Source organism: Notolepis coatsorum (genome assembly GCF_963971535.1).
Source record: "Notolepis coatsorum genome assembly, chromosome: 10".
NCBI classification, from domain to species: Eukaryota; Metazoa; Chordata; class Actinopteri; order Aulopiformes; family Paralepididae; genus Notolepis; species Notolepis coatsorum.
In genome coordinates, this window is record NC_140174.1 from 16,713,746 (window position 1) to 16,938,745 (window position 225,000).

Sequence of the window (225,000 nt, forward strand, 5' to 3'; positions counted from 1 at the left end):
CATCTTCAACAGAGGTGGCTTCCAATCTCTACTGCAGCAGGGAGACATTAGGGATTATTTCAGCTTCCTGTGCCCATGTGCTTGTCTCTCTCTCTTTCACACACACACACACACACACACACACACACAACACACACACACACACACACACACACACACACACACACACACACACACACACTGTTAATAGCCCCTTCCTCATCTCTCTCACCCCCCCCTCTCTCTCTCTATCTCTCTCTCACACACACACACACAAACCCACAACACACACACACACACACACACACCACACACACACACACACACACACACACACACACACACACACACATTATACCTACACAATTCAGAGATATCGATTCCCCCTCTTTTAGAATTAATTACCTCTTTCGGTGAGCTATCCGGATACACAATTAACTGGACAAAGAGTGACTTTATGCCTCTTTCTGACACCTTCACTCCCGGTTTCCTGGAAAATCTCCCATTCAAATTGGCAAAAGATCGCCTCACCTATCTTGGTCTGACCATACCCAAAGATCCTAAATTAATATTTAAATTGAACTTTGCAGACTATGTTTCAAGGCTAAAACAATGCATTGAAAATTGGAAAGTGCTACCCTTCTCATGATAGGCCGCATAAACTCTGTCAAGATGGTTTCTCTCCCCAGATTCCTATACCTTTGTCAAAATCGTCCCATCTTTCTCACAAAGTCTTTTTTCAAAGAACTGGACTCTGTAATTCTGTCTTACATCTGGAATTATAAGAATCACAGAATCTCAAAAATGCACTTGCAAAAACCTAAATCTGAGGGAGGGCTGGCCTTGCCAGTATTTAGGCACTACTACTGGGCTGCCAATGTAAGGGCTCTGATGTACTGGCGGCAGGGGACAACAGGTGAATTGACTCCTGGGGCCCCCTTGTGGCTGAGAATGGAGGCTAATTCCCTTGTTAACTCATCCTTGCCAGCTATGCTATTTGTCAAACCAGAAGCTTGAAACTAAGTTTTGTCGTGGAAAACTCTGTCAGAATTTTAAATCAAATCAGGGGTGCTTTGAGCCTACCAGATGTTTCTATCCATGCACCAATCTGTTTTAATCACTCTTTTTCGGCTCCATGGACAGACGGGGGTTACCTTGCCTGGAGTGGGAAGGGGCTAGCTTCCATTAAGGACTTATACATAGACGGTCACTTTGCATCCTTCGATCTACTAAAGAGGACGTTTCACCAACTGGCTCAGGTTTTTACAAGTCAGAAATTATGTTAGATCCAAAGTTCAGGTTTTCGAAGAGCTCCCAATTGAACATTCTTTCTTTGATATATTGCTGAGCCCTCCCCACTCCAAGCACCTCATCTCTAGGTTTGTATGTCTGTTTGACAACTGTAACATGGCCTCTACTGAGAAGATTAATGAACAATTGTACTGTATAACTGTATTGTACCCATTTTGCAATCTGTTAATAAAGTTTTCAATCAATCAATCAAAGAATAGTCACACGTGATATGTTCTCTCATCGGGCTGACTTGACCCACTATGAATGAAAATGGGGGACCCTGATGTAAACAAGACGAAAGTCTTTCTCTGGTCTGCATCCCCTCAACAATTGTGTGTATTGAGCTGTACTGTATTGTACCCATTCTGCAATCTGTTAAACAAAGTTTTCATTCATTCATTCATTCACTTGTGGTTAATTAAATATTAGTTTCCCCCCCTCCCTTGACACCGCCGATTGACCCTCCCTTAGGTGTAGGTGCGCTCCATTTGAGCATCTGCTTGCTGCTTATGTTGCAGTGAGGGCGGAGCAAACCATTTAAAAATGAATGTGTGCATAAGTCAACTGTAAACTACTGGCAATTACGCAAATACATTTTGTAACTGTAGCTGAGCCATTGTTATTGGCTCTTAATCGGAGTTAGTCATGATGTTATTTAAATTATACTGGCAGATTAATACATAACTCCGCCGCACAACCGGGTCTGCATAGTAAACTACAGGCGCGTGCCTCGAGAGACACACACATCACTCCACTCCACATGATGGAACGGACGGAAGGTTGTAAGTTACGAAATAAAGAAAAGCTAGTTAGACCATAACACACGGTTTGGTGGTGTAGGTTGTTTTAGTCGCTAACCTCGAACTTAATTCCTTTTGTCAATATTATCCATCAAGTTATTTATTCCCAATTCGCTGGTTTATGTGCTGTTCTGACTCAGAATGAGACAACAGGTAGGCTATGGCGGGAACAGGAGCACTGACGCCATTTTAGCAGCAGGGGTGATATGAAAACGTTTATTAACAGATTGCCGAATGGGTACAATACAGTACGGCTCAATACACACAATTGTTAAGGGGATGCAGACCAGAGAAAGACTTTCGTCTTGTTTACATCAGGGTCCCCCATATAACTTGGTAACTTGGCTAGGTTTTTAACTTTGTCCCCCCACTATGAATTGAAAATGGGGGGGACCCTGATGTAAACCAGACGAAAGTCTTTCTCTGGTCTGCATCCCCTTAACAATTGTGTGTATTGAGCCGTGCTGTATTATTGTACCCCATTCTGCAATCTGTTAATAAAGTTTTCATTCATTACATTCATTCATTCAACTGCTAATTTGTCAAAATGTTCATATTTTATCCGTTTGTAAGCCATGAAGAGTAGCCATTTTTCCTGTTTTCCATGAAGTACTGTTTCATCAGATATGTATGGACTGATGCCTGGAGTGACTATACATCAATAGTCTCGCTGGTATTCAGTGAGTTCAGAGACTTCATTCACAAATCTAAACTGAGCTGTACAATCTCACCCAAAACGTTGGCCAGTGCATCACACCATAACATATAATAGTGTTACAATAGCATTAAAAAAAAAACAGATGGAATTAGTAAAGTGGTGCTATTTGAATGCAAAAACTACTGTACATGTCTTATAAAACGTTATGAAGGCAGAAACTATATTTATTATATTCCTGTTCAGTATGGGATATTGTGTGATGAGTCTTGCTGCAATGTAAATGTTCCCTATGAGGGATAATACTCCTAATATTAGGCTATAGAAACAACATGTGTGAATTATATTTGAATTCTGATCTGATCTTGATGTTTCTATAATACATTTATACTGTATATTTAAGGATCTTGATGTGTAAAGCATATAGATTTTTCTACATAAATCTATACTGTATATTTATACTAAACTGTATTTCCCCCAAACAGCTGCGATGAGAGAAGCCTAGATTTGCCCCTCCGGGGTCCCGCCTGCTCACGGCGCCTGGCCAAGAGGAGAAACAGAGGGGGGGAGATGAAAGAAAAGAAGGATGGGGGAAAAAAGAAGAGAATAGAGCTAGGAGTGGGAAAGAAGAAGGGAGCAGGGGATGGAAAGAGAGGAGAGAAGGGCAAGACACAGACAGGAGCAGGAGCGACCCAAGTGTTGAACAAGGTAGAGACAGGCATTGACTCTTGGTCACTAACCTGTTAGACTGTTAGCCCACTAACTCTTAGGGCTTCTTCTTTCTTTCCCATATCAAAGAGGCTGGCTTCCGAGGGTGGTTTGTATAGGGGGCAGATGGTCAGGATGTGGTCAACAGTCTGCTCAGGGTCTCCACACTCACATGCAGCGCTGTCTGCCAGGCCCCACTTCTTTAATGATGCTTTAAAGCGACCGACCACGAACTCCTTAGCCCACGACTCCTCCTCAGAATGAATCTCTGTTTTTCTCTCTCTCTCTCTCTCTCTCTCTCTCTCTCTCTCTCTCTCTTCTCTCTCTCTCTCTCTCTCTCTCTCTCTCTCTTCTCTCTTCTCTCTCTCTCTCTCTCTTCTCTCCCTCTCTAGTCCTGTCTAGACAACAGGCCAGTATGAGGAGATATTTGGCAGGGTTCTAAAACGACAAAGCCTTGTTGGACGACATAGAGCAACTCCAGGCTTCCATCGACCAAGGCTCACAGAGGTGCTAATACACACTCACTCTCTCTCTCTCTCTCTCTCTCTCTCATCTCTCGTCCTCTCTCTCTTCTCTCTCCTCTCTCTCTCTCTCTCATCTCTCTCTCTCTCTCTCTCCTCTCTCTCTCTCTCTCTCTCTTCTCTCTCTCTCTCTCTCTCTCTCTCTCTCTCTCTCATTCATACATGCTATTCCTATATGGTCTTAAAGACAGTGAATTCATACATGCTATTCAAATATGGTCTTAACCTTTTAAGCCCTAGCCATATTTTCAGAAAACTTGCCTAAAAATACATACGTAACCTAAGTAAATGGGAAGATTGCTCCCACTTCTACAAGGTCATTAGCATGTTGGTATCTAGGGACATCTATGGAGCTCAGGTAATGTTCCAGTGTCAGAAATATTGTGTCTGTTACTAGGCTTGAGTAAATTGTAATGAACCAACAGAGAATATATATATTTTTTTCCAACAGAGAATATCAATATTCATTATTTTAATTTAAAAAAAAATATGGTGAATTATAACACCATTATAACACCATTTTGGTGATGGCGCCGCCCCGTTCGGCTGCCTCTCTGTTAGCTCCGTCGAGACTGTGTTTACTTTTGTTAATATTTATAGTTTTTAGAGTTTTGTGCGTACCAACTGTTGGTGCATTTAATGTATATGACCGTCAGTCACTCATAGACATTGGATTACGGGAAACTTACCAACTGGATTACTCGCTGGATCAACTTTCCGAACCACATCAATGGCCGGAAGAAATCCTCCGGAGACTAGGACCAGATCCTTTGTTCCTAGACCCCAGGAAAAGACGTCGAGGAAAAAGGGCTGGGATCCGAAACAGGCTGAGATCCAGACGACACCGTACACCACTTCCCAGTATATTGCTAGCCAATGTACAATCAATAGACAATAAACTGGATGACATCCGAGCAAGGATTCAATATCAAAGAGACGTTAGGGACTGCAATGTCCTTTGCTTCACCGAAACATGGCTAACACCGGAGGTTCCAGATCACGCGATTCAACCAGCGGATCACTTCTTTATCCATAGGAAGGATCGGACACAAGAGTCCGGTAAACAACGTGGTGGAGGTATTGCCTTCATGTTTAACAAAAACTGGAGTGATCCAACGAATGTGAAGGAATTATCAAACCACTGCTCCCCAGAACTGGAATATATAACCATCAAGTGTCGTCCTTTCTTCCTCCCGAGGGAGTTAACGGCGATCGTCCTGGTCGGAGTGTATATTCCACCGCAAGCCAACAACAACGCCGCGCTCTCCAGACTACACGACGAGGTAAATAATATACAAGCGACGAACGTTAACGCCGCCATTTTAGTACTGGGAGATTTCAATAGCGCCAATCTGAGAAAGGTATTGCCTGATTTCTACCAGCATGTGACTTGCAACACCAGAGGCGGTAACATCCTAGATCACTGTTACACGCAATTTAAAGGTGGCTACAAGGCTCATTCTGATAGTGGCTTTGGCAAGTCAGATCACGCATCCATTTTCCTTACACCAAAGTACAGACAAAGAATTAAAAGTACTCCCGTAGTCTCGCGAGAGGTGCAGAAATGGGATGTGACGTCAGAGGATACGATCCGGTCAGTGTTCCACAACACGGACTGGATTGTATTCCGCGACACAGATAACATTAATGCCTACACGGAGACAGTGCTGGACTATGTCTGTACTAGGGTGAAAGAAACAATCCCCACTACCAAAATGAAAGTTTACCCAAATCAAAAACCCTGGGTAGACAAATCCGTCCGTGAAGCTCTGAGAGAGCGCACCAAAGTGACGGCCTAGTGGCAGGCAACATGAATGACCACAAGGTGGCGCAACACAACGTAAGGAGGACAGTGTCAGAGGCCAAACGGCGCTACAGGGATAAAATTGAACTCCAGTTTGAACAAGCTGACTCTAGAGCTATGTGGCAGGGGCTCAAAACGATGACAGACTACAAAGGCGCCTCCCTCAAACTGAACAATGACATCTCCTTAGCAAACGACCTCAATACCTTCTATGCGAGGTTTGATGCTGGTAATAACAACACCAGCTCACAAGCCTCGGCAATGGGGGGGGGGGGGTCGGCTGCTGATGGAGGCGCAGTGTTCAGGGTAACAGAGCATGAGGTGAGGCGGACCTTTAAAAAAGTGAATATCAGGAAGGCAGCAGGTCCGGACGGCATCCCCGGCCGCGTCCTAAAAGTCTGTGCCGACCAACTGGCCCCAGTATTCACTGACATATTTAACCTGTCCTTAGAACAGGCTGTCATCCCCACCTGCCTGAAGAAGTCCACTATTATCCCTGTACCCAAAAAATCCAAGCCTGCTTGCCTCAACGACTACCGCCCTGTAGCTCTCACCTCCATAGCCATGAAGTGCTTTGAGAAGCTAGTAAAGGGCTACATCTGCTCCTCCCTCCCCATCAACATGGACCCCCTGCAATTTGCATACCGCCCCAACAGGTCCACGGAGGACGCCATATCCCATGTGCTGCACACAGCAGCATCACACCTGGACAAGAGGCAGGGGAACTATGTGAGAATGCTATTCATCGACTACAGCTCGGCATTCAATACCATAGTCCCCTCCATACTCATAGCCAAGCTCAGGGACCTGGGCTTGGGCTATGACCTCTGCCAGTGGGTCTTGGACTTCCTGACTGGCAGACCCCAGGTGGTGAGAGCAGGCAACTGCACCTCCTCATCCATCACCCTCAACATAGGGGCCCCCCAGGGCTGTGTTCTGAGTCCCCTCCTCTACTCCCTGTACACACACGACTGTGTGGCTCAGCGGAGTAGCAATACAATCGTCAAATTTGCTGACGACACAGTGGTGGTGGGCCTGATCTCTGCCAACGACGAGAGGGCCTACCTGGAAGAGGTCAAGGTCCTGGCGGGATGGTGCCAGGAAAACAGCCTCTCCCTGAACGTCAGCAAAACAAAGGAGATGATTGTGGACTTCAGGAGGTCGGGGGTCAAGGACTACAGCCCCCTCAGCATCGACGGGGCACCGGTTGAGAGAGTCAACAGCTTCAAGTACCTCGGAGCCCACATATCCGAGGACTTGAAATGGACCATACACATTAACAGTGTGGTGAAGAAGGCACGACAACGCCTCTACTTCCTCAGGCGCCTAAGGAAGTTCCAAGTCAGCCAGAAGATCCTTAAGAACTTCTACTCATGTACAATAGAGAGCATCTTGACCGGCAACATCACCTCCTGGTTTGGGAATAGCACTGCAAAAGACCAAAGCAGACTACAAAGAGTGACACGTTCAGCCGAACGCACAATTGGAGGGGGGCTCCCCACCCTCCAGAACATTTACAACAAGCGTTGCAAGGGGAAGGCTAAGAGAATTATTAAGGACTCGAGCCACCCGAACAACTGCCTCTTTGAACTGCTGCCGTCAGGCAAGCGACACAGGAGTCTCAAGGCGAGCACAGAAAGACTCAGAAGTAGCTTCTATCCCCAGGCCATCAGGCTGCTAAACGAACAATGAATGAACACTACACAACAACAACCACCAAACACACATAGCACACACATCCACACGCACACACTCACTTTAAACAAACACACTGTAGCACCCACTACACACACTTTATAGCACACACCCACTTTAAACAAACACACTGTAGCACCCACTCCCCACACTTTATATTTATGGATGAAGGATTGCACTACAACTCGTACACCTTACTGTAAATTGTACCTAAAATTGTACCTCATCCCATTTCTGCTTTGCACTAGATAGTACTGTACATTAGTACACTGCATAGTATTGTGTATTGTATATTATATGGTAACTCAGAACATTGTACATATGTCTATACCGAACAACTGTGACCTCATTCTTCTTCTAAATTCATGCTATATTATGTTATTATGTTATTTGATACTATCTTGTCTAGCACAGTCTCTGGAGCGTAACAGTAAGAAGCATTTTGTATGAAAGTATTCTGTACTTCTGTATGACAACTATTAAAGAACTTGAACTTGAACTTGATGCTAAAAATGACCAGACATGAAAAATGCTCATTCAGCACCTTCTTGAGATCATGTGTACAAAAATGATTATATTTTTATGGGCTTCTACATAAGTGATGTTGGAATCCTCTTTAAGCTCATGACAAGAACGTTCGGTCGTGCCGCTGAACAGTTTGACAGGGTTAGACGTTATTTCACTGTTCATAGAATAGAACGAAAATACATATTCTCATGTATTGTATTAAAAACACAATAACGAAAATACATATTCTCATGTATTGTATTAAAAACACAATGTCTGCCTTTCATAATACCTCGTAGTCGGGTCAGGAGAGTATTAATCGGCATCCGTGCTTTCAGCGCTGAAGAGAGCGACGCCGCCACAAGTCGGCGGAAGGCGAGAACAGTCAAGAAGAGAAGAGGACGGGAGGAGAGCGAGGTTGATGAAGAGGAGGTGGAGCCCGGTTTTCAAAAGAAAAAGAACTTGGTCAGGAAGAGGAGGAGAGGAGAGGAAGAGGCGAGAGAGAGCGAGGATACAGATGAGGATGATGGAGACGGTGAGTAAAACACCTATATTTTCAGTTTCATAAATAATATACATCTTATCTCTGTCTTGTCTGTCTGTGTCTATCTGTCTGTCTCTCATCTTCTGATCAAAGTGGACATGTTATTTCATACTGTAATATACATCTTATTCTTTAATTTCTTATTTATTTAGCCTTTATTTACGTAACCAGATTTGTCCCAATTGAGATCCAGGATCTCTTTTACAAGGGAGACCTGGCCAAGAATAGCAGCAACACAAAGTTTCAAAATAGTATACTATACACACATAGACATTACAGATAAAAGTAACGTTACAAAATGGTCAGATAAAACATTTGACCACACAGAAAACGGGGTTACAATAGGCTTCACCAAAGCCTTAAATACATTTAGTGTTACCAAGCTTTGAATCTTCAGATCGGACTGGAGATTGTTCCATGCAGTAGGTGCGGAAAACCTAAAAGCTTTCTTTTCCATTTGTGTTCGGACATTGGGAACAGCAAAGTGCATAAAATCCTTCAAACGGAGATTGTAATTTTCACCTTTCAAACACAGACTGTCTGTCTGTCTGTCTGTCTGTCTGTCTGTCTGTCTGTCTGTCTGTCTGTCTGTCTGTCTGTCTGTCTGTCTGTCTGCCTGTCTGTCTGTCTGTCTGTCTGTCTATCTCTGTCTGTCTGTCTATCTCTGTCTGTCTGTCTGTCTCTCTATCTCTGTCTGTCTGTCTGTCTCTCTCTATGTCTCTATGGCCCTGTTCGCGTCTATTCTTTCCCCAATACATTTCCAGTTCCGCGTTCGCCTTCTGCGATCTGATTGGCCACTGACTCTACGCCCAAACAGCGCGTTACGCTAATAACGTATTGTTTTCATCTCTATATTAACGTGATTCCATCAACACAACATAAATGTTCAAAACACGACAAGACAGTTTGCATCACTTCCCACGGTTCTCGGCACTTATTCTACCGGTAGTGCGGTAGTTGTTGCCACGGTATTGGGTCTTTGGGTGAATAATTCATTGGCGGGGAAGAAGAACACTGATGGCGGTGTGTGGACCGTCCCGCGAGCCCCAGACCACCGTCCCGCGAGCCCCAGACCACCGCCCCGCGAGCCCCACGGGATGAGACCAGGTAGAATTTTAGGCGCACGGGAAACAAGGCTCGCGGGGCGGTGGCCTGGGGATCGCGGGGCGGTGGCTTGGGGCTCGCGGGGCGGTGGTCTGGGGCCGCGGGACGGTGGCGTAACGCGCTGTTTGGGCGTAGAGTCAGTGGCCAATCAGATCGCAGAAGGCGAACACGGAACTGGAAATGTATTGGGGAAAGAATAGACGCGCCCTGTTCAGACATGGCATTAAAATGCATCTGTGATCTTTTCTACTAAATAGTACTTTTCACTGCATAAGTGTTGACTTTCTCTCTTGTCTCTAGGGCTGGGCGATTAATCTTTTTTTTTTATTCATTATTCATTTATTCATTCATTCTATTTTACAAAAAGTGATGTTTGGTGAAAGTTAGATTTGCACTTTATTAAATTCATTCTTGTTTGATGATCAAGAGGCACCTTTTATTTGTTTTAAGTGAAGTTAGGTGAAAAAGCAAGTTATTGCACTATTAATCCCAATAGGGACATTCATCTTTGTTTGATCAAGAGTAACTTTATATATATATATATATATATATATATATATATATATATATATATATATATATATATATATATATATATATATATATATATATATATATATATATATATATATATATATAATTTTCTTTTTTTTAAGTGAAGATTTGTGAAAGTTAGGTTTGCACTTCAATCCCAATTGGGAAATTCATCTTGGTTTGATAATTTCTTTGTGTCAAATAAAAACAAAGCTTATTTGAATGATTTCCTTGGCGTTTCTAGTTTTTAAGAGAGAAAAAATCGGATGTGGTGTGAAAAAAATCGGATATTCTATTTTTAGGCCGTATCGCCCCCAGCCCTAATAGTCTCTAACATCTAACAGCTTTCAGCGTTGAAGACAGCGATGCCGCCACAAGTCGGCGGAAGGAGAGAAGAGGACGGGAGGAGAGCGAGGTTGATGAAGAGGAGGGAGAGGAGAGCGAGGTTGATGAAGAGGAGGTGGAGCCCGGTTTTCAAAAGAAAAAGAACTTGGTCAGGAAGAGGAGGAGAGGAGAGGAAGAGGCGAGAGAGAGCGAGGATACAGATGAGGATGATGGAGACGGTGGTAGCTGTGAGTAAAACACCTATATTTTCAGTTTCATAAATAATATACATCCTATCTCTTGTGTTAAATGCTGGCAAATCAAAGTTTATGCTCTTCTCAAATGGGAAGAGACTCCCATGGTGTCCTACCATGCTCTGTAAATAACGCATGTACAGATATCGATATGCCCTACATTGTTTACTTGTTTATTGCACAATGTCGCTCTATTGGTTGGATTCTTATTATATATTATTACTATTGTATTATGCACATCGTTGCGGGCAAGACCCCCCGCATTTCACTGTATACCTGTATGCCGTGACAAATAAAACTCTTGTATCTTGTATCTTCCCATTGTAATTAAAATTTCGTCTTTATATTTTTTGAAGGGCTATATTTAAAACTAAGAATTTACGTTTTCGTTACATTCTATTTATACCCGGAGAATGACCCATATTGTTCTAAAAGCGAAAATAACTGTTTAAGTGAATGTTCTGGGCTTGATAAATACACTAATACATCGTCCACGAATAAGGAATTTTTTTGTTCTCCCCCCTTCATATCTATCCCTTTAATATTTGTATTCTGTATAATCCACTGACTCAGGGGTTCAATAAAAATTGCTAACAATAAGGGACTAATTGGACAATCCTGCCTAGTCCCGCGTTCTAGTACAAAGGAACTAGACACTGTCCCATTTATCTTTATTTTTATTATCTTTTTTCCCCTCCTTTTTTCCGATTTTTATCCCATCCCACTGTTAGTCGTTATGCCAATTCCCAACCCCCTTCCTGGTTGTTGCGCACCCCCCCCCTACTGTTGGTCCGGGAGGCCGGAGACTGTCACATGTTTTCCTCCGACACATGTGCAGCCAGCCGGCAGCCAGCCTGGCAGTGCAGATTCTCACCGGGAGAGTGTAACGTGTGGAAGGTCACACTACCTTTCTCCAGATCCTACCCTCGCTGTGCAGGCGCCCCGACCGAACTGTAGGGGTCGCTGTCCACAACGCCCAGGACCCACCCACGGCTTCCCTCCCCCTAACTCAGCCAAACGAGTTAGTATAGCGATCAGCCCAAGCCAAGGCAATGCTGACTCTCCGGGAGTCGAGACCGCAGCCTCTTGCATTGGTGACGAGCACAATCTCCGCTACGCCACCTGACCGCGTCCCATTTATCTTAATTATTGCCCTTGGTTTATCATAAAGAGCCTGTATTGTTTTAATAAAACTGCTATGAAAGCCAAATGTATCCAAAACCCTGTATAAAAATTACCAATTCACACAGTCAAAGGCTTTTTCAGCGTCCAGCCCCACCAACACTGCCTCTAGATTATGCTCTTTTATATGATTAATTACATGTAAGGTCCGTCTGATGTTGTCTTGCGTTTGTCTTTGGCGAACAAAACCTGTCTGATCTAGGCTGATGATTTGTGGTAAAAGTCCCTCTATTCGCTTTGCCAGTATATGCGTAAAAAGCTTATTCTTATTCTTTATTTCTTTTTATGCAGTCAGGCCACTGGACTTAGAAGCAGGCCAGGACAGTGTTTCTATAGTTGCAGCGGCGCGATAGTTAGATAACCTAGGTGGGGCACAACCAGGAGATCACTGCAACAGAGGGTAACGCAGTCTAAACTCACACAAGTTGGAGAACTATCTCTCTCTCACACATGCCATCACAAACACAGCAGTACTGTCTATCTGTATGTCATGTATGTCATATATGTCTTGATGAATTGAAAATGGGGGACCCTGATGTAAACAAGACGAAAGTCTTTCTCTTGTCTGCATCCCCTTAACAATTGTGTGTATTGAGCAGTACTGTACTGTACCCATTCTGCAATCTGTTAATAAAGTTTTCAATCAATCAATCAATCAACACTGGCATTTAAAGGGTACAAATTCAAAAATTCCTGCACCAGAATGCAGGAAATGAAGTCTCAACAAAAAATGTCCTGGTGGGGGACCCCCAGACCCCCAGCTTAAAAAGTGGCCTGACTGGGGCTATATTTCGCACTATATTTCCTGGCCTGAATGATTTCCCCAGTCCGGCCCTGGTTAAAAGCCTCCAATGCTGAGGGCGGCCGGGTAGCACAGCGGACTAAGCGTCTGTCTATCACCGCAGAGACAGTGGGATCGAATCCAACTGCCAGCGGTCCCTCCGGCTTGGTCGACCGTCCATACTGACACAATTGGCGGTGTCAGTGGATGGGAAGCCGGTGAGGGTGGGTCCTGGTCGTTGTAAAACAGCGACTCCTACAGTTCGGTCGGGGCACCTGCACAGCAAGGGAAGGATCTGGGTGAGGTAGTGTGATCCTTCCACACGTTACACTCTCCCAGTGAGAGTCCGCGCTGCCAGGTGAAAAGAAGCGGTTGATTGGCTACACATGTGTCGGAGGAAGCATGTGATAGCCTCCACTCTCTCAGACCGACGGTAGGGGGGGGGTGCGCAGCGACCAGGAAGGGGATTGGGAATTGGCATAACGACTAACATTGGGATGGGAGAAAAACTGAAAAAGGAGGGGGGAAAAGATCAACAAAAAAAAAGCCTCCAATGCTTATTAGTGCATTACATTTAGTCATTTAGCTGACGCTTTTATCCAAAGCGACTTACAAGTTCTGTACGACGTCAACATGTCATCAGGAAGGGCACAACTCTATCAGCTGAGTAACAATGTTCATCAAAATGTTGAGTGCTACAGTGTAGGTTAGTATATTAGGACAAAGTGCATGACAGTAAGGTTAGTTAGGGTTATATAAAAAAGAAATATTTATTTTTATTTTATTAAATTTTTTATACCACCTCCTATAATAGTGGGGGTCGCGGCTCTCTGACACCGTTATTTCGGGGGTTGCGGCCTGAAAACTTTGGGAACCCCTGCTCTCTAGATGACAGACAGGTGGATACAGTGTTGTTTAACAGTGTAGTTAATCTCTCTCTCTCTCTCTTTATCTCTCTCTCTCCCTCTCTCTATGTCTCTCTCTCTAGATGACAAGTGGATACAGTGTTGTTTTGCAGAATGTAATAAATGGAGGAAAGTGCCGGCTGACACTGACCTGTCAGTTTTACCAGCACATTGGAGCTGTTACCTCAATGCAGGTAGACACACAGACACACACACACACACACACACACACACACACACACACACACACACACACACACACACACACACACACACACACTGTCAATGTGTGTGGTCCATGTCAAGTCCTCGGATATGTGGACTCCCAGGTACTTGACACTGTGACTGTCCACTCTCTCGACCGGTGCCCCGTCGATGCTGAGGGGGCTGTAGTCCCTGGCCCCCGACCTCCTAAAGTCCACAATCATCTCTTTAGTTTTGCTGACGTTCACAGGGGTGTACGCTAAGCTTTTTCACTACTAGGGGCACAGGTGCCCCTAAATGAAAAATTTAGGGGCACAGAATATTTTTTAGGGGCACTTTCTTTTAAATAACAATTTTACCATTATGGTGCAAATAAATAAGTTCCTCCTGCCTCATTACTGTGGTCATTTTATTTAACATTAAGTGCTTTTGTTTTCAGGTTTGTATCTTTTATAATGAACCAACTGAAGTATTACCACAGCTGCAAACATTTCTTCTTTCATTGATAACAACGGTGTTCATAGTCAGTATCTGCTGCTCTGCTGGTGATGGCAATAACTGGAATGGATTAGCAAAAAACACTCAAACAATGCTCTCTTGTGGCTTTTCCTGTGGTTTATTAAAGCAAAACACACCACAGTCTAGGGCTGGGCGATATGGCCTAAATATGATATCACAATATTTTCTGACCTTTCGGCGATACACGATACACATCACAATGTTTTTCCTTTTTCCCCCAAACAATTCTTTATGAGGCTTACCAAGACAGTATTTTGAGTTTGCAAGCTAACATTAAAGACAAAAGACCCATGCATTTAGCATTTTTATATTATATATTAGATTTAGATTATTGGATTATTAGATTATATATTATTGCATAGCATTTTAGCATTTCATTTTTTTTTAATTATATATTAGATTAGATTTAGATTATTAGATAATATATTCTAACTATTTATTGTAGGGCAAATATAACTGAGAGGGCATACATAGTACTTATCTTATTAAAAAACAAAGCATTCATTAGCAAAACATGAAAATGTCAAACCACATTGTCAGAATTGTAATGTTTATTGTTTACTGAAACGTTTGACTGTTTAAAAATAAATGAACCACCACACTCACACATGACGACTAATTTATTTTCTTTAATTGTTACATTAGATATAAATACTGATATTTTTTATGTAAATCTACAAACTAGTAGTTTATAACTGGTAATCGAATGCTTTTGCATATGTAGCAGGGTGGATTAACCCTGCTTCGTGGGAACGGTTGCTGGCAGTCACAAGGTAGCTGGACACAGTAGAGCTCCGTCTGACTGCACCCTCGTCTTTGGGCCTGAAGCGTCAACCTGGGACCCGGTAGTGGGAGTGAATGGGGCCCGGGATTTACCAACCTGGTTTGGTACTCTGGTCCTCCTCGCCTCTCCGGGGCGGTCAGCAGTACTCCCCAACTCGCTCTCACTTCCCTGATTACCTCCGTGGGCCCTCCCACACCTAGTGACTGATATGCCTAAATAGATTCGTCCCTCCCGCAAGCAGTACCCTCCCTTGATGACCACTAGAAACCTTACAATGAAAAGGGGAGAGTTGGGTAGGAAGGGGTTAATCATATATACGTTACCCACACCAAAAGAGTTGTTAAGCGGCTCATGAATGAACACGCACACCGAACTCCCATCTAATTCTTTAATACTAATTATACTGGTCAGTTACAAAGAGTTAAAAGCACTGGGTCGAATAGAATGGAATCTTACTATTACCCAATTTGTAACTCAATACCTTATGACTACGTATATTCTACACACACCTCCGTGTTAGTGCCAGGAATAATATACTTGAATGCATTTGACTCATCGCCCACGTCTGGGTCAGTACCATGTATAATACCTCTAACAGGCTTTAATTATATGGCGAGAATAATACCTCTCTGGGCTTTACTTATGACGCACCAGGTCTGTAACCTCCCCAAAGGGAAAGGGTTAATTAGATGGGAAAATATTATTAAAGAACCAAACACGTTATCACACTCAAAGGAAATCAAAATATGGGCCCATAATACCAAAAGAGTTCTATACTAATGCCGGCATATATTGTTGATGGGGTACCCCTAGCAACGTTAGCTTCGCCCGCAGGCCGCACCACACTGTGTAACGTGCAATAGATCCTGGGCACCGAAGCCCTAATGTACTCTACCAAGATGGCGGCCTCGCCGCGTCACCGCCGTCCGGATAGCAAGATGGCGTCGAACGCTCTCGGCGTGGGCGCTAGCAGGCGGGGCTGGAGCAGAGGGGCAGTGCTGGGCTGAGAGCGTGTGCTGGGTGATGGCGACCTCTGTTGGTCGGGACGAACTCCCGTGCTCTGAAGACAGCCTGGTGCAGATCTGGTTGTAGACAGCTGGAGCAGACTGGTTGTAGACAGCTGGTGCTGGGTCGACGCGCATACATAAACTGGCCCTCACTAACACTCAGCGTTTCCGTTAGCCGGTAATTACCGGTATTTGACCGGCAAAATCTGTTGAAGTCCGATATATTTAATCTCTCCGGTCTTAATGTCCGGTGAAAATAATTCCCTCTAAGCACAATTTGATTAGCCTATGCGATGAACGAAACAATCATTACATTTGTTTCATCGTTGCTTCTAATAATGACAACGACGTTGTCAGCGAGAGCTTAGTGCTGGGTTTGCGAATGCATGTGCAGCTGCAGAGCCGGAGCTGCAGCGGCACAGTGCAGTACTCCAATTCAGCCATTGGCAATTCAGCTGTTGGGTGGGGGGCGCTGCTGAGCGGTCCCCAGATAGAGCCAGAAAAGAGCCAGAAAACAGCTGAATCTGCTGCTCTGCATCGACATACTCTCGCAAATAAGTCATTGGGAGGTGGAGAGAGAGAGAGTCGTCACGCAAACCCACGATAATGTTGCCGTCTCTCTCTGCCAAATTTCTCAGTTCTTCGCTTGATATAATTAATACAAATGTCCAATATAACGGAATTCGTTAGCTCATAAAAATGTGATTATAACAGACTGCTGTTTATTAATGTCGGGCGACTGCCCACAGACACCTATTTGATTTAAAGTCGGCAGCAGCACGGAGTCTCTGGACTTATTCTATTTGGAATATAATGACTATACGCAAAAGTAGCCTAGTTTTAAGTAAAAATATTATAAATCTACATGCCTTGATGATGTAATTATTTTGTTTTGTTGTCATTCTTTTGCCTATCAACTGTTTTTAAGCTCAATAAACTCTGACCGGAATTTCTCTCATTTGACCGGTAGATTGAAATCTACCGGACACTGAGGCCGGCAACAATTTTTTCTAACGGAAACCCTGCTAACACTGCAGCTACACTCTGGGTCCCCAAGCAGCCCTCCTGCTAGCCGGGATATATAAATACGCAGGGTGCCTCTAAACACCGGTCCTCTTCACGCCACGCTGGCAGGGCACCTCACTGGAGGGAATATCTTTAACTTTAACCACACTTGGCTATACCACCTTTCTTCTAGGATAACTCGTTGTATATCACTAGGGTTATTCAGCGGGGAAAACATGCAGTGCTCCACTACGATTACTTTTATAGGATAACCCGTCACATACTCAAGTTCAGTTCGTCCGCCCGTGTGCTTCACAGCGGGGCTCCCCGAGACACGTCTGTTCACAACAACGTCCCGACTCGAAGAGGCTCGTCTCCCCTCTTCCGCCTCCATTTATTTCCTTCCCATCTCTCTCGGACACTCTCTGCCTGCCACCGCCCCCTGCTGGTACCGCCAACTAGTCACACCGGGAAAAGAATGGTAGAGTATGATCCAGTAATCCTGTTCATAATCCATATTCCAGCGAGTAGAACAAGGAGGAGCCTGCGTCATTGTTCGTGAGAATATCAATGGAAACTAGTCAACATGTCTTTGTGCACAAAGGGGAGATAAAAGGCAAGTCAGCACTTCTGAATAATAGCCATATTTTCAGGATGCTACACATACATTTATATGAACTACCTATTCCACTTACCAATGGCCAGGTGAATGAAGCCTGTGCCCAAACACTGGAGTCGAGTCCACTTGTTCAAAGCCAAGGCTTTTCCACGGTTGTCAATTGAACCATGTCCTTTCCTATGGCTATGTGGAACGTTACCGCATCTGTGATCTCCCCCGATTGCTTGCTCTTCTTGTCATAAAGTGACCCGCACACGGCGGGCGATTTTTGCCAGGCAACCGACTTTTATCGCGTCCATTGTTATGAATGCGACAACCCACACATTAGGGATGCTGCTGCTGGCAAATGTAGTTAGCGTTGTCTGTTTTGGCTGTGGTTTTAAAACACTCGAGGTAGTAGGGCTACCGCCCAACTGTGTTTTCTTTCCTCCCGTTGCCCCGACTTTAGCTTTACAAAGTTTGCACAGAATGGTGCTTTGACTCACGTCTGTTCACGTGTAGCCGAACCAGGTCCACATCACTGATGTAGAACCCTTTTTTGGATTAATTCTACGGAGTCCTCGCTTTTGTTTTCGCCACACCGAGCCACCCCTCTCTGTCTCTGGCTAGGTGTGTGCGCTTGCGTGCGTGTATGTGCGTGTAGATGACGTAATTTGGACGAGTGTGTGTGTGACTGACATTTTTTCTGCGAGAGGGAGAGGAAAGCATTTTGCGCTTAATTTAGGAGTGAAATGCGAATGAAAGGATTGAATCAGTACTCGCAAGCGTGCCCCCAAATATTATTTTCAATTCGCACAGGCTATATTTAAGAGCAATATGCGACGGCCTCGTCGCACTGTACAGCCCTGGTTCAGGGACAGGTTGTTCTCCTGGCATCACAGCGCCAGGTTCTCCACCTCTACCATGTAGGCCCTCTCGTCGTTTGCAGAGATCAGGCCCACCACAGCTGTGTCGTGAGCAAACTTGATGATTGTGTTGCTGTTGTGCTTTGCCACACAGTCATGTGTGTAAAGCGAGTATAGGAGGGGGCTCAGAACACAGCTCTGGGGGGCACCTGTGTTGAGAGTGATGGATGAGGAGGTGCAGTTACCTGCTCTAACCACTTGGGGTCTTCCTGTCAGGAAGTCCAAGACCCACTGGCAGAGGTCGTAGTTCAAGCCCAGGTCTCTGAGCTTGACTACGAGCTTGGAGGGGACTATGGTATTGAATGCTGAGCTGTAGTCAATAAATAACATTCTCACATAGTTCCCCTATCAGAGCTCTTGTTCACAACGCAGCCGCTTGTCTACTTGTACGCACAGTTGAAAGCAAATATATTGAGACCCTTAACTCATTCAGTGCCAACCACGAGATTAGTCGGGTTAACTCGCTATGCGTTGTGTACCAAGACCCGAGAAAACTCAGGTTTTAATTGTTATTTTTTTTTTTTTTTTTTTTATCCACTTTTTCTCATTATCTTTTTTCTATTTTTCTCCCATCCCAATTTCGTATCGCCAATTCTCCCCTTCAATTCTCCCCTCCCCTGTCTTGAACGTTGCTAGACTATGCCTCCCACTGGTCGGCTGTAGTGAGGATAGAAGCCTTGCATCACGTGTCCCCTCCGGTACACGAGGAGGCAGCCTGTCGCATCTTTTCACCAAACAGCGCGGACTCTCAGTGGCAAGGAGTAACGCGTGGGAAGCTCACGCTGCCCCCGATACTTCCTGTCTCTGCTGTACAGGCGTCACCCAACCGACCTGTAGGAGTCGCTGTCCACAACGTCCAATCCCCACCCATCGACTTTCCACCCGCTACCTCTGCCAATTGAGATAGTATGACGACTGGCCCAAGCCGCAGGCAATGCTGACTTGGGGAGTCGAGACCGGAGTCTCTTGCATTGGTGACGAGCGCAATCTCCACTACGCCACCCAGCCGCCCAATCGTTATTTCTTTTATTAGCGATATCCATTTCTTTTGCATCCATCCAACCTGATGTTATCATTGGGAATGGGTCTGAGCTTGCAAAAGGGCAAATACCGCCGCCTATCGTCTCCCGGATGGTATTGCACATCATTGGATTGGATTGACTGGGAATGTGCATCGAAAAAAAGAATTACTCCGGTCCGGGTCTTGCTTCTCGGGCATGCAGTATCGTGTTACCAGATTGACTGAGGACCCTCAGAGCAGCGTTGATTATGTGTTTCGGACTATACCGTTGGATCAATAAACGCGATCGATATTTGGAATGGCGATCAGGAATTGGATTAATCTTTTTGCAGAACATCTGATGTGAGGTAAGGAATTTATGTTACGAGTCTTGGGGTAATCAGATGTTCCTATCACCGCCATCGCAGCGTGTGTGTGTGTCTGTGTGTGTGTGTGTGTGTGTGTGTATGTGTGACGTTAGCGCTGACCAGGTCATGGATAATCGATTTGTATAATGATTGTATAAAAAAAAAAAAAAAAAAAAATATATATATATATTTTTTTTTATATATATATATACTATTTTTTTTAAATATAAAGTTTGTCAATAGGGATGTATCAGTAGTATTGGCAGTGGTAGTAGTCGTAATAGTAAACCACTATATTTTTTTATTTTCTAAAAAAAATAAACCAGTTCTACTCACTTTAGCTTAATTTCTTTGATGGCTCAAATGTATGCTCTAGTGACTAGTCCAGTGGTTCCCAAACCTCTCCTCGAGACACCCCAGCCGTTCCATGTATTTGTTAAATTACACCACCAGCACACCTGATTCAACTAATAAAGGGCTAGTTAAGTTGAATCAGGTGTGCTGGTGGTGGAATTGAACAAATACATTGAACGGCTGGGGTGCTTCGAGGAGATGATTGGGAAGCACTAGTCTAGTTGATTTTGTGTTTTGAGCACAACGTTCATCATAGATCTAGCTTCTTTATTTTGCTCTCAAAGTGCACCAGATTGATGCATTTAACTTTCAAATGTCGGAGGTTCACCCCCCATAGTCTCTGAAAATCCTGTGGGAAACACTGCTATGTCTATGCTCTCTCTCTCTCTCTCTCTCTCCCTCCCTCTCTCTCTTCTCTCTCACTCTCTCTCCCTCTCTCTCTCTCTCTCTCTCTCTCTCTCTCTCTCTCTCTCTCTCTCTCTCTCTCTCTCTCTCTCTCCCCCCTCTCTAGACCCGGCCTATTCCAACTGTTTAACTCCAGAGGAGACCTGGAAAGGAAGCAACAGAGACATCATCAGCAGTAGTCTGGTCCCTGGGTCTGTGGTGTGGGCTCAGCAGAGTGGCTTCCCCTGGTAAGATATATATATTAGTGCTGTCAATCGATTAAAATATTTAATCGTGATTAATCGCATGATTGTCCATAGTTAACTCGCGATTAATTGCAAATGAATCGCATTTTTTTTTTTTTTTTTTTTTTTTTTATCTACCTAAACGGATCTTTTTCAAGTTCCAAGTTTTAATACTCTTATCAACATGAGAATCAACAAATGCTTGCTTTATGCAGCCATTTAACACAAAAGGATGACCCTCATGCATTGCAAATTTGCATCAAATTCAAAACAAAGTGATGCACAAAATAACTTAAAGAAAATAATCATTTAAACCCCCCCCCCCCCCTCTCCCCCCTCTAGTTTGTGTACACACTCAGTCTTGGTGCGCTCTGGGTTTTGTTTACGGTTTGCGTTTTGAGCTTGTAAGCTTGCCGTAGGCGATGATGTCACACTCGAAAATGTAAACAGGAAGACACGGTGGAGACTGGATGCTGATATAAAATAAAACAAATAACCAATAAATATGAAGTTATATTTGAACCTCTGTTGTCAAGCCTTGTCAATATAACCCACCCCCTTTTCTCATGAATGGATGGTGTTGTAGAGTTCGCTTTTGAGCGTTTCCCAGGGCTAACGCTAAGCTAACGGCTAACGCTAGTTAGCTTAGCCTAGTACTAGTCTAGTATAGCCACTGTAGCACTTATTTTTCAGCAAAGAACGTGCAATAAACAAAACGGATACATTCACTGTGTGTTCTGCCTCTCATTTGTTGATGAAACAAAACTAACATCAACACAATTGAACACCAAAAGCGGAGTTTAGTCTCATAGGCGCTGATTTTGTTAGCTTACATGCTAACATGAATGGAATATGCCAGTATAATAGTATAGCATTGTGGCAAACGCTAAGCTAACGGCTAACGCTAGTTAGCTTAGCCTGTTCAGCAGCTAACATTATCCCATCGCTCGTGGCAATTATATTGCATGTCATTGATCTACTGGTCGACCACGGCCGACTGGTTGGGCACCACTGGTCTAATAGAAATATAGTAGACAGAAAGTATAGTAGTATAGATAGAAAGTATAGTAGACAGCAATGGCTAACGCTAAGCTAACGGCTAACGCTAGTTAGCTTAGCCTGTTCAGAAGCTAACATTATCCCATCGCTCGTGGCAATTATATTGCATGTCATTGATCTACTGGTCGATCACGGCCGACTGGTTGGGCACCACTGGTCTAATAGAAATAAATGCATTTGAACATTGTCCAGTTGTTGCTGTGTGTTTTTATCTGCCCAAAATTCAAGCAAGCATGAAGCATGACAGTAACGACGCTGTGTGTGTCAGCACGTTGATACAGAAGCCTCCCGTGTTTTGGTACAAGCTTGTACACCACGCCCCCCGCTCCCATCGGCGTGCACTCGAAACCACCTATTTCAAGCGTCCCAGGTTCACCGCCCCCGGGGACGAATCAGCGGGGGACGGGGGTGAGCGTTCCCACTCAGACAGATACACCCCTTTTGGGCGCGACCCGGCGCTGATTCGGCCCCAAGTAGTGAGTGAGAAAGGCCCCTTAGAGGGTGGGAAAGCTGGAGGGGTTGGTCCGGGTCGTTGTAAACAGCGACTCCTACAGTTCGGTCGGGGCGCCTGCTCAGCGCGGATAGGATCTAAGGGGGGTAGTGTGATCCTTCCACACGTTACAGTCGTTACACCCTCTCAGTGAGAGTCCGCGCTGCCAGGTGAAAAGAAGCGGTTGATTGGCTAGACGTGTGTCGGAGGAAGCACGTGATAGCCTCCACTCTCCCAGACCGACTGTGGGGGGTAAGTGCGCAGCGACCAGGAAGGGGATTGGGAATTGGCATAACGACTAACATTGGGATGGGAGAAAATCGGAGGAAAAAGGAGACATTTTTTTTTTATCGTGAGTTGAAAATAGTGGCGTTAATAGAATTGGGCGATAACGCGTTAATACCGCGTTAACTTTGACAGCCTTAATATATATATATATATATATATATATATATATATATATATATATATATATATATATATATATATATATATATATATATATACTGAGCAGACAGGCTTCCCCTGGTAATATATATATACACTAATATATAATAATATTATATATATATACTAGTGGTGGGACTCGATTAAAATGCTTTATCGAATTAATTCGAGACTTTATAGTTAATTAATCTAAATGAATCGCATTTTAAAGGCATATCAATATTTGATGCGAAAAGCAAGATTTTTTCAATTCAAATGGATTTTGAGAATCAATGAATATACATTATACATACGTTTAAGCAGCAAAATCCGGTTTATTAGCTACTACACAGACCAACAGTCAGATCAATGCCATTTTTAACAAATCATCCTTGCACCTCTGCAACCTTCTGTACCAAAGCACAGGCTGATCGCTCTATCTATAGTTTGCGAGGTGTTGCCAGCACTCACACACTCACACACACACACAGACACGACGGTGTTGCTTGGGCACCCGCCCTGGCGGACATAACAATAAAGATGTTATTGTGTTGTGTTGTCTCCAGGTGGCCGGCCATGATAGAGAATGACCCCAACACCCACATCTTCTGTCAGTTTAACAGCAAGGATCACAACCAGCCTGTAAGATACACACTGTGTGCATGCACACACGCACGCACGCACGCACACACACACACACACACACACACACACTCACACTCTTGCCAACTGGGGTGGGGGGTGCTGATTAGTGGGTGGCCCCTTCTGTCTGGTGGGCGGGGCATCCACTAAGGCCTATGGTAGGGGAAACACTGCTGCTGCTGGTCACACCTCAGGCTCTGCCAAGAGAGGTCTGGAGACATTCACACTATAGTTACTGAAAACTTTATTTAACAGATTGCAGAATGGGTACAATACAGTACGGCTCAATACACACAATTGTTAACACTTTGAGTGCCACGGACGCGTTTTGTCGTTAGTTCATGCCGCCAGTTGAATGCCAGCAACTAGGGATGCACGATAATTATCGGGCCGATATCATCAATTATGACGTCATCCCGATAAACCCGATAACGTTATTGATGCTCCGATAATATATAATATATTCTTTGGTAAAAAAAAAATGCGGTGCCCAAATCAAACTCCTGCACGCATCCACACGGGAAAATCTGCCAGAGTCCGTTTGCGCCAAACGGACGGCGCAAACGGTCCTCTCCCCCCCCCAGTGCGCGGAGGAGGTCGAGACAGGGCAGCGCTTCCCTGGAATCCCAAGATTCACCCTGTCTGCAGAATCCGTCCCGCGGCCACCTCGACACCCATCGCTTTAAAATCTAATAAAACTAGTTAAAAAAATATCCCATAATTTCACTAATGGAACTGGTGCTGCAGAGTCATGTTAGAACGTTAGCTTAGCGGCTATTGTTAGCCCGTTGCTGTGCTAAAGCAAGTCTCCGCTCAGCCTCCTTAGCCAAATTGAAATGCCAAAACGATATGGCAAGGTCCGTGAGCAAGTGGAGAAAAACTCAGTACAATTAAACACTATGCAACGACCACTGCAAACGTTGAGTGAATCGTCAAGTAATTAACGTCATTGCTACTGCTATGACTAGCTGCTCTAGTCTACCGGTCACAAGGTATAGTCAAAATCGATACCGTAGCGCAAATTCATACCGTTTATACCGTATACCGTCGTCCACCCCTAGCTTCGACACACGTTACATCATGTAAAATATCTGTATAATAACCTTCAGAACAGAATGATTCAAGTTTGTACCTGCACATGTGTCTGTGTCTGTCTCTCCCTCTTTCTCTCTCTCTCCCTCTCCTCTCTCTCTCTCTCACCCTCTCTCTCTGTCTATCTCTCACTCTCTCTCTCTCTCTCTCTCTCTCTCTCTCTCTCTCTCTCTCTCTCTCTCTCTCTCTCTCTCTCTCTCTCTCTCTCTCTCTCTCTCTCTCTCTCTGTGTGAGCAGTGTAAGTACCATGTGACCTACCTGGGAGATCCGGTCAGCAGAGCTTGGGTTCCCAGCTCCCTGGTGGTCCCTTACAGCCGGCGCTCCCCGGAGGAGTCTCTTACTGTGAGTATAATTATTAGGGATGCATCTAACCATCATTTCTTTTCATCAATTCATCTAATGATACTTTCAAATTGAATATTATATTTGATACCACAGAGCCCTGTTCAGATTCTTAGCTTCATATGAGTTTGCATCATACATTGTTGTTCAAGTACAGCTGGTAGGATAACTGTAAATGTATTATTTTTGTTGCGGGCCATTCATATAATATTATTATTAATAACTCTGTATCTTTCTCTCTCTCAGAACATCTCTCAGACTCGCATATGGAAGATGAAGGAAGCTATCACCATGGCAACTTGGGCCCTGCAAACAGCTAAAACAGCTGTAACTATATCTATCTATCTATCTATCTATCTATCTATCTATCTATCTATCTATCTATCTATCTATCTATCTATCTATCTATCTATCTATATCTATCTATAATCTATCTATCTATATTAGGGGTGTAACGATTCGACCTCACAACGATTCGATTCGATTACGATTCTTCAGGCAACGATTCAATGCATCATGAAATCTCTTCATTTGACCACGATTCGATACATTTTCTATTCATTTTCTATCAGTTAATTCCCCAAAGAAATTTGAATACACAAATGTGGCTGGGGGAACTGATTCACTCAGCATGAATGGACTATAGGTCAATAATAAAAATAAAAAAAAACATACAAAAAAAACATTAAATCTTAAAAAAAAAAAAAAAAATTAGATTATAATCGATTATAACATATTCAAATCGATGCATCGAATCGAACACATTAGAATCGATGCATTTCGATTAATCGATGCATCGTTACACCCCTAATCTATATTTATCAATGGGACACCCCTTGTTACGTCATCAGTACTACTGTAATTTTCGCACTATAAGCCGCACCTGAATATAAGCCGCAGCAGCTAAATTGAATGATGTGTACATATATAAGACGCACTGGACTATAAGCCGCAGGTGTTTTAATGTTTAATTACCATATGTAAGGGTTTGTGCACAGAGGGGATTGTCGGGAAAGAGATGGCTGTTTGAGGAAGCTACCATTTATTAACTTGCAGCAGCTGTGTGCCTGTGAGAGAAGAGCGAGTGAGAGTTAAAGGTGGTGGACTGTAACCTGTAAAATCCATAGATTTAGGAGGTCCTCTAGTGGCCGTTAGCACCGTTATATAAGCCGCAGGGTCGAAAAATGGGGGGGAAAGGCGCGGCTTATAGTCCGAAAATTACAGTAGTCAAATAATGTAAAGGACTTAGTAGTAGTAGTTTAACATATAATATTGATAGGCCTACATGTTTATTGTATATCAAACAGCACTTTATTTACAGCGTACTTTGAGATTACGTTAACTGTGCGCCTGTCAAATCTATTGGAATGTTGTGCTTCTGGAGAGAAAAAGCCACACAATTCTGCGCTTTTCCTCAATATCTCCGCAACACAGGCGAATGACCAAACACCTCCAATTCTGGACGAACAGATGAACGGTGTGCATCTGGAGAATAATATTGAATATTATAATAATAATAATAATAATATAAAATAAATTATAGATCGAATAAAATCGACACACGTTTCAGCATAATTCCCTCAAAGGGAAAGGTGTTATGGCAAGTTCGGCAAAAACCAAATAGGCTAATACGTGCAAAATATACATATTAATTTTTAACTATACAAATAATTTTCATATACCGGTAATCTTTATTTATTTATTTTTTTAACTTTTTACTTAAAGGGGACATGTACTGCTATTCCTACAGTAGCACTATTTGGGCAACTTTACACAATTCCTGTGAGTGTATTGAAGACATCTGTATGTTTTATTTTTTTCAAAAGAAATGCATTGTTTTATATTTCTAATCAAGTACTCAAAACCATCATTTTTCAGCTTCAAGATTTCAGGCTGTTATGGCCTGGCTCCGCCCATAAGCACTTTGAGTGACAGTCAGTCCACACAGTCTGCGACTGGTAGACAGAGAGAGATAGAGAGAGAGAGAGAGAGAGAGAGAGAGAGAGAGGGAGGGAGCGGGTGGGAGAGAGAGAGAGAGAGAGAAAAAAAAGACAGGCCGTTCTTTTTTTCTCTGTTTTCCCCCCTCTCTACCTTTTTTTCTTTCTATCACTCCCGTTCGGAGGTGTGTTCGGCGCGGCAGGTCCCCCCCCCCCCAAGTGCTCCTGAATGCTCTATCTCTCTCTCTCTCTCCCTCCAGAGTGCACGCAGAGTATGAGGAAGTGGTTTCCACTCGCTGTGTACAGTCAGTCTATGTAGATTGTGGGCGGGCATTAGCTACAACCACAGAGCCAATCACATCACTGTCTGCTACCCAGAGCCTGAGTAACGTCATTCAGGCCTTCAAATCAGGATGGCCTAATTTACTGGAGAAGGAAATGATCTGAGCTGAATCAGAGCAATCCGCCAATATGGTATTTAGACACTAAAACACATTGATACTAACTCCTATTACTATAATAAGCTAGAGACTGAAAAATGACATTTATATTACATGTCCCCTTTAACTTTTAAATTATGACGATTCTGACTGGAGTTATTTTGTATGTTACAAGATACTTTAAAGTTTAAGTCAAGCACTTTCATATATGTTATGTTTAAGTTTAAGTCGAGCACTTTCATATATGTTTTGTTGTCTGTTTAAGAAAGAGTGCAATAAATGATTTTATTGAAAAAATAAGAATTGTGTGAGAGAATCGTGATATCAATTCTTAGAGAGAAAAATCGTGATTCACATTTTAGCAAGAATCGCCCAGCCCTAATACATATCACGACTTCGTCTGGAGTCAGACTCAGCATCTGAAAACGCTCCGTTTGAGGGCTACATGACCACTACCCCTCGTTCCACGCAGGAATCGGGACACTTTACCCTACGTAGCCATGATGCAAACGGAGGGGTAGGGCCATGTGGTAGTAGGGCCAAGGGGGGTATTGGGATTGAAAGTTAACGTCTCGCCTCCTTTTCTCCCTCTCAAATATTTCTCCCTCTCTAACTCCGTATGTCTCTCCTTCCTGTCTCTGTGTGTCTCTCTATCGCTTTATCAGGAGAGACTGTCTCTGTTTGGTTTTGAGTCTCGTCATGTCTCAGACAGAGAGACCTCCTCACAAGGTACACACACACAGACACACGCACACACATGCTTAACCTAACCATAACCATTGCACTACAATAGCTTGTCAAACAGAATCAGGACGTCAACATTTCCTCATTTGGTAGCGCGTCCTGATTTCTTGAGTGTGGAGTCCTGATTTTTCACATAAACTAGGTACACACAGACACACACACAATCATACATACATACCGTACACACATATACACACACCGCATTGAAACTCTTGTGCAAGAAGAATGAAGCTGTGAGGGTTCGGTGTGGGAATAGGAGAGGAGATCCCAAGTGCAGGACACGAGCAGAGAGAGAAGAGACTGAGATGACGGAATGAAGTGAACAGGCTTTTACTGAGCAGTTGCAAACAAGGATACAAGTTGAAACTGTTACTAAACAAAAGCAAACTGCAAAACCCGAAAATAATACTCAGCAGTGCTGGAAATATATGGACTAAGTAGGAACGGACTCACAGGGAAACACTGGTGACAAGGTGAGTACGTGACCGAACACAACTGTGGTAACAACAACGAAACAATGCAAAACAATACAATGGCGCGACAATGAATGTGAGGAACAGGCAGCTCTATATACTGCCCGTGATTACTAATAAGTGCCAGCTGGTATAAGGTCAGGGCCCCGTTCCCCGTACCTGGATAACTGAGTTAGCCGGATAACTTTCGGTTAAGTCTGACTTAAGCCGGACTTTCCGGCTCCCCGTACCTGGATTTTCCAAATCACCATGACAACAGATCCAAAAGTTTGAGCCTGGTCGAAAGCAGGGTTTAAGTTCAAGTTAGCCGGATCAACCATCGCCACGCCCCCGCAAAGGAGCGCGTTTCCTGAAATTATTCCCACAGTCTAGGATCTGCTTTATACCATTCTGAATTACGTTTTTGTGCTCCATTCTTCCAGAGGGGTCTTTTGAAATGTAAAATAGACCCAAAATGCTGATACTAAATTCACTTTGTCCTAAATAATGCACGTTATATACCGTGGCGCTCGCTCGGTGCAACAACAACAAAATAAAGAATATTCTAAACACGGGTCTCTCGTTCATTAATGTATAAACAATGAATTTATCCCATCTGGCACAGTGGCTCAGCGGTAGTGCTCAATCCTGGCAACCCAGCGACCGGTGTTCGAAACCCCGTGTTTCCAATATAATTTTTTTGAATATAATATTAATTATTATACGCAAAGGTAGCCTGGTTTTAAGTTAAAATATTATAAATCTACATGCATTGAGGATGTCATTCTTTATATAGCTCTCAACGTGCACCAAATTGAATTATTCCTATATTGCAAAAAGAAGGAGACGACTGGGTTTCGAACCCCGGTCGTCTGCGTGAAAGTCAAAAGAAGAACCCGTTAGACCACAGAGAAGATAAGTAAAAGATCGACCATACATCAATCAATGGGTAAGGGAGCCGTATCGTTATTCTGTATAACAGTTTTACTAATTATTTTCGCTAGGAAGATCACATTTAATTATTCAATCCAGCAGGCAAGTTTAAAGAAATATAATCTGATTGATTGAGGTAATGAGGGACTTAAAATTTGCCTATAGATAACGCATTTAACTTGTCGGCGAGGCGATTGAGCCGTACTGCAATATGTTACTAAAGTTTTAAATCAATTAATCAATCAATGCCGCTAGAGAATCAGGATCTCTGCTCTCGACACTTGCTGCCTTCTCGGCTGAGGCGGGCACGCGCATTTATCCTGGGTCTCAAGTCTGGCTTGAGTTAACGAGACTGAATCCACCTTCGAGGAACAGGAAAATCCCGGCTTCAAACATCGGGTTAACTGAAGCTGGATAATGACATCTTGATCGACTTAGTTGAACCAGGTACGGGGAACGGGGCCCAGGCATGGCCAAGGCTGGAGAACACAAGGCATAGTAAAACAAAACTCACATCACAAATAAAAGCATGTGTAAAGGAATATCTAAAAGGAAAACATATGTAAAAGAACAACCCTTAAAGGAAACATGAAAAGATGTTAACACTATTAAAAACATGTGTAAAGGGATGAGCCTTAACACATTAACTGCCACGGAGTTTGATCATCTTATACCATTCTCTGCCAGCACTGTAAGTCTATGGAGATGTTCACCTTCTTTGCAGGGCTGTAACTTTTTTAATTGTATTGCTAAATTGACATTACTATGACATTACTTTACATTACATTACTTAAATTGACATTACTACATCAACATCGATTATCTATCGTTCAGGATGTAGGAACGTTTTACTTTTTCATTCACACATTCATACGAAAATACCGCCTAGAATATAAATGTGTTTTTATCGTTTTCTGCAGTAATTCCTAGAACGTGAGATATAGGCATAAATGCATATATAGATCATCAAATGCAGTTTGTTGCCGATCCACGCTATATTAAAAATTTCAACTGTACATGGTCCTAAACGTTATGACTGATCATGCGCGGATGAACGGGGGGGGGGGGGGGGGGGGTCGTTTATAATTCCGTGATCGTTGTTAAATGCTTTATGAATTTCTTAATATAGCGTGTATAGGAAAGAAACGCCAATCGATAATCTATCATAATTATGCGTCAGGGCCTATAACTCGTTTTTGGAATTACAGCAGAAACCCTTAAAAACATATTTATATTCTAGACGGTATTAACAACAATGTATGAATGAAAAAATATAACGTTCCCACATCCTGAACGATAGATAATCGATGTTGAATGGGCCATAGTAATGTCAATATAGCAATAAAATGTAAAAAGTTATAGCCCTGCAAAGAAGGTAAACATCTCCATAGGCTTTCAACGGTGGCAGACTGGGTACAATGATGGGCACAACCCCCGGCGCCCAATGTGTTAAGGGGACGGTCCTAATTATCAGATGATGAGTGGATTAATGGACTAAGGGGACGGTCGTAATTATCACATGACAAACAAAACAACAGGATTCAGGTTGAAGTCAGCAAAGTGGCCCTTTAATAACTACGGGTGGGCGGAATCGATACAGCATAGTATCGCGGGTATTTTGCATGGAGATATTGTATCAATCGCTTTAAAAATTTTATATATAATTTGTATTTATTATCTTTTTTAGCATTTAAAAACAAATCTCATTAGATGAAACATGCTGTATATATATATCTTCTAGGGCTGACCCCTATTAGTCGATTAGTCGACTAATCGGTCGAAAGGGGCCGTAGTCGACTAGCCAACCTCTTAGTAAAAAAAAAATAAAACGATTTATAATAAAAAAAATCAAAAAAATTATCATTCTTTCCAAAAGAAAAGAGGCCTAGAAGCGTGGCTAACGCTAATGGCACACATACCAGAGGCTAACTGCCTACGAAAACAGGCACAGAGGCACTGAAAGAGGATTTCACCCATCTAATGAACACACTAGACTAGACAAATATCAAGATGTATCCATCAGTGGACCAATTGCATGCTTTTGCAGAGGACAAGAAGCCTTCAGTCGACTCCTTCAGACATTAAGCACCCCCCACAGCCAAAATGGAATGATAACAAATTTAAATTTGTTATAATTTTTTTAATATTAAAAATATATTTTGTTTCCACCCCTTAATAACACCTCCTGTCAAAATGCTTCAACAATCACTGATGTATCTGTTTAATGTGGAAAGACATTTAATAACAATATCAACCCTGTGTGTGTGTGTGTGTGTGTGTGTGTGTGTGTGTGTGTGTAGAAGAGGCGATGGAGATGATGGGAAAGATTGCCCCTAAGAAGAGCGCTAAGGTAACACACTATTCAGAAATACAGGAGCAAAAAAAACACTCTCAAGTCAAATAAAACACACCAATACTAAACTACTGTGTGTGTGTGTGTACTGTATGTACATGTACTGTATGTGCGTGTGTATATACTTTATGTATGTGCATGTGTACTGTGTGTACTGTATGCATGTGTGTGTACTGTATGTATGTGTGTATACTTTATGTATGTGTGTGTGTACTGTATGCAGGGCTTGACATTAACACATCCCACGCTGGAAACGGCTTACGACGTGTTTCAAGTTCATGCAAATTCTGCCAATCCACGGCGTACAACGTTATTGAGATCATATTTCATTTTTTTGCCATGTTATTCATAATTCCCTCACGGAGCCTGGTCTGATGCAGTTGGAGCCTGCACAACTCTGCAACGCTTCAATACTGCCGCCTGGTGGATGATCGGCGAGTTGCCAAACCGGAAATGGACGAGTCGATCTCGGTGCGTCTGGTAAATGCGTCCGGCACTCGCATATTGTTGCGGGACTTTTTCATATATGAATGAAAAAGTAAAACGTTCCTACATCCTGAACGATAGATAATCGATGTTGAATGGGCCATAGTAATGTCAATTTAGCAATATAATAAAAAAAAGTTATAGCCCTGCAAAGAAGGTGAACATCTCCATAGGCTTACAGTGCTGGCAGAGAGTGGTATAAGATGCTCAAATTGTGTGGCAGGGAATGTGTTAAGGCTTGTCCTATTGTCCGGGACAAGTAAAAAAAAAAATGTCGGACAAGCATAATACAATTTAACTTGTCCGACCGGACAAGTAAAAAAAAAAATATATATATATATCTATTCCCCAAACAAATAGTAACTTTATTCCATCTGATCAGAAAGTGCCTGTCTCAGAGTGTCACACTGGAAACTCTCAATCTCTGTACGTCAATATTACTTGTCCCGGACAAACTGTGAGCGTCTTCTGAGTACTCGCTTAGTAGTTGACACTGACAGTGGCACGAGACCCGTGAAAATATCAGAATGTTTAATAAAAGTTCCCGCGATACTGGCCATTCTCTCAGTCAAGGGAGTACCTTATGAGCACAAAATCATAATAATTGTCCAAATCTCTTGTCGGTTTTATTTATTTTTTAATAGGCCTTTATTTTCACAAGTACATTTCGGAAAAGTAAGTTTAGCTTTCGGAGAAGTAAAATATCTGAGCCACTTGTCCGAAATTAATGTCAAGCCCTGTGTATGTATGTGCATGTGTGTACTGTGTGTGTGTAGTATGTATTATGTGTGTGTACTGTGTGTGTACTTGTGTGTATGTATGTACGTGTATGTGAGTGTACTGTATATGTGTGTGTGTACTGTGTATATGTATTTGTACTGTGTATCTGTGTGTGTACTGTGTATCTGTGTGTGTACTGTGTATCTGTGTGTGTGTGTTCTGTGTGTACTGTATATGTGTGTGTACTATGTACTGTATCTGTGTGTGTGTTCTGTGTATATGTGTGTGTGTACTGTATGTGTGTGTTTACTGTGTGTTCTGTGTACTGTGTATCTGTGTGTGTGTGTGTACTGTATGTGTGTGTACATCACACATTGTGCTAACCATTGCACTATACTGTACAGTTTTATTTGTATGTGTCTTATTGCAACTGATTGTTGATTGTCACATCCTGGTTGGACGTACTAAATTTTGTTGCACTGTCTTACAGTATTGTGTAATGACAATAAAGTTAATCTAATCTACTGTGTGTGTGTGTGTGTTCTGTGTGTGTGTATCTGTGTGTGTGTGTGTTCTGTGTGTGTGTGTATCTGTGTGTGTGTGTGTGTATCTGTGTGTGTATCTGTGTGTGTGTGTGTGTGTGTGTAGAGGCGTTTGGTGAAGCAGCGGTCCTCATCTCATGGAGGAGAGGAGAGGGGAGGTGAGTAGTTTAGACAACAGCTTCTTAGTTTAACAGTAACCTTTTATTTTACAGCCCACAACCCAGACGTTAAATACAGGTAATAATAACAATCATAATAATAACTTAATTTTATATAGGTGATGCAGGATTTGATGGGGAGCCAGTGAAGGTGGATATGGGTGAGGGTCATGTGCTGCCACACAGTAGTTAGTTCTTAGTTACACAGATATTTAACCCTTTCACTGCCGTACTACCAAACGGTTAACCCTTTCACTGCGACAATACGGGTCAACCCTTTCACTGCCACATAACAGCAGGTTAACCGTCGGTAGTGTGATAGTAAAGGGTTAACCTTCTGTAGTGTGGCAGTGAAAGGGTTAATTAGATCAGTCTTTAACTGATGTTGTGTTCATACCTCAGCCTACTGTACGTAGATCTCAGCCTACCTTTCACACAGCCACTGATGTTGTAAAGGGGTGGAAATATACTCTTTTTTATCTACTTTTTTCCTTTTTCTGTATTTTTCTCCCATCCCAATTTAGTCGTTATGCCAATTCTCCCCTTCCTGGTCATTGCACGCATTTCCCCCCCACTTGCCGGTCTAGGGAGGGTTGATAGATACTATCACATGTCCCCTCCGATACATGCGGAGTCAGCCAGCCGCTTCTTTTCACCTGACAGCGAGGACTCTCACTGGGGTAGCGTAACGCGTGGGAGGCTCACACTTCCCCCAGTTCCGTCCCTCGCTGAGCAGGCGCCCCGACCGACCTGTAGGAGTCGCTGTTTACAACGACCAGGATACACACCCCGCCGGCTTCCCACCCACTAACACTGCCAATTGGTTAGTATGGACGACCGACCAAGCCAGAGGTACCGCTGACAGCTGGATTCGATACCAGTCAGTGTCTCTGCGGTGGTAGGCAGGCGATTAGTCCGCTGCGCTACCCAGTCGCCCAATATACTCCATTTTCATACTCCAATTCACCTTTGTGAACATCACTAGGTCTAATTTCACTAACGTTACTGTATTAGCCTGGCTGTACATACCTGCACATAATCCTTTTGCATATCTGTATATACTATATATACTATATCTTAGGCTTTTGTTTCGGTACGGGGACCTTCGGTTCAATGCACGCTGTGTACTGAACGGATACAAAGTTACATTTACATTTTGTCATTTAGCTGACGCTTTTATCCAAAGCGACTTACAGGTTCTGTACGACAAGTCATCAGGAAGGGCACAGCTCTATCAGCTGAGTAACAATGTTCATCGAAGTGTTGAGTGCTACAGTTGAGTGCCACCCCCTCCTAATAGACAGTCTCCTCCCCATCATATGTATATATTCTCTGTTAGGATCTCTGGGTAACAGTACTGTATATTTGCATATCGTATATGTCACAAATGTAACAGTACTATATACCTGTATGTCATAAATGTCATGATGTCATGTATGTTGGGTATGTCATAAATGTCACTATGAATTGAAAATGGAGGTGTGTCTTTAGTCGACGGGTTTCGGCTGCAATGCTGTGTCAGACAGACTAAAGGCCAGGTTAGACGTCCACATCGTTGTTTTTTATCCAATACCTCCAGAAGAACTCCGGGTGTCATTTTCACCTACAATAAACTTCAACTACAGTGTACGAGTCTTTTCAAAATGTTACTTCTTGGTGACCTTTGTTGTGATGCATTGTGATGCATTTACACACCAATATCTATCTATGTGGTGAAATGAATGCCTCTATCATGTTAAAACAAGGTTTTATTTATTTGTGATGGACAGACAGATCAGCTGCTTCTTTTTCTCTCTCTCTCTCTCTCTCTCTCTCTCTCTCTCTCTCGCTCTCTCTCTCTCTCCATCCCTGTCTAATTTCTTTGTTCATCAGAAACCCGGAGGAAGAGAGGAGGAAGAAAGGCTGGAGAGAGGGATGAGGGGACAGGGGAGAAGAGAGCGAGTGGAGGAGGAGAGAAGAAGAGAGCGAGTGGAGGAGGAGAGAAGAAGAGAGCGAGTGGAGGAGGAGAGGAGAAGAGAGCGAGTGGAGGAGGAGAGAAGAAGAGAGCGAGTGGAGGAGGAGAGAAGAGAGCGAATGGAGGAGAGAAGAAGAGAGCGAGTGGAGGAGGAGAGAAAAAGAGAGCGAGTGGAGGAGGAGAGGAGAAGAGAGCGAGTGGAGGAGGAGAGAAAAAGAGAGTGAATGGAGGAGAGGAGAAGAGAGCGAGTAGAGAGGAGAAGAGAGCGAGTGGAGGAGGAGAGAAAAAGAGAGCGAATGGAGGAGGAGAGAAAAAGAGAGCGAGTGGAGGAGGAGAGAAAAAGAGAGCGAGTGGAGGAGGAGAAGAGAAGAGAGCGAGTGGAGGAGGAGAGAAAAAGAGAGTGAATGGAGGAGAGAAGAGAGCGAGTGGAGGAGAGAAGAGAGCGAATGGAGGAGGAGAGGAGAAGAGAGCGAGTGGAGGAGAGAAGAGAGCGAATGGAGGAGAGCAGAAGAGATCGAGTGGAGGAGAGAAGAAGAGAGCGAGTGGAGGAGAGAAGAAGAGAGTGAGAGCAGAAGGAGAGAAGACAGAGAAGGGGAGGAAACCAGTGGCATATGGGTTCAAGAAGCAGGGAGCAGCGGAGGCGAGGAGAGGAGGAGAGTCATCAGAAGTTAGAGGTGAATACCTGTTCATTATGCCATCACTACTTTCACACAAATGGCAAATGGTGCATTTATATAACAGCTTTTATCCACAGCGCTTTACAAATTGTCCATCTGTAGTGTGGTACTAGTGAAAGGGTTAACCTTCTGTAGTGTGGTAGTGAAAGGGTTAAAATGATCTTTCAGTGTTACCTCTAACGCAGGGGTGGGCAATTATCTTTCCCGGGGGGCCGAATGAGCAACTGAAAATATGTTGGCGGGCCGGGCCAAAATTCCAAACTCAATTATGCATAATATACATTTTATTTCTATATAAAAAGCAGTAAATGGCATTGTTTTGACCCCTGGTAAGAGTGTATGTTATTATTTGGCAATTAAAAGGTGAGGTTAGCTTTCAAAAATATCATTTATTCAAATAGAATTTATTTCCAAAATGATGAACAAAATGTGAAACATTAATAACAAAGGGCATGTATGAAAAAGTGCTATACAAATAAAGTTATTATTTTGAGTTTCATATACTATTGAAACAAGGATTTTCTTAGCTTTCTAAAGACATCACATCATCTTATAGCCAAAATAAACAAGACATGTCACTGAACTGTGTAAAGAAAAGTGTCCCAGTAGCCTTTTTTACTTTACATGCCTATATTAAACATTTAATGTTTTCAGAACTGTGCAAAAAAAAGAAAAAAAAATATCAAGTGTCCCATTTCACTTGTTATATTTCCACATTTTAGTGTTCTTCAGCTCTTTTTTTTTTCATTCAGTGTGATAAATCCAGTCTCTGTTGAGCTTTAACAAGTCCATCAAAGTCAGGTTGCATGTCTTGAAAATGCATCATGCAGTGCTCCTAACATGGATGCCGGTAATCAGCTGATGGTTTGACTTCTTTCAGGGTTTTCATGTGTTTGAGATTGTTGCTGCCTAGTTGCCTTGAAATTAATTGCAACTTTGTCATGAAGGCTTTCACATGGCTATGCATTTCATGAGCAAAAATGCCCTTGCCCTGCAGTTGTGTGTTCAGTAGGGATGGGTACCGTTCACATTTGAACCGATACGGTACCGGTACCTGTGAATCGATACCGGTACCCAACGGTACCTTTTTTCTGTACTTTAGTCTCTAAAAATTTAATCTACCTACCTCAGTTGTGAAAAAAGAAATCCAAACTTCAAATAACCACACTTTAGACCGTTTTCGGCTTGCCCCGACTGCTTTGTTGTTGAATCAAGTCAAATCCTAAGTAAGCGTATATTGTGTGTGTGAACGTTGACATAAATTTTTTTTTTTTTTTTTTTTATTATTATCATGTAATCTTTCGCGGGCCGGTCAGAATCATCCCACGGGCCGTACAATGCCCAGGTCTGCTCTAACGTCATCTACTAGTAGACTAGTGACTAGTGGTGGGGGGAAATATCTATACGTAGTAGCATCGTATACTTTGCATGGCGATACTGTATCGATACAGGGACGCCAAGTATCGATATTTATTTATTTATAAAAATAAAATAAAAAGTCCACACACACACGTGTGCATTCAGTTAAGTTGGAATATTACTGTAATACAAACAGTTCAGTTTGTCAGGTACATGCAACACAGATTAGAGTGTTTACATCTGTCTGCTTGAGAAAATACCATGTTCTGCAATAAAAATTATTGAAGTGAGATGAACAGACTGAACTTTATTTTATTAGATAAAACATGTTTACAAAGTTTTACTTTGCAGTTGAAAAAAGGTAATAAATCGCAATATTAATATCGCAATACTCAGCATATCGCAATATATTTAGTATCGCAATACTATCGTATCGTGACTAAAGTATTGTGATAATATCGTATCGCGAGGCCTCTGGTGATTCCCACCCCTACTAGTGACCACTGCTGTCCCTGTCGTCTGCTGTCGACACCACCTTTCCTTCCAGGTGTCAGGCTCCTCATTCACTTCCATTCGTTTTAAGGACCTTCCAGTCAAGCTGATTAACCCTTTCACTACCACACTACAGAAGGTTAACCTTTCACTACCACACTACAGACGTAATTATTTTACGATTAATTGTGAATTGTTTCATGTTGAGCTATAGACAATGGCGTAACCACTACACCCTCCCTATAGACAGCAAAGCTTGGTAGTATAAAGTTAGCTTGCAGGCTCATTGTCACTGGTGTTTGACCTCATATTCTAACCTGTGACCCTTCATTTCCCCATAGTCTCAAGGTCAAACTCAGAAGATCAGACTGTTCCTAAGACACACAAGCAGGACGGACACAGAGGACAGAAGAGAGAGGAGAGAGGAAAGAGAGAGGAGAGGAGTGCAACAGAGGAGGAGAGGAGCAAAATGGAGGAGGAGGAGGAGGAGAAAGAGTGCGAGGACATGAGCCAGACGGACGGAGAGAACAGCAGCTTCAGCGAGCCAGAACAGATGACAGGAGAGACAGATGGCAAGAAAGAGAGACAGAGGGAGGGGAAGGAGGGAGGGAGAGAGGAGGAGGAGGAGAGGAGCGAAACGGAGGAGGAGAGGAGCGAAACGGAGGAGGAAGAGTGCAAGGACATGAGCCAGACGGACGGAGAGTACAGCAGCTTCAGCGAGCCAGAACAGACGACAGGAGAGACAGACGGCAAGAAAGAGAGACAGAGGGAGGGGAAGGAGGGAGGGAGAGAGGAGGAGAAGGAGAGGGAGGGAGGAGAAGAAGAGATGAAGGGAAGGGAGGGAGGCGGAAAGAGGAGCAGAGCGGAGAAAGAGGACAGCCGTTCCGTAACGACAAGAGATACAGAGAACAAGGGATTGGAGGAGAGGAGAGAGGGAGAGGAGGAGTTGTTTGAGGAGGAAGAGTTAGAGATCCTGAGCGGAAGAGGGGAAGAGGTGACAGATGAGTCAGAGGAGGACATCTTCTTCATGAACTTAGTTTTAGAAGGAGAGGGGGATGACAGGAGAGATGAAAGGGGAGAGAGGGATGAAAGAGGAGAGATTGGGATGAGAGATGAAAGAAAATAGAGAGGGATGACAGGAGGAGAGTTGGATGAGGGGAGAGAAAATAACTCAATAGTACACACTACACCCATATAAACACTCGTGCTAACTAAAACATTTCCAGTTAAACAGTCTCACGCGCACCTAATTATATAATTTTATTGTCGTTTTTGGGTGAAGTACTCCTTTAACAATATCTTTTAATTGATATTTGAATGTTTGTTACTTTGTTTTAATGTGTTCTTTTAATTGATATTGAAATGTTGGTTCCTTATATAACTTTTTGTTAGTTTACTTATATTAAAAGATCATATATTTTCAGCACAGAAACCAGAGGTTTTATTTGTTGTGTTAATTAGGGACTATTTTGTGGAAGAAGCAACTGCGACTTTATTCATTCATTTAGAATGATAATAAATATGAGGGATTTGAATGGGCTTTTCAGGGTAGTTAACTGGACATACCCTGCTGATTTGGTGATGATTGGCCCAACGGTTGTTGACTTGCATCAATTAATGTGCTCAGCCACACCTTTTGAAGTTCATTGGTTAACTTAAAATCAAAAAAGGAAAAAAAACATAAATAAGCCTTATACAACAGTTGATAAGTTTGATCTAATAATGGCAAATATACGCCAAACTGCGCCCCCTCTCTAGATCTTGCAGGCAGGTACATACACCTCTCCCAGTAGCATTTGATTTATTGAAGCCAACTCGACTTTGGTCCTTGACAAAAAATATTTAAATTATTAGCCAATAAGATTCAAGCTTAACTCAATTACATCAAAACGCCCACCAAGGGAAGCCAGGTGAAATTTGGATTCAGACCCATCAAATCACATTAAAAGCTAAACATCATCATAGTAGTGATGGCAAAATTAATGAAGCATTGAATTGGTTCTCTCAAGCGCTTTCAGACAAACACGATTCTGGTTGTGGCTCTGGCTCCGTTGTGGAGTCTCAGAACCTTGGTGCTTTCTGGCGAACCAGCCCGCGTTCACACCAGTTTAAGCAGAACCAAAGTTCCATCGTCCTCCGTCATCAATGGGGGGTGTTACTAAGGCAGAAGTAAACACAACAGTGGCAAAATGGCGCATCGCATTGATTTATCTGCAAGCTTTCGTTCTGTTACTTCAGATATTTGTTTTTATCCAACAATCTAGCATGAACCAACTGTTGATGATGAGAAGACGTAGAAGACGATTACCGGTACGTATAAGGCGAATGGCATGTAAAAAGTAAAATAACGTTATATATATTTTGCAGACGTAGCCTACACAATGCGTTTACATGCTTCTGCAACAAAGTCACAACATTTCGCTGTTCGTTTGAGGTAGGATAACAATGTGGATACGGACTGGTGAGCAGCCTACTCCTCTCATTTATGTTATGAATTGAAAATGGGGGACCCTGATGTAAACAAGACGAAAGTCTTTCTCTGGTCTGCATCCCCTTAACAATTGTGTGTATTGAGCCGTACTGTATTGTACCCATTCTGCAATCTGTTAATAGAATTCTCAATCAATCAATCAATCAATTCAACTTTGTTCCCCTCGTCACTCAGGAGGTGGTCTAGCAGTTGTTTTTAAAAAACATTTTAATTGTCTAGCTCTAAAGTGAGAGCCTATCAAGAGTTTTGAAGTGCAGTTAATTAAAGTCGGACTCGTCCCCCCACTTCCAAAGCTATTGTCCCAGCGCCTATACCCCTCCACTGCCATTAGGTTGCAGATTGCAGACAACTTACAATCAAATTGTTCAACTGTGCAATACCAATAATACATGCATACATAGTAGGCCTACATTAATATTCCATTTTATAAACAATAAAAAGGAATAACACATTAGAAACCCTTTGTTCACTACCAGCTTCTACTATATATTATATATATAGGACACTGTAATTGTAGACCCTGCAGGTGCTCAAAGGCTGAAAAGGGCACTATACCTGTGTGTGTTTTAACACAGCGCGCAAACCTGATTTTTAAGGGCCCTTTTCGGGCAGGGGGGCCCCCTTTTTATGTTTTTTGGGGGGTTTTGGTGATCGAATATTGAATATTGAACTATAATAATCAGTGCAGGAGCTCACTTATCCTTGAAAGACACTTTTATCACTGACTTAAAAGGCCCATACATCTCCATAAATGTTCAGGGGGGAGGGAATAAGTGCTTACCCTACAGACTCCAAGAAGTGCTGTATATTCTGTATTGTTTAATATAATGCCTTTTTTATTCCAATCCCGATTTGTATTTGAGATTCCCAAATCCCATCGGACTTGACTTCGTGTCCCTCAGTGAGTGTAATACCAGCATTCAACTGTATGGGCCACAGCGGTTTCTATCATCATCACCACCACCCACGCTATGCATAAAATATAGGTCCGCGGAGAGGCACGCTGAGGATGCCGTGCAAACTGCAATGGAATATGGGGCATCTCTCTCTCTTTATCTAATATTTTGATTCTATCCTGACATTTTTCAGTTGGAAGGGCAGTCTATATGCGTAAGGTTTAAAAAATATATATATATTTTTTTATTTTTTCAAAAAGGGCACTTTTTTATGAGGCTCAAAAAGGCAGGTGCTCAAGCACCCCTTGGGCTCTATGTGTGCACGTGCCCTGCGTACCCACTGCAACCTTGGCTGATGAAGCCTTTTCCTGGGTTCTGCTGGCCTCTTTGTGAAGAGCATGGAGACCGGTACGTGGAAGGCCCTCCAGTGATGGAGAACGTGCAGCCACCTGTTCGTATGTTACAGGAACGTCAACAGGAAGGAGCTGGTGTGAGAGCTGCATTGCTCGAGTATTTCAGCTCCGACTGATGGACAGATTATAATTGTACTGTACAGTTTTTATTTTCTATATTTTTGTGTACCATACCATGGCATACGGTGCCTTCTCAGCTTTGCATTTTTTTTTTTTTTTTTTTTTTTTTACTCCAGTGGCGGCTGGTGAAGATTATTCTAGGTGGAGCGGTGCCATATATTCAATCGGTTTCAGTAACTACAGAACAGTATATATTGTTATAGACTCACTTGTTTTGCTGCCGGTAGAACATCACGTTGGAAGAGCCGCCACGTGTCGCACTTGACCTGGACCTCGAAGAGGCCAATGATACTATTACAGATTATATAAAATTCTGCAGGGATAATGTGTTACCCCAGAAATCAATAACTATGTACCCAAACAATAAATCTTATATTTCTTTTTTTTTTATAACTTTCTTTTTATTGTTTTTCACAATAAGCAAACAATCACAAACAACAAGACATAACAAAAACACAATCCCGGGCTGCATTATTAGTGTCACTTTACAAAAATATACTTTTCACATGCTGAGTTCTCAATTCTCTTACTTTCCCTATATATAGGTATGGCGAATATTCTTTGCAACTATACATCATCCACTGGCTGTCGTCATTAACATATAAAAGTCCCACTTTTCCCAGTACTTCAAACCTTTCTCTATCTGTAATCTGAGAATAAAAGTAAGTCTTTCCATTGTGTATATTTCGCCATTTTTCTTCTGTTGGAGGTTCTTGTTGATACCAGAGACGCGTGATCGCTTTCTTACTTGCTGCAAAAAATATTTTCATCAAATATCTGTCTCCTACCAATTCCTCAGGTAAGTTACCCAGGTACAAATAGGAGAAGGTCTCCGGTATCTTAAAATTCAATATAACCTGCATGGTGGAGTGAACATCTTGCCAATAACGTTGAATACCTGGACAATTCCAAAAGACATGAGAGTGGTTTGCCTCCCTCTGGCCGCACTGTCTCCAACATGGTTGCTCTATGCCTACTTGTCGGGATTTGATTTTGGGAGTTATGAAGAATCTAGTCAAGTTTTTCCAGCAGAATTCTCTCCATGTTTTTGAATTAGTCGAGCTACATTGAGTTCTGCACATGTTCTCCCATTCGTCTTCGGTTATTTCAATGTTTGATTCCTTTTCCCAATTTGTCTTAATGTAACTTGTGGAGTCAGTTCTGGCCTGAACAAAGCTATTATATAATTTTGACACAGTTTTACTCATCTTGTCTCTGTATGCCTGAATGAATATCTGAATAACACTGTCTATTGGGGTATTGGGCTCAGACACCTTTACCTCTTTTAGAAAGTACTGGCGTAGTTGTAGGTATCTGAAGAAGTCGTGTTTATCCAAACCGTATGTATCTTTCAAGGTTTGAAAGCTCACAAGTTCTCCATTCTCTACCATTGTGCTGAATGAGGTAATACCTCGGAGACAGGGGAGGAAACAAACTTTTTGGCTTACCAGCCAACTGGCGGGTAGATGAATTTTTTTACCAGCCAAAAAAAATCGCGTACCGCCAGCCCTTTCTTTTCATCTAAACTGCAGAGACAAAATGGGTGATTATTAGCTTGTTAAACTGATGTTACCGTAACCACCAGTCCCCACCCCCTCCAATGTACAGTTTATTCCCCCTTAAATGTATATACTCTTTTTAGAAACTCTGTCTCTTAAACAGAGTTTCCAACGCCAGGGTCTATGTGACAGGCGTTGTACTCTTAAACAGTGCTGTATTTCTGTCATAAATGTCTGGATGGAACAGTACTATCTGTAATATGTCATGTATGTCATATATGTAATGATGAATTGAAAATGGGGGACCCTGATGTAAACAAGACGAAAGTCTTTCTCTGGTCTGCATCCCCTTAACAATTGTGTGTGTGTGTGGCTGTAGCCTGTACTGTATTTATAGGAGCCAAAGCACTCATAAGTTATACCTTATTTCTATTGGCTTAGTTGCCTACACTGTTAAAGTCTACATTTCAGAATACAATGGGGCTTAGCTGTATATTTAGGTTATTGTATTATATTTAGTGAGAATTAGGGATGCCCCGATCACGTTTTTTGCCACCGATACCGATCGTCTGAGTCATATCGGCCGATACACTGCCGATACCGATCGTTTTTGGTTTTCTTATAGCAGCTGGCAGTATTATACTGTAAAGGTGCTCCCATAGTCGAGCAGACTGTACACAGAGCAGACTCCGCGGAGGTCCGCGCGGCTCTTTGAGCTTTCATAGTCGAGCAGATCTCAGCGGACGTCCGCCGTCTATTTCCTACATTTCTCGCACCAGTTTTACTACATTTCCCACAAAAAAAGTTTTACGCACTTGAATAACAGGTAGCGAGATGCAATGTACCGTATAGGCTTGAGGTGGACAGCGCGTGGTGCTGAAATGAAACATGCATTGCATGAAATAAAAGCACCAGTTTTATTTAAAAATATTGGAAACGGAGATAACATTCTATGTTATCTCCGTTTCCAATATTTCGAAATAAAACTGGCAATTTTACACACCATTTAGAAAAGCCATTCAAACATCTCTCTTGGCACGGAGCGAGTGGTCAGAGTAAAATGCAGATCGGCGTCACATTAAATGCAGTTCGATGTCAACCAAAACGCCGAGCAGCGTTTTGTGTGACACCAAGTCAGCGGCGCGGATGTCCGCGCGTCAGGAAATAGGAGCTTCGCATCTGTGGGTCTGCTGTCCGCTGAGATCAAAGCTCAAAGAGCCGCGCGGACCTCCGCGGAGTCTGCTCTGTGTACAGTCTGCTCGACTATGGGAGCACCTAACACAGGCATTCTCAAAGTCCTGTCTAAATTATCTAATCTAATCTTAGAAATTAAGTAAAGTGAATAGTACTGGGTGTTGAGCATAACAGTATCTAAGTTAATTTACTTACTTACTTTACTTACCCTAAAGTATTTTCCTATGAACTGAAACTTATAAGATGTTCTCATTGTTCAGTTAGCTATGAAGCACGATAGCTAATTAGCCAACAACTGCAAAAGCTAATGATGTTATAAGACATTGATATCAGGAGCTATCTGTAGCTACTGCTAGCCAGCTAGATAACGTTAGACAATGCCTCATGTATTAAACTAAAGTGAATAGTTGACTGGGTCATTTTGTTTAAACAGTAACGTTAGCTCTGTAGCTAACGTTAGCTTACGGAACAACACTAGCCAACTACTGCGAAAACGATTTCCAAAATGATGATATCAGACGTTGATATCAGGAGCTATCAGTAGCTAGCCAGCTAGATAACGTTAGACAATGCCTCATGTATTAAACTAAAGTGAATAGTTGACTGTGTAGTTTTGTTTAAACAGTAACGTTAGCTAGTATCACTCGAGGTGCACTCGACTCTGCCGGAGCATTTGTTGATATGGGCTCTGGGAGGGGGAGGGGCAAGGCGTGCAGCAGCTGTGAGCAAGAGAGACAGCGAGTGAGAACAGAGCTGAGAATTGAATTATGTTTTTCGTGCGTGTTATCCGCTGCTGAAGTACGCAGGAGACTCCGCCTTGAGCCATCTAGTGTTTTATATCTATGTGACTAGCTGGCTCTGGCGATTGTCTTTACTCGCCAGACTGGCGAGTGCTCTTCATGAATCACTCACCAAACATAAAAAATACTCTCATTTGGCGAGTCAAATGGCCTAATTTCCTCCCCTGCTCGGAGAGCCCATTCCTTAAATGTTTGATCATACATTCTTGGTTTAAATCCTAAATCGAAGGCAAACCACCTCAAGATCTTAATCCTTTTTTCTAACTTGAATTGTTTCACAATTTTGAACCATGTCTGTAGGGTGTGTACAATAAATGGGTTTAAGTTTCTATATAGGGTCTTGGCCTGCTGTCTATCACCAATTACTGTCTGGAGTGGTATATCAATTGATTTCACTTCAATGTCCTTCCACTTCGCTTCGTAGTCCCTTTCACACCAACAGACCAAAGGTCTTATTTGCGCTGCATAGTAATACTACTTCAGATTTGGGAGGGACATGCCTCCCTTCTCTTTAGGGAGTTGGAGTGTCCGGAACCTAATTCTCGTTTTTTTCCCGCTCCATATGAATCTAGAAATCATCCTGTCCCACTCGTTAAACTGTTTAGCAGGGATTTCCACCGGCAAGGACTGGAAAAGATATAGTAGTCTAGGGACTACGTTCATTTTTACTGAGTCTATTCTGGAGGTGAAATCCAGGGGGGCTAATGACCATCTTTCTATATCTTTTTTAATTTGTGTGTTTAGGGGCTGGTAATTTGCTTCATACAATTTTGTTAAGTCCTTAGTCAGCCTTACTCCCAGATATTTTATGGACTTCATGTTCCAATTTAAATTGTAATTTTCTTTTATTTCTCTTGGGGGGGTATAGTTATATGTAAGTATCTGTGTTTTTCCTATATTTAGTTTGTATCCCGAATGTTGACCATAGGTTTCAATAAGGTCCATTAGTCTAGGGAGGCTCAGACTAGGGTTTTTTAAGTAAATTAAGACATCATCCGCGTATACTGCTATCTTATGCTCCGTTTCTTTTATATTAATACCTGTTATATTGGGGTCTTCCCTAATTGCTTGGGCTAGCGGTTCAATGAAAATCGCGAACAGGGCGGGGCTACATGGACAACCTTGGCGTGTACCGCGTTCTAGGGCGATCGGATTTGTTAACCGACCGTTTACTTTTATTCTCGCTGTGGGTCTTGTATATAGTGTTTTAAAACACCTAATTGAATCTTCCTTGAATCCTAACCTTTCTAGTACCAAGAATAAATAGTCCCAGCTCACACAATCAAACGCTTTTTCCGCGTCCAGACTTAATAAGGCCGAATAAACGTTGGTTTGTTTAATCTGATTCATAATATGTAGTGTTCGTCTTAAGTTATCCTGGGTTTGGCGACCAGATATAAATCCAGTTTGGTCCGTGCTTATTAGGTCTGGCAAAAACTGTTCTAATCTTTTTGTGATAATGGAGGCGTACAGCTTATAATCCAAATTAAGGATCGATATTGGTCTAAACGAACTACATAATTCCTTATCTTTACCCTCCTTGGGAAGTACTGTTATAGTCGCCTCCCTCCAGGAGGGAGGGGGGATGCCCTCTCTAAGAGTGTATGACAAAACCCATTAGAAGATGTAAACAGCTTCACTTACCTTGGAACCATCATTTCTGTGGAAGGGGGTACGGAAGACGATGTCCAAGCCAGGATTGGAAAGGCAAGGACATCATTCAACATGCTAAACATTATCTGGAAGGCAAAAAACCTGTCACTCAAGACCAAGCTACAGATCTTCAACTCAAACGTAAAGACCACTCTACTATATGGCTCAGAGTCCTGGAAAACCACCACCACTATACTCAACAAGCTACAGACCTTCACCAACCGGTGCCTCAGACGCCTCCTGGGAATATACTGGCCCAACACCATCTCTAACGCCAACCTGTGGGAACTCACCAAACAGGACACAATAGAAATTCAAATCCGGAGGAGGAAGTGGATAGGTCACACACTCAGAAGAAAGAAATCAATCACAAAGCGGGCGCTGACATGGAACCCACAGGGCAGGAGGAAGAGAGGCAGACCAAAATCCACCTGGAGAAGAACCACAGAACAGGGAATGAAGAAAGAAGGGTATGTCCATCCTCTCCGGCACAAGACCGGAGAGGATGGAGGAGCTTCGTCGATGGCCTATGTTCCTTTGGGAATTTAAAGGCCTAAGTAAGTAATATAAATATCACTACAGGGCTACGGTGTGTAGGGACTCACCCTATCGGGCAGCGTGGGGACCACACACCATGCATGTCCAGCCGCAGAGCAGGCTGTCCCCAGCAAGCTAAGCCGGGAAGATGCTCAGCGGGGGAACTACCTCATTCACCGGGGGTGATGGGCGCTCCCCCCGTATCAGACCGCCCCTTTTTGTCGGGGTCCCCCTTGGGTGCGATTGCCTCGTTGGTAGAGTCAGGGCGCAATATCCCGACTCGCGCGGTTGGCGAAACCAGGATTTGCAATGCACAGCGGGAGGGACTGGGCCACCTGTCTATGATTCTTAGCAAACCGGCGCCCGTTGGCGGCGGGGGCGCTTTGGGATTTTTACCACGTATGGCTACAGTAGTGCCATATGTCGGTGTGGATGGAGAGAACGCTGAGGGCGGGGCTTGTGTTACAGTTTGCACACCCCCACCCTCCGTTTTTGGGTTTGGTACAGACTATTGCAGAGTCCGCGGCAGTGACAGCCCTGGCCGAAGAGATTCATTCTCTGGTGGCGAAGCAGGCCATCGTCGTGGTCCCATGGGAGGACGCGATGAGTGGCGTTTACTCCCGATATTCTCTGGTGCCCGAGAAGTCGGGGGGGGGGGGGTGTCAGACCCATACTGGACCTGTCCCATGGAAGGTTCAGAATGTTGACCGTCAACCACCTGTTAAGCGCTGTCACAGGTTTGGTGTCAGAGGGGTTGCTCTAGACTGGCTGAAAAGCTATATTAGTAACAGGCAGCAATTTGTTCTGATGGGTCAGCACAAGTCACAATGCTTAAACATTACCTGTGGTGTTCCACAGGGGTCAGTATTGGGACCCAAATTGTTCATTTTATACATAAATGATATATGTAAAGTATCTGACATACTGAAACTTGTTGTCTTTGCGGATGACACAAACATTTTATGTTCGGGGGATGACCTTCAGCAGCTTTTAGAAGTGGCAAACATAGAAATGGACAAATTAAAAGGTTGGTTCAACACAAATAAGTTATCACTCAATTTGAAAAAAAAACAACTTCATGATATTTGGAAATTGTAAAATAATCACTGATCCTCAACTAAAAAATTATAATGTAAAAATGAGAGAGTACATACAAACAAGTTTCTAGGGGTCTTAATAGACCACAAACTCTGCTGGAAACCCCATATAAAATATTTGTTTTCAAAGTTAGCAAGAAGTATTGGTATACTGGGCAAGACTAGATATATCCTGAATCAGAAAACTCTATATACATTATATTGCACACTCATTGTACCATATCTATCATATTGTGTTGAAATCTGGGGAAATACTTATAAAAGCAACTTACAAAAGATATGCACACTGCAAAAAAGAGCCATACGGATAGTACATCATGGTAGATATTTAGATCACACAAATAGTCTGTTTGTAAGGAGTCAAACATTAAAATTCATGGACTTAATCAAATTCAAATCTGCACAAATTATGTTTCTGGCAATAAAAAACAAATTACCAAGCAACATTAACGGCTAGAGAGAGTGTTTATAATTTTAGAGGGACATTAGCAACCTACGGTACGTACAACTCTTAAAAGTATGTGCATTGCAGTTTGTGGGGTATCACTCTGGAATGGTCTGGATGCGAATATAAAATCAAGCAAAAATATCTATACATTTAAAGGTAGCTATAAACAAGCACATATGGACACATATAGAGAGGAGCTTGAGCAGTAATGTGACTGCCTATTATGTTTTCTCATTTGGATATTTTGATATATAAAAAACTGTACTTTTATTTTATTTTTTATTTGTTATATTATTTTTATTAAATTATAATGTCAAATATTGTAAGGAAGGGGCAGGGCTTGATAAGTTGTTTTATTTCCCCCTGTTCCTTCTCGAACACTTATTGTATGGAAATAGTCTTTGACTATTTACCTTTTTGTTTTTTAAACTTGTTTTATGTTCGAGACAAATACAAATCTAATAAAATCAAATCAAAGAGTGGGAGACTGGTTCACCTCCATAGGCCTGAAGGATGTGTATTTCACATCCCGATCTTCCCTCCTCACAGGAAATACCTACGCTTCCTGTTTCAGGGCATAGCGTACGAGTACCAGAGGCTGCCGTTCGGCTACTCTCTGGCTCATTGCATCTTCACCAAGTGCGTGGAGACCGCGCTGGGACCTCTGCGTCGTCAGGGGATACACATTTTATTCTACCCTAGACGATGTTCTGGTCCTCAGCCGGTCAGAGGAGATCGCCAGGTCTCATACCAGGCAGGTGGTGGAATTCCTCACCAGTCTGGGTTTTGCTGTGAACTGGAAGAAGAGTACTCCTCTTCCCAGTCAACAGGTGGAGTACTTGGGCTTAATTCTAAGCTTAAGGTCCACTGGGGGGGGGGCCTGGGGCTCTCACCAGTGGGGTCCCCATGGGCAGCAGGCTGTCACACGTCACGGTCTTCACCGACGCCTCCCTCACGGGATGGGGGGGGACGTGTCGGACCGACGCAGTAGGGGGCAGCTGGCAAGGACCATACTGCCCGGTCTGCACTACATATCAATGTGTTGGAATTGAAGGCAGTGCTTCTAGTCCTCGGACAGCTCGGCCATCATGTGGCCGCCCGGGATTCTGTACGCGTTCCCCCCCATACACCTGATAGCTCAGCTGTTGGAGCGGGTACGTCAGGAGTGCAGGACTTTGATCCTGGTCGCGCCGGACCGGGGCACAGCTGTGTGGTTCCCGGCCCTGATTCAGCTCTTGGTGGCCCCGCCGTGGCCTGTTCCGTGGTCACAGTGGGCCCTCTCTCAGGCACGCGGAACACTGTTTCTGCCTCCTGTTCTGGGGAAGCCTCTAATGGCTTGGCTGCTGAAAGGGTGAATCAAGTTCAAGTTCAAGTTTCTTTATTAGTTGTCATACAGAAGTACAGAATACTTTTATACAAAATGCTTCTTTCTGTTAATCTGGAGGGGATGCCTCTTAACTCTACTGTGGTTAACACCATCCAGAACGCGCACGCTCCGTCCACTACCGCGGTTTACACAGGGAAGTGGCATATGGTTCGAGAGTGGTGTGAGGTTGGGGGCCTGGACCCGGTGTCATGCCCCCTGGACTTGGTTCTGTCCTTTCTCCAGTCTATCCTGGATAGTCGGTCGGCCTCGACAGTGAAGGTATACGCCGCAGCTATATCTTCTTGTCATGTGGGCTTTGAGGGCAGAACACTGTTCTGCCACCCTCTTGTGAGACATTTCCTGCTTGGCGCATGGCATCTCAAGCCTGTGGAACGTGCTCTGTCTCTGAGTCGGGACCTCCAACTGGTCCTGGAAAGGCTGTTGGGGGCCCCGTTTGAGCCTCTTGAGCAGGCGCCATTGGATCGTCTGTCTTTAAGACCACGTTCCTTTTGGCCATCACCTCTGCTAAACGCGTGGGTGAGCTGTGTGCTCTCTCGGTGCGGTCAGAGTGCCTGTCTATTCAAGCCGATAGCAGGCGGCTCTGTGGCCTAATCCGGCCTTCGTGCCAAAGAATATCCAGAGCTCTTATCGCTCCAGGGATATTGTGCTTCAGGCGTTTCACCCTCCTCCTCACACTAGTGAGTTGGAGGCGAGCCTTCACCTGTTGTGTCCTGTCCGTGCGCTAAAGGTTTACCTTAGTCGCACGCAGGATCTCAGGGCTACCGATCAACTGTTGTTTGTTACGGTGGCTCTCACGCGGGTAAGGTGCTGTCCAAGCAACGCCTGTCACATTGGTTGTGCGAGGGCATTGCCCTCTGCTACACTTTGGCTGGACAGGTTCCCCCCACAGGCGTCAGGGCACACTCCACTTGTGGAGTGGCGGCCTCCGCTGCCCTGTTTGGGGGGGCCTCGGTGGAGGACATCTGCGCTGCGGCCTCCTGGTCCTCCCCGGGTCCTTTTGTTAGGTTTTACCTCATGGACATGACTGGGGGCTCTGTCTCCCAGGCGGTCCTGAGGTCCGGGACCTCTCCTGCATCCCGCCATCAAGTGGGCTAGCAGGTGTGTGTAGACCACGGTGTGCTATGTCACACGTGGTCCCGCTTGCACTGTGCGTTCTAGGGTGACTGGTTTCCTTTTTCGCACATTGGTTGTAGTTGACTGCCTCCCCCCCTTCGTTAGGACGGGCGGGTGGACGGGACTCCCCTCCTCCCTGGCAGGGGCTTATGGGCCCTCAGGGGGTGCATTTGACGTGGCCCCTTTTGATCTCATAATGGCAGAGCGAGACGCGATTGGCCAGTATGAATATATAACAAAGGTTATCCTATAACCCTAGTTATATGAATACTGGCTGAGCGTCTCGCTCTTCAGCGCCCTGAGGACCCTTGGATATTTTTCACGCATGGAATTCAGACTTGGAAGGGCGTGGACGTGACCACTCCCTGTGTCTCGTAGGCACACACGGGAGTAGGCGTGGTCACGTGTAAGTGACGTGCATGTGCAACTTTTTCACGCGCACAATAGGTGCATGAGATGACATCTCATAATGGCAGAGCGAGACGCTCAGCCAGTATTCATATAACTAGGGTTATAGGATAACCTTCGTTTCAATGTGCAAAACTCTTAACACAGAATGCTATACTGCAAATTTTGGGTTCAAAATGCAATATAGCATGCAAAATAAAAATACCAGTGTCAAATCAGAGCATAGTATATGCAAAAATTAATCATAGCACCAGAACAGTGGATATGTTCATTGTTTAATCAAAATGTTATTATTGGTACATTTTCAAATACAACGGCCATTATCAAATGTGGTCAAACACAAAATACTTGTTACCAAAAGAGACTATGCAATGGTCCTTTCCTCATAACCCCTGTGATAGACAGTATTGTGCTTGTGTTTCTACGAAAGACAAACAAAATATTATTGAAGTTTACTGTAATCATTATAGTAAAGAAAAAGACATACAGTAATGCTCTGTATTGTACAGTATAAAAACAAAAACAGTTACAGTATTGTAAACAAACTAGTTTGTACAGTAAAGTTAAAAAAAGAAAAGAAAAAAGGACAAAAAAAAAATAGTCACCCACCCAGCCAGTCACTCACCCAGCCCACAGAGTGTAGTGAAGAGTCACCCAGCCCACAGAGTGTAGTGAAGAGTCACCCAGCCCACAGAGTGTAGTGAAGAGTCACCCAGCCCACAGAGTGTAGTGAAGAGTCACCCAGCCCACAGAGTGTAGTGAAGAGGCGTGGGACTGTAGTGTCACCCAGCCCACAGATTACTTTCTAGTGTAACTGTCTGTAGTGTGATAGTAAAGGGTTAACCTTCTGTAGTGTGGTAGTGAAAGGGTTAAAGGCTCAGAGGTTAATAATTCACTTCGCTTTGGGACAAAGTCTTTCAAACATGACCCCGACACCCCCCCCCCCCCCCATGTGTTCAGTCCTGCTGTTGGCCTCGTTATCCTCTGGGCCTCTCACGTAGCGTTTCTGGGTTTGGCAGAAATCACTTGCGTTATATGATGGGTATTTTATGGGTATTATATAGTATTTTTTGGACTGCATCCGTTTAGGATTCACTCGATTTTTTGGATAGATTTACCTCTTAGTTTTCCTAACTCGTCACAATACAGGTCCACTGACGATGCAGTCTCTCAGGTACTACACAACACCCTCTCTCACCTAGACAGCAAGAAGGGGGGCTATGTGAGACTGTTGTTCATTGACTATAGCTCAGCGTTCAACACCATAGTCCCCACCAGACTGGTGAACAAGCTGATCGAGCTGGGTCTGAGCTCCGCTCTGAGCGCCTGGATACTGGACTTTCTGAGTGAAAGGCCTCAGGCGGTCAGGGTGGGGGGTCAGACCTCCAACACCATCACCCTGAGTATCGGGTCCCCCCAGGGCTGTGTTCTGAGCCCCCTGCTGTATTCACTCTACACACATGACTGTGTGGCCAGGTTCAGCTCCAACTCCATAGTGAAGTTTGCGGACGACATAGTGGTGGTGGGGCTAATCTCTGACAACGATGAGAAGGCCTACCGGGAGGAGGTTGATGTACTGGCACGTTGGTGTCAGGACAACAGCCTGCTCCTGAACATTGGTAAAACCAAGTCAAGTCAAGTCAAGAGTTTTAATTGTCACGGCATACAAGTATACAATGAAATGCGGGTGGTCTTGCCCGCAACGATGTGCAATACAGTGGTACAACATATAATAGAATCCAATAAAAAAACAACATTGTGCAATAAACAGGTAACAGGTAACATGGTGTGACATCTCGGTATCTGTACATAGTTATTTACAGAGCATATAGGACATGCTAGGTAGCTTTGGTAGTGCAATACACTGTTCCTGTTATTCTAATTTAAAGTGGCCTTTCCTTTTGGCCATAAGTGTGCGGCATGAGTGTGTGCCCGCTCATGTTAAAGTGTTAAGTGGCTGCTAGTGTGTGAGCGTGCACAGCGTGCGTGTCGTATGTGTGTTCATGTGTGCTTGTGTGTGGATAGTTCAGTGTTCTGTGGCACTCAATGTTCATTGTTCAGGGCTCTGATGGCCTGGGGGAAGAAGCTGAGCCTAAGCCGCTCTGTCCTAGTAGCTGGGGTTCGCAGGCGTCTGCCTGACCTCAGCAGCTGGAACAGGCTGTTATTGGGGTGGTGAGGGTCTTTCATTATCCTGCAGGCTCTGGATTTGCACCTCTTGTTGTATAGAACCTGCAGGGGAGGTAGTGCAATACCCGTGGTGCGCTCGGCTGAGCGCACCACTCTCTGTAGGGCCTTCTTGTCTTGTGCCGTGCTGTTTCCATACCAGGCAGTGATGTTTCCGGTCAAGATGCTCTCTACAGCTCCTGAGTAGAAGGACTGGAGTATCTTCCCCGATACTCTGAACTTCTTTAACTGTCTCAGGTGGTAGAGGCGCTGTTTCGCCTTCTTTACTACTGTGTCTATGTGTGTTGACCATGTCAGATCCTCTGAGATGTGGACCCCCAGGTACTTAAAGCTGCTCACCCTGTCCACGGTAGCCCCGTTAATCATCAGTGGTGTGTGTGTCTCCTGCTGTCCTCTCCTATAATCCACGATCAGCTCCTTGGTTTTACCAATGTTCAGGAGCAGGCTGTTGTCCTGGCACCAGCGTTCCAGTACCTCAACCTCCTCCCGGTAGGCCTTCTCGTCGTTGTCCGAGATCAGCCCCACCACCACCGTGTCGTCTGCGAACTTCACTATGGAGTTGGAGCTGAACTTGGCCACACAGTCGTGTGTGTAGAGTGAGTACAGCAGGGGGCTTAGAACACAGCCCTGGGGGGACCCGATGCTCAGGGTGATGGTGTTGGAGGTCTGACCCCCCACCCTGACCGCCTGGGGTCTTTCACTCAGAAAGTCCAGTACCCAGGCGCTCAGGGCGGAGCTCAGACCCAGCTCGATCAGCTTGTCCACCAGTCTGGTGGGGACTATGGTGTTGAACGCTGAGCTGTAGTCAATGAACAACAGTCTCACATAGCCCCCCTTCTGACGGCTTCCTGTTATACCATCTGGGCCAGCAGCCTTCCTGGTGTTCACCTGCATAAATGCTCTTCTCACACTGTGTACCGTCAAGGAGAGAGCGTCCCCGCCCCCCCGCGGATGCCCCCCCCCCTCCACAACAGCCGGCGCACCAGTGACATCACTAGCCGTTGGGCTAGCAGTGCCACTGTTTGCACCAAACCGCGCGTAGAAGGTGTTGAGCTGGTCCGCAAGGGAGGCGGCGTCGCTCCCCATTGAGGGGGCGCTGACTTTGTAGTCAGTTATAGCCCTCAGTCCCTGCCATAAGCCTCTTGTGTCATTCTGTGCCATTTGTGCCTCCATCTTGTCGGCATACGTCCTCTTAGCAAGTTTGACAGCCTTGCGCAGAGTGTAGACTGTTGTCTTGTACTCTTCCATGTTTCCTGACTCTCTGCCCCGGTTATAAGCAGTGGTGCGAGAGTTCAGGGCTGCTCTGATGGTACTGTCCACCCATGGTTTCTGGTTTGGGAACACCCTCGCCTTCTTTGTGGGGACGATACTATCAGCCAGTGTTGTTATGAATGACACCACAGCGTCTGTGTAATCGCTGACGTCACACAACCAAGGAGCTGATCGTGGATTTTAGGAGAACACGGCTCAGCTTCTTCCCCCAGCTTCTTCCCCCAGGCCATCAGAGTCTTGAACACTGAACTCTCCACACACAAGCACACATGAGCACACACACAACACACATACTGTATATGCTCACACACTAACAGTGGCTAGAGTGCCAGCACTGAAGTCAATGGGAGGTCGGGGAAATTTGAAAAGATTATATCTTAAATTATGGCTATGTGTCTAAAACACCCCTCGCTTATCAATGACTTGCTTGCAGTCAACATGTACGAAACGGATTGTTTTTTTATTGGTACATTTCCATTTTATACCGTTTTGAATACGAGTATAGTTTTGGAGAGTTCTAGTAATTCCAGAGAAATTCCGCGATAATAGCTCTTTAGTGGAATACACAAAACACGTTGTCATTTTTCGGCTGATTTATGAATCGTTTTCAAATAAACGCTAGATTATCGATAGTATATGTGTACTTATGCACGCTAGAGAAGCGGGCTGAAAAATCTATTATCCATGACCTGGTCAGCGCTAACGTCATACACACACAGACACACACACACACACACACACACACAGACATGCTGCGATGGCTGAGAAAAAAACATCTGATTAACCCAATACTGGTAAAATAGAGTCCTTACCTCACATCAGATGTTCTGCAAAAAGATTAATCCAATTCCTGATCGCCATTCCAAATATTTATCGCGTTTATTGATCCAACGTTATAGCACCAAAACACATAATCGACGCTGCTCCGAGCCTCGCCAGTAAATGTGATAACACGATACTGCTTGCCAGAGAATGGAAAACCCCGGACCGGACTTTTTTTCTGATGCACATGCCCACTCAATCCAATCCAATGATGTGCATTACCATCCGGGAGACGATAGGCGGCGGTATTTGCCCTTTTCGAGCTCAGACCCATTCACAATGATAACGTCAGGCTGGATGGATGAAAAATGAATGGATATCGCTAATAAAAGAAATAACAATTAAACAACGAGAAAACTCATCATTGGCACTCAACGCATGGCGAGTTAGCACGACTAATCTCGTCGTTGGCACTCAATGTGTTAAGGGGAGACCACCCTAGAGACCACCCTGCAATTTGCATACCGCCCCAACAGGTCCACGGAGGACGCCATATCCCATGTGCTGCACACAGCAGCATCACACCTGGACAAGAGGCAGGGGAACTATGTGAGAATGCTATTCATCGACTACAGCTCGGCATTCAATACCATAGTCCCCTCCATACTCATAGCCAAGCTCAGGGACCTGGGCTTGGGCTATGACCTCTGCCAGTGGGTCTTGGACTTCCTGACTGGCAGACCCCAGGTGGTGAGAGCAGGCAACTGCACCTCCTCATCCATCACCCTCAACATAGGGGCCCCCCAGGGCTGTGTTCTGAGTCCCCTCCTCTACTCCCTGTACACACACGACTGTGTGGCTCAGCGGAGTAGCAATACAATCGTCAAATTTGCTGACGACACAGTGGTGGTGGGCCTGATCTCTGCCAACGACGAGAGGGCCTACCTGGAAGAGGTCAAGGTCCTGGCGGGATGGTGCCAGGAAAACAGCCTCTCCCTGAACGTCAGCAAAACAAAGGAGATGATTGTGGACTTCAGGAGGTCGGGGGTCAAGGACTACAGCCCCCTCAGCATCGACGGGGCACCGGTTGAGAGAGTCAACAGCTTCAAGTACCTCGGAGCCTACATATCCGAGGACTTGACATGGACCACACACATTAACAGTGTGGTGAAGAAGGCACGACAACGCCTCTACTTCCTCAGGCGCCTAAGGAAGTTCCAAGTCAGCCAGAAGATCCTTAAGAACTTCTACTCATGTACAATAGAGAGCATCTTGACCGGCAACATCACCTCCTGGTTTGGGAATAGCACTGCAAAAGACCGAAGCAGACTACAAAGAGTGACACGTTCAGCCGAACGCACAATTGGAGGGGGGCTCCCCACCCTCCAGAACATTTACTACAAGCGTTGCAAGGGCAAGGCTAAGAGAATCATTAAAGACTCCAGTCACCCGAACAACTGCCTCTTTGAACTGCTGCGGTCAGGCAAGCGATACCGGAGTCTCAAGGCGAGCACAGAAAGACTCAGAAGTAGCTTCTATCCCCAGGCCATCAGGCTGCTAAACGAACAATGAATGAACACTACACAACAACAACCACCAAACGCACATAGCACACACATCCACACGCACACACTCACTTTAAACAAACACACTGTAGCACCCACTCCACACACTTTATAGCACACACCCACTTTAAACAAACACACTGTAGCACCCACTCCCCACACTTTATATTTATGGATGAAGGATTGCACTACAACTCGTACACCTTACTGTAAATTGTACCTAAAATTGTACCTCATCCCATTTCTGCTTTGCACTAGATAGTACTGTACATTAGTACACTGCATAGTATTGTGTATTGTATATTATATGGTAACTCAGAACATTGTACATATGTCTATACCGAACACTGTGACCTCATTTTCTTCTTCTAAATTCATGCTATATTATGTTATTATGTTATTTGATACTATCTTGTCTAGCACAGTCTCTGGAGCGTAACAGTAAGAAGCATTTTGTATGAAAGTATTCTGTACTTCTGTATGACAACTATTAAAGAACTTGAACTTGAACTTGAACTAGTAGATAGGAAAAAATAAAAATAAAGAATGAAATCATTTGCAAACATCTTAATTTTTTTGAATAGTAAAAAAAAGAAAAAAAATGTATTACAAATTTTTTGGTTGCAGAATTGTATTACCCAAAAAGGGGCGTGGTCTATTCAAAATGGGCCATTTTGCATGTTACCCCGAGCAAAACTTCGCAAAAAATGGATGATATATAGATATTTTCTCAAGGTTTTTCATGTTACTACATTAAAAAACTAACTTTTTGTAAGAGGATTTGTTGATATGCCACCCGAACAGGGATTTATGACCTTTTATGGCCCCCTAGTCATAATAAATCTATTTTCGCCATAACTTTTGGTATAAAATGTACTATAAATCTGGATGAATGATATATCAAAAAATCCTCTTACAAAAAGTTGTGGTATGGATAGGAGGAAATGTGGCCAGTTTGGTGTGTGGAGGTATAGAGAAATAGATTTTTTGTAATTATGTGTAATAAAAACTCATAAAATCTAATTTTGAGAAAAACGCCTTTAAAGTTTTGTATTGTCTGTAAATCAGGCTATGTATGACATATCAACAAACCCTTTGGGAAAAAGAAGCAGGATATAGATATGAATAAATGTGGAAAGTTTGGTGTGTGTAGGTGCTAGGGAAATGGTACATGTCTACCCTTGCGTGTAAGAAAAACGCATAAAAACGAATTTTTGGGAAAACGCCTTCAAAGTTCTGTATTGTAAAATGCATAAAATGTTTTTAAACCGCTATTTACAAACACAACACCCAATCAAACCATTAGTAATAGACAACCTAAACACATGCCTGATAACTGAATAACATAATAATAATGATGTAGTAGTAGTAACAGTGTAGCAACAAACTCAACACAACCGATTACTGTACCCCCTAATAGGCAAAAGAAATATTTGAATAGATATCACTATGAAACTTTCCCAGTTTGTTATGTACATATAAACTAAGAAAAAATATATTGGTGCGGCTGGGTAGCGCAGTGGAGAATGCACTCGCCTACCACCGCAGAGACTCTGGGATCGAATCCAGCTGTCAGCGGTACCTCCGGCTTGGTCACTCGTCCCTACTAACACAATTGGCAGTGTTAGCGGGTGGGAAGCCGGCGGGGTATGTGTCCTGGTCGAGTAGCGATAGCGATACCTTGTCTAATGGGAACTGCTACCTTATAATTCATTGAGCAAAACCGTTTTTGGACGTGTGTGAGATTATGTGCAGAATAAATCAGCGTTGTTTTTTGGTGAAGTGTCCCTTTAGGTGTGCCAATACCCAGGGTCAACTTGCTGTTTGCTAAAAAATTTGGACGAGTCACTTATTAACCAAACTTCTAGCCAAAAGATGAAACACGTTAACGCTCCTCCGTTGTGGCTTCTTGTCATTGGAGGACTGACCACCAGGTCCACAGCTGTCGCCGGGTAAGACTTTCCTTTTCTTTTCTTTACTTTTCTTTTATATTATTGAGTGAGTAAGGGTCTGAATACAATACAATCAATATTTCAACATGTTACATAATGGTACTTTACACAGGTAATATTGCATCCTCACACACACACACACACACACGACAAAACGAAACAAAATAAAAACTAAACAAAGGGTCCCTTAAAATGTATGGATGCTGGGAGATGTTGCAGCTCCACTCAACAGCTTCATAAATCTCTATATTTGCTCTATATTTGTTTTAAATTTAAAACAGTTACACACTGAGGTAGGGAGGTTTGTGATCATGTTTTAAATTAAAACCAGTTACATACTGAGGTAGGGAGGTTTGTGATCATGTTTTAAATTAAAAACAGTTACATACCAACTACTAGGAACCTAGTAGCTTACTCCCACCTAAAAGGACAATATACTTACCTTATGCATACCGCACCTTATGTGAATACTGTATACTTCATCAGATCATATATTTAGCATTTAGCTTTTTAGCATTTAGAATTTTTTAGATTATATATTAGATTAGATTTAGATTATTAGATGATATATTGTAACTATATTTATTGTAGGGAAAATACAATTGAGAGGGAATACATACCCTCATCTCACACCGTGTTGCCCATATGCGCATGTCCAGAGTTAATTATATTGTATATTATATATATATATATTGTATATGCCACATTTTAAACATCCATCAGAAGAACTCAGTTTATGAATTCTGTCTCTACTATAGTATATTCTTGTCATTCACTTATACTGAATTAGACGTACATTTTCATTAGTGGTAATTGGATATGCGAGTTGTAAACATTCCTTCCATTTCTTTTACATCTATACCAAGATCTTTATTCCATTTGTTATGTTTTGTAGCAATTCTTCATAAGGATATTGTATATTGTATATATTGTACCTAATAATAGTCCCTTTGTATCCACTTTATTTAGAATTCCCTCTATCTCAGTTGAAACTCTATTTCCGAGGTCAACGTTTTCTGTCATCCAGTTTTTTTATTGTAAATACTTAAACAATTCTGTCTTTCAGTTTATATTTATTCTTTAGTTCCTGAAATTAAAAATAAATTCACTTCTTTTATCTATTTTTTATTTTTTCAGTTTGTAACCTACTGCCTACCCTTCATGAGCACTATGTTATGGTCAGAGTGTTATAATACCTAGATAATAATAATTACCAGACCTTTCAATTCAGCCAGAGGTTTTTATGAAGTACTGTCTCAAACATTTTCTCAAAACCATTATTTCAGTGAACCTGACTCTTTTCTGCGCTCATTTCTCAAACAAAGAGGTCAGTCATGACACCGGTATGCAGTGTCTGTGTTTATGTTGTACGTCACACAGATTAGTAATTAACCCGCTCTGTCAACTGTCCATCATAGCAATATGGTAGGTATTAGCAGTAGCATTGGGTTAAAGCTGGTGTGGAACACGGCAGGGCTGCCTCTGTCCGCCTCTGCATTTTCCCAATGCATTCCCCCTCTCTCTCTCCGTTCCCTCCTCTCTTTGTCAGCAGGTTGCACGGAGATCATCTCTTGCCTCTTGCACTCTGCCAAGACCCACTGTAACGGCTTGGGGAGACCTGATCTCATGTAGCTGGTGTACATGTGTGTGTGTGCGTGCGTGTTATAACTATATATAACACACACACCCTCTCATGTCACTTACAGAACCAGAGTAAGAGCACAACAGGCCGGGCGTACGGAGTGAGGAGTGAAGCTCAGCCGAGACGTAGAGTCTCTCCCTCTCACGCACACGCACACGCACACACACACACAGACACAGACACAGACACACACAGACACACACAGACACAGACACAGACACACACAGACACACACACACACACACACACACACACACCATTGTGGACCGATCCCATGATGATTTCCCCTCGTCTTCGGCCCTCGCTACATCACTTCCGGCCGCTGAGGCTGCTGGGTACGGCGGCCCCCAGGACGCTGGCTGCGGAGCGGCCCGAGGGCAGGGGCGGGGCCAGTCCCCCCCCGGTGGCTCTGAGCTTTGAGGACGCCAGCGCCTTCAGGGTGAAGAGCCTCGGGGAGCTGCTCCGCACACTGGCCGTCTTCCGTCTCTGTTCCATCCCCGTGCTGGTCAACAACTGTGCCAAGGTGAGGCTGATGACCCAGAGACAGACACTTTACACTCCCTGACTCGCTGCTAGTCCCGCCTACTTTTGAATTGTTTCGCGATTCGGAGTCTGGCCCCCGCTGCCCTGATTGGTGCTCTCTCTCTGGTCGCAACTCTTCATTCGGGCCAATCAGTGCCGGTTTTACGAGGCAGACTTTACTTAAGACCTATGGTGTCTGTAGAATACCAGAATAATAACCAGACTGGACTGAAGAGAAACGGAACGCAATTCAGTATCAGGCACATTTTATCCACAAAGTACAATGGGAATTTACCAGAGTAGACTAAGACTCTAAGACTCTCGGACTCTAGACTAAGACTCTACACCGTTATGTCATCAAGTCGGCCAAATTATTTGGCCCTGTGTAACAGATGCATGTCTGTGTGTGTGTAGAGTATGTGGGTCAAGGCTGGTCGGGTGTCACTTCTGCTGTTTAAGGGAATGTCACCCATTTTAAGAATTCACATATGTTCTTCCTGTGTCTCAGGACAGTTCAGTCAGTATGTTCTTCCTGTGTCCCAGGACAGTTCAGTCAGTATGTTCTTCCTGTGTCCCAGGACAGTTCAGTCAGTATGTTCTTCCTGTGTCCCAGGACAGTTCAGTCAGTATGTTCTTCCTGTGCTCCAGGATAGTTCAGTCAGTATGTTCTTCCTGTGCTCCAGGACAGTTCAGTCAGTATTTTCTTCCTGTGCTCCAGGACAGTTCAGTCAGTATGTTCTTCCTGTGTCCCAGGACAGTTCAGTCAGTATGTTCTTCCTGTGCTCCAGGACAGTTCAGTCAGTATGTTCTTCCTGTGTCCCAGGACAGTTCAGTCAGTATGTTCTTCCTGTGTCCCAGGACAGTTCAGTCAGTATGTTCTTCCTGTGCTCCAGGACAGTTCAGGACAGTATGTTCTTCCTGTGTCCCAGGACAGTTCAGTCAGTATGTTCTTCCTGTGTCCCAGGACAGTTCAGTCAGTATGTTCTTCCTGTGTTCCAGGACAGTTCAGTCAGTATGTTCTTCCTGTGTCTCAGGACAGTTCAGTCAGTATGTTCTTCCTGTGCCCCAGGACAGTTCAGTCAGTATGTTCTTCCTGTGCTCCAGGACAGTTCAGTCAGTATGTTCTTCCTGTGCCCCAGGACAGTTCAGGACACAGGAATAACATATTGAATCTTTCTTTTTAAATGGGGGACATTCCCCTTTAGGCTGCATCTGTCAAAGATATACATTTACTGTACATTCTGAAAGAGTTTGATTTGGAACATTCTAACCTTTCTAACCTTGTCTAACCTCGTCTAACCTCATTCTAACTTCATCTAACCTCCTCTAACCCCATTCTAATTTCATCGAAACTCATCCAACCCCATTCTAACCTCATCTAACCTTATCTAACCTCGTCACAAATCTAAATATAAGTTTGTTTTGCTCCAGTTTTTACAAACATCACCAACATAAACAAACATAATAACATAACAGCAATTAAAACTCATGTCAGGAGCTCAGACAGCGAACTACAGAATGACAATATGTCTCTATTACTATTAGCTTTCTAACTGTTGTTGGTGGGACTACACATTTGTTTTTTACGAACTGGGCCTTTAAATGTCTCACCTCTGCTCTCCTAGCTGATGTCCGTCGCGCGGAGCGTCCTGGGGAGGAGGGGCTTCTCCTGGTTCCTGCGGCCCTCGGTCTACGCCCAGTTCGTGGCTGGGGAGAGCGAGGCAGAGATCGGACAGTCCATGGTGAAGATGAGCTCCCTGGGCATGAGGCCCATGCTGGCCGTGCCCATCGAGGAGGACCTGGGAGAGGGCAGCGGGTACAGTCTGCTGTTACTATGCATGAGGGCAGTGGGTACAGTCTGCTGTTACTATGCATGAGGGCAGTGGGTACAGTCTGCTGTTACTATGCATGAGGGCAGCGGGTACAGTCTGCTGTTACTATGCATGAGGGCAGCGGGTACAGTCTGCTGTTACTATGCATGAGGGCAGCGGGTACAGTCTGCTGTTACTATGCATTTTTTACATTTACATTTACATTTAGTCATTTAGCTGACGCTTTTATCCAAAGCGACTTACAAGTTCTGTACGACAAGCCATCAGGAAGGGCACAACTCTATCAGCTGAGTAACAATGTTCGTCAAAGTGTTGAGTGCTACAGTGTAGGTTAGTTTATTAGGACAAGTGCATGACAGTATGGTTAGTTAGGGTTAGATAATTTTTTTATTTTTTTTTATTTTTTTTTATTCAGATAATGGTTGAAGAAGTGCGTCTTTAGTTGACGGCGAAAGATTGGACGTGTTTCGGCTGTCCTAACTGGGGTGGGTAGTTCATTCCACCATTGTGGGGCAAGGACTGAGAATAGGCGACTTCTCTTTGATGACCCTCCCGGAGCTTGGATAGGAGTAGGTCTGAGGCGGCCAGAAGAAGCAGAGCGTAGGGGTCTTGAGGGTGTGTAGTTAGAGACCATTGACCGGAGGTAGGCGGGAGCAGTTCCCTTTGCCGCACGGTATGCTAGGTCGAGGGCCTTGAAGCGGATTCGTGCAGCAATGGGGAGCCAGTGCAGGTCCCTAAGAAGTGGGGTGACATGGGCCGACTTCGGTAGGTTTGAGATCAGGCGGGCCGCTGCGTTCTGAATGAGTTGAAGAGGCTTAGTGGCAGTGGCCGGGAGGCCAGCGAGCAGTGCGTTGCAGTAGTCGAGGCGGGAGATGACTGTTGATTGGACGAGGAGTTGGGTGGATCCTTTTGTCAGGAAGGGGCGGATCCTTCTGACGTTGCTCAGGAGGAATCGGCAGGTTCTGGTTGTCGCTGCGATGTGAGCAGAGAAGTTCAACTGGTCGTCGAGGACAACACCAAGGTTCTTGGCGGTCGGGGACGCGGTCACAGCTGCATTCTCGACTGTGATGGAAAGGTCGGTCAGGGGGGAGGATTTGGCCGGCAGGTGGAGCAATTCTGTTTTGCTTAGGTTCAGTTTGAGGTGGTTGGTCGTCATCCAGGCGGAGATGTCGGACAGACAGGCCGAGATCCGCTCAGAGACGTGGATATCTGAGGGAGGGAAGGAGAGGAAGAGTTGAGTATCGTCGGCATAACAGTGGTAGGAGAAGCCATGAGACGTGATAATGTTACCCAGTGATTTAGTGTAGAGGGAGAAGAGAAGGGGTCCTAAAACCGAGCCCTGGGGGACACCCGTCCGCAGGGGGCGGGTGGCCGACAGGGTCCCTCTCCATGACACTTGGTAGGAGCGGTCATTGAGGTATGATGACAACCATGTCAGCGCAGAGCCAGCCACTTCCATTCCTGCGAGGGCCGCGAGGAGGATCTGGTGGTTGACTGTGTCGAAGGCTGCAGATAGATCTAGGAGAATCAGGACAGAGGAGAGGCCTTTCGCTTTTGCTAAGTGAAGTGCCTCTGTGACCGCAATGAGGGCTGTCTCTGTGGAGTGACCAGTTCTGAAGCCTGACTGATTAGGGTCTAGGAGGTCATTCTGTAAGAGATAAGCAGTAAGTTGGTTGGATACAGCACGTTCAAGTGTTTTAGAAAGGAAGGAGAGAAGAGAGACAGGACGGTAGTTGCCTATGACGGTAGGGTTCAGGGATGGTTTTTTTATGAGGGGCGTGACTCTGGCTTGTTTTAGGGAGGTGGGGACCACCCCCGAGTTGAGTGAGGAGTTGATGGTTGCAGTTAGGAATGGGAGGATGTCTGGTGCTATGGTCTGGAGGAGTGGGGAAGGTAGACGGTCCAGCTGGCATGTAGTCGGACGGTTCGACGTTACCATGAGGGCAGCGGGTACAGTCTGCTGTTACTATGCATGAGGGCAGCGGGTACAGTCTACTGTTACTATGCATGAGGGCAGCGGGTACAGTCTGCTGTTACTATGCATGAGGGCAGCGGGTACAGTCTGCTGTTACTATGCATGAGGGCAGCGGGTACAGTCTGCTGTTACTATGCATGAGGGCAGCGGGTACAGTCTACTGTTACTATGCATGAGGGCAGCGGGTACAGTCTGCTGTTACTATCAGGGGTCCAGGGTCAGGCAGAATGAGACAGAGGTTACGAAACTGGCAACAAAGTGGTGAATAGACTGGAGCTTTATGGCAGAGGAATTAATGAGTAGATGACTCACAGCTGGGAGCCTGAGCCAACAACACACCTGAAGGGGGGGAGAGCGAGAGTGAGAGAGAGGGAGAGAGAGCAGAGAGAGAGAGAAAGTGAGAGTGAGTGAAATAGAGAGAGACAGAGAGAGAGAGAGAGAGAGAGAGAGAGAGAGAGAGAGAGAGAGAGAGAGAGAGGGGAGAGAGAGAGGGGGGGGGGTGAAATAGAGAGAGACAGAGAGAGAGAGAGAGAGAGAGAGAGAGAGAGAGAGAGAGAGAGAGAGAGAGAGAGACAGCCTAGGAAAGAGGGAGGGATGTAACAATACCCAATGAATGAGGGCTATTTAAAAGGAGGGTAAGGAGGTCATTTATTATGGGTGGGGTAATAGATTAATAAATACAGGCAATACAATGTAAACTGAATATAAAAATATGAGAAAAATAAACAGTGTAAACAAAGGTGCAGATATCGGTTATATTATACGTTACAATAAATATGGGCAATAAAGAATTATATACAATAACAATGAGAACACTGATTTAGCCACTATGTAAAAAACTAAACAAAACAAACCAAATGGACACCATTTTACCTCCAATAAAATTTGTATTGGCGTTTAAAAATCCCTCTTTCAGTCTGAAGGCTCTGACATTAGACATGATGTTGTCGCCGCCAGTGAGCAGAGATACGACGACAACCTGGCGGCCATGTTGGAGTGCGTGAGGATGTCCCACAGCAACACCTGGAGCAAAGATCCCATGATGCAACTGAAGATCACGGCCCTGCTGAGCCCGGAGCTCTGTGTGAGTCACCGTCTCCCTGACGACAGACATGACGGCGTCCACCGTGTCCCATGTGATCACATGTAGTTTAGTCTGTGTGTGGAGTCTGCAGCATGTTATTCAGCTGGGAAACATGTAGTTTAGTCTGTGTGTGGAGTCAGTAGCGTGTTATTCAGCTGGGAAACATGTAGTTTAGTCTGTGTGTGGAGTCAGTAGCGTGTTATTCAGCTGGGAAACATGTAGTTTAGTCTGTGTGTGGAGTCAGTAGCGTGTTATTCAGCTGGGAAACATGTAGTTTAGTCTGTGTGTGGAGTCAGTAGCATGTTATTGAGCTGGGAGACATGTAGTTTAATCTGTGTGTGGAGTCAGTAGCGTGTTATTGAGCTGGGAGACATGTAGTTTAATCTGTGTGTGGAGTCAGTAGCGTGTTATTTAGCTGGGAAACATGTCATGGCAGGTTACTCCTCGCTGTTTGACCTGGTTGTTTTTTAATATAATTTCTTTTCTTCATATCAAACCAGACAACCAGACAGATTAAACGGTCAAAACGATGACATCACAAAATGTACAATAAATAAATAAATACTTTATTCACTGACAAGAGAAAAACAAAAACAAACAAACTTACTTTCCATCTTGAAAAATGTACTTAGTCTTCTATTAATTAATGTTAACTACTGAGTTAGCCTTCTATTAATTAATGTTAACTACTGAGTTAGTCTTCTATTCATTCATGTTAACTACTGAGTTAGCCTTCTATTAATTAATGTTAACTACTGAGTTAGTCTTCTATTCATTCATGTTAACTAGTGAGTTAGTCTTCTATTAATTAATGTTAACTAGTGAGTTAGTCTTCTATTCATTCATGTTAACTACTGAGTTAGTCTTCTATTCATTCATGTTAACTACTGAGTTAGTCTTCTATTCATTCATGTTAACTACTGAGTTAGTCTTCTATATTTCCTCACAGTGTCTGTTGTCATATATGATCTGTGTGTCTGTTGTCATGTATGATCTGTGTGTCTGTTGTCATGTATGATCTGTGTGTCTGTTGTCATGTATGATCTGTGTGTCTGTTGTCATGTCTGTTGTCATGGACTCATTAGCTCTGTGTCTGTTGTCATGTCTGTTGTCAGGGACTCATGTGTCTGTTCTGTCTGTCTGAAGGTGAGACTCACCACTCTGCTCTCTCAGCAACCCTCTGACCTGGACCTGCTGGTCAAAGCTATGGATGGAGAGGTAAGTCCACAATATTTACCATAATAATATGAACATTATATATTTAGAATATATAAAATGATGGTAGCTATGCTGCCTCTGATACATTACCTTTGATCTTTGCTCCCGAACACGTCCGTCTCAGCCTATCAACTTCCCCGGTTTAGACGAGAGTGAGAACGAACACTTCCTGTGTGGCCTGAGGAGACTCAACGCGATAGGAGAGGTACAGATGCATTATGGGAGGTTGAGTTTGTAAGCGTTCTGTAGCGTTGAGATGTAGTTCAGATCCTCCTCTGTACTGTACCTCTCAGGCCAGCGTCCACAAGGTGCGGGTTCTGGTCGACGCGGAGTACACATACATGAACCCCGCCCTCTCCCTCGTCACCATGGCGATGATGAAGAAGTTCAACCAAGATGGCGCCTGGATCTGGAACACATACCAGAGCTATCTAAAGGTAGCTGTTGTTCTGTTTCTCTTTTGTTGTTGTTGTTGCTTTTATCACTTTACAAAGATCACAACATTTATTTTCTGCCTTTCCTTGTCTGCTTCCTGCTCTCTGACTCTGTGATAATGGGCCTAATACCCTCCCGGTTAATATAGAAAAAACAAATAACCAATACATTGTAATAAATTCACTTCTCTCTCTCTCTCTCTCTCTCTCTCTCTCTCTCTCTCTCTCTCTCTCTCTCTCTCTCTCTCTCTCTCTCTCAGGAGTCCAGGTCTCTCATCCTAGAGGCCCTGCGTCTGTCCATCACTGAGTCCTTCTGTCTCTCTCTCTCTCTCTCTCTCTCTCTCTCTCTCTCTCTCTCTCTCTCTCTCTCTCATCCTAGAGGCCCTGCGTCTGTCCATCACTGAGTATCTCTCTCTCTCTCTCTCTCTCTCTCTCTCTCTCTCTCTCTCTCTCTCTCTCTCTCTCTCTCTCTCTCTCTCTCTCTCTGTCTCTCTCTCTCTTAGGAGTCCAGGTCTCTCATCCTAGAGGCTCTGCGTCTGTCCATCACTGAGTATCTCTCTCTCTCTCTCTCTCTCTCTCTCTCTCTCTCTGTCTCTCTCTCTCAGGAGTCCAGGTCTCTCATCCTAGAGGCCGTGCATCTGTCCATCACTGAGTCCTTCTGTCTGGGAGTCAAGCTGGTGAGGGGGGCCTACATGGACAAGGAGAGGAAACTGGCCAATAAGGAAGGCCGCTCAGACCCTGTCCACCAATCGTGGGAGGACACCAACGGCAGGTATGATCTGGTGGGTAATGGGAGAGTAACCTGCATGTTAACCATAATATGGTTATATTATATATTATAGGTTACCATATAAAGGCCATGTATCCTTCTTGTGGTTTTATTCAGGTTAAGCTCTTTATATGAACCTTTGTTACTCCATGAGTAAACACATTAACACATTGTTCCTGGTCACCTGTAATGTCCCGCCCACAAATAGAATGGTCCACTCACAAAATAGATCAAAAGGTGTGTCATCTGACCCCTCCCTCCTAGCAGGTTACTCAGACCACACAGGAAACTAATAGCTGGTCTGGTTGTTGCCTTGTATTTCTTTGCATGTGGTTTCTTGCTGACATCACAGTGGAGTCATAACCAGGAGACTACAATTCAGTCATTCAGAGAGAGAGAGAGAGAGAGAGAGAGAGAGAGAGAGACATCACAGTGGAGTCATAACCAGGAGACTACAATTCAGTCATTCAGAGAGAGAGAGAGAGAGAGAGAGAGAGAGAGAGAGAGAGGGAGAGGGAGAGGGATAGGGAGAGAAAGAGAGAGAGAGAGATAGAGAGAGCCGGTGTTACAGCCTCATAAAGTCAGAGCCCCAATTCAACATGTGTGAATTCTTGGGTGGCATTCCCCTTTAAACTCAAAAGTCATCCAGGTTCACTGAATTTAATCTGAATTTAATGTGAGTGAAAATACTTAAGACGTCTGGATTAATGATGTGTGTGCTGCCCCCCCCCCCCCCCCCCCCCTAATATCTTTAATTTGTTTGTTCAGTTACAACGGCAACCTGGAGGTCATGCTGGAGGTCATATCCCAGAATCCCGAGCGCTACCGTATCATAGTCGCCACTCACAACGAGGAGTCAGTCAAACTGGCCGCAAAACGGTTAGAAGCTACAGTTCAAAGATAATAACAACATTTACACCAGAGAACTGTCATTCCCTCAGTACTGTGTGTATTGAGCCGTACTGTATTGTACCCATTCTACAATCTGTTAATACAATTTTCATTCAATCAATCAATCTGCACAGTGATTGATTGAATGAAAATTTTATTAACAGATTGCAGAATGGGTACAATACAGTACGGCTCAATACACACAATTGTTAAGGGGATGCAGACCAGAGAAACACTTTCGTCTTGTTTACATCAGGGTCCCCCATTTTCAATTCATAATGAATTGTAAGAAAGGGTGCAACTAGCACCGTGCAATCCATTCTTTGTGGATCTAGCCCAGTACTGTGAGCGCATTCCCCATAATGTTGGCGTGTTCCTTTAAGTGTTACAGCCTGAGGCGACATGCTATCTAAACTTACTGGTCTCTCTTTATCCCCAGGATGGGGGAGTTGGGGATAGATAAAGATGGCGGCTCAGTGTGCTACGGACAGCTGCTGGGGATGTGTGACCACGTCTCCCTCACTCTTGGTTAGTGTTGTTTCAGATACAGAGAGGAAGTGGAGGAAGCTAGTATTCTTGTCTGTTTATAGTTTGCATCGGTCTGTTACTTGGACTGGCCTTTTTACTTAGATAGACTTTATTTATTTAAAGTACAACATTTCGATCCTTAAACCTTCATCAGGTAAAATGTATTCTATAAAGTGCGTAATCTTCACAGTGGGTAATATGTCAATTGTATAATTTATTTTAGTTGTGTATTTATTTATATACTGATTCCTGGTACACTGCTGCTGAAGACATTTCCCAAATGTCCCCTTATTAGATTATTTAACCAAGTATCTATCTATCTATCTATCTATCTATCTATCTATCTATCTATCTATCTATCTATCTATCTATCTATCTATCTATCTATCTATCTATCTATCTATCTATCTATCTATCTATCTATCTATCTATCTATCTATCTATCTATCTATCTATCTATCTATCTATCCATCCATCCTCCCTCCCTCCCTCCCTCCCTCCCTCCCTCCATGCCCTACCTTCCTCTCCCTCTCATTCTTCTCCCTCCTCTCCTTCCTCTTCCTCCTCTCCCTCCTCTCCCCCTCTCCTTCCTCTCCCTCCTCTCCTTCCTCTCCTCTCCCTCCTCTCCTTCCTCTCCCTCCTCTCCTTCCTCTCCCTCCTCTCCTTCCTCTCTTTCCTCTCCCTCCTCTCCTCTTTCTCCTCTCCTTCCTCTCCCTTCCTCCTCTCCCTCCCTCCTCTCCTCTCCCTCCTCTTCCTCCTCTCCTCTCCCTCCTCTCCTCCTCTCCCTCCTCTCCCTCCCTCCTCTCCCTCCTCTCCTACCTTCCTCTCCCTCCTCTCCTCTCCTACCTTCCTCTCCCTCCCTCCTCTCCCTCCCTCCTCTTCTCTCCTACCTTCCTCTCCCTCCTCTCCTACCTTCCTCTCCCTCCCTCCTCTCCCTCCTCTCCATCCCTCCCTCCTTCCTCTCCTCTCCCTCCTCTCCTCTCCCTCCCTCCCTCCCTCCCTCCCTCCCTCCCTCCCTCCCTCCCTCCCTCCCTCCCTCCCTCCCTCCTCTCCTCTCCCTCCTCTCCCTCCCTCCCTCCCTCCCTCCCTCAGCCCAGGAAGGCTATGCTGTGTATAAATCGGTGCCGTACGGCTCGGTGGACGACACTCTTCCCTACCTGGTGCGTCGGGCGCAGGAGAACCGCACGGTGCTGCAAGGCATCCGCAAGGAGAGAGACCTTCTGAGGCAGGAGCTCCACAGGAGAGTCCGCCAGGCGCTGAGGAGAGAGACCTTCTGAGGCAGGAGCTCCACAGGAGAGTCCGCCAGGCGCTGAGGAGAGAGACCTTCTGAGGCAGGAGCTCCACAGGAGAGTCCGCCAGGCGCTGAGGAGAGAGACCTTCTGAGGCAGGAGCTCCACAGGAGTGTGGAGAGGCGTCTAGGGAGACCAGGGGGGAGGAGCCACGGGGGAGGAGCCACGGGGGAGGAGCCATGGGGGAGGAGCCACAGGGGAGGAGCCATGGGGGCGGAGCCATGGGGGAGTCCGCCAGGCCCTGAGGAGAGGCGTCTAGGGAGACCAGGGGGCGTGAATACTTTCGGCAGCCCACTTGAGCTGGATGCATCTCGGCTGAGGAGCGCGTCGCGGCTCATGCGCATGCGTGCGCTCAGCCAATCAGAGCAATGCGGAAGGACAAGTGGGCTGCCGAAAGTATTCATGCGACCAGGGGGGAGGAGCCACATGGGGAGGGGCCACAGGGGGAGGAGCCACGGGGGAGGAGCCACAGGGGGAGAGACTATAGGGAGGTGTAGTGGTTACATCATTGCCGTTTTCCGTGTTCCACCCTCTGTCCAACGCAATGTATTTCCCCATTGCTCATTTCTAAATCGCCTCGTTTAAAACAAATAAAGCATTAACATTGGCATGGTGTACCTTTCTGTGCTTATTCATCCACAATCTATAGCTCAACAATGAAAATATTCGCAATTAACACTTTAAGTGCCGAAAACGTGTTTAGGCGTCTTTCCTAGCCATGCTAAAGTTGCAGAGGACGCCCTAACTCGTCTTTAATATCAATATTTCAAAAATCTGTGATCGAAATCATATTTTTCCTCCGCAGCCCTGAGACACAGTGCTGGCCTCCTCTCAACCCTCTAGCGGTTCAAGAGCGCCATCTGGTGGCCGATCGGCAGAAGCGCCAAACAGGAAGTCATGTGGATGAAGTGCTGATCACCCATATTACTTCCGGCCACTCTCTATAGCTCCCGCGACTCCATCTTGAAACACTCGATAATAGATCGCTCGCCCTAACTCAATAAACAACGTTATTTGGACGTATATACTATTATACAACCTGGAAATGGACCGGGTATTTCGACATCCCATAATGGAAAACTGTCTACCCCACGCTGATCGCCCAACGGCCCGCGGAGACTGGGGTGAGTTTTAGCGTGTAGTATTACCGTGTTCGACACTAACTGCTATGATGAACATTTGACCCACATTAGATGAATGGTATAACGTTGCCCACGGAATTATAAACGATCCCCCGCCCATCCGGTCATCATCAGATGATACGTAGAAACTTCTAGAAGCATGTCCATTTGAAATTTTTCATCTGGCACCGATCGCTACCAAACTGTATTTGATCATCAATATAATGCATTTGGGGCTATAAATCACGTTTTTGGAGAAAGCTGCAGAAAGAGATGAAAACATACTTATACTTTAGATCATATTTTAGTATGAATATGTGAATGAAAAAGTTTAACGTTCATACACCCTGAACAATACATATAGGACATTGAATGGGCCCTAATAATGGCAATCTAGCAATAGAATTTAAAAAGTTATAGCCCTGCAAAGAAGGGGAACTTCTCCATAGACAAATAGAGCTGGCAAGGGATGGTATATCATGAATTTAACCTTCGGCAGTTAAAGTGTTAATCATAAAAAAAAACGCGAAATTTTATTTCAACCAACATTTTTTAAACAATAATGTTAGTGATAGAAGGGAACTAATTTTGTGCACAAATTTAAAGCTTTTCAATTTCCATGCGGCAGAATTGTTACAATAGCCGATAATCCATTTTCCCAATGATAAATCCCTATACGGGTGGAACAACCAGTGACGTCAGACTACACCTCCCTATACTGGTCGTCACACTTTACCTAAAGAGCAACTAAACACAACAAATACATCAATTGGGAGACTGCCACCTCATGGTCAAACACGTGCTATTGCAATCTTCTATTGGCTGACCTTTGGCACCAATATTGCAATAGCATGCATTTAACCACTAAATGGCAGTCTCTCAATTGATTTATTTGTGGCGTTTAGAGGCGCTTTAACACTTTGAGTGCCACGCCCGAGAATATTCGGGTTTACGACCCGACCGTTGAATGCCACGTCACGGCTATTCTCGGGTGTTTTTTTTAAATTTTTTTATTAGCAATCTGAAATCATATTGCATCACACGAGCCTACCCTTGGAGATCCAGGGACCGCCGGCGATCAGATGTGAAAAAAGCACCCCCTATCGTCTCCCAGATGGTAAATCACCCTTTTGTAATGGACTCAATGAAAGTGAATGGGAGAACGGATTTCTGACTCCACATTTTACTTCTCACTGATGCAGCCGGGGTCTACCAGAATTCATTCTGGAGCCTCTGAGCCGCGCGGATCATGTGTTCTACTGTATACACGGTTGATCAATACATTTATCGATTTTTTTGAATGGCGATCGGAAATTGGAATACACCATTTGGATACCATCTGACCTCAGGTAAGGAATCTATGTTATCAGTGTTAGGATAATCAGACTCGTTTTCACAGAGATATAAGCGTTTATGTGATATGTGATATGGCTGTTTTTACTGTAAAAGCCATGAGGAAATAAGAGCAGCGATTATCAGCGCACGGCACGAGCGTGCGTGCGCACACCAGGCCACGTGAGCGGATCGGCGCGGCCGAGAAATCCGCTCTTCGCTCTTTAAAGCTTGGTCCGCTCCGCTAATCGCTCATGTTGACCCCGCCCCCAAGTCGCTCTCCGCTCGCTCCCCGCTCACCTTGAATCGAGCGCTCCCCGCGCCAGATCGCTCGGCAGTTTTTTTTTTTTTTTTGGAGCATGGTGTAAATTAGCTCAAACTACAACAGTCTACACCCCCTGGGCCCCTTAACAATTGTTTGTATTGAGCCGCATTGTAATTGTACCCATTCTGCAATGTTAAATAACATTGTTTATCCATTCACTAGCTCTATTAAGCGATGATAGGCTAGCCGAGCCACAATGCTATGGTCGCTGCCATTAACGTTAGCATGTAAGCTAACGACAACAACAATGACGTCGATACTTTTTCTAACAGGAGTGAGTGAAGGAGGAGGAGTGAAGCCTGAACCGGATATCACAGGTTCACCCTTCTCATTGGTTGAAAATGGCCTTCATGTTTGTACATTGCCATCTGTTGCTTTGGCATTGTACTGCATGTATATTACATCAACAGTGTTAAACCACTGTGAGCGGCCTGGAGTGGATTGGAGCGGAGGAGAACTCTCGCTCCGGACGTCGCGCCGACTCATTTTAAAACCCACTCCTCGCTCACGTCAAAACCGGCCGCTCCGCGCCCCGCACCGCTCACGCTCCGATCCGCTCACATGCACTGGCGCACACATATACTATCGATCATCTAGCATTTATTTGAAAACGATTCATAAATAGGCCGACAAATGACAACGTTCTGGAATATTCCAGTAAAAGGCGATTATCATAGGCATGGGTTGTTTTTCCCCGGAAAACGGGTGATTTTCAAAATGCTATCAAACGGAAATGAAGCGATAAAAATACAATCTGCCTTGCCAATGTTGACTGGAAAATGAGTCTTTGATAAGCGATGGGCAGATTAGACACATAGCCATAATTTAAAACATAGATTAGGTGATATTAACGTTAACATTGGCCGTGGACCGTGGCATTCAAGGGGGTAAAAAGGAAAATACGGCCGGCGCTCAAAGTGTTAAAGGGGAATCCACCCATTTTAAGAATCCACATAATGGTATTATTATGTGTGCCCCAGGACAGTTTAGTCCATATAGGAACAAGCGCCGCCACTCTATCCTAAAGCTAGTTCTGTTCCGTATACGCTCTCGCTCGGCATCGCTCTCTGCACTATCTCGCATATGTGCACGCGCACTGAATAAAGACCACAAATGTACCTTTAATCCCAATATTCGTCTGACCACACCCCTATCAGCTTACCCATATAAGCAGGGGTGGGGCCACCCACTCGCCTCCTTCTCGCTTTCACCACAAGGAAGAAGTGCCTCGGTAGATCCCCACACTTGACACCATGATGGAAGAAAGGATTAGGAGCAGCTTTGGGAAACAAGGATACGTTGACATCATATCTTTATTTTCTCTCTCACTATTTTCGAGAAAATACGGCGATATTGTCTTCGTACTGGAGTGTCTGGAAGAAGATGATCATTCTAAAAACCCTCCACCGGTTTTCGTATTGGGAGCACGCCGCTGCATGCTTCTCAACTGCAGTTCCTTGCTGTGTTTGTTTGGGTGAAACCTGTCAGGCCACAGCTGAACTGTCGGACGCGCCGCTGTTGTGAGAAGCGGTGGGTTTCAGGTTGGGTGAGTACTGTTGCTGGCGGGCTTCACTTGTCTGTTAGTGCTATGGGGGCTACTTGACAATGTTTATGGAAACCGGCCCCAGGCTAGGGTCCTTTGTTCAGCCACCTAGGCGACAGAAGGCCTTGGTCTGAAGACCATTGTAGTTTTAACTAGTGGGCCGCAACCATTACTGCTGTTCAGGTCCATGTGATGGATCTGTTTCAGGGGGGTGGTCAGGGCTCCTCCTCACCAAGCGCCTATTCGGGCCTTCTGTGAGTTCGGACTCCTTCTTCCATGTGAGGGAGCCTCCATCAGAGTACAGAGCCTTCCTCCTCAGATTGTCAAAGTGAGTGGACCCTCTAGAAGGGTCCTATTCTATTGTATATGTATTCGATTCAATTCGATTATTGAGTGTGTATGGGTTCAGTGCCTCTTCCCCGGAGAGCCCTAAAACCAATTTTTTACATGGCTCAAGGTGCAATATATTCTTTTCAATCTGTACAGCTCGCGTGGGAAGTCTCTCTGGGGATCCCCGTCTCCTTCCTATGGGAGGGTGGTGGGATGTAAAAATGTGAAACATTTTTACCCCCGGCTGTGTGTAGACTGGGATACATACTGTTGATGCTTCCTTCTTTTCTATTCAAAAAGTGTTGGAGTTAGGGAGTGTCACACCCCTCTTGTCGTTCCCCTGGGCGCCTTGGGGATTCAATGACAGGTCTAAATAGCCTGTTCATTGATGGGGGTGTGTCCCGACGCACGTATAGTGCTAGCTTGCTGTAAACAGGCGACTGACTGGCGCGCCTTGGTTGCTTGTGGTTAAAACGGCGTTTTTATAAAGCAACTGAGATGGGGGTTTTTCCTCTTCCGACGACCAAATCCCACGACCTGGGTTGGTTTTCGACGGATTCTCGTTCATGTCTGGGGGATGATGACGGAATGGATCTGAACATATGTAGAGGGGTCTCACGCCCTTGGGGTGGGCCACCAGGCGCGGTTCGCCCGAACGTCTGGGTGGCGCCTTCTTTTCATGTTAAGATCGACACGCATATCTGCCCTTTCTCCTGGAGTAGGCATGTCGGCGTGGTTAGGGCACGGGACTGGTTCTGGTCACGCTGGTCCGGATCAGTTGAACCCGTTGTCCGCCGGGGATGCAGATCTGCTGTTCTGGTACCCTGAGGGACTTGGGCTTTTTTCAGGGGGAAAAATGCCAGGTCGGTCCGGGTGTCACAGGGTTAAGCGCTATGGAGACCCTGGTTGGGTACGTTTTTACTCAGCACTGTCGTAATGGCTTACGGCCATGCCATCCTGTACACGCTCGATCTCGTCGGATCTCGGCCGCTACACAGGTTGGTCCTGGTTAGTACTTGGTTGGGAGACCGCCTGGGAATACCAAGTACGGTGTGCTTAGGGGCTGGTTCTCCATTCTTTTTCGCTCCTCTCTCACGCATGGCGAAGAGGGGCCTGTGGGGGTGGTTTTTGACCTCCTCTGGTGACCCTGTGCTTCCCGTACCGCCAGGCCCGGTCCGAAGTAATGTTTCGTCGACCCGTAGGCCTGGGTTAACCCTTTTTTGAAAACTGAAACACTTGTACTGCGGTATAGCCGGTGTATACCCGCAGGTGTGTTTTGGAGTTTTTTCTTGAGGGGTTATAGGAACAACCACCGCATTGGGTAACACCGAGGTGGTTGATTCCCTGGTGTGTTGGAGCAGTGTCAACTCCCGGGTTCACCGTTTGAGGGTGCCCCTGCACGTTCATGACGTCTGCCAATCGTGTCAGCCTTCTCTGCCTCGACCCCTCTGGGTAGGGGTTTTTATATGGAGGCTTGGTCATGCAACACCGCCAGCTTACGCTCCTTCCGCCGGGGCGGCTGTGTTCAGCTGTCCCCTCTGGCGCCTGTCTCGTCCGCAGTCTCCAGGCTAGGGTTAATAGCCTGTTGCCTGGTTTTTCCCCGGTGCGCTGCCTGCTTCCGTTGGTTAACCTTTTTTGTGTGCTTACGGCCATGCTGACTGCCTGTTGCAGGGTCAGTGTGCCAGGCGGTGTACTATTGGGGGGACGGGGCCCGCTCGGCTGAGGGGCCTTTGTCCGAATACGCTGGCGATGTGGGGGGCGGGGCACTACGTGCCCACCTGGTGGGGTCTTGATGCTGGCATCATGGACTTCTCCGGGCCCCCATTCCAGGGAGTCCAGCCCTTTTGGTGGGTCTGGGTCTTCCTTCGCGCTCCGCTGCTACGGCCTTGCCACGGGGTTGGGTTTGCCCTTGACCCCGTGATTCTGGGGGCAGTAACGAGGTTGTTCCTCCGTTCGTTCCCGGGTGGCATGCGGGTTGTGCGTGTGTGTAGTCGTGGGGTCAAGCCACGGTCTGCTCACCCTGTGCGTTGAGTTGCTTGAGTGCCTCTTCGCACGGTCGGGTCCGTCGCCCTCCCGTGAAGCCCCTAATAGGGGGGGTGCCCTCCATTAGGGTGGGTCGGGGGGGCTCGGCCCTCCCTGTTCTGATGGTTGTGGGGGGCTGTCAGCGGGGTGTATTTGTCGGCCGTTGGCTCTCGCTCGGCCTCCCTTGTGCAGAGAGCGATGCCGAGCGAGAGCGTATACGGAACAGAACGTTAGCTTATGACTATAACCAAGTTCTGTTAGTATAGCGACGCTCGGCATCCGACGCCGCTGCAGCCTTTGACCTCGCCTTGTGGCGAAAGCTTGGGAAGGAGGCGAGTGGGTGGCCCCACCCCTGCTTATATGGGTAAGCTGATAGGGGTGTGGTCAGACGAATATTGGGATTAAAGGTACATTTGTGGTCTTTATTCAGTGCGCGTGCATTATGCGAGATAGTGCAGAGAGCGATGCCGAGCGTCGCTATACTAACAGAACTTGGTTATAGTCATAACCTAACGATACTGTATGTCAGAGACAGAACCCTCTAACCTGTGATGTCGGCTGGAGGCTGCTCCAAAGACAATGAATCGGGTTCTGAATTTGTGGAACTTATAAACATTAGCTCTTCAGACCAGACCAGGGAGTTCCACAAATCATGTTCAACCCAGATTCGGCTCAAACAATGGACTATACACATTTCGTAAGTATGCCACATCAATGTGGAATGCTCTACCCTCAGCCGTAAAATTATGTGAATCCCTACCCACCTTCAAAACCGCTCAAAGAGCACCTACGGGAGGCTGTAATTCGAAACTGGCCCCTGTAAATGTACAACCCCCCCCCCCCAAATGTAGTTTCCTCCCCTCAAATGTAAATACTCTCTTTTAGAAACTCTGTCTCTTAAACAGTACTGTATGTCGTGTATGTCATAAATGTTATGATGAATTGAAAATGGGGGACCCTGATGTAAACAAGACGAAAGTCTTTCTCTGGTCTGCATCCCCTTAACAATTGTTTGTTTTGAGCCATACTGTATTGTACCCATTCTGCAATCTACAGTTTTCAATCAATCAATCAAACTGTAGGTCTGAGAATGGACTGAGAGATGGTGAATAATAAGAGCTATAGGCTTCACTATGCTAGTAATGTCTCTCACCAAGCAGAGAACTGGTTGAGGAAATGCTTTGGAACTTTCAAGGAGATGTTTTGGAAGATGTTTGGACATTTTAGATTAGATTCAAAATATCTGAATCCCTAATCTATTTTGGAGGAGGTGAATGTGCAGCATGTGACACTACTTATGGACATGGTTTAAATGCTAGAGTACAGACTAATACTTCAATGACTGTTCATAGCCTACTTGTATCTTTAAGATAATATTGTACATATGCATTCAGAAATACTGTCAAAGAATGCTCCAGGCCAAGTGTCATACATGAGATACAGGTGTTTTTATGAATCCATTTATGCATGTTTGTACAGTCCCATGTACATAAAACACTTTGTAAACATAATCCATGTCCACAGATCAGTCTTCTGCTTGGCTGTTATTTTTATACCCATCTTCTTTGTAATTATTTCCTGTACAATAAAAATCTTTCTTTGAAAAATTTAATTTGTATGTCCTCTTTATAATATTGTGACCTGCTGCATCATTAACCATTTCACTACCACACTACATCATCATCATCATCTTCGTTTTACGTCCTTTTTCCCGCACTACAGTGTTGGACGGGGCGATGACTCCACGCCAATAGGCACGGTTTTGTGCCATGTCTTCATGTATCTCAAGATCCCTCATATCATTCTCCACACATCCCCTCCACGTCTGCTTCGGTCTCCCTCTCGGCCTCCGCCCATCCACAATCATCTCCTCCACCCCTCTCAACATCCCCCCCTCCTCCGATCTTCTCACATGTCCAAACCACCTGAGACGTCCATATCTCACCTTGAAATCAATTTCCCTGACCCCACAGATCTCATCCACCTCTGCACTGGTCCTCCCATCTGACTCCCGCCACATACCTCAACATCTTCCGATCACAGCTCCTTAACACCACCATCACCCTTTTTGTCATTGCCCACATTTCTGAACCATACATGAGAAGTGAGAACTGATCTCACACATGCTTCATATATATCCCTCCTCTGAGCTTTACCTCTATGTTTCGATTCACTACAGGTTAACCTTTCACTACCAAACTACAGACAGTTAACCTTTCACTACCAAACTACAGACAGTTAACCTTTCACTACCACACTACAGACAGTTAACCTTTCACTACCACACTACAGACAGTTAACCCTTTCACTACCACTACACAGGTCAACATTTCACTACCACACTACAGGTTAACCCTTTCACTACCACACTACAGGTTAACCTTTCACTACCACACTACAGAAGGTTAACCTTTCACTACCACACTACAGGTTAACCTTTCACTACCACACTACAGAAGGTTAACCTTTCACTACCACACTACAGGTTAACCCTTTCACCACCACACTACAGGTTAATCTTTCACTACCACACTACAGAAGGTTAACCTTTCACTACCACTACAGAAGGTTAACCCTTTCACTACCACACTACATAAGGTTAACCCTTAACACAATACAGAAGTGTAACCCTTTCACTACCACACTACAGAAGGTTAACCGTTAATGTACTGTAATGTAATGATGTATGTCATGGCCACACAGGAGTACAGTGGTACAGTATGTACCTGGCAGGCGATCGTTAGCGACGGTCATTCCATGTAGGCTCTGCGCAAACAATTATCAAAATGAAATGTGCCTTCTTTCAAGTAAGTTAAAACGCCATGATATGAAATTAACTGTTTTATTATAAAAGAACACACTTTGTACATTGTTACAGCTCTTGTGTTTGCAGACATTAGTCCAATGTAAACATACATTTGACAACAACACCAAAGACCCCGTCCTCTTTTCTTCATCCTCCAATCATAACTGCTTTTGTTGCAGCAACAGTTGTGATTGGAGGATCAAGAAGAGAGAGATACACAAATACATGATAATATTATTGTCATTGGTACTGACCCCACTTTGAGAACCCCTGGTCTAGAGAGGACTGTCTTCCATCTATTCCTTTATCCGTTATTGTCTTTGGCGCAAAATTCAAACCTTTAGTTTATTCTCAAAAGGACAATCAAATCTAATCAAAGAGATTAAAATCTTTAAAGAAAGGTAACCATGCTGAGTTCCAGGGAATGGTTTTAAAGCACAGAAGGCAGATAGTCTTTTTGTCTCGGGCAGCAGGTCAGAGGTCAGAGGTCACTCAGTGCACATGTCCATACACTCCTGCAGGGACAGCTGCAGGTCCACAGACTGCAGGGAGGAGGCGCCACCCTCCACAGCCATACTCTTCAGCAAGTCAAGTGTTGTTAGCACCACCTGGGGGAGAGATCGTGTAAATACAACGTGAAATGGAAGAATAAAATGTGTGTGTGTGCGTGTGTGGGTGTGCGTGTGTGGGTGTGCGTGTGTGTGTGTCGAACTGCACAGAGACTCTGCAAGGATGAATGAATGAATGAATGAATGAATGATCTTTATTGTCATTGTCACAAGAATGGTACGACAAAATTTAAAATGCAGCCCTAGGTGCTAACAGTCTGAGATCAGGCAGCACTGGTGTGGACTCAGATTACAGGGAAAGCTACAGCCTGTTTAGAGTTTGCTGACCAGTCAGTCTCACACTCAGGGCGGGATCCACAAAGGGTTTGCACGGCTTTTTCCGACGCAAAGCCGGTGCATATCGCTTTGAAACTCTGTTTGGTATCCACAGAGGACGCGCAACGGGTGAAATGAGGTGGCAACTGCGTTCCGTCAGCATTGCGTCCGGTGCAATTGGCGCATATTTAAATGAGGTAATATGGGGGCGGAACATGTCCCCTTTCTATGTAAATGAGCCTCGTCCAAATCTGCTCCGTATCCACAAAGGCCGGCGCCAATTGCACCGACCGGTTAATGCTACGCACCTACCGTCTTCACAGACATGGTGGTAAATAAGCGCAAATCCCTAAGCGCTATAAAGAGGCATCATGCCAGCGTCACAGGTGATCATGGCAGCAGTAATTGTTGCCAGACGCAGGCATCGTAATGCCAGGCGTGACTGTGAAAGAATATTTCGAAGGAGAATATCACTCTGGATGAAATCAAGGATGATATTGAGCCAGCCACCCAGAGATCCCATGCAATCGTATTTATTATTTAAATAAATATGTTTCGAGTGGCTCCATGCTGCCCTCTAGTGGTCAGAAAATAATAATGATTGCAACTTTAAAGTGGAAATGAAGCAGTGCGATAAATACATATTCATAGCATCACATTAGTATTTAGATAAGCCACAGAAGAAATCACGTTATAAAAATAAGCAGTTTCTAAGAAAAAACGATTTGTTGTGTGCATTTCTGAAGCATTTAGCATTATGGGCGCGGCCATTTTGTTGCTGACGTCATGGAGCTTGTTTGGTGTATACACTGCTGGTTAGTTGCCTATAGTGAATGGGTCAGTCGGTAAATAAAATGTTGCCTACAAAACAACGGGACCGCGGTGGTTCTGTTTATTGCTCCTGGCTGTTCAAACAAAATTTACCATGTGAGAGAGAGGAAAGTTGGTTAATTTCCACAAACTACCAGTGAAAAAAACAGTGTTGTTGGCATGTTGGCTCAGGCTGGCTGCACTCAGGCGGCGTGATCAGCCTGTTGGACAGGGAATGAAGATCCCCAGAGAACACTTCATTGCCTCGGATTATGTTGTTGGGGGTGGAAGGTTTGTCCAGAAGACCACTAATCAGCTGAAGCCTGATGCGGTTCCCTCGGTCTTCGACAGACAGACCGGCGTTAGCTCTCGGGAGCGATCGCTAGCTAGTTGGCACCAGCCGGGGACCGGCGTTAGCAACCGGGAGCGTCGCGGAGCATTCAGCCTGCTGGCTACCTAGATCCACTTCAACCAGCGTCGCGGAGCATTCAGCCTGCTGGCTACACAGCTTGTCGGTGTGCTAATAGCCTCTGCAAGCTAACGGTAGCTGGCTACACAGCTTGTCGGTGTGCTGGAGCCTCTGCAAGCTAACGGTAGCTGGCTCCAGGCTATTAGCACATCGACAAGCTGCTGGAGCTCCCGACGCTCGGCTGGTTGAAGTGGATCTAGGTAGCCAGCAGGCTGAATGCTCCGCGACGCTCCCGGTTGCTAACGCCGGTCCCCGGCTGGTGCTAACTAGCTAGCGATCGCTCCCAGTTGCTAACGCCGGTCCCCGGCTGGTGCTAACTAGCTAGCGATCGCTCCCGAGAGCTAACGCCGGTCCCCGGCTGGTGCTAACTAGCTAGCGATCGCTCCCGAGAGCTAACGCCGGTCTGTCTGTCGAAGACCGAGGGAACCGCATCAGGCTTCAGCTGATTAGTGGTCTTCTGGACAAACCTTCCACCCCCAACAACATAATCCGAGGCAATGAAGTGTTCTCTGCAGATCCTCCTTCCCTGTCCAACAGGCTGATCACGCCGCCTGAGTGCAGCCAGCCTGAGCCAACATGCCAACAACACTGTTTTTTTCACTGGTAGTTTGTGGAAATTAACCAACTTTCCTCTCTCTCACATGGTAAAATTAGTTTGAACAGCCAGGAGCAATACAAACAGAACCACCGCGGTCCCGTTGTTTTGTAGGCAACATTTTATTTACCGACTGACCCATTCACTATAGGCAACTAACCAGCAGTGTATACACCAAACAAGCTCCATGACGTCAGCCATGACGTCAGCAACAAAATGGCGGCGCCCATGTTGAAAACAGGGATATTATATTTGATTTTTCAGACAAATAAGATAGATTTCACATTTGATTATAGAACCCTGTCTTACACAAGGTACACAACAAACAAACTAGGATCACATTGCTCACTGCTTCATTTCCACTTTAAGTCAAATGGAGTTCAATGGAGTTTCACCTTTACTATTTAGTACTATTTTATCTGGGTATTTCTACTTTTACTTAAATAAAATAACTGTATACCTGTATCAATGTGCATATTAATACTATAACTCTGTACATACATCTGATTAGCACTATTACTCAGTAGTACTCATTTATATATTTTATACCCAGTTTAATCAACTGTACATTGTATATTACTATTGCACTTTCAACTTTGTTGTACTGTACTTGTGCTGTATGATGACAATACATTGCAATGTAATGTAATATGTAATGTAATAATATGTAATGTAATGTAATATTTAATGTAATATGTAATGTAATATTTAATGTAATGTAATTTCATATGTAATGTAATATGTAATGTAATATATGTAATGTAATATGTAATGTAATATGTAACGTAATGTACTGTAATGTAATGTGTAATGTAATGTACTGTAATGTAATATGTAATGTGATGTAATATGTAATGTAATATGTAATGTGATGTAATATGTAATGTACCAGAACCTGCAGATTCCTCCTGAGCAACATCAGAAGGATCCGCCCCTTCCTGACAAAAGAAGCCACCCAACTCCTCGTCCAATCAACAGTCATCTCCCACCTCAACTACTGCAATGCACTGCTCGCTGGCCTCCCGGCCACTGCCACCAAGCCTCTTCAACTCATTCAGAACGCAGCTGCCCGCCTGATCTCAAACCTACCGAAGTCGGCCCATGTCACCCCACTTCTTAGGGACCTGCACTGGCTCCCCATTGCTGCACGAATCCGCTTCAAGGCCCTCGACCTAGCATACCGTGCGGCAAAGGGAACCGCTCCCGCCTACCTTCGGTCAATGGTCTCTAACTACACACCCTCAAGACCCCTACGCTCTGCATCTTCTGGCCGCCTCAGACCTACTCCTATCCAAGCTCCGTTTGGGTCATCAAAGAGAAGTCGCCTATTCTCAGTCCTTGCCCCACAATGGTGGAATGAACTACCCACCCCAGTTAGGACAGCCGAAACCCGTCCAATCTTTCGCCGTTGACTAAAGACGCACTTCTTCAACCATTATCTGAAATTAAAAAAATATAGATAAAAAAAAAGACCTAACCCTAACTAACCTTACTGTCATGCACTTGTCCTAATAAACTAACCTACACTGTAACACGCAACACTTTGATGAACATTGTTACTCAGCTGATAGAGTTGTGCCCTTCCTGATGACTTGTCGTACAGAACTTGTAAGTCGCTTTGGATAAAAGCGTTCAGCTAAATGACTAAATGTAAATGTACTGTAATGTCTAATGTAATGTAATGTGTAATGTAATGTACTGTAATGTAATATGTAATGTATGTGTAATGTAATGTAATATGTAATGTACTGTAATGTAATATGTAATGTAATGTGTAATGTTATGTAATGTGTAATGTACTGTAATGTAATGTACTGTAATGCAATGTGTAATGTAATGTACTGTAATGTAATGTGATGTAATATCTAATGTAATGTAATGTACTGTAATGTAATCTCTCACCTCCACCATGATGAGCTTCTTCTCCCAGGGCATGGTGTCAGGCCACTTCTCTCCCAGGAAGAAGAGCAGCGAGCAGGGAGGACACGTCTTCTTCCCGTTAATGAACTCCATCATTCCTGCAGGAACAAGATGCTGCGTGAGTCCTGAGCTTCAGGAGACAAGACGAGACGAACGAGACAAGAGACAGACGAGACAAGAGAGACAGACGAGACGAACAAGACGAGAGACAAGAGAGACAAGAGAGACAGACAAGACAAGAGAGACAGACGAGACGAACAACACGAGACAAGAGAGACAGACGAGACAAGAGAGACAAGAGAGACAGACGAGACAAGAGAGACAGACAAGACAAGAGAGACAAGACGAGACGAACAACACGAGAGACAAGAGAGACAGACGAGACAAGAGAGACAGACAAGACAAGAGAGACAGATGAGACAAGAGAGACAAGAGAGACAGACAAGACAAGAGAGACAGACGAGACGAACAACACGAGAGACAAGAGAGACAGACGAGACAAGAGAGACAAGAGAGACAGACAAGACAAGAGAGACAGACGAGACGAACAACACGAGAGACAAGAGAGACAGACGAGACGAACACGAGAGACAAGAGAGACAGACGAGACGAACGAGACAAGAGAGACAGACGAGACAAGAGAGACAAACGAGACAAGACAGACGAGACAAGAGACAGATGAGACGTACGAGACAAGAGAGACAGACGAGATGAACGAGACAAGAGATGAGAGAGACAAGAGAGACAGACGAGATGAGAGACAAGAGAGACAGACGAGATGAACGAGACAAGAGATGAGAGAGACAAGAGAGACAGACGAGATGAGAGACAAGAGAGACAGACGAGATGAGAGACAAGAGAGACAGACGAGATGAACGAGACAAGAGATGAGAGAGACAAGAGAGACAGACGAGATGAGAGACAAGAGAGACAGACGAGATGAGAGACAAGAGAGACAGACGAGATGAACGAGACAAGAGATGAGAGAGACAAGAGAGACAGACGAGATGAGAGACAAGAGAGACAGACGAGATGAACGAGACAAGAGATGAGAGAGACAAGAGAGACAGACGAGACGAACGAGACAAGAGAGACAGACAAGACAAGTAGGGCTGTCTTAAATACTATATATATATATTCTTTTGCCTCCAAAATCTTGCGCCTCCATTCCAATGAAACGAAAGTATGCGGCGCCTCGACTCCACCTCTCTACAACAAGCACGTGGAGATTATCTGTGTTGAAAACAACAAGGACATGTGCAGCAGACATGTCGACGAAGAAGTCATCAGACGTGTGGTTACACTTTAAAATATGCAAAGACAATGCCCAAAAAGCCGAGTGCCAGATATGCCAGAAGAAAATGGCATATCACAACTCTACAACAACTTTGTCAAATCACCTAAAAAACGTAAGTATCGTAGTACACGACGGCAACGCCACACAAAACATTAATAAGGCTATGCCTATGCTGCTATGATGTGTTACCAAGTTGGCAAATTTAATTGTAATCATCTGCTTTTGTAGGTGCATTGTCTGATATAATTATAAATTATAAATTAAATATAATATAATTGTTTGCTTGATAGACGAAGGTTGCAACATAATTATGTAATGTCATGTCGTTGGCTGTGAGAGCAGCCCCACTGCACCCAGGCAGCGCAGCCGAGTGAAACCTTGTTGGCTGCGTCACAGTCACGAAAGGGGCTATTAATCCAATCCACTTTATTTATAGAGCACATTTAAAAACAGCAAAGTTTACCAAAGTGCTGTACAAGTCCCACAACATAAGATTTCTCGAAGCTTCGAATTAAAATCGAAGCTCGGCCCCGAAGCTTCGATTGCCAAAAAAAGCTTTGAAGGTCAGCCCTAGAGACAAGAGAGACAGATGAGACAAGAGAGACAGACGAGACAAGAGACAGACGAGACAAGAGACAGATGAGACAAGAGAGACAGATGAGACAAGAGAGACAGATGAGACAAGAGAGACAGACGAGACAAGAGACAGACGAGACAAGAGACAGATGAGACAAGAGACAGACGAGACAAGAAAGACAGATGAGACGAAAGAGACAGACGAGACGAACGAGACAAGAGAGACAGACGAGACGAGAGACAGACGAGATGAGAGACAAGAGACAAGAGAGACAGACGAGACAAGAGAGACAGACGAGATGAACGAGACAAGAGAGACAGATGAGATGAACAAGACAGACGAGACAATGAGACAAACGAGACAATGAGATGAACGAGACAAAGAGACGAACGAGACAAACAAGACAATGAGACAAACGAGACGAGCAAACCGTCTCACTGAGCAAAGAGACCAGCACCTGTCTCGTTTATTCACAGCTTATTTAGTGAAAGAGTGCATGATTGACAGTAGAGACATATTAGTATAGTAGGTAGTAATATAGGCAAGGAACATAATTTAGTGGAAGAGTGCATGACAGTAGAGACATATTAGTATAGTAGGTAGTAATATAGGCAAGGAACATTATTTAGTGGAAGAGTGCATCACAGTAGAGACATATTAGTATAGTAGGTAGTAATATAGGCAAGGAACATTATTTAGTGGAAGAGTGCATGACAGTAGAGACATATTAGCAGGGCTGTATGCTACGCTTTTTCACTAGGGGCACAGGTGCCCCTAAATGAGAAATTTAGGGGCACAGAATATTTTTTAGGGGCAATTTTTTTAATAACAATTTTATCATTATAGTGCAAAGAAATATGTTCCTCCTGCCTCATTACTGTCGTCCTTTTATTTAACATTTAAGTGCTTTTGTTTTCAGGTTTGTATCTTTTATAATGAACCAACTGAGAAAGTGTGTAAATCACTAATAGAACAAAAACAACTAACTGTGTGTGTGTGCGCGCTTGTAGTGCTCCTTGAATGAGATCACCACAACACACACACACCATTGCATTAATCAGGAGGACAAGAAACTCTGCATACCTTTGTTTCACAATGAAAAGTGCTTCATAAATACAATTAATTATTATTATTGTAAATAACCCCATGAAAGGTGTATTATTTTTATGGGTAATTACCTGCTTCATATTTGTGATGTTACTGGTTTCAGGGTGTGCCTAAAGTGATCAATGTGTTGGGCCGTTTATAGAGATCTATGCCAATTAATGTTTATGTATATCCGGGACTTTTTTTTACAAGAATTGATTGGCCTACTACCAGTGATGGGAATAACGGCGTTATAAATAACTGCGTTACTAACAGCGTTAGTTTTTTCAGTACAGAGTAATCTAACGGATTACTCTTCCAATCTTAATAACGCTGTTACCGTTACTGCCAAAAAAGACGGTGCGTTACTATGATTGAAGCTGTTTTTTTCATCAGACAGATCTCTGCGCCGAGAGGCATACTGTTCTTCCTTGGTTAGTGGGCAGCGTGCGATTGGCTGAGGTTGAGTAAAATGTCATGGTAAGCCAATCAGAGGTAGAGGTGGGCGGGTGTTCGAAAGAGTCTGACACACAGCGACAACACAAGCGAGTTCAGTCAACGTGAGACCGCGGGTCTGTGTACGTTTTGATAGTTTGTTTGGCGAGCCCAAATAATCCAAAACGAATCCAACGAACAACACAAGCGAGCAGTCAACGACAGTCCATGAGCGTTTTTTGTTCACTCTTGTGTTAGTTGTGTTGCAGCGCAGGGCATTGCAGTAGTGGAGGCTCTACTCTGCTGACATAGTGCTGCACTTCCTGGTTTAATAGCACAGTCTTCAGGTGCTCAGAGATATATATATCTGTATGTCATGCATGTCTTAAATGTCATGATTAGATTTGTTTAGATGATTAGATTAGATTCTTCTATCTGTGTATGTCATAAATGTCATGAATTGAAAATGGGGGACCCTGATGTAAACAAGACGAAAGTCTTTCTCTGATCTGCATCCCCTTAACAATCGTGTGTATTGAGCTGTACTGTACCCATTCTGCAATCTGTTAATTAAAATGTTCAATCAATCAGTATATATTTGTTATTTATTTTTGGTATAGTGCTTAACCGTTTCGGGGCCAACCACGGACATGTCCGTGTTTCGGATCCAACGGTAGAGGGCCAACCACGGGTTTTGGCTTTTATTCCATTTTAATAACCTACTCAATGTCACCGAGCGGCACTGCAGATGTACCCTACTCTTGGAATTCGGAAAAGTGCATTACCGGCCAGATCCTTGTAGGGGCGCTGTCTCAATAATGCAGTGTTCCCTGTGGCAGAACAGTCTTTTATTTATTTTTTTACTTTGAATGGACTTTCCTGCTAGGCTGAATCTATGCCTGTAGCATGTAGCTTGGAATACCTTTTGCGACGCCGAAATCAGTATGCAGTATAGGAATATATCATCAGCCAATGGACATATCGATCTACCAGATGGCGATCGATAACTGGGAAATCCTTTTTGCAGTCCAACCGGCCCACGGTAAGAGTTTTTTCACGTAAATTACAGGCCAATCGGGCCTTGCTCTCATACTCAACCAGGCGATCAGCGAATGTGGCTACTGAGGCTAACGCCGTTATTGGTAATCAATAATCAGAAACAACGTGCCCCCCCCCCCCCCCCTTTCATGCATTCATGGTGGACCATGAATACCGACAATATGCATTTTGATTTTTAGCTCTAGCTTCTGTAGTGCCGAAACGCCATTCGATTTAACGTTATTAGCTATTAGCCTTATAACTAGCGTTCCAGGAAATATACCAGACCAATCCCATATAATGCTTATATTCAAGACGCTATAAAATGGGAACGTATTGATGAAAGAAATATTTCTTTGAGCCATTTTGAAGGGACGGTTGTGTGTATGGTGTCAATTGACAATGAGAATGGACAGATAGCAATACTATAAAGTATAGATTTAGCTCTACAAACAGCCTCACGCACAATGAATACTTGTTATGATAAGGTGGCCGTATAGAGTGGGTCCGTCTATTACCCGTGGCCGTCAATGTGTTAACAAGCATAATTTAATGTTGCCCAGTTGTGGCCTGTTGAGGGGCAATACATATCAAAAGTTCCAAAACATCTATTGTGTTTGTATTTGTATGATCCACTATATAAACATAGTAATTATAATATCTATGTACATGGCATTTGATTGGAAGCTAGTCTCACTTTGTCCCACAGCAACATTAAAATAGTTTAGATTTGTGTATGTTGTTTATGTAAAAAAATTACTTGAAAGTAACGCAATAGTTACTTTCTGAAGTAACTAGTTACTTGTAGTTCATTTGTAACTGAGTAAGTAATTTTGGTACTTTTTGGAAGAAGTAACTAGTAACTGTAACTAGTTACTTTTTAAAAGTAACTTGCCCAACACTGCCTACTACGGTATTTGTATGTGACTTTTATTTTGAAAACGTGTTGCGACGCAACCTTGTTTAACCCTTTAATCGCCGTTGACGCTGAAACACGTCATTCCCCGCCATGCTTATTCTGCCGATGACGCTGTACAGCGTCTTTGATATCAATATTTCATATTTCTCCCCCAGAGACATTATATGTACTGGTGAGCCCCTGTCAAGAGCGCCATCTGGTGGCCGATCGGCAGATCGCCCAGGGAAGAAACAGGGAAGTGGAAGTTGGTGCTCATTTCAATTTGGTCCGATCACTCGCTATATAGGTCCCGGGACTCGAGCTCGACACAATGGATATCGATCCGTTGCCAATAACTCGATAAACAACATGATTTGGACGTATATACTATTATACAACCTGGAAATGGATCGGGTATTTCTATATCCCATAATAGAAAAAATTCTGTTCCACGCTCATCTCCCAACGGCGAGAGGAAGCTACGGTGAGTTTCAGCGTTATTTTGTAATGTCTTCTATACTAACTGCTCCAATGATCATATCACCCACACTAGATGAATGATATAACATTGCCCACGGAATTATAAACGACCCCCCGCCCATCCGGTCAACATCAGATCATACGTAGTAACTTCTAGAACCACGTCCAGTTGAAATTTTTTATCTCGCGCCGATTGCTATCAAACTGTATACAATCATCAATACAATGCATTTAGGGCTATAAATCACGTTCTGGAGAAAGCTGCAGAAAACGATAAAAACATACTTATACTTTAGACCATATTTTAGTATGAATATGTGAATGAAAAAGTATAACGTTGCTACACCCTGAACAATAGATATAGGACTTTGAATGGGCCATGGTAATGTCAATTTAGCAATACAATTTAAAAAGTTATAGCCCTGCAAAGAAGGGGAACTTCTCCATGTTAAATAGGGCTGGCGAGGGATGGTAAATTATGAATTTAACCCCGGCGATCAAAGGGTTAAGTTTGCGCTTTTGACAGTGAAATGTTCAGTTCAACTTAGCTCGAAGGAAAGACTCTAATCAAAAAGGTTTAATTGACCCGTATGAGGCTCTTACGGTAGGACTTTGATTGTTTATAGAAGAGGAATGTAATACTATGCAAAACGAGAAATAAACAGTGATTTTACCAGCAGTAAGTTGCAAGCCACTTTCATACGGGGAACCGTGACAATTATTAGTATTATCTTATTTGCATATTGTCTCATTATTAGATAGATAGATAGGTTGATACTTTATTGATCCCCGGAGGGAAATTTAAGTAGACAGTATTTAAGTATTGAAAAACGTCCTAATAGTGGGCTACTCACCTAATGCATGGCTGACATTTGTTAAAAGTGTCTGTGTCCCCGTCAATCATCACTGCCAGATCCGACTTAATTTAATCGGCTATGGTCTCTTATCATCTCTCCACATCGGACGTGGTTGTCATAAGATGGACTGATATCCGCTCTGTTCTTCTTGCAGAGCAAAATTAGCGGCTTAAACTTATTGAAAGTTCTTTGGCGATGCAATAGGCCACATTCAGTTTCGTTTCGATTGTTCGCTAGGAATGATGGGATTTGGTGTTGGATGTATGGACTCTACGCAGACGGGGACATGGTATTTAATCGCACGATAGACTACAACTACCAAGTAGAATAGCGTGGCCCAGATTCACTTCACAGTACAAGCAAATCTTTTTTTCTCACACAGGCTATCGCAGTAAATTCATTCATCGCCGACAGATTTTTTGTTGAAATCACTACTCACAAGGTTGCCCCCAAATATTATTTTCCACTCGCACAGGCCATATTAAGGCAATTTGCGATAACCTCGTTGCACTGTACAGCCCTGATTAGTATAGTAGGTAGTAATATAGGCAAGGAACATTATTTAGTGGAAGAGTGCATGACAGTAGAGAAATATTAGTATAGTAGGTAGTAATATAGGCAAGGAACATTCTTTAGTGGAAGAGTGCATGACAGTAGAGACATATTAGTATAGTAGGTAGTAATATAGGCAAGGAACATTCTTTAGTGGAGGAGTGCATGACAGTAGAGACATATTAGTACAGTAGGTAGTAATATAGGCAAGGAACATTATTTAGTGGAAGAGTGCATGACAGTAGAGACATATATTTTTTTTTATGAACAAACCAGACTAAGAAAAAAAGTTATTAGCCATTTATTATACTTTATACTTATAGCACATGCATGAGTCTGGTCTCCTTTGAAAGGTAACATTCTTACACAATAATGCATACATTTTTTTTACTTTTAATTCTTTCTGTAGTTAATTAATCTAAATTAATGCGATAAAGTCCCAGCCCTGTATAGTAGGTACTAGGTAGTAATATAGACAAGGTAGATTCTTTAGTGGAAGAGTGCATGACAGTAGAGACATATTAGTATAGTAGGTAGTAGGGCTGTCCCCGACTAAGGATTTTGATGGTCGACTATGATTGGCCAAAATTTGCCATTAGTCGACTATTGGTATAATATTTTTTTTTTTTAATTATTTAAAAAAAAAAAAAACATTCCATTTGGGCTGTGGGGGTGCTTAATGTCTGAAGGAGTCGACTGAAGGCTTCTTGTCCTCTGCAAAAGCATGCAATTGGTCCACTGATGGATGCATCTTGATATTTGTCTAGTCTAGTGTGTTCATTAGATGGGTGAAATCCTCTTTCAGTGCCTCTGTGCCTGTTTTCGTAGGCAGTTAGCCTCTGGTATGCGTGCCATTAGCGTTAGCCACGCTTCTAGGCCTCTTTTCTTTTGGAAAGAATGATATTTTTATTTATTATTTTTTTGACTAAGAGGTTGGCCAGTCGACTACGGCTCCTTTCGACCGATTAGTCGACTAATCGACTAATAGGGGTCAGCCCTAGTAGGTAGTAATATAGGCAAGGAACATTATTTAATGGAAGAGTGCCTGACAGGGCAGCCCCTGCGCGCTCACCTTGCAGGAAGTCCTTGAAGAGGTAGAGCGGCTGTGGCTGCAGCTTGGAGACCTCCTGGCGGTCCGTGCTCTGCTCAAACTTCTGGAAGCTCCAGAAGACCTTGGTGTCTCCGTGGCGCTGGCCGTACACCACATTGCCCGACACGCCCACGTCCAGCCCCTCCCCCAGGTTGTCCAGTATGCTCTGGGTGAGGATGGCCTGTTTCTGGTCCCGCACCATGAGCCCCGGGCTCGGCAGGGACACCAAGGTCAGCCCGGACGGGGGGTCTGTGACGGGGCCCGCGAGGACCGGCCTGGTGCCCAGACAGAGACGATCAATCAATCAATCAAATTTATTTGTATAGCACATTTAGACATGACACTTCATGCTTCACAGTAAGTCGCTAAGGCTGTCCCCGAAGCCTGTTTTTGGGATTCGAACTCCGTCAGGGTTTTTCGAACGGACGCTCGAACCTCGTTTAAAAAAACGAAATCCTCAATTTGAATAAAGTGATTCATCTGATTAAATTAGTATTTTTTTTTATTAAATCAACTTTCTTTAATGAATATAACTCATCAGTTTTTTTTAATACTTTATCTACAACTGTGAAGAAAAACACCATTGGTTTAAACAGAATGAATAGACACATACAAAAAAAAATATATATATATATATATATATATATATATATATATATATATTTTTTTTTTTTTATAAAAAAATTTTTAATGTTGATTTAGAATTCGAATGCCAACGTAACGAACGAAGGTCCGAACGTTTGAACGTTTGGGCTCAGCCCTATAAGTCGCATAGCAGTAAGTCGAATCCAGCAGACGGCATGACGTTTGAGGACAGATTCTAATTTTTGTTCCTCACATTCTACCCATTCACTCACATGTTCACACACCGACGGCGGAGTTCCATGCAGGGTGCCGACCTGCTCATCGGGAGCAGTTAGGGGTTAAGTGTCTTGCTCAAGGACACTTCGACGCGCTGCCCAGAAGGAGCAGGAATAGAACCGGGAACCTCCGGATTACCAGATGACTGCTCTACTGTTGTTTCATTGTCTGTGATTGTATATGCTGCATGATTTGATATGCCTTTTTCTTTGCTTATTTCTGTATGTACACTCGACGTGACTGTAAATGAGGGAAACCTCAGTTGTCTTTCGAGTTTCAAGTAAAGGTTTGAAATTAAATGAAATTAATATATGGCTTATTGTCTGAATATTGCTGCTTTATCGTGTCTCATTGTCTGAATATTGCTGCTTTATCGTGTCTCATTGTCTGTGAATATTGCAGCTTTATCGTGTCTCATTGGCTGTGAATATTGCAGCTTTATTGTGCTGTATTGTATTTGTTTGATCGCTATAAATTACAAACGTTATCGTCTCTCTCATACTTTTGTATTGGGGCCGAATGAAAAGTGTTCCTGAAAGTACTTAATTCTCCCATCCGGACCAATGCCATTTGAAATATTATTATAGAATATAGAATAGCAGGCCTATAAATGACCTTATTATAGCCAATTCGCACATTTATGGATTGGGCCAAATCTTCTCTTTCAAATGGCCACGTTCAATTTGGATTTAGTATTACCAACCAGGCGTGCATGAAGAACAGAGAATGAAATCTACTGTATGTACAGTAGGTTTTTTATTCTTGCAAGAGCTCCGCCATTTTTAAACTGACATCAAATTGGATGGTTGCTAAATGCTCAAAATAGGGGAGACAAACTAACTGCGCTCCAATATATGCCAATAATATTCAGTTTTGTGGTATATAATCCAGAGTAATAAGAGAATTAAAAGAAATTCATAACAAGTAATTTGCTTGCAGGGAGCTAGAAGCCTTTGGGAAGTGTAGTTTTAAAAAATTCCAACGCTCATTGAAAGCTCTGGATGTCCTCTTCTCAAAATGACTACATTCAGCGACGGTCGCTTTTTCAAAATGGCCGATCCCCGCGATCACAACACATTTTCAAAAACTAAAATCTCACTAATAACACTTTAACCTATTGGTAAACAAACGTATTGATGAAAATACACATTATAACTGCTGCTGTGACATGGTTATGATGTTTATTCTTGAATACGTTTGGGGGAAAAAACGATAATTATGTCAAGACTGTCTGGAGAGCTTGATTTATGACGTGATGTCATTTTGGGACCGGTACCGGTCCCATCAGGCTTAAGAGGTTAATGAATATCAAAATAAAAGCAGACATTGTGATCATGCATATTTATTAGAAAATTTAATTACAGCACTATGTTATCAATACACATGTATAAAACGAGGCATATTTAGCCAAAATATGTTGCCAGAACATTAAAAAAAAATATACACAATTTTTTTTTTTTTTTTCAATGGGCAACCCCACTGTTAACCACCCCGCGACCCCGATTTGAGTCGCAACCCGTAGAACCACTGCTCTAGTGTGTGGTCTTAAAAACGCTACCTGTAGAACCACTGCTCCAGTGTGTTGTCTTCAAACGCTACCTGTAGAACCACTGCTCTAGTGTGTGGTCTTCAAACGCTACCTGTAGAACCACTGCTCTAGTGTGTGGTCTTCAAACGCTACCTGTAGAACCACTGCTCTAGTGTGTGGTCTTCAAACGCTACCTGTAGAACCACTGCTCTAGTTTGTGGTCTTCAAACGCTACCTGTAGAACCACTGCTCTAGTGTGTGGTCTTCAAACGCTACCTGTAGAACCACTGCTCTAGTGTGTGGTCTTCAAACGCTACCTGTAGACTAGCCTGAGTCCGTTCTCGTTCTGCACCAGCTGCTCTGACACTTTGGTCCCTCTGTAGTATACTGACACCTGGAACTGAGTCCCTACAGGAGGAGAGAGAGAGAGAGACAGAGAGAGAGAGAGGATAGAGACAGAGAGAGAGAGAGAGAGAGAGAGGAGAGAGAGACAGAGAGAGAGGAGAGAGTTCAGTTCAGTTCAGTTCAGAGTTTTTATTTGCCACATGGAATAATACAATCATAGTTTCTTCATTAAAAAAATCATAAATAGCCATTCCATGGACAAAAGGAGCAGGAAGAAGAATAAATCTTATAGTTACCTGCCCCTTATTCCTAAACTAACATGTATTTTCTTAATGGTCGGCGTATAACCTTATTTACACAAATAATAATTTATACCATTATAAAAGAAACACAATCCATAGTTAAACAAGAAACATTTAAATAATAATAATAATGATAAAGAATAAAGAAGAAAAGAAAGAGAAGAAAAAAAAAAAAAAAAAAGATCTCACTATTCAGATCACATTTTGATTTTCATACTGACTAAATATTTTTTTTTATAAATTTTTTTGAATTGATAAACACTGTTACATCCCTTAAGCTCGCTATGGAGAGAATTCCATAACTTTACACCAATAACTGAAGGACACATCTGTTTAAGTGTGGTACGTGCAAACTGATGTTTAAAATTGTATTTTCTCCTACTAAACTCACTTTCTAAATGAAAAAGATTTTGTAGTTTTTCTGGCAGTGTATTATTTCTTGCCCTAAACATAATTAACATTGTTTGAAACTTAACCATGTCTTCAAGTTTAATTATTCTAGATTTAATAAATAATATATTTGTGTGTTCTCGATACCTCACTTTATGTGTGATTCGTACAGCCCTCTTCTGTAGTATATATAATGGTTTTATATTTGTCCCATAAGTATTCCCCCATACTTCAACACAATAACTGATATAAGGTGAGATGAGTGAGCAGTAGAGTGTTCTCATTGCCTCATACTCTAACACATCCTTTACTTTATTCATAACAAAAATACTCTTGGACATCTTTTTTTTAACGTGTGCTATGTGCGATTTCCATGTTAATTTATCATCCATAATCACACCAAGAAAACGAAATTCATTAACTCTCTCTATATCAGCTCCATCTATGGTCAGTACTATATTTTCATCTAGTTTTCGATTGCCAAAAATCATAAATTTAGTTTTTTTCAGATTCAGTGATAGCTTATTTACATCAAACCATTTCTTTAGTTTTGTCATTTCATACACAATATATTCAGCTAGTTCCTTTAAATTATTTCCAGAACAAAAAAAATTTGTATCATCAGCAAACAAGACAAACTGTAATAGTTTTGAAACATCACAAATATCATTAATATATAAAAGAAAGAGTTTGGGCCCCAAAACCGAACCTTGCGGTACCCCACATGCAATCTTCATGAGCTCAGATTTGACATCTGCCAACTGCACATATTGTTGCCTATTGTGGAGATAACTACTCAACCATTCAAGAACCATTCCTCTCACACCATATGAACGTAATTTAGAAATTAGAATATTATGATCTAAGGTATCAAATGCCTTTTTTAAATCAATAAACACCCCTATTGTTAATTTTCTTTTATCTGTTGCTGTTGTTATTTCTTCAATAATATTCATTAAGGCAGTCGCTGTTGATCTGTTTTGCCTAAAGCCATACTGGCTTTCGCTCAGCAGTTTGTTCTTTTCCACAAAACCATCTAACTTATGCGAAAACAGTTTTTCAAGCACTTTCGAGAACTGTGAGAGCAATGACACTGGTCTATAGTTAGTGAAGCTGTGCTTATCTCCTACTTTGTAAAGTGGGATCACTTTTGCTACCTTCATCTTGTCTGGAAAAATACCTGTCTGAAAAGAAGAGGGAGAGAGAGAGTAAAATAGAGGTGTTCTTTATTGTGTGACTGTTTACATGTTATTTACTGGAGGTGGGAAGTGATGCAGACTCACCTGTTCATATCGTCAGCCACATTATTTCCCTATGAAGCAATGAGGATTATTTAACATTTTGGACGGTTACATGTTGTAATTCTTAACACTTTCAGTGCCAGCAGGGGGCGCACGATTTAGCGCTTGAGTGCCAGCACTCTATTCAATGAGAGGGCGAGCACATTTGCGAACGCATAAACTATATCTTAAATGATGGCTATGTGTCTAATACGCCCGTCGCTTATCAATGACTTGTTTGCAGTCAACATTGTCGAAACGGATTGTTTTTTTAATCTGTACATTTCCGTTTTATACCATTTTGAAAAACGCTCATTTTTGGAAATGTCCAGAAAAAAAAGAGATTCTGAGATAATAGCTCTTTAGTGGAATACACAAAACACATTTTTGTCATTCTATTTATGAATCGTTTTCAAATAAACGCTAGATTATCGATAGAATTATGTGTACTTATGCACGCTAGAGCAGGGGTTCCCAAACTTTTCAGGCCGGGGCCCAGAAAATAAGGCGTCAGAGAGCCGCGGCCCAATGCACATCGTCTGGCTTTTTTTTTTTTTTTTTTTGCCAGGCGACCGATTTTTTAAGCCAAATATCACTTCAATCCTATTAAGTTAGTTCAAGTTAGTTATTCATTTATATGTGCTATTTATGAGAGGGCTAACTTGTTGCAAAATAATAATGATAATAATAATAGCCTCATTAAAATACTATTGTTGCTTCGGTTGTTTTCAGCATTTTATGTGCATAATCTGTTATTTAGTTTGAAATGTTCGTTGAAATAAGTAGATTTTTCGTTTTTGTTTATTTATTAAGTTAATATAAAACCATATAGTCACATTTTAGAATACAATAGAATAGAATTTTAGAATACAACTAGAAACACTGTCCTGGCCTGCTTATAAGTTCAGTGGCCTGACAAAAAAAATTAAATAAAAAAATAAAAAAATAAAAAAATAAAAAATAAAAAAAATGTTTTTTTTTTTTTTTTTTTTTTTAATCATCTCGCGGCCCATCCGTGGCTGCTCGCGGCCCACCTTTGGGTCGCGACCCCGACTTTGGGAACCACTGCGCTAGAGAATCGGGCTGAAAAATCGATTATCCATTTCCTGATCAACACACACACACACACATATGGGACACGCTGAGATATAGGTGAAAAATACATCTGATTACCCCAAGACTGGTCAAATAGATTCCTTACCTCAGATCAGATGTTCTCCAAAAATATTACTCCAATTCCTGATCGCCATTCCAAATATCGATCGCGTTTATTGATCCAACGCTGGGTACTGGAAACACATAATCCACGCTGTTCTGAGGGTCGGCGATGACTGCAGTAGGCTCGGGTTACATGCCTGATAAGTAAAATGTGGATTCCGGATTCTTTTTTTCCCATCCATTTCATTCAGTCCAATCCAATGGGTGCAATACCATCCGGAGAGACGATAGGGAGCGGTATTTTCCCTGTTCGAGCTCAGAGAGAGTCCCAATGGTAACGTGAGGCTAGATTAATGAAAAATGAATGGAAATCGCTAATAAAAAAAATAACGATTAATAGCAAGACTTCTCGTCGTTGGCACTCAACGGTTGGCATGAAATAACGAGAATTCTCATCGTTGGCACTCAAAGTGTTTGGGTAAATAAAATATCAATGAAACAGATCTTCACTGATTGTAAATGTGATGAATATGTGGGTTCAGTAGCAGGTGATCTGCTGGCCAGAGAGACGCTGCAGTCCTCCTTCTTGTTCAAGCCATGTAGATGGCCTTTAACCCCTAATTTCTCACTTTGTATGTTGTGTGTGTCCACTATGTTTGTTACTTTTGTTATTCCCCCCCCCCTATGTAAAGCGACCTTGGGTCTTCTGAAAGGCGCTATATAAAACGAAGTTATTATTATTATTATTACTCTTGCAAGTAAACTGCGCCAGGTTGGCTTTTTGTAAAGAAACAAAACCAGTTTTTCTATGTTTATCAGAAGGAGGGTCATTGAAGCTGTTTTTCTGTCTGTTTTGGATAATGGAGATGTTTAGACAAGCTGCTGCTTCCACTTTACTGGACCTCATCACACTCTCTCTGGTGATTCCTAGAGTTTGCACTGAATTAAAAAAATCTGCTTTTAGCTTCTGTGCCCCAGAAACTTGTAAATCGGTGTGATTTTACCTGTTTAAATAAAGACAAAAAAAAATGTTAAAACATGGAATGTTTTGCAATGCACTTTAAAACTAAATTCATTAGTAGGGCTGGGTAAAAAAAAGAAAAGATTTCCCGATTATGAATCTATCTTCATTTGAATGAGCGATTATCGATTCATAATCCCAAGATCAAAAAAATAAATAAAAAATATTCTTTTCCCTTCCTGGTCGTTGCGTGCATTGCCCCACTATTGGTCTGGGGAGGGTGTAGACCAGGGGTCGGCAATTAAGTTTGGCCTCGGGATAGGAATTTTCCATTGGTTCTCCCAGCCCACGTGACCATTTCTAGCATTTCCATTGGCTATAGTGACAGACATAGATAATGATTGTGGAAATACAACAAATCTACGAAACCACTAACTGAGACATCACCCAGACGTGACATATGCAAAAGCCAATGTTCCAATAAAAAGTACATTCATGTAACTGCTTGAGAGTCTATTCTTAATGTAAAGATTGATATTTTTAACAATGCAACATGTTAGAGGGTTCCTTGAACCATTGAATCGGAAATCGAATCGAATCAGGACCTTGTGAATCGGAATCTAATCGTTTTGGGAAATCAGTGGCGATACCCAGCCCTATTCATTAGTATCTATTGATCAGTTTAAATATTTAATAGCAAACCACTTCACCAGTCTGCAGTTGTTTTTAATTATTTCAAATGTTTAATTGATTGACTTTCTGTTTCTATATCGTTTAATTTATTTTTATATGTATTATGTGTTGTATTTCTCGATGTCATTGTAAATGAGAGCTTGTTCTCAATGATCCTTCAAGATTAAATGAAGACTGAGTGAATGAACTTACTGAGGCGATCTCCTTCCATGGCCATAGACATCGTGTTTATGAACTCCTCCACTCTCTGCTGGTCGCAGGCCCCTCCCACGGCTCCTTCCATTGGATACACTGGTTGCTCAGGCAACACACCTCGGCCGGCTGCATCCACGAACGCTACTGGATACTGCTGTCCTCCAATCACATCCTGCATGGGTTGATATTGTTGCTCAGGCAGAGCGTGTCCTCCAATCCCAGCCTGCAGCGGTTGATATTGTTGCTCAGGCAGAGCGTGTCCTCCAATCCCAGCCTGCAGCAGTTGATATTGTTGCTCAGGCAGAGCGTGTCCTCCAATCCCAGCCTGCAGCGGTTGATATTGTTGCTCAGGCAGAGCGTGTCCTCCAATCCCAGCCTGCAGCGGTTGATATTGTTGCTCAGGCAGAGCGTGTCCTCCAATCCCAGCCTGCAGCGGTTGATATTGTTGCTCAGGCAGAGCGTGTCCTCCAATCCCAGCCTGCAGCGGTTGATATTGTTGCTCAGGCAGAGCGTGTCCTCCAATCCCAGCCTGCAGCGGTTGATATTGTTGCTCAGGCAGAGCGTGTCCTCCAATCCCAGCCTGCAGCGGTTGATATTGTTGCTCAGGCAGAGCGTGTCGTCCAATCACATCCTGCAGCGGTTGATGCTGTGGCTCAGAGTTGGGAACGCACTCTACAGAAGAATTGGAGAACAATTCTTAGGGAAAATATTTTGGATGCACTTATGTTCTGCGACTATAGAGGCTCTCATAAGGTACTTCTAGGGGAAAGTATCGACGATACAGAAATATATCACGATATTTTGTGTGCCAATATCATATCGATACAGTGATGTCAAGTATCGATATAACATTTCATTTTTTTAGGTTTTATTTTTTGCTTGACAATCCCATTTATTGCAATAAAAATGATTGGAATGAGAACAAACGTTATATTATTAGATCAAACACATTTTCTTATTGCTTGGGGACATAATTTGCAGTTGTAAAAGGGTAATAAATGTTTTGCAATTTGCAATTACGATATATTACAATATTGTGACTTTAGTGTGGTGATAATATGTCGTGGGGCCTCTGGTGATTCCCACCCCTAGAAGGTATGGTGCTAATATGGTGCTTATATGGTGCTTATATGGTTCTTATATTGTGCTAATATGGTGCTAATATGGTGCTAATATGGTGCTTATATGGTGCTTATATGGTGCTAATATGGTGCTTATATGGTGCTAATATGGTGCTTATATGGTTCTTATATGACGCTAATATGTTGCTTATATGGTGCTAATATGGTGCTTATATGGTGCTAATATGGTGCTTATATGGTGCTTATATGGTGCTTATATGGTGCTAATATGGTGCTTATATGGTGTTTATATGGTGCTTATATGGTTCTTATATGGTGCTTATAAGCTTTACCTGTTGGAGGTTCAATATTCAGACCCATCAGGCATTCCTGAAGTATATCATGGTCTATGGTGGATCCTGTCGGGCAAAACCGATGCTGGTCACCTGTTTCAAATGTTCAAGAGAACATAACAGAAATGACAAACTATCCACTGGGTTATTCTATCCAACGACACGTCAGTTGCTCTTCTAAGATCACGCCGTCGGCACACAATAGAACTGTGCTTCCCAAACTTCTTTTGACCACTAAAATATATTTAATATTTGCCCCCTGGCCACCCCAGAGAAGCTATTAACAACACACCCTAATTTCACTTTTTGCACATCACTGCTCAATTGCACAGCCCTGTTAAATATTCCATCCCACTGTGTAGTTATTTTTATTCTAATTAGTGTACTATATACTTGACCACATCATGCACAATCGTACAGCCCTGGCCTATTAGTGCAGTAGAAGCAGAGGGACTGCTACCTGTGAACAAGCTCTCCTCATCCAGATGGATAAAGTCTTCAACGCCGGGGACAACTTGGCTCTGGGAGATGAAAGTGAATGTTATTGTATTAGCCGAGCTCAGCCGTCCTTACATTACAGTCAATCCACCTCCGTGGTCATTTACCTCCTGAGTGGGGAAGGTAATGTCTTCCTCCTGGTCCTGAGATCCTGAAGAGGAAGGCGCTTCTGGAGAGGAAGAGGACACCTCACTTTAGAACTTCAGTCTCAATTTCTACTACTAATGAATGACCTATTAACTTCAAGTTTTCAAGTTTCGTTTTATTTGTCACGTATATGGTACGTGTACATTACAGTGAAATGCTTGGTTCTGTATGAGCCTCCTGAGATTGTGCTTCATACAGTAAAAAACGTTTAAAGAATAAAGACCAAACACTATACAATATATACAAACTAAAGTGCAAAAATGCAAAAGATGAGGTAGAGATGTAGTGCAAATCATTTAGTAATAAATAGATCAAATAGATCAAATATGGTGTAGTGTTAAAAAGTGTTTAAAGTGTGAACGTTAAAAGTGAGTGTTTAAAGTGAGTGTGTGCAATGAATGTAGAATGGATTGGTCAGTGTTGCATAGAGTCATTGAGCATCCTGATGGCCTTATTTCCTATATTAATATATAATATAGTGTTTCCCCTAGGATTTTTTTCAGGGGGGGTGGTAGGCCCCCTCAAACTACTAGTGTTGTCGCGGGGCGTGCGTGTCGCGGATACGTGGTGTCAACAGTGTCGTGCAGTAACGCTGTGTTTAATATCGGTGCATTTCTCTACACTGAGCTGAAATGAAACGATTGCACATAAATTAGGTAAATAAATATGAACAATATTTACAACACATAAATGTACTTATTTACAATTATACATACAGTAGTGACTGACAACACACATAACTATTTACAATACAGAGAGGCTTTTGGTAACGATCGCAACTTCGTAAAACGACCTCCCCCCCTTGATGATTTTGTAAAGAAACATCTATATATGGTATATACCTTTGATTTGGAAATAATATACGTTTCCGACGAGCAACCCGAACGATTTGCGCATGTGCATATGCATATAACACGTCATATCTCACTATCTAGAAAAAACTAGACTGGATTATTTTGAAACGGGGCAATGTTTAGCGTGGAATAGCGCACAAACTAAAGTATGTAGAAATAAACTGGTTTGTCAATGTTGGACTATAAACATTGCCTGTCAAAAAAATTAGCCATACTATTGTCTCCATAGCTATAATATAGAATATAGGATGGGTCCGCAAACATCATGAAAATTGTCAATAAGGCTGGCGCCAGGCAGTACAGATGGAAAAACAGCGTGGCGCTCAATGAGTTAACTAGGGCCCTATGAAATCCGTTTTATCTTTTCCTGTTTTCGGATATGAAAAATTTAAACAAAAAAAAAATATATATATATTTTTTTTTTCAGCTTTCAGGGGGGGGGGGGGGGGGGGGGGGGTTTCTCCAGGCTTCCCTTGGTAGAGCCTGAGGTGTGGCCTGCAGTAACAGCCCCTCCCCCCCTCCATCCCACACATCAGACCAAAACAAAATAAATGTCAAATTGCCGAGAGGTCGCTGTTTGATGGCATTACAGAGTCTACCTTTAACTGTTTTAGCCTTTATCCTATTTTCATACTAGCGCTCGGAACGCTTTTTCTTTCTTTTGTTGTTCTGTATCGTTAGTGGCTTAGCTTGGCATCGCCTTCTGCACTATCTCGCGTACGTGCACGCGTACTGAATAAACCACAAATGTACCTCTAATACCAGTATTAGTCTGACCACACCCCTCATCAGCTTACCTTCATAAGCAGGTGTGTGGTCACCTGCTCTCCTCCTTCTCGCTTTCACCACAAGGAAGAGGTGCCTCGGTAGATCCCCACACTTGACACCATGATGGAAGAAATTGGATTAGGAACAGCTTGGGAAACAAGGATACGTTGACATCATATCTTTATTTTCTCTCTCACTATTTTCGAGAAAATACGGCGATATTGTCTTCGTACTGGAGTGTCTAGAAGATGATGATCATTCTACAAACCCTCCACCGGTTTTCGTATTGGGAGCACGCCGCTGCATGCTTCTCAACTGCAGTTCCTTGCTGTGTTTGTTGGGGTGAAACCTGTCAGGCCACGGCTGAACTGTCGGACATGCCGCTGTTGTGAGGAGCGGTGCGTTCCAGGTTGGGTGAGTAGTGTTTGCTGGCGGGCTCCACTTGTCTGTTAGTGCTATGGGGGCTACTAGACAAAGTTTATGGAAACCGGCCCCAGGCTAGGGTCCTTTGTTTAGCCGTCTAGGCGACAGAAGGCCTTGGTCTGGCGACCATTATAGTTTTAACTAGTGGGCCGCGACCATTGACACTGGTGATCCCTGTGTGTTCTGGACGAGTGGATTCTCTCTGTCACCGTGTTAAGACCCCATCTTTCATATCCAAATGAGAGTATTCCTTCACGAGGGGATATGTGCATGTAATGTGCGATAGCGGCAGATTCATGTTCAAAGTCAGCTATACAGGCCAGTTGGTACTGTGCTGATTCCGCCGGACGTGTTAATGTCACCGTTGTGAAGCGGTGTTGACGTCTTGTTTTCTCTTTTCTCTTAAAAAGTGAGGAGGGTTCAGAACGGCGGCCTGTCTGGGTGAGTGTTATGTCATTGTTTACATGTTCATAGCTTACGGTTAGCCGGTCGGTGGCCTGGCGCGGGGTAGCTTGGCTTCTCGCGCGCCGCCGGGAGCTCGCTCCTGATCGCGTGCGTCGTAGATCGGCGTCTCGCGAGCGGAAGCGATAGCGCCCGAACGGTTGGAGCAGCCGTTAGCTTGATGCTATTCTGTTGAACGTGCTTTGATTTTTAACATGTTTTACACTCTTGACCACGACGTCATCCTTGACAGGGGATGTTCGTCAACCCTGCCTGAGCCTAGACGGGGATTGCGTCAACAAAGAGGGCTGTGTTCTACGGTGGCTTGTGACTGCACTTCGCTGATCTGCGTTCCGGGCAGGTACGGGGTTGGCCAGACCCTCATAACACGTCTTCTGGTTTTACCTTGCTAAATGTATTGTGAATGACGGTGTTTTTTCCCAAAACGTGTGTTGTTGCAATGCATTTGAGATACGTTGCGGGTTGTGTGTGAGCTGTTTTTGTCACTGGCAGTAGCTTCTCCGTGCAGGTCGTGATGTATTGATCTGGTTGTTGTGTGAGAAACATCATGGTGTTTATGTGTACCGTGTACTCACTACTAAGGCAACTAACCTATGAAGCTATGCTTGGTGACGAGTGAGTAAAAGAATGTTCTTTCTCAGACTGTAATGACAATGGACAGTGAGTTCACACATTAACAGGTTTTCCTGTTTTAACTGGCCGTATTGAGGGTAAAATAGGAGGATTGTGTTTTTTCCCCCCCCGGTTCCCTGGGGACTTTATCACCTCCTATCAGACATGTTGTGCATTAATTGTGTCTTTTGTGTGGTAGGGATACGATGTAACTCTCAGCTTGATTGCTGAGGTTGTGCTAGATCTGCTGGAGAAACTTATTTCCTAAAGGGAAATTGGTTTGGTTGCTGTCATGTGTGCTTAGCAAGGCCTGTGGTCGATACTAATCAAGAATGATGTATTCTCTCATTGTGATGATGATGGGTTGTGTGTGTCATGTGACCTACAACTGGGTTGTACTGGCCACAGAAGCACATGTGTATGTTGGACCGGGGTTCTTAGAGCCCTCTCTATTCTGTGTTTTTCCTTAGTAAAAATCAGATAGCAGGTTAGCTCGTGCGCTGTGTGGAGCTGTGAAACGCTTCATAGAGCTGACTATGACTGTGTCATATTCTCTTTTTGTCGTTACGTCGTATCATGGGTGTGGGGTCGTAAAGGGGTGAACTGGTAACCTTTCCTCTCCCCATTGTTCTGTCGGTCAGGGGTACACCCCCTGTCCTTCAAGGTTCCCGTCACGTGGCGGTTCGGCACGTTACGGGGGGGGGGGGGGGGGGGGGGAGGGAGTTCCTGGTCCCACGGCCTGGTATATTGGGCGTGTGCACCGCAGGAATTCCCCCGCCATAGAGTACGTCACCGTGCGCGTCTCTGTTGGTAGGACTTCCGTGTGCTGTTCAGGTCCATGTGATGGATCTGTTTTCAGGGGGGGTGGTCAGGGCTCCTCCTCACCAAGCGCCTACTCAGGCCTTCTGTGAGTTCGGACTCCTTCTTCCATGTGATCCATGTGAGGAAGCCTCCATCAGAGTACAGAGCCTTCCTCCTCAGATTGTCAAAGTGAGTGGACCCTCTAGAAGGGTCCTTTTCTATTGTATGTATATTCGATTCAATTCGTTTATTGAGTGTGTATGGGTTCGGTGCCTCTTCCCCGGAGGCCCTAAAACCAGTTTTTTTACATGGCTCAAGGTGCAATATATTCTTTTCAATCTGTACAGCTCGCGTGGGAAGTCTCTCTGGGGATCCCCGTCTCTTTCCTATGGGAGGGTGGTGGGATGTAAAAATGTGAACATTTTTTACCCCGGCTGTGTAGACTGGGATACATACTGTTGATGCTTCCTTCTTTCTATTCCAGAAGTGTTGGAGTTAGGGAGTGTCACACCCCTCTTGTCGTTCCCCTGGGCGCCTTGGGGATTCAATGACAGGTCTAAATAGCCTGTTCATTGATGGGGGTGTGTCCCGACGCACGTATAGTGCTAGCTCGCTGTAAACAGGCGATTGACTGGCACGCCTTAGTTGCTTGTGGTTGAAACAGCGTTTTTATAAAGCAACTGAGATGGGGGTTTTTCCTCTTCCGGCGACCACATCCCATGACCTGGGTGGGTTGTCGACGGATCCTCGTTCATGTCTGGGGGATGATGACGGGATGGATCTGAACATATGTAGTGGGGTCTCACGCCCTTGGGGTGGGCCACCAGGCGCGGTTCGTCCCGACGTCTGGGTGGCGCCTTCTTTTCATGTTAAGATCAACACGCATATCTGCCCTTCTCCTGGAGTAGGCATGTCGGCGTGGTTAGGGCACGGGACTGGTTCTGGTCACGCTGGTCCAGATCAGTTGAACCCGTTGTCCGCCGGGGATGCAGATCTGCTGTTCTGGTACCCTGAGGGACTTGGGCTTTTTTCAGGGGGAAAAATGCCAGGTCGGTCTGGGTGTCACAGGGTTAAGCGCTATGGAGACCCTGGTTGGGTATGTTTTTACTCAGCACTGTCGTCATGGCTTACAGCCATGCCATTCTGTACGCGCTCGATCTCGTCGGATCTCGGCCGCTACACAGGTTGGTCCTGGTTAGTACTTGGTTGGGAGACCGCCGGGGAATACCAGGTACGGTGTGCTTAGGGGCTGGTTCTCCATTGTTTTTCGCTCCTCTCTCACGCATGGCGAAGAGGGGCCTGTGGGGGTGGTTTTTTGACCTCCTCTGGTGACCCTGTGCTTCCCGTACCGCCAGGCCCGGTCCGAAGTGATGTTTGCGACCCGTAGGCCTGGGTTAACCCTTTTTGGAAACTGAAACGCTTGTACTGCGGTATAGCCGGTGTATACCCGCAGGTGTGTTTTGGAGTTTTTTCTTGAGGGGTTATAGGAACAACCACCGCATTGGGTAACACCGAGGTGGTTGATTCCCTGGTGTGTTGGAGCAGTGTCAACTCCCGGGTTCACCGGTTGAGGGTGCCCCTGCACGTTCATGACGTCTGCCAATCGTGTCAGCCTTCTCTGCCTCGACCCCTCTGGGTGGGGGTTGTTAAATGGAGGCTTGGTCATGCAACACCGCCAGCTTACGCTCCTTCCGCCGGGGCGGCTGTGTTCAGCTGTCCCCTCTGGCGCCTGTCTCGTCCGCAGTCTCCAGGCTAGGGTTAACAGCCTGTTGCCTGGTTTTTCCCCGGTGCGCTGCCTGCTTCCGTTGGTTAACCTTTTTTGTGTGCTTACGGCCATGCTGACTGCCTATTCTGCAGGGTCAGTGTGCCAGGCGGTGTACTATTGGGGGGACGGGGCCCGCTCGGCTTACTGGCCTGGTTGGTTCCGCCTGGGAATACCAGGTGCAGTAACTGAGGGGCCTTTGTCCGAATACGCTGGCGATGTGGGGGGCGGGGCACTACGTGCCCACCTGGTGGGGTCTTGATGCTGGCATCATGGACTTCTCCGGGCCCCCATTCCAGGGAGTCCAGTCCTTTTGGTGGGTCTGGGTCTTCCTTCGTGCTCCGCTGCTACGGCCTTGCCACGGGGTTGGGTTTGCCCTTGACCCCGTGATTCTGGGGGCAGTAACGAGGTTGTTCCTCCGTTCGTTCCCGGGTGGCATGCGGGTTGTGCGTGTGTGTAGTCGTGGGTCAAGCCACGGTCTGCTCACCCTGTGCGTTGAGTTGCTTGAGTGCCTCTTCGCACGGTCGGGTCCGTCGCCCTCCCGTGACGTCCCTAATAGGGGGGCTACCCTCCATTAGGGGGGGTCGGGGGGGCTCGGCCCTCCCTGTTCTGATGGTTTTGGGGGGCTGTCAGCGGGGTGTATTTGTCAGCCAAGTGGCTCCGCTTGGCCTCCCTTGTGCAGAAGGCGATGCCAAGCTAAGCCACTAACGATACAGAACGTTAGGTTATGACTATAACCAAGTTCTGTTAGTTAGGGGCGATGCTTGGCATCGGACGCCGCTGCAGCCCTTGTCCTCACCTTGTGGTGAAAGCTTGGGAAGGAGGAGAGCAGGTGACCACACACCTGCTTATGAAGGTAAGCTGATGAGGGGTGTGGTCAGACTAATACTGGTATTAGAGGTACATTTGTGGTTTATTCAGTACGCGTGCACGTACGCGAGATAGTGCAGAAGGCGATGCCAAGCATCGCCCCTAACTAACAGAACTTGGTTATAGTCATAACCTAACGTTAGCTATATTCTATTTAAATCTTTCAAAAATGTTCTTATGTACCCCAGTTGATATTGCATTACATACATACCAACTATTCACCTGTTTTATTCTCCACCCATCAATCATCCATAGCAACACTATTATAACATCTGCATCAGACTTAAAACATCACTGTGCAGCAATCTTTATCGACCTAGCTAAGGCCTTTGATACAGTAAATCATTCCATCCTCATTGATGGGCTGAGCACCATTGGGGTCTCTGATCATTCACTGGCTTGGTCCACAAACTACCTCACTGACCAGGTGCAACGGGTTAAATCGGAACACTTCCTCTCACAACTCCTCCCCGTCACTAAGGGTGTACCCCAGGGATCGATCCTATCCCCCACACTCTTCTCCATTTATATAAATGATATTGCATACTCGGTTAAAAACTCTTCTATTCACCTTTACGCTGATGACACCATTCTCTATTCTGTCGTTCCCTCCCCAGATTTAGTACTCACCTCACTCCAGGATAGCTTCCACAAGTTCCAGCAGGCCGTTTCTTCCCTCAACTACAAGATACACTACGCGACCAAGGTACCCATGTACATGTCAAAATACTTCCCAAAGGTCAGTGAATACCACGATCACAACACCAGAGGGAGCTCCACAAATCATGTTAAACCCAGATTCGGCTCAAACAAGGGACTAAACACGTTTCGCAATTATGCCACATCAATGTGGAACGCCCTACCCAAAGCTGTAAAGGAATGTGAATCACTACCCACTTTCAAAAACACTCTCAAAGAACACCTACGGGAGACTGCAATTCGAAACTGGCCCCTACAAATGTCTTAACCCAGTTGTACAGTAAATTACCAAGTATGGTGAAGGAGAATGGGCTTCTTAAAGGAAAAGCAGACAAGGCTGGTCTTAATTACGTATCAATTGAAAGTTTATTCAACTTAAAGCATTGGTTTGAGAATACAGAATTGATTTAGAACAGAACAGGAGTAATACAGAAGTAATACAGAACCAAATGGATATGAAACCCGGCGCCGGTCAGAAAGGAGGAAGGAGAAGAAGAACCAGGTCCCTCCCCTTACATTGACCTTTATAGACATTCTAGAACAGTTGATCACATGACAGCATGACAGGCTTAAACAGGCGTATCTTCTCCCTAACATCATACCATATGAGCATCCATCCTGACCCAAAACCGGGATGTCATCATGTCCCCCCCCCCCGTCCTGGTAAAGATCAATACATCCCACAGAGGTCTGTCAATGTACCACCAGAGATCTGTTAATATATTACAGAGCTCCGTGGTAGAGTGCAGATCGATAGCAATGATGTAATTCTGATCTAATATCATATAGAACTATACATTTTCCACTACAATGGCTTTGTCAGTATTCCAATGTACAGAGTACAGTGTCCCCCCCCCCCCCCTCCAATGTACAGCCCCCACCCACCAACACCACCCCACCCACCCAACCTCCTCCAATGTACAGTTTCTACGTCAAATGTATATACACACTTTTTCTGGACACTTTTTGTATCACAAACAGTACTGTATTTGCAAATCTGATATGTCATAAATGTATAGATGTAGCAGTACTGTCTATCTGTATGTCATGTATCAAGTTCAAGTTTCAAGTTCAAGTTTCTTTAATAGTTGTCATACAGAAGTACAGAATACTTTCATACAAAATGCTTCTTACTGTTACGCTCCAGAGACTGTGCTAGACAAGATAGTATCAAATAACATAGTATAGCATGTAATTTAGAAGAAGAAAATGAGGTCACAGTGTTCGGTATAGACATATGTACAATGTTCTGAGTTACCATATAATATACAATACTATGCAGTGTACTAATCATGTACAGTACTATATAGTGCAAAGCAGAAATGGGATGAGGTACAATTTAGGTACAATTTACAGTAAGGTGTACGAGTTGTAGTGCAATCCTTCATCAATAAATATAAAGTGTGGGGAGTGGGTGCTACAGTGTGTTTGTTTAAAGTGGGTGTGTGCTATAAAGTGTGTGGAGTGGGTGCTACAGTGTGTTTGTTTAAAGTGAGTGTGTGCGTGTGGATGTGTGTGCTATGTGCGTTTGGTGGTTGTTGTTGTGTAGTGTTCATTGTTCGTTTAGCAGCCTGATGGCCTGGGGATAGAAGCTTCTTCTGAGTCTTTCTGTGCTCGCCTTGAGACTCTGGTATCGCTTGCCTGACCGCAGCAGTTCAAAGAGGCAGTTGTTCGGGTGACTGGAGTCTTTAATGATTCTCTTAGCCTTGCCCTTGCAACGCTTGTTGTAAATGTTCTGGAGGGTGGGGAGCCCCCCTCCAATTGTGCGTTCGGCTGAACGTGTCACTCTTTGTAGTCTGCTTCGGTCTTGTGCAGTGCTATTCCCAAACCAGGAGGTGATGTTGCCGGTCAAGATGCTCTCTATTGTACATGAGTAGAAGTTCTTAATGTCATATATGTTATGATGAATTGAAAATGGGGGACCCTGATGTAAACAAGACGAAAGTCTTTCTCTGGTCTGCATCCCCTTAACAATTGTATGTATTGAGCTGTACTGTACTGTACCCATTCTGCAATCTGTTAATAAACTTTTCAATCAATCAATCAATCAATCAATCAATCAAACCTCCTGCAAGACCAAGGTCATGTGGTTTGGGAGGAGGGGCTCTGCTGCAACCCCCACTGGCCGCGACATCACCACCATTGAGGGCACTGTTCTGGACAAGGTCACTGAGTATAAATACTTGGGGATCTGGCTAGACAGCACTCTGTCTTTCTCTCACCACATCACCAGATTACAGTTTAAGGTCAAATCCAAACTCGCCTTCTTGTACAGAATGCGCTCCACCTTCACTTCCTCTGCTAAACTCACTCTGATTCAAATGACAATTACTTCCCATGCTTGATCATGGTGACATACTCTACAGATCTGCATGTAAGACCTCACTCCACAAACGTGATGTCCTCTACCACTCTGCTATCCGGTTTGCCACTAGTGCCCCTTTCAACACTCACCACTGCACCCTTTACTCCTCCGTCAACTGGCCATCCCTGCACACCCGTCGCAATATGCACTGGTTCATGCTCATTTACAAAACCCTCCTATGTCACCTGTTGCAAATTACATCTGCCACTTACAACACTCGTTCTGCTCAACACATTCTCCTAAAGATTCCGAAAACATACACTGCACTTGGTCAAACTTCATTCAGGGCTGCTGCTGCCAGTGACTGGAACAACCTACAGAAAACACTCAAACTGGTCACCTTTATGCCTAAGTCAGCATTCAAGCACTCTCTGATGAACATTCTCACTGATTCCTGCAACTGTTTCTCAACCCAGTAACATCCCCAACTGTCTGTCATGGTGCCCCTCTCACTGCTATATTGCTTTATGCCTCTCGCTTGTCTGTCTTAATGGATGGGTGTGCTACTCTCTGTTCTCTGTGCTTGTTTATATTGTTCTGCTTGTTGTCATGAGTAAGTGGAAGATGTGCCGCAAATGGTATTTACAGGTTTCTTGTGGAGGGATAAGACACCTAGAATCAGTTATAAGAAATTGACGAGACCAAGAAATAGCGGTGGACTTGGTATTCCGGATGTTTACTCATATCATCTTTCTTATAATGCCAGATTCCCCTTGTCATGGGGCTACATATGCAAGACCGAAATAGGCAGTTGGAAATGGATTGAGGAGAATATTCTATCTGAACATAGTAAAACTGTATCCTTGGTATCATTATGGTTTCACCCTAAACTTAAAGGAAAACTCCAACATTTTGGGAAATTAGCTTATTTAACATCTTCCCTGGAGTTAGACAAGAAGATACATACCTTTTTTGTCTCCGTGCATGCATTAGGCTTAGGGAACAGCCGCTCCGTTAGCATAGCTTAGCTTCATCACTGGAAGTGGATCAGATTTGTACCCTGACGTTCCCTACAGTGCCCTACAGTCACAAAATACACTCCAAATACAACTCCAAAACGTTCCTGTAAACATGTTGTGACCTGTGTATTTACCACTTGGAGAAATAAAAAATAATTGAATTCGACAATTACGTTTTCTAAGCAAATATACTCTGAATTTTTTTTGCCTAACCACTCCTCTCTGGGCGCAGTCAGTGATTTCAACGTGACGCGCGGTTTGTTTACATTCTCATTCATTCAAAGGATCCGAACCGATTGAAGTTTATGGATACCATGACTTAAAATCCTCTTACCTTGACGATTAAAAGCCTCCCCAATTTAGAAAACAGTATTCCAATGGCTGGTCTTGATAGGCTGCTAGCTAACGGAGCTAACCAACAAACACAGAACCGGGCGGACACTAAAGCAAATAAAGAGAGCAATGACTTCCGGTCGGGGGGGTTTCAAAATAAAAGAGCGACGTCTATAGCAGCGGAATACGTTTATTTTGTACATTATCTAACGTTAACACGAACCTAAACTAACTTTAGGTTAGTTGTAACGTTAGTTTAGGTTCGTGTTAACGTTAGTTATTACATGGCGTTTTCACATTCGCCGAAATGCTTGCTTGTGATTGGTCAATAGCCCCCCGACAGCGGTCATTATTTTTCGATAACCACCGGTGATTATTGTTTTTCGCAGCTGGAGTAATCAAGCCCACTGACACACACTGTTTCAGTGCAGCCAATCAGACACACCTGCCGGGCTGCCCGCGATAATAATAATCACTTTATTTGGGCTGACAGAGCCACAGAACTGCGATTTGTCAAATGAATTAGGTATATTGTTAGTAAGTTAGCCATGTAATAAGCGGGATAATGTATAGCTTTACTCGGTCATCATCGCAAAATAATTGACCGACACGTAGTTTAAAATACCGAGCCGCCTCGGCGAGGTGTTTTAAACGCAGTGAAGGTCAATTATTTTGCGATGATGACCGAGTAAAGCTATACATTATCCCTTACATAATGTACAAAATAAACATATTCCGCTGCTATATACGTCGCGCTTTTATTTTGAAACCCCCCCGACCGGAAGTCATTGCTCTCGTTATTTGCTTTAGTGTCCGCCCGGTTCTGTGTTTGTTGGTTAGCTCCGTTAGCTAGCAGCCTATCAAGACCAGCCATTGGAATACTGTTTTCTAAATTGGGGAGGCTTTTAATCGTCAAGGTAAGATGATTTTAAGTCATGGTATCCATAAACGTCAATCGGTTCGGATCCTTTGAATGAATGAGAATGTCAACAAACACGGTGTCACGTTGAAATCACTGACTGCGCCCAGAGGAGTGGTTAGGCAAAAAGAAATTCCGAGTATATTTGCTTAGAAAACGTAATTGTCGAATTCAATTATTTTTTATTTCTCCAAGTGGTAAATACACAGGTCACAATATGTTTACAGGAACGTTTTGGAGTTGTATTTGGAGTGTATTTCGTGACTGTAGGGCACTGTAGGGAACGTCAGGGTACAAATCTGACCCACTTCCAGTGATGAAGCTAAGCTACGCTAACGGAGCGGCTGTTCCCTAAGCCTAATGCATGCACAGAGACAAAAAAGGTATGCATCTTATTGTCTAACTCCAGGGAAGATGTTAAATAAGCTAATTTCCCAAAATGTTGGAGTTTTCCTTTAACTTTAAAATGGATAACCCTTTAATACAATTTTCATGTGAGATAGTAAAAGCCCTACAGAAACGGTTAGCCTTCAAAGGGATCTCTTTACCATCATGCCCCATATGGTCTAACCCCCTATTAATTGCTGGTGGCAGTACAATAATAAACACTTCATGGCAGGGTAAAGGAATACATCAACTAGGACAGATTGTGAAGGATGGAGAGACAATACCCTTTAATAAGTTGAAAGATCTGTATTATTTAAGAGATTGTGATTTCATGCAGTACCTTCAGATAAGATCTGTAGTGAGATCACTTTCTATTAAAAATAGAGATATGGGGATCAACAAGGCTATGAATGACAGATTAAGAAGGATCGCTTCAGATAGGAAGTCAGTTTCCAAGATTTACAGGTTACTATCACTTAACCCATCAGATAACCTACCTAGCTTCTATTAAACAGCAGTGGGAGAGGGATTTTTTTTTTAAGAATTCTTTTTGCGTTTATCGCTTTTTGCTACTGGGCAGTCCAGTAGAGAGAGAGAGAGAGAGGAAGAGCGGGAGACAGAGTGGGGGGAAGACATTCGGCAAATGACGCCGGGTCCGGGAATCGAACCCGGGTCGGCCGTGCCGCGACGCAGCATGTTACATGGTTCGCCACTTGGGCGCCAGTGGGAGAGGGATTTGAATGTTTCCTTGACTGCACCACAATGGGAGACAGTATTAAAAAATACAACATACAACAACTTCATCCAAATGTGTAAGATACAAACTCATACAATTAAAGGTAGTTCATCGAGCCTATATTACACCATGTACAATAAAGAAAATGCATCATGCCATCTCAGATTTGTGCTGGCATGGATGTGGGGAGGTAGGAATGCTCATCCACATGTTGTGGCATTGCCCCACAGTGAAGTGCTTTTGGCACAAGATTATTTTAAGACTATCCTCTATTCTCTATGTTAAAATACCCTTATGTCCAAAAGTCTGCCTCTTGGGCATAGGGGTAGTTGGTATACAATCAGCACGCATCGCAACGCATCATTGTACTAGCACATTTGTCAGTTAAGCGTACAATTATGTTGAATTGGAAGATACAAAAACCAAATTGTTTTTGCATTGACACCTGGATGAGAGATTGGACCTATTGACAATGGAATGCTTCAACGCTAGCTGAATATGACCATGGAGAGGACGGTCCCTGGATCTTTATAAGGACATATATGGAGAATAGACTATTATATATGACTGAATGTAGAAGTGTTTGGTCTGTGTGTTTTTGTTTTGTCTGTATTGTACTGTATTGTACTATGTTTGTGTGTTTTGTTTTGTCTGTATTGTACTGTATTGTACTATGTTTGTGTGTTTTGTTTTGTCTGTATTGTACTGTATTTATGTTGAGCTGTTTCCTGTTTCAAACTATTAATAATAAAAAATATAAAAAACTGTATATTGCTTGACTGGTATATTTGGACGTGTCCCTTTGTCCTTTAACTTTTTAAGATTGTTGTGCTTTTAGTTGGGTTTGTAAAAGTGTGCATTGCGGCTATCGTTTAGCTACAGTATGTCGGAAATGCTTAACCTGAATTATTTTTCAGCCCCCCGCCCCCATTTATTTCATAGGCACTGGATATACAGTACATACAAAGTAAACATACATACATACATATACTACAGTATTTTACTCTAAAAGGACAACAATGGAAACAAGCTAGACTAGGGCTTTATTGTGTTTTTATCCTTTTTATCAATATTCTTTGTATTGTATTGCGCAATCCTTCTTTTTTAGTAGTTTACTAGTTTACAGTCTTTTACCCTGATGCGTCTATATTAATCCCAGCCGAAGAGTGCAAGAGCACTTCCACATTTTGCCCTGATTGGCCCCGGTAACGCCCTCCAAATGCGCAGACGCCGAAATGGAATACATGTATATTATCGCGACGCGGACCAGATTCACTCGCAACGCCATAACGTTATTTCCCTGTACATTGCAACGTTAACACAACGCAGCTGTCAACTGTACTTTACATATTATCCAAACGAGGACCACATAACGCCATAACACGCCATAACGTTATACGCCTGTACATTCTAACGTTAACACAACGCAGCTGTCAACTGTACTTTACATATTATCCAAACGAGGACCACATAACACCATAACGTTATTTCGCTGTACATTGTAACGTTACATATTATCCAAACAAGGACCACATAACACCATAACATTATTTCGCTGTACATTGTAACGTTAACACAACGCAGCTGTCAACTGTACTTTCATAACGCCATAACGTTATTTCGCTGTACATTAACACAACGCAGCTGTCAACTGTACTTTCATAACACCATAACGTTATTTCGCTGTACATTAACACAACGCAGCTGTCAACTGTACTTTCATAACGCCATAATGTTATTTCGCTGTACATTAACACAACGCAGCTGTCAACTGTACTTTGTAACGACATACAATTACCAAAGTAAACAAACCCTGGTCACACAATACAGCAATTACAATTAAAACTCATAGTTACATGTTGTCTAGTCAATGTAGTCCTTGTATCAAGAAGTCAATCAACCAGTCTCCTTAATTTCTTATTGTTTCTGGTGGTGGAGACTATACCCTGTGGTTTACATTTGGATCACTGATTGGGCCTTTGCTGCATAATTAAAATAATTGAAGACACACATTACTTTGAAGGTGACTTTTTATTAATTCAGTACACTCACCAGAGGTCTGAACAGCGTTGCGACCAGCGTTGCTAATATGAACCAAAAGCTTTAATATGGCGCTTCTGTGATTAATGTGATTGACCAGCGTTAATGTGATGGCGCGTTCTGGCATCTGTGATTAACCGTGTTGAATGGGGGTCTGAACCAAGCGAGGACCTCATGCGCATGCGCGGCGAGCACCTGGGCGAAGGAAAAGGAAATGCGCATTGCTTACCGGCGAATGGGGAAGAATGCGGAAGCGCTCTTGCACTCTTCGGCTGGGATTAATATAGACGCTACCCGCATAGACACTGGATATACATACAACATAAACTCTTACCAACTATTTGAATTAAAGGTGCTATCGATACAATTTTTACATATCTTTCTTTTTTAAATACATTCACGGAGCTTTTAGAAAGCTTGCAGAATAAAATAATTGCTTTTCCCCAAACATTCTTTTGATTAATTCATTTGTCATTGAAACAATTTTTGTGGGTTCAAAATTAATGTTGTTGTTTACATGTTGCGTGCATGTATCCCCTCCCTACGGCCCACTTCCCCCACGTGGAATGCACCTGATTGGATAAATGACATGCTGGTGCTCTCTAGCGCAACAACTGAATGTTATCTATGGCACCTTTAAGCCTCGACAGACCTGTTGTCCGTCGGCATTAGAGACCGCCTAACGCTCTGTGAGAATCCTTACCTGCTGAGCGCGGCGGCGTAGGATTAGTGTTCGGTTCGCTCGGCCATCGGTACAACTTGTTAGGATTGGCGTTGTCGTTCTTGTTGTCCCCCACCACGGTGAAGTACTTGGCTCGGAGGGCGCTGCGGAAGTTCCTCTTCCAGACCGAAGCGTCTCCCCGAGCCACGCCGTTACCGCTGACCTCCGCCCAGGCCTGGAACAACGACACAGAGAGGCAATCCAGAGGGTTCAGTCGTCAGAAACACCTCACCCGTCAAATACAAAGCAGGAGTTGGACTTTGTCTCTCGGTGTCAAGAGAGCGGAGGACATAATGTTTTTTATTTTTTATTTATCCTTTATTTATCCAGGAATGTCCCATTGAGATACAAGATCTCTTCTTCCAGGGAGTCCTGACCAACACGGCACACAACAAGTTTCAACTTAAAACAGGGCATTAAACAAAAAACATACAATTCAAATATAAATACAGAAGGCCATTTGTGCAGTGGCAAGGAGCATAATCAGATCAGCAATAGCATCAGGTAAAACAGTTACATGTTTCATAAAGGGCTAATCGTAGCATACGACCTTTAAAAGCATTCACAGTAGGAAGTGCCTCTAGACAAAGTTTTACTTGCAGCGTATTCCATAAAAAGGGAGCATAGTGGGAGAATGCAGCTTTACCAAGCTCTGACTGCATCAAAGGAACATTTAAAAGCATCCCATTTGCTGCTCGTCTGGTATTAAAAAAGCAAGTATAAAAGGACAGAAGTCTGGAGATATACTATCACCATAAGTAATATATGTATGTATTGTATCACCATATATGTACGTATTGTATCACCAAAAGTAATATATGTACATATTGTATCACCAAAAGTAATATATGTACGTATTGTATTGCCAAAAGTAATATATTGTATCGCCAAAAGTAATATACCGGTATGTACGTATTGTATCGCCAAAAGTAATATATGTACGTATTGTATCGCCAAAAGTAATATATGTACGTATTGTATCGCCAAAAGTAATATATGTACGTATTGTATCGCCAAAAGTAATATATGTACGTATTGTATCGCCAAAAGTCCAAAACAAACGCTGCAACCAGGAGTTGAACCAACAATCATTGATTGATTGATTGATTGAAAACTTTATTAACAGATTGCAGAATGGGTACAGTACAGTACAGCTCAATACATACAATTGTTAAGGGAATGCAGACCAGAGAAAGACTTTCGTCTTGTTTACATCAGGGTCCCCCATTTTCAATTCATCATAACATAATGAGATACACGACATACAGATAGACAGTACTGCTACATCTATACATTTATGACATATCAGATTTGCAAATACAGTACTGTTTGTGATACAAAAAGAGTCCAGAAAAGAGAGTACCGGTATATACATTTGACGTAGAAACTGTACATTGGAGGGTAGGTGGGGGGGGGTTGGGGGGGGACACTGTACAACTGTACAAGCAAAACTGTACATTGGAATATTGACAAAACCATACTTGGTAATTTACTGTACATTGGGTTGGGTTAGGACATTTACAGGGGCCAGTTTCGAATTGCAGTCTCCCGTAGGTGTTCTTTGAGAGTGTTTTTGAAAGTGGGTAGTGATTCACATTCCTTTACAGCTTTGGGTAGGGCGTTCCACATTGATGTGGCATAATTGCGAAACGTGTTTAGTCCCTTGTTTGAGCCGAATCTGGGTTTAACATGATTTGTGGAGCTCCCTCTGGTGTTGTGATCGTGGTATTCACTGACCTTTGGGAAGTATTTTGACATGTACATGGGTAGAATAGAATAGAATAGAATAGATCTTTATTTGTCATTGTTGGTACAACGAAATTTGTTAGGAACATCACCACTGGCATACAACATAAGATATAACATGTGCAAAATATTAATGTCAATAATAATAGTAATATAGTAATAAAGTAATAGAGTATCAATGTCCCAATGTCCCAATATATAACATACCATCATTGTCCCAAGTGCATCTAGTGCTTGTGCAAATAAATTTATAAATATAAATATAAATATTTCAGTCCAGTGAGTTGATGGAAGGAGGGGGGGGGGGGGGGGGGGCGTTGACTTGCAAAGGATGAAGTATTGTATAGTGCAGCCTTGGTACCTTGGTCGTGTAGTGTATCTTGTAGACCAGGCCCATTGCAAGTTGCTGTACTCTGTCGTCTACTCTAAGCCATCCTAGTTTGTCAAAGTGGGCAGGGGTGAGGTGGGTTCTAGGAGTAAGGTCAAGCAGTAGTCTGACCAGTTTGTTTTGAGATGTTTGTAATTTTGTTTTTAGCGCCTTTGAGGTGCTTTGGTACCATGAGGTGCAAGCATAGTCGTAGTACCCTTGAATGAGTGCTCCTGCCAGAGTCTTCAGGGTATTCTTGTTTACCAGTGAGGAGATCCGGTACAAGAATCGAGTTCGTTGGTTGACTTTTTTTTATTACATTGGATGCCATTTTGTCACAGGAAAGATTTGCCTCTAGGATGGAGTCCAGGTAGGTAATTTCTTCTTTCCTTGTGACAATATTGTCACCCACTGTAACTGAGAAGCCGTCGGTCTTGCTGAGTTTGTTATTTGAACCGAAGAGAATGGACTCGGTTTTGCCCATGTGTAATGATAGTTTGTTATCAGCGAGCCATATGCAGATTTTGCCTAGTTCCGAGCTGAGGGTTTTTTCAACCTGTAACTTGTTCTTGTCAGAGACCAGCAGGGCTGAGTCGTCCGCAAACAGGAACAAGTTGCAGTCACAAGCTGACGACATGTCATTTGCATAAAATAGGAACAGTAGCAGTCCTAGTATGCTTACTTGTGGAACACCACAGCTCACTGTGAGGGGGGGGATAGGGTACCATTTACTCACTGATAGACTATCAAAACCAATTGCTTTTAGCTTGTCAAACAGAATGGTGTGATTGACAGTGTCGAAGGCCTTTTGTAGGTCCAGCATGACCATGCCACAGTATTTGCCCGCGTCCACCTCTTGTTTGATGTGGTCGTTTAAATAGAGAAGGCATGTGTCAGTGGAGTGGGATGTTCTGAAGCCAGATTGGAATTCGTAGATTAGATTTTTTTTCGCAAGGTACTTTTCGACCTGTTCGTATACAATTTTTTCCATGACTTTCGAGATGGAGGTAAGGATAGAAACAGGGCAGTAGTTGCCTGGGTCTAATTTACTGCCCTTTTTGTGCAGGGGTGTTACTCTCGCAATTTTGAAGTCCTTGGGGACGTGTCCCTGTTTTATGGAGAGGTTTATTATGTGTGTGATGACTGGGGTGATGGCGGCTGCTGAGTCTCTGAGGAATTTGGAGGGGATGTTGTCATGGCCAGTGGCCATTGCAGTTGTGTGCGGGTTATGTCACCACTATCTAACTATGATTATAGTTTGAGTTGAGGTTAGTTTTAACTATGATTATAGTTAGAGTTAAGGTTAGTTTTAACTATGATTATAGTTAGAGTTAAGGTTAGTTTTAACTATGATTATAGTTAGAGTTAAGGTTAGTTTTAACTATGATTATAGTTAGAGTTGAGGTTAGTTTTAACTGTGATTATAGTTAGAGTTGAGGTTAATTTTAACTATGATTATAGTTAGAGTTAAGGTTAGTTTTAACTACGATTATAGTTTGAGTTGAGGTTAGTTTTAACTATGATTATAGTTAAGAGTTAAGGTTAGTTTTAACTATGATTATAGTTAAGAGTTGAGGTTCGTTTTAACTATGATTATAGTTAAGAGTTAAGGTTAGTTTTAACTATGATTATAGTTAAGAGTTGAGGTTCGTTTTAACTATGATTATAGTTAAGAGTTAAGGTTAGTTTTAGCTATGATTATAGTTAAGAGTTAAGGTTAGTTTTACTATGATTATAGTTAGAGTTAAGGTTAGTTTTAACTATGATTATAGTTAGAGTTGAGGTTAGTTTTAACTATGATTATAGTTAAGGTTAGTTTTACTTTTAACTATGATTATACTGTAGTTAGAGTTAAGGTTAGTTTTAACTGTGATTATAGTTAGAGTTGAGGTTACTTTTAACTATGATTATAGTTAGAGTTGAGGTTAGTTTTAACATTCACTTAACGGTTATGGTTAAGACATTCACTTAAGAGTTAAGGTTAGTTGTCGATTAGTACTTCTTTATTTACATATTTTAAGCAATATTGGGCTGGCAAGACACATGCTAGACAGTAGTACTACAGTAGTATGTGTATAAAACACACTGTATGTATAAAACACAGTGTGGTAGAGCACTGAAGGGAAGTACAACCAGCAGTGCTTTAGACCAGAGCACCTCAGAATATATATCTATCCACATCTGTCTGTACATACCTGTATATAATCCTTTTTATATTATATCTATAGATACTATATCTATATCTGTAAATATCTGTAGATACTATATCTATATCTGTACATATCCCTTACCTACTCTTACTAGTTACACCTCTGGCCAGTACGACTTAGTACTATAGTGTCTTTATACCTGTATCACTGTACATATTAATACTACAACTCTGTACATACATCTGATTAGCACTATTACTCAGTAGTACTAATTTATATATTGTATAGCCAGTTTAATCACCTGTACATTGTATATTACTATTGTACTTTACTGTTACATTTGCACTCTGGTTGGATGCCAAACCTATTTTAGTCTCACTGTGCTGTATGATGACAATACAGTTGAATCTAATCTAATAGCATAAAATCACTATCATAGAGTAGCTATATATGGCATAGACCTGAGGCTAGTGGTGGTTAGGTGTGACAGAGAAATGCACCTTGAAGATGAGCACATCATGAGAGGAGGAGTCTGTTCTCAAAGCGTGCTTCCAGGGGATGGAGAACTCCGTCTGCTCCTCATTGGTCCAGTCCAGCCCGGGGAACCGCCCACTATCAATCTGCTGCCGCAGCCAGGGCATGATGAGCGGTCGTGATTGGGCCATTTCTGTCAGGGAGGGATCCCAAAGAAAAAAATTATCAGGTTTTTATTTAATTAGCAGGGAGTTGATTTGGGTTGATGCCGGGTGTGGAACAGGCCTCTCCTTGCACCTTGCAGCCCGGTGTCCGATGTCACATGAACCCTGGGCAGGTTCTGTGTCCACAGTGAACACAACACACCCTATTCTCTCCAACCAGCATGAATTCACAATAGCTGTGACCTTTTCACGATAGGCTCCCGTTACTAGGGCTGTCTTAAATACTTCGAAGCTTCGTTCGATGGCACGAGCTTCGAACATAAAAAGAAAATCGAAGTAAAAAAAAAAAAAATCTTATTTTTTTTGCCACCAAAATCTTGCACCTCCATTCCAATGAAATGAAAGTAAGCAGCGCCTCGACTCCACCTCTCTACAACAAGCACGTGGAGATTATCTGTGTTGAAAACAACAAGGACATGTGCAGCAGACATGTCGACGAAGAAGTCATCAGACGTGTGGTTACACTTTAAAATATGCAAAGACAATGGCCAAAAAGCCGAGTGCCAGATATGCCAGAAGAAAATGGCATATCACAACTCTACAACAACTTTGTCAAATCACCTAAAAAACGTAAGTATCGTTGTACACGACGGCGACACCACACAAAACATTAATAAGGCTATGCCTATGCTGCTATGACTAATGTGTTACCAAGTTGGCTAATTTAATTGTAATCATCTGCTTTTGTAGGTGCATTGTCTGATATAATTATAAATTATAAATTAAATATAATTGTTTGCTCGATAGACGAAGGTTGCAACATAATTATGTACTGTCATGTCGTTGGCTGTGAGAGCAGCCCCACTGCACCCAGGCAGCGCAGCCGAGTGAAACCTTGTCGAAAGGGGCTACTTAATTAATTAATTAATCCAATTCACTTTATTTATAGAGCACATTTAAAAACAACAAAGTTTACCAAAGTGCTATACAAGTCCCACAACATAAGATACAAAAATATATATATATTATAATGAATATATTTTTTTCCCGAAGCTTCGAATTAAAATCGAAGCTCGGCCCCGAAGCTTCGATTGCCAAAAAAAGCTTTGAAGGTCAGCCCTACCCGTTACCACGCCAAGACACACACACACACACAGGGCGGAGCAGAGTGACTTATAGAGCTGCTGGTTGCATCTAAAAGCTACAACCCTCCAATCAGTGATGTCACTGGGATGTAAAAATCTGGTTCCATAGACAATGATAGTTGGCTCCATAGACAGTTGTTTAGGGCTGCCGAAGGCGAAGACAGAGAGACAGGTGCGTGAAGTGTGATAGTCCCTATTTATTTATTGTCACACAGAGCAGAAGAATTTTGCCAAAACAAACGCATTTCCTTTGATTTTATTATACATCAAATGATTTATGTCAAGGATGAGGGACATCCACTAGTTGCAGAACTTGCAGTCACCTGATTTTTACAGACGATGGCGCCATTGCTCTCATGAAGCAGCAGGTTGGAGGCAGAGTTTTTAGATTACTCCGGTTGCAATGCCTCGCTTGAATGAAGTTAACTTTTCACCTGGATAATGTCAACATTCAGGGTGAATGTAATGTGAGAAATTGGGATGGGGAAAAAATTTAAAATTTAAATTAAAAATTAAAAATTAAAAATTAAAAATTTAATAAAATAATTATCGGATCGGGAAAGATCGGTATCAGTAGATACTCAAAATCACATGATCGGGAATCGGAATTTTTTTTATCGGGACATCCCTAACTCTGTCGTCTACTCTAAGCCATCTTAGTTAGTCAAAGTGGGGAGGGGTGAGGTGGGTTCTAGGAGTAAGGTCAAGCAGTAGTCTGACCAGTTTGTTTTGTGATGTTTGTAATCTTGTTTTTAGCGCCTTTGAGGTGCTTTGGTACCATGTGGTGCAAGCATAGTCGTAGTACCCTTGAATGAGTGCTCCTGCCAGAGTCTTCAGGGTATTCTTGTTTACCAGAGTAGAGCTGCCGCGGTATCGGTATTACCGCGGTATCGCTGTTACATCATGCCCACCGCAGAGTTGGGCTGAATACCGCATCACCGCTGTTTTTTATAATAATAATAAAGTACCCTGCTCTCGTTGGGCTTGCGGCTCTGCAGATATACCCTACTTCTCTGTCGAGGTTCCAAGCGACCCTATTGGGTACCAGAAAAGTCACATGAAACACTGCAGACCACTGATTGGTCAGAAGAGATACGCGTCACACGTTGGAGCGTCTTGCAGTGCTTTTACTTCCTGAATGTCAGCCATTGATCAGAGCTCACAGTCACAACACGGCTAATACGTTAACTCCCACCGGAGACGATTACCGTCGCTCCTCAGGGAACGAGGCATAATGATTTTACTGTAACGAAATGTTATAATAAAAGCCCTTCGTTCTATACACTTGTCTGATTGAAAACTTTATTAACAGACCGCAGAATGGGTACAACTCGGCACGCTCTGAGCAAAGAAAGGAACTGAGATATGAATTGAGTAACGCTTGCCTTCCTATGGTCCGGTAAATATTCTGATGTTATTGAACGTGTGTTAATGCCACAAAAACGAATGCCTTTGTAATCATCATAAGTAGTAACGTTATAATAATAAGAAGAAGAAAGGGTCGGGGGGGTAACCGGCGGGCGCGCCGCTACCACCCCTGCCCGCGACACAGAGGGGAGACTTCAAATCCGTGTTTCACTTTTAATAACGAATGCGTGCTTGCCGAATCCCAAACAATATTCATGCTGCAAAGTCATCCTCTAAAGATAGACATTTAGACTAGAGGCAGGCTATATGCTATAAAGAGTAGACTACAAAAAAAAATGCATTCAAATTTTTTTTTTGTGTGTGTGTGTGGTAATAACCGCAGCGGTAGGAAATATTTTGCAAATTTGTGCGGTAAGGAAAACATCAATACCGCGGCAGCTCTACCAGAGAGGAGATCCGGTACAAGAATCTAGTTCGTTGGTTGACTTTTTTTATTACCGTGGATGCCATTTTGTCACAGGAAAGATTTGCCTCTAGGATGGAACCCAGGTATGTAATTTCATCTTTCCTTGTGACAATATTGTCACCCACTGTAACTGAGAAGCCGTCGGTCTTGCTGAGTTTGTTATTTGATCCGAAGAGAATGGACTCAGTTTACCCAGGTGTAATGATAGTTTGTTATCAGCGAGCCAGGTGCAGATTCTGCCGAGTTCTGAGTTGAGGGTTTTTTCAACCTGTAACTTGTTCTTGTCAGAGACCAGCAGGGCTGAGTCGTCCGCGAACAAGAACAAGTTGCAGTCACAAGCTGACGACATGTAATTTGCATAAATTAGGAACAGTAGCGGTCCTAGTATGCTTCCTTGTGGAACACCACAGCTCACTGTGAGGGGGGGGGGGGATAGAGTACCGTTTACCTCCACCATCTGTTCCCTCCCCTCAAGGTAGGATTGCATCCAGCTCACTGATAGACTATCAAAACCAATAGCTTTTAGCTTGTCAATCAGAATGGAGTGATTGACAGTGTCGAAGGCCTTTTGTAGGTCCAGCATGACCATGCTGCAGTATTTGCCCGCGTCCACCTCTTGTTTGATGTGGTCGTTCAAATAGAGAAGGCATGTGTCAGTGGAGTGGGACGTTCTGAAGCCAGATTGGAATTCGTAGATTCGATTTTTTTTCCGCTAGGTACTTTTCGACCTGTTCGTAGACTATTTTTTCCATGACTTTCGAGATGGAGGTAAGGATAGAAACAGGGCGGTAGTTGCCTGGGTCTAATTTGCTGCCCTTTTTGTGCAGAGGGGTCACTCTCGCTATTTTGAAGTCCTTGGGGACACGTGTCCCTGTTTTATGGAGAGGTTTATTATGTGTGTGATGACTGGGGTGATGGCGGCTGCTGCGTCTCTGAGGAATTTGGAGGGGATGTTGTCATGGCCAGTGGCCTTGTTAGGTTGGAGGGCGCTCAGTTTTTTGAGCACCTCATCGGTTGTTACCATCTCAAGTTTGAAGTCGTCTTTGTGGACCCCTAGGTTTTTGTAGTATGCTACTATGCACTTTGGTTACGTTCACTTCACACATCACACTGTAGGCAGAAGTGGCCCAAATCAGATTCGTTTTTTAACTTTTTGCTCATATGTGACTCAGTTCTGTTTTTTTCCCCCGACAGTGTAAACATTTATCAGAATTGTCCGTCTTCTTTATTGTTCATTTGCAGGTGGGTCAGTTCAGGAGCAGGTGGGTCAGTTCAGGAGCAGGTGGGTCAGTTCAGGAGCAGGTGGGTCAGTTCAGGAGCAGGTGGGTCAGTTCAGGAGCAGGTGGGTCAGTTCAGGAGCAGGTGGGTCAGTTCAGGAGCAGGTGGGTCAGTTCAGGAGCGTGTCCTGATGAATTGAAAATGGGGGACCCTGATGTAAACAAGACAAAAGTCTTTCTTTGGTCTGCATCCCCTTAACAATTGTGTGTATTGAGTTGTACTGTATTGTACCCATTCTGCAATCTGTTAAATAAAGTTTTCAATCAATCAATCAATCATTAAGGATGGGGAAACGGGTGCAAGCTCTCTCTCTGAACCCCGACAAGGGGAGTACAAATTATGCTTCATTCTATTGTTAAAGCAAATGACAGACCGAAAATAGGCCCGAATGTCCAAAATAGCGAAGGTTGAAGTAATGTTTTATAGGTTGGTCCAGATGTAGAAAGACTCTCATGCAAACTACAGTGTCTCTGTGTGGGTGCAGTTCTCCGGCTCTGCAGGAATCCCCTGTTGGACAAGGGGCGCCCTTACTTAAACAAGAATACCCTGAAGACTCTGGCAGGAGCACTCATACAAGGGTACTACGACTATGCGTGCACCTCATGGTACCAAAGCACCTCAAAGGCGCTAAAAACAAAATTACAAACATCTCAAAACAAACTGGTCAGACTACTGCTTGACCTTATTCCTAGAACCCACCTCACCCCTGCCCACTTTGACAAACTAGGATGGCTTAGAGTAGACGACAGAGTACAGAAACTTGCAATGGGCCTGGTCTACAAGATACACTACACAACCAAGGTACCCATGTACATGTCAAAATACTTCCCAAAGGTCCGTGAATACCACGATCACAACACCAGAGGGAGCTCCACAAATCATGTTAAACCCAGATTCGGCTCAAACAAGGGACTAAACACGTTTTGCAATTATGCCACATCAATGTGGAACGCCCTACCCACAGCCGTGAAGGAATGTGAATCACTACCCACTTTCAAAAGCACTCTCAAAGAACACCTACGGGAGACTGCAATTCAAAACTGGCCCCTACAAATGTCCTAACCCAGTTGTACAGTAAATGACCAAGTATGGCTATGTCAGTATTCCAATGTACAGTGTCCCCCACCTCAAATGTACAGTCCCCTGCTGTACTGTACCCATTCTGCAATATGTTAATAACGTTTTCAATCAATCAATCAAAACTGTCCGTCCGTGTGACTCTCGTGGAAAAGTGTAGATATCTTAATAAATATACGTTCTTGTATGTACTAAGCGAGTACTAAGTAGTAAGTACTACTGAGTACTAGTAAGAGATTTGATTCTACATTACCGTAACAACTTCAAGTCATTATTAGGTGAGTTAAACAGATATATATAACGTTTAATTTGTATAGTTTCCTTGGTATGGAACACATGCAACGAGCCATTCATTCGTACTCCACTAACCTGGAGTACGAATAGTGCAGGAAAACAGACAGTGTCAAATCGCGTCTCCAAGATGTTATGATATGATCCTTGTTGTAGTAAACATGTTCCTACCTCCAGGTTCTAGTAGCTTCTGTTTCTGGGTAGAAGTGCGGTCGTTGGCTAATGTTCAATGACAGGAACCTGGTTTGTAGTAAATTACTCGAGTATGTTAGTCGGAGATGTAATACTGCAGTGCAGTCTTTCTTGTGTTCCACTTCCAGACTCCTCTATATAAAGCCAGCAGGACTTGTAGGGAAATCCCGTTTTCTCAGTTTCGTTTTCCAGTTCTGAACTGACGTCACCACCACTAGGCTACTTTCTGCCTGCCTTTTCCTGTCAAATCCACTAGGTGGTGGTGTTCACTCACTAAGACTCTCAGAAAAACACAGACCCACTATTTTAAAGGGGAACTCCAACATTTTGGGAAATTAGCTTATTTAACATCTTCCCTGGAGTTAGACAAGAAGATACATACCTTTTTTGTCTCTGTGCGTGCATTTTAGCTTTGGGAATAGACGCTCCGTTAGCATAGCTTAGCTTCATCACTGGAAGTGAGGCAGGACAGTAGCCTTACAGTGCCTTACAGTGTATTTCAAGGTCTGACATTGACCAAATTTGATATGCATGACCTTGGTGGGCTCTAGGTCAACTCCTGAAAAGGGGGTCAATGTCAGACCTTGCAATCAAAAGTTAGGGGGCGCACTGAAATTATGGCAAGGGTTATTAGCCCCCTAACTTTTGATTGCAAAGTCTGACATTGACCCCCTTTTCAGGAGTTGACCTAGAGCCCACCAAGGTCATGCATATCGCTGCTGTCGGGCCAAAACCTCATAACTCCATTTTTTTTATTTTTTTTTTATTATATAAATCAACTCCGTAGATCATCCTCCATATGTGTGTGTGGGTTTTACAAAGTTTAAACAATGGGAAAGCATTAAACCGATCATCTGTCTAAACCTCCTAACTCTATTCACCCTCAAATCTGTGTTAGTTTTTTTCATCTGCTGAAAAGTTGGGTTTTTGGAGTTATGAGGTTTTGTCCCGACAGCAGCGATATCAAGTTTGGTCAATGTCAGACCTTGCAATACACTGTAAGGCACTGTAAGGCTACTGTCCTGCCTCACTTCCAGTGATGAAGCTAAGCTATGCTAACGGAGCGTCTATTCCCAAAGCTAAAATGCACGCACAGAGACAAAAAAGGTATGTATCTTCTTGTCTAACTCCAGGGAAGATGTTAAATAAGCTAATTTCCCAAAATGTTGGAGTTCCCCTTTAAGGCGAGACACTGCAGGTGAAGTCAAATATCCTTTTTTTGTTGATTTTGAGATTTTGTTATATTTTGCTTCCTAAACATGTCTTCTATGAAACTAGTGACAATAAAACGTCAATAACACACATTTAGTTGTTTATTTTACATCATTTTGCCTTATTGCATCCATAAATGTGCACATATTTAATGGGGAAGTGCCTCATTTGCATATATAAACATACATTTCAGAAAACTTGCAATATATTTTTATATGTTAGTTATATGTACATAACAAACTGGGAAAGTTTCATAGTGATATCTATTCAAATATCTTTTGCCTATTAGGGGGTACTACACTGTTTGTAGCCTGTGTGTAGTTCTGTTCAGTTCAATAACATCATTATTATTATTATTATTATTCAGTTATCAGGCATGTGTTTAGGTTGTCTATTACTAATGGTTTGATTAGGTATTGTGTTTGTAAATATCTGTTTAAAAAAAAAGTATGGCATTTTACAATACAGAACTTTGAAGGCGTTTTCCCAAAAATGAGTTTTAAGAGTTTTTCCTCTGAGCCAGAAATCTCCACTTCAGTAGCACTCACATACACCAAACATTCGAGTTCTATTCATATCTATGTTCTGAAGGTATTTACAGAAGGGTTTGTTGATATCACATTCATAGCCTGATTTATATCACATTTTATTCCTAAAAACATGGCGAAATATGGAATTTTACCATAAAAATGGACTGAATGGAGTATTTTCTGATTTATGGAGTGATAAAAAGAGATATCCAAAATCCCCTCTGTAATAACCGTTGGCTCTAATATGTCAACAAAATGAAACTATAATTTTGAAAATGGCTTTATCCAATGTTCAGATTTCTGTCCTGGAATTATATGCAAATTAGTGCATAATTAAGTAGATCATGCCTCATTTGCATATTTAAACATACAATTTCAGAAAACTTGTAATACAAAAAAGTCTTGTCTTAATATAAGTAATCAACTGGGGAAGTTTCATTGTGATATCTATTAGTTAATTTTTTTACCCTATTCACCTGCAGTGTCTCCCCTTAAACTGATATACAATTGAATCATTAAAATGTAGTCTACATAACAGTAAGTAGTATCAGATTGATGCTGGTTAAATAAAAAATAGGGGTTGTTTGATGAAATAAAATAATATGTATACCACTTTACACTACATATTAACACTACAATAGTGCTGTATATACCGTATACATTTATATTTACTAGGGGTGTAAAGGTACACATATCCGTACCGAACCGTTTCAGTACTGGACCTTAGGTACCGAACGAGTACAACGGTATGTTAACCACTAACGATTGCCCACCAGGGGCTCTTTTTCACAATCTAATATAATTTTTTTTTAACAAGTCGATTATTAATTTCAATATAGAATATTCGTTGACAACCCTACAAGTACAATTAGTTACTGCACACTACATCACCCCTGAGTGGAACATGGAAAGCCAAACTTTCCCCCACTGTACCGAAAACCCGCACCGAACCGTGACTTCAAAACCGAGGTAGGTACCGAACCGTGGTTTTTGTGTACCGTTACACCCCTACTACTGAGTACACTACATAACACACACAAACAATTCCACCAACAACGATGCGTTTGCAGGTTTTATTTGTTTCTCAAATACAGGAGAGTTCATGTACAGAAGAACAAAGAATTTGTCAAGAACTGTACAATATTTACACAAAGACTTTTTTTTAGTTTTTTCCCCGTCTTTTCTTTTTGGAAAATTAGATTGTTTCCAAAATAAGTCAAGTTATGCACAAAACATCAAAATGATAAAAATGAAAATGACTATTTCCTCTTTTTAAATAGTATTTATACTCCTTGTCTTGGGATATGGATACTCGTTGTTATTATTAGCTTGTTTCGTTGCACCTGCATGGGTCTCATGAATGCACTGTAACACTACACTGTTAAAAAGTTTCAAATATACTTCTCCTATTCTCTGCTTCTTTTTTTGTGTATTTTCTTTTTTTTCTTTCTTTTTTTACAACCATACTGTATTTTGATACTAGATTTCGTGTCTCAACTTTTCTTCTTGCTCTTTTCCTGTATGGAAGAAAGGAAATCAAAATGGGGAAGACAACTTGCTTGTATATGTGGACGACTGCATTCTTTAAAACCTGTGGAGAAAAACAACAGAAAACAAAACAGAGAAACGGATGTTGTGTTCGGGGCAGTGTCCCCGGCACTAGCCAGAGTCCTTCTCCCCCCGCTTTGTGTTTCGTGTGTTAAAAAGCTCCCGATATAAATAATAAAAATGTGTTTATATATTATCACGTAGCCTGATCCGGGGATAACTGCCCCCTAACGTAGCATAGAATGACAGCAGGGTTTTTAATTAAACACATTTCACATTTGCATCCTTTTATTTTTCTCCCCCCAGTAACTAGTTCCATGTCTCACTCTCGGCTCACAACACTCTTCAGATCACGCAGGTTTTATTTAGTTTTTAAAAAGCACTCTCACCCCTCTCTCTCGCTCCCTCTCTCTCTCTTTTTAAAAGCAGGCTTTGCTCAAATGTTAAAAGTCTTTCTTTTTTTTTTCTCCCCAAAAAAATAATTTATGTAAAAACTAAACGGTAAATATTATCTCTTTGAATGGTTATCTCGACAGACACAGTTATTAGGGATGTCAGGCTCCTCTCCTCCACTTGGTGCGATAGCTCCCTCCTCCACCTCTTGCTTTTTGGCGAGGTCCAACACCGATCCCTCTCGCTCTGGTTTTGGCGAGGTCCCACTCCGATCCCTCTCTCTCGCTCTGGTTTGGCGAGGTCCCACTCCGATCCCTCTCTCTCGCTCTGGTTTGGCGAGGTCCAACTCCGATCCCTCTCTCTCGCTCTGGTTTGGTGAGGTCCAACTCCGATCTCTCTCGCTCTGGTTTGGCGAGGTCCAACTCCGATCCCTCTCTCTCGCTCTGGTTTGGTGAGGTCCAACTCCGATCCCTCTCGCTCTGGTTTGGCGAGGTCCAACTCCGATCTCTCTCGCTCTGGTTTGGCGAGGTCCCACTCCGATCCCTCTCTCTCGCTCTGGTTTGGAGAGGTCCAACTCTGATCTCTCTCGCTCTGGTTTGGCGAGGTCCCACTCCGATCCCTCTCTCTCGCTCTGGTTTGGAGAGGTCCAACTCCGATCCCTCTCTCTCGCTCTGGTTTGGCGAGGTCGCACTCCGATCCCTCTCTCTCGCTCTGGTTTGGCGAGGTCGCACTCCGATCCCTCTCTCTCGCTCTGGTTTGGCGAGGTCCCACCCCTATCCCTCTCGCTCTCAAAAGAGAAGGGGTTTCCTCCTCATAAGTCATTGAGCGACAAAAGAAATAAGAGTCACTGTCCGTCGTCAGGAGAACGGAACCCTTGTGTTCCCGGGAGCCTCGAGGATCCATCCTCACATCCGAGACGTTAAGAGGGGAGCGGGGAGGAGGGGGGGTCTGTACAGCAGGTTCCTTATCTTCCCACCTTCTCTCAAGTCTCTCTGCTCTCAACGGATCAGATTGTGCTCCCTCTCTCCGTCCGCTCAGGCCTTGGTGCTGCTCAGCGAGAGCAGGTCGATGAAGGAGGTGAAGAGGCAGTCCAGCCAGGTCTGGTTGGCCATGCACTGCTGCACCACCTCCTCCTGGCCCGGGTCCTCCGTCGCCTGCTCGATGGTGTTGGTCTGCGGGGAGAGGAAGAGGAGGAGGAGGGAAGAGAGAGGAGGAGGAGGGGGAGGGAGGAGAGAGGAGGAGGAGGGAGGAGAGAGGAGAGAGGAGGAGAGAAGAGGAGGAGGGGGAGGGAGGAGAGGAGGACAGAGGAGGAGAGAGGAGAGAAGAGGAGGAGGGGGAGGGAGGAGAGAGGAGGAGGAGGAGGGGGAGGGAGGAGGAGGAGAGGAAGAGGAGGAGAAAGAGGAGGAGGAGAGAGGATTAGGAGCTGATTATCAATCCCTGTCTCCTGAGCCGTTCTGCCACTGTGTAGTGTGATGTGTGCCTGGTGCCAGTGTATGGCAGCCATTGAGCCTGCGTAGCCCAAGGTTGAGTGCTACCAGTGGTGGTGAAGGAGGCAATTTCCACCCTACATTGTGGGGAGCGCTTTGACTGTCTAGAAAAGGGCTATATAAATGTAATGAATTATTATTTAATTATTACTTTATTTTTCCCTAGAATATCCCTCTGTCAGGCTTTTGTTCACACTTATCATCATCATCATTTCAATGAGCTGTATTTAGATTCAGCAGATTCTAATTCATGAGCTTGAATCAAATAGATGCGCGTAAGACCGTTTACAGTTTTGCATTTTTGTACCTCATTGTCTGCATTTTTACTTTAGTTTGTATATTTGTATAGTGTTGGGACTTTATTCTTCTTTTAACTTTTTTACTGTATGAAGCACATTCTCAGGGGCTCCAAACCAAGCATTTCACTGGACATGTACTTCATAGGTTAACCGTCTGTAGTGTGATAGTAAAGGGTTAACCTTCTGTAGTGTGGTAGTGAAAGGGTTCACCCTTTGTCGTGTGGCAGTGAAAGGGTTAACCTTCTGTAATGTAGCAGTGAAAGGGTTAACCGTTTGGTAGTGCGGCAGTGAAAGGGTTAACTCATCAGACCAGTACATCCTGGTACTTTGGGCCCTTTGTCACCATCACGCCTCAACAGTCCAGTACTATAAATCGCAAGGTGTATTTGTCCCGTATAGAAACTGTGGGCAGGTCACCAACGAGTTAAATATTCAAACTGTATTCATTATGGTTTGATTATGTAACTTGTTGGTGATCTGCCACAGTCTTTGTTGTTGCTTATCGGGCACTTTTCTGCTATTAATTCCACAATCTGCTTTCCAGTGTCCCCGATTAATGTATTCATGCTAAAATAATGTGCCTCGTCTCATTAGCATCTACTGGTATGTTTACAGGTGAGGTATATATATGAAGCCTTGCTCCCTCTGCTGGCCTGCAGCTGCACTGCACCTGAAGCCAGGCTCACAGACTATCCAAACCAAATCACACCAACACAAACCTTGCTAAGAGGAATGCAGTCCACCATTATGAATGACAGAATGTCTCGTCGTTTAAATCAAACGTGATATTCGGTCACCGGAAATGAGCGCCTTCGTAATTGTGTGCATCTTCTGCCTGTAATCAGATCTCTCTCTCTCTCTCTGAGCAGGCAGCGTGTAGGCATGGCGACGGCCCAAACCGACGGGTGCTAGTGGTTCTGAGGAGGCGCCGGGGGCTGAGGAGACATTACACTGGAGGATTCTGATCACAGAATACTTCTAATTACAGCAGATCTGCAGGTTTCAGCAAGTTAAAGACTTCTTAAGACCTTTTAATACCACAGTAAGTAAAGTACACTTGGTCTCATTAAGGTGAATTAAAGCACATTTGGTATCATTAAGGTGAATTAAAGCACATTTGGTCTCATTAAGGTGAATTAAAGTAGCTAAAATATAATTCAGTTAATGTTTCACACTTTAAAAAACTTTATCTTTTTAGATGGCTGAGGGTGGATGAAGTAAGGTGTGTGTGTATGTATATATATATATAAGGTGTGATATGTATAGTGATGTAGAGAATGCTTACCTCTTTCTTACACTGTAAGAAGGTGTGATATTTATAGTGATGTAGAGAATGGTAGATGCTGTAAACCCGATATGCCTCGGATGACAGTTTAAGGTCCTGTGAGGAGAGAGAGAGAGACAGAGAGATGTTATTTGCAAAACATAATACGACTTGTAAATACGTTAATTCTTGTTAGATTGTACGGCTGTTTCCCCCCGCAGTCTATCAAAGAACTACAATGTCCAGGGGGGGGGGGGGGGGCAGTATCGATGGGGAGACACACCTAAATCCATTCCGAAACAACGGGCCCGGTACTTTGTTGGCGGTGTGAAAATATGCAGAGAAACATTAATATTTTTTTTTACCATGCATATCTTGTGTCTTATCTATTTTATTTTCTTATCTCCGTCACAATTGATATTGTATTTCTCCGTCGCACAAAAGCTGGCTGGCAGTCGCATTGAATACTCCAGTACGCGCTGCACAAGTCTGTAAACTTGCGCATAACGGAGTATAGAGAGATGGCTCTATAGCAGAGGTCCCCAACCATTGGGTCGCGGACCGGTACCTGCCGTGGATCATTTGGTACAGAGCCGCAAAGAAAGAATAAAGTTGTTTAAAAGGAAATGTCTTTTGTTTTCATTTGTCTTCCGGGTATTTTACTTAGAAAAATTGCCACTTCCGCCCATGCCTCCTCACAATTTTTCGTAAAATAAGTATCCTGCCATAATGCTCTCCTTCGCGTAATTCACTCACAGCTCTGGCTGTGGTTGTAGGAGACATGCTTATAATCAGGTTTTTATGCACCCGAGTCTCCCGAACACAAAGAGACGGCGTACATACGCTGAGCTATGGTAACTAACTAGGCATTGTCCAACTAACACCTCTCCCGAAGGCTAACCGACCATGTCCGCTTCCATTCATTGTTCTAAGCTAGGCTAACGTTCAGTCAGATAGCTTTCTACTGAACGCACAGAGAGGAAACTGGTATCTATCTTATTGTCTCTCTCTGGAGAAGATAGGCCTGTGAACTCTGTAGCACACCGTTACAGTAGGCCATATTCATTTGCACATGTATGAGTCTATTCACATTAAGCACATTAGACAGAATGCACTTTAACCACTTTAACATTACACCATATTTTTTACTTTGCACTACATTGTGTATAATATATTTTTTATAGTGTTTGGTCTTTTACTTTTTTACTCTTATGGTATGATTTACCTGAGCTACTGTTAATACAGGTCAGATTTGTTTAGTTATAACATGAATCTATTCACATTAAGCATAAGCCGCCAGTGTTTAAATTAACTGACTTTACACACTAACATTACACTAGGGCTGTCCCCGGCTAAGGATTTGGATGATCGACTATGATTGGCCAAAATTTGCCATTAGTCGACTATTGGTAAAAAAAATATATATATATATATATATATATATATATATATATATATATATATATATATAATATTTAAAAAAAATCTTTTTAATTTTTTTTTTATCATTCCATTTGGGCTGTGGGGGTGCTTAATGTCTGAAGGAGTCGACTGAAGGCTTCTTGTCTGCAAAGGCATGCAATTGGTCCACTGATGGATACATCTTGATATTTGTCTAGTCTGTGTTCATTAGATGGGTGAAATCCTCTTTCAGTGCCTCTGTGCCTGTTTTCGTAGGCAGTTAGCCTCTGGTATGCGTGCCATTAGCGTTAGCCACGCTTCTAGGCCTCTTTTCTTTTGGAAAGAATGAAAAAAATAAAAATAAAATATATATATATACAAATATTATTATTATTCTTTTTATATTCGACTAAGAGGTTGGCCAGTCGATTACGGCTCCTTTCGACCGATTAGTCGACTAATCGACTAATAGGGGTCAGCCCTACACATTACACCATATTTCTTTTTGACTTTGCACTACATCGTTATAATTTTTTTAATAATTTGAAGCTTGCTTGACAAGACCATAATGTCTGTGCCTGGTCACACTTGTTAAACATTTGTATGACTGTGGGAGCAAAGCTCTTTCTAAAACGGGCCTTTCTACACATGGTAGTCTATACCTAGGACCAGAAGGTCTTTCTACACATGGTAGTCTATACCTAGGACCAGAAGGTCTTTCTGCACATGGTAGTCTATACCTAGGACCAGAAGGTCTTTCTACACATAGTAGTCTATACCTAGGACCAGAAGGTCTTTCTGCACATGGTAGTCTATACCTAGGACCAGAACGTCTTTCTACACATGGTAGTCTATACCTAGGACCAGAAGGTCTTTCTACACATGGTAGTCTATACCTAGGACCAGAACGTCTTTCTACACATGGTAGTCTATACCTAGGACCAGAAGGTCTTTCTGCACATGGTAGTCTATACCTAGGACCAGAACGTCTTTCTACACATGGTAGTCTATACCTAGGACCAGAAGGTCTTTCTGCACATGGTAGTCTATACCTAGGACCAGAACGTCTTTCTGCACATGGTAGTCTATACCTAGGACCAGAAGGAAGGTGGTGAGGCGTGGAGGGAGATGAGCATCAAGTCACCTGCCCTGACCTGTAGAACCCCTGCTCCAGATGTGCTCACAGCTGCACACACACACACACGGCTATACACGCACACACTGCTACACACACACACAGCTACACAACTACACACACACACACACGGCTATACACGCACACACTGCTACACACAGAGACACACACGCACACACATACACAGCTACACACACAGACACACAACTACACACACAGACACAAAGACACACATGCACACAGCTACACACAGAGACACACACTCACACAGCTACACACACAGACACAGCTACACACACAGCTGCACACACACAGCTACCTGTGGTTTGGGCAGCGTCTTCTTGAGTCTGTTGAGGTTCTTGCGATTGTAGGCGTCTCCGCTGAGCCGGACGCGCACCACTCCAGCGGCCAGCGGGTCCACCATGATCTGGGGGTAGGCGTGCAGGGTCTCCTGGTGAGGGGTCAGAGGTCAGGTCAACGGCGAAAACCACAAGGTGTTGAGACGCTGCATACCATATAACCTACAGTACACCTGTTATAACCTACCTCTCTGTTATAACATACAGTACACCTGTTATACCCTACAGTACACCTGTTATAACCTACCTCTGTTATAACCTACCTCTCTGTTATAACCTACAGTACACCTGTTATAACCTACCTGTTATAACCTACAGTACAGTACACCCGTTATAACCTACCTCTCTGTTATAACCTACAGTACACCTGTTATACCCTACAGTACACCTGTTATAACCTACCTCTGTTATAACCTACCTCTCTGTTATAACCTACAGTACACCTGTTATAACCTACCTGTTATAACCTACAGTACAGTACACCTGTTATAACCTACCTCTCTGTTATAACCTACAGTACACCTGTTATACCCTACAGTACACCTGTTATAACCTACCTCTGTTATAACCTACCTCTCTGTTATAACCTACAGTACACCTGTTATAACATACCTGTTATAACCTACAGTACAGTACACCTGTTATAACCTACCTCTCTGTTATAACCTACAGTACACCTGTTATACTCTACAGTACACCTGTTATAACCTACCGCTGTTATAACCTACCTCTCTGTTATAACCTACAGTACACCTGTTATAACCTACGGTACACCCGTTATAACCTTTATAACCTACAGTACACCTGTTATAACATACAGTACACCTGTTATAACCTACAGTACACCCGTTATACCTACACCTGTTATAACCTACAGTACACCTGTTATAACCTTAGTGTCATGTATGTTAATATGTACAATATTGTGACCCCGCCTTTCTGCAGCAGTGACTTAACACAATGGCCGCCAACAACGAGTCAACTCGTTATAGCCCGCCAATCGAATTCTGCCAACAACGAGTATACTCGTTATTGGATCGTTGTTTCTTTTATTCGCTATTTCCATTAATAATGGGTTATGGCGTGGGCCAAATGGACATACGATCTAGCAGATGGCAATCAAATAATTGGAATATTCTTTTTGCAGTCTCATCGGCCACAGGTAAGAGCAATCTAACGTTAATTTCAGCTTGGTTGTCCATTGCCATCAGAGCCATCGCTCTGATCAACGTATGCTGTTGTACTAACGAATGCCGTTATTGACAATCAATTCATCATAAACGACCCCCCCCCCCTTTCATGCATGCATGATGGAACATAATATACGATCATATGCATTTGAATTTTTTATTGTAGCGTGTATAGGGAGGAAATGCCAATGGGTTAAGTATAATATGCGTCGCAGCCTATTACTAGCTCTCCAGGAATGATCCTAGACCACTCTAAAACTATACTTATATTCACCACGGTATAAAACGACAATGTATGGATGGAAAAAATATTCCTTTTTCACATCTTGAACGATAGATACCCGATGTCAAATGGGCCATAGTATTGCATATATAGCTATAATATTTAAATAGTTATAGCCCTGCAAACAAGGTGAGCGACTCCCACCGTTTACAGTAATGGCGTCAGCTGCTAAGGATGAGGATAATAGCTGGCAGTCAATGTGTTAATGACCTGAATATGAGTCTTTCTTCTGCTCACTAACAGACTCCTGAGAGAATGAGGATGTGTTCAACCCAGTGAGCAAAGTGAGCGCTCCAAAGATCGAGCGTCATTGTGTTAAATGTCCGGTGTCACCGGTAATACCGGTGTTGCCGTGAGTTTATTAGTCATGGGAAATTACACATCACCACGGCAACCTGGACAGACACAGACCATAATAAGAGCAGAATACCTGGTGCTGTGAAGTCATGCTCACTCTCCTCAGCAGCCGTCTCTTCTGTTCGCCGAGGATGCTGTCAATCCTCCGCATCGGGGGGAGGTACAGCTCATCTGAGAACCAATGGGAGCAAAGGGCGGGCATTAGATTAGTGGTCTGTCTGTGGAGGAGGCGTGTCCCTCGCTCCCGGCCTCCGAGGCGGGTTCAAACCGGTTCTCCCGCGCGGGTCCAGCAGGTTAGATGTGAGCGTTAAGACGGAGCGATGACACCAGACGGGCTGCTGCCACTCACCTAGCGTGGTGATGATGACTCTCCTTTGTGGTTTTTGGCGACACTTGATATTTAGAATCAGAATCATCTTTATTGTCACGTTCCTTTACAGCATAAGGAGTGAAATGATTCGTTTCTTGTAAGATTAAGTACGATTTAGAAGTTAGCAGCATTATAAATGAAAAAAAAAGAATAGCATCGATTTACAATACAAGTGCAGTGTGTGCAAATCAGTATTGTGTGCAAATCAGTATTGTGTGCAAATCAGTAGTGTGCAAATCAGTAGTGTGCAAATCATATTGTGTGCAAATCATAGTGTGCAAATCAATAGTGTGCAAATCAGTAGTGTGTGCAAATCAGTAGTGTGTGCAAATAAGTAGTGTGTGCAAATCAGTAGTGTGCAAATCATTTTGTGTGCAAATAAGTAGTGTGTGCAAATCAGTAGTGTGTGCAAATCATATTGTTTACACCATTTATTTTTCCTATTTCTATATTCAGATCTAATTTCATTGCCTATATTTATGTCTTTCTACTATTACCCTGCCCATACCTGTACCTCCCCTCCCCCATGCTGCTATGACGCCCAAATTTCCCCAAGGGGATCAATAAAGGAATATATTATTGTATCTTATCTTATCTTAAATCCAGTTGAACATAGCCGGCACGATATTAGGAGTCAAGAAATAGTAACAGGTATTGATTGCTTTAATAAACTTTAATAAACAGTCTTATTTTGACTGTTTATCTCCCTCCTATTCTTGTCTGAACCACGAGCCAGTCTGTGAGACGAGCCTAACGAGGCTGAAGTAGGGATGCATCATGCACCGATCCGACTTTTTCAGTCCCGATACCGATACCTGGCTTTGGGTATCGGCCCATACAGAGTACCGATCAGATACTGAAATAAACAAAAAAAAAATTATCTAACCCTAACTAACCTTACTGTCATGCACTTGTCCTAATATACTAACCCAGTGGTTCTCAAACTGTGGTACGCGTACCACTAGTGGTACTTGGTGGTACTGCTGGTGATACTTGAAAAAAAATAAAAAAAATAAAAAAAAATTGCAGTCAGGTCACTGCACTTAGAAGCAGGCCAGTGTTTCTAGTTGCGGCGGCGCGATAAGTCAAGTCAAGAGTTTTATTTGTCACGGCATACAAGTATACAATGAAATGCGGGTGGTCTTGCCCGCAACGATGTGCAATACAGTGGTACAACATGTAATAGAATCCAATAAAAAACAACATTGTGCAATAAACAGGTAACAGGTAACATGGTGGGACATCTCGGTATCTGTACATAGTTATTTACAGGGCATATAGGACATGCTAGGTAGCTTTGGTAGTGCAATACACTGTTACTGTTGTTATACTAATTTAAAGTGACATTTCCTTTTTGGCCATAAGTGTGGGCGTGTGCGGCATGAGTGTGTGTCTGCTCATGTTAAAGTGGCTGCTAGTGTGTGAGCGTGCACAGCGTGCGTGTCGTGTGTGTGCTCATGTGTGCTTGTGTGTGGATAGATAGTTAGATAACCTAAGTGGGGAACAACCAGGAGATCACTGTGACAGAGAATAATGTAGTCTAAACAGTCATACATCTTTTATTCAACTTCAGCCCTGATCATAACCATTTTTATTTATTTAATTTTTTTTGTAATGTCAGATAAAAAATGAAGAGTTGTTGTTAGATCTGACATTACAAAAAATCCATCAAAATCTGTGTTGTTGTATTCCCATGGCTGGTCTTGATATACTGCACGCTAACGGAGCTAACCAACAACCGGACACTAAAGCAGATAACTAGGCTAACTTCCGGTCGGGGGGTTCCAAAATAAAAGAGCGACGTCTATAGCAGCGGAAATACGTTTATTTTGTACATTATCTAACTTAACACAAACCTAAACTAACGTTACAACTAACCTAAAGTTAGTTTGGGTTTGTGTTAAGTTAGATAATGTACAAAATAAACGTATTTCCGCTGCTATAGACGTTGCTCTTTTATTTTGGAACTCCCCGACCGGAAGTCATTACCCTCGTTATCTGCTTGAGTGTCCGGTTGCTGGTTAGCTCCATTTCCGCTGCTATAGACGTTGCTCTTTTATTTTGGAACTCCCCGACCGGAAGTCATTACCCTCGTTATCTGCTTGAGTGTCCGGTTGCTGGTTAGCTCCGTTAGCGTGCAGTATATCAAGACCAGCCATGGGAATACTGTTTTCTAAATTGGGGAGGCTTTTAATCGTCAAGGTAAGAGGATTTTAAGGCATGGTATCCATAAACTTCAATCGGTTCGGATCATTTGAATTAAATGAGAATGTAAACAAACACTGCGTCACATTAGAAAATAGCACTGAAATCACTGCGCCCAGAGAGGAGTGGTTAGGCAAAAAATAGTTCTGAGTATATTTGCTTAGAAAACGTAATTGTTTAATTTAATTATTTTTTATTTCTCCACGTGGTAAATACACAGGTCACAACATGTTTACAGGAACGTTTTGGAGTTGTATTTGGAGTGTATTTCGTGACTGTAGGGCACTGTAGGGAACGTCAGGGTACAAGTCTGACCCACTTCCAGTGATGAAGCTAAGCTACGCTAACGGAGCGGCTGTTCCCTAAGCCTAATGCATGCACAGAGACAAAAAAGGTATGTATCTTCTTGTCTAACTCCAGGGAAGATGTTAAATAAACTAATTTCCCAAAATGTTGGAGTTTTCCTTTAACACTTTCGCGACCACTGGGCTTAGTCTAATTAGTGGCAAGAGGACCGGGGAATGTAAACAAACGTGTGGCTTTTTGTAGAGCTAAATCTATACTTTATAGTATTGCTATCTGTCCATTCTCATTGTCAATTGAGTTCATAAACCGTCCCTTCAAAATGGCTTAAAGGGGGGGGAAATGCGTGGGCGGCTAGGTGGTGCAGTGGGCAAGGCACTCACCACCAATGCTGGAGACGCTGGGTTCGAGCCCAGCGCTCCACATTGCTTTCAGTTTGGCTGGTCGTCCGTACTAATACATTTGGCAGTATTAGGGGGTGGGAAACTGATGGGTGGGGATCAGACGTTGTGGACAGCGACTCCTACAGGTCGGTTGGTGCGCCTGCGCAGTAGAATCAGGAAGCGACGGGGGCGGCGTCCCTCCATAGCGCAGACCCCTGACGCTGAAAGATTGCGCTGTGCAGGTGAAGAGATGCGCCGGCTGCTACCTCGAGTACCGGAGGGGACTCGTGCAATGTATGGCTTACACGTCCACATTACAGTCGGCTTGTGGGAGGCATGAAACAGCGTTCGAGATAGGGGAGGGTTGAATTGGACGATACGAAATTGGGATGGGAGAAAAATAGAAAATGGGAGAAAAAGTGGATAAAAAAACGACTAAATTGGGACGGGGAAAAAAAACAGAGAAAAATCGGAGAAAGAGAGATAAAAAAATATATATATATATATATATTTCCCATGACTGATAAAACACCGGTATTACCGGAGTAAACATCCTAACCATGTCACAACAGCAGTCAGTGTATATTTTCAGCAATATGTTTGTTTACCAATAGATTAAAGTGTTATTAGTGAGATTTTAGTTTTTGAAATGTGTTGTATTTATCGCAGAGATCTGCCATTTTTTATTAACAGCCATCGCTGAATGATGACGATTCTAGTCATTATGAGAAGAGGACATCCAGAGCTCTCAATGAGCGTTGGAATTTCGAAGAACTACACTACTCAACGGATTCTAGCTGCCTTCAAGAAAATTACTTGTGTATGAATATTTTTTATTTCTCTGGATTATATACCACAAAACTGAACGTTATTGGCATATATTGGAGCGCAGTTAGTTTGTCTCCCCTATTGTGAAGATTTAGCAACCATCCGTGTTGAAATCAGTTTAAAAATGTCGGAGCCGTCATACAGCTGTACATACAGTAGATTTCATTCTCTGTTCTTCATGCACGCCTGGTGATACTAAATCCAAATTGAACTCTCCCATTTGAAAGAGAAGGTACTGAACGAGCCCAGTGGCAGTTTTTCATGTCTGGTCATTTTTAGCATGGTGTTATTCACTGTCAAAGATAAATCATAATTCATATTCTCCTTTGTTTCATCACAATTTAAGCAAGCCTAGTAATAGACACAATATTTCTGACACTGGTAATACATTCACTGAGGTCCATAGATGTCCCTAGATACCAAGAACATGCAAATGGACCTTGTAGAAGTAGAGCAATCTTCCATTTACTTAGGTATGTATTTTAGGCGGATTTTCTGAAAATAGGTCTCTGGGCTTAAAAGGTTCTCTTTTTCATCTTTGACTGTGAATAACACCATGCAAAAATTTACCAGACATGAAAAATTTGGGAGCTCATTCCGCACCTTCTTGAGATCACGTGTACAAAAAAATCTAAGCAAATGAATAAAGGGCAGATGCTTAACAGGAGGTTTTGTAGATACAGTACTGAATTTTGTCATCCGGACACATTTGAAATATGATTATAGAATATAGAATATCAGGCGTATAAATGACCTTATTATGGCAGTCGCACATCTATGGATCGGGCCAAATCTCCCCTTTCCAATGACAGAGTTCAATCTGGATTTAGTATCACCAGGCGCCCAGGACGCCTATATTCGAATACCAACCGTTTTGTGCGTTTTGCGAATCTGATTGGCCACTGACGTTTCTGGTCATGTGACATGTGCACCAATCGTGTGACGGCAAGTTCTTTCGACGGTTAAGCTTAGGCACTCTTTCGAAGTTGGTTAAGGTTAGAGTTTGTCTTAGAGCATGGCGATAGAACGCCAGCCCTGATTCCAAACTCTAACCTTAACCAACTTCGAAAGAGTCGCCTAAGCTTAACCAGTGATAAACTAGGCGTTAGGTAGTTTGCAGGCTGTTCGACGCGGAAATGGGCAAAGACACAGCTCGTCACGCGATTGGGCGCACATGTCACATGACCAGAAATGTCAGTGGCCAATCAGATTAGCAAAACACACAAAACGGTTGCCATTCGAATAGACACGCCCCGGACAGTGCAGCAAAAAATTTATGTATAGAATGAAATCTACTAATCAAATAATAATATTTTTATAATGTACATTTCTCCTGCATTTTTCATCAGATTGCAACGCAGTTTTTTGCTAGACGTTCACAGAGGGGTAGAGAAACTAACTGTGTTCTGTTTTATGGCAATAACGTTCAGGTTTGTGGGATATGATCCCGAAAAATAAGAAATAAAAAAGTCACGCTAAAAGTCAGATGATTGACAGGGTAGTGTAGTTTCTTTTTGTATTCGAAAGCCCATCGAAAACACCGGGTCTCTTCTCAAAAGACTACTACTCAAGTTACGTTGCGCCAAATCCTTGCGTCTATAAGCGCCTTTTTCTGACTCGATGCCCTGAGATTTCTATAAACTCATATTTCACTAATAACAGTTAAAATCATTGGTAAACAAGCGTGGTGCTGAAAATGTACACTTTGACTGCTGTTTTAACAGGGTTATGGTCTTTACTCTTGGCTACATTTGGGCTTAAGAGGTTAATGCCGGTACACACATTACAAAACACAAATTTTCCATGGGATTGTTGACCTGTACTGTAGTTTAAGATTTCAGGCTATGGAACCATTATGTTTTCCAGTTCCTACCTCTCAGCTGGAACTTAAAAACAGGCATCTGGCAACAAGTAAACAAAACGTGAGTAACCAAAACTTTTTCAGTGTGTTCAAACCTCTAACTCTATTACATTAGTGATTCTTCTCCTGTTATGGAAGAAAATTCAGAATGTTTCCTGCTCCTCCTACTGCTCCTCTGTTGGAGATTCCAATGCATACCATAGTCTTGTAATAGCTTTACTTGCAGATAACAGCACTTTAATAAGATATTCATCCTCTTTTCGTTTTATGTCTTGTGTCGAATTTCCCAAGTAAGTATCTCATATCCTATTATTTTTCTTAAACTCTGCAATATCTTATCCCAGTATCCTTTTATCTTTTCACCAGACCGGCATGTGTGTGTATGGTCTACATCCATGTGACCACATGATCTCCAGCATGGTTGCTGGTTAGTCTCCAGTTTCTTCTTGATCTTTGGAGTTATAAAAAAAGAAAACCTGACCACAAACATACTGTTGCTGGTCTGGACTGGTCCTCTGAGCTTCTCTCCAGTCGAGCATTCGCTGCTGCAGGGTTTGAATCTAAAAGAGCCAAATCCCTGTCACCTCTAGACCCTTCTTTCTCTCCTTCACGTGAAGGTAAATCTACTCTACTACTAGAAGTGAAAGTGAAACTTAAGCTGCTCTGTACTGCAAAGTGCACACACACACTTTAAGTTTATAATGTTGTCTGACTATTGATAACATATTTTACAAATCAGTGTGTATGTGTGTGTATACTATTTATAATTTTTTTTACCCAGGGACAGTGCACATTAATGAACATCTTCAGTTTCCACATCAATGTAAATGTGCCAGATTTGAGCTAATTAGCTCGTTTCCATCTGTAGTCCCTGCCTACCATGCATGTCTTTATGGTGTGGGAGGAAACCAGAGTACCTGAAGGAAACCCACGCAAACACAGGGAGAACATGCAAACTCCACACAGAAAGGCCCCCTGCTGGGGTTCAAACCCAGGACCTTCTTGCTGTGAGGCAGCAGTGTTAACCACTGTGCCACCCATGTGTGTATATATGTGTGTATGGATGTGTATGTATGTGTGTATATATATGTGTGTGTGTGTATATACAGTATATGTGTGTGTACGTGTGTGTATATACAGTATGTGTGTGTGTATTAGGGATGGGTACCTTTCACATTTGACCGGTACCTGTGAATCGATACCGGTACCCAACGGTACCTTTTTTCTGTACTTTAGTCTCAAGAAATTTAATTTACCTACCTCAGTCGTAAAAAAAAAAATTCAAACTTCAAATAACTACAATTTCGACAGTTTTCGGCTTGCCATTGCTCTGACTGCTTTGTTGTTGAAACAAGTCAAATCCTAGGTAAGCATATATTGTGCGTGTGAACGTTGACATGAAAATAAAAAAGTAAAAAAATAAAAATAAAAATAAAAATAAAAATTAATAAAAAAGATTTTTTTTAATTTTTTTTTAATTTTTTTTTCGGTTTCTCACTTGATTTGATACTCTGTAGTACCGACGTGTTTCGGTTCTGTACCTCAAAAGTACCGAATTCGGTACCCATCCCTAGTGTGTATGTGTGTATATATATGTGTGTGTGTATACACAGTACGTGTGTGTGTGTGTATGTATGTGAGTATAAATATGTGTGTGTGCGTGTGTGTGTGTGTGTATGTGTGTATACAGTGTGTGTGTGTGTGTGTCTCCTCACCGTCAGTGTCCTCCAGGGCTTGTATCATGTCGGGGTCCAGAGCCGTGCTGACCAGCATCTCCACGTAGCTCCTGAACATCTCCCTCATGACGCGGTCATTCACGCCCCCTTTCACCGGCACTGAGCGAGAGAGAGAGGGGGGGGGGGGGGGGGTTAAGAGCAGCCACCTTAACAACCACAGTAACCACGGTAACCACTGCAGCCACCGTAACCACGGTAACCACTGTTTAAACTCCCATACGCTGTTGGCAGACCAAGTATCACAACACCAAGTAGTCTCTTCACACCAACGCTGGAGAATAAGGAACACTCTGGGGTTGGAGCGGTCCTAGTCACCCCTAGTCATTCCCTCTAGACACCACCCCTCATCATTCCCTAGTCATCACCCCATGTCATTCCCTAGTCACCACCCCTAGTCATCACCCCTAGTCATTCCCTCTAGTCATCCCTAGTCATTCCCTCTAGTCACCCCTAGTCATCCCCCCTAGTCATCCCCCCTAGTCATCATCCCTAGTCATCACCCCTAGTCACCACTAGTCATCATCCCTAGTCATCCCCCTAGTCATCCCCCCTAGTCACCACTAGTCATCACCCCTAGTCATGCCCCCTAGTCACCACTAGTCATCACCCCTCATCATTCCCTCTAGTCACCACTAGTCATCATCCCTAGTCATTCCCTCTAGTCACCACTAGTCATCATCCCTAGTCATTCCCTCTAGTCACCACTAGTCATCATCCCTAGTCATTCCCTCTAGTCACCACTAGGCATCATCCCTAGTCACCCCTAGTCATCCCCCCTAGTCACCCCTAGTCATCATCCCTAGTCATCCCCCCTAGTCATCCCCCCTAGGCATCATCCCTAGTCACCCCTAGTCATCATCCCTAGTCATCCCCCCTAGTCATCATCCCTAGTCATCCCTAGTCATCACCCCTAGTCACCCCTAGGCATCATCCCTAGTCATCATCCCTAGTCATCCCCCCTAGTCACCCCTAGTCATCACCCCTAGTCATCACCACTAGTCATCACCACTAGTCACCATCCCTAGTCATCACCACTAGTCATCAACCTTGGTCATCCCCCCTAGTCATCACCCCTTGTCATTCCCTCTAGTCACCACTAGTCATTGCCCCTAGTCATCCCCCCTAGTCATCACCCCTGGTCATTCCCTCTAGTCACCACTAGTCATCACCCCTAGTCACCACTAGTCACCCCTAGTCATCACCCCTTGTCATTCCCTCTAGTCACCACTAGTCATCATCCCTAGTCATCATACCCTAGTCACCCCTAGTCATCACCCCTTGTCATTCCCTCTAGTCACCACTAGTCATCACCCCTAGTCATCACCCCTAGTCATTCCCACTAGTCACCACTAGTCATCCCCCCTAGTCACCACTAGTCACCCCTAGTCATCCCCCCTAGTCATTCGACCAGTCCTTCATGCAGGCGGCCATCAGGCTCCACAGCCGTGGGCACGGACTGCTGCCAGCAGCTGGAGAACTAACGGCCACTTCAGAGTTAATAACATATTTATTTATTTATTTTTATTACAGGAATAGCTCAGTCTTGGGCAGCTAAGTGGTGCAGTGGGCAAGGCGCTCACCACGAATACTGGAGACGCTGGGTTCGCCTGTTCGAGCCCAGCGTTCCACATTGCTTTCAGTTTAGCTGGTCGTCCGTACTAATACACATTGGCAGTATTAGGGGGTGGGAAACTGATGGGTGGGGATCGGGCGTTGTGGACAGAGACTCCTACAGGTCGGTTGGTGCGCCTGCGCAGTAGAATCAGGAAACGATGGGGGCGGCGCCCCTCCAAAGCGCAGACCCCTGACGCTGAAAGATTGCGCCGCGCAGGTGATAAGATGCGACTGCTGTTACCTCGAGTATCGGAGGGGACTCGTGCTATGTATGACTTAGTCCACATTGCAGCCGGCTTGTGGGAGGCAAGAAACAGCGTTCGAGACAGGGGAGGGTTGAATTGGATGATACGAAATTGGGATGGGAGAAAAATAGAAAATGGGAGAAAAAGTAGATAAAAAAAAAGGAATAGCTCAGTCTTTTTGTTTTATTAAATCAACTTTCTTTAACATTTTGGATGCCGAAAACGTAGAACTACGTTTCTGTCGCCCGATCGTTGAGTGCCGGAAACGTAGATCTACGTTTTTCTCACGGTATTTATTTTATTCACTATTGCCATTCATAATTCAGCGGGCAGGGATTAAAGCAAAAAAAATATCTCCTGACTGAACTTTTTTTCCGGCTGTCATATTCTTATTTTAACCTCCACTATATATTTTTATTTAATAGCGTTAGCGTTTGGGAACTAGATCATTTTGAACATCTTTTCTATTGCCAGTTTGCTTTTACGTAATATCAATGCTGTTTTAAATTCATTAAATGAAACTGATTGCAAGGGTTGACTGACTTTGTCATACAAATAAACAAATCTACATACTGTAACTTTTCAGTATTGTGTATAGTTCAAATTCAGTATTGTCTATAGTTCAAATTCAGTATTGTGTATAGTTCAAATTATGTATCGTCTATAGTTCAAATTCAGTATTGTGTATAGTTCAAATTATGTAGCCTATAGTTCAAATTCAGTATTGTGTATAGTTCAAATGATGTATTGTGTATAGTTGAAATTATGTATTGTGTATAGTTAAAATTATGTATTGTGTATAGTTCAAATTATGTATTGTGTATAGGGCAAATACAGTAAAACAATACAGGGCTGTACGCTAAGCTTTTTCACTAGGGGCACAGGTGCCCCTAAATGAAATGTAGGGCCACAGAATATTTTTTAGGGGCACTTTTTTAAATAACAATTTTACAATTATAGTGCAAAATAATATGTTCCTCCTGCCTCATTACTGTGGTCCTTTTATTTAACATTTAAGTGCTTTTGTTTTCAGGTTTGTATCTTTTATAATGAACCAACTGAGAGTGTGTAAATCACTAATAGAACAAAAACAACAATGTGTGTGTGTGTGTGTGTGTGTGTGTGCTTGTAGTGCTCCTTGAATGAGATCATCACAACACACACACACCATTGCATTAATCAAGAGGACAAGAAACTCTGCATACCTTTGTTTCACAATGAAAAGTGCTTTAGAAATAAAATGAAATTATTATTGTAAATAACCCCATGAAAGGTTTATTATTTTTATGGGCAATTACCTGCTTCATATTTGTGATGTTACTGGTTTCAGTGTGTGCCTAAAGTGATCAATGTGTTGGGCCGTTTATAGAGATCTATGTCAATGAATGTTTATGACTTTTTTTTATAAGAATTGAGAGGCCTACTATGGTATGATGTACATATTATAGTCACATAACATGATGACACATCACATGCAATTACATTACTAATCATGGTACACTCGCATCCTAAGATGCCATTACATTGTTTTGGGTAGCATTTAGAAAAACGAAAATAATTTAAATGCAAGGTATTACTATTATTGGAAAAATATTACCTGACATGGTTGTCGTATGTTGGATTTATATCAACACCGTTGTTCTTGTGAACAGTAATGAGTGGCCCAAACTACACGAACGGCTCCTCTTCCTTGGCGATGAAGTAGGCGATATACATTTTTATTTTAAGCTGCCTCCATTGATCCGCCTCGGAAATAAGAACTTGCCTACCTAAGGCTGCTGTCACCGTAGACTACGATTTATTGGTTTGCATCATGTAGCTGTCTCTGCAGGCTGTGTGCCGATAGGACATACTGTGTTTAGTTAAGCCTAAAGTTGGGATTTCCCGTTACAAACGCAGTTTTCCCCGCTTGCTTCTGTCCCTTGCAGTATTTACAAAACATAAGGTCATTCTCAAATACTAGCCAGGGGAATAGTTTGAGCCAATCCTACCTGAACTTGTGGACCTTTTTAGTTGCGACAGTGGTGGCGGGTGCAGCTATCTCGCCATCGTCATCTTCATCTTCTTCACTAGTAACGTCAGCGTCAGTGCAGACTCAGTGCTAACGATACTAGAGCTAGCCATGTTGCTGTCGCTAATGACGTTAGCCATACCTGTAACGGTGGCTACTGCCACTGCTGGCTCACTGTTCTCTGTCACATTTTCATTAGACGGCTCACTAGGTCCAACACGTCAAAAATATGATGCAATACTAACGTTACTAGGGATGGATATCGTTAGGATTTTATCGATACTACTACTCTTATCGATACTGCTTAACGGTTCGGTACTTTATCGATACTCTTATCGGTTCTTTTAGATTATTATTATTTAAAAAAAAGATTATACGTTTATTATTTGAACGGCTTAAGGCTATATCTGTACTTGACGTTTGTTTGTTGTGTTGCATATTTGAAATACACTTCAATCAAATCAAATCAAACCCCCCCTCTTAAAAACAAAAACCTGTGTTTAACCTAGCCATCTATAAAACATCATGCTAAAACTGTGAAACAAATGTCCTACTCCCCTAAAGAAAGAAATACATAGCAAACATGAGTCACTCAGTTATCCAATAGTGCTGCTGCTTTTTATTTTGTTAAAATCTTTTAGTTAATAAGACTAAAAGACTACAATATGACTACAACGATTTCATGATGGCTTCCTGTCCTCGCATTTCTGTTTCCGGTTTTCCGGTTTAACGTAACATTTTCAACAACAGATTGCTGCTAATTAAACACTTCATGGAAACGGAGTAACGTTAACGTTATGTCGAGTTCATACGTGTAGTGTAGTATGAACTCGACATAACGTTAACATTACTCTGTGTCCACTGTTGCTGCCACCGTTGCGTCGCAGATGGATGGTACACTGTTAGCTCCGTAGCTAATCCGCTCCTAGACTACCGATAGCAGTACCGATAACGTCGGAGCTTATCAATAATCAGTTTTTTTCTAATTTAGTACCGGTTCCCGTTTAGAACCGGGTTTTGGGGGGCTTCCCTATACGTTACTGGTGGTTTTCTTCATTTTTAGCCTAGTAGCTAATCAGACTGGCATCTACAAGCTGCGACTGCGTGCACAATCACAGTTGCACTGTACAGCCCTGCAATAGCATTTTAAAACTGTCCTGTAACATTTAGGACAATAGGAGCACTCGTGTTTTCTGACATGCGTTTCTACTACTGGATCTACTGCCTGTTCATGGTCTATATATGCTGAAGGTCGGTCAGACCAAGTTTAAAAGAATAAAAGTGATTAAATCTATTACTTTTGTCCTGTAACATTTATATGTTTAAAGAGAATCTAGCGTATATCAGCCTATGATTTATGGTAAAGTCGATTCCCGCGGGGGTGCGTCATCTCCGTCAAAACATCTCCTGACTAAACTATTTTTTTTCAGGCAAAGTCATTCTTATTTTTTATTTTTTTTAACCTTCTCTTTCTCCTATTTTTCTCAGATTTTTCTCCCCGTCCCAATTAGTCGTTGTGCCAATTCCCCCCCTCCCCTACCTGGTTGTTGTACGCATGTTCTCCCACGAGTCGGTACAAGGGTGTCCTGATGTCGAACGCACGCTTCCTCCGAGACGTGCACCGTCAAGCCAGTGACGCTCTTTCCACTTGGCAGCGAGGACTCTCATTGGTGAAGTGTAACGCGTGGGAGGGCACGCTATCTCCACCAAGTCCTGCCCCGCTGAGCAAGTGCCGAGACCTGACCTGTAGGCATCGCTGTCCACAACGCCAGATTCCCACCCGCCAGCTTTCCCACCCCCTAATACTGCCAATTGTATTAGTATGAACGGCCAGCCAAGCTGGTAGCAACGCCGAGAGCTGGGCTCGAACCCAGCGTCTCCTGCGTTGGTGACAAGCGCAATCTCCGCTACGCCACCTGACCGCCCTAAGTCATTCTTATTTTAACCTCCACTGTATATTTATGGAGCGCTAAAAAGGAAAAGACAACCCGTATCGGGGTCCGACAGTGACAGGCAGCACAATTACATTTTCATATAACAGGTTGACGGGCTCCGGTAGAGCCGTCGCGCCTCCACTAACCATTCAATAAGCTTGGTGGCCCGGGCATAAATGTGTCCATAAATCCATGTATTTAGATCCAACACTGTCTGCGATTATTATACATTTCCGACGACGAACTATTAGCGTAATCCTGTCTCTCGAGTCGCTGCGTCCTGCCAATATTGCTCCGCAGCTTGCAAATGACTGCTTGGTGCGGCCCCGCCGTGATAGAAAAAAATTCCCTTTTTCATGATATTTGACGCCTCTGATTGGCTAAATTTTGTTTCAATCTGTATGCATCTACAAATCATATTATACCAGGTAGCCAATTCCGTCAGACTCCAAATCAAATTGACGGAACTCAAAATCAAATTGACTGAAATCCGTCTGGAGACGGAACGCTTTAATGCATGAGCGGGGCACCTTGTGCATGCTGTACTGAATGTGTCTCCGAGCTGGCAGACGGTCTTATACCGCCCTCTAACGCCTTCGGCCATTATTAGAAACGGGTTAGTTTCTTTTCTCTACCGAGCTGCGGCGTGGGGGCGGATCCTAAACACTCCGGCAAAACACACGCTTTGGTTTAAACAGAATGAATAGACACAAAAACATATATTTTTTAATGAAAAATTCTAATGTTGATTTAGAATTTGAATGCCAACATAACGTCCGAACGTTCGAACATTTGGGCTCAGCCCTAGCTATGACTATGGATTTCCCCATGGGGATCAATAAAGGAATATCCTATGCTATGTTATGTTATCTTGTGTTATGTTATCCAATGTTATGTTATGCATGTTATGTTATGTTATCGTGTTTTCTTACTTTCGTCCTCGCTGGCCACCTCCTCTGACGAGTCGGAGTCTGATGACGACGGCACTTCCTTCAGCCACTTCTTCCTCTTCTTGGGCGGCGGCTCAGCCTTCACCTTGGCCGGCTTGGCCTTGGGCTCCCTCTCCTGCCGCTCCACTTTCTCCCTCTCCTGCCGCGCCGTCTTCTCCCTCTCCTTCCGCTCCTCCTTCTCCCTCTCCTTCCGCTCCACCTTCTCCCTCTCCTGCCGCTCCGCCTTCTCAGCCTTCTCCCTCTCCGCTTTCTCCTGCCGCTCCGCCTTCTCCCTCTCCTTCCGCTCCTCCTTCTCCCTCTCCTTCCGCTCCTCCTTCTCCCTCTCCTTCCGCTCCTCCTTCTCCCTCTCCTGCCGCTCCACCTTCTCCCTCTCCTGCCGCTCCTCCTTCTCCCTCTCCTTCCGCTCCTCCTTCTCCCTCTCCTTCCGCTCCTCCTTCTCCCTCTCCTTCCGCTCCTCCTTCTCCCTCTCCTGCCGCTCCACCTTCTCCCTCTCCTTCCGCCCTGCCGCTGCCTTCTTCTCCTCCTTTACCCTCCCTCGCTCCATGGCGGCGGCCGCTCGCTTCTCGGCCTTCTCCTGCTGCGCCTGGACCCTCTTCTCTTTCTCCCGCTCCTTCTCGCGCTCCTTCTCCTCCTTCTCCCGCTCCCTCTCCCGCTCCCTCTCCCGCTCCATCTCCTGCTCCTTCTCCTTGGCCTTCGCCGCCGCAGCCTCTCTCTTCTCCCGTTGCTCCTTGACCCGCGTCCTCTCCCGCTGCTCGCGCTGGACGGGGGGAGGCGCCTTTTCCGCCTTCTCTGCCTTCTCCACCTTCTCCACCTGCTCCTCTTTCTCCACCTTCTCCTCCTTCTCCACCTTCTCCTCCGTCTCCTCCGTCTCCTCCTTCTCTGGGGCACGTGGCGGAGGGGGCTGGGCGGCCGGGGGGGAGGCCATCCTGGGGATGGTCTGCCGCCTGTTGCAGAGAGGGATGTCAGATTTGCTGAGAGGTGGAGACTGATTCACAGGTTAACAGGTGCTGCACACAAACGCTGCTCTTCAGAAACCTCTATTCAGAACCAACTGAAGAGCAACACGTGGATTTCAAAGCTATACTGGCAGATGAACAGGTTTTGCAACAGTTTCAAATTGTTCCTTTTTCTCTACAATATAAAGATACATTTGATGTACTCAGATTCGTGTGGAGGCTAGTGAGAGTAGTATGGGATAAACAACAGGTTATAGCAGGATAAATACTAATTCCCAAGGACAAAGAGTCCTCACTATTAAGCCAGTTTCTGACTATATCCCTCCTGAATGTAGAAGGTAAGATTGTCTTTAGTATTGTGGCACAGAGACTAGCAACCTCAGAAATGTATTGTTCAATCAGCCAAGATAGAGAAAAGAGATTTACATGTGGTATTTTTAGACATGGCAAATGCATTCGGTTCGGTACGGCATAGCCTTATTTGGAGTTAGATTTATTTAAGAGTGCCAAGGGTGATTGTAAACTTGGTGAAAGCATACTTCCAAGATATTATAATGTGTTTTAGTACTACATATTTTACAACAACATGGCAGAGACTAGAGATAGGCATTATGGCAGGGTGCACTATTTCACCACTATCGTTCACAATGGCGATGGAAGTAATAATTAGAGGCTCAAAATGGGCGGTAGGTGGGGAGAGACGGTGGGGCGGGCTGCGCCTCCCACCTATTAGGGCTTACATTGGATGACATGACATTAGTGACCAGTGCCTTGTACAAAAAGGTTACTGGAGAAGTTAAATGATCATTTCAAGTGGGCTAGGATGAATATTAAGCCTAGTAAACCGAGAAGCATTTCATTGACCAGAGGGAAGGTAGTAGAGAGAAGGTTTTTACGTAGATGAGGAGGAAATTCCATCTATAAGGGACAAGCCAGTGAAACGTTTGGGTAGGTGGTATAATGAGGAGTTGAAAGATAGTGAACAGATAGAGCAACTTAGTAGAGGGTATAGGAAGGATAGAGAGGTCAGGGCTTCCAGGCAAGTTAAAGTTATGGTGTTTGCAGTTTGGTTTATTCCCTAAGTTGATATGGCCATTGTCAATATATGAAGTGCCAGAGGCAGCTCTTAAGCAAACAGACATTGTAGGTAAGGTGCAACAAGGCCGGGGGGCCTGGGGCTCAGCTCAGGGAAGTAGCGAGGTGTACAAAGGCTGTGGCCCAGGCTAAGCAGGGACAGTGGATGAACTGGGAAAGTGTAGAGAAGAGGAAGATTAGCTGGAAGGACCTGTGGAGTCTGGAGGAAACTCGTATAAAATTCCTAATAGGAGCTACTTATGATGTGCTGTAGTGGGTAGATGGGGACCCGCCGTGTCCACTCTGTTCAGAGACAGCAACGTTGAGGCATAATCATGTCAGGCTGTAAGACCAGTCTTTCTCAAGGCCGGTATACATGGAGACATATCCAGGTTTTGAAGAAGTTAGCGGCAGGAATTAAAAGTAGAAGAGTACAGATGAATTCAGGATGTTATTGGGATGAACGGTGCAGCCATTCAGTTTGTCCGTGAGGGTGAGAAATGTAGAGGAGGTAGGTTTTCAGGCAAGCGTGAGTCAGGACACCTAAAGGGAGCTACTGGCGATGCAGGGTGGATCTGGGAGGAAGACTCGTTGTTCCACGAAAGATAGTTAGCTTGAGGCCTGACCTAGTATTATGGTCTGTTAGTCAGCGGTTAGTTTACTTTATAGAATTGACCGTGCCTTGGGAGGATTCACAGGGTTCCCCACAGACATTGCAAAATGAAATTCAAGGACTTTCAAGTACTTTTCCAAGCACTATTTTTTATTTTAAAAGGGCATTTAAAAAGGATACAATTCACTTTTAAATGCCGTTTTCTTTATTGAAAGAAATCGGATCCAATATTTATGGCTTAACACATTCAGGGCCATTGGGGGCCGTCTAATCTCACGCTAAACGGCCAGCATTTCAAAACAGACTTGCATTGTGCTGAGGCTGTTTGTAGAGCTAAATCTATACTTTATAGTATTGCTATCTGTCCATTCTCATTGTCAATTGAGACCATAAACCGTCCCTTCAAAATGGCTTAAAGAAAAAAAAATTTCATCAATACGTTCTCATTTTATAGCCTCATGAATATAAGCGTTATATGGGATTTGGACTAGTATATTTCCTGGAAGGCGAGATACAGGGCGCTAAGCTAATAACATTAAATCGAACAGCGTTTCGGGTATACAGAAGCTAAAGCTAAAACGCAAAATGCATATTGTCGGTATTCATGGTCCACCATGAATGCATGAAATGGGGGGGGGGGGGGGGCGTCGTTTCTGATTATTGATTACCAATAACCTCGTTAGCCTCAGTAGCCACATTCGCTGATCGCCTGGTTGGCTATGATAACAAGGCCCGATCAGCATGTAATTTACGTGAAAAAGATCTTACCGTGGGCCGGTTGGATCTCCAAAAGGATTTCCCAGTTATCGATCGCCATCTGGTAGATCGATATGTCCATTGGCCGATGATATATTCCTTTACTGCATAGTGAATTCGGCGTCGTAAAAGGTATTCCAAGCTACAGACTACACGTATAGAATCCAGCTAACTGGAAACTCTATTGAACGTATAAAAAAAAAAAAAAAAAAAGGCACCGTTCTGCCACAGGGAACACTGCATTATCGAGACAGCACCCCTAAAAGGATCTGGCCGGTAATGCACTTTTCAGAATTCGAAGAGTGGGGTAAATCTGCAGTGCCGCTCGGTGACATTGAGTAGGTTATTAAAATCGAATAAAAGCCAAAACAACCTTGCCACGGACATGTCCGTGGTTGGCCCTTTAAGCATGGTGCCGAAACACGGACATGTCCGTGTTTGGCCCCGAAACGGTTAAAAAACTATTTCCGACAATTAGTTACACTTTAGATTAAAAAAAAAATTCTTGATTCAGAAATTTTTTATCATGGATGAACAAAACTTTCTATGTGAATAGTTGATTTGAATTTCAAGGACTTTTTAAGCACCTTGACTAAAAAATGGGCTGTTTTCAAGGAATTCCAGGCCTTGATTTTTTTTCTTTTTCAAGCACTTCCAAGGACCTTGTGCGAACCCTGGATTTAGTGGAGGAGGCTTATGAAAGGAAAAAGCTGAGATATGCAGACTTCATAGCAGAAACTGAACAGCGAGGATGGAAAGCTAGGGTTTGTCCGGTGGAAGTAGGATGCAGAGGTTTTATAGCACAATCAACTTTATCATTAGTGGGAGAGTTGGGGATTCGTGGGCGGAGTTTGTGAAAAGCGGTAAATGAGATGTCAGAAGAAGCATTGTCATTGATGTCATGTGACTGTGATGTCATGGTGTCATGTGACTGTGATGTCATGGTGTCATGTGACTGACCTCAGGGCGGGCGCGCTCCTGCGCCATGGACGTCTGGAGCAAACTCTGACGTAGTCCTTCTTGTTGACGTTCTCCAGGAACTTGACGTAGAGACGCTGGTAACGACGCTTAGCATCTCCAAAGTAACCCAGGTACTGAGAGAGAGAGGGAGAGGGGGAGAGAGAGATGGAGAGAGAGAGACAGAGAGAGAGGGGATGGAGAGGGAGAGACAGAGAGAGAGGGAAAGAGAGACAGAGGAGAGACAGAAACAGAGAGACAAGAGACAATAGAAAGACAGAGGGAGACCAGATAGACAGGAGAGAGACCAGAGAGAGAGAGAGAGAGACGAGAGAGGGAGAGACAATAGAGAGACAGAGGGAGATCAGAGAAAGAGACAAGAAAAAGAGAGAGAAATGTTGGAATTATTATTATTGCTCTACTTTGCCTTTGCCGTCTCTGCTGTGGCAGTGTGTACACAGGGCAGGAGAGCGAGTGGTGGATTAGAAAGAAAACTAAAAGATTTGCCAAATATCTTTTTTAGGAAGAGAATCTTCAAATGATGGTTTATTATCTGCTAAAGTGTCTGGTAGAGAATTTATTCAAGAATTCATCAGAAACGCCTGACAATGTCTCACATGGGCAAAAATAAAAATAAAACAGCATGTAGAAGAAAACGTATTTCCTGGAGTTATGTTCACTGGAGTTATGTTGCTGAGGAACTGTTTGGACCCAAGTGTGTTACCTGTCAGTTATTGCATCAGCAAACATTGCAACTGGTAACTTGTACTCATGTTGCTCGTGGGACTGATGTCTGGTAACTTGTAACTTGTACTCGTGTTGCTCGTGGGACTGATGTGTGGTAACTTGTAACTTGTACTCGTGTTGCTCGTGGGACTGATGTGTGGTAACTTGTAACTTGTACTTGTGTTGCTCGTGGGACTGATGTCTGGTAACTTGTAACTTGTACTCGTGTTGCTCGTGGGACTGATGTCTGGTAACTTGTAACTTGTACTCGTGTTGCTCGTGGGACTGATGTGTGGTTAGGGATGGGAATCGAAAACCGGTTCCCATTGGGAACCGGTTCCTAATTGGCCGATGCCTGGAACCGTGTGGCTCCTGTGACTTTCGATTCCCTTATCGCTGCCTACAGTGTACAGTTGCGCAATCACGTTACGTTAGCATGTAGCCATGGCAGACTATTTGATTCCTTAAGGGATCGAAATTGCCTGGGTTTTGGTAATATGCTCCCGAAATGCTCCCGCTGTTTGGCTACTTCTATGTGCAGTGAAAACTACTTGAATGCTTTAGAACCCTAGTCATTGATTTAGATCAGGGTGAGCTAAAATTAGCCGCGGAGCTAACGTGAGCTAACGTGAGCTAACGCTATTTAATCAAGCTCACAAAGAGAGATAAACAGCTGACAGCGGATAGTACAGGTACAAATACAATAAAACAGCAGGTGGGGGCTGTTGTGTAAACCTTGTACTCTTTAGTTCACATATAATGAGAGACGTGAGTGCTTATTTACACGTCTGTAAGCCAGGAAGTACAGTGGTGCAACATACAAATGTGTCCGTGTAGCAACACAAGCCAATACATAAAGGACAGGGGCCCGGGGAGGGAGCTCTCTCTCTCTCTCTGTGTGTGTGTGTGTGTGTGTGTGTGTGTGTGTGTGTGTGTGTGTGTGTGTGTGTGTGAGAGAGAGAGTGTGAGTGTGAGTGTGAGTGAGACAGAAGTCAGAGGAATAACAACCTGTTATTCAATAGATTAAATTAGTTTAAGAATAAAAAAATAAATACATTTTAAGAGAATCTCAAATACATTATTTTATTTAAGTGTAGGCTATAGTTAATGTTTTATTTTTTACAGTTTTTGTATTTTTCTGACATGGGGGCTCAACAATAAATGACAATCAGAAATGTCAAGTTGCATGTTGTTATTCTAACCAGCTTAGACCCCGACGCTCTGCATCTTCTGGCCGCCTCAGACCTACTCCTATCCGAGCTCCGGGAGGGTCATCAAAGAGAAGTCGCCTATTCTCAGTCCTTGCCCCACAATGGTGGAATGAACTACCCACCCCAGTTAGGACAGCCGAATCACGTCCAATCTTTCGCCGTCGACTAAAGACGCACTTCTTCAACCATTATCTGAATAAAAAAAAATATATCTAACCCTAACTAACCGTACTGTCATGCACTTGTCCTAATAAACTAACCTACACTGTAGCACTCAACACTTTGATGAACATTGTTGCTCAGCTGATAGAGTTGTGCCCTTCCTGATGGCTTGTCGTACAGAACTTGTAAGTCGCTTTGGATAAAAGCGTCAGCTAAATGACTAAATGTAGTTCTGTTGCATTTCCAATTTATTTATTTAAATTATAAATTGATCAGGTATCGATAAGGGAATCGATAAAGAATCGAATCGATAAGCAGAATCGATAATGGAATCGTATCGATAAAATCCTATCAATTCCCATCCCTATGTGTGGTAACTTGTAACTTGTAACTTGTACTCGTGTTGCTCGTGGGACTGATATCTGGTAACTTGTAACTTGTACTCGTGTTGCTCGTGGGACTGATGTCTGGTAACTTGTAACTTGTAACTTGTACTCGTGTTGCTTGTGGGACTGATGTCTGGTAACTTGTAACTGGTAACTTGTACTCGTGTTGCTCGTGGGACTGATGTCTGGTAACTTGTAACTTGTACTCGTGTTGCTCGTGGGACTGATGTGTGGTAACTTGTAACTTGTACTTGTGTTGCTCGTGGGACTGATGTCTGGTAACTTGTAACCGTGTTGCTCGTGGGACTGATGTCTGGTAACTTGTAACTTGTACTCGTGTTGCTCGTGGGACTGATGTCTGGTAACTTGTACTCGTGTTGCTTGTGGGACTGATGTCTGGTAACTTGTAACTTGTACTCGTGTTGCTCGTGGGACTGATGTGTGGTAACTTGTAACTTGTACTCGTGTTGCTCGTGGGACTGATGTGTGGTAACTTGTAACTTGTACTTGTGTTGCTCGTGGGACTGATGTCTGGTAACTTGTAACTTGTACTCGTGTTGCTCGTGGGACTGATGTCTGGTAACTTGTAACTTGTACTCGTGTTGCTCGTGGGACTGATGTCTGGTAACTTGTAACTTGTACTCGTGTTGCTCGTGGGACTGATGTGTGGTAACTTGTAACTTGTACTTGTGTTGCTCGTGGGACTGATGTGTGGTAACTTGTAACTTGTACTCACGTTGCTCGTGGGACTGATGTGTGGTAACTTGTAACTTGTACTCACGTTGCTCGTGGGACTGATGTGTGGTAACTTGTACTCACGTTGCTTGTGGGACTGTGATGTTTGGTAACTTGTAACTTGTACTCACGTTGCTCGTGGCACAGAACTGTCTCTGTCCATCTTTGATCTCGGGGCTGAACTTCTGGAGCAGAGCTTTCTGTACCCTCCAGATGGCAGGAGGCTCCCGGCCTGTCTGCAGAGCCAGCTACACACACACACACACACACAGTAAAGACTTCATGTTAACCTCTTAACATGCAAGCAGAAAAGTGGCCATTTTAGTTTTCATTTTTGAGGACTGCATACCTTTTTTGCAAACCAAAATACTATACTTTATACTTATAGCACATGCATAAGCCTGGTCTCTTTTGAAAGATAACATTCTGAAGGTTATGATACAATAAAGAAAGATCACTTTTAGTGCTAATGAAATAGAGTAACATAGGTCTGAACTTGAGTTGTAGAAAAACTTGTTACTCAAGTTTTTCTGTAGTAGTTAGTAGTCCAGAAGTAGTATTTCCCCAGAAATTCGTATGGCTTAAAAAACTCCGGAGATCCATAGCCTGAAGTCTTATGTAGTATATGTCCCAATGTCATAAAGATCTGTTCAGAAATGAGTGATTAGGAGTGATTTTGGTAAACTGTGTACAAAAGAAAAGCTCAGTTTTCTCATAGACTTCAATTCAGGCAGTTTTTCTCTTCCTGTTTTTGGAAAGCCACACTCATTGGCTACAACCCTGTCCAAAGATCTTCGAGATCGTCAAATGATTGACGGAACTAGAGCCCTGAGAGTGGGGAGTAGTATTTGCGCAATATCGTGTACTTTGCGCAAGCCTCAAATATCGGCATGTAACTCGAGAACCGCTGAACGGATTTTGTCACCTGAAAGGGCTATCGATAGGCAACAAATGGGGCTTTAATTCTATATATATATATAAAAAATATAGACACCCGAGCCACTAGAGGTCACCAAAGTGCCGGTGGGCAAATCGTCCTCAAAAGGGCCCACATGTGGGCCCTTGCGGACGTATCAACTGGGTTTACATAAAAAAACGAAAGGTTTTCGCAACATTGACAAAAGGTCCAACTTTAATTTAACTGAAACACACAAACAAACCCATGAACACAATTCAATTAAAAAAACGTTATTAGTCCCGCAAGCAGGGGGTGAAATTAAAGCCTGCAGCCCGCTAGGGGCGCTCAGTTTTTACCTTTGGCGCTTGCCACTGGGGGGTCTGCCCGCCGTGTGGCGTGTAGACGTGTAGTTCATAACGATACTCTTATTTTGAAAATCTGTGCGGGTCTCATTTCCGCTCCAAGCGCAGCTCCAGTCATAATATCGATGGCTCCGGCAGTTAGCAGCATTCGGTTCGTATGATATTCTTATTTTGAAAAAAAACGTGGCAACGAGTCATATCCGCCCAGCCGGGCCAGCCCTGCAGCGGCATACTATTGGCTTCTGCTCGTATCAACACAGGCAGTCTGCTCTAGTGAGTCTAGACCGGACCTCCATGAGCTACCGTTACTGTTTAAACAATGACCCAGTCAACTATTCACTTTTAGTTTAATACATGACGAGGCATTGTCTAACGGTATCTAGCTGGCTAGCTACTGATATCAACAAATGCTCCAGCAATAGTCGACTCGAGTGCATAATACCTCCGTTCCCTCGTTAGCTAGCTCACGTTAGCTAGCTCACGTTAGATCTATATGTCCCAGTAAACTAAATTGTCTTAACGTTACCTAGCGGGCTAGCAGTAGCTACAGATAGCTCCTGATATCAATGTCTTATAACATTGATTCAATGCGTATTGTAGCTGAGGGCTTTATGAATGTGATTTGACCAAAGAACCCTAACGTTATACCAATAGGGTCCAGCTGCAGCGCCGGAGAATCCTTGCATGCTGAATGTAGAGTATTAGTATAGGGTCCCGCTGCAGCACAGGAGAATCCTTTTTGGAGCTGGAGGCTACTAGAGTACACACAGACAGTGGAGCTGTTTGCAGATAGCGAGCATTTTGACTTATTGCGTGGTGGCGATGTCTCACAGATAATACAACTACAAGTATGATTATATAATATATATTTTATTTAAAAAAAAAAATTATATAAAATATATATATATATATATATTTTTTTTTAATCAAAAAAAAATTGGCAGGTAAGAAATATGCTTGGCGGGTAGATTCTTCCCATCTACCCGCCACTGGCCGGTGAGTCAAAAAGTTAATTTCGCTCCCTGCCCGCAAGGTAACTACACACACACACACACACAAACCCATGAACACACACACAAACCCATGAACACACACACACAAACCCATGATGAACACACACAAGCTAGGGATGCCCCGATCACGTTTTTTGCCACCGATACACTGCCGATACACATTGTTTTTGGTTTTGTTATAGCAGCTGGCAGTATTATACTGTAGGTCTAACACAGGCATTCTCAAAGTCCGGACTCCGGTCCAGATCCGGACCGAACCACAACCGTCTCTGGACTCTGAGCTAGTGTTGTCAAAAATATCGATTTTTCTATACATATCGATTCTGAATATTTAAAACAGTTTTAATAGTAATTTCCCGCAATATCGATACTTTCTGCACTATCAATACCAGCTGGCTTTCTCGCTGTCTTCTCTCCTAAAGCAAGTTGTTGACGCACACACACGCTCACACTAGGGCTGAGCCCAAACGTTTGAACGTTTGTTCGTTACGTTGGCATTCTAATTCTAAATCAACATTAGAATTATTTATTTTTAACTCATTGGGGGCCAACAGCAGAGGGCGCTGATGGCCATTCAGCGCCAGTGCTTTATCCAATGTAATGATAGCTTTACTTGTGAGTGCTTAAAATATATGAAATATAATAGCAATAGATCTAAATAACACGTTGATCATCAGAGAGTTGCTTCCAGTCAACATGCACGAAACAAATAATTTTTTCATACATACATTTCCGTTTTATACCGTGATGAATATATTTCTAGAGCGTTCCGTCTAATCTCAATAAACTCCAGCAAATCGAGCTTCAATGTATTTCCTTAGACATTGTGCCATTTGTCACTTGATTTATGAATCGTTTTCAAATAAACGCTAGGTTATCGATATTATGTGTCATCATGCACGAACAGAAGCGGGGTCTGAAAATCGTAACATAGAGTCCTTACCTCACATCTGATATAGTGCAAAAAAAGATGAATCCAATTCCTGATCGCCATTCCAAATATTGATTGCGTTTATTGATCCAACGTTATATGTCTAACACATAATCCACGCTGCTCCGAGTGTCCCCAGTCCATCTGTTATAACGATACTGCATGCCCGAGAAGGAAAACCTGGACCGGACTTCTTAGATCAGTGTACAGCCCAAGGGGGAGGGATTTGAATGATGTGCAATACCAGCCGGGAGGCGTAGGCGGCGCTATTTGCCCTTTTGCTAGCTCAGACCCATTCCCAATGATAACGTCAGACTGGATAGATGAAAAATGAATGGATATAGCTAATAAAAGAAATATCGATTAAAACCCAAGATATCTCGGGTCTTGGCGACCAGCGCATGGCAAGTTAACCCGAGATATCTCGGGGTTGGCCTGGAATGTGTTAATAAAAAATAAATATATATATATATTTTTTACGTGTATTCATTCTGTTTAAACCAATGGGCTTTTTCTTCACAGTTGCAGATAAAGATTAGGCTACACCAGTGGTGCCCAACCAGTCGATCGCGATTGACAGGTAGATCGCGGGCTGATTTCAAGTAGATCTCGATTAATAAAATTAGATTATAAAAAAAAAAAAAAAAAAAAAAAATTTGTTGCAAAATCAACTCTGCCTCTCCTTGTTAACTACAACAAGCAATGCTGTTTGTTATTTAAGATGAGGTCGGACTCGGCACTGACAGATTTGTGTTCATTATGCTGCTTTTATAAAGCCTCAAATGACGGCTTACAATATACAATTTTGGCTGGTAGCTCTCGGCTAGGTGGTAAATTAAAAAGTAGATCTTGGTTCAAAAAAGGTTGGGCACCCCTGGGCTACACTAATATTATAGTATTAAAACTGATGAGTTATATTCATTAAAGAAAGTTGATTTAATCCAAAAAAAATACTAATTTAATCAGATTAATGACTTTATTCAAATTGAGGATTTAGTTTGAGGATATTTATTATATATATATATATATATATATATATATATTCTTTTTTAAACTTCATTTTTTAGCGTTTATCGCTTTTCTGGTCAAGCATGACCGACAGATGTAGGGTGAAACGGGAGAGAGAGCAGGGGAAGACATTCGGCAAATGACGGCGAGTCCGGGAATCGAACTCGGAGTCAACCAGGTCCGTGACGCAGCACGGTATTCTGCGACGCAGCGCGGTACATGGTGTGCTACTGGAGCACCCTATATATATATATATATATATATATATATATATATATATATATATATATATATATATATATATATATTTTTTTTTTTTAATTAGATTTTTTCTTTTATTATTATTAAAAACGAAGGTTCGAACATCCGTTCCAAAAACCCTGACGAAGTTCGAATCCCAAAAACAGGCTTCGGGGACAGCCCTAGCTCACACACGCTGCTGCAGTGCTCGCATTGCCCCTCCCCCTCACAGACCCGTCTTGACAACAACAGATCCTCTCATTCGCTCCGAAGATAACAAGAGTGCAGATCCTCCGCAACTTGTATTGACAGCTCCTCTTTCAACATCACTGAAACGTTAAACAAAATGGCCCAGTAAACTATTCACTTTAGTTTAATACATGAGGCGTTGTCAAACGTTATCTAGCTGGCTAGCTACTGATAGCTCATAATGTCAACGGCTGATAACATCATTGGCATTCGTTTTTGCAGCTGTTGGCTAGCTAGCTATCGTTCTTCTGTTGGCTAACGTTAGCTATCGTTAGCTAGTAGCTGGCTGGATAGCTGTTGTATTGTGGGTTAAGGGTAGCCAGCTAGCTGGCTGGCAGTTCGTAGTGCAGTAGCTGGCTGTTGTATTGTGAATTGAAGGTAGCCGGCTGGCTAGCAGTTCGTGCAGTGGCTGGCTAGATGGCTGGCTAACGTTGGCCAATATAGATGTAACTGAACGCCAATGATGCTAGCCTTATGTGATCTTATGAGTTTCAGTTCTTAGGAAAATACTTTGACTATAATAGGGAGGTGTAGTCTGACGTCACTGGTTGTTCCACTCGTATAGGGATTTATCATTGGGAAAATGGATTATCGGCTATTGTAACAATTCTGCCTCATGAATATTGAAAAGCTTTAAATGTTTGCACAAAATGAGTTCCCTTCTATTATTGTTTAAGCATTTTTGGTTGAAATTCAATTTGGCGATTTTTTTTATGATTAATTGCGAATATTTTCATGTTGAGCTATAGATTGTGGATGAATAAGCACAGAAAGGTACACCATGCAAATGTTAATGCTTTATTTGTTTTAAACGAAACGATTTAGAAATGGGCAATGGGGAAATACATTGCGTTGGACAGAGGGTGGAACACGAAAAACGTAACCACTACACCTCCCTATGGTCAGAAGTTAATTAACTTAGATGCTGTTATGCTTAACACACACACAGTACTATTAACTTTACTTAATTTCTAAAATTAGATTAGATAATTTAGTTATTTTTAAATGTCTGATCTAAAGAGAAACAAAGGGTTTTAAAAGTGTTATATTTCGGTGCGGCTGGGTGGTGCTGCGGTCTAAGCACTCGTTAACCAACGCGTGAGACACCGGTATCGAATCCGGCTGTCAGCGTTGCCTCCGGCTTGGGCTGTCCGTCCTACTGACTCAATTGGCAGAGTCAGCGGGAGGGGAGTCGATAAGTGGTAATCTGGTCGTTGTAAACAGCGACTCCTACAGGTCGGTCAGGGCGCCTGCACAGCAAGGACAGGAGATGTCGAGGGTAGTGTGAGCCTCCCACACGTTACACCTCGCTAGGGATGGGTACCGAATTCGGTACTTTTGAGGTACCGAACCGAAACACGTCGGTACTACCGAGTATCGAATCAAGTGAGATACCGAGAGAGAGAGATTTTTATTTTTTTTAATTTACTTTTATTTTTTCATGTCAACGTTCACACGCACAATATATGCTTACCTAGGATTTGACTTGATTCAACAACAAAGCAGTCGGAGCAATGACAAGCCGAAAACTGTCGAAATTGTAGTTATTTGAAGTTTGGATTTTTTATTTTTTTTACGACTGAGAAAAAAATAAAATAAATTTCTTGAGACTAAAGTACCGAAAAAAGGTACCGTTGGGTACCGGTATCGATTCACAGGTACCGGTACCGGTATCGGTTCAAATGTGAAAGGTACCCATCCCTACACCTCGCCAATGAGAGTCCGCGCTGGCAGCTGAAAAGAAGTGGCTGGCTGACTCTGCATGTATCGGAGGGGATAGATTCTTCAATCCTCCCTACGACCGACCAGTGGGTGGGGCACATGCGAGCAACGATCAAGACAGGGGAGGGGGGAATTGGCACGACTCAATTGAGATGGGAGAAAGACAGAAAAAGAAGGAGAAAAAGTGGATAAATAAAAAAAGTGTTATATTTCTCTTCTCTTATAGTACCAGAGAGTACCAACAAATTTTGTTTATTAACACTAATCTCGTTAGTTCATGACATGCGTTGAGTGCCAACGACGAGAAATCTCGTTATTAATCGTTATTTTTTTTATTATCGATTTCCATTCATTTTTCATCAATCTAGCCTCACGTTACCACTGGGACTCTCTGAGCTAGAACAGGGAAAATACTGCCCCCTATCGTCTCCCGGATGGTAATGCACCCTTTGGATTGGACTGAATGAAAACGCATGGGGAAAAGAAAATCCGGAATCCACATTTTACTTGTCAGGCATGTAACCCGAGCCGATTGCAGTCATCCCGACCCTCAGAACAGCGTGGAATATGTGTTTCAAGCACCCAGCGTTGGATCAATAAACGCGATCGATATTTGGAATGGCGATCAGGAATTGGAATAATCTTTTTGGAGAACATCTGATCTGAGGTAAGGAATCTATTTTAGCAGTATTGGGATAATCAGAGCTTTTTTCACAGATATATCAACGTGTCCCATGTGTGTGTGTGTGTGTGTGTGTGTGCTGATCAGGAAATAAGTAGGGATGCTCAATATTGGCTTTTTTACCGATACCGATATACGGATATTGTCCAACTCTTAATTTCCGATACCAATATCAACCGATACCGATATATGCAGGGTTCCCCCCCCCCCCCCCCCCAAAAACTGAATAATTTCAGGTAATTAACATTACATATCTCTTGTTGTGGAATTAACACAACATTATGCATACTTTTGACAATAAATAAAATCAGAATTTGTTCTTACTTGCTTGCCTGGGTAAATAAAGGTTATAGAAATGTAAAAAAATAAATAAAAAGAAATAATAATTTTGAAGACCGATACCGATATTTTCCGATATCACATTTTAATGCCAATATCGGTAGGCCGATAATATCGGACATCCCTAGAAATAAGATAATCGATTTTTCAGCCCGCTTCTCTAGCGTGCATAAGTACACATATACTATCGATAATCTAGCGTTTATTTGAAAACGATTCATAAATAGGCCGAAAAATGACAACGTTTTTTGTGTATTCCAGTAAAGGGCGATTCCTGCAGAATCACCTTTTTTCTGGAAATTTCCAAAAACGAACGTTTTTCAAAATGGTATAAAACGAAAATGTACCTATTAAAAAACAATCCGTTTCAACAATGTTGACTGCAAGCAAGTCATTGATAAGCGACGGCTGCGTTTCCGTTAGCCGGTAATTACCGGTATTTGACTGGCAAAATCTGTTGAAGTCCGACATATTTAATCTCTCCGGTCATAGTGTCCGGTGAAAATAGTTCCCTCTGGGCACAGTTTGATTATTTGAATTGTATTTGGATGGGCTGGAGTTGGGTGGCCTATGCGATGAACGAAACAATCATTGAGTTTGTTGTCGTTGCTTCGCTCAGCGAGAGCTTGCTGCTGGATTTGCGGAAGGCATGCAGCTGCAGACCCACAGAACCCACCAGCTTTGCTGGCACAGTGCGGTCCCCAGACCTGGAAAGCTGCTCTGCGGGTCTGCAGCTGGATGCTTCTTGCAAACTAACTGCGGCCGGCTCGCGCTGATAACAGCTTTCATTGTTAGACCGGCTGCTTGGTGGAGCAACGATGAAACGAATGTAATGAATCGTTCGTCGCATGGGCTATTTAATTTTGGCCTGTTTTGGTACGGTTCGGGTGGTCAAGTTGTGCTTGGAGGGAGTTGTTTTCACCGGACATTATGACCAGCACCAAGTCGTTGGGAGGTGGAGATATACATAACGCAAACCCACGATAATGTTGCCGCCTCTCTCTGCAAAATTTCTCAGTTCTTCGCTTGATATAATTAATACAAATGTCCAATATAACGGAATTCGTTAGCTCATAAAAATATATAACAGACTGCTGTTTAGTGTCGGACCGACTGCCCACATACGCGGTCTATTTTATTTCAAGTCAGCAGCAGCACGGAGTATCGAGGGACTTATTTTATTTGGAATATATTAATGACTATACGCAAAAGTAGCCTCGTTTTAAGTAATAATATTATAAATCTACATGCCTTGAGGATGACATTCTTTATATAGCCTATATCAATTGTTTTAAAGCTCAATAAACTATGACCGGAATTAATCTCATTTGTCCGGTAGATTGAAATCTTGCAGGTCACGGAGACCGGCAACAATTTTTTCTAACGGAAACCCTGAGCGACGGGCGTATTAGACACATAGCCATAATTTAAGATATAGTTTATGCGTTCGTAAATGTGCTCGCCCTCTCATTGAATAGAGCGTTGGCACTCAAGCGCTAAATCGTGCACCCCCTGCTGGCACTCAAAATGTTAAGAAAAAAATATTAATTACATTTTAAGATTTAAAATTTGTCCCCGTGGTATCGAAAATGGTATTGAATATCAATACTTTTCAAGGTATCGTATCGAAGTTAGAAATTCCAGTATCGTGACAACACTACTCTGAGCAAATTATACTTTTCATATGTATTATCTGTATTATGTGCGAGACAGCGCCAACACGCAGCGAGTCGAAATTCTCTGCTATATCCACTACAAGCAGCGTCTGTGCATGTCCGACTGCTCCACTGTCTGTGTGTCTGTCTACTCTGCTTTGGTCCAATCACATTCCCCTACCCACAGTCTGCGAATCAAAGGCAGAGTAGGGCGGGTCTTCACGGCATGCTCATTGTCTCTTTCAGCGGTTGGCTGGGAGAGTGTAGCGGGGCTGAGAGTACTCGTCTCGACTACACTTAATGATGGCTGGTCAACTTTTCTTGTGATCGCCTTAGCCTTAGCCTTCTGACTATCACGGTTATACGCACGGGTGCTCTCTAAAGTGGTTTGCGTTAGCGGCCGGTTTGGTTCTTTCTCTCTGACTTTTTCTTCGTACTCTCCACGGTAAGCTTAACGAACTCTCCATGCTCCTCTGGGTGATGGGACTTCAAGTGTTGTGTTGAAACTTTTTACATTGCTTCCCCCACGAGGTATTTTATCCTGGCATACATTGCAGATGGCATTTGTTGCATCTGTCTCAGACACTTTGTAATAGTTCCACACCGCCGACATGTTTTAGGTTAGTTAACATGCGACAATGACATCAACTCCGCTGAGAATTGGCTCATGTTTTTCACATCATCGAAAAAATTTCGCAATCGGCAACTAGAAAGCATTACCACTCATATTTATATTGAATATCGGCCGATACCGATCGCTGGCCGATCGATCGGGGCATCCCTAAAACAAACACATGAACACACACACACAAACCAATGAACACACACAAACCCATGAACACACTCACAAACCCATGAACACACTCACAAACCCATGAACCCACACACAAACCCATGAACACACACACACACACACAGACACAAACCCATGAACACACACACAAACCATGAACACACAAATCCATTAACACACACACACAAACCCATGAACACACACACAGAAACCAGTGAACACACACACACAAACCCATGAACACACACACACACGCACACGCAGTACCTTGAGAGCCTGGATGTCCTCCACTCGCACCACAAACTCGTCCCTCTCGCGGAAGATGCCCTCCCCACCGCTCTCCTCCTCCTCCTCCTCGCTCTCCCCCACGATGGCCGCGTCCTCCTGCTTCTGCGCCAGGTGGAGGGAGCTGCTCTTCTTGGGGGCCGGGGGCTCGTCAGGGGAGGCGGGCTCCTCCGGGGAGGGCCCGGGGGACTCCTCCGAGACGGTAGGGGAGGAGGGCGAAGGAGGCGTGGAGGAGGAGCGAGGGGGGGCGGCGTCGGGGGGCGGGGAGGAGGGGGCCGACGGCGGGCCGGGGCTCGGAGGCTGGGACATCTCCTCCGGCGGCGGGGGGGTCGGGGGGAGGGGAGGCAAGGGGGAGTGGGAGGGCGTGGAGGGGGAGGAGGGAGCGGGGGAGGGAGGCGCGGAGAGAGGTGGGGGGGGGGACATGGGAGCAGGGGGAAGCTCGGGGGGGGAGGCTGGAACAGAAAGGAGCATCGTGTAAAAAATAAATAAATTTAATTTCCTTAATGTGAACTTTGGACAGAGGGAACGAGCCAGAAACCGTCACCACGACGACGAGCCAGAAAGATAATCAATTTGCAGCAGAAAAATTTGACCAAACCAGGCGAAGCGAAGGAAAAGCTGGAAAAGGGAGAATCAGTCTTACCTTCCAACTGAGGAGCAGCTTCCAGGTCAGGCTCCCTCTCCTCCATCTGGTCGCTCCCCTCGTCACGCTCTTCCTCCATCCTGCGCTCCTCCTCCTCCTCCTCCTCCATCTCGCCGTCCTCCCGCTGGAGCACGGCCGGCTCGTTGGACCCGGGGGGCTGGGTGTGCGGGGTGTGCAGGGCGGGCTGGGGGCTGAGGGTGGGCGGCTGCAGGGCGGGGGGGCTGAGCGGCGCCTGGTGCTGCTGCTGGTGCTGCTGCTGGTGCTGCTGGGGAGAGGGGGGAGACGGGGGAGAGGGGGGAGAGGAGGGCTGCAGCGACGAGGCCAGTTGGGGCGTGTCGTAGAGGGCCGAGATGGCCGAGGAGATGCTCTTCTGGAGGTCCTGGTTCTTCCCCGCCTCCTCCTCCTCGTCGGACGAGAAGGACGGCAGCGTCTCCAGGTTCCTCTTCAGCTCGTCCTCCAGCCGCTTGGGGCTGTGGCAGCCGCCGAGGTTCCCCAGGTTCCCCTCACCGCCGTCCCCGAAGTGGGGAGGCGGGGGAGGGAGCCGCGCAGGGGACATCGGGCGGAAGCCTCCCAGCTTGAAGGGGGAGGTCTCGCCGTTGCCCAGCTCCATTCCCGGGGGCATGTCGAGGCCGGGGGGCCTCTTGCCCGTCTTCAGGAAGTCCAGGAAGGACGCCATGAAACCCGCCTTGGATTCGGAGTCCTTATCCTCACCCTGGGGACGAGACGACAGAGGGAGAGATGGAGGAGAATAGGACAGAGGTTCATTTGAGGTAAAGCGTGCAGTAAAACGCTGTTTTGCGTCGTTTCCCGGGACACATAATCACTCTAAAACTATACTCATATTCACCACGGTATAAAACGGAAATGTATGGATGAGAAAATTATCTGTTTTTTGCATGTTGACCGGAAGAAACTCACTGACTATCAACAATGTTATTAGATCCATAGCTATAATATTTAATATAGTTTTAGCACTGCAAACACCGGAATAGATCCCCATTGAACAGAGCGCTGGCACACAACGGCCATACGCCCATAGCGACCCCTGGCGCTGAAAGTGTTAACATTCACTTTAGACACTTTAACACTACGCCATATTTTATATATTTGTTACAAAAGGATTTGAATTACATCTCTACCATATTTTTGCATTGTTTAAATTGTGTACTTTAGTTTGTATATTGTATATTTTGTAGTGTTTGGTCTTTATTCTTTTTACTTTTCTTTACTGTATGAAGCACAATCTCTCTAATGTACATGTACCAAATAAAACAAAACATGAAACCTGTTTTCTATACAGTAGCCTTTCTGTTCTCCATAACACCCTCCACCCTCACCTCCACCCTGGCCTCCACCCTCACCTCCACCCTGGCCTCCACCCTCACCCTGGCCTCCACCCTCACCTCCACCCTGGCCTCCACCCTCACCTCCACCCTGGCCTCCACCCTTACCCTGGCCTCCACCCTGATCTACACCCTCACCTGGCCTCCACCCTCACCTCCACCCTGGCCTCCACCCTCACCCTGGCCTCCACCCTCACCCTGGCCTCCATGCTCTCTCCGTCCGCTCCCTCGCTCATCATCTTGGGCCTCTGGCTCCGGCTGCTCTCCGCGCTGCAGGGCGGTCCGGGGCTCAGGCCCAGGGAGGGGGCGGACCCCACCGAGCCGTCCGACAGGGCGGGGTCGGTGCCTGACAGGGAGTCCGTTCTCAGGAGGGCGTCGGAGGCGGACGACATGGTGCCGATCGGCAGCTTGATCTGAGATGAAATGTCCAATAGTTGGGTCATTGGGGTAAATGGTGCATTTATATAACAGCTTTTATCCAAAGCGCTTTACAATTTGTTCCTCACATTCACCCATTCACACACAGACGATGGAGGCAGCCATGCAAGGTGCCGACCTGCTCATCGGGAGCAGTTAGGGGTTAAGTGTCTTGAGGGTGCTAGTTAACTCTGGCTTTTAGTGTATTAGTGGTTTATAATGCTTTTTAATTTTTTTTGCTGAATGAGTTACTAGTAATTCATGGAAAATGATCAGCACATTTCAAAGATTCACTATTGTGCTTTGGCACTAAATAAGCACTAGGCTTTACAGGCCTCCAAAGTGCTACAGTTTAGTTGCATCTTGTGACAATTATTTTAGATGGTGCTCATTAATGATCTATCTGCTGCTTGGCATTGAAAGGGCATCATATCCTCCCATGCCACAGACGGTAGTGCCAACATTACGACAAGGGGGACCGTTTGGACGAGTCAACGGCTGCATCGTTCTCAAGTCAGGGGAGTCAGGTCAAGACTTTTCAAAATAAAAGCAAGTCAACCTCCATCACATGCGTTTTTGTGAACAAAAAAGTATAAAAGTGGAATAAATACCAAAAACTGTACGTAGATATATGACCTTTTTTAGATGACACTTCTTTAAGGCTTCTGTGAGCTCTATATTAACCTCTTAAGACCTAGCCATATTTTCAGAAAGTTTTCCTAAAAGTAAATGGAAGATTGCTCCAAGCCCATTTGCATGTTATTGGTATCTAGGGACATCTATGGACCTCAGGGAATGTATTCCCAGTGTCAGAAATATTGTGTCTGTTACTAGGCTTGAGTAAATGGTAATGAACCAAAGGAGAATATACATTTTTATTAGTATGCAAACATTGACCAGACGTGAAAGATTTCCACTGAGCTCATTCAGCACCTTTTCTTGAGATCAAGTGTACAAAAAATCTAAACAAATGAATAAAGGGCAGATTATTTACAGGGGGTTTTGTAGATACAGTGCCATCCGGACACATGCTATTTGAAATGTGAATATAGAATATATATCAGGCCGATAAATTACCTTATTATGGCCAATTCATACATCGGGCCAAATCTCTTTCCAAGGGCAGAGTTCAATCTGGATTTAGTACCACCAGGCATCCATTACAGGGCAGTAGGGCTGACCCCTATTAGTCGATTAGTCGACTAATCGGTCGAAAGGAGCCGTAGTCGACTGCCAACCTCTTAGTCGAATAATTTTTTTTTTTTTTTTTTATAAAACTTTTTTTTAATCATTCTTTCCAAAAGAAAAGAGGCCTAGAAGCGTGGCTAACGCTAATGGCACGCATACCAGAGGCTAACTGCATAAGAAAACAGGCACAGAAAGAGAATTTCAGGGCTGGGCGATATGGCCTAAATATGATATCACTAGGGCTGTCAGTTTATCGCGTTAATTAGATTAATTAATTACACAGCAAATTATCGCGTTATGAAAATTAACTCAAAAGTAATTACAATTTTTTTTTTATAATTTTTTTTTTATCTCATTCATTCCACGAGAATGTAGAATACACATTTACAGACTTTTTTTTAATATGGTCCATTTGCATGTTCTTGGTATCTGATCTATGAATCTCAGGGAATGTATTCCCAGTGTCAGAAATACTGGGGGCTAGATCAACAAAGAATGGATTGCACGGTGCAAGTTGCACCCTTACTTACAATTCATTATGAATTGAAAATGGGGGACCCTGATGTAAACAAGACGAAAGTATTTCTCTGGTCTGCATCCCCTTAACAATTGTGTGTATTGAGCTGTACTGTACCCATTCTGCAATCTGTTAATAAAGTTTTCAATCAATCAATCAATCAATAGCATTTTAGCATTTTTATGAAACTACTGTTACTGTATATTTGTATGTCTCTAAATGTGTTGATGTATATTTACAATAACTTTGATGCAGTAGCGTGGGGGCGGGGTTGTGCAGGTTTGAACGTGTGGATCAGATTGACGCGACACAATCCTCTAACCAGAACGCGAGGGCAAAACATCACGATATCCACGATACGTTTAAAAAGTGTATCGTTAATGAACTGTACCCGATATTTATATAATATCGTCATATCGCCCAGCCCTAGATTTCACCCATCTAATGAACACACTAGACTAGACAAATATCAAGATGTATCCATCAGTGGACCAATTGCATGCTTTTGCAGAGGACAAGAAGCCTTCAGTCGACTCCTTCAGACATTAAGCACCCCCACAGCCCAAATGGAATGATAAAAAATATATATATATATTACAAAAAAAAATTTAAATTGTCGACTAATGGCAAATTTTGGCCAATCATAGTCGACTATCCAAATCCTTAGTCGGGGACATCCCTACAGGGCAGCAAAGGCCGTGAATGAAATCTACTGTAAGTTACTTTTGTATAATGTCCATTAGGGCTGTCTTAAATACTTTGAAGATTCGTTCGATGGCACAAGCTTCGAACACTAAAAAAAATCGAAGTAAAAAAAAAAAAAAAAAAAAAAAAATCTAATTTGTGTGTGTGTGTGTGTGTGTGTGTGTGTGTGTGTGTGTGTGTGTGTGTGTGTGTGTGTGTGTGTGTGTGTGTGTGTGTGTGTGTGTGTGTGTGTGTGTGTGTGTGTGTGTGTGTGTGTGTGTGTGTGTGTGTGTGTGTGTGCGTGCGCGCGCGCGGTGGGGCCGGGGGACAAATACACTGGAGGAAAGTAACCCAGCTCAGCACTGCCCAAATTATATCATCACTATTGCCTGTTTGAAGGATATCATCCTCAAACACATATACACCTACATGCCTTGTAGAATTCCACACATAAGAAAGAAAGATACTGGGATGAATAAACAAAATAGGAAATAAAATGTAGAAATGCATGCAATACATAAATAAATATGAATCTCCATATATGAAATATAACATTTAGATAAGGTGCTACTGAGATGTTTTGGTGAGTTCTTAGTTTTTTTGTGGAAGTAGCCCTTCTTAAAAATGCATGAACATTCACGGATTATTGGTCTGTAGTGGAGTCTACAAGGTCTACATTGCCGGACCATGTAGAATCCGGACCTTGTAGACTGACATAATTCTGTGCATAGTTTAGTCTACACAGGCCATATTTCAAATAATCAAAATCTTACTTCATTCATCTTAAACATTCTTGATTTGGGGGATTGGTAGTTCCCATGAAATCTGAAGTTGTTCAAACGACAACAGCGATCCACCTTGAATTAAATCACACAGCCGAGTGAAACCTTGTTGGCTGCGTCACAGTCACGAAAGGGGCTACTTAATTCATTAATCCAATCCACTTTATTTATACAGCACATTTAAAAACAACAAAGTTTACCAAAGTGCTGTACAAGTCCCACAACATAAGATAAAAAAAAAAAATATATATATATATATATGCAATTTGCATACCGCCCCAACAGGTCCACGGAGGACGCCATAGCCCATGTGCTGCACACAGCAGCATCACACCTGGACAAGAGGCAGGGGAACTATGTGAGAATGCTATTCATCGACTACAGCTCGGCATTCAATACCATAGTCCCCTCCATACTCATAGCCAAGCTCAGGGACCTGGGCTTGAACTATGACCTCTGCCAGTGGGTCTTGGACTTCCTGACTGGCAGACCCCAGGTGGTGAGAGCAGGCAACTGCACCTCCTCATCCATCACCCTCAACATAGGGGCCCCCCAGGGCTGTGTTCTGAGTCCCCTCCTCTACTCCCTGTACACACACGACTGTGTGGCTCAGCGGAGTAGCAATACAATCATCAAATTTGCTGACGACACAGTGGTGGTGGGCCTGATCTCTGCCAACGACGAGAGGGCCTACCTGGAAGAGGTCAAGGTCCTGGCGGGATGGTGCCAGGAAAGCAGCCTCTCCCTGAACGTCAGCAAAAAAAAGGAGATGATTGTGGACTTCAGGAGGTCGGGGGTCAAGGACTACAGCCCCCTCAGCATCGACGGGGCACCGGTTGAGAGAGTCAACAGCTTTAAGTACCTCGGAGCCTACATATCCGAGGACTTGACATGGACCACACACATTGACAGTGTTGTGAAGAAGGCACGACAACGCCTCTACTTCCGCAGGCGCCTAAGGAAGTTCCAAGTCAGTCAGAAGATCCTTAAGAACTTCTACTCATGTACAATAGAGAGCATCTTGACCGGCAACATCACCTCCTGGTTTGGGAATAGCACTGCACAAGACCGAAGCAGACTACAAAGAGTGACACGTTCAGCCGAACGCACAATTGGAGGGGGGCTCCCCACCCTCCAGAACATTTACAACAAGCGTTGCAAGGGCAAGGCTAAGAGAATCATTAAAGACTCCAGTCACCCGAACAACTGCCTCTTTGAACTGCTGCGGTCAGGCAAGCGATACCGGAGTCTCAAGGCGAGCACAGAAAGACTCAGAAGAAGCTTCTATCCCCAGGCCATCAGGCTGCTAAACGAACAATGAACACTACACAACAACAACCACCAAACGCACATAGCACACACATCCACACGCACACACTCACTTTAAACAAACACACTGTAGCACCCACTCCACACACTTTATAGCACACACCCACTTTAAACAAACACACTGTAGCACCCACTCCCCACACTTTATATTTATTGATGAAGGATTGCACTACAACTCGTACACCTTACTGTAAATTGTACCTAAATTGTACCTCATCCCATTTCTGCTTTGCACTATATAGTACTGTACATTAGTACACTGCATAGTATTGTATATTATATGGTAACTCAGAACATTGTACATATGTCTATACCGAACACTGTGACCTCATTTTCTTCTTCTAAATTACATGCTATACTATGTTATTTGATACTATCTTGTCTAGCACAGTCTCTGGAGCGTAACAGTAAGAAGCATTTTGTATGAAAGTATTCTGTACTTCTGTATGACAACTATTAAAGAAACTTGAAACTATATATATATATATATATATATATATATATATATATATATATATAAAAAAAAATTCAAAGCTTCGAATTAAAATCGAAGCTCGGCCCCGAAGCTTCGATTGCCAAAAAAAGCTTTGAAGGTCAGCCCTAATGTCCATAGCTCCGCCATTTTTCATCAGATTGCAACCCGTTTTCTTTTCCTAGACATTCACAGAAAGGTAAAGAAACAATATACGTTGTATTTTATGGCAATAGCGTTCAGGTTTGTTCGACCCGTGAGATATAATCACGAAAAACATGCAAAAGACTTCTGTTGTTGGCGGCTGGTGTGAGCTGGGTAGTGTAGTTTTATTTAGTGATATATTGATCAGAGCAGTTTGCATCGAAAATGATAAACAAAAACGGTGAAACTCACGTCAGTCTCCTCGTACTGTTGGGCGATGAGAGTGGAGCAAACAGATCCCAGTTATGTGGTGGGGATCTAGGCGATCCATTTCCGGTTTGTATATTACTAATACACGCCCAAATCATGTCGATTATTGAGTTATGGCAAAGATCCATATCCACGGTGTGTGTATTGAGTCCCGGGACGCTAAAACGAGTGGCCGGACGGAATTAGGGGACGGACCGAGCTGCAACGGGCATTTCCGGTTTGGCAACTCGCAGATCAGCCACCAGGTGGCATTATTGAAGCGTTGCAGAGTTGTGCTGAGTCCATCAGCATCTGACAAGGCTCCGTGAGTGGAATATGAATACCATGGCGAAAATATGAAATTATGATCAGAATCACGTCGTACGCCGTTATTGGCAGAATTCGCATGAACTTGAAACCCGTCGTACGACGTTATTGGCGGGAAAAGGGTTAAGTAATGGCTTTGCTTGTCCAAATGACAATACTGACCAAATTGAGATTTATTTTTCTCTTGTCCATTTATTTTGTTTGCTTTCTAATTTAAAATACAGTTTGAAACCGTCTGTACACAGTAGGCTATGTGTGCTAGCAGAGCTAGTCTCCAGTCGCAAGTCACGGTGCACCAAAAAAGCGCCAAAAGATAGAAAATGAACTAGCAGAGCCAGAACTGTTCAACTCCCCTGGAGCCACAGCCAGCAGAGAAGCTTGTTTACTTTCGCTTTCAAACCAGCTGCAGCCTGAGAACTGGAGTGTGAGGGGCTGTAACACTAAAGATGGCGGCAACGACAAAGAATTGCTGCAAAGTAATCCGTTTAAAAATCTGTTGTTTAAAAAAATATATAATAATAATAATATTAAATATATATATTTTTTTTTAATACTTATAACCATATCGATATCGAGTGATATAACATTATCATATCATTATCCTGATATCATTTTTGGACATATTGCCCAGCCCTATGATATAATATAAACCAACAGCCAATAAATGTGAAGTTATCTTTGAACCTCTGTTGTCAAGCCTCGTCAATATACCCCCCCTTCCCCACTAATGGAACTGTGAGAATGGAACTTCGCTGTGAGCGTTTGCACGGTTAGCTTGCGGCTAACGTTATAACCGAACAATAGACACATGCCCCGAACCGTGGAGATCGTACCGAACGGTGTACGGTTCGAATGCGTACCGTTCACCCCTAGTAACATGTCATCTGTTCTCTAGTCTTCTTCAGTCTCAGCTTCACGTTAAGTTAAATACTCTCTACAAGTGAAACTGAAACTTGTTGCATAAGTTGTTAAGGGGGCAGTAGGCAATTAATTTACTCAGTGGATGCCTGAACACAGAATGACACCAGTATCACTGACGGCAAGCCTATAGAATATTATTCTATTTAATAATAATAATAATAATAATAATAATAATAATAATAATAATAATAATAATAATAATAATAATAATAATAATAATAATGATTATTATTATTATAAATATATAATAATAATTATAAATATTGTTTTCCTGTTGTAACAAACTCGTACCGAACCGTGACCCCAATACCGAGGTACGTACCGAACCGTGGCTTGTGTACCGTTACACCCCTACTACATTCCATAACTTTTCCTGATATTTTAGGTTTTTGCCATGGTGTCGTTTTAGAACCGGTATCGTGATACTTAGGCTGGTATCGGTATCGAAGTAAAAATGTTGCTATCGTGACTAGAGCTGCCGCGGTTACCGCATTACCGCGGTATCGCTGTTACATCACGCCCACCGCAGAGTTAAGCTGAATACAGCATCACTGCTGTTTTTTTATTTTATTTAAAAACCTAAACCTAAAAGTGCACTTTCTTCAACCTCAAACCTAAATTCCTTAGCAGCCCGTGTTACCAAGTAAACAAATCACGGAACGATAGCCACGTTAGTAGCCAGCATCAGCCAGGTTCCAACGTTAGCTCTCAGAACGTTAGCCACGTTAGTTAGCCAGCATCAGCCAGGTCCCGACGTTAGCTCTCAGAACGTTAGCCACGTTAGTTAGCCAGCATCAGCCAGGTCCCGACGTTAGCTCTCAGAACGTTAGCCACGTTAGTTAGCCAGCATCAGCCAGGTCCCGACGTTAGCTCTCAGAACGTTAGCCACGTTAGTTAGCCAGCATCAGCCAGGTCCCGACGTTAGCTCTCAGAACGTTAGCCACGTTAGTTAGCCAGCATCAGCCAGGTCCCGACGTTAGCTCTCAGAACGTTAGCCACGTTAGTTAGCCAGCATCAGCCAGGTCCCGACGTTAGCTCTCAGAACGTTAGCCACGTTAGTTAGCCAGCATCAGCCAGGTCCCGACGTTAGCTCTCAGAACGTTAGCCACGTTAGTTAGCCAGCATCAGCCAGGTCCCGACGTTAGCTCTCAGAACGTTAGCCACGTTAGTTAGCCAGCATCAGCCAGGTCCCGACGTTAGCTCTCAGAACGTTAGCCACGTTAGTTAGCCAGCATCAGCCAGGTCCCGACGTTAGCTCTCAGAACGTTAGCCACGTTAGTTAGCCAGCATCAGCCAGGTCCCGACGTTAGCTCTCAGAACGATAGCCACGTTAGTTAGCCAGCATCAGCCAGATCCCGACGTTAGCTCTCAGAACGATAGCCACGTTAGTTAGCCCAGCACCAGCCAGGTCCCGACGTTAGCTCTCAGAACGATAGCCACGTTAGTTAGCCCAGCACCAGCCAGGTCCCGATGTTAGCTCTCAGAACGATAGCCACGTTAGTTAGCCCAGCACCAGCCAGGTCCCGACGTTAGCCACCCCGCGCTCAGGTTTTATGGTTCTCGTTAAGTCGGGCTTGTCCGGTCTCGCCCCGGCCCACCCATCCTTTCGGGGGGGATCCGGACACCGGTCGGGGCAGAGCCCTGGGGACTACAGGTATTCACTCTTGGTCGACGGGAAGGGGAGAGAGGCGTGCGCCTCAGCTCCTCAACAGACCCGTCCACAGTCTACCTCGAGTGAGCCTCACGTTGTACCTTTTTTTTTTGTGGTTACCGCAGCGGTTTGAATAGCTTCGCAAATTTGTGCGGTAAGGAAAAAATCAATACCGCGGCAGCCCTAATCGTGACACTAACACCAACGTATCCAATCAACTCATAGAAAATACGCATCAGGCTATTAATCTAAAAGTATCGATACTAATACAATTTTATTGAACCGTATTTAACAGCTGGGTATCGCAATACTTTTCTAATATCCGTGTATCGTGCAACCCTAGTCCTCATCAACAGTCAATTAAGAATTTCTTTTGCTCAGGACAGCCATACTGCATATACAGGTGCAGCTCAATAAATTAGAATATCGTGGAAAAGTTATTTTATTTCAGTAATTCAATTCAAAAAGCGAAACTCTCATATTCATTACACACAGTGAAATATTTCAAGCCTTTATTTGTTTTAATTTGGATGATTATGGCTTACAGCCCAAATTTCAGTGTCTGAGAAAGTTTGAATATTACATGATAAGACCAATAAATATTTTTTAAATGTAATATAGAAATGTCGGCCTTCTGAAAAGTATGTTCATGTATGTTCCAGGGTTTCCGTTGTCCGGTAATTACCGGTATTTGACCGGCAAAATCTGTTGAAGTCCGACATATTTAATCTCTCCGGTCTTAATGTCCGGTGAAAATAATTCCCTCTAAGCACAATTTGATTATTTGAATTGTATTAAAATAGGCTAAAATTAAATAGCCTATGCGATGAACGAAACAATCATTACATTTGTTTCATCGTTGCTTCACCAAGCAGGTATAATAATGTTGTCAGCGAGAGCTTAGTGCTGGGTTTGCGAGTGCATGTGCAGCTGCAGAGCCGGAGCTGCACACCAGAAGTGCTGGCACAGTGCAGTACTCCAATTCAGCCATTGGCAATTCAGCTGTTGGGTGGGGGGCGCTGCTGAGCGGTCCCAAGATAGAAAACAGCTGAATCTGCTGCTCTGCAGCGATATACTCTCGCAAATAAGTCGTTGGGAGGTGAAGAGAGTCATCATGCAAAAACACGATAATGTTGCCGTCTCTCTCTGCCAAATTTCTCAGTTCTTCGCTTGATATAATTAATACAAATGTCCAATATAACGGAATTCGTTAGCTCATAAAAATGTGATTATAACAGACTGCTGTTTATTAATGTCGGGCGACTGCCCACAGACACCTATTTGATTTAAAGTCGGCAGCAGCACGGAGTCTCTGGACTTATTTTATTTGGAATATAATGACTGTATACGCAAAAGTAGCCTAGTTTTAAGTTAAAATATTATAAATCTACATGCATTGAGGATGTCATTCTTTATATAGCCTGCCTATCAATTGTTTTTAAGTTCAATAAACTCTGACCGGAATTTCTCTCATTTGACCGGTAGATTTAAATCTACCGGACCCTGAGACCGGCAACAATTTTTTCTAACGGAAACCCTGGTATGTTCACTCAGAACTTGGTTGGGACTCCTTTTGCACAAATTACTGCATCAATACAGCGCTGCGAAATATATAGAGTTTTCCACGATATTCTAATTTATTGAGCTGCACCTGTATATCAATCGTTTCCCATAAGCCAATATAAACAGAACGTTCCAGCCTCATGGCCACTGACCTTCAGAGGCGGTATGGGTTCATGCTGCTGCTGCTGCTGCTGCTGCTGGTTCATCTGCTCCTGCTCCTTCCCGCTCAGCTCCATGTACATGTCTTCTCTCCTCCCTCCTCTCCCTCGGCCTCCTCGGCCCCTGCCTCTGCCCCGGCCGTCCACGTTCAATCCAGCGCCACCGGCGCCGCCGCCTCCTCCTCCCGCCACCACCGCGCCGCCCGTCTTGCCCGTCATCCCGCGGGGGGAGTAGGGCTCCGGGAGCGGGCAGATGCGAGGCCTACCTCTGGGTCTGGGGGGGCCGTCTCTCTTGGGCCTGGTGGTCTTCCGGCCCCTCTTCTTGGGCCCGTCCTGCGGCAGCAGAGGGGGCGGACCGAGGGAGGAGTAGCTGGAGGAGTGGTAGAAGTCCAGGTCGCCCATCAGAGGGCTGAGAGATCCGCCCCCGCCTCCTCCGCCCCCCTTCCTGCAGCTTGACACCAGGTCGGGCAGGAGGTCGGGGAGCCGCCGGCTGTTGAGGCGGATGTCGGCCGGCTGGTCGGCCTTGTCCTCGTCGTCCTCGAACTCGTACTCCTGGGCGTAGCTCTTCTTGGGCAGGGTGTTGGGGTCCCGGCGCTCCTTCAGGAGGTGGAAGGAGCTGGACTTGAGGAGCTTCTTGGGACGCGAGGAGCAGAAGATGGGAGACTGGAGGCCCCCGGAGCTGCCGCTCCCCCCCGTCCCGGTTCCCCCCGGCCCGGAGGACAGTTTGGATCCGGCGTTGTTGTTGTTGTTGTTGCCGGCGCCGGCGGGGCCCAAGCCCATCCCCGTCTGAATCAAACCCAGCTGGTCGGTGTTGACCGTGGAGGGGAGTTCGTGGGACTTCAGGGAGTCCAGGTCCAGAGTCATGGGGTTGTTGTTGTTGGCGGACTCTCCCAGGCCTTGGCAGTACTGGCCGTACCCCTGGTCTCCGCCGCCGTGGTGACCCATCATGTCGTAGCCGGCTCCCGCCCCGTTGCCCCCGGCGCCGCCGCTCCCGCCGGCCTTCAGGGAGTCTATCCCCTCCGGACCGCCCGGCCCGTCGCTCATCTCCTCCGGCCCCGCGCCGCCCGCGCAGCTCGACTTGTAGTCGTCCGTGCAGAACATGTCCTCCATGCCGGGGAAGAAGGAGCGGTCCTCGTCCTGCAGCAGGGAGTCGGGGAAGCAGATGGACGTCAGCGGGACGAAGCGGTTACTCTGCTGCTGTTGGCCCGTCTTCTCCCCCCCGACGGGGCTGACGGCGTCGAACGGGTGCTGCTGGTCCGAGCGCTGCGGGTCCATCTGGGCCTGCTGCTGCTGCGGGGTGAGCTGAGGGTCGGCCTGGGCCTGGGAGTGGTGGGGGTGCTGCTGCTGGGCGTGAGGGTGGTGAGGATGGGCCGGCTGGTGGTGCTGCTGCTGATGGTGCTGGGGGAGGTGGTGCATGTGAGACATGTCGGGCTCGGAGAGGAAGGAGTGCAGCTCCGACTGGGAGTGGTGGTGAGACCTGTGGCGCTCGCCTCTTCCTGCTCCGCCTCCTCCTCCTCCTCCTCCGCCGCCTCGCCTCTCCTCCGCCGCCCCGCCGTCGGTGCTGGAGGTCTGGGAGAGCGAGCGCTCCAGCATGTCCAGGGAGGAGGCCACGGAGCTCTGCTTGGCCTGGCTCGGGTCCTGCTGCTGGGGGGGCGGGCCGTGGCTGTAGTGGGCCGCCGCCACCTCCAGGGCCTGGGACTGCAGCTGCAGCTGGAGCTGCGAGGCCTGCGACTGAGGCTGGGCCTGGTGCTTGCTGGAGCCCATCCTCCCACTGGCACTTTCCATCGCAGCTTGCTGTTGGCTAATAGAATGCTGCTGCTGCTGCTGATGGTGAGAGTCCATTTTGTGGTGCTGTTGATGTTGAGGATGGGAGTCCATCTTGTGGTGCTGCTGATGTGCATGAGAGTCCATTTTGTGGTGCTGCTGTTGTTGTTGTTGTTGATGTTGTTGTTGTTGGTGGGAATCCATTTTGTGATGCTGCTGCTGATGTTGTTGTGAATGGGACTCCATCTTGTGGTGCTGTTGGTGCTGCGGAAGGGAGTCCATCTTGTGGTGCTGCTGCTGCTGCTGATGGGACTCCATCTTGTTGCGCGCGGTGTGGGACAACACCGACTGCAGCAGGTGGGGCGGCCCTCGGGACTGGTCCGTGGGGGAGGAGTCCAAGAGGGACGCGGCGGCTTGAGACTGGGAGTGCTGCTGGAGCTCCGGGGTCTTCCGCGGATACGCCAAGTCGGAGCGCTCCTGGGCCTTCTGCAGGTGGGCGTGCGAGGACACGTGCTGGGAGTACGGGTCACCCCGACCGTAGTGGACCACCGAGTCCAGGTCGTCGTGGTGATGGAGGTGCGCTAGTTCGGCACTGCTCCGCCCCCCGCTGCTCCTGCCGCTTCCCACAGATCTGTCGTTCCTCTGCTGCTGTTGTTGTTGTTGTTGTTGTTGTTGATGCTGCTGCTGTTGCTGTTGATGTTGCTCCTGCTGTTTCTTCAGTGACATCTCCAGCTGGCTGTCCAAGCCGGAGATGGTCCCTCCAGACCCCGCACTGGCGACTCCGGCGCTGGAGGTGGCGCTGTGGGTACGAATGACGCTCTGGAGGTGATACCGCTCTTCCGGGCTCTTGCCCAGGTCATAGGACAGCTCTTTGCCTGCGTCCGCGGTCGGGGTCACCGACTGGGGCTGAGACTGTTGCTGCTGTGATGTTTGTTGGGGTTGCGACTGGGGGTGGTGATGGGCGGCCTGGGGGGTGGGACTCGCCTGGGCCTGCAGCAGGTGCTGGATCAGGAAGTCGTCGTCATCGTCCACCTCCTCTTGGGACCTCTGAGAACCCACTCCTAGCATGGAGGTGTCAGACTTTGCCTTGGAGGACGCGGGGTGGTAGGCCTGGCTGCGCGGGGGGGCCCTGGTGTCAGGGTAGCCCTGCGGGGAGGCCAGGAAGGCGGGGGAGAGGACCGAGGAGATGTACTTGTTGGAGCCGGCGCCCCCTGGAGACTGGGTGGCGCAGGCGGGCGCTGGGGAATGCATCCCCGGACGGACGATCCCAGAGTTGCCCGAGGCGCCCGAGGGGCTCGAGTCCGGGATGTGGTAAGACCCGCCTCCACTGCTCCTCTCATTGGCCATGCTACTCCCGGCTCCTCCCCCTGAACCGGAGTTGCCGCCTCCTCCCGCATTGTTGTTGCCGCCGCTTCCTCCGCCGGACGCGCCGCTGCCCGACGAGCTACTAGACCTTAAAAGGGCGGGGGAGTGGCCCGGCCCTCCGTAGCCTAGCGACGGGCTTCCGGCTCCGCCCAGGGAGGAGGGGAGCGATCCGTAAGCGGAGTCGGCTCCGTAGACGTCGGCGGTGGAGTACGCCTGGCTCCGCCCCCCGCCGCCCAGGCCGCCGTAGCCCTTTCCCCCGGTGCCCGAGCTCAGGTCCTGGGCCTGGGGGGAGCTGAAGCCACCGTAGGCCTGCGGGAGGTGGGAGGCCGGGGGCTGGTTGGGGGAGTACGACTGCTGCTGCTGCTGGGGTGGGGTCTGACCGGCGGGGGTCTTCACCGGGGCCACCGGGGAGCCGTAGCCGGACAGGCAGGACTTGGAGAGAGGGGCAGACGTGGAGGAGGCTGGGGGGGGCTGCTGAGGGGGCTGAGGGGGAGCGGGCTGAGGGGGAGGCTGCTGCTGCTGCCTGGAGGAGGGGGCCGAGCTGGAGCCGGAGGCGGGGATGGAGTTGGATGGGTGGGCGCCGGACGCGGCGGAGGAAGAGGAGGAAGTAGAGGAAGTAGAGGAAGCGGAAGGGGGCGTGTGGGGAGTCCTGGAGGAGGACGCGGAGCTGGCAGAGGAGTAGCCGCTACTGGAGCTGCTCTTGGTGCCTTTCCCCCCCGCGGCGGCGGCGGCGGCGGAGGAGGAGGTGGAGGAGGAGGAGGGGGGGTACGGGGGCTGGATGATTGGCCGGTACTGTTCAGTGCGGGCGGCGGCGGCGGCAGCGGCGGCCTTGAGGTCCGCGGCGGACGGGCTCTCCTCCCCCAGGGGGCTGCAGGAGAGGCTGGCGTGCCGGTGGTGGCTGGCGATCTGCTGGTACCCCGCGCCCCCGCAGCTGAGGTAGTGCTGCAGGGAGTGGGCGGCGGAGGAGGACAGCTGCGCCTGGGCCGGCGTGGGCCGCTGGTAATGCTTGATGACGCTGTCCTGCCGCGGCACGGCCCGCTCCTGCGCCAGGTTGGACTGCGCCTGGGCCGAGGAGAACACGGAGGCGTTGTACAGCTGGGACGACTGGTCCTGGAGCTGCGACGACAGCAGGTTGAACTGGTGCGACTGCAGGTGGCGGGCCGAGGACGCCTGGGCGGCGGCGGAGGAGGCGGCGCCCGTGGGGTCCTGGCCGCCCCGGTAGGCGGCGGCCGCGGCGGCGCCCTGCGAGGACAGGAGCCGGTCGAAGCCCAGGCTGGACTGAGACGGCGCCTTGATGTGCAGGAGGGGGTCGTGCGGCGACAGCAGGCCGTTGGAGGCGGGGCTGAACGCGGGCGAGTCCTGCAGGGAGAGGGAGCCCGCGGGGAAGGAGCGGCTGGAGAAGGAAGCCGGGTGCTGATAGGCCGAGAGGGCCGAGGAGGAGGGGAAGGAGCCGGAGCCGGGGAGCGCCCCGGAGATGAAGAGCTCGGCGGGGGCGGGGGTGTGCATCGCTGCCGGGGGAGACGGGGAGGACAGACACAAGTGTTATTACTCAGCGTCGGCAGCCTATTAAATTACACCGAGAGACGTTAGTCTTTCCACTCTCAATATTAATGACAGGAATCCGGCAACGCATAACATATAATAATCATATAAAAAATGCGGATCATTCCAGATCGTTGAGCGGAGCGACACACGGGGAACGTCAGCAGTAGGGCTGCAACTAATGACTATTTTAGTAGTCGACTAATCTGTCGATTATTTTTTCGATTAGTCGACTAATCGAAAAACAACTATATTTTTTTTTACTACCTATCTTTGTGAAAGTGGCTTCTCAGCTCTGGTCCAGCTGAAGACAGAGCAGAGGAACAGATTGGACATTGAGCATGACCTCAGATTTGCTTTGAGACTCTTGTCAGGACCAAACAACATCCCCAGTTATCCCATTAGTTCCCCCAAACTTACTGTCGGTCTGTTATGTTAAGCTAAGAAGTCTTCAGCTGGCTACCTATCACTTTCACAAAGATAGGTAGTGCCAAAAAAAAAAAAAAAAAAAAAAAATTATAATAATAATTTTTTTTTAATGACTAATTGACGCAACAATATCTCGTTGACGATTTTTCATAATCGACGTAATCGTTGCAGCCCTAGTCAGCAGAATGCCAAACACTGCCAAACATGGGAGCCGCTTGCAAATGTCATATTGACTAAAGTTGGCCTCCGTTTAAATGTCACCACGAGGCAGATCCATCACCGCCAGAGAGACCCACCTGTCTGCCAGGACGGCGTCCGGAACTGCGAGAGGAGGGAGGAGGCGGAGGGGGGGGGCTGGGGGCCCCGGGACTCCAGGGCCGAGATCAGGTTCATGACGGAGGCGTCGGGGCCGGAGGGACTGGCGTGGTGCAGGCCGGTGTCAAAGAGCCCGGACAGACCTGGAGACACACGGGAGAGACGGGAGGGAGGCGGGAGGGAGACACAGGAGAGACGGGAGGGAGGCGGGAGGGAGACACAGGAGAGACGGGAGGGAGGCGGGAGGGAGACACAGGAGAGACGGGAGGGAGGCGGGAGGGAGACACAGGAGAGACGGGAGGGAGGCGGGAGGGAGACACAGGAGAGACGGGAGGGAGGCGGGAGGGAGACACAGGAGAGACGGGAGGGAGGCGGGAGGGAGACACAGGAGAGACGGGAGGGAGGCGGGAGGAAAACAGGAGGGAGACACAGGAGAGACGGGAGGGAGGCGGGAGGGAGACACAGGAGAGACGGGAGGGAGGCGGGAGGGAGACACAGGAGAGACGGGAGGGAGGCGGGAGGGAAACAGGAGGGAGACACAGGAGAGACGGGAGGGAGGCGGGAGGGAGACACAGGAGAGACGGGAGGGAGGCGGGAGGGAGACAGGAGGGAGACACAGGAGAGACGGGAGGGAGACAGGAGGGAGACACAGGAGAGACGGGAGGGAGGCGGGAGGGAGACACAGGAGAGACGGGAGGGAGACAGGAGGGAGACACAGGAGAGACGGGAGGGAGGCGGGAGGGAGACACAGGAGAGACGGGAGGGAGGCAGGAGGGAGGCGGGAGGGAGACGGGAGGGAGGCGGGAGGGAGACACAGGAGAGACGGGAGGGAGGCGGGAGGGAGACACAGGAGAGACGGGAGGGAGACAGGAGGGAGACACAGGAGAGACGGGAGGGAGGCGGGAGGGAGACAGGAGGGAGACACAGGAGAGACGGGAGGGAGGCAGGAGGGAGGCAGGAGGGAGACACAGGAGAGACGGGAGGGAGGCGGGAGGGAGACACAGGAGAGAAGGGAGGGAGGCAGGAGGGAGACAGGAGGGAGACACAGGAGAGACGGGAGGGAGGCGGGAGGGAGACACAGGAGGCGGGAGGGAGACAAAAGAGGGAGACACAGGAGAGAGACAGGAGGGAGACACAGGAGACAGGAGGGAGACGCAGGAGACAGGAGGGAGACGCAGGAGACAGGAGGGAGACGCAGGAGACAGGAGGGAGACGCAGGAGACAGGAGGGAGACGCAGGAGACAGGAGGGAGACGCAGCCGTCAAACATCTTCATACTACTGACCAGTTTCACTAACATGGATTATCTTAAATCTTGTCCTAGAAAAATAAATAATAATAATATCTCATTTCAAAACTCCATAGGAAACGTTTAGAACGGTACCTTCTGTATGTGAAACCAACCTAAAAGCCATTAGCAAAATTAAGGAGAATAAATCTCACAATTTAAGTCAAAGGGTCAGGAATGGACATTAAAACATCAAATAAAAGGCTTTTCACTGACAATCTAAATCATAAGGCTTAAAAATCAATACACGCCGCCCTACACGTCCCTCAATGACAGCCTGCCAGAGGGGACGACGGACGGGGCCCGAGGACAATAACTCATGGCCCTTGTGGGCCGACAGGGAAGGTGTGTGACATTGATCTCACCCAAACTCCTTCCAGCTGCTCCCCAAGCCCCGCCCTGGCCAGAGCTCCCTGGGTGGTGATTGGTGGCATAGCCCTGCAGAGGGTGGGGGGTGGCGTAGGCTTGTCTGTGAAGGAGCTCGGACTCGGGGTGGGATGATCTTGAGCTCCCGTACACGAGACTAGGGAGGGGAAGGGAGGGGAGAGGAGAGGGGTGGAGAGAGAGAGAGTCATTAATCAATTCATTTCAGAGTAATTTGCATAAACCCTGTTTCCCCCAAAAGGTGACCCCTAAATCAACAGGCCTGATCCTGGCCTGTGGCAAGATGTCCCTATGAAATCTTTTGTCAGTCATTTTGTACCTGTATTAAAATGACACACAGCTGTTAATTTGTGTTTAATTCAAGGTTATCTGCTGGTCCGAGGTATTTGGGCGATTAAACACAGAGCCTACCCGACGGAGAATGACAATTCCTAATGACTGTAACAAAGTGAAATACAAAATTTTATGTGTAACTTTTAAGAGGGAGATAACTGGCCAATGACTGTCTAAATGGAACCGTCACCGAGGAGATTAGATAGAATGTGGGCTGAATTCCATGCACTAATGTATTCCTCAGGCTTGAACACAACTGTATCCACACACAGCACGCTTCAAATTAGGCTGAATTAAGTGGGCTATGGCTTATCAAAGAACATGTGAAGATTTGTAAACAGAATTTGACAAAGTGTGTAGACACAGAAGTAGCCTTTTTTTTTGCTAATTGCAAAGTTGAACATAAGAGCATCATCACACAGCCAGGCTTGCTTTGCATAAGACTGTGTGAAAGGAGTTGATCTGGCTGGCCAGCTAACATGCTAGCAGTAAGCTACCAGGCAGTAGCTAGGAATCTGGGCACAAGGCCCCGGGCTGCAAGGCCGCTCTTTGACGTGTAAATAAATAAACAATGTGTGACCGATGTGCAGTTCTTGGTAAAAAAAAATATCTTTCCTCTTTCATACTGACAACATAAGACTTCTATGGGGGCGATTGGTTTGCAAGCCAGTGATCGGGGGTTGAGCAGGCTATAGCAGCTGGCTAGTGCAAATTAATAATAGAATGTCTGCTTCACGCAAACATCAAAACCTAGCTATGATGGTATTTGACAAACATCGGGGGATGACAAGGGGGCCATGGTTTGTCTGTGATTAGTGTCGCGAGATTAGCAAACACTGGGTCGATGTAACAACCGTATGAACAGCTCGTCTTGTGGCGACGTTTCTTTCCTGTCAAGGCCTTCTTTTGCTGCTAAAACCCGCATCTAAACATGACGCTGGAGAGGCGATGCTAAGCTAACAGACCCGAGCTGGCGATTATCATCATTTAAATCACATTTTATTCAAAGACACATCGTCTTCTCTCGTCGTCGTCTGACCCTTTAATGGTTTTGCTTTGTTAAGAGCCTGCAGTTGCGAGTAGAATACAATACGAATGCATTGCAATTATGCAAATAAAATGATCAATCACGAGGCCAAAAGACCACCAACAACCTGGAACCCTCATCTCTCTCAGAGTGTTATTATTATAAATATGAACCCCCCCCTCGCAGTGAATGTTACACATTTAGCTACCGATCCTACGGTGTTTGAGTCAATGCAGGCTGTTGGGGAGTTATTATTATCAATAACACTCAGTTGTTATTATGATCACTAACAGTCGGTGTGTAGTGTAGCAGCAGGGCGGACTGCTTTGTGAGCTCATCTCTCTGCAGCCGCTTTCCATCGCGCTCATGTGGATTTGTCATCAATAGGTAAAATGTGTCCGTGACGAGTCCCCGGGGGACAACAGCCCCATTATGTCCTGCCCCCCTCCTCAGTCTACTAAACTGTCAATCACATTCAATTCATTTCCAACCCCCACAATACGCACTACTACTACTACTACTACTATATCTACTACTACTATAATAACTAACTAATACTACAACTACTATATCTACTACTAGAACTGCTACAACTATTACAACTACTAAAACTACTATCTACTAAAACCACTAAAACTACTATATCTACTACTACAACTACAACAACTATACTACTATAACTACTATATCTACTAAATCTACTACTATAACTACTGTACTACTGATCTACTACCTACCTGATCACTATTTATAATATTCACAATGCAACTATTTTGGATGACAATGCACACAACGGCAAGGCATGACACGGGTGTTGACCATTTGTTTACATGATGACACATCGTGCACAAGCAATGTGCATGTGTATATGTAATGTGTGTGTGCGTGTGTATGAGTGTGTGTGTGTGAGTGTATGTATGAGTGTGTGTATGTGTATATGAGTGTGTATATGTATGAGTGTGTGTGTGTATATGTATGAGTGTGTGTGTGTATATGAGTGTGTACATGTATGAGTGTGTTGAGTGTGTGTATATATGTATGAGTGTGTGTGTAATGTAATGAGTGTGTGTGTATATGAGTGTATATGTATGAGTGTGTGTGTGTATATGAGTGTGTATATGTATGAGTGTGTGTGTGTGTGTATGTATGAGTGTGTGTGTGTGTATATGAGTGTGTGTGTGTGTGTATATGAGTGTGTGTATATGTATGAGTGTGTTTTTGTGTATATGTATGAGTGTGTGTGTATATATGAGTGTGTATAGTATGAGTGTGTGTGTATATGAGTGAGTATATGTATGTGTGTGTGTGTGTGTGTATATGTATGAGTGTGTGTGTGTGTGTATATATGTATGAGTGTGTGTGTGTGTATATACATGTATGAGTGTGTGTGTGTATATGAGTGTGTGTGTGTATATGAGTGTGTATAGTATGAGTGTGTGTATATGTATGAGTGTGTGTGTATATGTATGAGTGTGTTTTTGTGTATATGAGTGTGTGTGTAATGTGTATATGAGTGTGTATAGTATGAGTGTGTGTGTATATGAGTGAGTGTGTATGTGTGTGTGTGTGTATATGTATGAGTGTGTGTGTGTGTATATATGTATGAGTATGAGTGTGTGTGTGTGTGTATATATACATGTATGAGTGTGTGTGTGTATATGTGTGTATAGTATGAGTGTGTATATGTATGAGTGTGTGTGTGTGTGTATATGAGTGAGTGTGTATATGTATGAGTGTGTGTATATGTATGAGTGTGTGTGTATATGAGTGTGTGTGTATGAGTGTGTGTGTGTATATATATGTATGAGTGTGTGTGTGTGTGTGTGTATAATGTGTGTGTGTGTGTGTGTGTGCGTGTACATGTGTGTGTGTATATGTATGAGTGTGTGTGTGATGGGAGCCTGTCTGACTCAGTGCATACCTCGCCTTCGCAGACCTCTCGTAAGTCCATCCTGCTCCAGCGCCCAGATCACCGAACCCTGTTCCCGGGTAATTTCTATCCATTTATGTGACGTGTGAACGGGGGGACGAGGACAAAAGCAACAGAGGAAATCGGGATTGAAACCAGATTGTTGTGTGAAAAATAAATCCCGTCTAACCCCCCGCACTCGATTTTCTCTAAGCTATGTTCCCGGCTTCATAGGCGAGTCGTTCAGGCAGGGGGTGAAAACAGCATATTGAGAGAGAGAGCAATGGAGGAGCAGGAGGAGAGGAGGGGGTCTGGGGGGTAAATACTCCTCCGAAATCACTCAGTCTCCGATCCTAACGCGTTCCCCGTTGATCATTTCCACCAATGCGAATTTGTTCCCAAACCATGCACGGTCATGATGAAAATGAGGATGGTGGTGGTGGTAGTGATGATGGTGGGTGAATTGCTGATAAACATTTGATCATCGAACGCGTCCTTTTCCTCCGCCGTGTCCCTCTCTCTCTCGCTCTCCCTCTCCTCCCCCTTTCTTCAGTAGCTTCTCGCTGGTGATTCTAGCACCGCGGGTTGAAACATGATGGCAGATGATAAGCCATGGCGTGGTGGTGTCTGTCGGTCGGTTGTTGTTGCTGCGACCGTTTTCCTCTCAGACGAGCGAAACAAAAACACAAATCGTGATTTTTTCCCCCCTGTGTGCATGCAAATTCACTCCCGCCCCCTCCGGAGTCGTTGTGTGCTAAGCTAGCTGTGGCTAGCTGATGCTAAGTTAGCTAGCCGCTGATGCTAAGTTAGCTAGCTGATGCTAGCTGCTGGTGCTAGCCGAGGATGCTAGCTGATGCTAGCCGAGGATGCTAGCTGGCCTGTCGACGCATCAAAATAAAACAGGGCTGCTATATTTTTTTCCTTTTTTTTTTAAAGCTCGCTCCCCGGTCTATCTTCTATCTCCGCCATCCGCAAAAAAAACGACAACGACGACAACACTACACTCCGTGGAGGGAGACACCGTCGTGGTCGCGAAATGAGACGGTAAAGACGTGTAAATAAAGTAGGCCTCGTTTAATATTTTTTAGTCATTTTTCCTCTGAAGACGCCATGTTTGAAGGCGGCTCTCTCTCTCTCTCTCTCTCTCTCTCTCTCTCTCTCTCTCTCTCTCTCTCTCTCTCTCTCTCTCTCTCTCTCTCTCTCTCTCTCTCTCTCTCTCTCTCTCTCTCTCTCTCTCTCTCTCTCTCTCTCTCTCTCTCTCTCTCTCTCTCTCTCTCTCTCTCTCTCTCTCTCTCTCTCTCTCTCTCTCTCTCTCTCTCTCTCTCTCTCTCTCTCTCTCTCTCTCTCTCTCTCTCTCTCTCTCTCTCTCTCTCTCTCTCTCCGCCCGCGCGCCGCTCAGACACACACGCGCGTACTCTGTCTGCGTTGACCTCCATTCACTCTGTCAGCCTGCTGTGAGATCAGAATGAACATTTACTGTCTGTCACCATAACCATAAGAACAGCGCAAGTACAGTAGTACCGACAAAGTTTGGCATCCAACCAGAGTGCAAATGTAACCGTAAAGTGCAATAGTAATATGCAATGTACATGACATTAAACTGGGTATAAAATAGGGCTGGGCAATTCATCGGAAAAAAATCGCGATCTCGATTCATAGTTATGACGATTTTTTTAATTAAAAATAAATAAATTATAACATTGTTTTTTTTCTTTTTACTTTACTTTACTTTATGATTGTATTGAAAAAATAAGAATCGTGAGAGAATCGTGATCTCAATTCTTAGAGAGAAAAATCGTGATTCACATTTTAGCAAGAATCGCCCAGCCCTAATATTATACATTAGTACTACTTACTGACTACTGAGTAGTGCTAATCAGTAGTATGTATAGTAAGTCATACTGGCCAGTGGTATAACTAGTACGAGTAGGTAAGGGACATATATATTTGTATATATGTAAAAATTATTATATGCAGGTATATTCAGACAGATGTGGATATATATATATATATGGAAGAACAAATATATAGTATATACGGCATTATTGTACATGCAATCATACAGAGTTATATGGTAACATAACAGACAGTAGACAGTTTACAAGACCAAATAATAACCGGAACGATGGGGGGGGGGTTAATGCATGACGATATTTACGTCAAATCCTATTTATAAGACTATAGGTCTTTCCTGCAGCTGCGGTCACCTCCTGCGTTCACCTCCTGAGTTGTATTTCGATGGCATTGATTGATTGATTGATTGATTGATTGATTGATTGATTGAAAACTTTATTAATAGATTGCAGAATGGGTACAGTACAGTACAGCTCAATACATACAATTGTTAAGGGGATGCAGACCAGAGAAAGACTTTCGTCTTGTTTACATCAGGGCCCCCCATTTTCAATTCATCATAACATATATGACATACACGACATACAGGTAGACAGTACTGCTACATCTATACATTTATGACAATGATGACATACCAGATTTGCAAATACAGTACATCCATAGCAGGCTGTATCAGGGACACGCAGATCCGTGACAACAACGATGTCGTTTACCAAATCAGATGCAGATAAATGATTAGCCCATCAATAAATTTTATTTGGAGAACCCATGACTCTGTACAGGCCTCGCATGCAGTTGGACCGGACACCAGCAGGGGGCGACCTCACCAAGAAAGTCTGAGGGGAGAGCCTTGTGTTCCAAACGTCACAGCAGAAAAGAGATTCTTATCTAGCAGCACACTCTCAGGAGCAGAAACAGAAAAAAGCATTTCATATAAAAGTATTCTGTATTTTTGTATGACAACTAATAAAGAAACTTGAAGCTCTCTTATACTTTATCAATGTCTCGATATCGAGAGTAAATTTCAGTCTAATTTTCATTATAGAATATAAAGAGGATATGAAAACTGCGTGGCGGCACGGTGGTGTTCGATTCCCGCTTGGGGACCAGGTTGCCGCATTGCCAGGTACCCAGGTGGGGTATCTCCCGGGCCTTTCTGTGTGGAGTTTGCATGTTCTCCCCCGTGCTAGCAAGGGTTTCCCCTCCCGATAAGATAAACCCAATGGAAAAACATGCACAACAGATCGCTAACGCTGTCACGTCCCTGAAGAAGACGGACAGGAGCACTTGGATTGGTCCCTGGGGCGCGGCCCCACGCCGCAGCCCCTGTCTGCTCCCAGCTGCCCTTGGGGGGAAGGACGGCGGGATGGGTCAAGCGCGACTTAATTTCATCAGCGACCCCAAAAAAATGCACGTGTTCCTGTGTGTGTCGCCCATCACATGTGTGTGTCACTGCATGATGAATAAAGACTTCTTCAAAAGTCCAGTTTATATTATTATATAAAGCATGTTGTTGCCCTCTGGTGGTGTAATTAGTGTACTGCAAAAATTTAAATGCCAATGATTTTTTTTCTACCTCTATAAATTTTTTTATCAGATTGTTATTATCAATTAAATAAAGATGTAGTGTCACAATATCAGCTTGTCAGTTGAATTATATATGTGCTGTATACACTATTATGTACTATATACTATTATATATACTATTATATACTGCAGGTATACTATACTGTAATGTGTACTATGTGTGCACTGAAATGTGTACTATATGTATTTACTATGTATGTATGTAAAAATAAAAATGAAACGTAAGTCTTCAGGGGTAGGGCCCGACAAGCCTAGTGCTTCTCCCTAGCCCTTTTCGGACAATTGGACAATGCTGCAATAGCAGCTGGTAAAACTTTGGTGATTTATGAAATGACCGTTGTTATGTGTCCAAAGCCCGAAATAAAAAATAACTGAACTGAACTGAAGTGAACCACATTCTGATAAGATGCTCTATGGGCCAGAGTTCAGACCTTCTGACCTTATTTTAAGAGAGAGAGACCCCACATAAACCCATTTAGTCTTTTTAGGGGGGTTATCTTTAGGGGGAGATAGCAGGACAACGGTAGATCATTAGGGGGAGATAGCAGGTCAACAGTATATCTTTAGGGGGAGATAACAGGTTAACAGTAGATCTTTAGGGGGAGATAGCAGGACAGGTCAACAGTAGATCTTTAGGGGGAGATAGTAGCTCAACAGTAGATCTTTAGGGGGAGATAGTAGCTCAACAGTAGATCTTTAGGGGAAGATAGCAGGTCAACATTAGATCTTTAGGGGGAGATAGCAGGTCAACAGTAACTTAGATAACACATATAAGTGTTGACGTCATCTGAAAGCTGGGAACCTGGAGATTAATGTGAGATGCAGCTCAGCACTGTCATAGATCTGTAATAAACACTGTTTTGGTTAGGCACCCATTCAAATTGTGAACGTTTAGAGTGTATAAGGGCTCTTCATGATAGGAGTGTGTGACGGCCATTCTCATGCTCCGCTGTTTCATCAATTCTAGCTTTTGGGTCGATACTTAGTTACACAGATTTGGTGCAAAATTTAACCATTTTTGACCACTCGAGAATTGATGAATGTGGTAAAAGGGAAAAAAAATCCAAAATACCACATTAAGTCACCAAGACCTTGAGGAACACCATAGAAAATGAATAGGGTGATTTGGTATAAAATACTTTTGACATCTGGAGATTTCTGTAAGAATTGCATTTTTCAACAATTGCAAGCACTTCTGTTCTGGAGATTCACCGCCTCAGAACCCCCCCCCCCCTTATTGTCAATAAAGCCATGCGTCTCTCTCTCTCTCTCAATTCAATTCAATTCAAATGGGCTTTATTGACATGGGAAACATAGGTTTACATTGCCAAATCCAAACAAAACAATCAAACAGAGAAATCAGTACAGTACAGAAGGAACTATTTTGTGTGATTGACAGTCTTTATGGTGGTTGTATTCTGTTGGATGTCCTTTTCTTGTCACACAGCTCACAAATCTTGCTGCTGTGTTTGCACATTGTTGTATTTCTCCCAGTAGGTATGGGAGTCTTGAGTTATTTTCCATGTTTTCAAAGTCTCTTTGGGTGTTATATGTATATGTTATATGTATAATTTGTGGGAAGTATATGTCTCTGATGTCTTGGTATAGTGGGCAGGTTGTTAAGAAGTGTAGCTCGGTTTCCACCTCTTCTTGTGTGCAGTGGGTGCACAGTCTGTCTTCTCTTGGAAGCCAGGTCTGCCTATAGGGCTGACCCCTATTAGTCGATTAGTCGACTAATCGGTCGAAAGGAGCCGTAGTCGACTAGCCAACCTCTTCGTCGAATAAAAAAAAAATAATAATAATAATATTTATAATTTTTTTATTATTATTATTTTTTGTATCATTCTTTCCAAAATAAAAGAGGCCTAGAAGCGTGGCTAACGCTAATGGCACGCATACCAGAGGCTAACTGCCTACGAAAACAGGCACAGAGGCACTGAAAGAGGATTTCACCCATCTAATGAACACACTAGACTAGACAAATATCAAGATGTATCCATCAGTGGAGCAATTGCATGCTTTTGCAGAGGACAAGAAGGCTTCAGTTGACTCCTTCAGACATTAAGCGCCCCCCACAGCCCAAATGGAATGATAAAAAATAATAATAATAATTAATAAATTATAAATATTATACTTTTTATTTTTTAGTCGACCATTAGTCGACTAACGGCAAATTTTGGCCAATCATAGTCGACCATCCAAATCCTTAGTCGGGGACAGCCCTAATATATATATATATATATACAGTATATATATATATATATGGTCAATTGAAAATGGGGTGCCCGGAGGTAAATGAGACTATGTCTTTCCCTGGGCTACATCCACCTGCCGGTTGTGTGTATTGAGGCGTGCTGCGTTGTACCCATTCTGCAGTCTGTTGATACGATTTTCAATAGATATTATGTCAATCTATATGTCATGCTGGCTCGCGCCGTGTATCACCTGTTTTTAACAGAGTGAAGTGCTGCGCAGGGCCATACAGTGTGGCCACATTCCCCACTTGTGTTTCATGAGGACGGGGAATTGTATGAGGGGCCGTCTAGGCCATATACCGTCACTGTCACATATTGAAATGTGTCTCGTATGTCCACACTCCCCACTCGTGTTATGTAATGGCACGACGACGGGGAATTGTGGTTTTAGACATATATGTATATGGTATATTGTGAATGAAATACACTGGGGTAAATGAGACTATAATGTCTTTTCCTTGGTCTGCATCCCCCTAACAATTGTGTGTATTGAGGCGTGCTGCATTGTACCCATTCTGCAATCTGTTAATACGATTTGCAATCGATATTAATCGTGTGTGTTGGATATGACGTTTAGGCATATCCCCCATGAGAAAATGCCTGATATGATGCTAGACGGCTTAATGCCATTTTGCCTCGCCTGTGGGGAGGCACAATGGTAGCAGGTCTTGCGTTTTTTGTCATCGACAGGTCCTTTTTCAGTAAAGAAAAATTACTGTCTGATGTGCTGGTTTTGGTCAAGTGCCCCACCGATTCTATTATTATTGTAATATAATTTGACCCGCTGCCTCCTGGCGTTTAGCCCAGGCGTTGCACTCGGCGGGGGCATTGAACTTAATCGTGTGTGTTGGATATGACGTTTTTAGTTTATCCCCCATAAGAATATACCTGGTATGATTTCTGACTGTGTCTGATACTAGATTGTTCAGTGACCCTAAAGTCTCGATTCAAACACCACCGTGCCGCCATGCAGTTTTCATATCCTCTTTATATTCTATAATGAAAATAAGACTGAAATTGACTCTCGATATCGAGACATTGATGATAAAGTATAAGAGAGCTTCAAGTTCAAGTCTCTGTTATTTATAATAACGTTAAAGCCGCTGTATCCGGTGGCGCTCAGCCCGGAGGCAGGCGGGCGGTGTCTGGTCCCATTTTCTCAAATTGGGGCCGGCGTTATGCCTGAAGGGGGTCCTTTACAATCTATTTGTAGCAGGGTGGATTATCCCTGCTTCGTGGGAACGGTTGCTGGCAGTCACAAGGTAGCTGGACACAGTAGAGCTCCGTCTGACTGCACCCTCGTCTTTGGGCCTGGATCGTCGACTGGAGGCTGGTAGTGTGAGTGGATGGGGCCCGGGATTTACCAACCTGGTCTGGTACTCTGGTCTTCCTCCCCTGCAGCAGGGCGGTCAGCAGTACTCCCCAACACGCTCCCACTTCCCCCAGTTGCTCCTTAAACCCTCCCACACCTAGTGACTGAATTGTAAATAAATACCCTGGGTTCCCCCCGCAAGCAGTACCCTCCCTCAGTGACCCTAGAAACCTTACAATGAAAAGGGAAAGGTGGAATAGGAAGGGGTTAATTATGTTAACGTTACCCACACCAAAAGAGTTGCTGAACCGCTCATGAATGGACACGCACACAGAACTCCCATCTAATTCTTTAATGTTAGCTATACTGGTCAGTTACAATGATTTAGTGATAATGACCAAATGGACTGAAGTCCCACTATAGTTCCGCTTGTAACTCCATACCTCATAACCACGTATATTATACACCCACCTCTGGGTTAATATCAGGGATAATATACTTCAATGTGTTTGACTCATCGCCCACGTCTGGGTCTTCACCCTGTATAGTACCTCCAAAAGGCTTTAATTATACGGCAAGAATAATACCTCTCTAGGCTTTATTTATAATGCACCAGGTCTGTAACTTCCCCACAGGGAAAGAGTTAATTAGATGGGAATTATTATTAAACACAAACATGTTATCACACTCAAAGAAAATGAAAAGAAATCAAAAGGTGGGCCCACAAATACCTTTACAAAAGCCCTATGCTAATGGGGTACCCCTAGAACTGTGGTTAGCAACGTTAGCTTCGCCCGCGGCCCGCACCACACTGTGTACTGTGTTATAGCTCCGGAGCGTAGATGCTCAATTGTACTCAACCAACATGGCGGCCTCGCCGCACCACCGTCGTCCGGAAGGCAAGATGGCGTCGAACGCTCTCGGCGAGGGGACTAGCAGGCGGAGCTGGAGCAGAGAGGCAGTGCTGGCTGAGAGCGTGTGCTGGGCGATGGCGACCTCTGTTGGTCGGGACGAACTCCCGTGTGTTGCAGGCAGCCTGGTGTAGATCTGGTCGTAGGCAGCCTGGTGTAGACTGGTTGTAGGCAACTGGTTTGGTCCACGCGCGTATCTAAGCTCGCCCTCACTAACACTGCAGCTACACTCTGGGTCCTCAGACAGCCCCCCTGCTAGCCGGGATATATGATAACGCAGGGTGTTTCTAAAACACCAGTCCTCTTCACGCCACGCTGGCAGGGCGCCTCGCTAGAGGGAATAACTTGAACTAAAACCCCTCAGGGCGATACCGCATTCCTTCTAGGATAACTCGTTGTATCGCTAGGGTATTCCGTAAGGCAACATGCAACACGCTTCTACGTTTGCTGGTATAAGATAACCCGTAATATACTCAAGTTCAATACGGGGCTCTTCCAGACACAACCGATCACATCCAAGTCCAATGTCGAAGAGGCTGGTTCCTCGCCCTTCCGTCTACTTCCTCCTCCGTCTCTCGTACGCTCTCTGCCTGCCACCGCGCCCCCTGCTGTTACCGCCTACTAGCTCCACAGGGAAAAGGATTGTAGAATAGAATCCAGTAATGCCGTTTATAATCCATATTTCGGCCGGTAGAAGAAAGAGAAGCTTGCGTCATTGTTCGTGAGAATATCAATGGAAACTAGTTAGTAGGTCTTGGTGCATCAGGGGAGATGAAAAGGCAAGTCAGCACTTCTGAATAATATTCCTATTTTCAGGATGCTACATATTCATATGTGTATATGACGTTTCGGTCTTCTCCCTCGGGATGTGAGGGGCTGTACTATATTTATTCATTAAATATCTTGTATCCAGCTCCTCTGGTCAGCCATGAGCGCGAGCAACACGCTGCGTTAAAAAGTCGGTCTTCTCCCTCGGGAGAAGGCCTGATGTGAGGGGCTGTACTATATTTATTCATTAAATATCTTACATCCAGCTCCTCTGGTCAACCATGAGCGCGAGCGACACGCCGCATTGCCGCTCCCACTGAGAGAAGGTAAGCGGTGACGTATTGTATTTACATCTGTATTTACATATCTGTTTTTTGCAAAAAAGGGGTTCCCCGCTATCCATCGGCGGATATATAGGGAGTCTTGGGGACCCTCGCTAGCTCTGGCGTTAGCAACCAGGGGAGTTGCGTGCGCACCTTCCCGGTTCGGGTTGTTTATTCACGGTTCTTTTTCGTCTTGCTCTGTTTCTGGCTCTGCTGTGATACAGCAGGTGCCACAGCCACGACGGCCAGACAAAATCGGTTTCATTCTGAATTGTGTTGGCAAAATAGGTCGATTTTCCGGTCCCAGTAAAAGCGGGTGGTGGAGGTTCAGACCCGTGCCACACGTGTCTCCCAATCGTTTGATTTTAGGAGGAGGCATGGTGAAGGTTCCCATCCTCGTCATCCCTACTGCTGCAAAGGGGGATGACGTCTGCCCACACAGGGTGGCCCTACTTGTCATTTGAATATGGGGTGGAAGAACGCACAGTGGTACTGTGCTGTGTTTTCCCCCCCGACTCATATATGAGTGGATGACGAGAGGAGTTTTTAGCTCGGCCACTGGGTTATGTCACATCTCACGTGGCGGACTTCACCGACTCCCCCTAACGTGGGGTGCCGGGCCAATGCGGTGGGGAGGTAGTGGGCCTATTCTGCCTCCCTACGGCCTAACATATTGGTAATTAGAGGTCAGTGCTTCCGGGTTTCGGGTGTTTTTCAAACCTGCCGTTAGGAACCGGGCACACCCCCGGATCTGTCGGAACAGCATAGAAACAGCGTGTGTACAGATGGGAAGGAGGGTTTTTTATGTAGGTTTCCCTCGTCCGGGCTGACAGACTAAGGTATTGGTCAGCCTGTAGGTCCCTGTAACCCCTGGGGGGCTCTGTGAGAGGGCTCGTCTGGTTAGACGCAGCCAGAGACCCCCAAGAGGGGGTGATGTGGCAGGCCTGTGGTCACAAGGGGGGGCCCCCACCTATGGTTTCAAGTTTCTTTATTAGTTGTCATACAGAAGTACAGACTACTTTTATACAAAATGCTTCTTTCTGTTACACTCCAGGGACTGTGCTAGACAAAAATAGATAAGTATAAAATAAGTATAGCAGTATAAAATAGAAGTCAAGTACGTAGACAAAAGTGTTCAGTATATACAAAATGTACAATGCAGAGTAGAAGTAACTGAGTAAATACAATATACTATATACTATACAATATACAGTACAAAGCAGAAATGGGATGAGGTACAATTTACAGTAAGGTGTAATGAGGTATGGGTTGTAGTGCAAATTCTTTACCAATAAATATAAATTGTGTTTAGGTGTTCTAAAGTGGGTAAAGTGGGTGCTGCAGTGAGTTGTTTGTTTAAAGTGAGTGTGTGCGTGTGGATGTGTGTGCTGTGAGTGCATTTGATGGTTGACTTGACTTGACTTGATGGTTGTTACATAGTGTTATTGTTTGTTGAGCATCCTGATGGCCTGGGGATAGAAGCTTCTTCTGAGTCTCTCTGTGCTTGCCATGAGACTCCGGTATCGCTTGCCTGACCGCAGCAGTTCAAAGAGGCAGTTGTTTGGGTGGCTGGAGTCTTTGATAATTCTCTTAGCCTTACCCATGCACCGCTTGTTGTAAATGTCCTGGAGAGTGGGAAGCCCCCCTCCAATTGTGCGTTCGGCTGAACGGGCCACTCTCTGTAGTCTGCTACGGTCTTGTGCGGTGCTATTCCCAAACCAGGAGGTGATATTGCCAGTCAGGATGCTCTCTATTGTGCATGAGTAGAAGTTTTTTTTCTTTCTTTTTATACTTTATTGTGTCAAAGAAAATCATTTTACATTTAGGTATAGTATGTGTACCCACATACACATACACAACTGCACCTGTCCATACTTACATACATACATACATACACAAATGTACATACGCATATTCCAAATCTTGACACTAGAGTAGAAGTTCTTAAGGATCTTCTGACTGACTTGGAACTTCCTTAGGAAGTTCCTGAGGAAGTAGAGGCGTTGCCGTGCCTTCTTCACAACACTGTCAATGTGTGTGGTCCATGTCAAGTCCTCGGATATGTGGACTCTGAGGTACTTGAAACTGTTCACTCTCTCAACCGGTGCCCCGTCGATGCTGAGGGGGCTGTAGTCCCTGACCCCCGACCTCCTGAAGTCCACAATCATCTCTTTTGGCTGACGTTCAGGGAGAGGCAGTTCACTGCGACAGATTCTCTACCTCTTCCAGGTAGGCCCTCTCGTCGTTGGCACAGATCAGGCCCACCACTACTGTGTCATCAGCAAATTTGATGATTGTGTTGTTGTTCCGCTGTGCCACACAGTCATGTGTGTACAGGGAGTAGAGGAGGGGACTCAGAACACAGCCCTGGGGGGCCCCTATGTTGAGCGTGATGGATGAGGAGGTGCAGTTGCCTGCTCTTACCACCTGGGGTCTACCCGTCAGGAAGTCCAAGACCCACTGGCAGAGGTCATAGTTCAAGCCCAGGTCCCTGAGCTTGGCTATGAGTTTGGAGGGGACTATGGTATTGAATGCTGAGCTGTAGTCGATGAACAGCATTCTCACATAGTTCCCCTGCCTCTTGTCCAGGTGTGATGCTGCTGTGTGCAGCACATGGGCTATGGCGTCCTCCGTGGACCTGCTGGGGCGATATGCAAATTGCAGGGGGTCCAGGTTAATGGGGAGGGAGGAACAGATGTAGCCCTTCACTAGCTTCTCAAAGCACTTCATGGCTATGGAGGTGAGAGCTACAGGGCGGTAGTCGTTGAGGCAAGCGGGCGTAGATTTTTTGGGTACAGGGATAATGGTGGACTTCTTCAGACAGGTGGGCCAGTGGAATGCTGCTCTCGGGCGGTCAGTCCCTCTAGCGCCTCTGTGACTTACGGCCTAAACGCACACCCCCTGTTTGTTTTACGGGGGTGCAGCTGCGTTAGGGGACACAGGACTCATCCTGGCCGCGCCGGGCGGGGTCGGTCTTGAACTAGTGTCCACCAGGTGTCAGCCATGCTCTGCTGTACTGGTCACCTGTAGGCCCCAGCATTCCAGGAGGCTAACTGGCAGCTGCCTCGGCAGGCCTGGCTCGGAGCTTCCGGTGTGGGGATGTGTGGGGCAGGCTTGCCGTCACAGGGGGGGGTCCACCCGGGGGTGGGCCGCGGCGGAGCTGTTTCGGACAGCTGGCCCCCGTGGCACCTTCTGTGACTCATCGGTCAAGCATGTGCGCACTCCCTCTCTCGGCGCTCGGCTCGATAGGAAGCACGGTGGCCCTGGGGGAGGGGGGGGGGGGGCGCTGTCGTAAATCCGGGTGAGGACTTTTGGTCCTCATCGGAACCTTCGGGGGTGTTCTGTCTCGCGGCCATGGCCGGGGGCCCCGCCTCTGTAAAGGAGAAGTGCGGCTCTTGGAGCTGGAACCCCTTTTGCATCCCGCTGCCGGGCGGCTGGCGGGGTGCATGGTGAGGTAGACTGCGGTTTTTCGCATGATCTACTCACCCTATGTGTTTTGGGGTAACTGCGCCCCACTGCGCATGATTGGCGTCCTTCCCTCCGCTCCTCGTTAGGAGGCGCGAGGGGGCCGGACCCCACCCCATGTTTTTCTGATGTTCGTGAAGGGGACCTCAGGGGGTGCATTTGTCTGGGCTATGCGCCCTGCTGGAATATGGATTGGCTACCGGGTATAATATGATGTGTGTAGAGGCATATGATACAATCTATTTTGTTGTCGGTATTAGGTAGCCTATATGAATTACATATAATAGCAGCCAGCCCATAGCCTACATTATGCAACAGTAACTTGCGCATATATAATAGCACATGACACAGCCCTGCGAACCCTGCACAATAAACTAACTTGATCATTAATCTAGCTGTTGTATCTTTACGCTTATGAAAACATTAAATAATATGTATAGGCTATAGGCCGTCGCTTTGCATTAATTCTCAAATGGCATTTAATGGCTATCCGACTCCTCGCTATTCTCGCGGACGGACTAGTATACCTTATATCATATCATATTCATATTCATATCATAGTTTACTCTATCAGCCCACCCAGCATGTAATACGTTCTTTGTTAGAACTCAACTCGTTATTATTTTGCGCATAGATTGCAGAAATACGGGAACGTTTTGATTTAGGCTTTGACATTGTAAAACTAAATAAGTGAAATTCTGTAAGCAGAATACAAGTCATGATATCACCCACACGATATATGCTCTGTATCCAGAGCATGTATTTTCATTCATTTAAGACACATTTATTGCAAGGGTTTTGTAATACACATACACTCAACAAATAACCTCTGTTCTCGTTGCAATGCGTTTTTTTATTCTTTCTTATACAGTAGGAAGGGGGAAGAACACTATATCGTGGCCCACGATTTGTGGGTGTTCACATGACTTGTATTATGCTTACAGCTTCGGGGTTCCACTTATTACGTTTAACAATGGCAAAGCCTTTTAAATATAATCAAAACGTTCCCGTATTTCTGCAATCTATGCGCAAAATAATAACGAGTTGAGTTATACGCGGAGCGCAGTCAGTGCTTATTTCCACGTTGTAAACATATTCTACCACCGGGCGCCAGCTACGCATGCTCCGAGCTGTGCGTAGATATAAGCACAAAGTCAAGCACAAGTTCAAATTGATAAGTCCCCCACTTTGCTTAGAAATGATCGTACGCACGGGTTAAGCACATATCTGTGCGTACGCAATGTTGATAAATGAGGGCCCTGGGCTATATGCTGGCCGGAGGTGGGTGTGGTCGGGCAGATGAAAGGTGCATGTGAGAAGTTTTCAGTTGATGCGCATTAGGCGCTGAGTGTATCCCATAGTGCGAAGCAGACAGCTACGCCAATCATATAACTAGGGTTATAGGATAACCTTCGATTTTCAGTCATACCAAATTCATGCAATTCCAAGACTGTTTAGTAATAGTTTGTAGAAATAGTCAAATAACCCATTTTTTGTTTATAGGTGAAAATAACGCATTTGTACTGCTTGGTTCTTCCCCAAAACCACATGGTGGGCATGTCTGTCATGGCTACCCACAGGAACATTTTCATTTGGATATCTTGAGGTCAGAGGTCAAGGGACCTCTTTGAAAATGGCCACGGCAGTTTTAATCTCACCTAAATGTAGCCTAGCCCTGGAGCATTATTTAGCCCCCTTCCCCACAAGCTAGCATGACATGGTGGGTACCAACAGCTAGGTTGTCTGATTGATTGATTGATTGATTGATTGATTGATTGATTGATTGATTGATTGATTGATTGATTGATTGATTGATTGATTGATTGATTGAATTGCATTGAATTGATTGATTGATTCAGTTGTTGTCTTAACCCTGAAGCCTCTGAAAGACTGCTGGTCTCCTAAGAAACACTAACCTATTGGCTCTTAATAATACTAAATATAACACAAACCCAAGTTGCTGCCCTAAACAAATTATATTTATTAAATGAATCCAAGTCCTGTTTGTTGTTATTTTGAGTCCTCTAGTCTAGACAGCACGGTCTTTATTCAGTTTTGAGATGCACGTTTTTATTACAGAACTATTAAGTCTACGGTCAAATCACAGTTTCTGTCAGTGAATGAATGAATGAAAACGAAAGGTTATTTCATAACCTAGTTATATGAATGAGATAACCTCTTATCTCCTTGCACATATTGTGCACACGAAACAAACAAATGCACCCACTTGCACGTGACCAAGCCACGCCCATGCGTCTCTCTATGACGCCGGAAATGGTCACGCTCTACCTTCCTCAGAACGATTTCCATAAGCGGAAAAACCATCCAAGGGACCTCAGGGCGCTAAGAGCGAGACGCTCAGCCAGTATTCATATAACTAGGTTATGAAATAACCTTTCGTTATATAGCATACTTGGCTATCGCGTCTCGCTCTGCCAATGAGATATGGGGCAGAGCGGACGCGTGGCCCGACAAGTGTACCCCCTGAGGGCCCGTAAGCCCCAGCCAGGGAGGAGGGGAGTCCCGTCCACCCGCCCGTCCTAACGAAGGGGGGGAGGCAGTCAACTCCACGAAAATGCGCCCCTGAACACACAGCACAGGCGGGACCACGTGCGACACAGATGTCCTCCACCGAGGCCCCCCCTAACAGGGCAGCAGCCCGGGGGGGACCTGTCCAGCCAACGTGTAGCAAAGGGCAACGCCCTCACACAACCAATGTGACAGGTGCTGCTTGGACAGCGCCTCACCCGCGCGAGGGCCACCGTAACAAACAAACAGTTGAACGGAAGCCCCAGTGCATGGACAGGACACAACAGGCGAAGGCTCGCCTCCAACACACTAGCGTGAGGAGGCGGACGAGCACCTGAACCACAATATCCCTGGAGCGAAAAAAGCTCTGGATAGTCTTTGGCACGAAGACTGGATTCGGCTATCGGCCGAATAGACAGGCACTCAGGCCGCACCGATAGAGCACACAGCTCACCCACGCGCTTAGCGGAGGTGATGGCCAAAAGGAACGCGGTCTTAAAAGACAGCTGATCCAATGGCGCCTGCTCAAGAGGCTCAAACGGGGCCTCCGACAACCGGCCCAGGACCAGTTGGTGGTCCCACTCGGAGACAGAGAACGTTCCACAGGCTTGAGACGCCGAGCGCCAAGCAGGAAACGTTCCACGAGAGGGTGGCTGAACAATGTTCTGTCCCCACACTCGACCATACACCACTTCCCAGCGTAAGCCGCGGTAGTGGACGGAGCGTGCACGTTCCGGATAGTGTCAACCACAGAAGAGTCAAGATTCAAGACGCATCCCCACCAGATTCACACTTTCAGCAGCCAAGCCTAGAGGCTGCCCCAGAACAGGAGGCAGCACAGAGTTCCGCGTGCCTGAGAGAGGGCCCGCGGTGACCACGGAACAGGCCACGGCGGGGCCACCAAGAGCTGAATCAGGGCCGGGGACCACACAGCTGAGCCCCGGCCCGGCGCGACCAGGATCAAGTCCCGCACTCCCGACGTACCCGCCCCAACAGCTGAGCTATCAGGTGTATGGGGGGGAATGCGTACAGAATCCGAGGCGGCCACGGAACCGGTCCCAGACCTGTCCGACTATGTGTGGACGTAGTCCCCACTCGTCAATATTGTCTGTCAATATACGACGCTGACGTCGTGTTGTCCGTCCTGATCAAAACATGCTAGCCCACCACAAGGTGGCCGAGCCGTTTGAGGACCAGAAGGACTGCCTTCAATTCCAACACATTGAGTGTAGCGCAGACCGGGCAGCATGGTCTTGCCAGCTGCCCCCTACTGCGTTGACCCGACACGTCCCCCCCCATCCCGTGAGGGAGGCGTCGGTGAAGACTGTGACGTGTGACAGCCTGCTGCCCACAGGGACCCCGCTGGTGAGGGCACGAGGTCCCCCAGTACTGACATGGGAACCTTCAGCCGCTTCCACTTGTCTCTCACCGGGTCCATTTCCATACTGGAAAAAAACCACCTCTGTATCCTCCTCATGAAGAGGAGGCCAAGAGGGACCACAGAGTGAGCAGATGCCATCATACCGAGCAGGCGCATCACGGACAGCGCCGTAACCGTCCTAGGACGGAACCTCCCGAGCGTGCAGAGACCATCCACTCGCCGCCGCTCTGAGAGGGATGCCCATATAGACCTTGAGCTTAGAAACAAGCGCAAGTACTCCACCCGTTGACTGGGAAGAGGAGTACTCTACTTCCAGTCTACAGCAAAACCCAGGCTGGTGAGGAATTCCACCACCTGCCTGGTATGAGACCTGGCGATCTTCCCTGACCGGCCGAGGACCAGAATGTCGTCCAGGGTAGAATAACATTTGTATCCCCCGACGACGCAGAGGCCCCAGCGCGGTCTCCACGCACTTGGTGAAGATGCGGGGAGCCAGAGAGTAGCCGAACGGCAGCCTCTGGTACCCGTACGCTAAGCCTTGCAAAGGAAGCGTAGGTATGTCCTAGGATGGAAGATCGGGATGCGAATACGCATCCTACAGGTCTATGGAGGTGGACCAGTCCCCCACCTGACAGCGCCTAACAGGTGGGAGACGGTCAACATTCTGAACCTTCCATGGGACAGGTCCAGTATGGGTCTGACACCCCCCCCCCCCCGATTTCTTGGGCACCAGAGAATATCGGGAGGAAACGCCGCCAACGCCGCCAACCGGCGCTGGTCCGCGAGGAACCGTAGATAGGAGGCCCGGTCCCACCCGCTGTGCGTTGCCAACCCTGGACTCAACAACTGCGCGAGCAGGGCGTCTCGCGGAGCCGGGATATCGCACCCTGACTCTACCAATGAGGCAATAGCACCCAAGAGGGGACCCCGACAGAAAGGGCCGGTCTGATACGGGGAGAGCGGCCATCACACTTGGTGAGATAAGCTCCCCCACTGAGCATCTTCCCGGCATGGACTGCTGAGGATAGCCTGCTCTACAGCTGGACATGCAAGGCGTGTGGTCCCCACACTGCCCGATAGGGTGGGTTCCAACACACTGTAGCCCTGTAGTGATATTACTACCACCCAAACCATGCATGCCTGACTGTTCACCGCCGATCTTCCGGTCGGGGGAGGCACTAACGTGATACCCGGCCTGGCGAGGGCGGGGCTGGGGAAACTCACTGCGACCTCCGGGGCCTCGAGTGCCCCCGCTGACAACCTTTTCCGTCGACAGACACAACACCAGGCTCACCAAACACAGACGCAGAACGTGTGGCGTGGGAGCCGCTTGACAGCACAGCATTCTCACAGGCAGACCCAGGCCTAGCTAGCAACTGGGTGTCAGCCCCTGTCCCCATGAGAAGCAAAACGTGGGGCTGATTGCACTTCACTGAAATCACGCAGCCCCCAGCCAAAGGGAACAAATCAGAGCCCTGTGTCCCGCTGGCGTAGGGGGGGGGGAGTGACCGGAGAGCGTGCTAGACACAGCTAGACGGCGACGGTTTTTTAGGGCGTGCTCATCTAATGTAGCCGATCCCTCGGCCGCCGAGGCTGTCGGCCTTGTGATCACCTGTTTTCTTTGTGTCCAGGGTATCTCAGGCGGGGGAAACATGGCTGCTGGCCGGGGGCCGTGCTCTAACCTCTGGCTGTGCAGTGTGGGGCAGCGTGGAGCCCAGGTCAAATGCCGCGCCTCCGTGGACAGACCAAGGTCCACCCGCGGAGGGGGGAGCCCTGAGGAGGAGACCCCTCAAGGGGAGATTGCTCCAACCAAAAATGCCTGTGAACAACAATTGACAGCATCCTAGCCCTCCCTGCGGTTATAGCTTGCGGCTAGGTCAAAAGCTAAATAACCTCAAAACCTCGCGCAATGTTTTGACATCGGCTGGCCCTAAGGCCCCACCACCCGACACCATTTTTGACAGAAAAAACAGCAAATTGAACAATGTTGCCAGTCGCTGCTAATTCTATACCGCGGCGGTATAGGCTTCATCAGCCCACCAGCCACCTGCCGGGCCGACTCGCCTCATGGCGTCGGCCGGGCGGGACACCGTTCCACCATGTCAGGGCAAAGGACTGATGCCACCTGCTTCACTAAGCACGGAACACCAGTGGTGGCTGCAGACCAAAGTCTACTACTAGTGAAGCACTGCCTCACTAGTAGGCATGCAACAACCTCCACTGCGGTGTGCACCCATGAAGGGATAAATGAATGAATGAACGAAAACTCTATTAACATATTGCAGAATGGGCTAGCCCAATACACACAATTGTTAAGGGGATGCAGATGCAGACCAGAGAAAACGTTAGTCCTGTCCACACCAGGGACCCCCATTTTCAATTCATAGATTCACAAAAAGCACACCTGCCCTGAGCCTCAGCCCATCCACTCATGTAAATGGTAAACAAGCCCCCGTTAAACCCCCAACATTAGACACCGATTGACCGTCAGCATGAATGGTTAAGAGGAGGGAAGACCTTTTAGTAAAGACAGCCCTCGGCGGGGAACAAGGGGAACGGCGCCCCAACATTGTAGCATTATCATTAGCTGCGCGCTAGGATACTCGGAAAACATCCAAAAGAGAGTCATGTTTTCCCAAATATCCCGCCCCCCGCGCCAATACATCACTCGGTCGTCTCACGAGACAACGAGCAGTATTACTCATGCTAGTATCAATGCCTGATAGCGCAGGCCCTACCTGTGCACAGGGCCGGACTGGGGAAATAATTCATACCGGGAGATATAGCGCGAAATATAGCCCCTTTTTAAGCGGGGGGTCTGGGGGTCCCCCACCAGGATTTTTTTTGTTACAAAGACTTAATTTCCTGCATTCTGGTGAATTTTAGTGCATGTGAATTACAAACTAATGAGCCAACAATTGCTTAGTACAATGTACTGTTTTTTTTTTTTTTTATCCACTTTTTCTCCCATTTTCTATATTTTCTCCCATCCCAATTTTGTATCATCCAATTCAACCCTCCCTTGTCACGAACGCTGTTTCTTGCCTCCCACAAGCCGGCTGCAATGTCGACTAAGTCATACATAGCACAAGTCCCCTCCGGTACTTGAGGTAACAACAGTCGCATCTTTTCACCTGCGCAGCTCGATCTCTCAGTGGCGAGGAGTAACGCGTGGGAGGCTCACGCTGCCCCCGACACTTCCTGATTCTACTGCGCAGGCGCACCAACCGACCTGTAGGAGTCACTGTCCACAACGCCCGATCCCCACCCATCAGTTTCCCACCCCCTAATACGGCCAATGTGTATTAGTATGAACGACCAGCTAAACTGAAAGCAATGTGGAGCGCTGGGCTCGAACAGGCGAGCCCAGCGTCTCCGCATTCGTGGCGAGCGCCTTGCCCACTACGCCACGTAGCCGCCACAGTACAATGTACTGTTATGAACCTCAAATAAAACTGTTGTGGCACTAGCAATCCTACTCTCTCCACCTTCAAAAAGAAAAAAGCAAGAGCACAACATATTTGTCTATTTACTATTATAATACAGTTAACCACTCTCTCCACCTATTCAAACAGAGCAAGAGCACAATACCATATTCACTTTACTGATGCACTACCCATCAACAGTTAAAATAGCCCTTACACAAACATTAAATAACAGACCTTTCATTATTACAAAACTACCTGGCTCACTGCCTGGCTCACTGCCTGGCTGTTACAGTATTCTGCAGAGTGCCATCTACCATTCCATTCGCCGCCTCCACTGTCAATCAGTTGTATCGCCTGGTCCCGCCTCCACCAATCACAAGCGGCAGCACGGCTCCATTGTGTGTGTGTGATCCGAGGGAGAGAGTCAGATAGTTCTCCAACTCTGTCGCAGACAGTGAAATCCTGGTTGTTCCCCACCCACCTAGGTTATCTAACTATCGCACCGTGCCGCCGCCACAACTAGAAACAATGGCCTGGCAAAAAAAATAAAAATTATAAAAAAAAAGTATAATTCTTTTTTAATTTTTTTTTTAAATGTTTTATCTGTGCAGGCCAGGCCACCGGGAAAACTCCCGGTGCTCCCGATGGCCAGTCCGGGCCTGCCTGTGCATGACTTAGCTCGACAGCTAACCGTCGCGCGACGTCCCTCAGTCCACTGTCACGAGACGAGGAAACCCAGGACAGGCCCGTTGCGCTGTTAGGATGTGCCGAGAAGGTTCCGGGGGCTGGTGAACTTCTGGCGAATACCCAACATTGTGTAATTTCTCCCTACGTTTTCATAACAACTAGTTCACGGAGTGCACTGCTACTTCCGTGTTGGAAACGAAAAGAGGAAGATGGAGCGTGACCATTTCCAGCGTCATATAGGGAGACGCATGGGCGTGGCTTGGTCACGTGCAAGTGGGTGCATTTGTTTGTTTCGTGTGCACAATATGTGCAAGGAGATAAGAGGTTATCTCATTGGCAGAGCGAGACGCGATAGCCAAGTATGCTATATAACGTTTATTTAAAATGGACACCACAGCTACATTGGACCAGTCACAGTGGACAAACCAGATGTGTTGTTTTGCATGTTTATAGCACAAGTGCTAGTTTTCAATAGTCCATTGAGGCTTTTCTAAGAGATAGAATAAAATGTACAGTAAAATACAGAATTAAAATCACAAATCAGAACAAATAGTTACCAGAGCAAGAGTCCATGATCAAAATAACAAAACCAGTCCGCGTCTATTATGTGAGCACTGCTGCTTTGATTTCAGCCATACCTTGAGTCCTCAGCTGAAGACGTTGTAATTGGACTCCAGTTTTAAGCCAGTAGGCAGAGAGTTCCATAAGTTTGCCCCGTTAACGGAGAAGGCAGACTGTCCAAACGAACTCTTGCACATGGGAACAGTACAGTCACCATTATTGGAAGCGTGTGTGTTTGCTCTACTAGAGCTCCAACGTCTAACCACCAGTCCAGAAAATAATGATGATACATGATTGTGCAAACATTTAAAAACGAGTCTAATATTACAGAAAATTACAAAATTGTCAAATGTGAAAAGATTGTGCTTACTCAAAACACTGCAGTGATGCCATCGTATTGGTTTACGGTCCATGATTTTTATAGCCTGTTTGTATATTATAGTTATGGGTTTTAGTATGGTTTGTGACCATGATGTGATACAGTAAGACAAGTGGGAAAGAATCATATAGCGTGCATATAAAGTTGAGCAGCTTTAGTTGACAGATCCCTTCTAATAAAACAAAAACAGTTTAAATGAGGCTTGACCTTCTTACATACATACACATACACAGTGTATAGCTGACCAGCTGCTCCTATAGTAGTGCCTAAAACTAGGCGTAAGCTCAGGGGGGACCGTGCCTTCTCCGTTGTCGCCCCCAAAATGTGGAACGAGCTGCCGCTGCAGATTAGGCAGGCCTCATCACTGTCCCATTTCAAAGGCCTCCTTAAGACCCACCTTTTCTCTCTGGCTTTCGACACCATTTTATGATCTTATTGTTTTACTGTGTTATTGTTGTATGGTTTTGTTACTGTGTCCTTTGCTTTTAAATATTTTTAAGTACTCTGATCTATTTTAATTTTATTGCTGCCTATGTTTACCTTTTTTCCTTTTTGGTACTCTTGTTCTTTTATCTATTTTTAGTGCTGCTTATAGTTTTTTAATATGCTCCCTCTGTACAGCACTTTGTGCCCCTGTGGCTGTTAAAGCGCTTTATAAATAAAGTTGGATTGGATTGGATTAGATAGCCTACGCTTCCCTCACACTGTGTCCGAGGCTTGTATCTCTCTTGGCAGGTGACCCCACTGTGTCCAAGGCTTGTATCTCTCTTGGCAGGTGACCCCATGAGCTGTGGTCAGAATATTATTGACCCCAACATTTAAAATATGTGACAACTCTATAGAGGCTCTAAAAGCATATAGGCTGGTGCAGGGCTGGCTCTGACCAATTGGCTGCCCTAGGCAGGATTTTATCTGGCGCCCTCTTGCATCACAGTTTATTCACTACCAATAATATGCACTCACACTTTTGTTTTCAAATTTATTTTTGTGAGTGAAACACACTGCTGCTCTACTGACGGGCAGAGAAGAAGCTCGTCGAGGTGAGCAGTCCAACATCTGTTGAAGCAGGCTTTCTTTTCAAAATAACATATAAGATATTATATGTTTCAAAATAACATGTAGGAAATTATATGTTTCAAAATAACATATATGATATGTATATGTTTCAAAATAACATAGGATATATGTTTCAAAATAACATAATATGATATTATATGTTTCAAAATAACATAGGATATATGTTTCAAAATAACATAATATGATATTATATGTTTCAAAATAACATATAGGATATTATATATTTCAAAATAACATATAGGATATTATGTTTCAAAATAACATATAGGATACAGTATTATATGTTTCAAAATAACATATATGATATATGTTTCAAAATAACATAATATGATATTATATGTTTCAAAATAACATATAGGATATTATGTTTCAAAATAACATATAGGATATTATGTTTCAAAATAACATATAGGATATTATATGTTTCAAAATAACATAATATGATATTATATGTTTCAAAATAACATATAGGATATTATATGTTTCAAAATAACATGTAGTATATTATATGTTTCAAAATAACATAGGATATTATATGTTTCAAAATAACATGTAGTATATTATATGTTTCAAAATAACATAGGATATTATATGTTTCAAAATAACATATAGGATATTATATGTTTCAAAATAACATATAGGATATTATGTTTCAAAATAACATATAGGATATTATATGTTTCAAAATAACATATAGGATATTATATGTTTCAAAATAACATAGGATATTATATGTTTCAAAATAACATATAGGACATTATATTGGGAAGCCGGGGGGAAGCCTGGGGGAAGCCTGGGGGGAAAGACGGGGGGAAGACAGGGGGGAAGACGGGGGGAAGACGGAGGGAAGCCAGGCCCCAGACGGTCCCCAGGCACTGCTGGAGTATCGTTTTGCCTGCGTTTTCTTTCACTAGGCATTGACCGAGCAAGGCTCGGCAGACTGAGGTCATGACCTTTGCTCTCCAGCATGGGAAGAGCTGGTTTTTCATTCTCCTCTGCATATCACACATCGTTGTTGATCTGTACTTTCAGTTCAGTCCACTCAATATCTGGCCTTCTCAAGCCATGGTCTTCTTGCACGGCAGGGAGCAGCGGGAACCCAAACAGAGCAGCGCTGACAGCTACCCTGCAGGGAGCAGCGGGAACCCAAACAGAGCAACGCTGACAGCTACCCTGCAGGAAGCAGCGGGAACCCAAACAGAGCGGCGCTGACAGCAGGAACCCAAACAGAGCGGCGCTGACAGCAGGAACCCAAACAGAGAGGCGCTGACAGCTCCCCGGAGCAGCGGGAACCAAAACAGAGCGGCGCTGACAGCAGGAACCCAAACAGAGAGGCGCTGACAGCAGGAACCCAAACAGAGCGGCGCTGACAGCAGGAACCCAAACAGAGAGGCGCTGACAGCTCCCCGGAGCAGCGGGAACCAAAACAGAGCGGCGCTGACAGCAGGAACCCAAACAGAGCAATTCTGACAGCTCCCCGGCAGGGAGAAGCAGGAACCCAAACAGAGCAATGCTGACAGCTCCCCGGCAGGGAGAAGCAGGAACCCAAACAGAGCGGTGCTGACAGCAGGAACCCAAACAGAGCAATGCTGACAGCTCCCCGGCAGGGAGAAGCAGGAACCCAAACAGAGCGGTGCTGACAGCTCCCCGGCAGGTGAGCAGCGGGAACCCATTCTGATGTTGTTATTATGCAGATCTGGGCGACTAAAACAGGTCATCGCTCTGCATATTCACTGGGAAGACGCTTCAAAACAAAGAGGAGGAATGACAGTTTGATGAATACTGAGATCATCTAGACCAGGGGTTCTCAAACCTTTTCATACCGTGACCCCATTTTATTTAGGATTTTTTTTTGGGGACCCCACACTTAATGTATCGTGTAATTTCAACGTGGAATTAAGGAATATCAAAATAAAAGCACACATTGTTGAACTTGATCATGCATATTTATTAGAAAATGTAATTACAGCACTATGTTATCAATACACATTTATAAAACGAGGCATATTTAGCCAAAATATGTTGCCAGAACATAAAAAAAATATATATATCTTTTTTCTTTTATAGATATAGATATAGATACCAGTTTCCTCTCTGTGCGTTCAGTGGAAAGCTATCCGGCTGCAAACTAGCCTAGCTTAGCACAAATGAATGGAAGCGGATACGGACCAGCTAGCCTAGCTGTTGGCCAAAAACACCTACTGAGAGCCCGGAACGTAGTGTGGCAGTGAAAGGGTTAACCTTCTGTATTGTCACAGTGAAAGGGTTAACCCTTTGGTAGTGTGGTAGTGAAAGGGTTAAAGACAACTGTATGAAGTGAGATTGGAAATTACAGATTGTTGCTGGAGGATACTATGATATATATATATATATATATATATATATATATATATATATATATATATATATATATACTATAATAGATACTATATTGTATTGTATACTGTCATGGACCCAGACAAAAGTATTAATTTATTTGAACAATGCTGTTGTCAATTAATTTTTAACCAATTTAGGTATGAAGAAAATATACAGTGCATATAAATATAAATAAATAAATAATAACAATAATAAATAATAAATAAATACAAATAAATAATAATAATAATAAATAATAAATAAATACAAATATATAATAATAATAATAATAATAATAATGCAAATTAGAATTTTGTTACCAAATACCATCAAAAACACACAAAAATAATATTGCTCTATGATATAGTATTTTTGGCATATCGCTCAAAGTAATCGGAGTAATCCTCTTTTGTATTTGCACATAACCCCTCTCTCTCTGTCTGTCTCTCTCTCTCTCTCTCTCTCTCTCTCTCTCTCTCTTCAGCTTACATGTTCCTGCTGCACCCCTTCGCTCTTATCCATCTCTCATCAAGCAACTCTCTCACTTGACTCTGTATATCGCTCAAATTAATCGGAGTAATCCTCTTTTGTATTTGCTCTACCATAACCCACTGTACATAACCTCTCTCTGTCTCTCTTTTTTTCCTCTCTCTCTCTGTCTCTCTCTCTCTTCAGCTTACATGTTCCTGCTGCCCCCCCCCTTCTCTCCTATCCATCTCTCATCGAGCAACTCTCACTTGACTCTGTAGGTCTCTCTGACTGTAGGTCTCTCTGACCGTAGGTCTCTCTCAACATTAGACTTCCATAAACCTGAAGCTGTCAACATGCCAGACTGTGATGCTGCGGTTCCCGCGTCCTGCCAGGTTATCCAGCAGGATGTGAATAAATGGTGAGTTACGACGAGACTTTATTTAAAATCCCCTGCCAAGCTTCTTTGGTGAAGAGAAATATCTCCAGATTGCATTTGGAATTCAACCTGCATTTTCACGTCACGTATCTATACAGTGGGTTTTAACATCATATTGGAATTTAACTTGCATAGCTATACTCTATATTCTTATAGAATCGTATCGTTTGTGCTATAATCGCAACGTTTGTAGCCATGTCTTTTAAACTATTTGCGTCACACGCCTCGCCACCCATTCATCTCCCCGCGCGACGCCAAGTTTGATTCCCGCTCACTTGTCATCTGCGCTCAACTTCCAGAGAGATTCATTGGAGAGATGATTAGTTCGCAATGATGCGAGTCGTTGTCGGAGAGAAGTCTTATAACTCTGCATTTGTGTAGCCTACTTTAAATTACTTCCAGTCAATTCACTAACGAAACGCGAGCAGCTGGGATGCCATTCACAGAGAGAGGGGACCGACCGGCGGTAATATATATGTATAGGGTGGCATAGTAGGACCTTAAAATAGACTCCTAACGCCATGACCTCTCGCAGAGGCCTGTCGGCACTTCTCATGTTGTCGGTTCATTATGTCCACGTGTTCGTGTTACTGTGCGCGCACTCAAGTAAACAGTTGGCGTGTGTCCACGTGCACGTCGTCATATTCCGAGTAAAGGCCAGTGATCCGAATGTAAACACGACATGGGTTTACATTACACCACCGTAAATAAAAGTACATGTTTTTATTCTCTAGTTGAAATACTCCGTTCTTGATAAAAGGACTAACACTATACTATATAAACCACCCACACCAGACAAATTGCAAATGACCCCTCACACCCAGCACACCCCCTGTTTCAGCCCCTGCCCTCAGGTAGGCGCTTCAAGTCCATCCTCTCAAAAACCACCCGCTTCAAGGACAGCTTCTTCCCAACCCTGAACTCCCTTGGCTCCCCTCTCCCCCCCCCCCTTAGGCCTTACACTAACCAAGCTCCTGACCTGATGGACTAGACTCTTCCGTGTGTTATGTTGTGCTGTGTCGTGCTGTGCTGTATTTATGTATTTATTGTGTCATGTTGTGCTGTATTATGTATCCATTGCTGGGAAGGGGGGGGGTATCTATCTTCCAGTTTTATGTATTGTAGAGTACCGATCACGAATACCACCAACCTGGTTGTGGGGCAATAAAGGAATGTTGTATCTTGTATCTTGTACTAATAGGTAAATGTGTGTTTTTTGTATTGTATTTATTGTATTTAGTGGCTGTTCAAGGTATGTTGGTAATGTTTGTAATAATAATAATAATAATAATAATAATAATAATAATAATAATAATAATAATAATAATAATAATAATGTACTAATACACTGGCCTTATATAGCACTTCTCTAGAACCCAACAAACACATACAAGGGCAGTGGTGAAGAGGTACCTTCTCTCCACATGAGGGTGGAGAGGAGGTCTGAGATACAAGGGATGAGAGGGATGGTAGGTGGAGAGGAGGTCTGAGATATGAGGGATGAGAGGGTTGGTAGGTGGAGAGGAGGTCTGAGATACGAGGGATGAGAGGGTTGGCAGGTGGAGAGGAGGTCTGAGATACGAGGGATGAGAGGGTTGGTAGGTGGAGAGGAGGTCTGAGATACGAGGGATGAGAGGGTTGGTAGGTGGAGAGGAGGTCTGAGATACGAGAGATGAGAGGGTTGGCAGGTGGAGAGGAGGTCTGAGATACGAGGGATGAGAGGGTTGGCAGGTGGAGAGGAGGTCTGAGATATGAGGGATGAGAGGGTTGGTAGGTGGAGAGGAGGTCTGAGATACGAGGGATGAGAGGGTTGGCAGGTGGAGAGGAGGTCTGAGATATGAGGGATGAGAGGGTTGGCAGGTGGAGAGGAGGTCTGAGATACGAGGGATGAGAGGGTTG

At 44.5% G+C, this 225,000-nt stretch overlaps 3 protein-coding genes and 1 long non-coding RNA gene across 5 annotated transcripts in view; 2 read left to right on the forward strand and 2 right to left on the reverse strand.

Moving 5' to 3' along the window:
• Positions 1 to 61,992: 61,992 nt before the first annotated feature.
• prodh2 (proline dehydrogenase 2) lies at positions 61,993 to 72,245 on the forward strand (the record flags this gene model as incomplete). Its single annotated transcript, XM_084322934.1, has 10 exons — positions 61,993 to 62,238; positions 63,863 to 64,053; positions 67,002 to 67,128; positions 68,275 to 68,346; positions 68,471 to 68,551; positions 68,640 to 68,783; positions 69,386 to 69,552; positions 70,318 to 70,428; positions 70,880 to 70,968; positions 72,061 to 72,245. The coding sequence occupies 10 exons, from the start codon at positions 61,993 to 61,995 to the stop codon at positions 72,243 to 72,245; spliced, it is 1,413 nt and encodes a 470-aa protein (XP_084179060.1).
• A 9,549-nt stretch (positions 72,246 to 81,794) lies between these two features.
• Positions 81,795 to 131,058, reverse strand: irf3 (interferon regulatory factor 3). 2 transcript variants are annotated; one of them, XM_084322627.1, is made up of 11 exons: positions 130,905 to 131,058; positions 124,971 to 125,137; positions 120,190 to 120,382; positions 104,457 to 104,518; positions 104,312 to 104,372; positions 103,852 to 103,917; positions 102,435 to 103,109; positions 97,431 to 97,521; positions 94,707 to 94,999; positions 86,397 to 86,512; positions 81,795 to 82,344 (listed from the first exon to the last, which is right to left on the reverse strand). In XM_084322627.1, the coding sequence occupies exons 2-11, from the start codon at positions 125,133 to 125,135 to the stop codon at positions 82,225 to 82,227; spliced, it is 1,842 nt and encodes a 613-aa protein (XP_084178753.1). In that variant the 5' UTR covers positions 125,136 to 125,137; positions 130,905 to 131,058; the 3' UTR covers positions 81,795 to 82,224. The 2 variants fall into 2 exon arrangements, with proteins under 2 accessions (XP_084178753.1, XP_084178752.1); XM_084322626.1 differs by having other exon boundaries at positions 103,852 to 103,944.
• Positions 131,059 to 135,642: 4,584 nt separating this feature from the next.
• LOC311235218 (proline-rich protein 12-like) lies at positions 135,643 to 198,448 on the reverse strand (the record flags this gene model as incomplete). Its single annotated transcript, XM_084322620.1, has 15 exons — positions 197,332 to 198,448; positions 194,032 to 194,189; positions 192,361 to 192,522; positions 186,959 to 191,601; positions 176,760 to 176,975; positions 175,220 to 175,931; positions 174,559 to 175,028; positions 164,531 to 164,647; positions 161,183 to 161,316; positions 156,806 to 157,767; positions 150,049 to 150,168; positions 142,457 to 142,554; positions 140,514 to 140,645; positions 137,680 to 137,775; positions 135,643 to 135,780 (listed from the first exon to the last, which is right to left on the reverse strand). The coding sequence occupies exons 1-15, from the start codon at positions 197,412 to 197,414 to the stop codon at positions 135,643 to 135,645; spliced, it is 8,241 nt and encodes a 2,746-aa protein (XP_084178746.1). The 5' UTR covers positions 197,415 to 198,448.
• Positions 198,449 to 222,954: 24,506 nt separating this feature from the next.
• LOC311235097 overlaps positions 222,955 to 225,000 on the forward strand; it is a 5,825-nt gene continuing 3,779 nt past the window's right edge. The window contains exon 1 of the long non-coding RNA XR_014620127.1: positions 222,955 to 223,083. This is a non-coding gene — a long non-coding RNA (uncharacterized lncRNA). The remainder of the gene's footprint in view (positions 223,084 to 225,000) is intronic.

Excerpts from the sequence above, each read along its gene's own strand:
- irf3 (XM_084322626.1), bottom strand. The coding sequence starts at position 125,135 with ATGGCCCAATCACGACCGCTCATCATGCCCTGGCTGCGGCAGCAGATT. Across the intron at positions 103,110-103,851 it reads GAATATTGAACCTCCAACAG|AGTGCGTTCCCAACTCTGAG; the intron begins GTAAAGCTTATA and ends ATTCTTCTGTAG. Across the intron at positions 86,513-94,706 it reads CTTCAAGGACTTCCTGCAAG|GAATGATGGAGTTCATTAAC; the intron begins GTGAGCGCGCAG and ends TTGTTCCTGCAG.